This window comes from Pecten maximus, chromosome 17 (assembly GCF_902652985.1).
Source record: "Pecten maximus chromosome 17, xPecMax1.1, whole genome shotgun sequence".
In the NCBI taxonomy this organism is placed as follows: domain Eukaryota; kingdom Metazoa; phylum Mollusca; class Bivalvia; order Pectinida; family Pectinidae; genus Pecten; species Pecten maximus.
The window spans coordinates 13,507,160-13,756,714 of record NC_047031.1 but is presented as its reverse complement, the minus strand read 5'-3'; the positions used below and the strand labels follow the sequence as shown (position 1 = coordinate 13,756,714).

Sequence of the window (249,555 nt, the reverse complement as noted above, 5' to 3'; positions counted from 1 at the left end):
CTACACTGGGTATGTAGCATTTATTCACTCAATGAAATGTTGTTAAATGTTATTTGTGATAGAAAATTATAAACATTTCACATATATTTAATGCTTCTCTATTGATAATGTTGATAGCAACGTAGCGCGGGTGAGTTATATTGATAAGATATTGACCCGCTTACCAGGGAAAGTAAAAATATGTTATAGAAAGTAATAATGGTTAAGTTGATGATAGGGAACCACTCTGTCGTTTGTGAAAATTACGTACGTTTATTACCCTCGCCAATTGCAGGTTGATCCAAAATGAAAAGTGTTAAATACCTATGTACGTGTATATTCATGGGAGGTTCGACTCGTCACTTAAATTCTCTATCGGGGAGGTCAGATCAGCCTAAAATTTCACGAGGATATAAATATCGTACACGACGAAATTTCAGAGGACGCAGTAGTTCCCTATCTTTCATTCAAACCAGTATTACATTTTGTTATATCTTCCTATAAGACAAGACTAAAATATCTAATATCATTACTGAAAAATATCATTTTACAGAATGAATAATTTTCGATATTTTACTGGTGTAATAAAAAGGTTTATTTCATTAGGCAATAATGGCTTTGTATAACAGAATCAGACCGTAGTAGGAATGCATAAAAATACCTTTGATAGGCGGAGGCGTATATATATTATCAAAATGTATTCAATTAACATTAGAACCTTAGGCATCTGCTCTACATTTTTTGTAATTAAGATTTTCCAGTGAACTTTTTCACAAATAATTAATTTAATTTGCCCACGAACGCAGTCGTTTTCTACAGCTAAAATATCATAACAGAAATAATATTTGGATCGTACTAGGATGTTGGTTGGCATGCGTTATCCGTTCGGTATATTCTAAGATTTTATTAACTTATTTATTCGTATTTTTTTTTCTTTTAGAATTTAAAAGAATTGTAATTTTTTTTTTTTTGCATAATTTTTATTTACATTCTTATATAAGTTTTAGACGTGGCATTAAGCATCAGATAGAAGTATGTTAATAGTAGTAACAACATTTTTTTTTGCATGATTTTTTTTATATTGTTATATAAGTTTTAGACGTGACATTAAGAATTAGATGCAAGTATGTTAATATAAGTAACAACAGTTATGCTCTAACGTGCTAACGACATTAACGTACAAGAAAAATAAAGCGAAATAGTATTGTCCAAACTACACACAAGTGAATAGCGGCATCATGCTATATTATTATTAATAAACAACACAAATATTTAGTATAAAACTATCCCAGGACTTGTCAGCGGTGCCCAGTGTTATACATTGTGAATTCCAGAATTAGATAAATAAAAAAACACACACTAAGTTGTTTGCCATCCGAGATGAATCTCAAAATTCATTACTGCTTCAATTTTCATATTTTGAAGTATTTTCGGAAATACCGATATTTGGAAACGAAAAGAAAGTAGACATATGTATCATTGGGTTCAATTGTAGTTAACATCAAATTGGGTAGGAATCATTGGTTAGACATGTATCACCCACATATATATTTTACGAGATGAATATACTCACTTTTGTCAGGACTACGTACACTTGGGGAATTCCAGCGATAGGTTACAAACTATGTTATCTACCATTCAAAACGAAAGTAAAATTCCATTACTGCTCCAGTTTTCATGTTATCAACGTATACATGGGAAACCCGAAATTTGGAACTGAAAGAAATTACTGAAACGAAAGTTGGATATCGGTGTTATCCCCTGGTTCAAATACAGTTAATATCAGATTGGGTAGGAAAACACAACATAATATCCTATCAATGAAGATTGCTGTCATTTCAAACACTTAAAGTCTGCTATGTAAACAAAGGTTAATGAAAGAACCACTACTCTTTTGTAAACTTCTTCCTTCAATTCCATTTTTGAATAAATAGTTAGTATTCTAAGTACTACACAGGAAATCAGAATGACAAGCAATGTATTGTTTACACCTGGGAGATTGTGTAATGTAACATCGTTTTAAACAAAATGATATATTGGACAATATTTGAGCAAGATATTGTTTATCATCCTTCCGTTTTTAACTTTGGTCGAATGTGTTTTAAGGTCATCTGACAACATAATCTCAGGTGTATTATAAAAGACCAAACACATTTGAACTTCGTACTTTATTCCATTGTGTAACTCACAATTTAACTTATTTCATTGTCAAAATTCATTTTTGATACAAATTAGATAATAAATTCAAAAGAGTGATGCTCATCCTGTTTTACCATGCATTATTGTAACCCGTTTAATGATATCCATATTCTCTGCGCTGTACTATTTACGAGAAAAAACAATTGTCAAACTGTCAGGTGACCTATTCTATTCACCTTTTGTCCGTCGTCCTCGGCCTTTAGTAATCACTTTACATTTTTGACTGCTTCTCCAAAACTGCTGAACCGATTAGAATCGAAATTGACAGAAACCTTCCATAGCCTAAGATCAACAAACGGATGATTTGTATAGACCCATCCCCCCCAGTTGACTTCTCATAGATAGAAATGTACTAAGGTACATTACTAAAATTCTATGACCCTTTGGGTATCACGTTTCCGTCTGGGGAGGGTTTAGACAAACTATGAATTATCAGTGTTGGATGACAGCTGGAGTGTATATTGTATATACATATTAGCCCCGTTTGACTCTGGAAGGTAATCGGCGGGGCCGAAATAGGACAAATCGACTGATATATAGATCATACCTTAGGTACTTAACAGCCTTTTGTTTACTTTAGATTTCATAATCCGGTATGAGTTTATTTTTTATCTTTTCAGTCGGAGATCATAGTAAATCTTGATTTATTAAAGTTTTATATCCAATGCAAAAACGAAACTCATCTTTAAACTTAGTCGGTGTATTTTAAAAATGAAACTAAATACACTGGAATGAAATTAGGTCGACGTATTTCGGGCGTTTAAACAAGGAAGCAGTGGTATTGCTGTCCTGTCGCGAAGGAAAACATCATCTGTTTACACTATGTCGTAAGACTTGTAAATGCATACTTAACGCCCCATTTCAAGTGCTGTGCAGGTAAATGTACACGATTTTATAGTCAGTGTATTGTATCTTAACAAACCAAAACAGAAAACACATGATTGCATGATCAACAACCAAATCTTGCAGGGCGATTTTCTCATATATAGTATGTATCATTTACCAGAGAAGTCTATTATTTTTTTGTAATACTCTTCGAAAGTGGTAAGCACAATTCCTTGTTTCTATTATACCGGATAATTGACCTGCAATGCCCACAGTATTTTAACCACATTTACTAATTACGTTTTTTTTTGTGTAAAGTGTCATATGTCTATGAATGTTTCACATATATAGGTAATGTTTTGTGGCTGTGTTATTAAGTAGGTAATTATTAACTTGTTCAGCAGTGTCAATATCATAGGCCTGTATCATTATATGATTGAACAGGCATTTTTATACTATAATATTCTTCTTTATGTTGTTTTGGTGATTTGTTGAATTATAAACCGTAGTCTTCTTTCTTTATCATTAAATGATAAAACAACCAGTCAGATGCTCAGCGTGATTTTCAGATTTTTTGATGTATTTCTGTTTCTGATGGCCCTTAATGATTCTATATATCGAATGATATAAAACATCACAAAAAACAAAACAAAAAAAACACCATATAATGTATCCATACACACATTCAACATCATCTAAATATACCACATATACATCAGTATATTATGCGACTCGTTATATTTAGTATATACAAAGTGAAAGTAGGAAATACTATAACATTATCATCCACACTGAAAATACAACAAGGAAAGGTCACTACCTCAGCTTTAGATAATAGGTTCAAAGACGAGAAAATTCTGACGCGGCAAGTATTTTTGCCAATCTACTTGTGACATAATGATACAGGTATTCCTTTAATAACGTTTCAACCCTCGTTACGCTTGTTTGTGTAAGACGAATTGATTTCTTTTAGATGGTATGTAGATTAACAAGACGTGAACGATATAACTTAACACACACTTACAAAACAAATATATTATCAAATTGTCATGATATAAACATTATAATCAGACATTCAGGTTTTACTCATTATTTCAATAGATACTAGAAATAGCAGAGCAGGTTTGATTACCATACTCATTAATACATGAAAGGATATGGGTCAAATTTCCTGTGTAATAACATCGCACTTTTTAGGCCTTTTAGTTGGGCGTTCGCCCCTGAGATAGAGGCTTTGGGTTTTGCCCCTTAGCCAGAGACTATTAAACGGTAGTAACAATTCTTGAATAAAGCTGAACACATAGGACGACTGGTTCGCCGGTAGTCGGTAACATGTGACCGGGTGAAATGTCCTCCTGAACATTATGCTTTCAAGAGATAGCACTATTAAATCAGCATCAGCCCCGCGCTATCACAAATATCACAAATAGTTTAATATAAACATATCACCGTCTTCCTAAACACACTCATTCACAACAGGCATGCATCTCTCACATAGTGGAGATAGTGAAAATAACTATTGATAGGTCGTCGAACAATAAAACCAAACAAACAACCACTACCAGCAAAACCAACACCCCTAAATACAGGGACATATGTATCAGAATGGCTATTGTTTCAGTGAAGGTTTGACGCACAAATTGGTTACACTTCATAGTGTAAGTGGCCATATCCTTTCACCTCACACATTCAAAATTATATATATACATTAATATTCAAAATATAAGTAGGTTGCATTCATTTTCCTGAAACGTACCCGTACGTATGATTATACAAGAAACCGCGGTCCGCAAAAAGATAACAGACAATATATTTCCATAATCCCCAGAAAAATAAAACGTTTCCATCATTGATACTTGTTATAAGCAATTATTGACCTATTTTCACAATTGTTGATCAATTCTCGTATTTAGTTAAGAACGGGTCAATAACTGTTTTCTTACATGACGTTTTTGTTTTCGAAACTTACAAAAATCACAAGCTTTTATCTGGAAAAGTAATACAATATCAAAAATCAAAACGAACACGTAGAATTTCTCGCACCTAAAACCATATCATTACTTTTCAGGCCATGGCGGGCGCTGCACCCGGGTACACGGGCGATAGTTTGATAAACTATGCGCACGGCGGGGACGTGGACAAGTTTGACGCCGTAGTAAGAAGTGGCATTGATGTGTCATATAGGTCTAAGCGATGGGGAACGTCTGTGCTTCATGCTGCTGCAATTTCTGTTGATGAAAAAATGATGCTCCATCTTTTAGAAAAACATCGGCATTGTGTCAAAAGTGGAATGTTACCTGACAAACAAAAGGGATTTAACGCTCTCCATCATTGGTGCGCTAACCGTGGGGATAAGGTGGTATTTGACAAGTTAATAGCCGTAGGATTTGACCTGAAGGGAAAAACAGTTTCTGGTAAAACAGTACTGGAGCTAGCCAAGGAAACAAACAACAATGTTTTAGTGAAGCACATAGAATATTACTTGACAGGTAAGTGTAAGTCGTTTTGAATACAGAGTATCACACTAGACTTTATAATTAACTATTGACTTTACTTCTCAAAAGAGTACACGTATTAACTTTCCTGATGATATCCTTGGACACACTGTCGATATTATTTTTGATTCAGACTTAAATTATGGAACACTATAGCTGTCACATAATATTGCATGGAGAATGCTAAACTTTCTATACACAGGGGGTGTTTCAAAAGTCTATTTTTTTCAATTGGTTGGTTGTTCCTATACCATATGGATTTGTATGTTCAGTATATCAAGGAATTTCATTGTATGATTTGAACTCGCCATTAATTTGTGATGTCACTATAATATTATTTCAATGTGTCCTAATGTGATATGATGCCTACATTGCGTAATTTAGTTTTATAATTTATTACTTAAATTTATCGTCATATTATTTAGTTTAATTATATTATAAGCTTTGTTCATTATTTGATTTGAATTTATCATTATATTTTGTGATGTCATCAGTGTGTTTTTATTTGGGTTTATCAATAATTACTTTAATGTACCGTCATATTATTAAGTTATATCATATTATATGATTCGGTGAACTGGTTATATCAATCGACATTTTAATATATGCTATATAATTATACAACATTTTATATGATTGATATAGCTCCGACAAACTTTTTAGTGAACCAAGGTAAACGTGATATTTCATTTGGTTCAATTTTGCCTTGTCACTGACGAGAACTGGCACAACAGTACATGGAGTTGTGTTGCGAATAGTCCCTAACAGAAAAAAGTAACCCCCGTGAAAATGCCAGTTTAATAATGATTGTAGGAGACATTGTCAGATTCGCATTCAATATATATGACGAAATTATACAATAACATAAAGAGGTTGTACAACGACATTATGAAGTTGTGTGATCATATAATGATGTTGTTAATTGTATAATGACGGAATTGTGTAACAATTACAATTCGAACACCATCACCATTAATCATGAACAAAGCATATAAGATAATGCTAAAACTTCATAAAACGACAATAATAATCCAATACCAATACCACCATATACCATGGAAAACAAACTAGGTATTGATGACATGTAAGGAAATAATGGTGACAGTACATGATATAATTAAAAAATCATACCATGAAGTTTAATATCTTTATTGATGAAAACAAACAACAAATTGGTGAAATTGAGTAATGATTACAATATAATGTAATGAAAATATCAATAATTATAGTTATATATGCCCTATTTGACAGTACCTATTTTAATTTTCAATTCAATTTAAATGTATTTTGTTTTTACTTATTTGATACGATATGTTTTTACTTAGACTACATACTTACAACAGAATATATATATATATTATATACGAAATAATTAATGTACATTTAAAAAGATTTTTAAAACTAAAATGAAAACAAATGGCATATTCAAATTTAATCACTAGATCCTAAGACAAATATCAGTATAGAAAATGTAAATAATGTCACGTTCTCAAATCGAAAACAAGGGAAATGAAGAAGGATCTTATTGAACGTGTAGGAGGTGAATGACAATGATTGTTTCCAAAAACAAATCTAGAGATGATTTAACGTATCAAGGGAACATTTTCTGTTACAGGCCCACTTCCTGATACCTCTTTGCCGTTGACCTCTCTTCACAAATATATATTAAACGGGATCAAGGATCCAGTAACATTTTTAAGCATGATTGAAAACAACAATGGCGCAGATGTCATGAAACAGGCGAGTAATGGAAGCGCCGAAATACCTCCTGACATTCAAAAACGTTTGCCACAACTGTTTACATCAATGGAACTAGCGTTTTATCTTGACAATTATCAGGTTCTCCCTATGCTGGTTAAATACACAGACAATTATATTATTGATAAATGTCTTAAGAGTAGTTTAGGCAAGACTAATGAGGCTATAATTAGAGGCATTAGAGGGAAATTATCTCACGAGCACAAGCCCAAGCATGTCGCTTTCGGCAGATTACGAGACCCAAGTGAACACAACGCGAAAAATGTGTTTGTCGTTTTCAGCACAACCAAGACACACGGCGCGGAGACAAGTATAGCAGGTTACAGGGTTCTGTTTCGCGATCCAGAAATTTGTGAAAAAGATGGAATAGATGAAGGAAGGGTGGTATTGCATCATTGTCACGAGAATGACTATTTCTTATCGGAAGATGAAAAAGTGCTGATTGACAAAGCTATAAAACAAGATTGTGATAAATTGTGGAACAGGCATTCCAACATCAGGGGAATCATGTCTTCGCCGGTCAAATATAGTAAAGGGCAATTTCTGCGGCAACCGTGCGTCGTGATACTTTGTCTTTTTAAAACATTTATACCCGAAAACGAGCTTGATTTTCCGACTTCAATCCTAGTTGACGGACAATATGTCCCTGTTGATGTTCGAGAAGGTTACTTTCGGCTTGTAGGAGATGATAATCCTTTGGCCAAACATGTACCATTGAAAATGGGATGCACAATACGAACCAATGACGGAACAGCACGGTTTGGAACCTTAGGGCCATTTGTGGAATATGAAAACAGATTATGTGGCCTTGTAGCTGCACATGTGATGTTCTCGAAAGAAGAGTGTCAACAGAAGGCCAAAACCAACAGAAGTTCACAAGAACATGTACTCTCTGATACTAAATATGGAGGGACAAGAGTCGAGGAGGTATATGCTCGCGGTTGTAGTGAGCGCCTGATGCTACAGCCTGGAAATGGTCCAGGCGCTAACCAACAAGACGTGGATCTGGTGTGCGGACGAGTGATAAAATGGGACTACGCCATTGAAAGGGACACATCGATAGACATCGCCGTTGTGGAAATTACCAAAAAAGAGAGAAAACCTCAGCAGGGCCTATTTACTGCATATGAAAAACATCAGTTCAAAAAAATTGGTAAGTATTCTTTTTAGTCGTACCAATTTACCAGACATAAAATTATCACAAGGAGATAAAGACACATATACTGCAGCCTCCCGAAACATGTAACACTAACATACCACGCTCATGCATCGCGCATATAAGGAAGGCAATCATTGTAATCAGAAGTAGTAACCGTTCAATATCTGCATGAATTAATGTTGGGAAACATATGAACAATGAGGTGACAGCAATAAAAACAGATAATTGGGACAATGTTGAATTTCGAAAGCATTGTTTTAAAAACAATATAAATTTGCATTTTGTTAAACAAGTGTCACTTTTCGTAACCAAAATAGCAGAGAAAAATAATAACGTTATTTAAGTGTACCGATAGAGTAAGCGCCTTGGGCTTCAATGACGGCGCCCGCCATACAAATCTAGGTCACAACGACATCGGCCATACCGATCTAAGTCACGACGACTACTGTCATACAAATCTAGGTCCCGACGCCCGTTATACAAATCTAGGTCAAATACAGATTAAGCCTTATCAAGATGACCACTGGGTATAAAATCAAACAATTTACAAGTAACACGGAGAGTAATGGCAATATCCTTAATGTGTTGCAGGTTATCCCGACATGGAACCAACATTCGACACCGGAAAGAAAGGAAATCCGACATGTGACCCAGAGGCAGACAAACACCCAACATCTGTCTCGGAAGAAGCCGAACGCGAAAAGTCAGACAATGACAAACGCAAAGACCATACAGCTGGCAATAATACCATTATATTTGGAGGTGTCTCAGGTCCGACCATTGGTAAATATCGAAACAGTTCTAGCGTCCAATTCACAGACAAAGTATGTGGGCGGACAGAAGCAAATGAAAGATATCGGGGCATGCATTTTATAGACAACAGCCAATGTGGTGAACCGGATTGCAAACTTCCCCCTTTAGCTCAACGTGGCGATTCCGGTGGGGCAGTGTTCCAACGATTAGAGGACAAATCTTTGGTCTCAATCGGCGTACTAGTAGCAGTCGATAACACCGGGTCCGCACTAGTCACTCCAATTAATCCAGTTCTGGATTATTTTAATCTAAGGATGAAAAAGTTTCAATGATCTCAGCCACAGTAAATACCTTACAGAGAACATTGTACCGTGATTGTGTTAATTCCATAACAAAAACACACATACTGTCTCTCAAATTAACATTACAACACGAAGTGTATTAGACAGGGTTTAGGGGCCACGCTACCATTTCCAGATGTGGCATTTAAGTATGATGACGTTATCAAGTGGTCCGCGCCAATGACCCTATCATTTGTGGATTTCCTCCTGGAATAATCATTCTGTGATAATTAAAACTTACATTCCATTAACTTATATTATTTATCGTAAATACCAGTGTTATGTTTTATACTTTGTTGTACCGATATCCTTGTAATAACAAGGCATTACTTAAGAACCGTCCTCAAAAGACATTGTTGCATTGGTGGGACGTTAAACAAATCCTGTTTTTATCCAGTTAATGTAATGACTCTATGCTAAAAAGGTTCGTGACATCCTTTCTTAATGGACAGAATTTTATCGTGATAATGATTAATTAGCTCACCTGGTTCAACGGACCGGTGCGCTTATGTTGTGTCACGGTATCTGTCGTTAGTCCGTCTGTTAATATGTCTTTGAATTCGCTACTAGTCATCAACGAGAAAATAATTTTGACTCAATTCGCTCAAAATGCATTCATTAGAAAAGCGGGAAAATGGCATAAATGGTGACACTGGCCTGCCTGGGATAGGTGGGGCAAAATAGAGGAAATATTGGTGTCCTTTCAATCGCTACTAACGAGTAAAAGGATTTGAACCAAATTTGTTCAGATGCATCCTTTGGGGAAGGGGACAATTTTTCATGAATGGTAACTCTGGTCATGTAGTCCCGTAGGGGCGGGGGCAAGAAGTAGGAATAGGGCTAAGTCTTTTCAATCGCTACTAGTTATGAACGAATGAATTGATTTGGACCAAATTATGCATAAATTGTAACTGGTTCTCTACAGCAGGAGAGGCGGATCGGGGCGTGGCTCAATAGTTGAACCAAATTAATTAATTCGTTCACGACTATTAGCGATTTAAAAATGTTATATGTATCCACATATATTAACATAAAAAGTGGCGATTGAAAAATTACCATTTACGGAAATATAGTTAGTTGCGTAAATGGTAACTGACCCTTTGAAGCCGGAGGGTTGGGGCCCAATAGGGGAACTAAAAGTAAGTCTTTTAAATCGCTACTAGTCATGAACGAGTGAATGGATTTAGACCAAATTCTGCATAAATGGCTACTGGCGCCCCGGGGGCGAAGTGCCAATAGGGAAAACAGAAGTAAATCCTTCGTCATAATAGAGATAATTGATTTCATCCATGTTTGATCTAAAGCATCTTCGGTTGAAGTGGAACCAAGCGGCGTCCCAATAAGGGAAATTGTTTTGAAATCATTCTTCCTCTGTAGAAATGTGTTTTGCAAGAATTACTGCAATATCCATGCCAGCAATACATGCCCTCTGGGCGTCCTGTTATTTATAAGAATACGAATAAGAATATAGAAGGTGTACAAATAGGCTCTATTCACGCGAGACGACTTCCGGTTTTCAAAACGAGGTTCAGGGTGCTTCTTCCTCGGCAACAGTAGTTATGGACGCCACAGAGAAAAAGCTGAAGACGAACTTTCACTGCTGTGTGCCCAAGTGCAATGGGGACAGCAGACGACACGATGGCTTGTCATTCCATCGTCTTCCACAGGACAAGGAATTGAGGAAGCAATGGATCATAAAGATCAGACGTGATGAGGGCCTGAATTTTAAAGTAAGTAAAGTTGACCAAACACATAAAAACAAATCACAAAATTGGGTCATTAGACATTGGCAATAAGAACGATATATTTATTTCCGTCCGTATAGCTATATACAGTAAAACTCACTTGTGTCGAACACGGTTGAATCGAATACATTGGATAAGTCGAACGTTTCGTTCGGTCCCGATTTTCCCCCTTCTTTATCTTAGTAAATTAAGCACGGATGAATCGAACACTGTTGAATCGAATACTGCGGTTGTGTCGAATATATTTTGTGGTCCCTCCTTTCTAAACTATACCAAAATTTCCATTTTTGTGTCGAACATCGAGTCGTCATGCTGTCTCAGGTAAAATTTGCTGACCTCGCCTGATTGACCGAGTGTGACCGATCAACAGTAACGGTGTTACCAAAGCCTATTGTTAGTTCCCGGCTGTCGGTCGCACATCATCCCATTGTTTATACAGGTGCACGGGTGAAGTAAAAAGTTAAGGTATACATAACTAAGAAAAAAATGAGCACGTTTTAGTCTACAAACCAATATGTGTTCTGTTTACTTTTTTGATACCCATGGCCGCCGAAAAAAATAGGAAAAAGTAAACGATAAATTACATATCTTCCATCGAAAAATGCAGATAAAATACTTGCCTGTCATTGATTTATTTATATATGCCTAAATTCTGAATACGACGATGCAATAGTAAAATGATATGCGGGATGTTTTTACTCTGTTCAAAAGATCGTGGCAATGCATATCATGCAGCCGATAAACATTGACCGCGGCCTTCACCTTTGATACAAAATCAGCACGCGTACGGTCGATCAATTTTCCTGTTTAATATTGTTAAATTGTAGAACAATATGAACGGATTTCAAGATAATTAATAATGTTAGTACAATATATACATTTATATTCTTATAATGTATGTATCGTTTTCATAGAATATTATGATGTCATTGTACGACTCCCGTGTGTAAATCGCGTATCTATGTCAAAGAGAGGATTTTAGCCTACTCATGAACTGTTTTGATTTTAAACTTTGCACAATATTGTTTATTAGATAAAGGGATAATTCTTTCCATGTATAATTTATCAATTTCTTTGTTATTATTTATTGCTTATTTTCGACTATGTTATCAAACACTTGTTCTGCATACAACCCATGATAGTCGGATATTTTGTTTCCGTAAACACACGAACACGGATAAGTCGAACCATCGGATAAGTCGAATATTTTGCTTGGTCCCGTCGACTTCGACTTATCCGAGTTTTACTGTATATGCGGTTTATACCAAAATATATCGACCGTAAGCTTATAGTTAAGCATGTATGTATTCTCAACCGTTTTGTTCCCGTGTGATTGCCAGAGGATATAGAATATATTTACCCTGTCTTTAAATGTCCCCATGAAATATCGCCGGGGCGGGCGCTGTACAATACATGGTATATTATGACAGTACATGTAATAAGCTTGTATACAGTATTTGCACTGTTTCTCGGCCATGTCGTCGGAAGCTTCGCTTATTTGACTGTATCTACCGGGGATGTGACTATTTAAAGCAAGTGTATTGTATAATACTTAGTGTATTATTAATTATAATTTCTGTCCTTTGTAGGTGACAGATTCTACTGTTGTTTGCTCAAGACATTTCAATCAAGGAGATATTGTGAAAAGTTTGACAGGTAACTGTTAATCAGATATTTCTCTATCCTGCAGTTAATTTTTATTCACAAGCGCAGCCCAAGTACAAACATAAGGGCAAGACACATTATCATGAGCAGTAATGATAAAAAAATATCTCATGGAATGACCCCAGAGTCATTGTAATGTATCATGTCCCTGTGAGTACAACTTGAGATAGAAACTGTTAAAGCAGCAGATTTTAAAACTACTGTGCACATTTTTGTATGTCACTCATACACTGTACATGTCATAATATGAACACATCAATCACATTACCTTGGTGTATTTCTCATTATGCAAAGATTAATGCTAATTTTACTCCCCAATTAAGCTGTATGTTTATAATCAGCTGTACAATCAGGACCAAATATGCCCACTCTGTATAGTGGTATATGTGATGATTTTTTTCTAATTTCTGAATTCTGTGAAAGAATGATAATGTAACACAACTGAGGCTGAAATACATTCCATCATATTCCTACAAAAACCCTAGCCAGTGCAAAATGGAAGAAATATGTTTATAATTTTTCATAAAAAATCTGTTAATATACATGTATATATAAGTGTATGTATTCAAAAACTATGGCATAGTGAGGTAATGTTAATGTTACTACTACTGCATGCTTTATATTAGAGCTGGATGCAATTATAATAGTGTATGTATACTTTTTTGTATATCTGTATACATGTACAGTATGTATATGGTATTGCCTGTCATATATTTGAACTATGTAATATGTATGACAGTACAGAAATCTTGATTATTTAGTTTTCTCTGCATTTAATGTTTGAGTGGGACATATGTATGTGTGTATGTTGTGTGTGTGTGTGTGTATAAATGTGTGTATGTGATAAATGATTAATTACAGTAATTTTGAATATCTTTGATTTATACAAATTTAGTAAATTTAATTGATTGAGTGTATACAAGCCTTAGTATGTGTGTGTGTGGGTGTGTGAATGTGTGAATGTGTGTGTATGTGTGAGAAAGTTATGTATTGTACATTTTTTGATGAAAACACTGAATAAAAAGTAAATTATAAAAATATGTATGACCTCTTATCATACATTTTAAATGTGTCTGAGTGAATATAAAAAAAATCTTGGAAAATCTTGGTTTATTATTGCTATCACATTAATAGAATTTATTTGTTTTCAGGGTTGCGGAAATTAAAAAAAGGGACAATACCTTGTACATTTGATTGGTCACATGACACAGTGCCAAGAAAATCACCTCGAAAAAGACTAGCGCCTATCAACAGGTTTGAACTCTACTATTGCAATTCATGAATGTATACAGAAGTGATGAATAAGTCAAAAGTTGACATATGCATATTGACAAGTATTGTCCATGATATTTGTGCTACATCTATGTAATTTCAGCTGCAAATACTTCAAAACTAGTGTTTTGTTTCTGTTTCTTATCTATAATTACTCTAGTTTTCAATGTGGTTGAATTGAAAATTGTGTCAATCATATGGTAACTATATAGTCAAACTTAATTAGTTTGCAGGGATTTTCCTACAATAGAAACAGGGTCCGTTAAAAGGACTCATTCCCCTAAAAAAATCTTTTGAAAATTCAAAATTTGCCACTGACATTTTTTAATTCCCAATTTTGAACTTGAAGTCACTGTTGAATGATTAAGTATGTTTTATATACAAAAAACTATATTAAGGCAATTTTGAAAAACAAAAACCAGTAACATACACATTTATAAAAAAATTGAATTTAAAAAATAATATAAAGGCAATATTCATTAAAAAAACCCTGACATTTGTATGAATTTCACTACTGTTTGTATTTCCCAATGTCACATTTTGTCACATAGAAATTCCCAATTCAATGGACCCAGTTGGAAAATTGTAGGAATATCCCTGGTTTGAAGCTGGCGATGCTGTTGAAAAAATCAGAGTATTCAAGGTTAAATGAGCTAAAATGTCCGGTGTGAATTTGTGATAGAACTGACAAAATATATGTCTTCAATTTTAGGAAGTTAAAGATAATGAGGTTTAATTGTTTTTTATAAAAATACTAATAGTTGGCAAAATAGATGCCTTATATATATGCTGACTTATCTTTTGCTTTATTTGTTCAATTCAATTAGATTTGCATTTTCTTTGCATGTTTATAAAAATAAGATAGAATAAAAAAAACAACAACACAGCAGTTATATGTTTTCCTTTGTAGTGATGAAAATATGCCCAAGAGAATGATTACCACAATGACATCCACAGTAACAAATCCAGCACCTTATCTTGAGCATGACTACTGCACTGAAAAGCCATCCCCAGAAGAAGATATTGAGGTAAAATGATTTGTTACGGGTTTACAATATCAGGACACCAGATAAAACTTGATGTTTTTCACATTTACCTGATGTTAATTAACAATTACCTGATGATAAATTTCACATATAATACCTGATGGTAATTCACATTTACCTGTCAGATGGTAATTTATCAAAAATTGCTGTTATATAAACTTACTATGATACCAACAACTGATTTTTTCATTGATGCTTGTAATAAAAAAAAAGTAATTAAGGAACTGCTACTGATTTCTTGATTTTACATTATTTCAGGAAATGAAGAATCATATTGGTGCACTTCAAAAGAGGATTCTGGAGCTGGAGAGAAAGGTGGAAAAGTTTGGCGTAGAAAAGTTCTCTACAAATCCTGATCTAATTAATTTTTATACAGGCTTTCCTACATATGAAATCTTTTGTTCAATATATAAAGTGATTGAGCCAACAGCCTCCAACATGATCAGATGGACTCAAATTCAAAGGAATAGTAACATCAGTAGTAATCCATTTAGAATTGAATCTTTGTCATTTGTAGATCAATTTTTCATGTTTTTATGTCGAATTAGACAAGGCTTTTTTGAGGAAGATCTAGCACAACGTTTTTGTGTGTCTCAGAGCACTGTTAGTCGTATTATTATAACTTGGAGTAATTACTTGTATTGTATTTTAGGTTGTATACCTATCTGGCCGACAAGAGATATGGTTAGAAAAAATTTGCCAGACTGTTTTAAGAGTACTTTTCCTGATACAAAAGTAATTTTGGATTGTACAGAAATTCGTGTTCAAACTCCCAGTGCTAAAGTTTTAAATTCACAAACATATTCAAATTACAAGTCGCATACTACCTTCAAAGGACTTATTGGTATTACTCCAAATGGAGCTGTTTGTTTTGTTAGTAGATTATACACTGGCAACATATCTGATAAAGACATCACTCAACGTAGTGGAATTCTAGATTTGATAGAGGCAGGCGATGAAGTTATGGCAGACAAAGGTTTTTTAATACAGGATTTATTAGATCCAATTAGTGCAAAACTAGTTATCCCTCCATTTCTAGGAAGTAAAGGTAAATTTAGTAAAGAAGAAGTCAGTAAAACACAACAAATAGCAAGATTAAGAATACATGTTGAGAGAGCAATAAGAAGATGTAAAGAATACCATATTTTTGATCAAGTTGTACCTTTGTCCATTGCTGGCACTGTGAATCAGATTTGGACCATTTGTTGCTTACTTACAAATTTTCAAGGAAAGTTATTTTAGCTTTACAAAGTTGGAATATGTAACTATCATATATCTATACACACAAGTGTAATTAGTAGTTTGCAATATATTCTGCATAAAGTCAATAGCACTTTAGCTGAAAATAATTCAATTTTGTTTGAAACATGTTTTTTCATTGGTTTGTTAATTGAAGTCCATCAAGTTATAGACTGAAAAATAAAAGACATGTTTTGATGACTTCATAGTTCATACACAAAGTACTACTTTTAACATTAAAGATCATCTGCTAGGCTACAGTACCCCTAAGGCTATACTAGATATGTCGTTTGACAAAGGTGACCCGAAAGAAATTTTAAGTATCATGGATGTAGGCCTGCATCAGGTTACTGCTCAGAAAGAAGAACTAGACATATTACTTAAACTGTAGGTATTCTATACTAACATCTTTTTTTATAGAATTATTGTTATGATCAGTAGACTATCTCTTTATTCCATAATTACACAAGTTTGAATAGTTTTTCCAACTTGTTTGTCTGTAAATAAATGTAATGTAGAAGATTGTTCAAAGTTACACCCATTCAGTTACATGGTACCTTGTACTTGTTTTCCTGTAAACAATTTCTACAGTAGAATTGATATTCATACACCTTTTGGTTGTGCATGTATAAACCCATGTACTTTAGTAATATATATATACATGTAACCCTTTTCCTGATGACATTTTCAGTGTTTGACACACTTTGGCAAATAGTAGTTGAAATAGAACATGTCTAATGTCTGCTTCATTTCATGCCACTTTTCTGGATTGAAGTTAATCCTCTCTAAATGGTAGTCATTTCTACACATTATAAATAAATCACACCACTGCACACCTGTGAGGCCCATTTGGCCCATAATTTGATAAAAGTAGTCATGTGTGGTCTTCAGTTTGTATGTACCAGAATTGTCTACCAAACATAAGTACTTAAGATCTGTTATCGAATCTGCATTTGGGCATTTAATTTCTAAAAGTCCATGCATGGGTAACACAGATGGATCAATAACTTTCCTGTCTGGTGATGTGCCCAAATGCCAACAGGAAGGATTTATCAATAATCCAGCATGGTACACATTGTTTCCTGTAATTGTACCATAGAAATCAGCAGCTTCCTGCTCATGTTCAATGCCGAATTTCATAGCAGCTGTTTGCACTTTATTTCCTTTGATCAAGTTATCAGCAAGGGTGTTGTATTCTTTTTTTCTCGAGCAGACACGTTTAAAAACTGATGACGTTAATCGGTTTTTGCGCGCATTTTTCCAGGAAGGGTTTTTTGATTGTTCTAAAGTGTTTCTTTCTACATCAATACTCTCCGATAATGTTACTTTTAATCCATCGTAAACATTTTGCTCACCCATTTGTAAAACTACCTCAAAATTACTAGTATTATCTGGCATTTCATAGTCTGGATATGTTTGATAATCTGTATGATTTATGATACTTGTGCTGTCTTGAGATATTTTTTGTTGATATGACAGAATTGATCCTTTAGGTACAGCTCCAACCTTTGTGTCAACTGTTTCAATATCATCTGTAGTAACTGGTAATATAGTTTTCAGCTGAACATTGGTTGATTGAAGTTGTGTGTTAAGATTTGTTACAATGTTCTTGAATGGAAGTGGTTGTTGAACTGGACAATAAAATTTAGATTTGACACCATCTGTTCTTTTTCTTTTGAAATTTGAAATTTTTTGAACTCTTATGTCATCAACAGCCTGTGGCTTGACACCTTGCATCCGCTGGGGAATGTGCCATGTTTGAGGCATTGATGTTTTAGAAATAACACATGGTACAGTTTTCAAATCAAGTTTTTGATAATGATTTACAGTATATAGTAAACCAAGAATGTGACTACATTGGCCTGAACCTGCCTTGCATGTACAGTTACAATTTACAACAGATATATTTGACTTCAAGGACAGATGCAATACATGTGGGGGATCATTTTTCTTCATGGAAGGAAAACACTTTGCTTTGATGTCACACCCCAATCCTGTAGATAATGGTCTCACTGAAATGGCACAAAAAAAATCTTGTCTGATATGATTGATGATGATGATGATGATGGTGATGATGGTGATGATGATGATGATGATCCATATGATGATCCATTTGTTGATGATGAAAATGACCAAGGATGATCCATGATGATGGATGTCAGATGGTGATGATTGATGATTAAAAATGATAATAACGAATGGTAATTTCTCCATTTTATTTGGAAAAAAAATACAACAATTAAAATAATGATTATACTAATTTTGTCTAGCAAAAGGAAAAGAAAGGAGAAAAACATAAATGCAAGGAGAAATGGGATAAGTTACAGTCTAACAACATCAATATGACTATTGTCTACAGGATACATTACTCCAACAATGATAGAGGTTTTACACAGCGAGATACAATTTAATTTTGACAGGCCTCGTGTATCAGTCGGTAAAATCATATCCGATAGAAAAAGAGCTGATATGAGTCATAGTGGTACAAAAAAATAAATGAAGAAATGATGTTTGAAGTATTCATGATCTTTAAAATTAAATTTCCATTCATGAATATTTTTCAGTCCAAGATAATTTCAGAATACTGTATCGATAACTAACAGTTAAATTTCGCCAATATCATGCATTGATATTGTGAATTCGATAAATTAAACACACCTTCAATGTCATGGACGTATCCTTCAGCAAAATTGCTATATCCTCTCTTTTTCGATTTTGCCGGGACTTTCAGTTCTGAGGCCCATCCATCGATAACTGTCTCGGAAATCAGAGGCACGAAGGAAAGTGATTTCCACCAAGAAGGCAAATCGCACTTGGCGGCCATGTTCGATGTTGTCAGGGAAGCACCCTCAGCCTCGTTTCCGAATTTAATGGCGGAAGCGTGAATAGAGGCTATTGGTAACTATTTGTGTTATTTAAATCTGTATTTATACTAGGGGGTATTTTTATATCATTGTCTGAGTACGGTATCTACTCGAGGAGTTCATGCACTACGATTTACTGGAAAGGTATTTTATTTGGCGTAATCAAATGTTAGCGCATTTTAACAGATTAAAGAACAGACGAATTGGCGCACTAAAATAATTTCATATAGAAACAGTATACAGAAAGTGCAATAAACGCCATGTGAATTTAGCGTAACACTTCTAGCGCGAAACGTACTATAGGATTACCGCTAAAATATGACTTTTACAGTATGTATCCAATCACCTTTCCGCTGGAGGCAACACACAGTTCCCAGTACTGCAATGCATTACATAACTAAACTCCATCTATAGGCATTCAGGTCTCACACAACTAATTATTTGACTATATATTATTACCAATGACTTCATCCCCGCAATCGCTCATTTGAAGTTCAAATGTTGTTATATCAAATTATAGTTTGAAGATTCTCCTACCAGAAAAATGATGTTATTGGATATGTTTAATAGCATATAAGAGCAAACCTAGACTTGTAAGACGGCAACCCTGATATTTACAGTGGACAGGGGAACCCCCACCTGGAGATTTCCTGCCTTTTTACACCTGGAATCCTACATCTTTCTATTTATACCAGGAGTGTATATTTTAGATTTTTAATCTTAAGACCCTACTCTTTATTCCCGTATAAAGAAAGTACCCATTTCATGTGTTATTTACTCGGGAAATAGCTACAAACCCAGGAAACACATCTTATTCAGGGACTTGGTTCAGGTGAAACACCAGCTGATTGGCTGAATTAGTTTTGTGAGACCTAAAGTATACCGGAGTTACCTCCCTTCTGCTGGAGGTTTACTTCTACAAACATATATTTTTGATAACCAGCAATGTATGGGTAACACATAAACTTATACGTAGAAAAAAATGAAATCATTTATAATTGACATATCATGTCCAAAATATTTATTACTGTGATCGTACTGATATTTGCGTGCTGTGATTTATCACGCATTTCGAAATTATAACAGATACATGTAAGCATCATATTAAATTCCATTTATTCTATTATAAAAAAATATATAGAAAACGTAATTAAGGCAACCGAACCGATTCTCATTGATCGTTCAAACGTACTATTTGGATCAATATGGCGTTACTGTGATTCTTCGTCTGTCATGCATATGTACTTTTTTTGGAAAAAACAAGACCAGAACTCTCCATCTGAGATGAAATCTTAATTATATGTCAATGTTTGACGGAACTATTGCTAATTGTAAATCTATAAACGTTGTAAAAAGGAAAATACAATGTAATCGGTGTTTATTCTTGACACGATCGACGGCCGCCATCTTGGAAATTCCCTTGGGGTTCAATTGCCATGTGATACCGTACCCATTTGGTTCAAGTGGTACGAACCAGATAAAGGAACTAACGGTATACTTTTGTCGGACAGATGTCTGGTGTGAGGTAAGGGTGCACTACTAACTGATTCGTGGAGTTCTACAAGGCGATTAATTTGATCAGATGCTATTAGTTAATCCATTCGTTACTCCTAATCGTATTTTTAAAAATCTAGTTATCTCCTTTTCATAGCGGCTGTTTTCTTTTAGCAGAACATTTCGGTTTGCTTGTACGATCTGATCCCTTCGTCAGAAAACGAGTCCTAAACAAATGATTTTCCTTTGCATTTTCGTTTACCGAACGAAAGGTCATAGTTCAACTTCATGTCTGTCTCTATACATAGTATATATCCTGATGGATTGCATATCGGAAAACTCCTTTGCCTTTGTATTAATTTCGACTGCTGACGTCATCTTAAGGAGGTGGGTCTTGAGTTTATATATAAACTAAAATGCCCGGATGAAGGACGTGATGATAGAGGGCGCGACAGTCCTGTTCCAGTCGTAGGTCGTACTTTGTACGATTTAAGGTAATCTTTCTCTAGCAGCGGGAACTTTTTTGTCGTAAAATTTGTTGCTACTGGTGCCGTCGTGGGTCGCTGCTGATTTAAGCTGGCGAAAGGGTCATCGGGCACGCTCAGGGAAGTATCGTTAGAATGAACACTATTACCTTTACATTTCTTCATTACAATCAATTTGCAAATAGCAACAACGATAAGTCCAAAAGCAATGGTAGCTACCACTACTCCGATAATTATGTTTATGATCGACCCATTTTCCTCATCCACCTGCAAAATTAGAAAAAAAAATGATCATCATTATTTTCCCCCCACATTTTCCATCTTATTCGGTATTTCAGCATGTATGTTTACATTACAAAATTTGTCATTTAATGAATACCTTTACTGACTAAGCAAGTAGTATATCTTTGCTTCTGTGGTAATTTTATTGAACTACATACTTTTTTGTGATATCTTAATACTTTTTATGTATTATTTTATTGACCTTTTCTGTTATATCGTTTTGTTTAACGAACCAATTCTACTACCAGATGGCGCTGTATCAGCCTTGCTATATTGGTATAAATGAGGTATGAAAATTACTAACTACAGATGGGGTAACAACCAAAGCTGTCATGCAGTCATAATTATTTCGATTTAAATTACTTATTTTCCTTACAATAAATCAACAAAAACAATAGGAAATTATGTATTATTGATTGAAATATTTAAGGTGACTCTAATAGCGAACTTTCACCTGAAAAATTGCCTAAATCGACAATATTTTGCAAAGAATACTGGTAAATCAATTTCTGATTAATAATCAGATACTCAAATAAATTGTCAAGCAATAATCATTTTAGAAGATTTAAAAAAAAAGATCAAACCCCAAGCTTGTAAATGGGTAATGTATAAAACAGACGGACATTTTGAGAATTTTCATATTTCACTCTATACTTTGAAGCATCAACTTACTCAGAGAATGTGAATGCATTTTATATTCAAAGATATACTCATTGATATTTGTACTTACTGTCAGACCTGTCATTGTATTGTCATATGTAAGTTAAAGCTATACATTCCTTCAGATTAATTTATTGTTATATATAAGTTAGACTTGTATTTTCTTTCAGATTTAACAAAATAAATATTAAATGATCATATGTTGCATTAAATGAACATATTTCATTAATTTCATTATTAACATTGGTATCAGATCTACAAAATGATTCAGAATTGAAGCAGACTATAACAAAACCTTTAAAGGTTTTCCTATTCAAGTACATTTTCCTCAAGTTACCTTTGTTCGTTTTGGGAATGAGACATTTACATGTGTTTTGTCTTAATAGTGTTTTTTTTTTTTATAAAGGTCGCGTTTCCACCCCCACATTAATGTATTTACTTATAAATGTACACTTATAAAACATATATCTATATAAGTATAGGTGTATGAATCATCAAATTACCTTCTTGTCTTGTTGTAAACTTGAGGAAAGTCTAACCTGGCATCCATGTCCATCCTCCGCGTACCCTGACAGCGACATATTGAAATAACAGCAATCTCCGCTGTGGGTAAGGTTGGTAAAACAGACAAAGAAAAAAACATTAGTTTAATTTATTACAGAGGAAGACACCGCCTCTGACGTAGGCGAGGTCTGTAATATAGAGGGAGGTATAAAGTTATTACCGGGGAAAGACACCGCTTCTGACGTAGGCGAGGTCTGTAAAATAGAGGGAGGTATAAAGTTATTACCGGGGAAAGACACCGCTTCTGACGTAGGGGAGGTCTGTAAAACAGAGGGAGGTATAAAGTTATTACCGGGGAAAGACACCGCCTCTGACGTAGGGGAGGTCTGTAAAATAGAGGGAGGTATAAAGTTATAACAGGGGAAAGACACCGCCTCTGACGTAGGGGAGGTCTGTAAAACAGAGAGCGGAGAAGTATAAAGTTATAACAGGGGAAAGACACCGCCTCTGACGTACGAAGGTCTGTAAAATAGAGGGAGGTATAAAGTTATTACAGGGGAAAGACACCGCCTCTGACGTAGGGGAGGTCAGTTAAACAGGGGGAGGTATAAAGTTATTACAGAGGAAGACACCGCCTCCGAGGTGGGGCAGGTCTGAAAAACAGGGGGAGGAAAAGTTTAAAGTTATTACAGAGGAAGACACATCCTCCGACGTAAGGGAGGTCTGTAAAACAGAGGGAGAAGTACAAAGTTATTACCGGGGGAAGACACAGCCTCCGACGTTAGGGAGGTCTGTAAAACAGGGAGAAGTATAAAGTTATTACCGGGGGAAGACACAGCCTCCGACGTAAGGGAGGTCTGTAAAACAGAGGGAGGATACGTATAAAGTTATTACCGGGGGAAGACACAGCCTCCGACGTTAGGGAGGTCTGTAAAACAGGGAGAAGTATAAAGTTATTACCGGGGGAAGACACAGCCTCCGACGTAAGGGAGGTCTGTAAAACAGAGGGAGGATACGTATAAAGTTATTACCGGGGGAAGACACAGCCTCCGACGTTAGGGAGGTCTGTAAAACAGAGCTACGTTATCATAGAGAAAGACACAGTGTTTAAAGAAGGGAAGGTTTGTAGAACAAAGATATGGAACACTTTTTTTACTATTATTTGTTGGTATTTTAGTTGTTCTAATTTGGTTAGAATAAGCATTTTTGGAAGGTAGTTTGATGGTATGTTGGTCCGACTGACCCCCATGTGCTGATAGGTTGGGTCACAAAGGGTCAAATTGACAGAAATATTTTAAAATTCAGGTGACGGTTAAGACCCATGGGCCTCTTGTTTCTTTAGTGTTTTTATCCACTTGCAAACATTTAAACACTACACATGTCGGAATATCTCGTGGACTATAATTGTTGATTTAGTTTTCAGTCTTTGTAATATACATATTTGTAAAAAGTAATAAAAAAAGGACACTGTTTGATACTGACATTTTCTCGACTAATTTCGAATTTTTTAAACACCTTTCGTGATCAACACAATTTGGACATGTAACATCAGCTGTATGTTGCAGTTTAAGTTATTTTTGACTCTAATTTTACATTTGCTTAAACAGTTTGTTTGTACAATCTTTGAGTCGTGCACTTTCCAGGCCAAGAACACTTCATCTTTTTGTTTTCACGTGATTCGTTACCAAAAGTGCATTTAGAATTATACAACGCTTATTCTTACCTTGAGAACATTGCTTAATATGTTAAGTGTTCAATTAGAAAGTAGTATATGATTTCAGGAAAATATAGTAGTTAATGATCTTTCCTTAAAGGAAAAATTATTAAATCGATTGAAAAACAGAATAGAATACTGTGTATTGTCATACACATCCATCAATTTTAGGCTATAACCGCCCTGTAAAGGTTTGAACTTCTGTTTTATCTTTTAAAAAGCATCTGCATAAATAATCAATTACATATAAAAAAAATATATTGCACTTCCTCCATATTGGGTTTAATAGTTTTAGGACGCCGTTATTTGTCTCCTTTGTTGACGTAGATAACGTATATTATATACTGTGGGGTCATTATATACACTTACTTGATAAACAGACGTTTGTTGTCTGTGATGTCATCAGTTATATGTTGCATTAAATGACAATATTTTATTAATTGTATTATTAACTTTGGTATCAGATCTACAAAATGATTCATAATTGAAGCAGACTATAATTAAACCTTCAAAGGTTTTCCTATTTAGGTTTCCTCAAGTTACCTGAGTTGGTGTTCGTTTTGGGAATAAGTTTTGTCTTAATAGAATTTGTTCTTAAAAAGGTCGCGTTTCCACCCCCACATTAATGTATTTACTTATAAATGTACACTTATAAAACATATATCTATATAAGTATAGGTGTATGAATCATCAAATTACCTTCTTGTCTTGTTGTAAACTTGAGGAAAGTCTAACCTGGCATCCATGTCCATCCTCCGCGTACCCTGACAGCGACATATTGAAATAACAGCAATCTCCGCTGTGGGTAAGGTTGGTAAAACAGACAAAGAAAAAAACATTAGTTTAATTTATTACAGAGGAAGCCACCGCCTCTGACGTAGGCGAGGTCTGTAATATAGAGGGAGGTATAAAGTTATTACCGGGGAAAGACACCGCTTCTGACGTAGGCGAGGTCTGTAAAATAGAGGGAGGTATAAAGTTATCACAGAGGAAGACACCGCTTCTGACGTAGGCGAGGTCTGTAATATAGAGGGAGGTATAAAGTTATCACAGAGGAAGACACCGCTTCTGACGTAGGGGAGGTCTGTAAAACAGAGGGAGGTATAAAGTTATTACCGGGGAAAGACACCGCCTCTGACGTAGGGGAGGTCTGTAAAATAGAGGGAGGTATAAAGTTATAACAGGGGAAAGACACCGCCTCTGACGTAGGGGAGGTCTGTAAAATAGAGGGAGGTATAAAGTTATAACAGGGGAAAGACACCGCCTCTGACGTAGGGGAGGTCTGTAAAACAGAGAGCGGAGAAGTATAAAGTTATAACAGGGGAAAGACACCGCCTCTGACGTAGGGAAGGTCTGTAAAATAGAGGGAGGTATACAGTTATTACCGGGGAAAGACACCGCCTCTGACGTAGGGGAGGTCTGTAAAACAGAGGGAGGTATAAAGTTATTACCGGGGAAAGACACCGCCTCTGACGTAGGGGAGGTCTGTAAAACAGAGAGCGGAGAAGTATAAAGTTATTACAGGGGGAGAACACCGCTTCTGACGTAGGGGAGGTCTGTAAAACAGAGAGCGGAGAAGTATAAAGTTATTACAGGGGGAGAACACCGCTTCTGACGTAGGGGAGGTCTGTAAAACAGAGAGCGGAGAAGTATAAAGTTATTACAGGGGGAGAACACCGCCTCTGACGTAGGGGAGGTCTGTAATATAGAGGCAGGTATAAAGTTATTACCGGGGAAAGACACCGCTTCTGACGTAGGGGAGGTCTGTAAAATAGAGGGAGGTATAAAGTTATTACAGGGGAAAGACACCGCTTCTGACGTAGGGGAGGTCTGTAATATAGAGGGAGGTATAAAGTTATAACAGGGGAAAGACACCGCTTCTGACGTAGGGGAGGTCTGTAATATAGAGGGAGGTATAAAGTTATAACAGGGGAAAGACACCGCCTCTGACGTAGGGGAGGTCTGTAAAACAGATGGAGGTATAAAGTTATTACCGGTAAAGACACAGCCTCTGACGTAGGGGAGGTCTGTAAAATAGAGAGCGGAGAAGTATAAAGTTATAATAGGGGAAAGACACCGCCTCTGAAGTAGGGGAGGTCTGTAAAATGGAGGGAGGTATAAAGTTATTACCGGGGAAAGACACCGCCTCTGACGTAGGGGAGGTCTGTAAAACAGAGAGCGGAGAAGTATAAAGTTATAATAGGGGAAAGACACCGCCTCTGAAGTAGGGGAGGTCTGTAAAATGGAGGGAGGTATAAAGTTATTACAGGGGAAAGACACCGCCTCTGACGTAGGGGAGGTCAGTTAAACAGGGGGAGGTATAAAGTTATTACAGAGGAAGACACAGCCTCCGAGGTGGGGGAGGTCTGAAAAACAGGGGGAGAAGTATAAAGTTATTACCGGGGGATGACACAGCCTCCGACGTAAGGGAGGTCTGTAAAACAGAGGGAGAAATACAAAGTTATTACCGGGGGAAGACACAGCCTCCGACGTTAGGGAGGTCTGTAAAACAGAGCTACGTTATCATAGAGAAAGACACAGTGTTTAAAGAGGGGAAGGTTTGTAGAACAAAGATATGGAACACTTTTTTGACTATTATTTGTTGGTATTTTATTTGTTCTAATTTGGTTAGAATAAGCATTTTTGGAAGGTAGTTTGATGGTATGTTGGTCCGACTGACCCCCATGTGCTGATAGGTTGGGTCACAAAGGGTCAAATTGACAGAAATTTTTTAAATTCTTGTGACGGTTAAGAACCATGGGCCTCTTGTTTCTTTAGTGTTTTTATACACTTGCAAACATTTAAACACTACACATGTCGGAATATCTCGTGGACTATAATTGTTGATTTAGTTTTCAGTCTTTGTAATATACATATTTGTAAAAAGTAAAAAAAAGGACACTGTTTGATACTGACATTTTCTCGACTAATTTCGATTTTTAAAACACCTTTCGTGATCAACACAATTTGGACATGTAACATCAGCTGTATGTTGCAGTTTAAGTTATTTTTGACTCTAATTTTACATTTGCTTAAACAGTTTGTTTGTACAATCTTTGAGTCGTGCACTTTCCAGGCCAAGAACACTTCATCTTTTTGTTTTCACGTGATTCGTTACCAAAAGTGCATTTAGAATTATACAACGCTTATTCTTACCTTGAGAACATTGCTTAATATGTTAAGTGTTCAATTAGAAAGTAGTATATGATTTCAGGAAAATATAGTAGTTAATGATCTTTCCTTAAAGGAAAAATTATTAAATCGATTGAAAAACAGAATAGAATACTGTGTATTGTCATACACATCCATCAATTTTAGGCTATAACCGCCCTGTAAAGGTTTGAACTTCTGTTTTATCTTTTAAAAAGCATCTGCATAAATAATCAATTACATATAAAAAAAATATATTGCACTTCCTCCATATTGGGTTTAATAGTTTTAGGACGCCGTTATTTGTCTCCTTTGTTGACGTAGATAACGTATATTATATACTGTGGGGTCATTATATACACTTACTTGATAAACAGACGTTTGTATAGTCTGTGATGTCATCAGTTATGGACACACCCGTGGTCACTACGAAGACGGACACCTCAAAGTTGAACACAGCTGTGGCTGACCATTGATAGGCCGAACACGAGGAATTAGCATTGTCACATTCGTTTGTAGTCATGGATACTGTACAAAGAGAACTGGCTAACTGAAAAAATACAGAAAAGTCCAGATACTTGGATTCTACATGGCTTGTTATTTTAAACTGTAAAACAGTTCTGAGGAACTCTACAGCAGTGATTTAACTGGATTTGTTTTTCTATTTTTTTTTAGTAAACAATTATTGAATATCAACTAGTTATAAAAATCTCCTTTTTACAAATAAAATTAACAATATCACAATATAAATGTCCATACTATAGATAAATATGATATCAGGTATATATTACACTTGGACTCTTCATCTTCAGTTTAGAAATAACAAATTACACCTCAGCGTCAACGAAAGAGGTCAATGTATGTATACATATATATATATATATACAAGTAATTCGTATCCTCCATACATTTATGTGAGGATCCAGTGTTATCTGGATTATACTGTTCATATTACTTCTTTGACCCTTATATTTTGGCGGCCATCTTGGAAAAAATAGCTTGGCCCCATATCTGAATTTATTCAAGTCATGATGCCCTACCTATATGCAAAGTTTCATGTTTTTACTACAAAACCCACAATTCTACTGATATATGCACCATTCTGCCGGACTAATATATATATGTATAGGCAACTGTGCTAAACTTATTTGTAATGACATTTATATCACTATAAATCACTATTGGTGTTGGCTCTACCTGTAATGTATACGAGGATGACTGTAGTGATGTAGGTGCCCCAGGTTCGCTGAGAGTCACAGAGTAGGATCTATCGGAAACATGAATAATTTCATATATGCATCATTACACTTTAATACCATATAACTTATTTTCCTGGTCATTTTTATTATTCCTCTTCATGAAATATTTAAAAAAAAAACAGCAGGAAACATTATCTTGATTTAGCATACAACATATGTTTAATCATTAGTATATGTCTTTGTACTATTAATGATCTAGCCACGTGCAACACTAGAAATTGAATTGGGGACACCAACTAAAAAGTATAATTATTCTCTTCATTTCCTCAAAATAACGAAGGTCTCATCAACAAAATATCTAAGTACAAACAACATGTAGACGCGGATCACATTAATAATAATGAATTTACGAAGAACGTGTGAGATAGTCGAATGAATCATTAATGAATCAATAATAAGAATATATGGGATAAAATCACAAACCTAAAAGTCTTTGACCTATGAAACAACTTTTCCTTAATTCATACATAACTGTATTTGAAATATAACGCATCCACTGATTCAAAAACGTAAAGTTAATAAATATATAGGAGTTGCTGTATACGTACAATGATTCAATGTTTGATGATGTAGTGATTTCAAATGTATCTTCGAGTGTGTCAGCCATCAACATGATGTGACTCCTTGTAATGGATGACGTCACTGTACTTGACATGGTGACGTCATAAGTGTTTGTTTCAGATGCATGATTGGTTAACTTGTATGTGATGTCATCAGTTGACCCAATCTGACCTGTAATAATCGTTTTCAAATGGTATGTACCAAAGTAATTGCTATGTGTACCGTCCTATATTTAAGACATTAATATTTTCTTTCAAATATACAGATTTAAATAGAAACAGCTTTACTCTCTAGTTTAAAAACATAAATAAAATTTATATTTCGTGATAAAAGTAATCTCGTGAAAAACCATTAAAGCTTGATAACTTTATATAAAATATATTTCTTTATCAAAATGTGACGTGATTACATTATATATTCAAGGGCTTCTATTTGATGCTATATACTAGGATGACAGTGCCGTTATAAAGTTAAGTTGTTTAATCGTTACAAAATTCACGTCATAATTTCATACAAATAACCAGGCATAGGACGTCACGACGCGGGTTTAAACATAATTGATCGTTTCTTTTATTTCAAGTTCCATACCAATAATAGGATAAACGATGAGATCCGCACTGACCGGGGTCACCAGTCTCCATGACGACCGAATGAACGGTGACCCACCAGGAACCTTCCCTGACAGTTGTATGTAGAAATTCTGAAATAAAATTTCAGTGTTACCGTAAAAAAATATTCTTACATGATGTTATTAAAGACTTACAATACATAGCTTTATCAATACAACTTGACACTATGGTAACTTAGAGCCCAAATTACATAAAATCGCGACATATTACTATTTCTAGGATGCGACCTGATTAGATTGTCGAAATCTAGACAACGAATAGTTTGCAATTTTTAGCTTCAAAAGAATGTCATTACTATTCAAATGAATTAAGGTGTGATTTAAAAGTCAACGCAATCATGTTTTTTCTTTTAACTTGAAAACTGAGAGAAAAGAAACAAAAATAACTGAATACATTAATCGAACCGATCGCGCAACACATAGACCGGGCTTTCTTTGGAATTTGTCGAAATATCTGCAGGAAAGATACAAAATGTATATTTCTTGATATACCACTGTACCACAGTAAAATTGCCGTCTCGATCGGTTAAGAAATAGAATCTATTGTTATTGGGTGTTAACAACCACCGGATATACGTGTATTTCTTAGCTCCCTGGGGAGCATACTGTAGCAGCTGCCATTTCGGCGTAAATAGCTTAGGCATGATACGTCCTGATCCGCCATACCATTCACTCATTCACAACAGGGTTTACTTGAGCACAACGGAGTAAAGTATCTTTTTCAAGGATAAAAAAACAACGCCCGTGTCAGGACTTGATCAAATGACCCTTAGGTCAAGTAGCCGTGTCCTTCCAGTACGACATCATACCTCTTATACCAATTGAACCTTTAAAAAACTTAACCCACTTACTGTATACCGGGAAGGTTCATACATACCGATGTCGGCATGGTAACTTCAGTATGGCCAGTGCTCCTTGTCGGTGTATATGACGTGGTTAGAGTGGAAGTGGTCAATGTTTCGCCTTCCTCGTCTTGTAGAACTAAAGACAATGGCTCGAACGCTGCGTTGATATTTGAAGCCATGACCGCAAATGTGTAGATGTGCCCTATATAATTATAATGTATATGTGTAGATCTGCCCTATATAATTATAATGTATATGTGTAGATCTACCCTATATAATTATCATGTATGTGTGTAGATCTACCCTATATAATTATAATGTATATGTGTAGATCTGCCCTATATAAATATAATGTATATGTGTAGATCTGCCCTATATAATTATAATGTATATGTGTAGATCTACCCTATATAATTATCATGTATGTGTGTAGATCTACCCTATATAATTATAATGTATATGTGTAGATATGTCCTATATAATGTATATGTGTAGATCTGCCCTCTATAATTATAATGTATATGTGTAGATCTACCCTATATAATTATAATGTATATGTGTAGATATGTCCTATATAATTATAATGTATGTGTGTAGATCTACCCTATATAATTATAATGTATATGTGTAGGTCTACCCTATATAATTATAATGTATATGTGTAGATATGTCCTATATAATTATAATGTATGTGTGTAGATCTACCCTATATAATTATAATGTATGTGTGTAGATCTACCCTATATAATTATAATGTATGTGTGTAGATATGTACTATATAAATATCATTATATGTGTAGATATGTCCTATATAAATATAATGTATATGTGTAGATATGTCCTATATAAATATGATGTATATGTGTAGATCTACCCTCTATAATTATAATGTATATGTGTAGATCTGCCCTCTATAATTATAATGTATATGTGTAGATCTACCCTATATAATTATAATGTATATGTGTAGATATGTCCTATATAATTATAATGTATGTGTGTAGATCTACCCTATATAATTATAATGTATATGTGTAGATCTGCCCTATATAATTATAATGTATATGTGTAGATCTGCCCTCTATAATTATAATGTATATGTGTAGATCTGCCCTATATAATTATAATGTAAATGTGTAGATCTGCCCTATATAATTATAATGTATATGTGTAGATCTGCCCTATATAATTATAATGTATATGTGTAGATCTACCCTATATAATTATAATGTATATGTGTAGATATGTCCTATATAATTATAATGTATATGTGTAGATCTGCCCTATATAATTATAATGTATATGTGTAGATCTACCCTGTATAAATATAATGTATATGTGTAGATCTGTCCTATATAATTATAATGTATATGTGTAGATCTACCGTATATAAATATAATGTATATGTGTAGATCTGTCCTATATAATTATAATGTATATGTGTAGATCTGCCCTATATAATTATAATGTATATGTGTAGATCTACCCTATATAATTATAATGTATATGTGTAGATCTACCCTATATAATATAATGTATATGTGTAGATATGTCCTATATAATTATAATGTATATGTGTAGATCTACCCTATATAATGTATATGTGTAGATCTGTCCTATATAAATATAATGTATATGTGTAGATCTGCCCTATATAATATAATGTATATGTGTAGATCTGCCCTATATAATTATAATGTATATGTGTAGATCTGTCCTATATAATATAATGTATATGTGTAGATCTGCCCTATATAATTATAATGTATGTGTGTAGATCTACACTATATAATTATAATGTATATGTGTAGATCTGCCCTATATAATTATAATGTATGTGTGTAGATATGTTCTATATAATGTATATGTGTAGGTCCGCCCTATATAATTATAATGTATATGTGTAGATATGTCCTATATAAATATAATATATATGTGTAGATCTGCCCTATATAATTATAATGTATGTGTGTAGATCTGTCCTATATAATTATAATGTATATGTGTAGATATGTCCTATATAAATATAATGTATGTGTGTAGATCTACCCTATATAATTATAATGTATATGTGTAGATATGTCCTATATAATGCATATGTGTAGATATGTCCTTTATAAATATAATGTATATGTGTAGATCTGCCCTATATAATTATAATGTATGTATGTAGATCTACACTATATAAATATCATTATATGTGTAGATCTGCCCTATATAAATATAATGTATATGTGTAGATCTGCCCTATATAAATATAATGTATATGTGTTGATATGTCCTATATAATGTATATGTGTAGATCTACCCTATAGTATATAATGTATGTGTGTAGATCTACCCTATATAATTATAATGTATATGTGTAGATCTACCCTATAGTATATAATGTATGTGTGTAGATCTACCCTATATAATTATAATGTATATGTGTAGATCTACCGTATATAAATATAATGCATATGTGTAGATCTGCCCTATATAAATATAATGTATGTGTGTAGATCTACCCTATATAATTATAATGTATATGTGTAGATCTGCCCTATATAATTATCATGTATGTGTGTAGATCTACCCTATATAATTATAATGTATATGTGTAGATATGTCCTATATAAATATCATTATATGTGTAGATATGTTCTATATAAATATCATTATATGTGTAGATATGTTCTATATAAATATAATGTGTATGTGTAGATCTACCCTATATAAATATAATGTATGTGTGTAGATCTGTCCTATATAATTATAATTATATGTGTAGATCTGCCCTATATAAATATAATGTGTATGTGTAGATCTACCCTATATAAATGTAATGTGTGTAGATATGTCCTATATAAATATAATGTATATGTGTAGGTCCGCCCTATATCATTATAATTATATGTGTAGATATGTCCTATATAATTATAATGTATGTGTGTAGATCTACCGTATATAATTATAATGTATATGTGTAGATCTGCCCTATATAAATATAATCTATATGTGTAGATCTGCCCTATATAAATATCATTATATGAGTAGATCTACCGTATATGATTATAATGTATATGTGTTGATATGTCCTATATAATTATAATGTATATGTGTAGATATGTCCTATATAATGTATATGTGTAGATATGTCCTATATAATGTATATGTGTAGATCTGCCCTATAGTATATAATGTATGTGTGTAGATCTGCCCTTTATAGTATGATTATACAATTTCATTCATTGTACGAATAAAATAGTTAAACTATAAAAATACATACGGATTATCTTAAAGGATTAATACCAATGGATTTAACACCAATTTCATTACTATAAGCTACATCAATAACACACATATATATTCGGTGTTCCTTTGTGTTGTCTCAATACCAAACTATAGCCTTCAAATATCCGTTGAGGTGTGTGGAACTATCTTAATAATATCACGGAGAAACGTTAATTAAAACATCCAATTACAACAATAAAAGGTTGATATATGTCGATGCCAGCTTCCGTTACAATTATAAGCTTTGTATAGATTGATTGTTTGAAATCCGTCGCTGGATTAACCTCTTGAATATTGAATGTGTACGATATACATGTGTTCACTGATTGAAATAATAAGACTTAAATTACATAAACGGGACACATTTTATTGTCGAAAAAGTAGGTACGTAAATATATATTTGTTTAGTCGGATAACACAATAACATAAAGGTATGGCATTGATCAACCTGTCTGATCACTTGGCAAATGTTTCCTTCTCAGATTCTCTCATATATTGACCTCCTATCAGAGTCACCAAGAATGTTAAATACAAGTGACCAAAGTATGGCAGTTAAATGATTTTCTTTCTAAAATATCGTTTTAAGAAAAAAAGTGAATCTAAGCGGGGAAAAATAAAAACTCTTCAACAACTGGTAAATTAAAGAACTTAAAGTTGCTGTTATGACATTACCAGTGATGGGGTTACGGTCAAAGATTGTCTTGAAGCCGGAACCGTCAGTCTGTATCAACCGGAAGTCAATATGAATACCGGAAGTGGCTGTAATGTTAACGTCCCACACTTTACTGGTGTCAATCCGTGTTAGAGTCCATGTCCCTATAGCCGGGTTCTGGATTAATGGAGTATGATCAGTGTATTATATTTCAATTTTAATTATTGCATTTTAGTATCAAACATAAAACCGGATAATGTTACAGCATCACAATGAATGACCTTTTCTTCAACATGTGTTTTTTTAATTTTTTTTTAAAAAGGTTTTGTAGTACGTTCTTTTGCATGTATTCAAACAACAATCTGAGTACCATCAACGCTTTCTATTACACTTGTGCCTGTTGAATTGTTACACTAGAGGAAATGAACATCATGTGATAATCACGTGATCATTAATGGTGTATAGCATACAGTCATGACAGTTTAAGGGATTAAACGGTGGTTAAATTAAGAAATAATTAACGATGATTCGTGTATTATTGCAGGATATACAACGAGGACGAGGATATTTTGCAGTTAAATTAATAACGAAGGCCGCAGGCCTGAGTTATTAATTAAAATTGCAAAATATCCGAGTCCGAGTTGTATATCCTGCAACAATACACGAGTCAAAGTTGATTATTTCTATTCTACCATGTACCGTTTAGTTCTGAGATCGACCTCATTCTAATAGAAAAACAGCAACGAAACCCTGGGAAAACCCTGTAATTTATTTCTTGAGTATTGCATTATTTGTTGATGAAATATACAGGCAATACAGTACTACGATCAAGAGCATCTATCATATGGCATTGATTTTGAAAATAAAAAAAAGGATAAAAAAAAAAAAAAAAAAAAGTGGGGGCCTCCGTAGGATTCTAACTCGCGTCGTGATAAAAATATATTGAAAGACTAATCCATTAGCCCACTCGGCTAAAGTAACCTTTTATGAAACGGGTGAATATTAGATATTTAAAATTGTAACAGCCGTGACTCACGAGCGTGTATTATTGGCACGAGCGTGGGTTATTGGAAAATAATACATGATTTTTAACCAATCAAAACTGGCGTTACATAGCAAACATGGTAGAATTGCATTTAATGTGGTAAGAACGCAATGAGATAGACACATGCTATACTGCACTATATTTTGAACGGCAATACTTGGCTTGTAGTAAGCTGAAGAAGAGAGATATTTAAATATGTTTAATATTATATTTTATGTTGATGTCGCCTTCTTTCGAAACTGAGAACTTATATAGTTTCGGTATCTATCTAGCTGCAAAATATCACAACTAAGACGGTAAACAATACGAAAATACAATAATGGATTCGTGGTTCATTTACCTGGAGAGCCATGAACACAGTATTATTTTCCAGCCATCGTGATGATGTTCCACCCATAAATGTGTCCACAACACCTGAAATGTAAATCAAATGATAAAATCGGGACTTATCTGTTAAATGGCAAAATCATGATTCTATTATCATTTATCATTTAATGTAATTTCAGGATATCAAACTTGTCGAATGTTTATAGTTATAAAGCTTCCAAAGTTTGAATGGAATCAGTCTTCAATTACCCAAGCTACATTGCGGTCAGTGATCAGTCGAATGTACAAAGGACAATTAATACCACAAATGAGTGTTTAACTTCTTAGCTTGTTTTACAACAAAAATACGTACCACCTGGATCCGTTAGGGTGGCGTCTGTGACATCGGTAGGACCAGATATACTTATGTTGAGTGACGTCATATCCGCATCAACAGGAATGTCCATGGTGTTATCAGCTGCCGTTGTTTGTGTAAACTGACGTATGATGGACTCGGATGACATACCGATCTGTTATAATATGTATTTATATTTATTATTGTTTATTATTTTCTATTGTTTCGTCATATACCAATAAGAGCGAAGCATCGAAATGTATAGGTCAAAAGTACCAAAGTCCTAAGGTGTAAATATGACTAGGACATATTTTACAGGGGATACCGTCATTGGCCGTAAAGCTGTTGATAGAAATATGTAAGTTATCAGCACAAAATCAAAACTCTTGGGCGAGTCAAGACACGAGGTCAATGAATTATTTACCTTGTTATGGCTATTGAACAATACCAAACCAAAACATGGGATTCCGTGCTGCATGAAGGTCGTAAGAATCGTACCTGTTGTCAAGCGTCTGTCAGTAGTCCCGTCATATTTGGTCTCCGTCTTTGAACGGTCATGTTATTTTAAGAAGACGAACAACAACACAACTTTCTTAGCAGGCAGTCGTGTATCACAAAAAGGTATTCATAAATGTTGACAGTCAAATTTCATTATAATTAACTCTTAACTCGAGGCGATGCTCAAATGGAAGTAAAAAGTCACTTCAAGCAGTAAAGTTCGATATGAATTACATTCAGTTATCTCTAGTATTCGTGAAATATCGAAGTTTTTTCATGACTCACCTATTTCGAGATAACGATTTTCGACTGAATGTTAACTGCATGATAAAAGCGTGGTTCTTTGTTTTCAATGATTAAGAAATTCAGATAGGAATGACCCTGTAACACAATCATAAAACTTATGGTTTATATAATACACGACAGTAATATGTACCAAACTGATTTCCTCCATCACAACAGATACGTCAGTAGACCCTCTCCGGTACACTGTCCAGCCCGTATCATCAGCTATCGATTGAAATCTCGTTAAATCACGTTTGACACGGGAATGGATATCTACAAAATACATGTTTCCGGGTTATATAAAAAACACATTTTTCATCATTTAATTAAAATAACACATTATGAACTAGAACATATGTAAATTCAATATTTATTACAATGTTTAATCTTCACAATATACTAATATTTCATTTCAGTTATATTATTTATCTTAAGTCAATAAGTATTAAAAACTACTATGTAAAGTACCTTGTTTGAGAAGCCCTGTTGGTATATACTTTTCCTCAAATGGAGTGATGTCTGGTGATCCCTGTGGTGGCAGTAAAACATTGATGTTTTCGGAGAGTCCATGGGCATCAGTTGTTGGAGTATATTCCTCTATATTAGCTGTATATGATACTCGTCCAGTTGAGAAAAATATCAAACATTGTAATGTTATCCATGCGACTTTAAACATGGCTTATTAAGGTTCATGCAGTCCTCATCCTTCATTTCCAATGTTTGTCATCACTCACAAAGCTACGAAGTGATATATATATCTCACATATAACTTTGTTGTGATTTCAAGTTCGACGTCCATAACACAGATTCCATAGCGTTGTTTATACAAACGTATCAATGTTGATATCGGCGAAAAATCCAAACAGATACTTTAACTTAAAAAAACACTTGCCTAACACATTATACGAAGGTATATTTGCCGATCATAAAATAAAAAAAGTTGTATGGTTAATACATTATAAGTGAATCTGTTGTCAGTAAGTTATAATGAGGTTCCACACATTACAGTCTAGGTTAAATTAAAGCTTGTATCGCATGCCTGTTAATATGTGAATCGTATCAACTATTATGTTACACATCTTAAATATCTCCTCAGCAAATCAAATGGTTTGTGTGAGGTGTCTTCAAGCTTTATTACATCAAAAGAGCATGGTAATAATACAAATACATACTTCCACGTCAGATATGTTAATCTGTTGGTTTTTAATATTTTATAGAAAACATGGATATCATGAATAAATATCATATTTTTTATTTTGTTATTGTAGAATACTATCTTATGTATATTATCACTAGACCTGTGAACACTAATCTAACTATACTTTTCGATTTGCACACCGAATCTTTAACGCTGACCTGTAATTCGATACTAACCCTTTGTTAGACTACCGGTAACATTTAGCCTTACCACTAGATACTTTGTGCTAAACAAGTAGAATTGTACGGTTATCTGATCAACGGTCGTTATGAGATCATTGTCAGAGCAGGCAGAGAGCATAGATAGGTATTGGTGAGTTGTATCAAATTTGATGTTAATCTTTAATTATGTTAAAATGCTATCACGGTATGTATTTTTTCTATGTGGTCTAGATAGTCGGAACTTGTTCGACGTGTGTAGCGATCACATGTTTCAGGCCTGGGAAAACACCTACTAAGAATAATAGTAAAACTATACACCTATCCAGGGAGATAAATCCAAATTACAAAGGTAACATAACAATCATACCTTTAAGGTAAGGAAAAAATACACGAATAAATAAAAATAAATAAAAAAACCCCAATAAAAACAGAGGGAGAAAGAAATGTTAAAAAACACGAAACGCACACAGTATTGTTCCCGTTGTGATCATTTAAGACATTGTTGGTGTAAATATGTTCGAGCCGTGAAAAAAACCCCACATATTTCATTGAATCATCATAATTTTGTTGTTGTTGGATAAAATACTTCGTTAAACACTTCATTTAGGAGTCAAAATAAAACCATTAGATACAATTTGTTGCAGTAAACCCTCGAAGAATTGTTATGTTAAGTATAATTGATTAATATCAGAAAGAACAAAACCTGCCTACCAGGAAATACTAAATCGTGTACTCAATAACTTTCTGATAATAAAGCGATTACTTTTGTGCAACCTCTTTTTACCCGACAAGATTAACCATACCTTAATGTTCAGTACAGGCGCCACTTTTAATCAAATTAAACAACCTAAACGGTTTTGACATAGAGTCAAAGAATGCTAGTTCGATCGGTTAAATTGTTGTGTAGTGTTATTTTCACCTGCCAAAGCTTCGGGTTCCTTTGAATTTCACTTTTAATGTCAAGACTACTAAAACGCGTTAACTGAGAATAAATATCATCATTTAGTTTTGAAGGTGACTCGTTTTAATGATACATTATTATAGATACGTTAAATATTCGTATAACAGTAAACTTTTGTTGTGATTTGTCCAAAGTTGTTACTCTCTAACCCATGCAGGTTTGTTGACTACCGGAAGTACTATTATATATTCAACACTCCTTGATCTTTGGTACTACACAAGGCCGTGCCGCATGGAAAAGCAGAGAGATATATCAAATAAAACAATGATTTTGACAGAACTGTTTGCAAGATAATGTAATTGTGGAAAGCTTAATTTTCTGTTTAAATCTTGCGATAAAATTTAAAAAGAGGACATGCATGTTTACGTTAAAATAATTACCAAAACCGGAAAACGTCTGTATAGCCTGTTTCATTATATTTAACGGCAAACCGGCCGAATATTTATCTTAAACAAGAAAGATAACTCTGTGTTTCATATAAGCAAAGCAAATTAGTGACCACTAGAATGATTACTAGTGAATGTTTTGAAAACCTACCGACGTACATGAATCATTCATTGTGTTAGTCAGAATGTTATCAAATGTTTTAAAAAATATATAAATACAATTACACATACTATTCAAATTCTGTTTTTGTTTTAAGCACTATGATACTCCGAAAAAAATAAACCATTCAGTGAAACCAAAGTAAACGAGCAGAAAAGAAAAGCGAACAAATCACTAAACTACACATCAAACCGGAAAAGATCCTTAAGGACTGAGTTTTGTGATGTCACTGCTAAAATACACACAGTTGCCATCATTTTGAGCTCAAATATTGCTTGACGTTTGCTGCTCAGCACATATATACTCTATGCAAGACTACACACTTGTGTTTTGCTAACGAATCAGAGAGCATGAGTTTATTGTGCGGCCGAATATATTCACGAGTGCGCGTATGTGTGGTCTTGCTTTTATCACATACCTTTAGTATTTTGTAGAGCTCAAACTTTAAAATTTATTAACACTTATGGTTTTCAGTTCGCCTCGTCTTTCAGAAACCGGTTTGAACTTGTTTTAGCAACACCCGTCACCGGTACTGCACCCGCAAGTCATGAAGAGAAAGAAAAACAGAGCAGATTTTGTCATATACTTTCTCTGTGATATTTAACTGTTAAAACAAATAATCCACAAGATACACACACATTTCTAATACATTTTGTGGTAACAATTACTATTTTAAACGATTGGCAACAATAAATGGTTAAATAAGAAACGTTCACAAAAAGTATAAGTAAATTCTCCCAACTCGCGATATCGCTGCATTTCGTCACTGACACACAAAAACTCAAAATTTCCCATGTGTAACTTCAGTCATCAGAATCGGAGTCGAGCAGCTGTGCTATGTGTGTTTACTTACGGGGAGGTGATATGCTGTATAGATGTGGTATTTTTTGACTGGGATGATATTTGAAAGGAGATATTGAAAGTTCCTCCACGGATATTTGCACCAGAAAACATTCCTGTCGGAAGATTTTGCACCTCTTTCTTACGGGGACAAGTTGTGACGGCTGGTAGTTTTGACCGTGTGATGTTTCCGCCATTGGCCTACGTGATACTGTGGATGTTACACTGGAAGATATAGCAGACTTCTTCACGTTTTAAAGAGTTTCGCACATTTTACGTTGTTGGTTAAAGGAAGCTACGGCATAGTTATTTACACTATTTACGTTTTTGTGACCAGATAATTGCATAATAGTCGTAGGAACAACGCCGGAATGGAGGAGTTTTGTACACAGTTTTTTGGACATCGCCACTTAATTTCAGGATTTTGAAACTGTTTCGGACTAAATGATCTTACGTGAGTACTGTTTCCACCTCTTGTTTTTGTTGTTCTTTCACTAAATTCTAGGTATTCTGACCCATTTTCATCTCTTTTTAATTCTATGGCTCCCGATTTCAATTGTCTGTTCTCATCACATCCCCTGAACCCCAAAAGGTTAGTGTTATTGAACCATACTGTGTTCAGCAAAGCGTGTGGGTTGTCGTGACCAAGCTGACCGCATTCCCACAACATTTCCTCCTCGTTTTCACTGACAGGTTGCGCTTTATTGGGTCGGTTCCCAAGCACTTTCTGTTTTAACTCTTTCCGTCGAGATTGAAGTACCTGTCGACTTGTGCTGAATAAATCTGAGGTTAGAATGCTGACAAGATAACCATTTTCCCTCAGATAGCGGTCGATGTCCCTGTGAAAGCTGGTTAGGGTATCAGGTTCATAATTAGAACCATCATTCTTCTGAAGAGAAAGCAAAAAACCACCAATGTATGTATCTAGTTCAAATGGCAGAATCTGAAGTACGTCCCTGCTGTAATACCTAGGACGAGACTGAATCCACTCTTGAAATATTTTAATACATCCCTCAGTTTTCTTAACGGTATTTTCATTTCTTTTACTCATTATATGGAGGGGGAGCGCACGGTTCGATGGTTAATGAATGTGAATTGGGCCCCATTCCATTCCCGGATATTGCCACTTCATTACACATACCTCCAGCTTCATGAATACTGGATTCATCACTTATGTCTGAATCCATCAGCCGATCATGCAAGATGTCAAAATTGCCAGCAACTGTCATTGTAAACAAACCCTCTCAGGCTTCCGTAGCAGACGACAACTTTCTATATTTACTGCCAACTTTATTTCTCTTTCTCAAATGTTTATTTAGAAAGCCTAAGTAACGTACATAACTCCGGAATTTTAATTAAAAAATATTTTTATGCTTCACATTTTTTTTAAAATCTCAAACTTAAAAAACTATCCAAAAATATTCACCAATGCAATACCCGGATATGTTACGTGTCCAATGACAAGGGGATTTCCATAAAAAAAATAGTTCCGGCTAGAAGGTTAATACACCTTCCGTATTTTACATGTTCAATACAGACCGTTGTATTTCATGGTCTGGAAATTGCTTGTATTACTATAATAAGATAAAACAGGTATGTGATCAATAAGTTGTTTGACGTTTGCTGCTCAGCACATATATATGTTGTTCGACGTTTGCTGCTCAGCACATATATATGTTGTTTGACGTTTGCTGCTCAGTCCATATATATGTTGTTCGACGTTTGCTGCTCAGTCCATATATAAGTTGTTTGACGTTTGCTGCTCAGTCCATATATATGTTGTTCGACGTTTGCTGCTCAGTCCATATATAAGTTGTTTGACGTTTGCTGCTCAGCATATATATAAGTTGTTTGACGTTTGCTGCTCAGCACATATATAAGTTGTTTGACGTTTGCTGCTCAGCACATATATAAGTTGATTGACGTTTGCTGCTCAGCACATATATATGTTGTTTGACGTTTGCTGCTCAGTCCATATATAAGTTGTTTGACGTTTGCTGCTCAGTCCATATATAAGTTGTTTGACGTTTGCTGCTCAGCACATAGATAAGTTGTTTGACGTTTGCTACTCAGCATATAGATAAGTTGTTTGACGTTTGCTGCTCAGTCCATATATAAGTTGTTTGACGTTTGCTGCTCAGCACATATATAAGCTGTTTGACGTTTGCTGGTCAGCACATAGATAAGTTGTTTGACGTTTGCTGCTCAGCACATATATAAGTTGTTTGACGTTTGCTGCTCAGCACATAGAGAAGTTGTTTGACGTTTGCTGCTCAGCACATATATATGTTGTTGGACGTTTGCTGCTCAGTCCATATATATGCTGTTTGACGTTTGCTGCTCAGCACATATATATGCTGTTTGACGTTTGCTGCTCAGCACATATATATGTTGTTTGACGTTTGCTGCTCAGCACATATATATGTTGTTTGACGTTTGCTGCTCAGCACATATATCTGTTGTTTGACGTTTGCTGCTCAGCACATATATCTGTTGTTTGACGTTTGCTGCTCAGCACATATAAATGTTGTTTGACGTTTGCTGCTCAGTCCATACATCAATCGTATGACGATATAAATGATTGTCTGAAAACTCTAACATGATATGTTAATGTTACTGCCATCAATTTAATTGAGTTATCAAAACATATTTCAAAGTTATTTTATATCAATTAGATTAATGGATTGATTTGAAGATATTTAATGTTATTTCCATCAGTTGTATTGAGTTATGTGCAGGTGTTTTATTTCCCCATATTCTGAACATACCCTGTTTTCCTGTTATATACATAAATGATAGAAAACAACAGAATAAGTCCCGTAATATTCTCAAACACTTTACTTCAAAGTCAGTTTTATATATTGGCGTTGAGTGATTAGTCATTGTGCTCTATACATTAGTCAGTCTACCTACTGTTGTATCTGTTAACGCCACGTTTCACGGCTTATCAATAAGTCATTCATGGTCAATCAACTTCATATTAAAAGGCCTTTGACGGAAAGGGTTTCAAGTATGGCATTGCTTACTATAAATCGGCAAAAGTTCCGGCCTATCACAAGAAGACTTAACACGAACATACCGCAGCCTCCCTAAACACACACGCACTCACCACACACATGCATATCGCACGCACGGGAGGCTGTCCCTTAAATGACCTTAGCTGTTAATAGGACGTTAAACAAAATAAACCAAACCATCCTATCAAGTACATTGAGGAAGATTAAAACAAGATTGTATCACATAGAATGGTATTATTACGGAATAACATATGTGTGGACGATACTCAATTTTAACATATGTATTGGTTCTTTATTTCATGCATGTACTATTCAACACATGGTGATGTCGATATAGACAAATCCAACTTTACGATTAACATTAGATGTATATGCCTTAAAAAATCAAGATCAAGAAGACTGTTAACATGATATAGACAAACATGTAGAAAGAAAACAAACAAACATTAGTATATATAGCATGCCTTAATTTAAGAATTGTGTTACTTCTTAGAGTAACCTATAGAAGTATTGAATATATTTAAAGTATTATTGGTTACCGTATGAGTAATCCACAACCAAATATCACCGCTCTCTTTATTTTGATTTTGTGTATCTTTCCTTCCCCTCCTGGATGTAGCGTTAAAAGTATCGCTTAACAAGCATACGAACATGAAACAGCTGTACGACACATCTTACAGTGCGCCAATGAATAAGTGATGTGTCACAACGGAATCCAGGAAGTATAGAAGTGAAGATAAGACGTTCTACGAATAATAGTTAGCTCATTGCACAGTAAGAATGCCATGTATATGGACGAGAATGGAGTTCATTTAATCATTTAAGGATTATTGATACTGCTCGATTCAAAGAATATTAACAGTATCTTATAAGGAAGATTAAACATACAATTTCGTTAATCCACAAAAGCAAGGAGCTCGAAAACTATTGCGTTGCTATGAAATATAATTATTGAACCATTTAAAATGTATATGTTTTGTGTGGCTGTCGTGACAATGTCTGCTTTGACAGACGCGTTTAACCCAAATGCTGGATTTAACGATGACAGAGATATGTATACCCACGAACGAATTACTTTGGAAGCGTTAGACAGGGTTGCTGCACTTCTTCTCTTGTCCAGTGGTCACGTGACGACGTCGAGGACAACCGAGTACGATTTCGTCATCAAAGAATATTTTGGGACAGGTAAGCTGTCTTGATATTTAAATCAGCAATGATTAATACAATTAAATATTCATATAAATATGAATTAAGGAAATATAAGCTAATGGTTCTATCTTCATAAAGGCTACATATCTATCCCGGGACTACACAATAATAAAAAGTGAATTTTTGAGGAAAAATATGTTTTTTTTTTATTTGGAGTTTCATGTCAAATATAATTTTAAAGGTTTGGTTCAGGTTTTGATAGATATCAGTTAACCCTCTGAACTAAGGTATTGCTATTTGGTTTGAAAGCTTCTGTGGTAATCAATTGTCATTCCAAGCTGTCATAGTGATTTATTGGATAAACACTTTATAAATATAGTTTAAATACAAAAAGTGAAGAAAATATTTTATGATAATAACAAAACCAATATTTAAATCAATGCAAAACTTTTAATAAACTATCTATATTTATTGGGAATTTTCCGGGAAAAAAATCCTAGATTATCTCATTTATATGCAATGTTCAGCTGTATATGCCAATTGTAAGAATAATGTGACCGGGTTGGATGAACTGATTCACACAGGCAAATATGTTCTTGTCCTGTAGGGATTTCTAATAAACTATACTTCAACATACAATCAATGAACAGTCATCGGATGGTTTGTAATAGGAAAATTAATTTAAAATCCAATATATCCAATAGACTTTTAAGACGTTTAATGACCAATGAGGCGTAAGATTTGTGCGAGTTCATTAACATCAGAATGGGATAAAGTTTGAATAATAACACTAATAAGTAGAAGAGGGTGGCAATAATGGCAGCATGAACAACACAAAATTACAATAACATGACAATTGAATCTGTTTTGTTTAAAGTTCTACTGTTCTTAACATTAAGGTTTTTTTTCTAGTATATTAATTCTAAATCCTGAAACGTGTTGACCAGTCAAAGGGTATCGCATGTAATAAACCATTTACAATTAAACACATTTTGATCGTTGCACTGATTTCCAACCAATAAAAAGCTTTATCAACATCTGTTAACATATGCATAATTTTTGAACTTTTTGTAAAAACTGTCAGTCTGTACCATGAGATACGAGAAGCTATATTACTTTTTCGTTTAAAACTGTATACGTGAATGTACCAATTTCTATATGCATGTTTTATGCCATTTCATTTTATGTCAATTTATACACACCACTTTTGGCCCTAATAACCCAATAAGTGTTGATTTGTCGTAAAGAATGCTAATTAACTGTTTGAACATTTAGACATCAACAGTTATAAAAACTACAAAATGAAGGCCCGACAGTTTGCCGACGCTGTATCCAGTGTTTACCAGTCCTATCACATGGACCCTGATTATACTGTCAACTCTGAACGAATCAAGGAAGGTTGGTGATTAAAATGTATTCGTAAAAATCGAACCGCGCTATCCCAAGGTCATTGGATGTATAAAAAGACAAGATGAAGTAGTAGTTCATGTATGCATTAGATTTCTATCCCCCCCCCCCCCCCCCTACCCCTTCAACGGGCTGTATGCGTGTGTTTGGGGGAGTTGGATGGATATCAACGAAATTCCCAACATATGTAAAAAAATAATCTGGCGTCTACATAAATTCCCGTATTTTTAATCGAAATTATGCTCCTTTGTGCCACTTAATGAAACATGTCTTGTTCTGACTACTCCGAAAAAATAATTAACAAAAACAAAAATATAAAGGAAAGTTCAGTTATACATTAAGATGAGCATGACGGGTTTTTTTTTCTCGGGCATTTTGGTCATCATGGCAACTAGGTCATCATACACAAGTTTTTGTGTGACGACCAATGACTCATCAGTCCTTACCTCAATTTCACTAAATCTCGGCAAAGTCTTTTAACTTATTAAAGACATACTGTTCTTCCAGAACCGTAATTGTGGAAACTAAATGGAGGCTTCTGATTGACCAAAATTTAAATATTGTTCGATGAAGCTGGGATAGGGTTGAGGGTCTTCAATCAACGATTGTTTACAGTTCTTAGCACTATTTTCGATTGTGACAACAAAGTCTGACTTAAGGCAATTTAAAATTGATAACTATATAAACAAGAGATCCCAGAGGGATCTTGGCGCCCACCATTGAATGATCTTCATACGTTCTATGTCAGATTGATCTTCACCCTACTTTCCCCTTCATTTGACTAATCTGTGCAAATTGAGAAACACCCCTCCAGTACTTTTCAAACAAAGGAATCCTAGCTATATAAGAAATTTGAGATTTAGCGATAATGGCTGTTTATTTGCCAGATTGTTTTCAGGACAGACTGGTCCCAAAATGCAATCGGGGGACCAAGGAGAACATACATATGAAATTTGAGAAAGATTCCTTCAGTACTTTATGAGAAAAAGCGGTAACAAACTTCAATTGTCAAAATCCAAGATGGCTACCTGTCGGCCATGTTGTTTTCTGATCAGTCCCAAAATGCAATATGCATAACGAGACACAAAGGGGAACCTACATATGAAATTTGAGACAGATTCCTTCAGTACTTTCTCAGAAATAGCGGTTACAAGGATTGCTAACGGACGGACGGAAGGAAGAACGGACAGACGACGGACCACGGACGAAAGGCGATTTGAATTAATTTGGTTTGGTTTATTTTGTTTAACGTCCTATTAAATGTTTGCACCATAATGATATATTATAATTTGTTTCATTAAGTACAAACATTTCGTCATTTAATCCTCTGGAATTGACGAATGTAGCACATGATTAGTTAAGAAAGTTCAGCTGATATGCTGATAATTAAACATACATTAAAATGTTGCCATACGATAACAAATACAAAGTGAAATGATATCAATACAACATTTTAATATTTTCCCCGTTTTGTAAGCACACATCCTAGTCAAGGACACGCGGATGGAAATAGCGTCGCTCCTGTTAACAGGAACGTTGAGCGATACCGTCGTCGAGCTGCTGATAAAGAAAGTGGGCAAATGTCTGATGATCATCCAATCGTTCTACAGCAATACGAACTGGGTCGAGATGAACGGTGGAGCACCTTATCAAGATTTTGGTAAGTTTTCAGTGAAATGATGGCTGTGATACAAAAATATGTAAAAAAAATTTTGTATTGATCAATCAGTTTTATTGTTAAATATATTTTGCCAAATACACTAATGAATGTCAGGAATAATTATCTATCAGTTGCAATAAATAGTGAATGCAATTTATCACGAATTAGGATCAATGACGTCACCAAGTGGTCAAATGAACAAAATGTGTTGGTGTCAAAGATAAGGAAATGCGAAAACAAGGCGTTGAAATGATCCATGTCAGAATAGGTTTTTACGACTGATTTTATGTGACAATTCATCATTTTCGTCAAGGTTCACTGGCGATAAAGCAGTTGATGCAGATAGCCTCGACGGATGAAGCAACTTGTAATTCTTGTAACGACAGCAGTTTCGCGTAAGTTTTGAAAATGTAATTGGCATTTAGTAGATAATCCAAACATAGATTTACAAAATAGTATGCTCCATGTTTTCACTCTAATGATATTCAGGTTGCATACTATTTGAATATGTTTAAGCTATTTCACTCGTGTATGCTGTATCCTACTGTTGGGACGGACATGTATTCTCCAAAGACTGAGCTTTATTTATGCTGTTCTATTTATTTCAGATTAAGATTAGGTTCCTGTGATTCCAACTTGTTGGTCACTGATCGTCTCACCAGTGGATATTGGTATGGTCAGAATCACTCTCCAAAACCGTCAGGTGTGTATCACTTCCTATTCGACACACCTCTTCACGGTGATAACGTATTTATATTCAAAACTGTTTATAGGTCTATTTAGTGGGATTCGTTTTATTCTCTTCGCGGTGTGAAAATCGCAGCGAAAAAAACATCAGTTCATGACATGATTGAAATGTCGAGCTGTGTTATTGATAAGTAACAGCACAAACCGCCTTATTTTCAACAAAATATTATCTCCCGACTAAAAATAAATACACAAATTTAAGCTGTAGTCAGTATTTTGTACTAACGGGTCGATTGTTGATGCACCCTATTAAAACCTAATACTATATATAGACAGTAAAACACTGCTGTTGTCTGACTTGCTAGCACACAAAACAAATTGATTTGGTTTGGTCTGGTTTTATTTGTTTAACGTCCTATCAACAGCTAAGGTCCTTTAAGGACAGCCTCCCGTGCGTGCGATATGCATGCGTGTGGTGAGGGCGTATGTGCTTTGGAGGCTGCGGTTTGTACGTGTTAAGTCTCCTTGTGATAGGCCGAAACTTTTGCCGATTTATAATGCTACCTTGAAGCATACTGCCGAAGACATCCAGCAGGACACTCCACTCGGTCACATTATACTGATACCACGGTAACATATAACTTATTTCAGAGTGTTCATACAAAAAAATGTATGTTCATATCCGATATATACAAAACTTACGTATGATTTCAATCTGTCATAGCTGACCCAGCCAGCGTCAAAGGAAAGTGTAGCCATGGTGGCCTGAGGGATTCTGGGAAGGATACTCCGGCGACAGGGGGTATCAATAAGGAGACTACTGACAGGAATCTTTCGCCACATTCTCATCTTCATCCCCAAGCTTCTGAGGCTGCCATCAAAGCTACAGTAGAGTTCTTCATTCATTTCAGTAAGCAGATCACAATAAACATATAAACAATTATTTTTTCCTCTCCAGTTTTTAATCTAAAAGTCGATATTAAAAGGTAGCACAGGTATTGAATTGGTTTTATTGAAGAACCAAGGAGTGATAACGTGTCTATAATTAAATCTAAAATTATAATTTCTTTGTTTATCATACAGTTTATAAGAAAATGACAAAATTCTGACCAAATCTGTTTTATTTCCAATTACAACTGCGGAACATTCACAAAACACGTCTTCGCTATGGATATCCAAAACCGATAAAAGATGTTCACAACAGACTGGCTGGTATACTCGGGTGTCGTAATCTCTTCGTCAGCACGAAGATAATTTGTAGTTCTTTTGAAATCCTTTCCCTAAAATACTTAAATCTAAAATTTAATAAAAACATATTAGATAAATATCCTGGGATATTTTAACATAATACCAAAATATATCGGTAATCTTCTAATGTAATTTAAAAGCTGATCTAGGTCATTTGTGCAGATAAAATGCTGATTACCACTTTATTAAAATTCCAAAGTATGATAGGTTTATTCATTTATATAAATGTCGGGCTCAGTATCAGATATATGCGTTTCCTGATAATTGAGAAGTAGTTTAAAGATTATCCGATATGACCTCTGTGACCTTCAATGTAGGTCTAGGTAATTCATTCTAATGAAATTGTTGGCATTTTACTCCAGCATGTTACCGACCCAATATTATGTCTAAGGGCCTTTGTTTATTTAGATGAGGTCGTTTAAGAAGTTGATCTTAGATACAGGTCGAAGTCAACGCGATCTACTACTGTATAGTCATAATGAGAAGCTATAGAATTAGAAGGCGCTGCAGATAATCGTGATAGGGAAAAAAAGTTTAATATCAAAACCATTTCAATTACCCGGTTATTCACAGCAAATGGAATACTCACAGACATTGATGAAGATAAAATTCTAAACCTTTTTGGATTGCAAATGAAATCGAGAACATCTCTTGGATTTGCTATCGACGTCAGCGGGTCCATGGGCAATGATATAGCACATGTGAAGTCGACGTTAAGTAAAAGAGTCAACCAAGAAAGAGAGGGTACTTTCGCACCAAGCAAATATGTGTTGGCTACATTCAATGACCCCGGTATGTATAACGTATGATAGTTAAAAAGTGTTAATTGCAAATGAATTGATAACATGTAAGTTACAATGCTGTTTTTGTCATTCCTAAATTCACATTTAAATATGGTATTCATACTATCGGGTGGTGAACACTTCTGGTAGATTTCCAGCCCCGAAGTTTGCCATTACCCTGGACACCATTGTTAAATCATTGATAACGGAGGCAACTGCGCGAAATAAGCAATAAAAAATATTGTTCAGGTAACATAATTAATCAACCAAAAATATATGTGATTCTATGGTTCGGATCTGTATAACGTACCGTCCCATCAACAGCTATGGTCATATCATTGAAGGACGACCCCCTCTGCGTGATGAGTATTGTGGGTGTTTTTCCCCCTAATGGTCCCTTAACAATTCGTCACTTTTGACCTGTTCGGCCCTGTTAAGATGACTTTTGTTCCTTGGCTGAGACACAGCAGGGTCTCTAAAATGGTAGTTGCTTCTTCTCTGGTTCGCTCGTTGACAGTATAATTTGACTGGGTAAGCTAATCTGCTTGGGTCGTCGGCAGTGTATTTCACTAAGGTAGCTCTATAAAATTGACATCCAGTTCGCCCTATCACATGAAGACAAAGACGAAAGACCACAGCCACTCAAAAACACAAATGCATCTTGCACACATATCTGCAAATCTTAAATGACCATAGCTGATGATACGACGACACAGACACGTGCCATCCGTCCAAGACATTTTTTTCTGTGATTTTATGCCATTCACAAAAACAGCAAAAACTCTTGGAAATAACATATTTTTCAGTGTGCATCATGTCTCCTATCCGTCTAGGAAGAACGTATAATAAATTATTTTGATTTTTTTTTCAGTCCTTGAATAATCTACGTTGATGTTGAATAGTCTGATCATCATTTTGATACGTTTCTATATAATTATATTTACAGAAAGTTTGACTACAGTTGCCAGTACTGTTGATGGTGATGAAATGATTCGATGGCTTGATGCACTTTCTGCCAATGGAGGGGATGATTGTCCAGAATATGCAATATCTGGATTGATGGCTGGTTTGTACTTAATTGTTCAATTTTAGTAAATTTCGGTTATCTAAACAACTCTAAATTATCATTCATTACAAACACTCACATACATCTCTAGTATGTGTTTTGAAGTTTTGGAAACATTCAATCCGTAAGTTATTTTTTTGTATTAAATGATCCTTAAATGGTCACAGTTGTATTTATATTCTATCTGGTATGCTAGCCTTAGTTTAGTGAAAACCTATTTTATCAGGTTTTGGACATTTCGTTTTTCCTATTTCGACGAACACTTTAGGTCCTTCGTATCATGGACTAGTTGAGGAAGGATGAAACAGCAGTATGGTACCATTATTTTGTTTTGGTCTACTGTATCGTACTCTCTATGGCTCTCTTTTAAATGTTCTGATGTTCCGATAAAGAATTGTACTAAGCACACTATACATCAGAACATTTAAAGAAAAGACCAAGATACATTAATCCTCAGGAACAGATATAGCATTTGATATAAGTAACGTTTTGAGACCACTTCGCATTTTTGTTTCATTTTTATCACGCATATTCATTGGATATTTTTTAATGACTAATTATTGTCTAGTGGTTTACAAGCGCTCCTCATCACCTGGTTTTGTCTCTGAGCACGTCTGTCGTTTGATGAATATACATATTTATCTTTTGTTGCAGCTATAGAACTCTCGGAATTAAATTCTGTAATCATTGTTGCCACTGACGCGGACGCTAAAGATACTGATAATGCTGCCACTGCTGTGGGTGCTGCAAATGCAAAAGGGATAAAAATTGAATTTCTACTTACCGGATCATGTTCTCGACGACGCAGATGTATGTCATTCTCTCTCTATCTCTGTCTGTCTGTCTGTCTGTCTGTCTGTCTCTCTCTCTCCATATGTTCTGTTCATATAACTTAGCTGAGTACTTCAAGCACCTAAGATATTGCAATAATATCATATTGACGTTCATGGTAAATACTAAATAATCTGAATATATGGATTATACAAATGACTTAATTCAATTTCATATCAAATTTACTCTGCCCTGTTTACAGATGTTCCATTAAGACAGAAAAGAGATTTGGCAACGTTCCAAAGTATTGCTGGTGGTACCGGAGGAACTGTGTATCGAATTTTTAGTAGGGAACTCCCCACAGTTCTGGATAAGTTGCTCGAGGTAAGATGTCACGTGTTTACATTTAAATGTCGATGACATTGGTGATACAATTAACAAATAATAACAAATAATGAAAAGATAATTAGAATTATCAAATTAGAAATCTTGCTGTATTTAAGAAGCATTTGTCTGAAAAAGGGTATGAAAGAACTTTTTTATCTCGGTGTAGCTGAACCCGAGGCTGTTATTTTAGATTTCTTCTTCTTGTAATTTCTAGGAAAGCTTTGCATCCTCTACATCGGTAATGGAATATTTTGTCCAGACAACATCAGAAGGCCCCTCTATGAATGTATATGTAGACAGTGAAATAGACAGCCTTGTAATCACAATCTCGGGTCCGCAGAGTCTAATTGAAGCGTCCATAGCAGACCCAACAGGTAAGTGTGTCGTCGAGTTAGGATGATGTGATACAATGTGCTGTTTAGTTTGGTTTTATTTGTTTAACGTCCTATCAATAGCTAAGGTCATTTAAGGACGGCCTCCCGTACGTGTGATATGCATGAGTGGTCAGTAGGTACGTGTGTTTTGGGAGGCTGCGATATGTTCGTGTTAAGTCTCCTTGTGATAGTCAAGATATGTTGCCAATTTATAATGCTACCTCACTGAAGCATACTGTCGAAGACACCAGCAGTACACCCCACCTGGTCACATTATACCGACAACGGGCAAACCTGTCGCCACACTCCCTAAAACTCTCACTTCTAAGCGAGAGTAGTGATTCTACTTTTCAGGACTCTGGTATGTTTTGGCCTGGGAACAGAACCCACGCCTTCCTCACAGTGGCGACGCGCAACAAAAAGCAATAAGTGAGGTGTTGTCAATGGAAACATTAGGAAGACGAAAATTGTTTATAAAGGAGAAAAAAGATAAGAGCCCGACTTTAGTCGCCTCTTACAAACCATTTGTGTTTTGATGGCGTAGAATATTACGTGCCTGTGCTTTGATGGTGTGGTATAGAATGTTAGTGAATGGTGAACATCTTGGTTAACTTAAAGAATATATATAGTTAGCGATGATTATATCGTCATGTGTTGACGTTGTTTGATAGTATGTCTTTTTCTGTTCCGACACCATAGAACAAGTATATTGTGTCCTCCTGTGCTTGTGGTATTTTGCGAAGCGAGACTAATGGTTTTTTTTATGGCAGCTGAAGTAGATCTATATTTGTGTCAATAGTTTCTTTATTGTTATTTTTATTTACATTTTGTATCTGAATTTCAGGAACAGTGGATATTTTTTCTACAGAAAATGCTACTCGGTCATATTCCAGTAACAGCATCACTATGACGATACAGGTAAGGCGGGACCATAAACAAGCGTTGATTATTTGGCATTTAAATGTCGCACATTTTAGAATTGCACATATTTGATCAAAATCAAAACATTTGCTTTTCAGTAGATGAACAAACAATACAGAATGTTAAAAATGCCCTATAACACTAACATAATTGTCACCGTTGTGCTTTGTAGAATCCGACGCCCGGTACCTGGGTACTGACGCGCTCTGCAATTAGACAGTGGGAAGTCAACATTAATGTGTACAGCGATTTAGATATAGACTTTCAGCTTATAGAGACTGACGACTCGGGGATATACTACGTATCCAACAGGAACCCAATATCAGGTATAGTATGGCGTCACATAGAGCAGAAAACCAAATAATACGTAACGCGTGGCCTCATCTATAATGAGTACCAAATAATAGATAAAAAATCCAGATGATAGGTATCGTCCGACGCTATCTATAACAGGAAGCCATATGGGTGACATCATATATTATCCAATATCCTAAACTCATGATTTAAAATAACTAAATAAACAATAGACGTTTCTGCTTTTTCCCTTTCATGGCTTTTTTTGGCAGATTTGAACACATTTGTGTCTTTTTATTTTCCCAAACTTCCTTTATAGAATTCCTCTCTTGTGATTCCTAGCACCACTAACGTGTCCAAGCAGATGCAGCTGTATCGATTTATTATCGTAATTTCAAATTGAATTGAAAGTTGCTATCCGCCTGTGTCTTTCAGGCGAAACCTACACACTGACCGTGGAAGTCTACAATCTGAACTCCGCCGCGTCATCATTTGCTATGAACATTCTTGACGAGGACGGAACTGTAACTGTCACCGCCCCGATTAACATCACGTTTTTACCGTCTATAACCACTGGCTATACTTCAATCGAGATCCCTTCTACAGTGAGTACCAACATCTCTCATCTGTTGCCATTAACTATTAATCTTACCTCGTTTGGATACCTCGGGCAGATTCTATTCGACCAATAGGTAGGCAGTGTTCACGGGCAATCTGATAATGTGTATCTTAAACAAGTTGTTTGCCCACATAACCTCTATGTATTTTCTTCATTTCATCAAGTAGGATATAAACAGATACAACATGCACAGTTGTAATAATACATGTATTTACGTAAGATAAGAATGCATTGCTGTTCATCTTATATATTTACTTAGCTAACGATTGGACGTTAAACCAACAATACTATAGTTCAACCAAAAATTCATTATTTCTTATATTTTGTGTCTTTAGAACAATCCTTCTCTGACGAACTGTATACATTCTTGATGGTAAAACTGTAGAACAGAATTATATTGATTGCGGTACTTTTAAGTGTTAATATCTCTTGACGTTAAGTGTGAAATTGCTTTTACATAAAATAATGGCGCGTCCAAATAAAGCATATTCTGTAAGTATGGTCACAGCTAAGCTAGGTACAGTTCCGAGGGTAGTTGGTACGTTTATCCTTAAAGATTATGTATTCCATTTTATATATTGGGTAATCTGCAATGGGTATTTTCAATTTTGATCTCGCCCATTACAGTTTATTTTACTGTCTTTTCGTCTTTCCTCAATGTATATTTCTTTAGTTAAAGAGTTTAGCTGAAAAGTTATCTTCAACACTTTGAATATGATTGAATTGTGACATACTTTTCGCTTCAACAAAATGTGAAGGCAAATATGTTGCAAGTCAAAAAGATAATATCACAGACCAAGCCGTTGTATTCTAAAAAAATTACACTGTGTAATTTACAGCAATAAACTTTAAAAATAAAACATAAAATACAACAGTAAAGGGAAAATAACTCATTCGCAAATCTCAAACGTCCGACACAAAAAGTACAAATACAGCTATTATTTAATTATTATTGAACATAATTATATAAATTACACTCCACTCAGTTATTGACAGAAATTGACCAAAAGTCCATGTGCATATACGAGAGCTGTCAAACCTATCTTAAATTTAACTGAAAACATAACAAGTTTAAGTGCTACGGAAGACACTTGATACATTGTACAAACTTCAAGAATAACAGAATGTATTTCTTTTTTCCGTTACACCGTATGAATAAAGAAAATAAGGAAATTGTGCAATATTTGAGGTAGATAACGACTCTCCGGACGTTCTTCCTCAGGAATGACTCAAAACTTAAGACAGTTCTCCGAATATATTGCTCCATTTCGCCTAATCTACTCTGGAGATCAGGCATTTGTTTTTTGAACGTCAGTAATACCAAACTTGAATGAGCGTGTCCTTGATAATGTCATAACTGAAAAGTTGAAAAAACAACTGCACTAATGGAATCAGGGTCGGTGATTTTATTTATATATTAGTGTTAATACTCTCCTTGATAGCTAAATCCATGAAGGACTACCTGTTGAATAAAGCCATGAATCTGATTTACATGTATGTAGTACATGATGTAGAATGATACGATAGTAAAATGTATCCATAAGTTTATGTTAGCGAAACATGGCGACTCAAATGGTGGCCACTGGTCGCGTATAAAGTACGAATATGTGTATGTTGAGCTTACCTGGCGTAAGTAGAGTATTTCGGAAACCAGAAATCTCGACGTGTTATGATATATTCTTCATTCTGTGAAAATTGACGTTTCAGAACTTTTATGTCCAATTGAGTGGGATTGATCAGAATGGCTTCCAGTTCAAAAGAATGGCGGGGACATTAGTCAAACCTGTCGCTGTAGATTTATTCGTACAGCCAATTTTTGGTGAGTCAAATCTAAGTTAAACGATGGAATGAAGCATATTCCGCTTCTTTATTAACTATAATCGTCTAGACATGTTTCACTAACAAGGGTTATTTTGTGTTCAGTAATTTTTTTTATCTTATTATCTAGAACAGCGAAAGTACAATAACATTAGAATAACATTAAACATTAATTAATGATGTAGTTCATTTTACTTTTTACTTCAACTTCCGAAGCTTTTAAAATATTACAAACCGGCATTTCAGTTCTGCAAGACATTACATTTTTTCTAATCTCTCTAAGCACACACTTGTATGCTTCTTAGCGATGTCTGTGTATACTTCGAATAAAACATGATGCAGGGAACCTTGTCATCGGAACTCCTCGGGACGTTACCTATACACTGCGTAACCTGGGTGACACTACAGAAACCTACACCGTTATTATCGTCGATGATAAGGGTCGAGTCCTCTCTCCATCGTCAAGACATCACAGTGTCAACGCAGGGAAGAACATAACTGGCACATTTCAGTTATCCAGCATCGTCGAACTGGAATACATGTATGTAATGAGTAGTTTGTATAATAGATACCAGACTGTCAGTGAATCTATTCTTACATGATTTTCAGTATTTCAATAGCAAACGCTGAAAAATCGGCGATAATCTAACAAAAAACTTTATATAATGATGAAATAGCGAGGTAAATATCAGGAGAATAAAAACATGCAAATGTGACCTTGATTCTTGATTATATAAAGGGGATGGATATGAATGTTAAATATATATGTATATGAGGACCCTTACACATTAAAAGGAGAATAAAATCACAGGTGTCCCTCAATGACAAGTTTCATCGGATTAATTTTCTAAAACAGTTGGAAATCTATGTTAAATACAGATATTACCACATTTTCAAGAGAAGCAGCAAAATGATTTTTAATCTTTGACACTCCTGGCTTTAATATAAGCCTGGGAACCAATAGGCAATTCTAATAATTATTAAAAAATGTTTATCGTAATGGTGAAAAGAAAACGAGGTTGTCAATAAGTTACTGCAAATTAATAAATATTTATATTGCAGAACCTATACAGTCAGTGTCAACGTTCATGGATCATCCATTGTTCTACAGTCAACGACAAACACAGCCATGGTATAAAAACATTACATATCTGTAGTTGTTACAGCTGTAGAATGTAGTTAATATTTCTAAATTCATTTTAGCATCGATGTCAATTATTTTTTAGTTTCAAAGGGGTATGAAAAAAGTTGTTTGCAAACTGTATGAATCAAACAATCAACACTTATAATTAATTTTTGAAACTTTAAACATTAAAACATTTGTTTGTACAATTAAACTGATCTTATAAAGGATTCTTTTTACACAAATCAATACGCAATGCCAATGGCCGTATTGTTTTACGTCAATTATTTCGCGCCATTTTGGGATTTTTTTCATAGAGGTATAGCGCTCAGCATATTTGGAGTGGGACGACTGGTTGGCCCGTTGTCAGTATAATGTGACCGGGTTGGGTGTGCTGCTGGATGTCTGCGGCAGTATGCTTCAGTGAGATAGCACTTTAAATCGGCAAAAGTTCTGGCCTATCACAAGGAGACTTTACACGAACATACCGCAGCCTCCCAAAACACACATACGCACTCACCACACGCATACATGTCGCACGCACGGGAGGCCGTCCTTAAATGACCATAGCTGTTAATAGGACGTTAAACAAAATAAACCAAACCAAAAAAATGAAAAAAATTCTCAACCAATCATGAAGCCCCATTCTGTATAGAAACAATAGACAATTCATTATATTTGAATGACATGCACCCATGTATTATCTTTCCTCGGAAAACAGTGAAATTTCGTAATCTGGAACTCTGATAACTCAAAGTTCCTACAGCAACAATTATCTACATAAAATATACTCGGTTACCTCAAACACTGCCCTTCAAGGAGGGCTAGGCATTGTACCTACTTTCTGAATTGCACAATGTGGTATCTTGATCTTTCCCTCTTTTTCTTCTTAATGTCTCCCATTACAATGCCGTACTACTGGACTTCAGTTGAGCGTTCGCACATGTGATGGAGGCTTTAGGTTTTTTCCTCTGTCCAAAACATACTAGAATCTATAACATAGTAGTAACTGCTCCTGTTTAACGTTCAGCAGTTTGAAACTAGTCGTCCGATGTTAGTATGATGTGACCGGGCGGGGTGTCCTGTTGGATGTCTTAGGTAGTATGATGTGACCGGATGGGGTGTCCTGCTGGATGTCTTTGGCAGTATGTTTCAGTAAGGTGGCACTATCAAGTCGACATCAGTTTCGTGCTTTTAAAGGGAAGCATCCTCCCAAAAGACAAAAATACTCACCACCCACATGTTTCTCTCACAAAGGGAAGTCCTTCCTTAAAAGACCACGATTGTTGATAGGACGTTAAACAAAGCAAAACATCACCTAATGTACCTCGATTCCTAGAATATAACAATATTTTGATGACCTCGCTTCTACTGTTGATACAGGAAAGTTTGATACATTTAGAATTGCAACAATAGTAGAAAAATGCATGATTATTATATTGCTTTACATGGTTATTCTTTTTCCGAAAAGAATCTCATTAGTCAAAGTAATCAATGTCTGATACTGATTCCTTATGCAGGTCACTGGGCCGTTCTGTTCGTCAGTGATGACGTCACCTAAATGCAACCAGGTCATTGCCGAGAGTAGCTATTGTTCGTCGTTTACGTGGTCTGCTACTGCTGTGTTTTCGTTTGACGTATGGAAATTCCAAGTCGCCGATGACGTCACAGTAACAATTGACGGTGACAACAGCACACGTCTCCATATCAAGTGAGTAATGAATACTACTGATTACTTCGATATAAACTGTCATCTACTGTATATTTGGAAATATTTGTGTGGATTTTATTTCCGAATGCCATTAAATACATCGCGAAAATAAATACTCAGTGCATATTTTGTATAGACACAAATAAGGAAGTATTTACCGACACAGTAAGTCCGTCTGGGACTGCAAAATATTAGCTCTGTATACTATACACAGTAACTAGCGTTGTCATAATTGTGATTTTCTGATTGTTGTGTGTTACTGAAATGCTAGTATGCTGTTAATCTAGAATGTTGGATTGATGAATGATAATCAATATGGTCCGAAATATTTTGTTTTTAAATGTAATACAGAAATGAACTTATTGTTTATGAGAGTAACTGATGTTCGAAATATTGTAATAGAACCATACATTTTTAGTCAAGAAATCTCGTCATATATTCAATATGTAAATGCGTTGAAATTGAAATAGATGTATGAATACAAAAAAAAGTTTCTTTTAGATATGAAAAAAAATAAATTCAAAAGTCAGCAAAGTGGTCACCTGTCTTACCGCGTGGGCTTTCCCAGGGTACTCCAATTTCCTTCCACATTATGACCTGTCTGGTGCAGTTTCATCTTGGCAAACAAGACTGGTTCTAATGAGTGGATAACATGTAAAATGAATAACGTTAAATTTTTAAGTTTTTGGCGTAACACGGAAAATCTAATCCGAGTTGTCTGCACTGATAATAGTTTACATATAATTAAACGTTCTGCTTTGTTTCAGTGGAAATTGCTGTGTTAGAAATTTTACAGTAGATGCGTCCCCATCAACCGGACGTGGTTGCCAGGTGTCACAGTTGGTAACTGCATCAACGTCGTATCAATTGGTGGTTAATGACGACAGCAAGGTATATTTTTGGTTGTAATACACAGGACGGGACTAAAAGTTAAGCCCTGTAGAATTATTTTTTTCTTTCGTGTCTTTAATAGATATTGAAGAGTCCAAAATAATGGTAGTTGCTACTTCTGCTTTCCGCTCACAATATTAGGACTGAGACGTCTGGTTAGCCCGTTGTCAGTATAATGTGACCGGGTGGGGTGTGCTGCTGGGTGTCTTCGGCAGTATGCTTCAGTGAGATAGCACTATGAATCGGCAAAAGTTCGGGCCTATCACAAGGAGACATAACACAAACACACCGCGGCCTTCCAAAACACACATACCCACTCACTACACGCATGCATATCGCACGCACGGGAGGCCGTCATTAAATGACCTAAGGTGTTGATAAGACGTTAAACAAAACAAACCAACATAGATCTGCTGTGAGACTTTGTAGTTTTACCTTATTTGTTGTGTGTGTGTATTTTCCTATCTTTCATGTCTTATGTTTCTTTATCATCTATTCAAACTCACGTAGACTCCCATCTCTCATGCCACTGGCTGTTGATATTCCCCTTGATACCTTCCCAACTCTATATCTATTGCCAACTCCAAATATCACCTTCATGAAGACAAGAATGTCAACGTGACCGTTCTATTCAATGGATTACATTAGAATAAGCCTAAAACGGCAACATGTTTCGCTTCGACTTTTGATACAGGACAGTTTGATACATTTAGAATTGCAACATAGTAAAAAATGCATGATCATTATATTGCTTTACATGGTTATTCTTTTTCCGAAAAGAATCTAATTAGACAAAGAAATCAATGTCTAATTCCGATTCCTTATGCAGGTCACTGGGCCGTTCTGCTCGTCAGTGATGACGTCACCTAAATGCAACCTGGTCATTGCCGAGAGCAGCAATTGTTCGTCGTTTACGTGGTCTGCTACTGCTGTGTTTTCGTTTGACTTATGGGTATTCCAAGTCGCCGATGACGTCACAGTTACAATTGACGGTGACAACAGCACACGTCTCCATATCAAGTGAGTAATGAATATTACTGATCACTTCGATATAAACTGTCATCTACTGTATATTTGGAAATATTTGTGTGGATTTAATTTCCAAATGTCATTAAATACATCGCGAAAATAAATAATCAGCGAATATTTTGTATAGACAAAAATAAGGAAGCATTTACCGACAAAGTAGGTTCGTCTGGGACCGCAAAATATTAGCCCTGTGAAATATAACAAATACACAGTAATTAGCGTTGTCATAATTGTGATTTTGTTATTGTTGTGTGTTACTGATATGCTAGTATGCTGTTAATCTAGAATGATAGATTGATGAATGATAATCAATATGGTCCGAAATATTTTGTTTTCAAATGTAATACAGATATGAACGCATTGTTTATGATAGTAACTGATGTTCGAAATATTGTAATAGAACCATACATTTTTAGTCAAGAAATCTCGTTATATATGCAGTATGTAAATGCGTTGAAATTGAAACAGATTTATGAATACAAAAAAAGTTTCCTTTAGATATAAAACAAATAAATTCAAAAGTCAGTAAAGTGATCACCTGTCTTACCGCGTGGGCTTCCCCTAGGTACTCCAATTTCCTTCCACATTATGACCTGTCTGGTGCAGTTTCATCTGGGCAAACAAGACTGGTTCTAATGAGTGGATAACATGTAAAATGAATAACGTTGAATTTTTAAAAGGTTTTGGCGTAACAGAAAATCTAATCCGATTTGTCTGTACTGATAAAATTTTAAATAAAATGAAAAACAATGTACTTTGTTTCAGTGGAAGTTGCTGTGTTAGAAATTTTACAGTAGATGCGTCCCCATCAACCGGAAGTGGTTGCCAGGTGTCACAGTTGGTAACCACAACAACGTCGTATCAATTGGTGGTTAATGCCGACAGCAAGGTACATTTTTGGTTGTAATACACAGGACGGGACTAAAAGTTAAGCCCTGTAGAATTATTTGTTCTTCGTATCTTTAATGGATATTGAAGAGTCCAAAATAATGGTAGTTTCTACTTCTGCTTTCCGCTCACAATATAAGGACTGAGACGTCTGGTTCGCCCGTTGTCAGTATAATGTTACCGGGTGGAGTGTCCTGGGTGTCTTCGGCAGTATGCTTCAGTGAGATAGCACTATAAATCGGCAAAAGTTGCGGCCTATCACAAGGAGACTTTACACGAACATACCGCAGCCTCCCAAAACACACATACGCACTCACCACACGCATACATGTCGCACGCACGAGAGGCTGTCCTTAAATGACCATAGCTGTTAATAGGACGTTAAACAAAATAAACCAACCCCCCCCCCCCCCCCAAAAAAAATGAAAAAAATTCTCAACCAATCATAAAGCCCCATTCTGTGTAGAGACAATAGACAATTCATTATATTTGAATGACATGCACCCATGTATCATCTTTCCTCGGAAAACAGTGAAATTTCGTAGTCTGGAACTCTGATAACTCAAAGTTCCTACAGCAACAATTATCTACATAAAATACACTCGGTTACCTCAAACACTGCCCTTCAAGGAGGGCTAGGCATTGTACCTACTTTCTGAATTGCACAATGTGGTATCTTGATCTTTCCCTCTTTTTCTTCTTAATGTCTCCCATTACAATGCCGTACTGCTGGACTTCAGTTGAGCGTTCGCACATGTGATGGAAGGCTTTAGGTTATTTCCTCAGTCCAAAACATACTAGAATCTATAACATAGTAATAACTGCTCCTGTTTAACGCTCAGCAGTTTGAAACTAGTCGTCCGATGTTAGTACGATGTGACCGGGCGGGGTGTCCTGCTGTATGTCTTAGGTAGTATGATGTGACCGGGTGGGGTGTCCTGCTGGATGTCTTTGGCAGTATGTTTCAGTTAGGTGGCACTATAAAGTCGACATCAGTTTCGTGCTTTTAAAGGGAAGCATCCTCCCAAAAGACAAAAATACTCACCACCCACATGTTTCTCTCACAAAGGGAAGTCCTTCCTTAAAAGACCATGATTGTTGATAGGACGTTAAACAAAGCAAAACAACACCTAATGTACCTCGATTCCTAGAATATAACAATATTTTGATGACCTCGCTTCTACTCTTGATACAGGACAGTTTGATACATTTAGAATTGCAACAATAGTAGAAAAATGCATGATTATTATATTGCTTTACATGGTTATTCTTTTTCCGAAAAGAATCTCGTTAGTCATAGTAATCAATGTCTGATACTGATTCCTTATGCAGGTCACTGGGCCGTTCTGTTCGTCAGTGATGACGTCACCTAAATGCAACCAGGTCATTGCCGAGAGTAGCTATTGTTCGTCGTTTACGTGGTCTGCTACTGCTGTGTTTTCGTTTGACGTATGGAAATTCCAAGTCACCGATGACGTCACAGTAACAATTGACGGTGACAACAGCACACGTCTCCATATCAAGTGAGTAATGAATACTACTGATTACTTCGATATAAACTGTCATCTACTGTATGTTTGGAAATATTTGTGTGGATTTAATTTCCAAATGCCATTAAATACATCGCAAAAATACATACTCAGCGAATATTTTGTATAGCCAAAAATAAGGAAGCATTTACCGACAAAGTAAGTCCGTCTGGGACTGCAAGATATTAGCTCTGTATACCGTACACAGTAACTAGCGTTGTCATAATTGTGATTTTGTTATTGTTGTGTGTTGCTGATATGCTAGTATGATGTTAATCTAGAATGTTGGATTGATGAATGATAATCAATATGGGCCGAAATATTTTGTTTTCAAATGTATTACAGGAATGAACGCATTGTTTATGAAAGTAACTGCTGTTTGAAATATTGTATTAGAACCATAAATTTTTAGTCAAGAAATCTCGTCATATATGCAGTATGTAAATGCGTTGAAATTGAAATAGATGTATGAATACCAAAAAGTTTCCTTAAGATATAAAACAAATAAATTCACAAAGTCAGTAAAGTGGTCACCTGTCTTACCGCGTGGGCTTCCCCTGGGTACTCCAATTTCCTTCCACATTATGACCTGTCTGGTGCAGTTTCATCTGGGCAAACAAGACTGGTTCTAATGAGTGGATAACATGTAAAATGAATAACGTTGAATTTTTAAAAGTTTTTGGCGTAACACGGAAAATCTAATCCGAGTTGTCTGCACTGATAAAATTTTACATAAAATTGAACGTTTTGCTTTGTTTCAGTGGAAGTTGCTGTGTTAGAAATTTTACAGTAGATGCGTCCCCATCAACCGGACGTGGTTGCCAGGTGTCACAGTTGGTAACTGCATCAAAGTCGTATCAATTGGTGGTTAATGCCGACAGCAAGGTATATTTTTGGTTGTAATACACAGGACGGGACTAAAAGTTAAGCCCTGTAGAATTATTTATTCTTCGTATCTTTAATGGATATTGGAGAGTCCAAAATAATGGTAGTTGCTACTTCTGCTTTCCGCTAACCAAATTATGAGTGGGACGTCTGGTTAGCCCGTTGTCAGTCAGTATAATGTAATCGGGTGGGGTGTCCTCCTGGATGTATTCGGCAGTATGCTTCAGTAAGATCGCACTATAAATCGGCAAAAGTTCCGGCCTATCACAAGGAGACATAACACAAACAAACCGCAGTATCCCAAAACACACATACCCACTCACTACACGCATGCATGTCGCACGCATGGGAGGCCGTCATTAAATGACCTAAGGTGTTGATAAGACGTTAAACAAAACAAACCAACATAGATCTGCTGGGAGACTTTGTAGTTTTACCTTATTTGTTGTGTGTTTGTATTTTCCTATCTTTCCTGTCTTCGGTTTCTTTATCATCTATTCAAACTCACGAAGATAGAGGTTACACAACGAGTGGTTGTTGGATATGGAATTGATTTCACATGAGTAAGTTATTTTTTAAAAGTTACAAAAGACACGAGCTTTAGCGAGTGTTTTTTCCAACTTTTAAAAAATAACTTACGAGTGTGAAATAAATTCCATATCCAACAATTTCGAGTAGTGTGACCTGTTTCTACCAAAACAATATCGGCAGTAGCAAAGGGAAACGTGGCCAAGTACAATTTCGCGTATGCAAATAAAGTGTACCGGTGACGGCTGGGACCCGGTGATGTGACGTCATTAGATTATTGATGACGTCAATAACAACTGCAGCTTGGGTCAAAGTTCACCGTGTTAGCCAATCAAAATGCGTACAGAGTTTATACCACGTGTGGTATAAACAGATTGTTAATCAACAGCTGTAATGATTAACTGGTGGTCTGAGAGTTAAATAACACAGGGTATTGCGGTAGAAACTCCCATCTCTCATGCCACTGGCTGTTGATATTTCCCTTGATACCTTCCAAACACTATATTTATTGCTAACTCGAAATAAAACCTTTATGAAGACAAGAACGTCAACGTGACCGTTCTATTCAATATATTACATTAGAATAAGCCTAAAACGGCAATATGTTTCGCTCCGACTGTTGATACAAGACAGTTTGATACATTTAGAATTGCAACATAGTAAAAAATGCAAAATTATTATATTGCTATACATGGTTATTCTTTTTCCGAAAATAATCTAATTAGTCAAAGAAATCAATGTCTAATTTCGATTCCTTATGCAGGTCACTGGGCCGTTCTGCTCGTCAGTGATGACGTCACCTAAATGCAACCTGGTCATTGCCGAGAGCAGCAATTGTTCGTCGTTTACGTGGTCTGCTACTGCTGTGTTTTCGTTTGACTTATGGGTATTCCAAGTCGCCGATGACGTCACAGTAACAATTGACGGTGACAACAGCACACGTCTCCATATCAAGTGAGTAATGAATACTACTGATTACTTCGATATAAACTGTCATCTACTGTATATTTGGAAATATTTGTGTGGATTTTATTTCCAAATGTCATTAAATACATCGCGAAAATACATACTCAGCGAATATTTTGTATAGACAAAAATAAGGAAGCATTTACCGACAAAGTAAGTCCGTCTGGGACTGCAAGATATTAGCTCTGTATACCGTACACAGTAACTAGCGTTGTCATAATTGTGATTTTGTTATTGTTGTGTGTTGCTGATATGCTAGTATGCTGTTAATCTAGAATGATAGATTGATGAATGATAATCAATATGTTCCGAAATATTTTGTTTTCAAATGTAATACAGAAATGAACGCATTGTTTATGAGAGAAACTGATGTTCGAAATATTGTAATAGAACCATACATTTTTAGTCAAGAAATCTCGTCATATATTCAATATGTAAATGCGTTGAAATTGAAATAGATGTATGAATACAAAAAAAGTTTCTTTTAGATATGAAAAAAAAATAAATTCAAAAGTCAGCAAAGTGGTCACCTGTCTTACCGCGTGGGCTTTCCCAGGGTACTCCAGTTTCCTTCCACATTATGACCTGTCTAGTGCAGTTTCATCTGGGCAAACAAGACTGGTTCTAATGAGTGGATAACATGTAAAATGAATAACGTTGAATTTTCAAGTTTTTGGCGTAACACGGAAAATCTAATCCGAGTTGTCTGCACTGATAATAGTTTACATATAATTAAACGTTCTGCTTTGTTTCAGTGGAAGTTGCTGTGTTAGAAATTTTACAGTAGATGCGTCCCCATCAACCGGACGTGGTTGCCAGGTGTCACAGTTGGTAACTGCATCAAAGTCGTATCAATTGGTGGTTAATGCCGACAGCAAGGTATATTTTTGGTTGTAATACACAGGACGGGACTAAAAGTTAAGCCCTGTAGAATTCTTTTTTTCTTTCGTGTCTTTAATGGATATTGGAGAGTCCAAAATAATGGTAGTTGCTACTTCTGCTTTCCGCTCACCAAATTATGAGTGGGACGTCTGGTTAACCCGTTGTCAATCAGTATAATGTAATCGGTTGGGGTGTCCTCCTGGATGTATTCGGCAGTATGCTTCAGTAAGATCCCACTATAAATCGGCAAAATTCCGGCCTATCACAAGGAGACATAACACAAACACACCGCAGTCTCCCAAAACACACATACCCACTCACTACACGCATGCATGTCGCACGCATGGGAGGCCGTCATTAAATGACCCAAGGTGTTGATAAGACGTTAAACAAAACAAACCAACATATATCCGCTGGGAGACTTTGTAGTTTTACCTTATTTGTTGTGTGTGTGTATTTTCCTATCTTTCCTGTCTTTCTTTATCCTTTATTCAAACTCACGTTGACTCCCATCTCTCATGCCACTGGCTGTTGACATTCCCCTTGATACCTTCCCAACTCTATATCTATTGCTTACTCTAAATAGGCAAAAGTCCCGGCCTATCACAAGGAGACTTAACACAAACATACCACAGCCTCCCAAAACACACATACGCACTCATCACACGCATACATTTCGCATGAACGGGAGGCCGTCCTTAAATGACGTTGTATGTTAATAGGACGTTAAACCAAACCAACCTTACTCCAAATATGACCTTTATGAAGACAAGAGCGTCAACGTTACCGTTCTATTCACTTGATTGCATTTTAGTTTATAGATAGTTCTTTTGTTTTTGCTTAGAATTTAATTAGAATTAACCTAAAACAGCAACATGTTAAGGAATGAAACTATAAGCTATTGCCTGACCTTCTAAGATATGCAAAGTAGTTGGATACCGCCTGCACATTAAGGCCTGTATCAATTACTACTGTAAATAAAATTACAATTCATTTCACTGCTGCTAGTGATTAAATTAGTACGTGGATGTGGTTGGACCATAGATACCACTGCTGCTGCTGATTGGTGGTAATAATTAATTGATATGTGAATATAAAATGTATCTTTGAAAAATAAAAACAAAATAACAAACAAACAAAACATTCTACAGGATGACGATGAGGCCAGATCTGAGGACACGGGTACTAATATCGGGCTGATCGTCGGGGTACTACTTGGAGTAGGCATCCTCGTACTGGCTGTAACAGGCTTATTGATGTACGTCTCACGGAAAACGGATGCTGTGAAAGATGATGGCGTGATAGAATTTCAAGACAAAACGCATGCCGACACTTCACAGGGAACGCGATTCGATCCAAAGTTACTTGATCCCAAATCACTGCAGTACCATGTAAGTATAATATTTCAACTTATTTGAATGCTATGCACGGAGTTTTAAGTAATTATTAGTTATTTAATGCGTTATGGTAAAGTTAACGCTATTTAGAAATGACGTAATACTGGATTTAAAACAATGGACTTATCATGATCAATATTATGAAAGGAATAGTGTTGTCGATGTTGATCAGTTGATAGTATACTTAGACAGCATTGACATGTTAGACCGGTGAAAATTTACAACTATACATTATGTTCATGAAGTAAGGAAAACATATTTTTGTATATTTTAGCAGGATGATGTTAACGTCATTTCCGCCTGAGGCTACAAGGCTGAGTTGGAGTACCACTAACCTTGGCGAAGGACATGGACAATCTCGAATGCAGTTGTGTGATAAATACTGTAGCTAGATTACAGTAGGACGACATCGAATCGTTTTGATGACATACTTTTGGGACAAACAATCGTGTACCAACTTACCAAAGGGATTTTTTTTTATATAAATCAATTTCATTTGTCTGTTTTCTGTCCTGCGTTTTCCTCGATCCGTAATCCATCCGTAACAATTGTTATATATTTGACTTCCTCTTGATCAATTGACCTTTACACTGAATGTTGTATATGTCTTTTAGGTCATCTGACCAAAGGGTCAGGATGACCTTTTGCCATCGTGTTCCGTCGTCCGCCGTGCGTAAGACTTTTTCTTTCAAAATGCTACTCCTTCTTAACCCTTTGGTGGATTACTTCCAAATTCGGTGTGAAATATTATTGGGAAGGGGAATCATATCTTATATAAATGAGGCTGGTATGAGCCCTGGGGCCCCTAGGGGCGTGGCCCCAAAAAGGGAACTTTGCTGAAATCCTACTCCTCCCTAACCGTTTTGTGGATTTCATCCAAATTTGATGTGAAATATCATTGGGGGAATGCGGTCATATTTTATTTAAATGAGGCTGGTGTGAGCCCTTGAGCCAGAGGGGCGGGGCCCCAAAAAGAGAACTTCGGTAAAGTATAACTTTAAAACCTAACTCTTCTTTAACCCTTTGTTGGATTACATCCAAATTTGGTGTGAAACACCTTTGGGGGAGGGTAATCACTATTTTATAAATGATGCTTGTGGGGCCCCAGGGGACAGAAGAGTGAGGCTACAAAATGAGAACTTACCAAGCATTTTGCTTTAAAATCGTACTCCTTCTTAATGCCTTTATTGAGTATAACCAAATTTAGTTTGAAACATTTTAAGGGAACAGCAATCATAATGTATATAAATTAAACCGGTCTGAACCCCGGGGAAAGAAGGATCGGCACCCAAAAGGAGCACTTAGGTAAAATATTGTTTTAAAATACTACTCCTCATTATTGCCTTAATTGATCACAACAATATTTAGTATGAAACTTCATTGCGGAAGGGAAATTCCTAATTGATATCAATGAGGCTTGTCCGACCTATTGGGACACCGGGACATGTCCTAAAAATGGAAAATTTTGCTTTAAGATGCTGCTCCTCCTTTAAGCCAAAAATGATAAAAATCAGATTTGATCTGAAACATAACTGTCTGTGTATAAATAATGTATAGTAATGATGCTGGAATGAGGGGTGTATTTCATGCTGTAAGTGTTTGCCAGATAACCGTCAAGGCCCATGGCCCTTTTGTTTCTAATTAGTCATTCAACATTTCTCGGTTACTGATTTGATAACATAGATTATTTAGACACAAATAATATAATGACGTCATACACATACTTTACAATGTCACTATCAGTTTTCAACGAGAAATATTAGTTTACTAGTTTGGGAAACATACGCCTTTCTGTTATATTTATATTTACAATATCTTCATATCTTTAGCTGAAGAGTGGTGTGTAACATTCGATAATGGTCTTCATAGAATGATTATGTGAATTTAGCTATAATCGTTTGTTTTTACTGTCTTCAGCTCGCTCTGTTACCAATACAGTTTGAGTCCCGATTTCTCTTCCAGTGCTTACGCAATATTAGGTCAATTTAGGGGATAGTACGTTGTTTTGAGTGGCTATACTGACGATTAGAACATGAAATTTGGTTTGAACTCGAGACCGATAGGTCGAGAGTTTAAACCAAATTTCATGTTCTAATCGCCAGTATAGCCACGAAAAACAACGTACTATCCCCATTCTAACACGTTTACTATCGCATATATTTAGAAACATTGTTTTACAGTGCTACAAGTACGCTGTTAAGTACTCTGTGACCTCCGTTAGTGACGTGCCATACTGTGGCGGATTGACCAATCAGAGAGAAGCTATCAAAGTCGGTCAATTGGCCACGCCCATACTGGCGAGAGCTTGGTCTGCATGTTAACGAAGCGGGGTATTTGGATTGTTGTGAAAGTCCTGTTTCCGAAGATTTAAAGGCATATTTGGATTTACTCAGTATGCTTAACGACATGTGCATTTTAACAAAGTTAGTGTTGATGTGTTTCTACATGCTTAACCGTTATATGAAGTTGTGTGCACTTGTTCAATTTCATTTCGGATTTTACTTGACCTTAGATGCTTACACACGGACGAAATGTTTACGATTTTTGTTAAATTTATTTAGTTAATTCATTCTATTCGTTTTCTTCACTTTCGATTCCAATATCACGGGTCATCAATCATAAATGGTGCAGAGTGTTGAATTTCACTACGAGTCGAACTTGACGCCATATTGTTTTGATTAATACGATATGACATGGTTCTATCGCAGATTAGAAGTCGGTCCGCAACCAATCAAAACACGCGTTGCAAACGAATCGTGTTAGAATGCTATATATTCCTTTTCATTTTTTTTAATTTCATTAATAATAAACTTCGGAAAAGACTGGAGTTCATGGCTTGTTTATTATAATGTAATTATTTATATGGCTGTTGGATACAGCCTCTAAATATTTTAAATTCATGTGGATGACTGGGCTTTTTTGTTATTATTTAATGACCACGTGACAAGTACTTGATTTTATATCACAGAAACATTAAACGAGTGATGGTGTTGACGTACATGTTCTCTGTATTATAAGATAAATATATGTACGCACTATATATGATTAACCATATAGCAATTATCCACACTCAAAACACTTGTCAAAAAAGCGTCCTGGTTTGCTGTAAGATATTTTCATGTAATTGTTATTTGTTTTACTACACTGTCAATTCCAGTCCATCACTTATCTTGATAGAAAATCTTTACGTTTCATTTTATTTCTAATAATAATTCACATAGTGCACATGCAGATTACATAAAAAATCATTTATTGAGAACTGTCGTCAGAAAAAAGGTAGAAAAAAATTCACAAGAGTCCACTAAGGAAACCAGAACACGAAACGTCCTTGTTTGTAAGCTATTTTAAGGCTATTAGGCGACAAGCCTTTATGTTGTAATGTCAAAGTAGATTTTTAATTCACCATAATCAGACGGTTTACTGTTGAAATCGCATTTTTCTATAGTCTGTCGGAAAATAATCTTTATCCGTGGTACTGTTTTAGACCTTTACATGAAACGGGAAGATTCTCTCAAATATCATAAGAAAGTTCCAAAGTTCACCAGATGTGCATGTTTAGATAAGTTAAAGTAAATAGCCGATAGTCGGCCATTTCTTATTTTGACTGTTTATTTTTTTCTCAGCAGGTACTGCATAATTTAAAAACAAACTAAAGCAGAGGAGCATTTAACAACGATCGATTGGTTTACTATCGTCATTTGCGAACATTGAAAGCTGTCATTTCTCAGAAAAAACTTTCTTAAACTTCCTACGAGGATTGATTGATAAATTGTGAGCCTAGAATTGAAGGATTTGAATTTTGTCGGACATGTATTTTTGTAACATAATCCCCTTCAGTATATATACAATTTTGCGAGCGGTGTTTAAGGGTCCATGTGCCACTTTTACTCCTTTTACTTTGCTCTCCAGCAAGTCAACCATTGCATGTTAAGTTTTGGGTCAAGGTGTCTGCAATAGCTGTTTTCAGTTTTGGCAATATATGATACCTGTCGTTGGGTACACAGCCCTATACTAGTCAGAGAATAGCAGGACTTAAAAGGACATCCTTGAGTAAGTCCTTCAATATGAGATCACAACTTATCACTGTGCTGTCGTATGTATGTTTGCATTGTCCCAAGAAGTAAAATACGCATTTAAACATGGGTTAAGTAAAAAATCCAGCATTTGCAGAATATAACCTGTAGCTAGGATGGAATAATTATATCTCAACTGTAGAGATGACTGAAGGGATCTTAAAATGTCTCTTTTTTTCTATCATCTATCTTCTCCCGGCTGCCTCTCCTGACAATGGCCAATGCTCCAATTTATGTCCTGGCCGAGACATATTTTTAGTAGTTACTGCCCCTGATTAACGCGCAGCATTTTAGGAGTAGGACGACTCGTTGAGGGGACATTAAACAAAGAAAATGAGATCGGAAAAGTTGTTTTGTTTTTCTATAACGCGTCAGTGAAGCTTTTGTGGAACTCAAAATGGAAGTTCCGGGGAAACAAAGAGCCTAAAGAGATACTAATATATATATATATATATATATATATACAAGAGGAGGCGTGTACATTATCAAAATTTATCAATTAAAACAATTATAATCCATTTCGTATTTTTATATATTGTACAATTAATTCACTTTAATTTGTAATCACTCTTATTGAAAGAAGACGACCGGGCAAACGTGATCTTATCTGACCTCTTGACGTTCCTTGACCAAATCCTGTCTAAGCGGTCGGGTTAACTGTCTGAGCGGTCGGATTAACTGTCTGAGCGGTCGGACAAACTGACCTTGTTACACGGATACAAATACATGTAAACATTAAGATGGTTATTACCATAGATTGGGGATAAGTATGTCACGACCATAAAGAACCCCCACCGTGTTGTAACTTATAGTGGCCATACATTAATTAAGGGGCAATTAACACCTCCTTGATCCCGTGGACCATAAACCAAACTGGTGTAGTAGCCACAGATCAAGATCATTAGTACATGATTAAATCGGGCACCTTATCTATTTACTAATTATCAACATATGGATGAACTACTAAAAATATAATGATAACTGTAATATTTATAACGTGATACATGTGCAACAAAACCTTGAAATACACTTCACCTACATAGGAAAAACAGTACAATAATATAATAGAAATTAATTTTCTAATTATGCACACTATAGCCAGATAATAAAGACACATAACGCTACATACTTATGAGTGATCAAACATTTTTTTTTTAGATTTAAACTCCATGAATTGATTACAAATAAGATGGTCATAATGTAACCGGACGGGATTGCTCACTTCCCTAATACATAAGGTCAAATACTGAGATATAATATATACAATTTATATACAATTTATTTACAACAATAATAACACAATAAATTGTTACTCTCACATTCGACTGGTTCTCTCTCCCTCTCTCTATAGATCAATTACCTATGAAGTATTATGAATAATTTATACAAATGCTTATTTACAGTTTTCGAAATAAATAGTAAATACAGCCTTTCCAACGGGCCTGTATCCAATATTTCCTCCTCTGACGACATCCAATACATGGGTCAATACATATGTATATGTAGTTCAAACAGACCAGTCACAATCAGTAACATGTAGGTCACACAGATCAGCAGGTAGCATGTATGATGTAAGTCACACAGACTAGCAACAGCAGGTAGCATGTAGGACACACAGACCCAGCAGGTAGCATGTAGGACACAGACCCAGCAAGTAGCATGTAGGTCACACAGACCATCAACAGCAGGTAGCATGTAGGTCACACGGACCCGGCAGGTAGCATGTCGGACACACAGACCCGGCAGGTAGCATGTAGGTCACACAGACCCGGCAGGTAGCATGTAGGTCACACAGATTCGGCAAGTAGCATGTAGGTCACGCAGACCCGGCAGGTAGCATGTAGGACACACAGACCCGGCAGGTAGCATGTACGACACACAGACCCGGCAGGTAGCATGTAGGTCACACAGACCTGGCAGGTAGCATGTAGGACACACAGACCCGGCAGGTAGCATGTAGGACACACAGACCCGGCAGGTAGCATGTAGGTCACACAGACCCGGCAGGTAGCATGTAGGTCACACAGACCCGGCAGGTAGCATGTAGGACACACAGACCATCAACAGCAGGTAGCATGTAGGTCACACAGACCCGGCAGGTAGCATGTAGGTCACACAGACCATCAACAGCAGGTAGCATGTAGGTCACACAGACCCAGCAGGTAGCAGGTAGGTCACACAGACCATCAACAGCAGGTAACATGTAGGTCACACAGACCCGGCAGGTAGCATGTAGGACACACAGACCCAGTAGGTAGCATGTAGGACACACAGACCCGGCAGGTAGCATGTAGGACACACAGACCCGGCAGGTAGCATGTAGGACACACAGACCCAGTAGGTAGCATGTAGGACACACAGACCCGGCAGGTAGCATGTAGGACACACAGACCCGGCAGGTAGCATGTAGGTCACAGACCATCAACAGCAGGTAGCATGTAGGTCACAGACCATCAACAGCAGGTAGCATGTAGGTCACACAGACCCAGCAGGTAGCAGGTAGGTCACACAGACCATCAACAGCAGGTAGCATGTAGGTCACACAGACCCAACAGGTAGCATGTAGGTCACACAGACCATACATAATGTACGTAACCAGGTTTGGGTCACACAGACCAGTCATGTCCTGTAACATACTGGTTCATATCAAAAGGATAATGACGAAACGTTGTACTCCCTGGGACCATCTGAATTTGGTCTCCTGTCAATACGACGCTTGCCCATTGTTGGAAAGCTACAATATACGGATTCTGTAATTAGGCTACAATAATTATCTCTGTATCTAACAATAACATACACCTATATGTAAGTATGTATGGTAGGTTAATATATGGTATGAATTACATTTCATGTACATATAAGTATATACTTTGTATAACAAATATGATATTGACAAATAATGCCATCAATGCTAAACGTCTACTAAATCATACAATAAACCTTACTATGTTGTACACAAAACCTGGCCCCATATACACGAATATATAGACACAGTCCAAACACGCAGAGTACCGAGTACGCATACATACACACCGGTTGAAATACACCTAAATACTGCATTGAGATAATAAAAATTGTCATACCAAATATACACGTTAATATAACTTCATAGGTGTAGTTATAATGGATAGTTTAACTTAACACAAGCTTTAGTTTGCGCTTTGAACATATATATATCGCTCACGCTCCAATGTAAATTGTGTTTGTCATTTACCTACGTGTCCCCTGTTCCCACCTGCTCACGCATGCATAACTTTCCTTTGTACTCACGAATTAAGGAAAGAGCCCGTAATTCAAAACACACAAGTAACTATATATAAATACAGACAATGGCATGTGACACCTAAATTCGGCTTTAGAATCAGTCGGGTGACTGGTACCGGCTGAAATGATAAAATACAATGGATCAGGCCAGGACAATACAATTCAATAAAAATAGTTTAATGATAGTAGGTGACAGAAACATCCTGGTTGGTTACTATTGACAATACCACAAATTCATCCATAATCTTCTGTTGTGTCTGGTATCAGTAATTTGTTGAAAAGCGTAAATTGTGATTACAATTTACTTTAAGTTTGTCGAATTGGAGTTAAATGGTCATGGAGGGTTTACGGTAAATACAGTTAACATAAATAGTCGTTTATTTACGACAGGAAAACAAACATATTAATCTTCAAATTAAAAAAAAAAGAATAAAACTTCCTCGATGATTATGATAGGATGAAAGTTCTGCTGGGTTCAAGCATCAATGTTGAATATCGGATATCTATACTCTAATTACGAATGAAACAAGACTATGTACATTCCCGGTTCAATTTTAGATACAGAAAGAAACTTCCTGGTTGGTTCCTCAGACGATATCACACATTCAACCAGGATGGACGTCCGTCTGTCATGCCGTCCGGCGTCAACGTTTTCATTTAAACAACTTCTATATAACCAAGAGGCCAATGGACTTGACATGGGCCTGTAGGATGCTGGGATCAAGGGCGACCAAGTCTGTTCAAATAAATCACCTTGGCCTTCATTCAATGTCACATGGGTCAAATAGGCTAAAATCTGCAAACGACTTCTCAATAAATAAGAGGCACAGGGACTTGATATTGGCCTGTGGCATGCTGGGGTTAAAGGCTACCAAATTTGGTCAATAATTGATATTGACCTTCATTCAAGGTCACATGGGTCAATTGGCCAAAATCTTCAAACGAATTCTTCTCAATAACCCATAGGCCCAGGGACTTGATATTAGGCGTGTAGCATTCTGGGGTTAAGCGCTACCAAGTTTGTTCTTATAAATGACCTTGACCATCATTCAATGTCAAATAGGCTATAATCTTCAAACGACTACTTCTCATTAACCAAAGGCCCAGAAACTTAATATTTGGCCTGTAGCATGCTGGGCTGAAGAGCTACCAAGTTTGTTCAATAAATGACCTTGACCTTCATTCAAGGTCAAATAGGCTATAATCTTCAAACGAATTCTTCTCAATAACCAAGAGGCCCAGGGACTTGATATTGAGCCTGTAGCATTCTGGGGTGAAGGGCTACCAAATTTGTTCTAATGAATGACCTAGATCTTCATTCAAGGTCACAAGGCGTCGAAATAGTCTAAAATCTTTCAACGATTTCTCCTCAATAACCAAGAGGCCCAAGGACTTGATATTTGGCCTTAAACATGCTAGGGTGAAGGGCTAACAAGTTTATTCTAATGAATGACCTTGACCTACTCTCAAGTTCAAAGGGGTCAAATTTGCTAAAACTTGAAATGACTTATTCCCAATAGCCAAGAGACCCAGGGACATTATATTTGTCACGAAGAATGCTTGGATAAAGATTTAAAAAGTTTGCTTTAATAAATGACCTTGACCTACATTCAAGGTTACAAAAGACATTTCCGTCATAAGTTTGTCAAAGGTGTTAAAAGCCCGTCACATTGTTAGCCAACAATTTCTAGTTCTTTGATTTTTTTGAATTTCATCAATAATAAACTTTGTAAAAGACTTGAGTTCATGACTTGTTCATTATAATATAATTATTTACAGACATTTGTTTGGCTGTTGGAAATATCCTCTAAACATTTTAAATTCATGTTGATGACTGGGCTTTTTTGTTATTATTAAATGACCACGTGACCAGTACTTGGTTTTATATCATAGAACACATTTAACAAGTGATGGTACTGACATATCATTTTCATTGTATTATAAGATACATATATGTACACAATATATACGATCAACAAGAGATCAATTTATTGATAACAGCTGAAGGAGAAATATCCACACTCAAAACACTAGTCGAAAAAAGCGTCCTGGTTTGCTGTAATATGTTTTCAAGCAATTTATGAGTGTTTAAACAGTTTTGTTCCACATCAATGATGCGTTATTTGTTTTCCTGCACTGTCAATATATATTAATAGATAAGATCGACAATTCAAGCCGATCATTTATCTTGATTGGAAATCTTTACATTACATTTTATGTTTAATCTTAATTCACATAGTGCAAATGCAGATTACATAAAAAATCATTTATTCAGAACTGACCTCAGAAAAAAAAGTACAAAAAGTTTAAGTCCACAGGGGAAACCAGAACACGAAACTTCCTTGTTTGTAAGCTATGTTAAGCCTATCAGGCGACAGACCCTTATGATGTAATGTCAAAGTGGATTTTTAATTTACAATAATCAAATGGTTTACTGTTGAAATCGCCTTTGCCCATAGTGTGTCGGAAAATAATTGTTATCCTTGGTAATGTTTTACTCCTTTAGATGTAATGGGAGGGCTCTCTCAAATATCATAAGAAAGTTCCGGAGTTCACTAGATGTGCATGTTTAGATTAGTGAAAGTAAATAACCGATAGTCGGCCATTTTTTATTTTGACTGTTTATATTTTCTCAGCAAGTACTGCATAATTTAAAAACAAACTAAAGTAGATGAGCATTCAACAATGATCGATGGATTAACTATCGTCATTTGCGAACATTGAAAGTTGTCATTTCTCAGAAAAACTTCAGGATTTCTTCTTAAACTTCCTACGAGGATTGATTGATAAATGGTGAGCCTAGAATTGAAGGATTTGAATTTTGCCCGACATGTATTTTTGTAAAATAATCCCCTTCAGAATCTATATACTTTTGCGAGCGGTGTTTAAGGGTCAATGTGACTTTTTTATAGAACTCCTTTTACTTTGCTGTTCAGCAAGTCATCCACTGCATTTTTCAGGTCTCGGGTAAGTATGCCTGCAATATCTGTTTTCAGTTTTTGCAATGGGTAAAAGTCTGATTGAGCGAGATCAGGTTAAGCTTTTGTGGATTCAAAATGGAAGTTCCGGGAGAAACAAAGAGCCTAAGGAGATGTTAATATATATATATAGGGGTGTACATCATCATAATCTATAAATTAAAACAATTATAAACCATTTTGTAATTTTTATATATGATACAATTAACACATTTTAATTTCTTATCCCTCGCATTTAAAAAAGTCGACCAGGCAAACGCGATCTTATCGAAAATCTTGACGTAGCTTGACTAAATCCTGTAGGAGCGTTAGGGCAAACTGTCTGAACAACCGGGAAATTAATTGACCTTATTTCACGGATACAAATACATGTACACATTTAGATGGTAATTACCTTATACTGGGGATAAGTATGTCACGGCCATAATGAACCCCCAGCGTGGTATAACTTATAGTGGCCGTACATTAATTAAAGGGCAATTAACACCTCCTTAATTCCGTGGACCATAACCAAAACGGTGTGACAAAGACAAACAGTAGCCAGAGAGCAAGAAAAATAGTCCATGATTAAATCGAGCACCTTATCTATTTACTAATCATCAACATATGGATGAAGTACTAAAACTATAATGCAGCTAATGCCAGCTCAAATATTTATAACGTGATAATGTGCAACACAATCTTGAAATACACTTCAGTCACAATCAGTAGCATGTAGGTCACACAGACCAGTCACAATCAGTAACATGTAGGTCACACAGACCAGTCACAATCAGTAACGTGTAGGTCACGCAGACCAGTCACAATCAGTAACATGTAGGTCACACAGACCAGTCACAATCAGTAACACATAGGTCACACAGACCAGTCACAATCAGTAACATGTAGGTCACACAGACCAGCAAGTAGGATGTATGATGTCAGTCAGACAGAACATCAGCAACGAGTAGCGTAATTGTAGGTCACAAAGACCAGCAACAGCAGGTAGCATGTAGGTCACACAGAACATCAACAGCAGGTAGAATGTAGGTCACACAGACCAGCAACAGCAGGTAGCATGTAGGTCACACAGACCAGCAACAGCAGGTAGCATGTAGGTCACACAGACCAGCAACAGCAGGTAGCATGTAGGTCACACAGACCAGCAACAGCAGGTAGCATGTAGGTCACACAGACCAGCAACAGCAGGTAGAATGTAGGTCACACAGACCAGCAACAGCAGGTAGCATGTAGGTCACACAGACCAGCAACAGCAGGTAGCATGTAGGTCACACAGAACATCAACAGCAGGTAGCATGTAGGTCACACAGACCAGCAACAGCAGGTAGAATGTAGGTCACACAGAACATCAACAGCAGTTAGCATGTAGGTCACACAGACCATCAACAGCAGGTAGCATGTAGGTCACATAGACCAGCAACAGCAGGTAGCATGTAGGTCACACAGAACATCAACAGCAGGTAGCATGTAGGTCACACAGACCCAGCAGGTAGCATGTAGGTCACAAAGACCAGACATAAGGTACGTAACCAGGTTTAGGTCACACAGACTAGTCACTTCCTATAACATACTGGTTCATATCAAAAGGATAATGACGAAACGTTGTACTCCCTGGGACCATCTGAATTTGGTCTCCTGTCAATACGACGCTTGCCCATTGTTGGAAAGCTACAATAAACGGATTCTATAATTAGGCTACAATAATTATCTCTGTAAACGCCTATATGCAAGTATATATGGTAGGTTTATATATGGTAAGAATTACATTTCATGGATATATGTGTATATACTTTATAAAACATATGTATCATATTGACAAATTATTGCACTAATGCTAAACGCCTACGTCTACTAAATCATACAATAAATCTAACTATGTTGTTCACAAAACCCGGCCCCATCTACACGAATATATACACAGTCCGGGCACGCACAGTACCGAGTATGCATACATTTACACCGGGTGAAATACACCTATATACTGCATTTAAACAGTGAAAATTGTCTAACTAAATATACACGTTTATCATAACCTCATATTATAGTTATAATGGATAGATTAATTTACCGCAAGCTGTAGTGTGCGCTTTCAACAGATATTTATCCCACACGCTCCAATGTAAGGTGTGTTCGCCATTTACCTGCGGTCCTCTGTTCTCACCTGCTCACGCATGCGTAACTTACCTTTGTACTCTCGAATTAAGAAAAGAGCGCGTAATTCAAAACACATACGTAACTATATACAAGTATAGACAATGACATTTGACACAAGCTTTAAAATCAGTCGGGTGACTGGTACCGTTGAAATGATAATATACAATCGATCAGGCCAGCACAATACAATTCAATAAAAATAGTTTAATGATAGCAGGTGACAGAAACATATGTGTTTTCATGACTTCAAGACCTGAATTAACTTTCCGGTTCAGTTTAAGATTGTTGCCATAGCATGATACCAGTTACAACATTCAGAAACTTTCTGGTTGGTTACTATTGAAAATACTAAAATTCAACCATAATCTTCTGTTGTGTCTGGTATCAGTTGTTGAAAAGCGTCAATTGTGATTACAATTTGATTTAAGTTTGTCAAAATGGAGTTACATAGTCATGAGGGTTTATGGTAAATATACTGGACACAAGTAGTCGTTTATTTATGACAGAAAAACAAACATCTTAATCTTCAACATAAGAAAAACAAAACTTCCTCGATGATTTTGATAGGACAGTTCTGCTGGTGTCAAGCATCAATGCTGAATATCTATACTCTAATTACGAATGAAACAAGACTATGTAACTTCCCGGTTCATTTTTAGATACAGAAAGAAACTTCCTTGTTGGTTACTACTGACGATACCACAGATTCGACATGGATGTTCTGTCTGTTGTGTCTGGTATCCCTTATTTGTTGAAAAACGTAAATTGTGATTACCACTTACATTAAGAGTATTTGTCCTTGGAGACCATCCGTACCAAGCAAACGTTTTTGTTTATAAACGGGTGTTAGAATATTACCTGTGATATTTTGCGTCTATCAAATAATTTAAAGTCTTTGCTAAGTATTGTCTGTTCTTATTCAAAATTGAATAAATAGCTTTTGAATATACAATGGACATGTATACCGTTACATTTCTTCTAGCTTTTAGATTAAAACATGACAAATGTTTTTTTTAGCTCACATGCCCGAATAGTTTATGCCGTGGTGCGGCCTCCGTCGTCCGGCTGTCCGCCGTCAACTTTTTTATGTAGACAACGTCTTCTCAATAACCGAGAGGCCCAGGGACTTCATATTGGGCCTGAAGCATGCTGGGATGAAGGGCTACCGAGTTTGTTCAAATGAATGACCTTGAACTTCATTAAAGGTCACATTGGTCAAATAGTTTATAATCTTCAAACAACTTCTTCTCAATAACCAAGAGGCCCAGGGACTTGATATTGGGCCTGTAGCATGCTTGGGCGAGGAGATACCAAATTTGTTCAAATATGCTGGGATGAAGGGCTACCGAGTTTGTTCAAATGAATGACCTTGACCTTCATTCATGGTCAAATAGGCTATAATCTTCAAACGAATTCTTCTCAAAAACCAAGAGGCCCAGGGACTTGATATTGAGCCTGTAGCATTCTGGGGTGAAGGGCTACCAAATTTGTTCTAATGAATGACCTAGATCTTCATTCAAGGTCACAAGGCGTCGAAATAGTCTAAAATCTTTGAACGATTTCTCCTCAATAACCAAGAGGCCCAGGGACTTGATATTTGGCCTTAAACATGCTAGGGTGAAGGGCTAACAAGTTTATTCTAATGAATGACCTTGACCTACTCTTACACTGTCAATATATATTAATAGATAAGATCGACAATTCAAGCCGATCACTTATCTTGATTGGAAATCTTTACATTACATTTTATGTTTAATCTTAATTCACATAGTGCAAATGCAGATTACATAAAAAATCATTTATTCAGAACTTACCTCAGAAAAAAAGTACAAAAAGTTTAAGTCGACAAGGGAAACCAGAACACGAAACGTCCTTGTTTGTAAGCTATGTTAAGCCTATCAGGCGACAGACCCTTATGATGTAATGTCAAAGTGGATTTTTAATTTACAATAATCAAATGGTTTACTGTTGAAATCGCCTTTGCCCATAGTGTGTCGGAAAATAATTGTTATCCTTGGTAATGTTTTACTCCTTTAGATGTAATGGGCGGGCTCTCTCAAATATCATAAGAAAGATCCGATGTTCACTAGATGTGCATGTTTAGATTAGTGAAAGTAAATAACCGATAGTCGGCCATTTTTTATTTTGACTGTTTATTTTTTCTCAGCAAGTACTGCATAATTTAAAAACAAACTAAAGTAGATGAGCATTCAACAATGATCGATGGATTAACTATCGTCATTTGCGAACATTGAAAGTTGTCATTTCTCAGAAAAACTTCAGGATTTCTTCTTAAACTTCCTACGAGGATTGATTGATAAATGGTGAGCCTAGAATTGAAGGATTTGAATTTTGCCCGACATGTATTTTTGTAAAATAATCCCCTTCAGAATCTATATACTTTTGCGAGCGGTGTTTAAGGGTCAATGTGTCCTTTTTTTATAGAACTCCTTTTACTTTGCCGTTCAGCAAGTCATCCACTGCATTTTAGGTCTCGGGTAAGTATGCCTGCAATATCTGTTTTCAGTTTTTGCAATGGGTAAAAGTCTGATTGAGCGAGATCAGGTTAAGCTTTTGTGGATTCAAAATGGAAGTTCCGGGAGAAACAAAGAGCCTAAGGAGATGTTAATATATATATGTAGGGGTGTACATCATCATAATCTATCAATTAAAACAATTATAAACCATTTTGTAATTTTTATATATGATACAATTAACACATTTTAATTTCTTATCCCTCGCATTTAAAAAAGTCGACCAGGCAAACGCGATCTTATCGAAAATCTTGACGTAACTTGACTAAATCCTGTAGGAGCGTTAGGGCAAACTGTCTGAACAACCGGGAAATTAATTGACCTTATTTCACGGATACAAATACATATACACATTTAGATGGTAATTACCTTAGACTGGGGATAAGTATGTCACGGCCATAATGAACCCCCACGCATGTGGGTTAATGTTGCGTCCCGTTTTGTTGCTCATTAGTGTATTCATGTAAAATATACATTGTTGTACATTGTTGCAACTTGTACATTCCAATGACGTCACATTGTTTACAGATCCCGCGTTGTGTCTGCACTGCCTGACACGAAGGCTTCATTCTGTGTTTTTTAATGTTTTTGTTAGTTTTCTGATAATTCAATTGATCAGGTATGATTAAACAACCCCAATCAATATGAGGTGTGATTGTAATTTTAAGTTTAAACCGCATGTTGCGAAAAATACTTCAACTTTCACTTTGTCAGTGCATTCGTGATCGCAGCTTCGATAGGCTGTCATGGCAACGACGAGGACGGTGGTTTCATCACAGTGACGAATTTACAAACTTGCATGTGTACAGCCGAAAACTTCTAACTATACCTTATGTCTTTGGAAATCATCTGTAAATAATTAATTGAATTAATTACGATCCATTGCATTCGTTTATTAACGTTTGTTCGTTTCTATATGCCGATTTCGATACTTAAAACACTGAAGAGTTCCAATATTGGAGAATGAACATTAACACTTGCTCTATAAATCGTCCTAGAGCACCCGACTACCCTAAATCAATACTTATGAAACAGGTACGAGCGTGAAGGTAATTGTATGAGAGCAACGAAAAGTGCTGTACATTCTTACGAAAATGACAAACATCGTCAAAATTACTTAAAAAGTAGTCAATTAATCGGCATTTCTTCAATTAACACCAGTTTATAACGCCGTTATGTAACCATACTTGAATAAATAGAAGAATGTACAGCACTTTTTCTCGGTTTCTTAACACGATGAATAAGTGTATCATATTTGTTTGTACGACAAAATACGTTGGTCGGGTGCTCTGGCCATATCTACCGACCAAGTGTTAATGTAGTCCTTCGTGCCGGTCACGTGACCACGCGAGAACACGAGGAACGACGAAAACATCCCGATAAAGACGTTGGACACCTAACATTAAAATCCGATCAAAAAAACAAACAGAACTAACCGAGAAATCATTAAATATTGAATTTATATTAAAACATGATGTTTTTTGTTCTTTTTAATTATAAATGCAACATTAACCCACATGCGCAGCGTGGTATAACTTATAGTGGCCGTACATTAATTAAAGGGCAATTAACACCTCCTTAATTCCGTGGACCATAACCAAAACGGTGTGACAAAGACAAACAGTAGCCAGAGAGCAAGAAAAATAGTCCATGATTAAATCGAGCACCTTATCTATTTACTAATCATCAACATATGGATGAAGTACTCAAACTATAATGCAGCTAATGCCAGCTCAAATATTTATAACGTGATGATGTGCAACACAATCTTGAAATGCACTTCAGTCACAATCAGTAGCATGTAGGTCACACAGACCAGTCACAATCAGTAACATGTAGGTCACACAGACCAGTCACAATCAGTAACGTGTAGGTCACGCAGACCAGTCACAATCAGTAACATGTAGGTCACACAGACCAGTCACAATCAGTAACATATAGGTCACACAGACCAGTCACAATCAGTAACATGTAGGTCACACAGACCAGCAAGTAGGATGTATGATGTCAGTCAGACAGAACATCAGCAACGAGTAGCGTAATTGTAGGTCACAAAGACCAGCAACAGCAGGTAGCATGTAGGTCACACAGAACATCAACAGCAGGTAGAATGTAGGTCACACAGACCAGCAACAGCAGGTAGCATGTAGGTAGCACAGACCAGCAACAGCAGGTAGCATGTAGGTCACACAGACCAGCAACAGCAGGTAGCATGTAGGTCACACAGACCAGCAACAGCAGGTAGCATGTAGGTCACACAGACCAGCAACAGCAGGTAGCATGTAGGTCACACAGACCAGCAACAGCAGGTAGCATGTAGGTCACACAGAACATCAACAGCAGGTAGCATGTAGGTCACACAGACCAGCAACAGCAGGTAGAATGTAGGTCACACAGAAAATCAACAGCAGTTAGCATGTAGGTCACACAGACCATCAACAGCAGGTAGCATGTAGGTCACATAGACCAGCAATAGCAGGTAGCATGTAGGTCACACAGAACATCAACAGCAGGTAGCATGTAGGTCACACAGACCCAGCAGGTAGCATGTAGGTCACAAAGACCAGACATAAGGTACGTAACCAGGTTTAGGTCACACAGACTAGTCACTTCCTATAACATACTGGTTCATATCAAAAGGATAATGACGAAACGTTGTACTCCCTGGGACCATCTGAATTTGGTCTCCTGTCAATACGACGCTTGCCCATTGTTGGAAAGCTACAATAAACGGATTCTATAATTAGGCTACAATAATTATCTCTGTATACGCCTATATGCAAGTATATATGGTAGGTTTATATATGGTAAGAATTACATTTCATGGATATATGTGTATATACTTTATAAAACATATATATGATATTGACAAATTATTGCACTAATGCTAAACGCCTACGTCTACTAAATCATACAATAAATCTAACTATGTTGTTCACAAAACCCGGCCCCATCTACACGAATATATACACAGTCCGTGCACGCACAGTACCGAGTATGCATACATTTACACCGGGTGAAATACACCTATATACTGCATTTAAACAGTGAAAATTGTCTAACTAAATATACACGTTTATCATAACCTCATATTATAGTTATAATGGATAGATTAATTTACCGCAAGCTGTAGTGTGCGCTTTCAACAGATATTTATCCCACACGCTCCAATGTAAGGTGTGTTCGCCATTTACCTGCGGTCCTCTGTTCTCACCTGCTCACGCATGCGTAACTTACCTTTGTACTCACGAATTAAGAAAAGAGCGCGTAATTCAAAACACATACGTAACTATATACAAGTATAGACAATGACATTTGACACAAGCTTTAAAATCAGTCGGGTGACTGGTACCGTTGAAATGATAATATACAATCGATCAGGCCAGCACAATACAATTCAATAAAATAGTTTAATGATAGCAGGTGACAGAAACATATGTGTTTTCATGACTTCAAGACCTGAATTTAACTTTCCGGTTCAGTTTAAGATTGTTGCCATAGCATGATACCAGTTACAACATTCAGAATCTTTCTGGTTGGTTACTATTGAAAATACTAAAATTCAACCATAATCTTCTGTTGTGTCTGGTATCAGTCGTTGAAAAGCGTCAATTGTGATTACAATTTGATTTAAGTTTGTCAAAATGGAGTTACATAGTCATGAGGGTTTATGGTAAATATACTGGACACAAGTAGTCGTTTATTTATGACAGAAAAACAAACATCTTAATCTTCAACATAAGGAAAAAAACAAAAACTTCCTCGATGATTTTGATAGGACAGTTCTGCTGGTGTCAAGCATCAATGCTGAATATCTATACTCTAATTACGAATGAAACAAGACTATGTAACTTCCCGGTTCATTTTTAGATACAGAAAGAAACTTCCTTGTTGGTTACTACTGACGATACCACAGATTCGACATGGATGTTCTGTCTGTTGTGTCTGGTATCCCTTATTTGTTGAAAAACGTAAATTGTGATTACCACTTACATTAAGAGTATTTGTCCTTGGAGACCATCCGTACCAAGCAAACGTTTTTGTTTATAAACGGGTGTTAGAATATTACCTGTGATATTTTGCGTCTATCAAATAATTTAAAGTCTTTAAAACTTTGCTAAGTATTGTCTGTTCTTATTCAAAATTGAATAAATAGCTTTTGAATATACAATGGACATGTATACCGTTACATTTCTTCTAGCTTTTAGATTAAAACATGACAAATGTTTTTTTTAGCTCACATACCCGAATAGTTTATACCGTGGTGCGGCCTCCGTCGTCCGGCCGTCCGCCGTCAACTTTTTTATGTAGACAACTTCTTCTCAATAACCGAGAGGCCCCGGGACTTCATATTGGGCCTGAAGTAGCTGGGATGAAGGGCTACCGAGTTTGTTCAAATGAATGACCTTGAACTTCATTTAAGGTCACATTGGTCAAATAGTTTGAAATCTTCAAACAACTTCTTCTCAATAACCGAGAGGCCCCGGGACTTCATATTGGGCCTGAAGTAGCTGGGATGAAGGGCTACCGAGTTTGTTCAAATGAATGACCTTGAACTTCATTTAAGGTCACATTGGTCAAATAGTTTATAATCTTCAAACAACTTCTTCTCAATAACCAAGAGGCCCAGGGACTTCATATTGGGCCTGTAGCATGCTTGGGCGAGGAGATACCAAATTTGTTCAAATAAATGACCTTGACCTTCATTCATGGTCACAGGGGTCAACAGACTATAATCTTCAAACATCTCAATAACCAAGAGGCCTATGGACTTGTTATTGGGCCTGCAGCATATTGGGGTGAAGGGCTACCAAGTTTGTTCAATAAATGACGTTGACCTTCATCCAAGGTCACATAGGTCAAATAGGCTATAATCCTCAAACGATTTAACAATCTCCAAGTGGCACAGGGACTTGATATTGGGCCTGTAGCATGCTGGGGTGAAGGGCTACCATGTTTGTTCAAATAATTGACCTTGACCTTCATTCAGTGTCACATAGGTCAAATAGGCTTAAATCTTTAAACGACTTCCTCTCAAACACCAAGAGGCTCAGGCACTTCAGATTCGGCCTGTCTGTAGCATGCTTGTGTGTAGGGCTACCAAGTTTGTTCAAATGAATTACATTGACCTGCATTCAAGATCACAGGGGTGAAATATTTTTATATCTTGCGATAGCGAAGAGTCACCAAGACCCAATATTAGGCCAATTATATGCTGAAATGAAGGACGAGAACCATTTTTACATGAATAAACCTAGCTTACTCTGATATTTGAATAAATTGGTTATCAGCATAGTATGTGTAGAAATCTCAAACCTCAATCAACTGCGAAGTTGCTGGAAAGCAAGGTAAGCGATACATGCCCATTGGGCCTATTGTATATCATTGTCTTTTATATCTATGCATGTAGTAGGTGTTCAAAACTCAGCAAATGTACCACATGGCGTATTACTCATTGGGCAGGAATCATCTGACAGTTTAACTTAAGTACCGCCCCAAACTCCCATAATTCATTGCACAGCATATATAAGGTCAGATGCCCAGAACATGAATCCAATTGTTTCTGAATATGAAATGAAAGTCAACAATTATTTAGACATGGTTATTTCATTTTTCTAAATTGTAGACATGGATGGCATCGTGGCCCTGAAATACCGGCCTTTCAGTGCCGATAAGGAGTTTACAAACTTACAGAGACAAGGCTCTGACGTTTTTGAGGTCGTCGTTAAGCCGGTGTCCTCTCCGAATCGTCTGAAGATTTATGTCATTGTTGGAACTGTTGTCGTAATCATAGGTATTATTGCAGCAGTAGTGGTCGCCACAACGCTGAGCGCAACGAATGCGGCTGCAGTAAACAAACAGAATCCACAACTACAAGGCACAGGTATGTTCCATTGCCTGTACAACTTCTTCGAGTTGCATTTGATGTTTTTTTTCATTGTAATGTTTCATCTTGTTTCGTCTTTCATATACTGGTATAGTATATTTCATATCTAAAAGTAACATATATATGACGAATGTTTTTGTAGGGTAGAAAGTGTTTTTTGTACCTTAATACATAGTCATTATTGTGTACTAACAAACGGACGGCGTAAAATAAAATCACTATATTGTTATTTTCTTTGTTCTAGCTTGTTCTAGCCTGTTCTAGCTTGGAATGCATTTTTCTTTTAACCCCTTAACTGCCAGGATTTTAATGGAACTGAAAAACACGCGATATATTGGTTATTCATCATTTTTCATCATTTTGTGGCAACATTTTTGGTAAACAACCCATATATATTTAGAAACTTAAGAACATAACCTTCTCAACCGGACTACCAAAATTGGTGTTTTTGCATTATTGACGTTACCATGGTAACGAAAATTCATGAGTTTATGAAAAAAGTTATTTATTTCATATTATTATACATTTTAAGCCGATGAGAGTGCATTAAGTGCAAAGATATAAAATTAGTGATATATCAGATCCTTGAGGAAGGAGGTTAAACACAAATAAAAGTCGTATTTTCTATTTATTTGCTGTTGATGTCATGGTTACTGACTTGAAAGCAGTGATTTTTTGTTAAAGTTTGTATTTCCGTTTTATCTGCCTAACCCTAATTGCAAGAAATGTGGCTTTGTATTACAGGTATAATAGTTTGGTCAGCAGTATACACATATATTGAATCTTGTAAATAGGACGTATCCAGATTTTTGGCACAACCTTTTACTTTTTTTTTATATTTAAAACTTTACAAAGGCAACCAGAAATGAAAATATGTAAAAATGTGATTTTCTACTTACATGCGCATGTGCTCCCATCTGAATAAAAATGCAAAATTGATTACAGCTTATACTGCTGTATTAAGATTATAAATGTTAATCATAAATCATATTTTATAACTAGGTTGTTGTTTTCATGGTTTTATCATTAGTAATGAATCTTTTTCCTTACCTATTTCATGGTTTTAGTGAACAGCTTACACGTGTCTTCAAATCATGATATTGAAGCTGATTTTATTAATGTGTAATTTCTCTTTTTAGCTGTATGTACATTCTGTATCCATGTTTAGTTGACATGGTTACCAATTTAGCAGGTGACCATTTTGATGATGTTTCTTATCTACTAAACTTATTGTATTTGTTCTTGTTTCTAAATACCTATCATACTTATACACGTGTTCACAGAGATAGGATGATTAACAAAAAGGTCATAATAACTAGCATCTAGTATTACTAGTATACTAAAACAGATTATACTGGTAAAAATTCTAAATATTTAAGGTATGCAAATCAAATGGTTATAACCATCTTTGCTCATGACATCATTCTGTGTACGTCTTCCTGGTAGAGAAGTCTTAAAATTAATTCACAGACAATAGACATGTAGAAATATATAGAAAAGAGAAAAAAGTCCAAGTTCTCCGAAGGAATATATGTTATTGATGAAAATTTCAGTTTGACTAATCCAGTTTAGCAGGCAAACAAGTTGATTGATATAAACATTTGAACTTGGTTAGTTACATGTTTGTTATGGATTATAATGAATTCTAAACTATATTTAGTTTGATTGGCCAGGCAAGCCATATTTGGTATAAATGATATAAATAATGTACCATGTTTTTTAAAATGATAATATACTTAAGATCGAAATTGAATGATTCAGCATGGTAGCTGTTAAAAAACAACACCAACACAAATATTAAGTTATGTAATTTTAATCAATGACATAGAATACTGGAAAAGGGTAGCTAAAGGGAAAAGATGCCTTAATCTGCTGTCTCTTGTGGCAGCGAATGGCATTTATCTTCTAGTATTTGTCACACCACAATAAATAAAAAAAGGCCTAAAGCTGATGTACCTGAAGTTTAAAATGGCAGAAAATCAATATCATAGACATCCAGATATATACACTAATAAGATATTTTATTTGCAAGGCATTACATATTTATTCTAAGGAACTAAGTGATATATAATGATCTCTTCAAAATTTCAAATGAAACTGAAACGGTCAATAATGAAGTTCTTTGAAGTTTAGTTATAGTCTGTTTCAATATGGTAAACCAACTCAGGTAAAAAATAAGGTCAACTCAAGTATATGAATATTTGATCAATTAATAAATATAGAATAAATAAGAAATCAATTACTTTAAAGCACTTTGTCTAACGTTATAATCTAATATTAATAATGACAATATCAGATTAGAATAAATAAAAAATAAGTCAATAGAATTAGAAATTGTTTTTCAAAATTCAAAGCACAAATTAAAGATGTTACTATTGGTAATGACAATATATTTTGATGAAATACTGTGCATTTGTCATTATCATAAACAAAAATACTTCTACTAACTAAACTTGAAACAGATACACACAGGAATTTTGTTCTACAAAAACTTATCTATAATGTAAATCTATGAAAATATAAGCAAATCTGGAAAAAGCAAAATATGTATAGCAAATTATGATTAATTGAAACAAAACAAAAAATCCCCAGAAGCTATAAGATATTGAATATTTCAATTGTAGCAAATTTATACTTAAGATAAATATATTAGCTTACCTTTGATGTCATATATTAGGCAGAATCACCCATGGCCAATGCTTTCGTTAAATTTTGTAAGCCTGACTCGCCAGTAACATTGAAAGAGCTCCAGATCTTAAAAGTAAGGGGAATACCTGAAATACAGAATAAACTATATTCAAATGTCGTTCATTGCTTGTTTCACATCAAAATCATATTCCCCATTGTCCTGTTTAAAAAATACAAGAAAAAAATAACGTCAGAGATTATTAGTGTGGAATATTTCAAAAAGCCTTAAATGAACTTTACGAAAGTTAAACAAACGCGCACATCCCCCCCCCCCCAACCAAGTCTGAATTTCAAATACTTATAACATTGTTTTGAAAATCCAAATAAGCACACCGATGAGTTTCTTTTTGTCTTATTGCCAGACATAACACATTTTGATGGTAAGATCATCATTACATGTTTCAAAAAGGACACCTCTCTATGAAAGTGTTTTATGTTTGGTGTTGAGGTCAGAGGAAACCCTGCTTCATTGCCCCCTTCTCACTATAAATAACTTCGAAAACTTGTAATAACTTATAGTTTTTTTGTGTTTTGTTTGCATCCTTAGAGGATTAATCATAATGAGGCATAAACTGATTAACTAACCAGCATTATATCTGACAACACAAGTATCTGTCTATCTTTGATTTATTCAACAATGTTCTTAGCCTTTACTGCCATAGAATACTTACTGGAACATGTACATCTTCACATATCTCTAAAACTGTATAAATGTATGCATGTATCACAGTCTATTTCACATAACAAATGTCTGACACAACATGTAATGCTTGAATTTGGACAAAAGCTGTGGTATGTCACGTGATGATCCTCATCCATTTATTGTAAGCACATTAACACTATACAACCTTTATATATATCGGGGTGGTAATATGTGCCCTAACATGATTACATTTGTATGAATCCAACCTATGCTAGCACACCATGATCCAAACATTGTAGAATTCACAACCAGCTAAACTCAAGAACAGCTACAGAAGTAAAGTACAGTTTCGTTCGTTTTTGGGTGTTATCAGGGCAAAGATGATATATTCAATACATTTTTTGAGACAGCATAAGACATTTCATGCATTTCTGAAGTATTTTTTTAATCTTTAGAAGCAGACAAGTTCGTCCGGTGACATCTTGATTTTGACTTCTGCTTCCGTTTTAAAACTCGGCAAGGCGCTGAAAAAAGTCGCTTTTCAGCATTTGGGAAACGGCAATAATGGTCGTTGGTCGCGTCTGACAGGTAGTCGCTTAACTCAGGTCCCTAGTATAGTAAATAACGTTGGGAGGAAAAAATACTGTCGCATATGAATGGAAGTCGTTTAATTCAGGTGATCGCTAATGCAGGTTTGACTGTATTTGGTATTTTCAACCATACCATGTGACATTTTTTCTTAATAATATATACTACAGTTGCAAAGCTGAAATTCTATGAAAAGGTCTCACTTTTTCATCTCCAATTCTTTTTCATTATGTAAAATGCATAAAAAACATAGTTATTCAATTTTAGTTGATACATGATATTGATAATTCTGATACAAAATACAGTAATGTGGAAAATTTAATGTAAGAGAGAAGAGAGAGAGAGAGAGAGAGAGAGAGAGAGAGAGAGAGAGAGAGAGGAGGGAGGGAGGGAGAGAGAGAGAGAGAGAGAGAGAGAGAGAGAGAGAAAGAGAGAATTATTCATTTGATTAAGCGTTATGTACTTACGGTTGTGTTATTTAATGCTGCTGAGGATCATTTCCGACACCGAGGGCAGGTCACTATTCAGAGCTCACATCTAAGAGGTTCTATACTTGACTTCAGCTAATAATACAACACTGACACAGTAGAGGAAGTAGAAATTTGAAAGCGGATATTGTTTAGCTCACTTGTAACTACATGTAACGTTAGTTTTATAGCAAGGATATAGCGAGTCACAACGGAGATGGCATTACGTGTACCACTGGGGCTCGGTTTCGGGTTTTTGAGTAACATATGACATAAGTAAACAACCTCAACACTATACATTAAGTATTCACATACATTCTAAAACCTTATAAAATAATAAGGGTTATCGATGTATAAAAAAGAGTTTATATATCGTTAACCCCGATCTATAGTGTTTTGGTTGTTTACTGATGTCATATGTTACTCCAAATTCCGAAACCTAGCCCCTGTGCTACGTAGCTGGGACAACAATTTATTATGTTTGTTTGTTTCCAAGATTTTTCAAGATTTTGTTCGCAACAAGAGGTCATACGTTTACAATAATTATGATACTATGTAGTTTACACCACCACTTTCTAAATGATTTTAGACAATGTCATAGTCATTCAGTTATATGTACACAGGAATAGTAAGACATGCTTATCATCATAATACCGTATTACAATAATAAGTACATGTATGTGTAATAATCCCTATATAAGGCAAAATATCTATACATCGCGTATATATCTATTAATACAATGAGCACATCAGTTTATAATTCATTACAGGTCTACACGTTATGTAGATCGATATACAGATATAGCTAGACGCTGTTTTCCTTTTTTGTACCTTAGCAATATTACATATCATAAAATCAAACAAACTTTAAGCATGGCACAAAACCATGATAACAATAGCAATGTATACTAGTGTTAGTACTGTATGTCTAAGGTAATTCTTTGTTCTAATGTTGTTTTAGTAATATTTACATTTACACTGCAGACCCCCTATATAACTTTACCAAGCTCACTTGGCAGTTATGAGTCCATAACTTCCAAATCTTTGTTATGACATTATTAGAGTAAAATTCCTGAATATAGTCTTTCAACTTCGTTGTCAAATGTAAATATAAGCATTGAACTGCTTTCATTTGGAAGTTATGGTCTGATGAATGCCAATTGGACAAAGGCAAATTTAACATGAAGCGCTAGCGCGCTTCATTAAATTTGCCTTTGTCCAGTTGGCATTCATCAGCCCATAACTTCCAAATGAAAGCAGTTCAATGCTTAAATGTCTGTATTCAAAAAAAAAAAAAATGCTCACATTTGACAAAACTTTAACATTTTATAAGGTGCAAAGGCCTTACATTTTGTTGTTGTTATGATTAGTAATGTAATGTCATAATTAGGATTAATTTTTACTTTGAATCATATTGAGTAAATCGGTTATGATGTCACTCAGGCATTTTTAATCCAAGTATTTTTTTTTATCTCAACAATTTTATCTTAATACTAAATATTTTATATCAAATATGCATTTAATGTTGAAAATATCTTTCAAATACGATAAAAAAATGGTATTATTTTTAGAAATATAACAAAATATGAATATGATACATCTTGGTGATTCGAACTCCGAACCTTCGGGTTGCTAAGCAATGGTTCTACCATATGAGCTATGCGAACTTACGACAATGTGACGTTTATGTTATCAATAATAGTCTGTCTAGTCAATGCTAAATTTAAAATATTTTATGAACTACATTTTTTTTCAATTTTTCGATACCAGTGCATCGGAGGACCACTTTTTAAGAATAGGATTTTAGTTGTCTTTTGGTACATAGAATAAAATAAGACATTGTAAAAGTTGATCTTTCGATGCGCTCTATGTCAAAAAATGATACGAATGCGGGAAACCCCCCTCGAAAGTTGCAAATAGTCCGATGATGCAACTTTACGGCCGTTTGATAAAATATCCATTGCAATGGAAAAACATTTTTTTTCACAAATTATAATTTATATATGTTTTATAGATTTAAAGTTTATATTCAAAAACTGAGTTTTTAACATTTATTTTTTTGGATTTTGAAAACGGTCACTGTTAGGTCAAAATAAGCCAATATGCGTCATACCTCTTTGGTTAAGTAGGTTTGTAATGTTACCGTGTCATTCATATGCTTATAAAGATCGCATTTACTAGAAATATGTATTGAATTAAACAAAGTTTGATTAGCCTGATCACTGATTCTCTAGCCAATTTTGTTTTTGGCAATCTTTCTCTGTTTCGTTGTACAGGGAATTATATGCCTCATTTAAAATACCCAGTCGTACCGCCAGAAATTACAAGTAAGAATTATTTGATAAGTAGAACAAAAGACTTTTAATAATAAAAAAATTCTCTTTTGCTCGCAGTGCTCGCAGTCTAAAACAAAATTTCGAATTATTTCATCTACTATCCGGTATCCACTATATTTTACGAGAACCAAGTTACAAACCTGACATCAGGTCACTGTGCCACTTTGTTATTGAAAAGTCGTTTGGAGATCTTAACATATGAGATTCCTGTGACCTTGAGTGAAGGTCAATGACATTCATTTGAACATATCACTGTTCCAATATTATAAAAAAAATCCATCTCAAGACATGTAACAGGTACGAAATTATACTTTTCCATGGACAACCATATGACATTAACAAAGGTACTCCTATGCTTTAATTCTAAAAATACGTTTCAGATTTCAACATTCAGTTTTGCAAACTCACCTACCCTTGTAACAACAGACCACTTCAGAGGGGTAGATACATGTGTCAATTATTTTTTGGTATTTATAATCAGTACTCAGGTAAAATATTGATAGCAGTACCTTTCAGACAAATGGATAAACAACTTGTTTTATTTTTGTAATGATGCTAGTTGCAGAAAGGGGTCTGGATTTTTTTGAAAGGAAATAGTTTTTACTATTGGATTTGCTAATATTTGACAATGTATAGGTGAAATACACAGATAGTATGTCCTTGGATTGTAAAAGTGCAAGGTAACCTGGGGTCCACTGCGTGTACAGTATACATTTTCAATGGAATACTTACATAACAACGTGTTTCAGTTTCGTTAAATACCCAAATGCAGTACCTCACCAGCAAAACCTGTTTGGAAGCCAGTAAGGTGTCTGCGGTCAAGCATGACGGTGTTACAATAGGATTCACTGAGATTGTTGTCTCAATAGCCCTGGGCATAGACGACCAGGTGTGATTACCGTAGTCGCTTCGTAAGAAGCCCTGGGTTTACAGGTAAAATAAACCTGAACGGAGATTTTATGTCAGAAGTATGGACATGTACCTTAATAGGGCCGTAAGTCTTTCTTCGTGTTAGTACATTTCAATTTCTTTATTGAATGTAGGCCATACGGCCCATAAGTACATATTAAAAACAAAACAATACAAATACAAAGTGGAGTATGGATTAAAGATATAAAGAACGGATTTTGTTTGCTTCAAATATAAATTTGCCTAATTAAGCGACTTAGTTCTTTGATATTTTGTACACTTAATAACTGTATTAATTTAAACATTGGAGGCTTTTGTCAATACTATTTCTTAATGAGGCGTCTTCTTAAATTTGTATACTTATTACATATTAATACAAAATGGTATTCATCTTCTATCTCAGTCGTTGATTGCTAATTGCTAATTGCTAAGGAATGCGCAGACATGCGTAGTTTTGATAATCATATTCTGAATTTCATAGCTTTATACTTAGTTAAATAAACACTGAATAGAAAAATTATCCATAATATGTTTATATAAAACACATTTCGTGGACTTTTCTAATGCATCTCTCAAATACTGTTGGGCTTGGTCAAAACTTCTTTGTCGTATACAAGGAAAAATAGTTTCAGAGTTATTTGGTGATTGACAGAACCATATTTCACCGAAACCTAAAGAGCATAATAACTCCTTTACACCGTGTACCTAATTAAAACATAAACCAGTGTTTTTACTTATTAAAAAATCATATGCAGTATTCAAAATACAGCTTTTTGTGTGGAGTAGTTTGAACCAATATTTAATAATTCTATATCTGCGTGTATATTCTAAGGGAAAACGACCAAGTTCCCAGTAGACTGTTACATCATTTGTTGATTTTTTAACCTTAAGTAATTTCGTACAAAAAGAACATGCACATTTTCACTATTCGCAGTTAATTTCCATTGTGAGCAATAATCGTCAAGGTTATCTAGTAGGTTCTGTAGACCTTCGACAGATTCCGAAAACAGACTAAATCATCAGCATATAACATAAGAATTAACTTAACTCTTCAAAATCATATTTGCCGTTGCATTTAGAGATGAAAAAAACTCGAAATGATTAACGTACATAGAGAAAAGTATTGGAGACAAAATTTCGTCTTGTAATAAACCGATATTGTTTACAAAAAATTCAGAAAAGTATCCTTTGAATTTTACACAGGATTTAGCATTACTATAAATTGATTTAATAACATATAGAAGTTTGCCTCTGACTCCTAATGTTGACAGTTTATACCACAGGTTTATTCTGTCTACACTATCAAACGCTTTACGAAAATCAACAAAACAACAATACAAGCGTTAATTGAATGTAGAGCAAAAATCGCATCTACCGTACTGAGACCACTGCGAAATCCAAACTGAGCATCCGTGATAACATCATATGATTCAGACCACTTAAGAAGTCTCGTATTTAAAACAGACGTGAACAATTTACCAAGACAATTCAACAGGCCAATGCCTCTAAAATTAGTAGGGTTTGTCTTTACACCTTTTTTATAAACCGGAGTTATAATAGCGACAGACCAGTCAGTGGGGAAACATCCGGAGTCCACAATTGTATTAAATAATGTACATACGGCAGGCAGTAATAATTTTTTACCAACTAAAAAACATTCATTCAAAATTCCATCAATTCCATGTGATTTTCCCCTAATCAAATTACGAATAGCTTTGTCAATTTCATCAATAGTAATAGGGCAGTCTAATTCTTCAAACAATGGCACAGAGCTTTCATTTGGATCGTTTAGAAAAATATTCGAAGAAAAATTTTCATCTCTTGCCACAGCAACCAGATCATTAAAATGATTATACAAAACACTCACACTCATTTCGGGACCGGATGCTTAAGAAGTTGAAAATTTCTTGAAGAACTGTTTCGGACTAAATTTCCTCATGTATTCCAACATTTCGCCTTCAAATCTAATATAGTTTTTCTTTTTAATGAATTCTGTCGATTTATACAACCTTTTTTTATCAATAAGATTTTTGTGATTTTCTGTAGATTTATATTTGTAAAATATATGCAAAGCGTTTTTGTAACTATAAAATAAACGTTTTAAATCAGGGTCAAACCAAGGTTTGTCCTCGTTGATGTGTGCGCCTCTAGACACATTTGTCTTGTCACGCCTCATTGCACCCTCGGTATTTCGATTCGAATTAACACGGGCGACAAAAGGATTCATAGCACAGTTTAACTCCTTAGTAAAGCGGTCAGCATATGTATCGATATATTGCTGTGTTACCTCACCGGTCAGTGTAACGGACGCGTTAATGTTTTCGATATTATTTGCTAAAGTATTCAAAAAGAGTTCGCTATGATCGTCATTCCAGTTAAAAGTTGTCATCTCGGTACTCACGTGCGCGACCGCGTGCGAAGTGCGGTGCTCATCCAATGAGAATCGAGTAAACATTTGCAAATACAAGGGGGCGTGGTCAGACAACACATTGAAATTACACACTATAAAGTGTTTAATAACATTAAAAAGAATCGGTTTTAATAACAAATAGTCAATTACGCTCCAACCTTTATAACCACAATATGTAAATCATTAGATATGCGTATACCTGTTGTTTTGCAAAAATCGATTAATCGATTCCCAAAATGGTTGACAGTGATGTCAAGATTAACTCGGATACCATATTCATCGTCAGGGATGTAGTCAAAAACATTTGAGAGTCTCCTCTCTAAACTTATATGAATCTTATCGTGTTGGACAAAGTCATGCTTAGTCCCAGTACGACAATTAAAGTCACCAATCAACCCATTTTCACCTTTATTTGTGTATCGGTTCACACTATCTTCAAGTTCACGGAACAGATCACAGTTATATTTGTTATAATAAACAGAATTTTGAGGCGGTGTATAAACACCGGTTAAGAAAACGTCTCTATTTTCAACTAACATACTCTTATCTATCTTTAACCAGACAACAGAGTCATGTATGATTTCACAGATAGAAACAAATTGTTTTAAATTAGATTTTATCCAAATGACTATGCCGCCACCCTGGGTAGCAGTAGTAAGCTTTCTAGGTATTATATATGTATCAAATCCGTCAATATCAACATGGTATTCATTAGGGATCCAACACTCTGTTAGAATAATTATATTATAAGTTTTAATGAAATCAGTTAGACTAGAGATCTCAGTTTTCTATCGAAGCCGCCATTAATATTCCAATATAGCAGGCTTATACATTCAGACCCTGGGTCGATAAAAGACCCGTGCTCAACGTTTACCTATTGGTGACGTTTGCGTGTGTGTGCACCTTTAGGGGCACCCCTAGGTATGCCAGGTGCCTGGACATTTGCGGACGGAACGGACGGGTCCGGACACTTGTACAAAACACCGTCAATATAAAGTTTGTCTTTAACAAATACTGCCCTCTTTTTGTCGTCACGGGCCTTCTTCCATATCGGCCATAGCTCCCTCCTCACCTCCTGTACTTCCCTTGGGTATTGGTCAGAGATATAAATATTGGAACCTTTCAGTTTATTGGATTTTTTTTCAATCGTTCCTTTTGCTGAAATTAATTAAATTCTGCGACGATGGGTCTCACCTCACTGTTGTTTTTGGACATATCCTATGGGCCCTGTCGATAAGCAGGTTCTCCGTAGATATGTAGATAGCTTTATTTAAGCTTTGTAATCAACGGATTAGTATATATAGTATGCTAGGCCTAGATAATGAATTCAGATGTGAATAATTACCTCCGATTCTGCACTGCACCAAAGCATTATTTTCATTTAGACCCGAAACGAAAGAAGATGACGTCATCAGAAGTTGTGTAGCTGAAGTGACGGGCTCGACGAGGTGACGGAGATTTAGCCTCTCCCGAATTAGGAGATAAAATTCTCTTTCACGGGCCAGTTCTGAAACATGCTCCATACGATCGGTTGGTACTACCGACAGTGGAGGCTTCGAACGACACGTGCTTTTATGATAGTTGTAGTGATCGGTGATCTGTGTGTGTATACATGTGTGGGTGGTGTGCGAGCTTGACTGTGTGGAGAGAAGCGTCTGAACTGCATGCGTAGGAGACATTTGGGTCACAGACCTACAGACAGCTAACACGGACAAGAGATCCTACCACACATTCAAGTATTCAGGTTACCCGTACAGCAGTTACAAGCATTATTCAACTAGAACTGTAAGCCACGGGCTATCTTAATTATACCCCCTGCTCATACATAAAAGCCCATATGTACCAATTTCCAGCTAAGTCGCACAATATGGATTTCACATGCAATATCCAAAAAAGGATGATTTCATGAGGGATTTCACATGAAATAGCTAAAATATGATTATTTCATAGGAGATTTCACATGTAATAGCCAAAATTGGTTGATTTCATGTGTGATTTCAATTAAAATAGCTAATTTAGGATGATTTCATGGATATTTCATATATGACAGCTAAAATATAATCTTTTCATGTGTGATTTCATATGTAAAAAACCAAAATAGGATGATTTCATAAGGGATTTCAAATGTAATGTCTATAATAGGATGATTTCATCGGAGATTTCATTTGTGATATAAAAATAAGATGATTTTATTGGGAGATTATACATGTTATAATCAAAATAGTTCACCAATTTGTTGCTTAAACTCACCAATTTGTTGCTTACTTAAACAGTAATTATATCAGGAAACATTGGAAATCAAGTGCCCCTACAGTGAGCCAATTTAAAACATGTGCCTATTAGGACTAATATGGTGATCTCTGGTTGTAACAAAAAGTCATTAATTCCAAATAAAGCTCCTTTCAAAAAACCATTAATAGCAATTGCACCTGAGGGTCCATCCCAGTTTGTGACAGATAATCTTTTCCTGAAGTCAACATTTGACCTGGTATCTAATATCCAGATATAAAACAACTTAAAATGAATGCTAATTGACTTTTGACACCAGATCCGCCATAGCTTGCACAGATAGCCTGAGCACCTGGAAACTATCCCTCTGCAGAAAATATCAAACTAATCAACATTAACTTCACTTGAAACACAGGGTATCATATTTGCTCTTATAATGTAGCTATCACTGTGTGAAAGCCGAGGACTGTGGTAAAGACTAGACTAGTCTTCCCAACATGGAGGGTGGCTCGGTGTTTGGGAAATTTTAATCGATTATCAGATAAACCTAAATTAATAATGATCGATGAAGTAATCACTTTGTCAATGTTTCGTATTAAAATTGTCCTTGTAATCATTCATTGAGATGTGTTCGGTCTAGAATGTGGTATATGACATTCAGCAGACCTTGCATGGCATTGATATTATTTTAAAGGTTATGCCATTTTAATATATTTTTTTATTGTTTGGAAATACATTTGTTGAAGACTTAGACTTTTTCGTATAATGCTATTATTAGTCAAACCATAATCGATCATAACGAACAAGATCGATCAGTCGATTTTCAGATACAAACGACTAGACGCCAACTAAATTGATTAATCGGAACAACACTACAATTCACAATAATCGATTATGGATTATCACAATCGATTCAGTAATTACTTGTCATCAATCGATAGATTATCGTCCGCTAATCACTACGGATGACAGCCGCAGTTAGATTGGTAATACCGGGCACAAAGTGCAGTGTAATTATTTGGCCATTTCTGGACCCCCATGGTAGAACAATGACAAGAAATTGTCCACAGACGGACGGACTGGGCATTGCATTTGCCATGTATACCACAATATGACCCGTCAAAGACGGGCGTATAAAAAAGGGATATATTTTCCTATTTCAAAAATTTCAAAAATTTAAAAATCCCAACTTTTAAATAAATATTTATTATTTATATAATAAATTGGAATTTGAAAGATTGGGAATCACATTATAATACAAAAAGAAACAATGAATGCAGTTTACACTTGTAAACTTGTAATTCACAATAATCGATTGATTATGGATTTTCATTTCACAATTGATTCATTAATTACTTGCTATCAATCGATAGATTATAACACAGATGACAGTGGCGGTTAGATTGGCAATGTCCAGGGCAATCATTTAGACATTTTTGGAACCCCCATTAGACATTAGCCCATTTTGGCAAACAATCACAATTATTAATATATATTTATGTAATAAACTGATAAATTGGAACTTGATGATTGGGAATCAACATAGTTATATATATATATATATATATATATATATATATGTCAATGCATGCAGTAATACAAACAAAAATAAATAAATTTGGAATGCCTTAATTAATAGGTATAATAGAATAAACCTACAAATCAGAATGGTATAGGCTCAATTAACTGACTAATGCTTAATCTGAGAAACTTTCCGAAACTTGCCACAACAGTCCGGATTTTATAGCTGGCTGTCCGTAATGACCCCCATAACCGGTCGAAGAGACCAGGTATGAACATTCGTACTAAGCTGGAATATGTGTACAGGTATATGCAACGTGAGAAACCGGTGACTTGAAACAATATTAAATGACAAATTTATATAGCATATGCTACCACGCACTTATCAGCGTATACGAATTCTCTGCATCTTCGCCAGCCAACGCATCAATCTACCTGACTAAATGTGTCTTTCCTGGTTATGAGTATAGCTTGTACAACACATGCAATCAAATACAATGATATATAGTTACAAACACATTACTATTTTACACACAATAATGAATATACAGTAAAATTACTTGTAAGCTAATTAACTCACCTGTGCACGCTTCGTTGTTTCAGCGTCTGTGACAATCCCAGGCGGGGTTTCCCCTAAAGTAGATATCACTCCGGGTTTGCACGCGATAAACCGAGTCATTCAATTTATTATGTATACTGGATTTAATAATGAGTTCACAAACGTCAAAACGTTATTGAAAATGTAGGCTCATCCTTTGTTGTGATTTTCCTTGCACATAAAATGAGAAAATGTGTTCAGTACTGCGGACTATTTTCATGGCGGACAAGGGAGTGAACAGTGTAGTCGGGAGGATCGAGAGGTCTACGATACCAAAGGGTGGCTACGTAGTATCCACCAAAAATGATAAGAAAGCGGGAAACCCCCCTCGAAAGTTGCAAATAGTCCGATGATGCAACTTTACGGCCGTTTGATAAAATATCCATTGCAATGGAAAAACATTTTTTTTCACAAATTATAATTTATATATGTTTTATAGATCTAAAGTTTATATTCAAAAACTGAGTTTTTAACATTTATTTTTTGGATTTTGAAAACGGTCACTGTTAGGTCAAAATAAGCCAATATGCGTCATACCTCTTTGGTTAAGTAGGTTTGTAATGTTACCGTGTCATTCATATGCTTATAAAGATCGCATTTACTAGAAATATGTATTGAATTAAACAAAGTTTGATTAGCCTGATCACTGATTCTCTCTTTGATTGAAGATAAAATATTAACATCAAGAGGCGACTGGCGTAACCAGACATATCCAAAACCAAGTTCAAATAATTTGTACTTAAGATAAACTAGCCAATTTTGTTTTGGGCGATCTTTCTCTGTTTCGTTGTACAGGGAATTATATGCCTCATTTAAAATACCCAGTCGTACCGCCAGAAATTACAAGTAAGACATATTTGATAAGTAGAACAAAAGACTTTTAATAATAAAAAAATTCTCTTTTGCTCGCAGTGCTCGCAGTCTAAAACAAAATTTCGAATTATTTCATCTACTATCCGGTATCCACTATATTTAACGAGAGCTATGTTACAAGCTATGTTACAAACCTGACATCAGGTCACTGTGCCACTTTGTTATTGAAAAGTCGTTTGGAGATCTTAACATATGAGATTCCTGTGACCTTGAGTGAAGGTCAATGACATTCATTTGAACATATCACTGTTCCAATATTATAAAAAAAATCCATCTCAAGACATGTAACAGGTACGAAATTATACTTTCCCATGGACAACCATATGACATTAACAAAGGTACTCCTATGCTTGAATTCTAAAAATACGTTTTAGATTTCAACATTCAGTTTTGCAAACCCACCTACCCTTGTAACAACAGACCACTTCAGAGGGGTAGATACATGTGTCAATGATTATTTTGGTATTTATAATCAGTATTCAGGTAAAATATTGATAGCAGTACCTTTCAGACAAATGGATAAACAACTTGTTTTATTTTTGTAATGATGCTAGTTGCAGAAAGGGGTCTGGATTTTTTTGAAAGGAAATAGTTTTTACTATTGCATTTGCTAATATTTGACAATGTATAGGTGAAATACACAGATAGTATGTCCTTGGATTGTAAAAGTGCAAGGTAACCTAGGGTCCACTGCGTGTACAGTGTACATTTTCAATGGAATACTTACATAACAACGTGTTTCAGTTTCGTTAAATACCCAAATGCAGTACCTTCACCAGCAAAACCTGTTTGGAAGCCAGTAAGGTGTCTGCGGTCAAGCATGACGGTGTTACAATAGGATTCACTGAGAGTGTTGTCTCAAATAGTCCTGGGCATATACGACCAGGTGTGATTACCGTAGTCGCTTCGTAAGAAGCCCTGGGTTTACAGGTAAAATAAACCTGAACGGAGATTTCATGTCAGAAGTATGGACATGTACCTTAATAGGGCCGTATTTGATTATAAGTCTTTCTTCGTGTTATTACATTTCAATTTCTTTATTGAATGTAGGCCATACGGCCCATAAGTACATATTAAAAACAAAACAATACAAATACAAAGTGGAGTATGGATTAAAGATATAAAGAACGGATTTTGTTTGCTTCAAATATAAATTTGCCTAATTAAGCGACTTAGTTCTTTGATATTTTGTACACTTAATAACTGTATTAATTTAAACATTGGAGGCTTTTGTCAATAGTATTTCTTAATGAGGCGTCTTCTTAAATTTGTATACTTATTACATATTAATACAAAATGGTATTCATCTTCTATCTCAGTCGTTGATTGCTAATTGCTAATTGCTAAGGAATGCGCAGACATGCGTAGTTTTGATAATCATATTCTGAATTTCATAGGTTTATACTTAGTTAAATAAAAACTGAATAGAAAAATTATCCATAATATGTTTATATAAAACACATTTCGAGGACTTTTCTAATGCATCTCTCAAATACTGTTGGGCTTGGTCAAAACTTCTTTGTCGTATACAAGGAAAAATAGTTTCAGAGTTATTTGGTGATTGACAGAACCATATTTCACCGAAACCTAAAGAGCATAATAACTCCTTTACACCGTGTACCTAATTAAAACATAAACCAGTGTTTTTACTTATTAAAAAATCATATGCAGTATTCAAAATACAGTTTTTTGTGTGGAGTAGTTTGAACCAATATTTAATTATTCTATATCTGCGTGTATATTCTAAGGGAAAACGACCAAGTTCCCAGTAGACTGTTACATCATTTGTTGATTTTTTAACCTTAAGTAATTTCGTACAAAAAGAACATGCACATTTTCACTATTCACAGTTAATTTCCATTGTGAGCAATAATCGTCAAGGTTATCTAGTAGGTTCTGTAGACCTTCGACAGATTCCGAAAACAGACTAAATCATCAGCATATAACATAAGAATTAACGTAACTCATCAAAATCATATTTGCCGTTGCATTTAGAGATGAAAAAAACTGATTAAAAATGATTAACGTACATAGAGAAAAGTATTGGAGACAAAATTTCGTCTTGTAATAAACCGATATTGTTTACAAAAAAATCAGAAAAGTATCCTTTGAATTTTACACAGGATTTAGCATTACTATAAATTGATTTAATAACATATAGAAGTTTGCCTCTGACTCCTAATTTTGACAGTTTATACCACAGGCTTATTCTGTCTACACTATCAAACGCTTTACGAAAATCAACAAAACAACAATACAAGCGTTAATTGAATGTAGAGCAAAAATCGCATCTACCGTACTGAGACCACTGCGAAATCCAAACTGAGCATCCGTGATAACATCATATGATTCAGACCACTTAAGAAGTCTCGTATTTAAAACAGACGTGAACAATTTACCAAGACAATTCAACAGGCCAATTCCTCTAAAATTAGTAGGGTTTGTCTTTACACCTTTTTTTATAAACCGGAGTTATAATAGCGACAGACCAGTCAGTGGGGAAGCATCCGGAGTCCACAATTGTATTAAATAATGTACATACGGCAGGCAGTAATACATTTTTACCAACTAAAAAACATTCATTCAAAATTCCATCAATTCCATGTGATTTTCCCCTAATCAAATTACGAATAGCTTTATCAATTTCATCAATAATAATAGGGCAGTCTAATTCTTCAAACAATGGCACAGAGCTTTCATTTGGATCGTTTAGAAAAATATTCGAAGAAAAATTTTCATCTCTTGCCACAGCAACCAGATCATTAAAATGATTATACAAAACACTCACACTCATTTCGGGACCGGATGCTTAAGAAGTTGAAAATTTCTTGAAGAACTGTTTCGGATTAAATTTCCTCATGTATTCCAACATGTCGCCTTCAAATCTAATATAGCTTTTCTTTTTAATGAATTCTGTCGATTTATACAACCTTTTTTTATCAATAAGATTTTTGTGATTTTCTGTAGATTTATATTTGTAAAATATATTCAAAGCGTTTTTGTAACTATAAAATAAACGTTTTAAATCAGGGTCAAACCAAGGTTTGTCCTCGTTGATGTGTGCGCCTCTAGACACATTTGTCTTGTCACGCCTCATTGCACCCTCGGTATTTCGATTCGAATTAACACGGGCGACAAAAAGATTCATAGCACAGTTTAACTCCTTAGTAAAGCGGTCAGCATATGTATCGATATATTGCTGTGTTACATCACCGGTCAGTGTAACGGACGCGTTAATGTTTTCGATATTATTTGCTAAAGTATTCAAAAAGAGTTCGCTATGATCGTCATTCCAGTTAAAAGTTGTCATCTCGGTACTCACGTGCGCGACCGCGTGCGGAGTACGGTGCTCATCCAATGAGAATCGAGTAAACATTTGCAAATACAAGGGGGCGTGGTCAGACAACACATTGAAATTACACACTATAAAGTGTTTAATAACATAAAAAAGAATCGGTTTTAATAACAAATAGTCAATTACGCTCCAACCTTTATAACCACAATATGTAAATCATTAGATATGCGTATACCTGTTGTTTTGCAAAAATCGATTAATCGATTCCAAAATGGTTGACAGTGATGTCAAGATTAACTCGGATACCATATTCATCGTCAGGGATGTAGTCAAAAACATTTGAGAGTCTCCTCTCTAAACTTATATGAATCTTATCGTGTTGGACAAAGTCATGCTTAGTCCCAGTACGACTATTAAAGTCACCAATCAACCCAATTTCACCTTTATTTGTGTATCGGTTCACACTATCTTCAAGTTCACGGAACAGATCACAGTTATATTTGTTATAAGTAAACAGAATTTTGAGGCGGTGTATAAACACCGGTTAAGAAAACGTATCTATTTTCAACTAACATACTCTTATCTATCTTTAACCAGACAACAGAGTCATGTATGATTTCACAGATAGAAACAAATTGTTTTAAATTAGATTTTATTAAAATTACTATGCCGCCACCCTGGGTAGCAGTAGTAAGCTTTCTAGGTATTATATATGTATCAAATCCGTCAATATCAACATGGTATTCATTAGGGATCCAACACTCTGTTAGGATAATTATATTATAAGTTTTAATGAAATTAGTTAGACTAGAGATTTCAGTTTTCTATCGAAGCCGCCATTAATATTCCAATATAGCAGGCTTATACATTCAGACCCTGGGTCGATAAAAGACACGTGCTCAACGTTTACCTATTGGTGACGTTTGCGTGTGTGTGCACCTTTAGGGGCACCCCTAGGTATGCCAGGTGCCTGGACATTTGCGGACGGAACGGACGGGTCCGGACACTTGTACAAAACACCGTCAATATAAAGTTTGTCTTTAACAAATACTGCCCTCTTTTTGTCGTCACGGGCCTTCTTCCATATCGGCCATAGCTCCCTCCTCACCTCCTGTACTTCCCTTGGGTATTGGTCAGAGATATAAATATTGGAACCTTTCAGTTTATTGGATTTTTTTTCAATCGTTCCTTTTGCTGGAATTAATTAGATTCTGCGACGATGGGTCTCACCTCACTGTTGTTTTTGGACATATACTATTGGCCCTGTCGATAAGCAGGTTCTCTGTAGATATGTAGATAGCTTTATTTAAGCTTTGTTATCAACGGATTAGTATATATAGTATGCTAGGCCTAGATAATGCATTCAGGTGTGAATAATTACCTCCGATTCTGCACTGCACCAAAGCATTATTTTCATTTAGACCCGAAACGAAAGTAGATGACGTCATCAGAAGTTGTGTAGCTGAAGTGACGGGCGCGACGAGGTGACGGAGATTTAGCCTCTCCCCGAATTAGGAGATAAAATTCTCTTTCACGGGCCAGTTCTGAAACATGCTCCATACGATCGGTTGGTACTACCGACAGTGGAGGCTTCGAACGACACGTGCTTTTATGATAGTTGTAGTGATCGGTGACCTGTGTGTGTATACATGTGTGGGTGGTGTGCGAGCTTGACTGTGTGGAGAGAAGCGTCTGAACGACACCGCGCATGCGTAGGAGACATTTGGGTCACAGACCTACAGACAGCTAACACGGACAAGAGATCATACCACACGTTCAAGTACTATGTAAGTGCTTCAATGGTGTATGAAGTGCTTGAAGCGCCAGGACGAGTAATATTGAATTTTTAATTCATATTTCTCACTTTACAAAAATCAGAATTGTATCACTGTTTTTGCACGATTTTTCATGTATACATTCTGATAAACGGCGGGAAAGACAAAACTTTCTAAGTTTTACGTCCGCGAGAGTACTGAATACAATTTAAATTGATTTTTGATTGATTTATATTGATTTTCATGCAGATTTACTTCCTTGTTAAATGTTTTTTGTAATAAAACAACTTCAGCGAACTTTGTTATTTACGGTCCAGTGTTGAACACATTGACACTTCGTAGGAAATAAGCTATATTTTTACAATGGCGTTTAAAATAAAGTACGCTACGGAGGAGGAAATGATACAATGCCTGCCAAGGATTGGAGTCAAAAGGGCGAGAAGGTTTATGTACTTGAGTGAAACAGAGGGGGCAATAACCTCTGATACTTTAAGTAGAGTTCTGAAGGCAGATCCCAGTCAGGACCTTTTAAATCTTATTTATTTTGAGGTAAGGCCCAGCTACATTACAGGTCCCCGACGCGGGATTGATAGATATGACGGGGATGCATCACTGGAACCCCTCGGGGCCCTACACCTGTCCCTATGTTACCACCACATATGGGAACAGAAAGCTTAACTCCGGAAACAATTAACCAGAACATAATGAGGCCAGACAGCAGGATGTTCTCGGATTAAGTTAAAGGTGCGAGGCAGGGAGTGGAAGCAGGGTTACCGGGTGCAATATGTAAACCCATGAGAATAAAGGACGGCATGGACGTTTTATTCAAAACTACGGCCTTCTCACACAGAGCCCCAAAAAACAACAATACTTTTTAACAAGGAATGTCCACTTAAGGATTCCTCGCTTTGATCGGGAGAGAGCAATGTTGCAGATTTGGAGAGGGGACTATCCAATCTGCGTATGTCAAATGACAACAATTTGATTTTTAATCAAACCAAGGCGCAGCCTCCATCCAAGTCTGACAGGAGCCTCAAACAGGAGCCATGATCAGCGTCTGTTCTCAAGTCTGCCGAGGAAATAAAAAGGCAACTAATTGAGCAGCATGTACAGCAATTAAAATTAATTTCACGTTTGGAACATGGAACATCTGGATCCCTGTCCGGGAAAACAACGCGGTCTTGTAGATCAATTAAGCAAGAGGATGTCAACAAAGAAAAAGGACAGACCGATTTATCTGCTAGGCTTTCTAGGTCTATTAACAGGGAAAGTCTAATGTAAAACCTCGCTGTCCAGTTCTAGGATGTCCATGGAATCAAGTTTGCAGGATGCGACAGATCGGTGTTCTACATCGGCATCTGTCGACACAAGGTCCCTGTCTCACACAAGGTCATTGGAGGGTCATACAGGTGACCGGTACTCTAGACTACAACCTCGCATGGTAAGACTGAAGTCCAGGATTCGCGTGCGCGTAAAAGTTCCATAGACTCAAGGTCGTCTCGATCAGAGTTCAAGGTCACGCGCGCGAAAGGGTCAAGGTCGGACAAACACTAAAGGTCGCGATCGTGGTCATCAAGCTTGTCCTCACCAGAGTGGAGTTATCTATCTGGCAAAGGTCAGCATAAGAAACACAAATCCTCTAAATCACGATATCACAAAAGTAAATGATAGGGAAAAAAGTCAATCTGTACTTTAGTTCTTCAAATGATTCCTCCAACAGCAGTTCTGAGGAAGGAAGTCCGGAGCAGTTTTCTAAATCGCGAAGGGGTAACCCAACAAAGTTACCAAAAAACTTGAAGAATGACAGGGAAAACAAACTGGCTGTCCTTCAAACAGAAGTTTGAGAGCTTAAGGTCTGTTCTACGGTGGTCAGATATGAAAAGCAGGGATTACCTTAACTGGAGCCTCGACGGTAAAGCCTTTGACTTCATAACCACCAGTATGTGTACTGCCGGCTCATATAATGAAGAGGCTAGAAGGACGATCTGGTGCCGAGGAGCTGAAGGAATCCTCTAAAGCTACGTTTCATCAAGCCCAACAGAAGCAAGATAAATCACTGGAAGACTGGGCTGATAGAGTGATGACCTTGGCTACACCAGCATTTAGAGATTTGCCAGACAAGTATGCTCATCGGGAGGCAATCTCAAAATTTTGTCATGGTTGTGTGGACAAAGAGGCAGGGAAGCACGCTTGTTTTGCCAACCCTGGAACCATGGATGCTGCCTTGGACAAGGTAAAACAGCATCAGTACATTTGTCAGGTTGCGGACGGCAAGTGTAAATAGAAGGTAAAGCATGGAATTACCATCAATGCTGTGGAGTCCCTGTCGCAGGCCAAGGTCGTAACAATGATAGAGAAGGCTTTAAGTTGTTTTACCGACAAGTTCACCAAGGCCAAGGAGGACAGAAAGGAGAAGACACCAAAATCTTCAAACAGCCCTTGTTTCTTCTGTAAGAAAACTGGTCATTTCAAGAAAGATTGCGACAAGTGTAAGAAATGGTAACAAAGAAAAAAAAGATGGGGATACCTCCACACCAGATTTAAACACCAAAGGTTCAGGTGTGTAGGTCAAACCCTTGATCCAGGACAGGATGGCCGTCCAAAAGGAACAGAGTCTTCTAGACTCTTTCAGCCAGAAAAAATATCCCGTCCAACTAAGGATTATGGAACAACCCGTCCCACTAAGGACAATTGGATTTTTAGTCCAAATTCAAGGACTGGGACACCCCTTCCCAATAAAGAAACTGGGACACCCCGTCCCAATAAGGACACTGGGACACCCCGTCCCAATGAAGAAGCTTGGACACCCCGTCCCAATAAGGACACTGGGACACCCCGTCCCAATAAAGACACTGGGACACCCCGTCCTAATAAAGACATTGGGCCACCCCGTCCCAATAAAGACACTGGGACACCCCGTCCCAATAAAGACATTATGACACCCCGTCCCAATAAAGACACTGGGACACCCCGTCCAAATAAAGACATTGGGACACCCCGTCCCAATAAGGACACTGACACTTATTTGTAGTAAGGACATTAGGTCTAACGGATCAAGCAAGGACCATGGCACTTCTAGTATCAAACAGGATACAGTTTCAGATGTGGAGGTAGTACAGGTACTTAGGGTACGCCCCGGATCATCATCCATGCCGATAATCATCGGGGATGTCCCAATCACAGCAAGGATGAACTCTGGAGCAGAGATAACTATTCTGTCAACAGCGATATATGATAGCCTAGGTAAAAAAAAAACACCCAAGGTGAAGGATGCTATCATGAATGTGGCAGACCAGGATTCGGCTATGAAGGGCTTCATTATCAAACCTATCAGTATGAGACTAGGGAATCACTCATTCCAACACAGAGTTTATGTAGCACCAATAAAATGTTATTGGTTAATGATCTCCTTCACCACTGGGGAGCAATTCATGACATGCAGACAGAAACACTCATTCTAGAGGATGAAATGTGTGCAATCTCTACAAAATTTAGGGATGATAAGCCTGTAGTCGCCAGAGTCACAACTTTCAGACGAATTGTTGTACCTCTTAACTATGTAGTAAGAATGTCAGGGAAAATGGATTGTTCGTTGAATGACTACGTTATTGAATTTTTCAACGATCTTGGTTTATTCGTCCCCCGCACGGTGCGAAATTCCAATACAGCTCCTGTGGTATGTTTAGTCAACCCAAGCAACAACTTTAAAACAGTTAAGCAGGGACAAATAATTGCTAATGCATATGAAGTAGACACGAACCCCAACCAGTGAGTATCCATAGGAGAAAGGCTGATCCAGAGGCAACTAATGTGGACAGGAGGTTCAGCAAAGAGGCAGCTAAAGTGGACCCAACACTTGTCAAGGGGATTTCTAATCCCAAAGTCAATGAGGTATTACTACCGGACACGGTGATACAGGAGTTACCGTCTCATTCGAGGACTCCACCAAGCATCTTACAGTAGATCAAACGACAAAACTTAAGTGCCTACTGGGCAACTACATCGATGTGTTTGCGGAAACTGATTTTGATTTGGGAAGTTTTTACGGAAATCGAACATCAGATTGACACAGGGGATGCTAAACCGATTAGACAGCGAATGCGGCGTACTCCAGCCTGTTTTGTAGGGGAAGAGGAGGCACATCTTAAGAAGATTGTGGACGCCGGTGTAATACAGGAATCTGTGTCGGAAAGGGCATCAGCACCCATTTTGATAAGAAAATGGGATGGGTCATTTCGTTGGTGTATAGATCATCGGCATTAAATGATGTTACCGTTAATGTCAAATTTCCTTTACCCCTCGTGGAGGATTATTTAGACACCCTGCCAGGTAGTGTCTGGTTTTCTAAACTAGACGCCAATTCTGCCTACTGGCAGGTAAAGATCAGCGAACCAGACCGTAAGAAAACAGCATTTTTGACGAAGTATGGGCTGTTTGAACACGTTAGGATGGGATTTTGATTAACAGCAACATTCTTTCGTGTCGTAAATCTTATACTTAGGGGACGAGCTTGAAAAACCGTGTTTGCCTTTTTGAACGACATTTTGGTTTTAGGTAGTAGCTTTTAGGATCATCTGAGGAATCTCTCGCAGGCATTAGAACGTGTCATGACCTATGATATGAAACTTAAGCCAAGGAAATGTCTATTCTATCAAACGGAAGTAGAATTCTTAGGAAGGATTATCAGTTCAAATCGAATTGCAGTAGCTGACCAGGACACAAGTGCTGTAAGGAACCGGCCAACTCCAACTTGCAGTTAGGATGTTGAAATGAAATGTTTCTTGGGTTTGTAAGCTACCATAGAACGTTCATAAGGTAAGCAGCGGAAATTGCACGCCCTCTCTATGGATTAAGAGGAAAGAATAAAATCATGTGGGTGATAAGTCATCAGGAGGCTTTCGAGAGACTAAATGAAATTCTCACGCCACCACCAGTATTGGCTCTACACAATAATACGGATCATTTTATCCTTGACACTGATGCTTCAGACGTCGCTATTGGGGGAGTTCTAAGTCAAATACAAGGAAATGAGGAGAAACTTTTTGCTTTTACCAGTTTTTTCTCTAAAAGCAGAGCAGAAAAATTACTGCATCACAAGTGAGGAATTGTTGAGCATCGTCAGATTCACTCGACAGTTTAAACACTACCTATTAGGTAAACAGTTTAACGTCCGGACAGATCATTCAAATCTTACAGGGATCTTAGGGTTTAAGGAACCAGAGAGACAACTGGCACGATGGATGAAGGAGCTTGCATAGTATCACATGATCGTCAAGCATAGGTCAGGAGTTAGGCACGGAAATGCGGATGCACTCTCACGAGTTCCGGACAGTCTTACTCCGTGTCCATCATATGTGGCAGGCATAAAGCCTGAGATGTTACCATGTCGAGGATGCCGTTACTGCAGAAGAGCTGACCGGCAATGGGGAGAATTTACCCAGGAAGTGGACGAAGCAATTGGTCTGTCCATGCAGTCGCAGACGGGAAGGTCCGTGCTTTATCCGGAGGGTGCGACATTATCTCTCATCAGGATACACGTGGCAAACCGGTTATGGATAAAGTGGCTACCGTGCGTAGATATAAACGAGTGGATCTTCTGGATGTTTCAACCAGGCCATTGGGTGTGTTTGATTTGTTTTTGTTTAACGTCCTAATAACAGTCAGGGTCATTTAAGGACGTTCCAGGTTTTGGAGGTGGTGGAAAGCCGCAGTACTCGGAGAAAAACCACCAGCCTACGATCAATACCTGGCAACTTCCCAACGTCGGTTTCGAATTCGCAACCCAGTGGTGGAGGGCTAGTGGAGGCAACAGCAGATGAGCCATTTTGCTGGGGTTTCACATTTCGTGAACTTTAAATGGAGCGGGAAAAGGATCAGGACTTGAAGTTCATCAGGGAATATCTGAAGGATGGAACAAAACCCGGAGAGGGTAGATTCTTTTCATCATCTCCCGATGAAAAGTACTACTGGATAAACAAGGAAGTTTTCAAGCTAAAAGGATGAGGTTTGGTAAAGGAAAAAGCTAGACACTCAGGATTTGGAACTTGTAGTTCCTACGTCATTACAGGAAAGGGTAATACAGTGGCACCACGACATTCCGTCATCGGAACATCAGGGGTAGCCTGGACAAGGGCAAAAACTGAAGAAAAATTCTTCTCGGTACACCTTGCACCGGATTTGGAGTCTTATGTGTTGTCATGCGACACCTGTAACCGTAATAAAAAGAACAAATGTTACGAGAAGGTCCCACTTACAGAATACCAGGCAGATGGAACGGGTGCATATAGATTTCTTGGGTCCTCTATCCAAGACCTCCAACGGAAATCAACACTGTTTAATGACGGCTCATAAGTTACAAAGTGGGTGGAATGTGTTCCATCACTACCTCGAACGGCTGAGGTTACTGCCTAAGCCGCAATCGACGAGTTCTTCTCACGGTTTGGTTATCCATTTAAGTTGTGTTCAGACCAGGGGCGCAGATTTTGAGAAAAAATTGTTTGAAGCTCTCTGTAAAGCCTTGCAGATCCATACGGCTAGGACAACACCGTGCAGACCCTCGTCAAACGGACAAGTAGAGCGGTAAAATCGTACCTTGATGGACGCCGTACGTTGCTTTTAAAACCAATATAAGAACCGATTGGATGAACATTTACAACAGATTGTGGAAGCGTGCAGTCATCTGTAAACCGTAGTACAGTAGTACATGTTAATGTTGGGAAGGGAGGTAAATATTCCAGCACATCTTACGTTTCCCAATACATTGGTTAAGGCGGAGGACACAGATGAATATGTTTCTGGAAAGGACAAGGAACATTAAGCAAGCTCACCGGGTAGCTAGATAAAAACCTCAGGGCGTCGCTTAAACGAATGAGGCGAAAATACGATTTGAGAGTTTAACTGAGGCCATTCGATTTGCAGCACTGGTTCACTGGAAGGCCTTGTGGTTAATAGCAGCATGGACACAGAGGAGAGGGAATACGGGAGGGAAATGTTTCCAGCACCACCATGAATGCTGCCCTAGAGACAGAGGCCTCAGGCGTTCGATGCGCACTTTCACCTTGACAGGCACTGTACTCCATTATTTTACCTCCACAGGCCTGTCTCCGTGCCATATTTATGGCACGGAAGTGGAAGAAGATGAAGAGGTAGGCGTGGTCGGACCTGCGCATCGTTCTGCGATCCAGACCTGCCTATGAGTATGATTGTCGCTATGGGACTCCATCCGAAGACAAAGTTCCAGAGCTCCCTAGAGGTCGACGACTGTTTCGTCACTTGCGGAAACTAGTCAAGCAGGAGCGGGTTACCGCAGTTGGAGTAATTGGACTGGATCACAGTGTGCCCATGGGGGACTGCACAACCAAATGGTAAATTTGCAGAGGATCCTGCACTTAGTAACGACCCAGCATGTGCTCTTGCTTCACTGCCGTGGTATGAGCCATGACAACGAGACTGATGTCTACTTGCTGCTATTAAGTCTCGTGAGGCAGGGAGTGCCGCAGGACCAGAGGCTACATCTTCATTGGTTCAAAGGAGATAGGTATGTCCTAGACCAATGGACTACGGCATTCCTAAACCTCTACTTGGGATTCACCAGAGGCACAAAGGAAGATGGAAGAGGGACGGATTTTGCGGGGGACCACCGCCCAGTACTTTTTAGTTAGGGGGAAACCATAGTCAGCACGAAATCAGCTATACTTCGTAGCAGAATCCGTGGCAGCTGTACTCCATATGACCCCAGAGCGACTCTTAGAGATCACCACAGCCAACGCCAGGAGACTAGTAGGTGAGCAGTTAGTTCACTAGGATCACAGCAGTACTAGGGTTTTTTCATCAGGATGTCTAATCTTGTCTTGGAGTTCCAGCTAGGAGATTCTAACTCCTTCCAGTCCAGTGGTTCCATTTGGGGTTTCTAACTCCATCCAGCTAATCTGATAAGGTTGGGGGGGGGGGGGGGGGGGGGGGGGGGGGGGGGGGGGGAGTGTAGTGATCAGTGATCTGCATGTGTATACATGTGTGGGTGGTGTGCGAGCTTGAATGTGTGGAAGGAAGCGTCTGGGCGACTCCACGCATGCTAAGGAGACATTCGGGTGACAGACCTACAGACAGGAGACAGCTAACACGGACAAGATATCTTAAAACAAGTTAATCAACTCCACCGCCTGTTTAAACCACACGTTAAAGTAATATGTAAGTTCTTCATAGTCTTGGCTCGTGCGTGTCACTTTTTGACCTGTACAGGGTTTTGAGAGTGTCGCATGACCGTAAACAAGACGTGCTTGTAGCCGTAGGGGTCTTGGCTGGTTTAAACCAGCGTATACAGGACGCTCTACAACACATGGTAATAATTTAACGCGTTATGCTTTACTTTCTTGTCAAAGTCGTTTTAAATCTATATTATACACATTATAGAATGACAAACTTATTTTCAATATATCCAGACGGGACATTGAATTGTATAACCACATTATATTGGATACGTATGCATTGCTTTATCAAAGTAACAGAGAATTGTATATAGATATGGAAAATAGATAACGAAACAATGCCTTGCCGTATGGAATGAAGCTCGGGTTGTCTAATAATTACGCTATGCCACTAAAATATCACTCACTTTAAAGTCACCTCCTGTACATGTAACTGTTCCTTTTTATTGTTGTTTATATAACTTTCTCCAGTGTTAAAATCATGCGTGATTTCAAGGATTTTCCTATCGTTATATTAGCATACAATTTTATCACTGTTTACATTAATACGTATTGGCAGGTAATGATCTTCCCAGCTCTACCACTACAAACGATGGTCGAGTGGAAACTACAGCTGACCCTACGGCAACATCACAGACAAGTAGACAAACAAGTGGTAAGAAAAACACATTTCTGTTGAATTCGATTCGTGGATGTGTCGCTTAACAAGTTGATTCAAGTCTCAAATGTCTACCTATATTATTGTCTGAAGACTTTCTCCAGAATACATAGTTGTCGCCGGAAATACTGATATGTTGACAGATCCGCTGTAGTTCGAACATTTAAACTGGAATAATCAAACATACTTTGTAATGTATCACTGTCTGTGTTGACGCTTTGTATTTTCTCCTCTTTAGTAGAACCAACAGGTGACGTCACGTCCAGATTGGTGACAACTACACAAACTACAAGATGTAAATACAAAACCTGCGAGTTGTTGTTTGATGTAACTCTTGTTAACTCTGGACTTTCCTCTATGTATTCACATTGTTCATTTTACATGCTGTTATTACAATAAATATAACCGGAATGAGTATTCATCATCTTTCTTTAGCATTATGACTGGTATAAGTATTTAACATCTTTCATCGTTATCGACAAATCTGTCTTCCAACTTAACAGCTATCGCTAATTTAGACATCCTACTTTCTAACTGTTGCTAATTCGGATATGTTACTTTCTAGTTATCGCTTATGATTATGGCATTTAAATGATGGATAAAAAAGCCGTATAAGAAAACATCACCAACGAAAATATCTAAAAGACAGATTTAACTACATTAAAATAGATAACCATCGTTTTATTTGCAGTGTACGGAGTATGGGCAACATGGGCGGGTTGGACAGCTTGTGATGTCACGTGTGGCGGTGGTACTCGATCAAGGACAAGAGTTTGTCAAAATGCATCATCTTCAGATCTTGATTGTATAGGAAGCTCGTCAGAGTCTCAGACTTGTAACACATGGAGTTGCCCAGGTACGTGTTTTATATGGTTAGATGATTTAATACGAAATGTTTAAAACAAGTTAATTTAAGGATGGAGTCCAGAAATAACAGGGCTACTGATGAATTTCTTTTTAGTTAAACCATACTAAAATATCGCCTTTTATTAAATAGAAACTTACGAATAATTAAATATACATCGATGTAGTTAGGAAAAACATGTTATGGCAAGTATGTATAATGGAAGTGTTAAAATATGAATGATTATTATGATAAACAGAAGACCTTCGGTCATATATTAATTTGATGGTACGATCATTATATGTATCAAAAAGGACACCTCTCTATCAAATTTCTTATGTTTGGTGTTGAGGTCAGAAGAAACTCGGGTTACTCTCTACCAGGAAGATACACGTTATAACCCTGCTTCAGTGCCCCATCCTTACTAATAATAACTTCGAAAACTTGTAATAACTTATTGTTTGGGTCTTGCTTGCATCCTTAGAGTATTAATCATAATGAGGCATAAAATGATAATTATTAACTAACCAGTATTATATCTGCCAACACAAGTGTCTGTCTATCGTTGATTTATTCAACAATGTTCTAAGTCTTTACTGCCTTAAAAAACTTACTGGAACATGTACATCTACACATATCTCTAAAACTGTATAAATGTATACATGTATCACAGTCTATTTCACATAAAAATGTTTGACACAACATGTAATGCTTGAATTCGGACAAAAGCTGTGGTGTGTCACGTGTTGATCCTCATCCATTTATTGTAAGCACATTGACACTATACAAGCTTTATAGATATGGGGGTGGGAATATGTGTCCTAACATGATTAAATATGTATGAATCCAACGTATGCTAGCACACCACGATCCAAACATTGTAGAATTCACAACCAGCTAAACTGAAGAGCGGCTATTTTCTATTTTCAGTAATCCTCTATCACCTCTATTATCAACCATATCATGTGACATTTTTTCTTAATTATATATACTACTGTTGCAAAGCTGAAATTGAATGAATATGTCTCACTTTTTCATCTCCAATTATTATTCTTTATGTAAAATGCTTAAGAAACATAGTTATCCAATTTTAGTTGATACATATTATTGATAATTCTGATACAAAATACAGTAATGATGAAATTAAATGTACATGTTATATCCCCCTCCCAACGCAAAAAAAACAACAAAAAAACAAACAAAAACAAAACAAAAACAAAAACAAAAAAACAAGTAATAGATATACAATTGCAGCATGCAGAGTTTCGTACCTCTAGGTTTCCTGATATTATGAGCCACTGCGTGGAAATCCAAAGAAGAAGTTAACAACAATTTACATAATATATAGTTAGAAAAGTTCTATGATATTATTGAACAAATGTACTTTTTCAGATTACATAAAAATATGCAGTATATTTAACGTCCCATCATCACAGAAAAAAGGACATTATGGCAATTAAATGATGGATAAAAAAGCCGTAAAAGAAAACATCACCAACGAAAATATCTAAAAGACAGATTTAACTACTTTAAAATAGATCACCATCGTTTTATTTGCAGTGTACGGAGTATGGACAACATGGGCGGGTTGGACAGCTTGTGATGTCACGTGTGGCGGTGGTACTCGATCAAGGACAAGAGTTTGTCAAAAGGCATCATCTTCAGATCTTGATTGTATAGGAAGCTCGTCAGAGTCTCAGACTTGTAGCACATGGCGTTGCCCAGGTACGTGTTTTATATGGTTAGATGATTTAATACGAAATGTTAAAACAAGTTAATGTAAGGATGGAGTGCAGAAATAACAGGGCTACTGATGAATTTCTTTATAGTTAAACCATACTAAAATATCGCGTTTTATTAAATAGAAACTTACGAATAATTAAATATACATCGATGTAGTTAGGAAAAACATGTTATGGCAAGTATGTATAATGGAGAAGGGGTCACGTGGTCACGAGGATCTGTCCAGGTGTGTTTTTTCTCCTCCGACAATTTGCTGTAATTAATGCATTATATGACTTTATACATCGCCAGTTTTCGCAGAAAGTAGACACATAGTGACAATCTTCCGATTGTGAAAGTGATATTTCATAAAATTATCTACTTTGTGAGATTTTGGATATGTAAACTTCCCAACAGAATGGACTAACCACGTAGTGACCATTGTTCACCTCACACATACCTTATACAGTGTACCTGGACAATACCTGGATATATATAGACATATATAGTGCGAATACCGTACGCGTGTGCTATGGATCGTTAACGTGAACGGTCAACCAGATCTTCTGTGTCTACGTCTGGGTCAGCTCAGAAGGGAAAGAAAGGCAAAACTAGTGACATTGGTACTAAGACAGATAGTAAGACTATGGAAGAGAGACTAGACGAAATATCCTCTCTACTTTCGTCTATTGTTACCATGGAATCGATCTGGAATCCGAAAACGACAGATTACGCCAAACTGTACATAATCTGGAACAACAGGTAGACGACCAAAATGAAATCCAGAGAGAAACACAGACCAAATTCAACGACCTTGAACAACACGGCAGAAATAACTCTGTTAGAATTGTTGGTCTTGAGGATTCATCTGAGAAAGAGTCATCTCGAGAGTGTATAGAGAAAGTGGTGAAATTTGTCAACGATAAATTGAGAGTTCCTTTGTCGGTGGACGATATAGACATCGCACATAGACTTGGCAGATTTAGTCGGGGAAAAGCTAGGAACACCATTGTGAAGTTTGTTCGTCAGCAAAAGAAACATGAAGTTATCAAGGAAAGAAGGACGCTGAAGAATACTAAGTATACCATATTCGAGGATTTGACAAGAATTAACCAGAAGAAGCTGAAGGACGCGTACGCTTTAGACTGTGTTAAAAGTGGTTATAGTTTTGATGGGAAATTAGTTGCTGTCCTACAAAACGACAAGAGACGCAGAATAACGCTGGACACACCCCTTACGGTCAGTTTCCTACAGAATGACGCGAACTTTGGTCCCAAGAGTGAATGAACAGATACAAACCGGTAGTGGACATTTAGGCAGTTCCGTCTGCCGTTAAATCCGGTTGAACTTATATTTACTCGCTTTACAGAATTGCGTAATTTTTTGTTGTGTGTCGATTTTGTGTGTGATTTTGGGATGTTTATTATTCTGTTGAAAAGGTAAGAATTTAGTATTTTCTTTCTGTTGAATTCAACATTTATTGAATCAATCAATTAATTAAGTAAAAAAAAACTGACTGATATATTTACCACCTGTTAATCCAAATTTAATACATTATTTGGATTTAGTTTATTATTTTCTTGAATCCTTCGCTTGACCGCTACATGCTTACTTACTTTACTTAATGCATATATAAATCCACATATGCATGTATAATGTGTACGCATATAAATTGTATATATATATACAGGTATACGAGTACTTTATGTCTGTCAAAGCTTTTATTTGATTATTTCGGTTAGGTTTTTCTTTACCCTCTCTCTCATTTTGAAAAAATAAATAGACCAAAACATACCCAGGTATGTACTTTATTTGATTTTCTTAGTATTGCAGTGTTTGTATTTTAATAATATCTTTGCAATGTACTGATGTTTTTCCGGAATTATCTATCCGTATATAGTTCTTTCGGTATAATTAGAATACTACTTCCGGTTTCCAGTTTCCTGTGAATGGCATGTTCGTACTTTTAGACAAAATCTTTGATCTTTTAGTGGTATGTATGTAGGTGAACAATGGTCTTTAATAATTAATGGCCACTCAAGGTTTAATTTTAAATACTTTGTTCTCCTTTTTGTTCGTTATGTTCCCGTTTTTTTTCTTTTTGTGCCGAGAAACTTCAACTACATCATGTGAACGGTGTCATGAAAAAAAATATGAAGGTTTTATTATAATTTACCATGTATATACATGGAAGGAGTCAAGATTTTAACTGTTAATTGTCAAGGATTGGGTGATAAGAATAAACGTAAGGACGTATTCGCTTATTTTAGATCCATGAATTATAACATTTATTGTATACAGGATACACACTTTACTGCTGATAACGAAAACAACATTAGATCAGAATGGGGGTACAGCTGTTATTTTAGCTCATTTAACTCTAACTCAAGAGGAGTAGCTATTTTATTAAATAATAATTTTGAAGTGAAAGTTTTAAAAGAGAAGAAAAGTGTAGATGGGAATTTGCTGGTATTAGATATTGTTTTAGGCGAAAAGAAACTCACTCTGGTTACTATATATGGACCTAAGTCTGACACACCCAGTTTTTATGATAGAGTTATTGATACTATCTCTGATTTGAATAATGAATCGTTTATTATATGTGGTGATTTTAATTTAGTTTGAACCCTGATTTAGATTGCAAAAACTATAAACAAGTCAATAATCCCAAGGCAAGACAAAGAGTTATTGAAATAATAGAAGAATTTGGCCTTATTGATGTCTTTTGGGAACAGCACCCAATCAGTAGAAGATATACATGGAGGAGAAAAAATCCTTTAAAACAGGCTAGGATAGATTATATTTTAGTTTCTGAGAATCTTTTATCTTGTATACATAATTCCAACATTGATCCTGGCTATCGATCTGACCACTCCATTCCAAATATGTTTATTAAATTTTGTGAATTCAAAAAAGGAAAAGGACCTTGGAAGTTTAATAACTCTTTACTCCATGACCTAGATTATCTTGAGTCGATAAATAAAACATACAAGATGTCAAAATCCAGTATGCTATACCTGTGTATAACCTGAACAATTTAGATAATATCCCCAATGAAGAAGTTCAATTTACAATTAACGACCAACTTTTTTTTAGAAACTCTTTTATTTGAAATTGGGGGAAGACCATTTCATATGCTTCATATAAGAAGAAACAAAAAAATAGTCAAGAACAGGAATTACAGGGAAAGATTAAGAAATTAGAGGAGAATGAAGACATTAATTTAGAAGAATTAGAACTATTGCGTAAAGATTTAGAAACACTGAGAAAACAGAAGCTGAAAGGGTGTATTTTGAGATCTAAAGTTAAATGGATTGATGAAGGGGAGAAAGCATCAAAATATTTTTTTAATCTTGAAAATTGGAATTTTATCTCAAAAATCATACCAGTCATAGAAAAAGAAGATGGGGAAATAATTAGGAATCAGGGGGATATTTTAAAGGAAGTAAAGCAATTTCATGAGAACTTGTATACAGAAGATGATAATATACAAACTATTAATTTAAATGAGTATCTTGATGATGAAAGTATACCAAAATTGAATGCTAGAGAATCCAACTTTTTGGAAGGCAATATTACCTATAATGAAGCTTCTGTCACTCTAAAGAATATGAAAAATGATGAAAGTCCAGGATCAGATGGGTTTACAGTGGAATTTTAAAAATGTTTTTGGAAACAATTAGGTCATTTTGTTGTAAGATCAATTCAGTATGGAATTACTCATCAAAATTTATCAGTAACACAAAAGCAAGGAATTATAACATGTTTACCAAAGGGGGATAAGCCAAGACAGTATTTGAGAAATTGGAGACCAATCTCACTTCTGAATACAATCTATAAAATTGCTTCAGGCGCTATTGCTAATAGAATAAAAGCTGTTTTAGGTAAACTTATTAGTTCTGAACAGACTGGTTTTATCTCGGGTAGGTACATAGGGGAAAATACTAGGATTATATACGACATTATGCAATACGCAGAAGAAAATGATATTCCGGGTATGCTACTCACTGTTGATTTTGAAAAAGCTTTTGATACTGTTAGTTGGAATTTTATTGAGAGAGTTCTTAAATTTTTCAATTTTGAAAATGACATCAGAAAATGGATACATATTTTTCATGTAGATTAACACAGAGTTGTTAAAATGAATTTTGACAAAAAGTTAGTGAAACTGAAAGTAAATAGACAAGAGGTATTTTACAGGAACTGGTACAGTAAAGGCGCAATTTTAATTAACGACCTGATTAGATTTCCAGTTCCCCTTACTTTTTATACATTTCAAGAATTTAAAGAAAAATATGACATCAATACCAACTTTCTTATATTCCATGGTATAATAAATTCTGTAAAAAATCTTATCCGATAATACCAACTAACATTGAAATTTTCTATAAGAGTACTAAAGGCTCAAAAGATTTCTATAATATACTTTCTTTAAATAACTGTGTTCCGACTGGGAAAAGAAAATGGAATGACATATTTCAACTTGATGAGCAAACTTGGAAAATTATTTATCTGACTCCTTTTATTGTCACTAAAAGTTCAAAATTACACTGGCTTCAATATAGAATAAACCAGCATATATTAACTACTAATTCAAATTTATTCAAAATTGGATTATCTGAACATCCACAATATTTCTTTTGCAAAACAGAACCAGAAACAATAGTACATTTATTATGGGAGTGTAAGGAAGTACAGATTTTTTTTTGAGGAGTTTGAGTTTTTGTTAGATTCTTTATTTATACCATTTACTTTCAATAAAGAAACTTTCATTTTTGGTGTGAGAAACAACAAAAATGTATATTATAAAACTGATAATTTTATTTTACTTCTGATGAAACAGTATATTTACTCAGCAAGATGTTTACAACAAGCACTATCAGTACCTGTTCTAAAATCTATAATCAAAGACAACTACAGACTTCAGAAATATGCATGCACAAGTAAAGGAAATGAAAACCTAGTACAATTTAATGACAACTGGAAAAAATGGAATAAACTATTAGATATTACACCCAATCCTTGACAATGCTATAGAAACATTTATGTTATCATATTTGTTTGCTAATTCCAATATTATTCTCCTTCTTAAGTCAATTAATCTTCATGACACTGAATAACTCCATATATTTCCTGTGTTTTTATTATTGTATACAAAAGTTAAAATGGCACAACTCTCTCCCCTTTGTGTGTGTGTGTTTTGTGTGTGTAAGTGCGTGTGTGTGAGGGTGTGTTTGTGTGAGGCTGTCATCTACATAAACATGGTATACCCTCCTGTGTAGATATATAAATGATGATGATGATGATGATGATTGTGACTATGTTAATGATGATGATGATTGTGATATTGATGATGATGTTGATTGTGATGATGATGATGATGATGATTGTGATGATGAGGATGATTGTGATGATGATGATGATTGTGATGATGAGGATGAGAATTATTTTGATGATGATCATGATTATTTTGAGGATGGCGATAAGTGTTGATGATTTGAATTTGTTTGAAGGCATGTTGAAACAAGGTGATAGATATGAATGAATGAGTGTGTATGAAGAATGAAAGCTATGTTTAGTGTTGTGTATATTACATATCTATGACAATTGGGAAAATAAAACAATTACAAAAAAAGTATGTATAATGGAACTGTTAAAATATGAATGATTATTATGATAAACAGGAGACCTTCGGTCATATATTAATTTGATGGTAAGATGATTATATGTATCAAAAAGGACACCTTTCTATCAAAGTGTCTTATGTTTGGTGTTGAGGTCAGAAGAAACTCGGGTTACTCTCTACCAGGAAAATACACGTTATAATCCTGCTTCAGTGCCCCCTCCTTACTAATAATAACTTCGAAAACTTGTAATAACTTATTTTTTGTGTCTTGTTTGCATCCTTAGAGTATTAATCATAATGAGGCATAAAATGATAATTATTAACTAACCAGTATTATATCTGCCAACACTGTCTGTCTATCTTTGATTTATTCAACAATGTTCTCAGTCTTTACTGCCTTAAAAAAAATTACTGGAACATGTACATCTACACATATCTCCAAAACTGTATAAATGTATGCATGCAACACAGTCTATTTCACATAAAAATGTTTGACACAACATGTAATGCTTGAATTCGGACAAAAGCTGTGGTGTGTCACGTGTTGATCCTCATCCATTTATTGTAAGCACATTAACACTATACAAACTTTATAGATATGGGGTTGGGAATATGTGTCCTAACAAGATTACATATGTATGAATCCAACGTTTGTTAGCACATCATGATCCAAACATTGTAGAATTCACAACAAGCTAAACTCAAGAACAGCTATTTTCTATTTTCAGTAATCCTCTATCACCTCTATTATCAACCAGATCATGTGACATTTTTTCTTAATTATATATACTACTGTTGCAAAGCTGAAATTGAATGAATATGTCTCACTTTTTCATCTCCAATTGTCTTTCTTTATGTAAAATGCATAAAAAACAAAGTTATCCAATTTTAGTTGATACATATTATTGATAATTCTGATACAAAATACGGTAATGATGAAATTTAATATACATGTTATATCCCCCTCCCAACTCCAAAAATGAAACAACAAAAAAACAAAAACAAAAACAAAACAAAAACAAAAACAAACAAACAAAGTTATAGATATACAATTGCAGCATGCAGAGTTTCGTACCTCTAGGTTTCCTGATATTATGAGCCACTGCGTGGAAATCCAAAGAAGAAGTTAACAACAGTTTACATAATATATAGTTAGAAAAGTTCTATGATATTATTGAACAAATGTACTTTTTCAGATAACATAAAAATATGCAGTATATTTAACGTCCCATCATCACAGAAAAAAGACCTTATGGCAATTAAATGATGGATAAAAAAGCCGTAAAAGAAAACATCACCAACGAAAAGATCTAAAAGACAGATTTAACTACTTTAAAATAGATCACCATCGTTTTATTTGCAGTGTACGGAGTATGGACAACATGGGCGGGTTGGACAGCTTGTGATGTCACGTGTGGCGGTGGTACTCGATCAAGGACAAGAGTTTGTCAAAAGGCATCATCTTCAGATCTTGATTGTATAGGAAGCTCGTCAGAGTCTCAGACTTGTAACACACGGAGTTGCCCAGGTACGTGTTTTATATGGTTAGATGATTTAATACGAAATGTTAAAACAAGTTAATGTAAGGATGGAGTGCAGAAATAGCAGGGCTACTGATGAATTTCTTTTTAGTTAAACCATAATAAAATATCGCCTTTTATTAAATAGAAACTTACGAATAATTATATATACATCGATGTAGTTAGGAAAAACATGTTTGGTGTTGAGGTAAGAAGAAACTTGGGTTACTCTCTACCAGGAAAATACACGTTATAACCCTGCTTCAGTGCCCCCTCCTTACTAATAAAAACTTCGAAAACTTGTAATAACTTATTTTTTGTGTCTTGTTTGCATCCTTAGAGTATTAATCATTATGAGGCATAAAATGATAATTATTAACTAACCAGCATTAAATCTGCCAACACAAGTATCGATCTATCTTTGATTAATTCAACAATGTTCTAAGTCTTTATTGCCTTAAAAAACTTACTGGAACATGTACATCTACACATATCTCTAAAACTGTATAAATGTATACATGTATCACAGTCTATTTCACATAAAAATGTTTGACACAACATGTAATGCTTGAATTCGGACAAAAGCTGTGGTGTGTCACGTGTTGATCCTCATCCATTTATTGTAAGCACATTGACACTATACAAGCTTTATAGATATGGGGGTGGGAATATGTGTCCTAACATGATTAAATATGTATGAATCCAACGTATGCTAGCACACCACGATCCAAACATTGTAGAATTCACAACCAGCTAAACTGAAGAGCGGCTATTTTCTATTTTCAGTAATCCTCTATCACCTCTATTATCAACCATATCATGTGACATTTTTTCTTAATTATATATACTACTGTTGCAAAGCTGAAATTGAATGAATATGTCTCACTTTTTCATCTCCAATTGTCTTTCTTTATGTAAAATGCATAAAAAAACATAGTTATCCAATTTTAGTTGATACATAATATTGATAATTCTGATACAAAATGCAGTAATGATGAAATTTAATGTACATTGTATATCCCCCTCCCATCTGCAAAAAAAAAAACAAAAAAAACAACAAAAAAACAACAACAAGGTAATAGATATACAACTGCAGAATGCAGAGTTTCGTACCTATATGTTTCCTGATATTATGAGCGACTGCGTGGAAATCCAAAGCAGAAGTTAACAACAGTTTACATAATATATAGTTAGAAAAGTTCTTCTATGATATTATTGAACAAATGTACTTTTTCAGATTACATAAAAATATGCAGTATATTGAACGTCCCATCATCACAGAAAAAAGGACATTATGGCAATTAAATGATGGATAAAAAAGCCGTAAAAGAAAACATCACCAACGAAAATATCTAAAAGACAGATTTAACTACTTCAAAATAGATCACCATCGTTTTATTTGCAGTGTACGGAGTATGGACAACATGGGCGGGTTGGACAGCTTGTGATGTCACGTGTGGCGGTGGTACTCGATCAAGGACAAGAGTTTGTCAAAAGGCATCATCATCAGATCTTGATTGTATAGGAAGCTCGTCAGAGTCTCAGACTTGTAACACACGGAGTTGCCCAGGTACGTGTTTTATATGGTTAGATGATTTAATACGAAATGTTAAAACAAGTTAATGTAAGGATGGAGTGCAGAAATAGCAGGGCTACTGATGAATTTCTTTTTAGTTAAACCATAATGAAATATCGCCTTTTATTAAATAGAAACTTACGAATAATTAAATATACATCGATGTAGTTAGGAAAAACATGTTATGGCAAGTATGTATAATGGAGAAGGGGTCACGTGGTCACGTGGATCTGTCCAGGTGTGTTTTTTCTGCTCCGACAATTTGCTGTAATTAATGCCTTATATGACTTTATACATCTCCAGTTTTCGCAGGATGTAGACACATAGTAACCATCTTCCGATTGTGAAAGTGATATTTCATAAAATTATCTACTTTGTGAGATTTTGGATATGTAAACTTCCCAACAGAATGGACTAACCACGTAGTGACCATTGTTCACCTCACACATACCTTATACAGTGTACCTGGACAATACCTGGATATATATAGACATATATAGTGTGAATACCGTACGCGTGTGCTATGGATCGTTAACGTGAACGGTCAACCAGATCTTCTGTGTCTACGTCTGGGTCAGCTCAGAAGGGAAAGAAAGGCAAAATTAGTGACATTGGTACTAAGACAGATAGTAAGACTATGGAAGAGAGACTAGACGAAATATCCTCTCTACTTTCGTCTATTGTTACCATGGAAAACATGGAGAGATACATGGATAGGAAGATGGCAAGCCTGAAAGGAACCATCAGACATGAGAATCAAGACCTGGTGGATAGACTTGAAGGAAGGATATTCGATCTGGAATCCGAAAACGACAGATTACGCCAAACTGTACATAATCTGGAACAACAGGTAGACGACCAAAATGAAATCCAGAGAGAAACACAGACCAAATTCAACGACCTTGAACAACACGGCAGAAAGAACTCTGTTAGAATTGTTGGTCTTGAGGATTCATCTGAGAAAGAGTCATCTCGAGAGTGTATAGAGAAAGTGGTGAAATTTGTCAACGATAAATTGAGAGTTCCTTTGTCGGTGGACGATATAGACATCGCACATAGACTTGGCAGATTTAGTCGGGGAAAAGCTAGGAACACCATTGTGAAGTTTGTTCGTCGGCAAAAGAAACATGAAGTTATCAAGGAAAGAAGGACGCTGAAGAACACTAAGTATACCATATTCGAGGATTTGACAAGAATTAACCAGAAGAAGCTGAAGGACGCGTACGCTTTAGACTGTGTTAAAAGTGGTTATAGTTTTGATGGGAAATTAGTTGCTGTCCTACAGAACGACAAGAGACGCAGAATAACGCTGGACACACCCCTTACGGTCAGTTTCCTACAGAATGACGCGAACTTTGGTCCCAAGAGTGAATGAACAGATACAAACCGGTAGTGGACATTTAGGCAGTTCCGTCTGCCGTTAAATCCGGTTGAACTTATATTTACTCGCTTTACAGAATTGCGTAATTTTTTGTTGTGTGTCGATTTTGTGTGTGATTTTGGGATGTTTATTATTCTGTTGAAAAGGTAAGAATTTAGTATTTTCTTTCTGTTGAATTCAACATTTATTGAATCAATCAATTAATTAAGTAAAAAAAACTGACTGATATATTTACCACCTGTTAATCCAAATTTAATACATTATTTGGATTTAGTTTATTATTTTCTTGAATCCTTCGCTTGACCGCTACATGCTTACTTACTTTACTTAATGCATATATAAATCCACATATGCATGTATAATGTGTACGCATATAAATTGTATATATATATACAGGTATACGAGTACTTTATGTCTGTCAAAGCTTTTATTTGATTATTTCGGTTAGGTTTTTCTTTACCCTCTCTCTCATTTTGAAAAAATAAATAGACAAAAACATACCCAGGTATGTACTTTATTTGATTTTCTTAGTATTGCAGTGTTTGTATTTTAATAATATCTTTGCAATGTACTGATGTTTTTCCGGAATTATCTATCCGTATATAGTTCTTTCGGTATAATTAGAATACTACTTCCGGTTTCCAGTTTCCTGTGAATGGCATGTTCGTACTTTTAGACAAAATCTTTGATCTTTTAGTGGTATGTATGTAGGTGAACAATGGTCTTTAATAATTAATGGCCACTCAAGGTTTATTTTTAAATACTTTGTTCTCCTTTTTGTTCGTTATGTTCCCGTTTTTTTTCTTTTTGTGCCGAGAAACTTCAACTACATCATGTGAACGGTGTCATGAAAAAAAATATGAAGGTTTTATTATAATTTACCATGTATATACATGGAAGGAGTCAAGATTTTAACTGTTAATTGTCAAGGATTGGGTGATAAGAATAAACGTAAGGACGTATTCGCTTATTTTAGATCCATGAATTATAACATTTATTGTATACAGGATACACACTTTACTGCTGATATCGAAAACAACATTAGATCAGAATGGGGGTACAGCTGTTATTTTAGCTCATTTAACTCTAACTCAAGAGGAGTAGCTATTTTATTAAATAATAATTTTGAAGTGAAAGTTTTAAAAGAGAAGAAAAGTGTAGATGGGAATTTGCTGGTATTAGATATTGTTTTAGGCGAAAAGAAACTCACTCTGGTTACTATATATGGACCTAAGTCTGACACACCCAGTTTTTATGATAGAGTTATTGATACTATCTCTGATTTGAATAATGAATCGTTTATTATATGTGGTGATTTTAATTTAGTTTGAACCCTGATTTAGATTGCAAAAACTATAAACAAGTCAATAATCCCAAGGCAAGACAAAGAGTTATTGAAATAATAGAAGAATTTGGCCTTATTGATGTCTTTCGGGAACAGCACCCAATCAGTAGAAGATATACATGGAGGAGAACAAATCCTTTAAAACAGGCTAGGATAGATTATATTTTAGTTTCTGAGAATCTTTTATCTTGTATACATAATTCCAACATTGATCCTGGCTATCGATCTGACCACTCCATTCCAAATATGTTTATTAAATTTTGTGAATTCAAAAAAGGAAAAGGACTATGGAAGTTTAATAACTCTTTACTCCATGACCTAGATTATCTTGAGTCGATAAATAAACATATACAAGATGTCAAAATCCAGTATGCTATACCTGTGTATAACCTGTACAGTTTAGATAATATCCCCAATGAAGAAGTTCAATTTACAATTAACGACCAACTTTTTTTAGAAACTCTTTTATTTGAAATTAGGGGGAAGACCATTTCATATGCTTCATATAAGAAGAAACAAAAAAATAGTCAAGAACAGGAATTACAGGGAAAGATTAAGAAATTAGAGGAGAATGAAGACATTAATTTAGAAGAATTAGAACCATTGCGTGAAGATTTAGAAACACTGAGAAAACAGAAGCTGAAAGGGGTGTATTTTGAGATCTAAAGTTAAATGGATTGAAGAAGGGGAGAAAGCATCAAAATATGTTTTTAATCTTGAAAATAGGAATTTTATCTCAAAAATCATACCAGTCATAGAAAAAGAAGATGGGGAAATAATTAGGAATCAGGGGGATATCTTAAAGGAAGTAAAGCAATAAAGAGAACTTGTATACAGAAGATGATAATATACAAACTATTAATTTAAATGAGTATCTTGATGATGAAAGTATACCAAAATTGAATGCTAGAGAATCCAACTTTTTGGAAGGCAATATTACCTATAATGAAGCTTCTGTCACTCTAAAGAATATGAAAAATGATACGTCCAGGATTTTTTGATATTAATCGTGGATGTCGACAAGGGGACCCAATGTCCCCATACCTGTTTATCTTGTGTGCCGAAATACTTGCCATTAGAATCAGGAATAATGAAAATATCAAAGGAATTAATATAGATGACACTCCAATATTATTGTCCCAATACGCAGACGACACTTCAGTAATACTTGATGGATCTAGAGACTCTTTGAGAGACGCTTAATGAGTTAAAAAAATATGCTAATATTTCAGGATTGAAAATAAATAAAAGTAAGACTGATGTAATTTGGATCGGTGATATAAATATAGTGATGAGGAATTTTGTCCTGAATGGAATTTACATTGGGGGAGGAGACAGTTTACAATATTAGGTATTGATTTTCATGTAGATTTACACAGAGTTGTTAAAATGAATTTTGACATAAAGTTAGTGAAACGGAAAGTAAATAGACAAAAGGTATTTTACAGGAACTGGTACAGTAAAGGCGCAATTTTAATTAACGACCTGATTAAATGTCCAGTTCCCCTTACTTTTTATACATTTCAAGAATTTAAAGAAAAATATGACATCAATACCAACTTTCTTATATTCCATGGTATAATAAATTCTGTGAAAAATCTTATCCGATAATACCAACTAACCTTGAAATTTTCTATAAAAATACGAAAGGCTCAAAAGATTTGTATAATATACTTTCTTTAAATAACTGTGTTCCGACTGGGAAAAGAAAATGGTATGACATATTTCAACTTGATGAGCAAACTTGGAAAATTATTTATCTGACTCCTTTTATTGTCACTAAAAGTTCAAAATTACACTGGCTTCAATATAGAATAAACCAGCATATATTAACTACTAATTCAAATTTATTCAAAATTGGATTATCTGAACATCCACAATGTTTCTTTTGCAAAACAGAACCAGAAACAATAGTACATTTATTATGGGAGTGTAAGGAAGTACAGATTTTTTTTGAGGAGTTTGATTTTTTGTTAGATTCTTTATTTATACCATTTACTTTCAATAAAGAAACTTTCATTTTTGGTATGAGAAACAACAAAAATGTATATTATAAAACTGATAATTTTATTTTACTTCTGATGAAACAGTATATTTACTCAGCAAGATGTTTACAACAAGCACTATCAGTACCTGTTCTAAAATCTATAATCAAAGACAACTACAGAATTCAGAAATATGCATGCACAAGTAAAGGAAATGAAAACCTAGTACAATTTAATGACAACTGGAAAAAATGGAATAAACTATTAGATATTACACCCAATCCTTGACAATGTTATAGAAACATTTATGTTATCATATTTATTTGCTAATTCCAATATTATTCTCCTTCTTAAGTCAATTAATCTTCATGACACTGAATAACTCCATATATTTCCTGTGTGTTTTTATTATTGTATAAAAAAGTTAAAATGGCACAACTCTCTCCCCTTTGTGTGTGTGTGTTTTGTGTGTGTAAGTGCGTGTGTGTGAGGGTGTGTTTGTGTGAGGCTGTCATCTACATAAACATGTATACCCTCCTGTGTAGATATATAAATGATGATGATGATGATGATGATGATGATGATTGTGACTATGTTAATGATGATGATGATTGTGATGTTGATGATGATGTTGATTGTGATGATGATGATGATGATGATGATTGTGATGATGAGGATGATTGTGATGATGAGGATGACGATGATGATGATGAGAATTATTTTGATGATGATCATGATTATTTGAGGATGGCGATAAGTGTTGATGATTTGAATTTGTTTGAAGGCATGTTGAAACAAGGTGATAGATATGAATGAATGAGTGTGTATGAAGAATGAAAGCTATGTTTAGTGCTGTCTATGTTTTGTGTATATTACATATCTATGAAAATTGGGAAAATAAAACAATTACAAAAAAAAAGTATGTATAATGGAACTGTTAAAATATGAATGATTATTATGATAAACAGGAGACCTTCGGTCATATATTAATTTGATGGTAAGATGATTATATGTATCAAAAAGGACACCTTTCTATCAAAGTGTCTTATGTTTGGTGTTGAGGTCAGAAGAAACTCGGGTTACTCTCTACCAGGAAAATACACGTTATAACCCTGCTTCAGTGCCCCCTCCTTACTAATAATAACTTCGAAAACTTGTAATAACTTATTTTTTGTGTCTTGTTTGCATCCTTAGAGTATTAATCATAATGAGGCATAAAATGATAATTATTAACTAACCAACATTATATCTGCCAACACAAGTGTCTGTCTATCTTTGATTTATTCAACAATGTTCTCAGTCTTTACTGCCTTAAAAAACTTACTGGAACATGTACATCTACACATATCTCTAAAACTGTATAAATGTATACATGTATCACAGTCTATTTCACATAAAAATGTTTGACACAACATGTAATGCTTGAATTCGGACAAAAGCTGTGGTGTGTCACGTGTTGATCCTCATCCATTTATTGTAAGCACATTGACACTATACAAACTTTATAGATATGGGGGTGGGAATATGTGTCCTAACATGATTACATATGTATGAATCCAACGTATGTTAGCACATCATGATCCAAACATTGTAGAATTCACAACCAGCTAAACTCAAGAACAGCTATTTTCTATTTTCAGTAATCCTCTATCACCTCTATTATCAACCATATCATGTGACATTTTTTCTTAATTATATATACTACTGTTGCAAAGCTGAAATTGAATGAATATGTCTCACTTTTTCATCTCCAATTGTCTTTCTTTATGTAAAATGCATAAAAAACATAGTTATCCAATTTTAGTTGATACATATTATTGATAATTCTGATACAAAATACGGTAATGATGAAATTTAATGTACATGTTATATCCCCCTCCCAACTCCAAAAATGAAACAACAAAAAAACCAAAAAAAACAAAACAAAAACAAAAACAAACAAACAAAGTTATAGATATACAATTGCAGCATGCAGAGTTTCGTACCTCTAGGTTTCCTGATATTATGAGCCACTGCGTGGAAATCCAAAGAAGAAGTTAACAACAGTTTACATAATATATAGTTAGAAAAGTTCTATGATATTATTGAACAAATGTACTTTTTCAGATAACATAAAAATATGCAGTATATTTAACGTCCCATCATCACAGAAAAAAAGACCTTATGGCAATTAAATGATGGATAAAAAAGCCGTAAAAGAAAACATCACCAACGAAAAGATCTAAAAGACAGATTTAACTACTTCAAAATAGATCACCATCGTTTTATTTGCAGTGTACGGAGTATGGACAACATGGGCGGGTTGGAGAGCTTGTGATGTCACGTGTGGCGGTGGTACTCGATCAAGGACAAGAGTTTGTCAAAAGGCATCATCTTCAGATCTTGATTGTATAGGAAGCTCGTCAGAGTCTCAGACTTGTAACACACGGAGTTGCCCAGGTACGTGTTTTATATGGTTAGATGATTTAATACGAAATGTTAAAACAAGTTAATGTAAGGATGGAGTGCAGAAATAGCAGGGCTACTGATGAATTTCTTTTTAGTTAAACCATAATAAAATATCGCCTTTTATTAAATAGAAACTTACGAATAATTATATATACATCGATGTAGTTAGGAAAAACATGTTTGGTGTTGAGGTCAGAAGAAACTCGGGTTACTCTGTACCAGGAAAATACACGTTATAACCCTGCTTCAGTGCCCTCTCCTTACTAATAATAACTTCGAAAACTTGTAATAACTTATTTTTTGTGTCTTGTTTGCATCCTTAGAGTATTAATCATTATGTGGCATAAAATGATAATTATTAACTAACCAGTATTATATCTGCCAACACAAGTGTCTGTCTATCTTTGATTTATTCAACAATGTTCTAAGTCTTTACTGCCTTAAAAAACTTACTGGAACATGTACATCTACACATATCTCTAAAACTGTATAAATGTATACATGTATCACAGTCTATTTCACATAAAAATGTTTGACACAACATGTAATGCTTGAATTCGGACAAAAGCTGTGGTGTGTCACGTGTTGATCCTCATCCATTTATTGTAAGCACATTGACACTATACAAACTTTATAGATATGGGGGTGGGAGTATGTGTCCTAACATGATTACATATGTATGAATCCAACGTATTCTAGCACACCATGATCCAAACATAGTAGAATTCACAACCAGCTAAACTCAAGAACAGCTATTTTCTATTTTCAGTAATCCTCTATCACCTCTATTATCAACCATACCATGTAAAATTTTTTCTTAATTATATATACTACTGTTGCAAAGCTGAAATTGAATGAATATGTCTCACTTTTTCATCTCCAATTGTTTTTCTTTATGTAAAATGCATAAAAAACATAGTTATCCAATTTTAGTTGATACATAATATTGATAATTCTGATACAAAATACAGTTATGATAAAATTTAATGTACAAGTTATATCCTCCTCCCATCTCAAAAAAAAATAAAAAAAAAAAACCTTAAAAAAACCAAGGTTATAGATATACAATTGCAGAATGCAGAGTTTCGTACCTCTAGGTTTCCTGATATTATGAGCCACTGCGTGAAAATCCAAAGCAGAAGTTAACAACAGTTTACATAATATACAGTTAGAAAAGTTCTTATATGTTATTATTGAACAAATGTACTTTTTCAGATTGCATAAAAATATGCAGTATATTGAAAAAAAAGCCGTAAAAGAAAACATCACCAACGAAAATATCTAAAAGATTTAACTACTTTAAAATAGATCACCATCGTTTTATTTGCAGTGTACGGAGTATGGACAACATGGGCGGGTTGGACAGCTTGTGATGTCACGTGTGGCGGTGGTACTCGATCAAGAACAAGAGTTTGTCAACAGGCATCATCTTCAGATCTTGATTGTATAGGAAGCTCGTCAGAGTCTCAGACTTGTAGCACATGGAGTTGCCCAGGTACGTGTTTTATATGGTTAGATAATTTATTACGAAATGTTAAAACAAGTTAATGTAAGGATGGAGTGCAGAAATAACAGGGCTACTAATGAATTTCTTTTTAGTTAAACCATAATAAAATATCGCCTTTTATCAAATAGAAACTTACGAATAATTATATATACATCGATGTAGTTAGGGAAAACATGTTATGGCAAGTATGTATAATGGAAGTGTTAAAATATGAATGATTATTATGATAAACAGGAGACCTTCGGGAAAACGCAATGTGGACATTGCTTCTTTTGTTATATCAATTGGGTATTATTTCATCATGTAAGATATTTACATAACCTGCAGTTAAGGCTTAAGAATCGCTGTCCCCATTACAAAAGGCAACTCTTTGTGATATTAAATGTTCTCTTTTTTTCTAGCAGTTTAATTCAGCCAAAGCTTGTCTTGACACTCTCTCACATATTGCCTCTATTTGAGCGTTGACCCCTGTGTTGAAGGCTTTGTGTTAAAGTCTCCTCCTGTACATGAAACTTTTTTATTTTTGCTTAGATGACTTTCTCTAGTGTTGTCAACATGAGTGATTTCAAGGATTTTCCTATCGTTATATTAGCATACAATTTTATCACGGTATACATTAATACGTATTGGCAGGCGATGATCTTACCAGTTTTCCGACTACAAACGATGGTCGAGTAGAAACTACAGCTGACCCTACGGCAAGATCACAGACAAGTAGACAAACAAGTGGTAAGAAAAACACATTTCTGTTGAATTCGATTCGGGAATGTATCGCTAAACAAGTTGATTCAAGTCTCAGAATGTCTACCTATATTATTGTCTGAAGACTTTCTCCAGAATATATAATTGTCTCCGGAAAAAAACTGATATGTTGACAGATCCGCTGCAGTTCGAACATTTAAACCGGAATAATCAAACGTACTTTGTAATTTATCACTGTCTGTGTTGACGTGTTGTATTTTTTCCTGTTTAGTAGAACCAACAGCTGACGTCACGTCCAGATTGGTGACAACTACACAAACTACAAAATGTAAGTACAAAACTTACGAGTTGGTGTTTGATGTGACTCTTGTTTACTCTTAACTGACATCTATGTTTTAACATTTCACATTTTCCTTGCTGTTATTATAGCAAATATAACCGGAATGAGTATTCATCATCTTTCTTTAGCATTATAACTGGTATAAGTATTTAACATCTTTCATCGTTATCGACAAATCTGTGATCCCACTTCCCAGCTATCGCTAATTCAGACATCCTACTTTCTAGTTATCGTGAATTAAAATTCAACTTTCTAACTGTTGCTAATTCAAACATCACACTTTCTTGTAATCGTGAATTCGGACATATATCTTTCTAGTTATCTTAATTCAGACACCTTACTTTCTAGTTATCGCTAATTCAGACACCTCACCTTCTAACTGTTGCTAATTCAGACACCCCACCTTCTAGCTATCGCTAATTCAGACACACACCCCACTTTCTAGCTATCGCTAAATCAGACACCCCACTTTCTAGTTATCGCTAATTCAGACACCCCACTTTCTAGCTATCGCTAAATCAGACACCCCACCTTCTAACTGTCGCTAAATCAGACACCCTACTTTCTAACTGTTGCTAATTCAGACTCCCCACTTTATAGCTATCGCTATTTCAGACATCCTACTTTCTAGCTATCGCTAATTTAGACACACCACTTTCTAGTTATCGCTAATTTAGACACCCAACTTTCTAGCTATCGCTAACTCAGACACCCTACTTTCTAGCTATCGCTAATTCAGACACCCCTCTTTCTAGCTATCGCTAATTCAGACACCCCTCTTTCTAGCTATCGCTAATTCAGACACCCCTCTTTCTATCTATCGCTAACTCTGACATCCTACTGTCTAGCTATTGCTTATTCAGACAACTCACTTTCTAGCCCCTTGCTTTGGAATATTTTACATTATATAGAACATTTTCATTCATCAATATAGCTAATTGGATCTGGAATAACTGGGGAGCCTGGACCTCCTGTGGAGCCACTTGTGGAACCGGATACCACACCAGATATAGGACATGTCTTCGAGCAACAAATAGTGATCCAATCTGTCAGGGCGAATATGTGCAGACAACAACGTGTTCCTTGCCAACTTGTCCAGGTACTGTGTAACGATATATGTCCATACAATTTTTTTGGACTAACTGCAGAAAATTCATGTGAATAGCATATCCAAGAAAAAAAACATGTAATAGATATACAATTGCAGCATGCAGAGATTCGTTCCTCTATGTTTTTTTTGCAGTGTACGGAGTATGGACCACATGGGCTGGTTGGAAAGCATGTGATGTCACGTGTGGCGGTGGTACTCGATCGAGGACAAGAGTTTGTCAAAAGACATCATCTTCAGATCTTGATTGTGTAGGAAGCTCGTCACACTCTGAGACTTGTAACACGTGGATTTGCCCAGGTACGTGTTTATATGGTTAGATGATTTGATACGAAATGTTAAAACAAGTTAATGCAAGGTTTTCTTTTGTTTTTGTTTAACGTGACAAAGCCGAGGTACACCAGAGTCTATAAAAATAACAGTTGTTACCCCTACTTAACACTCAGAATATTTGGGGAATGGGTGACTAGTTCATTTGCTGTCAGGGTATTGTGACTGGGTGGCTGGTTGTTATTGCCTGCTGGATGTCTTCGGCGATATGCTTCAGAGAGGCAGCACTATAAAATCGGCGGCAGTTAGGCGGTATCACACAGAGACAAACACGACCATAGCACAGACTCCTAAAACACGCAATTTCACCACACGGGGGGAGGGGGGCGAGCGGTCCTTAAATGACCTTAGCTGTTGATAGGACGTTAAACAATACAAACCAAGTAATTTCTTACACACGTAAAGTCGTTTGTGCAGTTAAGCGATCATCAAATCTGATAATGGCGTTTGCATTAGTTTATGAATTCGTTTCTTCAGTATATTTTCCAAAAACCAGCGTTTTGTTCATAAACATTCCGTTTTACTTTCATTTTAGATTGTTCCCAGACCTGTACAACTGGTTCCCTAAACGCCGACTGTACGGCTTGTGAGTGTACATCAAACACTGTACAAGGCCTTGTGCGTAACCATGCTAACGTCCCTTTAAAAGAGGCTTCAATCGCACATGCGAGTGTTCCATACAAGAGGTTAGCGACAACCAATGAAACTGGTGGGTTTATATTGGAAACAACATGTGACGCTGTAGAAATCGTCATTACCAGGAGTGGATACGCTGACGTCACTGTTACAGTTACAGGAAACACTGTCAAGGTCCAGATGTCACTCATAGGTAAATATCTTTGAGACGGCTATCATGTATCGGTAATCGTTGTTTGGTTTGTAGTTAGATGACCGTTAGGACAGTGGACCGTTCGTTTGACTGTACGATTTTATACGTCGGTGGTATTTTACTGCCAATCAGAGTATAAAATAGTGTACCATGTAATCGTTTTAAATTTATTTTGCAGTGTATCCAGCCATCAGTATGGATCCAAGGTCACGTGTCCGTGTCCAGGGAGAAAATGTCACGTTCTGCTGTGAAGCTTACGGAAATCCTGCCATCTCCAGTTACGAGTGGTATGCTGTCAGATCATTAAAAATGATTAATAAAATAGCATCTAAAAGGGAAATCATGAAATCAAAAAATAAGAGGTCACTGATTACGTAGGAGTACATGATATTTCACGAACCCCTTGGAAGATATAGTTTACATTCACCCCCAATTTATCAAACTATCGCTTTGCACCATAGTAAAGTTTTGGTGGTCATCGGTTGAGCGAAAAGGGCCGTCGCTTTACAGAGGAAAATATGCACTTTCATTTTAAATGCTTTTTGAGCAGGTACAACATTAAAACAGGGAAATATAGACAAAGAAAAATAAGTGTCGTGTTTTAGGTGCTTATATAATGTAGGACAACATTAACAGAAATGCGTTCTCAGGTCCAGCTTGTTTTCAAATGATCAAGAAAGGAAGAGAAAAATAGAGGAAAGATCAGTGATACGGATTAAATAAAATTCATTCAAATAGCGGGCGACAAATATCACTCTGGAATCTCTTGTCACTTTAAATGGTGTTTTAGTTCATCTGTCCGGAAGGGCTGAGGAGCGTATGTGATGGTGCGGCGTCCGTCGTTTGTCAAAACGTTCCAAAGGGACTTGAACTAAATTTCATCAGAAAAGTCCTTATGGAGGGGGGAACAGAATTTGAATAAATGATGACTAACCTCCTTTGGGCCTGAGTGGCGGGGCCTTACAGCTAGTCAAAATATCCCGAATGCATTTGAACCAAATTTGGTCAGAAACATCCTTGGTGGAAGGGGAAAAAATTTCTCATCAAAGGTGCCTCTGGCACCCCTTGGGCCACAGATGCTGGGACCGACCAATAGCGGAAAAAGAGGTTAGTCCTTTAAATCGCTTCAAGTAAAAACCTATTGGGACCTGAGATGTGGTGAATCATTTAAACCCCTACTCGTCCTGAATGACTGCATGGATTTGGATGAAAATTAGTCTAAAGCAGTATTGGGCAGAGGGCATGGGTCCCTTGGCGCTAGAGAAAGGGGGCATTGTAGACAATTTTTTTGGGAAAAACTATATTCCTTCTTGAAGGAGACTTGACTCAAACATACCGCAGCCTCACGATACACATTTACCCATTCGCCACACACGCATACATATCGCACGCACGGGAGGCCGTGATTGAATGAACTTAGCTGTTCATAGGACGTTGAACGAACCAAAACAGATGTGCAGCAAAACAGGGGAAAATATTGTAATATAACTTAAAATATTTTACCATGCTTGCTTAAATATCCAGGTGAGGAATGCATGCTCTCTCGGCCTCCTGTTCATGAAAAATACCACTGTTAGATATATTTGCTGTTTTCATACACTCGCATGAGTGCACTAATCCAAAATGTTCACACCATAACGTCACGATATGATATTCTATACCTTATGGTAGATTTTGTTGGTCATTGAAGTTGGAAGTCGAACGCAGCATTTTGTAACAATGGAATAAGTGGACAGGTTCAGTTTATCAGTTTATTATGGGGGTTACAATTTATGTGAGCCTCCACTTGTATCTGTCTTCTATGATAAGGCGGAATTCTTCTACCATAAAACATGTAAAATCACTGATGATGTAACCAGAGACAGTCATTCGTCATTTGATTAAACTGTTTACGTTTTTACTACTAAGGATGAAGGATGGTGTTTTAATAGACGATTCAAAGTACCCAGATGGCTTTAACCTGACACTAAATGATGTTACTACAAGCGACAGTGGCGAGTACAAATGTCGAGCTAACAGTCCAGTGGGGGCGGTGTACTCTTCACCTGCTCTACTGTCAGTAAAAGGTAGGTAACAGTCCAGTGGGGGACCAATGCTAAGAAATAATCCTGTATGGACATTTTAAGTAGTATTTAGAATACAAACATATTCAAGTACTGATAAGTTAACTAGTTTTTTTTAAAAGTGTTACTATACAGCCTTACACCTCATCCCCAATAATAATACATAATCCCTGTCGTTCAATTGACCAATCAGTAGTGTCAATGAATGTTCATTGATCATATCAGTATTATTACTTGTCACTTTAAGGATTGTGGATAAATGTGATGTTTTGAAGAATTTACGGGTAATAAAAATAGATAATCAGAATATTAATGAATGATTAATGATATGCTTCAATATATTTCATTTAAGTAGAAAATATTTAAATGGTTATCACAGATATCACAATCAACAGTGATACCAACTTTAAGCTATTCCGTGAAATAAGTTTGCTATGAATTAAAAGTGCCCTTCTCTTACAGCAATACAATCGGAGTTTTGCGAGGACGCGTACGAGGAAAGGAAGATAAGTCTGCCATCTGACTGTGTGCAGGCTGACAGCACAACTCTGTATGAAGTTGGAGGATGCGCCAAAAAGACATGTCGGGGTGACTCTAATGAAGACGGCTTATGTGGTCCTAGTAAAAAGTTCTGCTGCTTACCTTCGTCCGAGGAAGAACGGACCGTCCAGTGCAGTGGCTATACCCTGAAAGTACTCATTATAACGGGATGTTCCTGTGGCCAATGTTCATCTGGTGACATCACGATACAAGGACAAGCCAACGGCCTCAACAGTGGTATCGCGTTGCGTCTTGGTACAGTCTACGTCAATGGCTCGTCTGTTGCCAGGACAACATTTTCCGGTTTGTTTTCGTTCACTGTACCCGCTGGCACTTTACACGTTGCGATAACTCTTGAAGACACTTTACTTCAACACTCTACTGACAACTACAAAACTGATAACATTAGGCGAGTCTATGGAAGGTATTGTGTACCAGAAAATAACGTTACTGGAAGCTGCAACTCCAGTAAGTATTTCTTCTAATGTCGAAAATACAATTTCGATGGGAAACAATAGCGGTATGCCGGCTGTAGCAGAGGTCATTATACCACCAAACTCATTCGTGGACGCGTATGGTAACCCGTACAATGGTGTAGTGAAGGCAAGTGTCAACATGTTTGATCCTAGAAACTTGAGCAGTATTTCAGTCGCGCCTGGATCATTTGAGTTTACTGATGCGGAAGGTGAAACACAAAACCTCCAAACCTTTGGGGTTATCGTAATGGAATTCAACGATGAATCAGGAAACAAGCTGAACGGTGCTGGAAATGTGACTGTAAATCTAGATTCTACACTTGTTGAAAGCACGTATTCGGGAAATGTTATAGATGTGAAGCTATGGGGTTTAAGCGAGGTGACTGGTCGATGGGAAGAAGTGGGATCTATGGCCGTGGATACATCAAAACGGCGGAGGAGGCAAACTGCAGCGAACTACATTGTAGGAACTCTCCCTATCAGCGCATACAGGGCTATCAACTTAGACTGTTATGCCGGGTTTCGGAGATGTTATTACAACATGGTAGTCACAGATACAAATAATAACCCAGTGAACGGTTACACTGTGCGAATCATACATATGACGTATCCGGGGGAACGGTATTCAGGCAGCACGTCCAAGTACGTCACAGCGGTCAAAGAAATCGCGAGCAGCAGCAGATACGCCCACCATACATTTTGCCGAAAGGACTCTTGGGGTTATATACAAGCTTATAAAGGGGATATCAAATATAGCCCTGGCAATTCCAGTTCAAGTGGGTTATCATCGTCCGCTATTTCTCGCTTGGATTATCAGACAACTGCAGACCCGATCAGCATCAAATCGAAGTTCTTGTTATCATCTGACGGCCCGTTTTATTACTCGAGTAATTCCCTGTCCTCACCGGCGACACAAAACCACTTTCGCTTCTATGAACGTCATACTTCGTTTTCAGAATTTACACTTTTTGATGAGGCCCCTCTTGATGCACATTCGATGTCTTTGTCTGGCAAAGATCACGGGCCAATGTTATGGTATCCATACAAATTTGCCGAGCGAATGGAAGACTTCAAAATCTGCATGATAAAAATTCTTGCAATTGGACAAACATCAGGACTTTCTTTTTCAGTTAAAAGTAAGGCTGGCATGAATAGCGGAATAAAGGATACAATCCTCGGAGTTCGTCAGGTCGCCGTGGAGAACGGGGGAGCTTGCGTCGAATACAAATGTAGCGGTGTATATCCTTTATTCAAAAGTATGACGACTAATGGACCTCGTATGCAGAATGATAAAACAAAGATCACGATAACTCCACTAGGTAGATTGTGCACGGTGTCATGGGAGGGTGACATCAAACATTTAAATGAAAATTCAGGATCAAGTAACGTAGGAAGTGTATCCCATGAATGGGTTATACCTGAAACTGAAGAGCATGGTATCTATATATATGAACAAAGTGGAAAATATCAAGATTTCATGGGGGGTAAGGCAAGGTCTATTGTCCTTGACATGTGTAAAGCAGGAAAAAATGATCCACCAAATACATTGAATCCGCCCCTGAATTCAGATGGCCCTGCGCTCAGGTACACGTGTATATAAGCTGAACGGACTACGGTTTAACATCTCTTAAGACAGATATCTAAATATTAATGCAAGAATATACTTCAGAACTTAAGATAAGTTTCCCCAATAAAGGATGCACACCTCTGGGGTGTCAACAATGACTGTATTAAACCTTTTTCTCATATATATATTTTGGAAACGAAAGTTGATGGCTTGGCAGAAAATTTAAGAAGAATTACATTTCCGTTATTTTTTCCTATGATTAGTCACAGATAGCAATTTGACATAATATGTTATTTTAAGTGAAAATGCTGTTTTGACGTTTTACTGGACAAAACCGTACAATATCTTCCGTAGTGTTTTCAGATATGTATGTATGTATGCTTGTAGAACTGACATGGTGAACATATCTTTAAATATTGTAGTCCGCTAGTTTCAGTTTTAAATTCAACCTATTGTCATTCACCCTTACACTGCTGTAAACATTTGAATTTACAACCAATGTTAATGAGAAAGGAAAGTTTTAATGGGTATTCTTTGACCGTAAGGTATAAAATAAAATACATTTAAGAAAAAACATTTTCTTGCGTATAGTATCGCCTTTTAAATTAAATGCAGATGCAACCACATGTTTTTCAGATAACACATACTCTTCATGTAGCTTTTTCTCCCATAATACAGATAGCTTTTAAGATAATGATTCGTTAGTTCATTATTATTTCGGCACTGAAGGTCTATAGAGTAATGTAGTAGTCTATTTGTTATCAATCTATTCACTTCACTGGTTTGCTGTATTACGAGAGGGTAGGAGACAAATCAATTGGTTATAATTCTATTACATGTTCAGTTTCAATCCAACTGTTTAAAACATTGTGCATTTGCTGAAGTCATGCCGAGTATTCAAATGTTAATTTCCCTTTTTTATTTGTTGTCCTTTGTTTGTTTGTTTTTATTAGTCCCCTGCCGTTTGAAAAACGGGGGGACTATAGGTTTACCCTCCGTCCGTCTGTCCGTCTGTCTGTCTGTCACGCAATAGTTGTCCGGACAACTCCTTCTAAAGTACTACTCCGATTATTATGAAACTTGGTATACATGATCAGTATAACATGTAGTTGTGCATCCAACATTTTTTTTCAAAATTGCATTTTTCAAAATGGCTGCCGGCTTCTCATTGGTCGAGGCTTGTCCGGACAACTCCTCCTAAAGTACTACTCCGATTTTAACGAAACTTGGTATTTATGATAAGTATAACATGTAGTTGTGCATCCTACATTTGTTTTTCGAAAAACCAATTTTCAAAATGGCTACCGACTTCTTATTGGTTGAGGCGTGTCCGGACAATCCTAAAGTACTACTCCGATTTTAACGAAACTTGGTATACGTGATCAGTATAACACGTAATTTAAAAAATGGGAAATAAATAGTTGCACTCCTGGTTCAGGCAGGGGACTTTGTATTGCTGTTGCAATACTATCCATCCTTGTTTTCTTTGCTTTTTTAGCGTCCGGCGTCTGTCATGTGGTGTGCGTCGTCCGTTAACTTTCTTAAGGTCACCTGAAACAAAGTCTCATATCATATCGCCTTTTGTCGTCGTCGTCCGTCTTCCGTCCGTAAACAATTTACATTTTCAACTTCTTCTCTAAAACCACTGGACCGAATTCAATGAAATGTGTCAGGGAGCTTCTATGGCTAAAGGTCAACTAAAATTGTCAATTATAGTGTCCTCATCCCCTAGGGGCCTGAGGGGCGGGGCCAAAAAGAGTCAAATTGATTAAAACTTCAAAAATCTTCTTCTCCTCTTTCAGATATGGTAGAATCAAATACTCTTCTTAGATTGATTAAGGTGCTTTACCAAAATTGTGAATTTCATGACCCTGGGGTCTCACGTTTGCCCCTGGGGAGAGGATAAACTTTATTATACTTTATATAGGGAAATCACATTTTCGACTAGTATTTGTTGGATTTGTATTGGAATTAATTATAACTTGGTTTAAATTATCAGCATAGGTTTACAGTTTGATGTAATGTACATTTTGGCCCTGGTTGACCCCAGGGGCTTATGGACGAGACTATAAAGGGTCAAATTGACTGAACATTCAATTTTTTTTTTTTCTACTCAGATATGGTAGAATTAAATACTTTTCATAGTTGGATTAAGGTGCTTTACAACAATAGTGAGTTTCATGATCCTGGTGGCTCACGTTTGCCCCGTGATCAAACTAACTGAAATTTAAAACATCTTCTTTTAAAACCCAAATAAGGTAAAACTAAATACTCTTCTTAAGGTTCCTTACCCCAATTGTGAATTTCCTAGCCCTGGCGTCTCACGTTTGCCCCTGGGGAGGGGGTAAACTTTACTATAGTTATAGGGAAATCAAATTTTTGAATATCATTTGTTTGATTTGTTTTGAAATTTATTCTAAATTCGTTTAATTATCAACATGGGATGACTGCTTAATGGCATGCACATGTTGGCCCTGACTGATCCCTTAGACTGATGGGTCAGGCCAAAAAGTGTCAATCACATTAACTGAAACATTTCAAAATCAGGTGACCGTTTAGACCTAAGGGCCTCTTGTTTGTTTTTGCACTGTTGTACATGGTGCGGCATCCGTCGTCCTTCTCAATAACTCAATTGATATTGGGCCTGTAGTATGCTTGAAGGGCTACCAATTTTGTTCAAATAAATGACTTGACCTTCATTCAAGATCACATGGGTCAAATAGGCTATAATCTTCAAACAACTGCTTCTCAATAACCAAGATGCCCAGGGACTTGATATTGGGCCTATAGTATGCTGGGTGAAGGGCTTCCAATTTTGTTCAAATAAATGACCTTGACCTTCATTCAAGGCCACATGGGTCAAATAGGCTATAACCTTAAAACGACTTCTAAATAACTAAGAGGCCCAGGGAGTTGATATTTGGTCTGTAGCATGCTGGGGTAAAGGGCTACCTCGTTTGTTCAAATGAATGACCTAGACCTTCATTTAAGTTCACAGTAGTCAAAAAGGCTAAAATCTTTAAATGACTTCCTCTCAATAACCAAGCATCCCAGGGAGTTGGTATTAGGTCTGTAGCATGCTGGGGTGAAGTGCTACAAACTTTGTGCAAATGAATGACCTTGACCTTTATTCAAGGTTAAAGGAGTCAAAAAGGTTGAAATATCTAAATGACTTCCTCTCAATAACCAAGCATCCCAGGGAGTTGGTATTAGGTCTGTAGCATGCTGGAATAAAGGGCTACCAAGTTTGTTCAAATGAATACCCCTGACTCACGTTCAAGGTGACGTTGGTCAATTATGCTTAAATCTTTAAATGACTGTTGAATAGCCAAAGTGCCGGGATACATCATATTGACCGTGTAGCATGCTTTCAAATTACTGCAGGATCTATATATGAATAAATCACTACATTGCAGTGAGCAATTCGGGCCCATTAGGTTAAGTTGACAAAGATTTTTTTAGGTCAGCTGTAATCTAAAACATTTTGGATAAAGAATGATTGAAACTAGTTCTCATAGACAAATTTATCCATACTCTTTTTCAGCCAACCATCAAGTCAGTATTCACCCATATTCTATCTACAAACAATTATTATTTCATGTATTGTCCTAGAAAGATCTTTCTTCAAATGCAGGTTTTTAACTTTTTAGCTCACTTAGTCCAAAGAAACGCTGAGCTTACCAATTATGCCATGGCGAAGCATCTGTTGTCCGTCAACTGTATACACTACTTGTCATGACCTACTGATTTTAACCAGATGTGGTGTGGAGCTTCTTTGGTTGAAGAGGAACCAGATTGGTATAAATTGTGGGCTCGGTATCCAACTGCAGAAATCTGCACTTAGTTCATTAGAACTTTCTCGGAAATGAAGGATTTGGTTTGAAGTATCCGTTGTTGAAGGGAAACCAATTTTATATAAACGGCTGGTTTGGCTTCCAACACCATTATGTATTCTGTACATCACACGGGAAAAACATTACCGACAACACCCCTTCAATATGTTCTGTACACCAAACAGCGAACACATTACCGACAATACAACCGTTATATGTTTTGTACATCACACGGCGTACACATTACCGACAACACACGATAATATACCAGTAACATTCAGTATGCGATCATTCTGTTTTCTACGGCAGCGTATTAGGGCCAAAATAAAAAAAAAATCGTACGTACGATTTACTAATTCGTACGTACGACTTACTAATTCGTACGTACGGATTAGCAGAGACATATATAGAGAGATTGGCTGCTCTCTATGTGCCCTTATGTCTACGTGGTGGCCACTGACCTTCCCACAATCCTTTGCGGTCGCTCTGTTCTGTCTTCTCCTGGTACCATAATGGAGAAAACTTGAAAACCAGACACATAGTCATCGATAATTTATATTTGAAATCATCACCAAGATCCAATGATGTGCTTTAATATCATTAATAGCAAGGTACAGAAGTGTCATCAATATGAAATATATCACATTTGCTGTCAAAGTGTTCGTATTTTGAGTATGAAAGTCAAGCACATCACAAAGGAGATCGGCGGGAATCTCAAGTTTACCAATGGGGTTTTCGAAAATACGGATAAATGACAACAATGTGCATAATAAACAAGACCATATCCCATAAGTATTACAGTTTTTGGATAATGTAGTAACTTTTGTAGTGGCCTAAATAAAACGATGTGCTTTTTGTGTGTATTGAAAATTGACGACGTTTTGGTCTGACGTAATGGTGGATTAACCAGAACATGTCGAATAAGTTCCAGTGCATCGATACACACATGCGCAAAGCCCGATTTACCTACCCCCCCCCTTTGTTTGATAGGGGACAAGACGCTCTCGATAAGGGATATGCTTGAGTGTTCACGAATAATTAGCGATCTGATTTATCTCTCTATATATGTCTCTGGAATTCGCAAATCGTACGTACGGATTAGTAAATCGTACGTAAGAATTAGTAAATCGTACGTACGGATTAGTAAATCGTACGTAAGAATTAGTAAATCGTACGTACGAATTAGTAATCCGTACGTACGGATTAGTAAATCGTACGTACGAATTAGTAATCCGTACGTACAAATAAGTAAATCGTACGTACGGATTAGTAAATAGTACGTACGAATTAGTAATCCGTACGTACAAATAAGTAATCCGTACGTACGAATTAGTAAATCGTACGTACGAATTAGTAATCAGTACGTACAAATTAGTAAATCGTATGTACGATTTAATTTTTTTTTATAGTGGCCCTAATACTCTTCCGTAGTTTTCCAATCCCACTCTGATATAGTTGGTTAATTGTGATCAACGACCCGTCGACAATTTGGCCTAAGGGAGTCACTCCTGAATTGATGCTCCAAAATATTTGCTCTGCTGTTGAAAACAATATTCAATTCTTAATAAGCGTAACTATAATTTGACGTCATTGTTCGCTTAGGTACATTTGTTGCTAACATGTACGTTTACGTGTAATGTAATGACATTGTTCGCTTAGCTGAATTTATTGCTGAAATGTACGTTTACGTGTTATGTAATGGCGTCTGTGACATTGGTATGACCAGATATACTTATGTTGAGTGACGTCATATCCGCATCAACAGGAATGTCCATGGTGTTATCAGCTGCCGTTGTTTGTGTAAACTGACGCATGATGGACTCGGGTGACGTACCGATCTGTTATAGTATGTATATATATATATGTATTATTGTTTATTGTTTTCTATTATTTCGTCATATTCCAATAAGAGCGAAGAATCGAAATGTATAGGTCAAAAGTACCAAAGTCATATATAAAGATATAAGTTATCAGCACAAAATCAAAAGTCTTGGCCGAGTCAAGACATAATGTCAATAAATGCTTTACCTTGTTATGGCTATTGATCAATGCCAAACAAAAACGTAAGTCGTAGGAATCGTGGAACCGAATAGGAAAACAGAGACTGATAATTTTTCAAATCTCGATAAAAACGGTCTGCCAGATATTGTAATTGTGTAACGCTTTTTTGTTGAATCCTGCAATAAGGATAAAAAGAGGACATACAATACATAAAAATAATTATCAAAACCAAAGAACAATAAAAATATATATATATATGAAAAAACCTGGAAAGCATGTACATGTGACAAGAAAATATATCTAAGTACTTTCAGTAGAGATTAAATCCATCTGCATAACCTCTTCCATTATGCTTATACATATATAAACAAGAAGGACAACTCTGTGGTTCATATATGCAACATGTATAAATGCTCGCTAAAATGAAACTGGAGTACGTTTTAAAAACCTACCGACTGACACGAGTTACTCATTGTATTAGCCAGTAATCACAGGACATTAACAATTATTTAAAGATATAAAAACAATAGTACATTCACACTATTCAGGAGCAAAATATCCCAAACATTATCATACGACGATTAAATTATCATACAGTGAAACAATAGTAAATGAGAGGACAGAGGTTACGAAGAAGCCACTAAACCACCTATCAAACAGAAACGGTTCTCGAGGACTATATTATGTGATTTTACTGTTAAATTGTACACATGTGCCATCATTTTGAGCCCATCGCAACAATGTCGCTTGATGTTCAACAAATAGATAAATTGTTTGACGCTTGATTTCAGAAAAAATGATACAATGGCCCAGAGATAAATAATTTGAGCTTTGTTGTTTTGCCCATAGATAAATTGTTTGACGTTGGTCAAAACTAAAGATTTTCTAAGAATAGGCTAACTTTGACCCATAGCAAGCTTTTTAATAGGTCATATTTTGTGTAAACATTGCGTAGGAAAGAGTTAGCCCTAAATATATTCTACAAATGATGTAATTACATGAACACTGTCAATTCAACGGTTTTCGAGATATGGCCATTTAAAACGTTTTAGGTATTACGCCTTGGCGGCCATGTTGGATTCTTGACTTACTTCTTGATATATGACGTCACTGCTTTGACATATAAATACAATGGGAGAAAGATATCATTGACATACTACCATTTCAGTGGGAGCAGTAAAAACAAAAGGTCTTTTCACCGGTTGATGAAAAGCTCTAATTATGCAGAGTAGTTACTTAACTTCAAGATACACCTAGCCAATGAACGAGGTAAAACTGGCCACAACCGATGTTTATGTCAATCAAGGTCGGGAAATTTTATCGTGATAATTTTAGACGTACGTTTTTCAGTCCATTTTCATATAAATGTTTAACCTCGAAAACAAGTCTCATTTCTATACACACACTGCCTCTTTCTTTCATATAAATCAATAATCCATCATAGCACTCTAATATGAGGTTTAATACGATTTTTCAATAACCTTTCATTAGATTTTATTGAAGTCTACTACGATATTTGAATGTTACTTTATCAGTTTTATTGAATTATAATAAGCTATTTGAATTTCATTTCCATTAATTGTATTGAGTTCTTCTTTGATATGACCTTAGCTGCTAATAAGACGTTAAACAAAAATAAACCAAACAAAATCTTTGATATGATAATAATACTTCGATCAACGTTCTAATCAGATATATTTATGTTACTTCCATAAGTGCAAACTGAGGCATAATAAGATATCTCTATGTTACTTTAATCAGTTTAATTGACTTATTATGTCACTTAATACTGTGTAATTGAGTTTTGGCCAGTTGTTGTATAGGTATCTTCCTCATTTCTAAACATACTGACTGATCCTGTGATATACATAAATGATCTACATTAGAAACAAATCCCACGATATCTCCAAAACCTAATTTTAAACTAATATTTATATTTTGGCGCTGCATGATTTGATTACAGGCCAATGTGTTATATCAAAGCATTTTATTTCTCTGAATATATACTGTGTCTATTTACATACAAATGTATATTCATTAACAGGATTATATTGAAGATTCAAAAGGGTAATCGAGATTGTATCTCATCTCGTTGAAATGCAAATATTATTACCAAATACAAAACCACTTATTTGTGGACTGCTGCCTTCCAATTAAAGTTAACTTTTTTTTGGTTCGTTATCAAGTTGCACAAAATACTAAACACTCCGTAGGGTCGATATATGTAAATGTAGCTGTTAAACCTTTCTTTAGTTGTCTACATAATTAGAGAAATATATGTCTTGAAGACATTTAACAGCAAAACATTGCATACTAAATATCCAATGAATACAACATTTACAAAACGAGTAAATTATTTCAAAATGTTATTATACATTGCATAACATAATGTTTAACTCCTTCATAAAATTATTGACTATGATGGGTATTATTGGTCAAGTGACCATTTCGCAATTACCGCCGTCCTCCGCCGTCCGTTCGACGTCTTAACAATAGCCATGATACCTAGAGAACTTATATAATTTGGTCAGAAGCATGCTTGCATGAAAACTTATCATTGTTTTCAAGGTCACAGGGATCCAATGTGTTAAAATAATGTGACTTGATGGCGTGTCATGCTTGTTGTCTTCGGTAGTATGTTTCAGTGAGGTATCACTACAAAGCAGTCATTAGTTCTGCGCTTTTACAAGTACAAAAGTACATAAACACGACCAATGCTGCGGCATCCTAAAACACGTGCATGTATCTCGCACACGACAGAGGCCATTCTTAAATGACTTTACCTTTTGACTGGACGTTAAACAATGCAAAACACAAACCTTGTTCATATGCCTCCGATAATTAGTTTTGTCATAAAAAGATGTAAATAGCTGTGCCCCCTCACTTTTTTAAATTTCAACTTCATTTTTATGTGATTGTGAAGAGAAAATCAACACCAAACATGCACATGTCAATATTTCGATGATAGATATCAAATGTCAAGAAGAAGAACAATCAATAATTTGATTAAGACAATGTGACAACAATTTATTGTTCTTCCGATTGATATTTGTATCGTTATATTTGACAGCAATACTTTCGATCAGTCACAAATACACGTTTACTGCTTCCCGGATTCTGTCTAATTTATCATTACGACAGATAACATTTAACAAATTTAACTGATCATTAAAGTTAATTTTATGCAACATTTTGACAAAATAAATGGATATAGATATTGATGTGTATACTAGCGGAAAAGAAACGCAGGTTCGGTTTATGTGATATATCTTTTAGACATGTATTCTGAATTCATTTATATTTCACACTGAACTAACTCCGTGGACTGTGAAAATGTTCTTCAGTTAAAATCCAGTGACCTAGCTAGACGCTGATGCTTTTACGCCCTGCGTCCGTTGTCCGTCGTCCGTCCGTCCGTCCCTCCGTCCATCCGTCCGTCCGTCCCTCCGTCCGTAAACAATTCTTGTTATCGCTAATCCTCAGAAAGTACTGAAGGGATCTTTCTCAAATTTTATGTGTAGGTTCCCCTTGGTCCCTGGTGTTGCATTTTGGGACTAATCCGAAAACAACAGACAGCCATTATCGCTAAATCTTAAATTTTATATATAGGTTCCCCTTGTTTGAAAAGTACTAGAGGGCTGTTTCTGAATTTACACAGATTAGTAAGACTTAGAGGAAGAGAAAAGTAGAGAAAAGATCAATCTGACATGGAACCTATAAAGATCATTCAATGGTGGGCGCCAAGATCCCTCTGGGATCTCTTGTTCAAGTAAGCGTGCATCCCGGATACTCTTACACCATATGGTAAATTACGAATCGAACAATGGGAAAGTACAGATCAGTTACACAACATTTCTTTTCGAAGCGGGTGCACAGCGAAATGCGGTATCTTGAGATCAAATGTTCTTCCTCTTATCTATCAACGTAACGTTACGTTGCAGCAGGACAACGCGAGTACTGGGGGTTTTCATTTCTCTCTGGCTCAAAAAATTTTCCCGTTCTTGATTGGCCACCATGCAGTCCAGATATGTCCCCAATCGAGTATTTGTGGACAAGCTAGGCAGGAGGGTTAGGAGGCCCGTCAACGTCCTATATTACGTCGCTCAACTCACGCAGACCCTTATTAAGGAGTGGAATGATATCTCTCAAAGGGCAGTTAACATATGGATGGGGTCAATGTTTAGGAGAGTAAGAGCAGCGACCGATACCAGGGGTGGGCACACACGCTACTGATTTTGATCAGGAAATGGCATAGGGTACAGTTGTTTTAACAGTATTCACGCAAACACTGCCTGTGTTAGGACAACAAAAATCATCAAATTGTATGAAGTAATACTGAAATAATTAAGAAATACACACCATTAACACATCATCAAAAAGTCTTGTAAAAGGATAACTTTTAAAGATAAACTTGGGTTTTGTTCCCGCTAGTGTACATCTCATGTGAATGGCATGCCGTACAAAAAACGTAAATACGATGAGACCTAATTTGAAATATTAAGTTATTTTATCAATGCAAATTTTCAGAATAGAACTAAAGACAAATCAGACTCATGCCACGTAATACTGGTATTACGCAACAGATCAACAACTTAAACACTACGAAATTAACAAGGAAGTAGAAACCACATTGGCAACGAGACTGGTAATTTGAATGGTTACATACACCTTGTTTTTGGACACAATCAATATATCACGTCACTAACTAACACTGAATATCTTAATGTAAATGTAAACTTTACAACTATTGCGAAACAATATATCAACTTATAGTAATCTCCATTGTTGGCTCAGATTGAAGCGCAACTCAATTTACTGTCGGAGGAAACCGGAGAACCCCGAGGAAGACCCCACTTCGTCTGAATATCTCCCTAATGTATAATCTTAAGATCTAGATGTGTGATATGGACACTTCATACCGCGGTCTGTTCGTCATTGCTTGGATAACATAAGTCATTTATTAGGAAGCCACAGAAGTCATTTACACCGAAGAGACTCTTATGATGGTCTTATCAATATTTTTTATGGCATTAGTTTGACTAAAATTTAACTAGCATGATAACCTCTTTAAGGTTATCATATACCTTTAAATGTCCAATATATATATATAACATAATCCTGTTTTCAAAGCAATGCCAAGACTAGCCATTCGTATTGTATGATCCCATACAAAGATTATGTCTAAATATATACCGAACAAGGAAGGGAAATATACGATTTGCATAACAATGACCTACTACAACCTTAATTAAATGAATGTTTTTATTTGGCAACATTGCATCTATTATGTATTTAGTTACCCCAATGAAGAAACATTTCAATTGAACTTAAGAAATTATTTCTTTTGCCAACCACGGAATTCCATAAAACTTTGAAACATGGATTACCTTATACACATCGTTTGATCAGCGGTGAGGGTATTAGAACAAAAACGTTTTACTAACGTAATTTTTTTACTTGCATTGAAAAAGAAAATATTTATATTTTTTATTATAGTTTTAAATGATGTTTAAATGATGTTTCGTGGTATGTCATTTTTCAATCGCTGGTGATATTTAGACAAGAAGTTATATTATTTAAAGTTTGTCTCACATATTCTTGCGCAAGCCTAATCAGTACGCGTAGGCATCAAAAATTACATTGAATTTGGTTAGCTTCATCTACAGGCAATGAAATAAAGCTAACTGAGCAAGGAAACACCAGGTTTAGATAAACCCCAAGCCTAGCGAAAGTGGTCCAGTGGTAACTTAAACATTCAACCTTGACCAATAACCTGATGTCTTGATTTTATGTTAACCTGTCAGCGGTTCATGAGACGTCTTTTACACAAGCTATGTTTTTGGAAAAGTTCTGCAGTGCGACCGTTGGCCAATAGTCTTGATCATCAAAAGTAAGGTTGTAAACTGCACCTGTTCATGTTTATGAGATAAACAAGTTTCGTTAGAATTACCACTATGGGATGACAGATTGATGGTATGCAGGTTAACTCTGACCGATCAACAGGGGATGATGGGCATAGCCAGAAAGTGTCACAATGACTGAAATATTAAAGAACTCCTGTGTTGACCATTAAGACCCACATTAATTAACCTTACGGCTATTCGATACAATTTCTCAATCGATTGCGTTTAAATTTATAGTCATATGTAATATACATGTATATTAATAGAAAAACCTGTTCATGAGATATCCGTGAATATTTAGAGTTTTATCTTTCAACATTTTACATAGGATTTGATGTTTTTTCCTGCCGATATACTTTTTATTTAAATCTTTCTGAACGACCTGTATAATCCGACATCTAGCTGATGACATTGCTGCTACTGTATGTGTTTTAGTCCCCTCCAGGATTCCGACCAATACACTCTTATGATAAATTGATATAAGGTTTGATTAAAAGTATTTTCATTATCTTTAATCAATGCAATTATAAAGCATTATTTTTACTTTAATAAGAAAAATAAATATAAATCGTAACCTAATATGATAGCACGGCTATATTTCAGTATAACACTGTGCAAAACGTCTATACGATAATGCCAGGTATGTCTAATTTATTTACACAACAAAGTGTTGAGAATAAAATTTGCAAGACTAAAGTAGTATCTATATACAGCACCTGTCATATTCACATAAGTAAATGTAGAGTCCCTAACAAGGACGTCAGAAACTCCTTCTATTGGACACCGATCGTCCAATACCACGATAAACATGTAACACGGTAGTTGATATTGTATATACTAAATATACAAATATAGATAAGTCAAGTGTATACTTCATACAGCGGTATGCTCGTCATCTAGTGCATTTTTGACGGAGTCACGCATCAGGAATTTAAGACCAAACATCGATCGACAAATGTATACAAAGATCATACAACATAACAAAAACCTTTTATAAATTTGATATTATACACTGTAATCTCGAATATATATCTGTGTCGTATTCATCAACGATCAGTCCATGCTTTGTTTCATATACTGAACGGATAAAGAAACAATATTTTTTTTTGTATCTTTAGCAATATCCTGAAATATAAGCGACGAAATGTGGGCTCAGATAGATCAAAACCTCTTAAAGTGGTCAAGTACATATACAAACTTTACTCTTGACCGATGACCATCACAGCCCAAGCATGTGTAGTATTTGGTGTGGTGCGATGATGTGAACATCAGCCATATCTATCCAGGGGCTTATGAGATTTCTTGTCGACACTGTGTTAAAGAGATTCAAGCAAGACGGTTGATCACAAAATTCTAGTCTTCTCAAATAAATAACTTGATGTAATATAAAGATATGAATATCAATTATTTTGTGTTATGAGATGTCATACATTTTTTTTATTAAAGGAAGGTTATATTTCATAGCTCTCGATCTCAAGAGAATGTTTATGCTCTCGAAACGTAAGTTTCGTCTCTGACTAAACACTACGGTTATCATTTTGAAATGAACAATAACAATCTGTACATCAGATTACTGAAGGAAACTTCAACATAATAAGTTTCCTTGCTGATGAGCAATTTCTACTATAAAAGTGGGCCGTGCTCTAGAAATATTATGGAATATTCAGTAACCTCTAGCTTTCGACACCACAGAACCAATCAAAACTCTTCATCTTCATGCTTGTTAATTAAAAGTCGACATTTACCAAGTAATGATTCTTTTGCAAATGCTATCTACACTTTGCGATTAAAACTTAACCATCAATTGCAATGCACAAACAACAAATCAAGGTCGTTGCTGGAATGAAACTGTCAATCTTTGATCAACTCATTCGTGGTAAAAGCATTGATATATTTAAAAAAAAAATATGTTGAATGGAGTTGTACAGCTTTCTTTTCATTGTGCCTGGACTATAAATATTGTCGGGCATCTGTTACAAATAAATTGATATGTTATACGGATCAGGTATACATACATTTAAGTTGTAATACAAAATAATATGTCAACATCATCACACACTAGATATTTTCTAAAATTGTTTAGATAGTAAAACCAAGTACTGGTCACCTGACCAGTAAAAAAGGCCCAGTCCTTAACAAGAATTTAAAATACTTCAAGGTTATACCTGACAGTCATACAAACGTCATTTAAATGATTAACAAGCAGTAAACACAAATATTTTACGAACTTTATTATACATTGATGAAATTAAAAAAGTGTAAAGAGATAAAAAGCAAAAAGCGAGCCTCACCGCTAGCATCTGAAGAGAAATCGAAGCTCAAACTTTATTGATAAATATCTGAATTTCTACTCAAATTGGACTCAATGAAACTACCAAACTTAATCTGTTTGATTTGCTCATGAATTTGACCAGATTAACATTGAACATACGTATAAACACATGGTTAAAATCCTTCCGCGGAACTATTTCACTTTTTCTACATTATTGTTATAAACATAGAACAATTATTAATATTATCAAATTTATAATGTATTCTAGTGTTTTATGAATGACCAGATATGCTAGATACTTCTATTTTGACAAAATAATGCTGTTTTTAATCCTAAATTTGCGGATTATTTTACTCGACCGATTAGACATGCACAATCCTGAACTCCTCGGGCTTTTCCGCATTTTGACTTGCACAAGCTTCGAGACATTAATATCTAGGCTGGCTTTTTTGTTAAAAAAAAAATAGAAATTGAAATATAAGGATTGACTCTTGATTTGGTCGAAGCAGTTCATGTTGAATTTGTCTCAAGAGCAACTCAATTCATGACCTCATGAAATCGACCAAATCAAGATTCAATCCTTAACACAACGAGATGAAGACAGTAAAAAGCACAAGGTAATGGCCTAATAAACATAATCATTTTATAAAGATTATTGCCGGGTGCTATATAATATTCCCCTTTTTTGAATATATGAAGATATGGCACGGTATATCTTATCTTGTTATTCAATCCAAGACTCGCCAACGGAAAGGAATATGTTTCCGGATCTGTTCCCTCTATTTGAAAGACAATTGTGACGCTATATAGATTATGCCAATGACGTCAACATAGTATTTGTTTCTACATATTCCACGTGTTCAAGTCAGTAACTGAGATATGTTGAATATATGATAGAAGAAAAAAACATACAAAATTCAAAGATAATTGATCACAAGCAAGTTAAATATAAATCTATGCGACGAATGGATTGCGGAATGAAGAATGCGGATGACGGAATACTGATCGATAAATACGGATCGAGGAACACAAAAGACGGAAAACCGAGAAATCAAATTAATTAGCCATAGCTCCTTGTGGTAGGCTGGTATATGACTGCTTGTTCTACTGCATTCGAGATTGTCCACGTCCTTCGCCAAGATTAGTGGTGCTCTAACTCAGCCTTGTATCCTCCGGCGGAAACGATGTAAACATCATGCTGTTCAAACAAACAAAATCTTCATGAAATACTGTATAGTTATTATATTTCACTGGGCTGATATTTCCTGCGGCTGTCCTATACCATTAATTTATAGATATATGCAACATTATTCTTACTCTTTTGATAATATTGGACATGTAACGTCCGGTTTTGAATTTTGATCTGTGAAGATTGCAACAACGCATTTAATAACTAACCTTTACATACAGCTTGATGCAAAACAATAACATCATTTGAAATATCATACTTACTCCAGTGACTTGGAGTCAAGTAACTTTGGATCGAATCGCATGCTCTGTGAAGTGTCGGCATGCGTTTCGTCTTGAATTTCTATCACGCCATCATCTTTCAAAGCATTCTTTTTCCGTAAGACGTACTTCAATAAGCCTGTTACAGCCAGTACGAGGACGCCTACTCCAAGTAGCACCCCAACGATCAGCCCGATATTAGTACCTGTGTCATCAGTTAAATATCTGTCCTCATCTTCATCCTGTAAAGAGGATGAGTGTTAAGGTGAACAATGATAGAGGAAAACGAAACACAAAAAACACACAAATCGTGACGCAAAATATCAGGTAAAAATACCAAGCGTTACTATCCCGTAAGCATCCACAAAGAAAATAGATCCTGTAGATCCACTCCTGAAATTTCTCTACGTATCATTTGTAATACAACCAAAACGTACCTTGCTGGAAGAGTCGTCATTAACCAACAATTGAGACGACGTCGTCGTTGTTGTTACCAACTGTAACACCTGGCAACCACTTCCGGTTGATGGGACGCATTAACTGTAAAATTTCGTACACAGCAATTGCCACTGAAACAAAGCAAACATCTAGGTTTTTTTTAAAAATAATTGTATCAATGATTTACTTTCTGCCGACAACTAATATTAATTTTGTTCTGCTGTTACGACCAGAATATCATAATTACACTTCAATCGTGTTACAGCTATGCCTAGGCACGTTATACACCCATGAAAATGTGTGCCCGAAAATAAAACCGCATCAGAGGTCATCGTGTGGGAGGAAAATGGAAAAACCAGGGGAAACAGCAAAGCTAGACCAGTGACAACATTGCTGAACTATGGTGTCTGTCTTTGTGGATTTTAATTGATTTTCATGTCTTAAAGAAAGGTTTTGGTATTCATACATCTACTAAGTATTGCCATTTAAACGTATCTTAATATTAAACTTATGTCTATGTTAGAACTTTAATATTTAAAACGACAGTTATTGTAATAAACAATGCGTTCATTACTCTTTTGTCTCTTAAAAAAATATTTCGGAAAATATTTTACAAGCATTATTTACTGTACATTTCACGGGGCTAATATATCGCGGTTGCCAGGTTCGAGCCTTGCTTACTGACTGTTGAAAATTAACACCCCTATTTTTTTCAATTATATAGTGTAGATGACAGTTTTTATGGAAGTGATGAATACTATTCGTTACTCACGTGATATGAAGACGTGTCCTGTCGACACCGTCAATGGTTATTGTGACGTCATCGGCGACATGGAATATCCATACGTCAAACGAAAACACAGCAGTAGCAGACCACGTAAACGACGAACAATTGCTACTCTCGGCATTGACCTGACTGCATTTAGGTGACGTCATCAGTGACGAACAGAACGGCCCGGTAAACTGTGCATAAGCAGTCGGAGATAGATATTAGTAATATTTTGACACGTGAAATTCTTTTAGGAAATAGAATAACTACGTGAAGGCCATAAAATAATCATGTACTTCTTTAAACCGTTTTTTTTTCTAAATTCATGATTTTCACATACTGTCAGTGAGGCTGCGAAAATAATTCGAGATATCCTGAGTATACTGAATGTAGAATTTTTACCGTCGTGATTTTTACATAGAGTTTAGCAGGCTCTTCGAAATATCGAAGCTCCCGTCACAAAACTGAAATAAACGTGTTTTATACCATGGCTGTGTATGTCGTTGACTGTAGAACAATGGATGATCCATAAACGTTAGCGCTGACTGTATAGGTGCTGCAATATAAATATTGATTGATTTACAACAGCTTATTGACAATCTTGTTCTCTACTGACTATCTATCTACTACAAATTAGATAAATATATGCTGTTTCATTAAGGTTATATTATTGTTTTCAGAGGTTTAACGTCCTCGCAAAAGACAAGGTTATGTGATGACGGTGGTGGTGGTGGTGGCGGTGATAATTTGTCGCCACTTACGACCTGAAATCCCAAAAAATATAATATCAATCCAATATGCTACATCGCCGACAGCTTATACTCTGTTCCTTACATTGGTAGAATACTAACCACAGTATAACGAAATGTCTATTTAACACCAGCAAATGAAAAAGTATAACAGCTCTAAATAATGATCGCTTATTAGACCAAATGAAGCGGAGCATGATATAATTCTTCGGGTTGCGATTCATTTTGAATCTGAAAGAACCTCTAACTGAGGGTTGTGATAAGTATATAGCTTTTGGTATTGTAAGTTACAACCAGCTTGTACTTGTTTGCCCTTTATCATCAATTCTCTTCATTGTAGATGTATTATTTTTACATACACTGTGTGTCATATCGTCACCCGACATATCGACGTTTACATTTGATATCAAACAAGAAGTAATTGCTAAGTAACTGTGGTGGGCATTTGCAATTAATTGCCGAGATATGAAACTAATACACTTTCGTTAGACTACGATATGTTTTCCAAGCCTCGAATCTTATAAACGGCTTATATTGTTGTTTCACATTCTGATATTAATGTCATCAGTGTGAAACAATCAAATTAATTCAGGTTGTTATGTTTTCACTTAATGGGATTGAACTTTGAAAGCATGACAAACTGGTTTTAACGTAGATTTTTCACATCGGTTGTGGCCGATGAAATGATCGTATTTTCCTTATACATTCTCCATAAATATAATATAAATGCTATTCCTATTGACCTTGGTTTGTTCTTATTCTCGTTATACTTCACCCATATAAATATAAATAATGCAAATGTTTAGTAAAACGTGAATAACAGGAACTTCAATCCCGTATCCACGTATTTTCCTGGTATCAACGACTTTATTTATTTGATACCATGATTTTTTAACTGCCACCTATCGCTTAGCGTTTGTTATTATAATACTGAAAATCATATAGGAATGAATATACTAACAGCCTCGTATATTTAATACACAATACTAACTACTCATTACATACATGTACTCCAGTTCGACGATGCTAGATAACTGAAAGGTGCCAGTTATGTTATTCCCTGCGTTGACACTGTGATGTCTTGACGATGGAGACAAGACGCGTCCCTTATCATCGACGATAGTAACGGTGTATGTTTCTGTAGTGTCACCCAGGTTACGTATTGTATAGGTAACGTCCTGAGGTGTCCCTATAGCAAGGTTTCCTGATAAAATATTACAGACGTTTAGCTTGTTTCGTAAACATGATGGTTTGAAGCTTACAAAACAGACGCAACGCAAAGCATCGCTTAGCAGCAGAAAAGTGGGTAATAGGAGCAGAAAAAATATTGCCTTATGATAAACAGAGATGAAATATCGGTTTTAAAATATTCCGAGTTTGGAGTTGAAAGTCACAACTGATATCGTAAATGTTATTTTTATGTTATGAAATTTTATCTTGTTTCAGCATAATATTTATGGAAAACATTCAAAAATTGACAATAACAACCTCTACAGTAATTTGAGATACAGTATGTGATTTATTCCATTGTTGTTAAAAGTTACTTGACTTAACTCACCAAAAATTGGCTGTACGAACAAATCCACAGCGACCGGAGTGACTAATGTCCCTACCATTCTTTTGAACTGGTAGCCATTCTGGTCAATCCCACTTAACTGGACGTAAAAAGTCTGAAACACAATTTATTTATTTTGAAGATTACTTTCAACTCTGCAACTGTCAGAATAAACGCATGATTAGGACAGAAAACAAACTGCCAGGAACGAAAAAGTACCCTCAGTAGAGGGACAATATACACCATGGGATTACACTCTATGAATAATTCCGGCTGCATACCTTGGACAATCTTTATACCATAAAAGCTCGTTTGAATGGTGCGCAATTTACATAGGTGTATCCAAATGTCTTTTGGTAAAAAGTCGACCATGTGGCATTGGTTTTCGATGCGCCACTATTTTCTGAAAAACTCATCCCAATGTACTTTACACTAGAGTACATCAAAACTTTAAATAACGAAACCAAAATTTAATATTCTGATATTCTTCGTTCGACATAACCTCATAAGCCAAAATCTATACATCAACATTCATCAGACTAGGATTGTAAAAAAGAGACACAGAATATCAACATGCAGATCTCGAATAAAAATCAGAGAGTCAGTGAAACTAATACAACATTGCATGGGATATTTGTGTTTTCATCCTTGTATAAGAATACGATAAATACATCAAACAGAATAAAAAGCGAGGCTGAGATTGTCGCTACTTGCCGTAGAAGGGATCGCAAATGACAAATAGCCAGTTATTTTAGCCAGTCCAAACGTGATATTTAATGGGGCAGTGAATGTGACCGTCCCGTCCTCATCCAGAATGTTCACAGCAAAGGATGTCGAGGAAGAGTTCAGATTGTAGACGACAATGGCCAGTGTGTATGTCTCACCTGTAAAGATTTTATTAAAAAATAAAAAATAAATAAAAGGATTAATCTAAAAATATAGTGATATATACAAGAAATGTCAAATTAGGGACATAAAATTGCACGGTATCAGTTATACCTAACTAATATTGGGTACATGTTAAAGATGAATACACGCGTTACATATTATTTGGTTTCTGCTATGTGTGACGTCATACTTTACCTATTATTGGGTTTCTGTTGGATACGTAGTATATCCCAGAGTCGTCCGTCTCTATAAGCTGAAAGTCTATATCTAAATCGCTGTACACAGTCACGTTGACCTCCCACTGTCTAGTTGCAGAGCGCGTCAGTACCCAGGTACCGGGCGACGGATTCTACAGGACAGAACATCGACAATCATCTTAATGGCAGATTGACAACAATCGTCTTTAAAATTATCTACTGTATAACATTGCCGTTTGTCTAATTACATGGAAAATATAGTTCTGGATTTCATTACATATTTGCGATTCTAAAAGGCGCTACTTTTAATGCAACATCATTTAATCTATCAATGAGACCATCTTACCAGAATCGTCATGGTGATCCTATTACTGGAAATAGACTGAACAGCATTTCCTGATGAAAACAATTCTACTGTTCCTGAAATGGAGATACATAATGTAAATAAAACAATCAATAGCACCCACATTATAAAGAAACAGCGATTCAACCGACAAGATAATGAAACCATGATTCAAACTCAAAAACTGTTAAAAGAGAGCAACATGTAAACAAAGATACAGAAAAATCATATCAATGAGACCGAATGTTCTAGAAGAGTAAATGTCTTCTATTCCATCGACGGCACGCACAATACAAATCTAGGTCAAATCCAGGTTAATATATACGTATCTTTTAAATATATACATATATATAATTGGATACTGAAGCTTTAGTCTTATCGTAAACACACCTGGTATAGAAACAAGATAATGCCGTAAACGGTGGCATGTAGAAATTCGTATTTTCGTCTCCAATTTCAGCACTTGCTTGACAACATATTATACCACACCATCAAAACACGAGGATACAATATACCACAGCATTGAAACTCGAAACTCGATAGCACAATATAGCACAGCATCAAACCTCGACAAAACAATAAACCACAGCATCAAAACTCGAAACTCGATAGCACAATATAGCACAGCATCAAACCTCGACAAAACAATAAACCACAGCATCAAAACTCGACAGAACAATAAACCACAGCATCAAAACTCGACAGAACAATAAACCACAGCATCAAAACACAAGGCCACAACATACCACAAAATCAAAATAAAGGGATACAATATAACACGCCCATTACCTGTTGGGTCTGCTAAGGACGCCTCCGTTTCACTATATGGACCCGATATAGTGATTATAAGACTGTCTGTTACACTGTCTACATTGATATCCATGTAGTGGCCATCTGATGTTGTTTGGACAAAATAGTCCATCACCGCTGTCGAGGACGTAAAGCTTTCCTGAATATAAATCATCTTCGAAATAACACATCCAAACCTATCACTGATTTGATATATTCTTTATAGAAAATGAAAACAAATCAAAAATACATATCTGCCATAAATGTAATGGGGACAGTCATTTTTTTTGCGATATTTTCATTTCATGACGAAACGTCATTGGCCATATGATGACGTCACAATCGATTTCTGATCGTTGCAACAAATGAAATACGCTTCATTGCACTGGTGAAAAATTGAGAAATATTGCACGGGCGAATACAGCGGATAACAGATCGATTATTTGACAAACTTATTACATGATATTTAACATGCTGATACATGTACGAACCAAAATTAGAAAAAAAAAGAAAAAACCACGAAAAAAATCAAGATGATCTGGTATTTTTTATTTCCGTATTTTGATATTGTGGTATAATGTGCATTTGATGAAGATAAATGACATTGTGTCAGGAACATTCCATGGGGAGATATGATATTTCCAAGGGCGAAATCGTTTTTTTTTATTGCTTTCATATTCCTTTTGAATTGACCTGAGTGTGCTGGCTGTTCTAAATTCGACAAAATATGTAGGTCTGGTTAACATATAACTTTTTTCTCCTTCAAGAATATCTGATCTTGCTCTATTTTTTTATATTTTGACTTGGCTTTAATGATATTATTTATGGTTGTCTCTCAAAATGTACTTGTTTCAATGTAACATCAAACAGCTTTACCGAAATGTTCGGACGTGAGTATTTGAAATCACCCTGTTCATTTTGATTTTTGTCTTTTATCTGTGCATATAAGGAGTGGGACGACTGGTTCGCCCGTTGTCAGTATAATGTGACCGGGTGGGGTGTCCTGCTGGGTGTCTTCGGCAGTATTCCTCAGTGAGGTAGCACTATAAATCGGCAAAAGTTCCGGCCTATCACAAGGAGACTTAACACGAACATACCGCAGCCTCCCAAAACACATACGCACTCACTACACACATGCATGTCGCACGCACTGGAGGCCGTCCTTAAATGACCTTAGATGTTAATAGGACGTTAAACAAAATAAACCAAACCAAACCAAATTATCATGTTCTGACATGGACTTGTACGGTTGTGAATGAAAGAGTTCCGAACATGTGAAGTCTGCCTAAAGATACATTTGCCAATGACCTTCAATTAAGATACGGTGAAAACCTTGTAGACCACGGTTAAATTTTGAATACTATTTTTTATCATTTGTGCCACGAATGGTATCAAATGGATGTCTGTGTGTAAACAGCGGATGTCTTACCTCAAGTAATTGATCAAGGACAGTGGAGAGCTCGTTACTTCCGATTTGATACACAGTTCCTCCTGTACTTTTTGCGATAGTTTGAAACGTTGCCAGATCTCGCCTTTGTCTTAATAAAGTATCTGCAAGCAGGCAAAATTAATTTAAAAACTATAATGTCGAAGTGGCTTGTATTGCTGATAAATAAGTATGGATTAACTCAGGGTTTAGCTATGTTTTGATTGTCTGTTTGGTTAAACATATGACAAATACTATGGTAACGACATCGTTATTCTTATGGAAATGTTAATGTAAATATTGTATATTTATACGAGAGAGAGAGAGAGAGAGAGAGAGAGAGAGAGAGAGAGAGAGAGAGAGAGAGAGAGAGAGAGAGATGTATACCTCTGCGTCTCCGATAATAACACCTTCCGGTCAGTAGATATTCCACAGTTATCCCTTTCGCATTTCCTTCACGTATGGCAATGTTAGCATTAATGGCATCTTTAGCGTCCGCGTCAGTAAAAACATACACTTTCGAATTTATTTCAGATAGTCCTATAGCTGTTGTAAAAAATAGATATATTCATTAAGACAACGGTATCCTGAGAGACAATGCGGTGTGACAACGAACACTATCATGCAGTTAATATCAAAGAAAATAGTTTATAGAAACTATGTTTTATTGATTAAAAAAGGAACAATATGAAGTGGTATTATATGAACAAATATCCAGTTCTCATCGTCAGAAAGATTGAAGGGAATTATAAACAAATCCAAACGGCATTAAACAATCGGGTTGAAATAAAAGTGGGCGTAAACCCCATACGTCATACACACGGGATGTCGTACTTTCGTTATAAAGTTGTTGACTTTTTATATATCAAAACAAGTTTGAGTTGAGTGACCATAACATCAAAACACTAAATTTGTGTATACATGTGTGTAGTGAAACGTACAATTTTACATTTGTTATATATGACAGATATAAACAAGAATGCAACACTATAATACCCACCTGCCCGTATTCCAGATATTGTATATTCGGGACAATCACCGCCACCAGAGACAGACAGCGCGTCTATCCATTGAATCATTTCATCGCCATCAGTTGTACTGTTAACGGTAGTTAGACTTTCTGTAAAGTATGATAGAGATAGCTAGGTAGCAGGTGTTGGGTTAGACTGTCCAACGTCAATACAGATGATTAAGAGACTGCAGAAGTCAATATTCCTATCATATCTTCAAAGATGGATATATTACTTAATGCATACTATAAATCCTGCTATATCAAAGTGTTAAATGTATTTCAAGTATAGAATTAAACATCGTGGAGTGTACAAAATACAAGTAAAATGGGAATAATTGATAAAAACTACATAATTTATCTAAAGATGTGTTTAACCACATGTATCACATACTGGGGTCGTTGAATGTAGCCAACACATATTTGTCTGGTCCGTGAGCGTCGTTTATTACTTGGATGACTCTTCTTTTTAATGTTGTCTTCACTTCCGCTATATCATTACTCATAGAGCCACTGACGTCGACAACAAATCCAAGAGAAGTTGTCGATTTCAGTTGCAATCCAATAATCTTAGAAATTATATCCTGAGCAACGTCTATGAATATTCCACTGGCTGTAAATAATAAGGTTATTGTAAATAGTTTATAGTGGATAAGAAAATAACTGTTCATTGGTTATAAAGTACAATATTTACATTCTGTGTGACAGTCTCCCATTACTCCTGTGTTAAAATGCAGCCAAGATCACATGACGTTACTTCCATCAGCGTCAAAAAAAATGTTTGGCAATGCCCCAATACGTTGCGGGTGAATAAAACCTAGCAATGATTTCGACTTAGAACAATCGCGTAAATATGACGTCATTTTGGTGCTTTGCTGATCATAGTCACGCCGAGACTTTGTATTACACATAAATTTGAATGCAAACCAAGCACTACAGTGAAATCGATTTTACATGTGCCGTTCTTTCAATTGAACAAACAGGGGAAAAGCTGAACTTAAACCCCAGATTTAGCAAAAAGAAAGTGGAGTTTACCGAATCTTAATGTAAATAACGGGCGTCATTCTATTTATCTGTCACCCAGATTGCATTGATATATTGACAATAAGTACAATCTAATAAGCGTTTAATTGTTATATTTACATTAAGATACGTTAAACTTCATGCGAGACATGCTCGATTAAATCCTAGAAATACAACTGAGTATATGTGTCTGTACACTACTTACTTGGATGTATTAAGAACTCTACTGTAGCTCGGATCGCAGCCTCAGAAGCGTGAAGATGGAGATGAGAATGTGGCGAAAGATTCCTGTCAGTAGTCTCCTTATTGATACCCCCTGTCGCCGGAGTATTCTTCCCAGAATCCCTCAGGCCACCATGGCTACACTTCCCCGTGACGTAAGCTGGGTCAGCTTTGACAGATACGATTAACTACAGTCTTAATCATGCATTAAACGGATGAGATATGATCACTGAAATAAATTATAAGTTATCACGACCGATATCGGCTAAAGACAGAAAAACTAACAACACAAGGTTTCGAGAGATTATACCATGGAACAGTTTTATATTCGACATCATGACGTCATGTGCAAATTAATTTATTATGTCAATATTTATTTGTTTATGTATTGATATTTATTTATTTATTATATGTTATCTCACCGTCTGTCTGCCTGTCTTTCAGTGTCTGTTTACTCAGTTTTCGATCTTTACTATGAAGGTATGTATGTTAGTTAGCATGCAACATTAGTATGATTTGCTGCAGACCAAGTTTGATTTTCAGTCTTTTTTTGGTCAAGGTTAAGGTCACTGTTACTATTTTTAACGGAGGTCGGTAGGGGACATGGTACTCTCAGAATACATATCATCTAATTTTTATATAGCTTGTTTTAATGATTGGAAATTACTGAAAGGTCTATTAAGACGTTTAGTTAAAACGCAAAACTTTAGTTTTGCTTTGATGTCTTAGCTCAATATTTTAGTTTAACTAATTTGGTACATGTATTTACGTTTTAGCCTCTATTGAAGTGTTAAGTTGATACGAAATGGTTGTTACCTGATGGTTTTGGAGAGTGATTCTGTCCAAACAAATAACCACTTGTGAGACGGTCAGTGACTAGCAGATTGTCGTCGCAGGAACCCAATTTAAGTCTGAAATATTTCACACAACAGTTATAAAATTCAGTGATAGCAATACTGTAAACGTGGAAATTTACGCGAGGGGAAACCAACGCTAATTACGCGAATTCCAATTGATCGCTAAAATTACCCCCACGCGTATAGTTTACATATTAAAACCGCAAAATTAGCCCCCGCGAAAATTACCACGTTTACAGTAGTTAAGTACCTAAAGCATCAGATCAAACTTCCGGCAGAGACTCGAGGTGCGTTTAACAGCCTCCAAATCATACTGACAGTTGTTTGATTTACATTCAGTCCTTACTAACTGGGGAGCAGGTCCACTAGATTTATCAACAGCCGTATTTATCACGCTGATACAATGTCGTAACTGAAATGTGGTAGCATTACATCTATCGGCTTTCAGCTGCATATATCACGCGTCATTTTACAGTACAAAAACTGTAACGATTCTGTCATATTTATCAGAAAATGTGAGGATCCCTCTCTAGGATATTAGAATCATAAATAAAAGTGAGTTCTATTTTAGCTCTACTAGATGTCATTGGTACTAAATTTAAAACTAGGGGGATCTAATCTATTATTAACCTAAGGATTTGTGGCCAGTCTTTAATTCATGTTTGAAACTCACGCTGAACTGCTGTCATCACAAGACGTACAGGTTGCTTCGCCCGGCGAGGCTATCTGCATTAAGTGCTGGATCGCCAATGACCCTGAATGAGATTAATATACTGTTGTTACACGAAATCTCACATTCTGTCACAACATAAGTTTTAAAATTAGAAGGAAAATTTATTATTATTTTATATTTTATGTATTATTATTATTTCCGAACAGCTGGGTTAATAACACAACTGTTCTCATATAAGATATTATATTACAGCATTTTAAAGCAACATGTTTTTACATTTTATCTCATCTTAAAGACTACAACAACGTTTCGTCATGTGGCCACTAAGTGGCGCCATCGATCTGAATTCGTGATTACATTGAATTCGCTATTGTAACAAAAAGAGTATATTATATCGTGTAATTCTGCACAATATATTAAATTTCAAAATTAACAGGTACATAAAAAGTATGCATACTTCAGCGTCACAGCCATCATTTCACAGAAGACTTACCAAAATCTGAATATGGTACTAAACCGTTCATCTCGACCCAGTTCGTATTGCTGTAGAACGATTGGATGATCATCAGACATTTGCCCACTTTCTTTCTCAAGAGCTCGACGATGGTATCGCTAAACATTCCAGTTAACAGGAGCGACGTTATTTCCATCCGCGTGTCCTTGACTAAGATGTGTGCTTACAAAACGGGAAAAAGTATATTGAATGTGTTATCGCATGCCAATGTATAAGTTTATGTTTGTTTTTAGACGATGTCATGATATTTTATGACGTCATTATATGTATGACGTCATTATAGTGCATGCTATCATATAAACTGAGTAATCTAGTGTAATAATTCCCGGCTTTTGTTAATCTTTATAATTAAAGAGAAAAGATAAAATTATGTTGAAAGCTTTGCTTTGATAATAAATCCAATAAAATATTCAATATAGGCACAACTGTTTAAAGCTTGATATATCATACTCATGGTCAAACTGCGTTATCTCGAACTATGATAATTTGAAAGCCCCGAACGAAACATCTAGTTCCAAGGATAAATAAAATCGGTTACTGCGACTACTTCGGGCATTCTGAATCCTTTTAAACCACAATTACTTTGAGATAACGGGATTCGACTACTATGAATACATATTAGTCACCAACCTTCTTCGATTCGTTCGGAGTTGACAGTATAATCCGGATCCAGGCGATAAGTCTGGTAAACACTGGATACAGCGTCGGCAAACTGTCGGGCCTTCATTTTGTAGTTTTCGTAACTGTTGGTGTCTAGATATGTAAATTTGAAATGGCAAAAGTAAAATGTCTACACCAGAAAATAATATTAAAAAGACATATACTCAGAGACCAGGTGTTCCGGTTAGAAGGCGTAGATGATAAAATAGTCAAAGTACGCTGACATGTGTTTTAACAGCAGTTATTGCCACCTGTTTTTTTTTTTTTTTTTTTTATTATTTATCATTTAAAAAAAATATCACTGTTATGTCATTGCACTCAAACAAATTATACGAATTACAGCATGATGTTATACCTCAAAAACAATCGGAAGTTTCGGTGAATGTTTTTCTTGAGATATTCATCATGCTTGTAAAATATGCCTAGCTAATTACTGACGTTACACCAGTGAAACTTCCGACAGAACACGAATGCTAAACGACTTACATGTAGACATGTTTTAAGCATAAAACACCTTAACAATTATATCGTGATTGTTTTGCGTTATGCTATCATTTATTTGAACTGTGGTTGTGTATTTAGTCCAACATTATAAGTCAGCAATATAGCTGTCTATATAAAATTATAAATCAAACATGCTGAAATATAGTTTATGATTCATTTTGTTTCTCCCTTGTTTTTACTCTGGAGCTGAAATTTGCTAAACACAGAGGATTTGTTTGAAGTAATTGAAAATCATTTATACATTATTAACAGTCCAAAAACACATAACTTGTAATTAGGGCCAACAGAGAAAAAGAAAGACATCAAACGAAACAACATTGGACAAACTAAATAGGTAATACTAGATGTAGGTACACACGTTTATATTTCAAAACCATCACTTCAGTTATGGTTAAGACAAATGTGGTTATGGTTAAGAGAAATGTGGCTATAGTTAAGATAAATGTGGCTGTGGTTAGAAGAAATGTGGCTATGGTAAAGATACATGTGGCTATGGTTGAGATAATTGTGACTATGGTAAAGTTAAATGTAACTATTGTTAAGATAAATGTGGTTATAGTTAAGATAAATGTGGCTATGTTTAGACAAATGTGGCTATGGTTAATATAAATACGGTTATGATTTAGATAAATGTGGCAATGGTTTAGATAAACGTGGTTAAGATAAATATGGTTATGGTTTAGATAAATGTGGCTATGGTTAAGATAATTGTGGTTAAGATATACATGGTTATAGTAAAGATAAATATGGCTATGGTTTAGATAAAAGTGGCTATGATTAAGATAAATATGGTTAAGATAAATATGGTTAAGATAAATATGTCTAAGATAAATATGGTTAAGATAAATATGGTTAAGATAAATATGGTTATGGTTAATATAAATGTGTCTATGGTTAAGATAAATGTGTCTATGGTTAAGATAAATGTGTCTATGGTAAAAATAAATATTGTTATATTTTGTCATCGTGCGGTATAGATCAAGGGCTTCCAGATATTTTATAGTTTTGTAAATGTTAATAGTTTCGAATAGATTTAATGTTATTGTGTTAAAGAAGTATATTGTATGTTGTAGATTAATACAGTGCTATAAGATGTGCTTAATAGTTTGGGCTGGATACTTACATTCTTTGTTATAGTTTACAATATTTATTTTTAATTATGTTATTTGTTTACTTGTTAGTTTGTTGCTGATTTAGGTTTTTTCTTATTGCTATAACTATATGCTCATTCCAAATCATTTATCTGCCTAATAAATAATTATTTTGTGTTCTTATTGGACGCCAACAGGTCGACGACTTCACCATGATGCCTAAACGATATGCTGGATACATTGACAAAATGACATTTGTCAGCAGATGATAAATCTATGTTTTAATGAATGTCTCGATACAATTGTATTAGCGTTATAAGCTCTGCCTTCTTTAAGCGACATGTGCCAAATGAAACAATGCGTACTAGTATACCTGTCAGGACGTTAAACAATATAACCCCGGTCAACCTGTAATTACTTCATAATACAATGACTTTAATATGGTGTATTGAGATAACGTTACATATTATGCCACAATCAAGTATCCATTCGTTCGATAAAAACCGTATGATTCGATCGGTGAAAAACCATTATAGGCATGGCCAATACCCAAAACTTGAAGTAAAGACTTTCTTGAATTCGTTTGGTTTGTTGCACTTATTCTCGTCATATATACAATGTGTAAATGTCATGTTAGTAGTCAATTCGAACACACAATGAAAAAGTAGCATTTGTGGTATGATATAGCTTGCCATCATACTGTCTGCTTGTGTTCTTGGGAAAGACACTTTAATTCAAGATGTCACTGGCCTCTCACGGGGCGACAAAACAAACTAATAAACAAAAGCTTTTTACTGAAATGTTATATCGTAGTCACTTCCACACGACATCTTTCCCGGAAATATACTTATTACAGAATGCGTCAGTTGTCTGCTGTTAATGCTGAGCTTCATTCTTGGTGCATGAATTAGAGGCCAAAAATGAGGCGGTTTCAAAGGCGACGCAATGAATAAAAACTCCCTTGGAAGAGGAGATTACAAAGCTTAAGCGCCTCTTGTCAATCCAGCATTGGGGAAAGCTTGCGTAATTCTAAATCCATATTTGTATGGACACGCAATGATGGACAACACAAAGTGAAACTTCATTTTACTTCAAAACTTTTTGCGTCGAGATCGACTAAAGTGGCATAAAACTTATAGTTTATATATTGACTCCAAAGGTAAGTTATTGTAGGTTATTACTTTGAATGAGATTAGATAAATGCTTTAAAAAACCCAGAGTGAACCGTAAAGATAGCATGGATCAAACGCCGGATTCTCAATCCATGTATTGGAAAAGCAACATATTGACCACTCGGCTACTGTCACACATTCATATATACAAAATGACTACAGAGATATCTACGGAGATCTATAAGCCCGGGATAAAAAAACAGATTAAAACTTATAAGATAGAAATTCGGGAAAACTTTTGGACATACCCAACTTTAATAGCATTTTCTAGTGCTTAAAATACAAAATGGGTTTATTACAAAACCATATTTTCATAATTTCAGAATTGAGAATTTCACATGACCGGCTCTACCGCTCAAAGCAGGAGGCTAGACTGACACATCAATCCCTTGCATTGAAAGCACGCGCTATTCACACTACCTGTAAAGTGACCTCTATTCGAATCCATATTCATTATCTTATAAAGTACCGGAAAAGTACAGACAATATTTTTTCTGCAATTTGTTGAACCGCAGTAAAAAATATGATTGCTTTTCAGTGGAGTGTGCAAGCGAGAAAATACATTGGTAGAAATTATTTAGGCGGGGCTTAGGCTACAACTAGACGGAAGACGATTGTGGGAAAACGACCATATTTTGATATGTTACATTCATCTTGTCATGGATTGTGCAAAGGTTAAATGGAGGTGAAAGATTGATACTCATATTTATGTGTCGCTAATTTTATTATGTATAGAGGATATTGAATGGTGTCCCGTTTAATATAACATATATTTCACGAGTATGACAGAATATGGATATTTTCACGAGTGCGAAGCATGAGTGAAAAATATCGAAATATTCTGTCATACGAGTGAAATATGTTATATTTAACTGGAAACCATTCAATTTTCTTTTTATTGCATTTCACAAACTTAAAAACAAAATTAAAGACATCGAAAAATCAATAGTATCAAAAAGTGCGGTAATCGGTTATGACGTCATCTCTTTGTGACGTTACTCCATGTCAACTTGACGGCGCCATTTTGAAAGGACTGATCAACGCAATTTAAGCGTTTTCTGCTGTTTCTGCAGAATCTGTGCATGAATAGCTAACGTCAAGTGAGTATTTTGCATTTTAGAAATACAGCAAAATAACCAATTTATCTATGTCCGCTTCGCTTGGAAAAATCGTCAAGTTTCAACGAGGTGAATACAAAGGTCCGCTCTGATTGGTCAAAAACGGAAAACATATATTTTCACTGCAAAATCTTATATTTTCACTGCTCATCGCTGCAGTGAAAATATTAGTTTTATTAGTTTGATAAATTTCTATATTTCATTGGCAAAAATGCAATAAAAACGTTACGTCCCTGCTTTCTGGACTTTCAACCTCTCGGAGGATTTGTTGTTTAAGATTGTGTTGCTACAGACATATGGGACAAGTGATCTAACGGAACTAGTACTTGAACAGTTGATTTTCATTCCACAAATCGACCTATTCATCCGTCCATGTTATAATGATGGGAGATAGAGCTACTGCCAGATACTATCCGACCAGGGTGGTGCCTATCAAAATCTAGTTACATGGACAGACGATTCGGAACAGCAGATCATGATACAAACAACCGTCAAATCTAACATTTTTGCCTAAAAGGTAAGTAGCTTTCGTTTTATTGATATTTTGTATTATTTAGTGATTTACAAAAAAGTGTTCGTATACCGTGCTTACAGTAACGCTGATGTTCGAGATAAGCCCGTTCTGCTGTCAACAATATCGATATAGAAAATGAAGTATTGAAATCATCAACATCCCTCATATAGCAATATTAGATACTCATTTGGATGTTCAATCATTGTTAATTTAGTCCGTGTCACAACCTGCTGCGAAAACATACAAACAATAGGCACGAGATCGGTACAAAGATGATTTACGGTTAGTTTCACGCATCTTGTTTGAAGTATCGTAGTCTGTATCGGCCATGTATGTATACGTCTCGATCTGTAACTCCGCCCCCTTTTGCTTGGCGGCGCGAGATGAAACACCACATATCCGACTAACAAACGAATACACTTAATAGAATGACAACCTGACTACCTATTAGGCTGTCGACAATGTCAACGATTTAATGTCTACCGCTGTAAAGTTAAAGTACCGAAAAAAGACGTGAACACGTGAGCTACAAAGCAGTAGCAAGCTCGCCTCACATTTTCATTGATGTACAACACAGAAGCGTATGAGGGTAGGTTTGCCAACTCAAATATATACTGAAATATACTGATATCCTAACAGATAAACACTGCAGTGCGAGTCATAATACATAAATTAGTCACATGTACATGTATAACCAGACTTGAATGCTAAAATAACAAACAATTTAGATATATTGATATTTAATTGTCACAAATATTTTATTATCTAGGAATTATTTAATGCAATAAATGTTCAATTTATACTCCAGAGATTATGCAGAGCAGTTTTATTATTCAAATATGTAAAAATATATAGTTTTACATTTAAGTAAGCATTCTTATTATCATTTCAACATTTTCTTCGGGTTGGTAAGTATGTTAGTGATTAGACTTTCCATTATCGCAACATTTAACATTATATTTAGTATAAAAAAACAGAAAGTCAAAATATTTAAAGACACAGTTGCTTATTTTCCGACTTCTGGAAACCAAAACATAAGTACCCTTCTACAATTATAACTTGGGTTAGTGATGTCTTTCGACACCAGCACTTTAATACTTACAAATCAACCCTGACGCCGACACCAGGAAAATAGCAGGATACAATATGACATATGTCATAGAGTTTAGATAATGTGGCACCAGTAAAAACATACGAATGATTGGATATTCGAATGAAGGGGTCGCCCATTGTCAGTATAATGTGACCGGGTGGGGTGTCCTGCTGGGTGTCTTCGGCAGTATGCTTCAGTGAGGTAGCACTATAAATCGGCAAAAGTTCCGGCCTATCACAAGGTGACTTAACACGAACATACCGCAGCCTCCCAAAACACACATACGCACTTACCACACGCATGCATGTCGCACGCACGGGAGGCCGTCCTTAAATGATCTTAGCTGTTAATAAGACGTTAAACAAAAATAAACCAAACCAAACCAAACGGTCCAACCATTTACCACAAATATATCAGCAGTTGTTAAGATATTGTTTTTAATATATTTTTTTCGTTTCCACGTTTTTGGATCTTTTTCCCACTGTCGAATCTTAGAATAACGAACACCTGTGATAGTTTTCGTCATTATTTGAGACCCTGTTGTTGATTTACCTTCACCAGACCTTAGCTGTAACGGGGATATTAAATTCACAAACAATTGATAGCTAAATTAATATTGAAATTAAGTATTCATATGTGAGTGTTTAACATGTATTGAAGAAGCTAAAAATAACTATAGCTTACCTGCTCCGAAATGTTCTTTGATGACGAAATCGTACTCGGTTATCCTGGACGTCGACACGAGACCACTGGACGAGAGAAAGTGAGCAGCAACTCTGTCTAACGCTTCCAAAGTAATTCGTTGGTGGGTATACATATTTCTATCATCGCTTAGTCCGGCGTTTGGGTTAAACGCGTCTGTCAAAGCAGACATTGTCACGACAGCCAGACACAAAATATACATTTTCAACAATGTTTACGTTCTATAGCAGAGCATTACTCTAAGAACTGATCTTACGTTTTATCTTCCTTATGAATATATCAATCGAGATGATTCAATGATGTTCTATTAAAATTCATTCCCGTCCTTATACACACGACTCCTACTTCACAATGAACTTATACTCGTCGAACAGGTTTACTTCCTGGAGTCCGTGATGCCATATCAAATATTTCAATTGTTCACTGCCAACGGACATATACATATATTAAAACGGTATACAGATAATTTAAATGACTACATATAAAAGAGGCACATTTGCCTTGGCGGTAACATGAGTTCTAATATGTTTTGCTCTTAAACATTTCACGCCATCTCACAGTATTTCAAAGGTTTATTCATTCGAACAAGAAGACAGCAAAGGCCAGGAACAGTCCTTTGGTGTCGTTATGTATTCCGAAAGCCATCAATGTACCAAATACACATTCTCAAACGCACGCACGCACGCACGCACGCACGCACGCACGCACGCACGCACGCACGCACGCACGCACGCACGACCTGAGAATGAATTATTAGATGAAATTATTCATAAATTCTTTGAAATTAATTATGGAGCTGATGCACCCCAACTCACTGGATTTTAGCATTTCGGTTGACTATAATCGTAAATTTCTCTTCAGAATAATGTATTAATGATTATTATTGTTTTCTAATAATTGTGTTTTAACTAGTATTTTCTATTTAGGATGTGCCTTGGAAATTTTACCTAACGTATTACCTTTTGTATCTACATTGTATTTACTCTCATTGTTATCGATGATTTTCAATTGATTTGTATTTGTTTCATTATGACAGAAACAGGAAATATTGACACTACGTTCCAAATGATAAACAGTTTGTCAATTAACGAATTAAATTTATATTCCTAAACTAGATATTTGTCATTAAACTTAATCTAAACATTTTGCTTGCCGATTAAATGCATGTTTTAGAATTAACCATTGTTAAAGTGAGTTGACAAATGCAAGACAAATGTGATGTTTTGACAGGTTTTCTCAGCAGCAATTAAGCACATTTTAAACAATTTTTGAACATGTCTTGGAACATCAACTTGACAAAATTCAGAGTAGTTAATCGGAAAAAAGCTCAATCATAATCTGCATTGAGGGAGGTGATTAGATTAATAACAGAAATAATCTTATTGTTATTGGACAGTAATATATAAGTGATGAAGACCTGTGGGCTATTCAGTAAATCACTATACATTGACGACAAAATCCATAGAGCAATATCAGCTATGAAGTTAAGTAAAGCTAACATTTATTTCTATTGGTATAACATTTTAATGGTAGATACAAACATTAAAATGTTATACCAATAGCAATGACATTTTCAAATCTTCGAAGACGTTAATAGAAAATTTTACCAGGAATTTTATTTATAAAACATTTAAATTAAATTATTTTAATTTCTAATCATGTGATTCAATATAATAGAAGTTAACAATTTTATTAACGATGAGACGAATTATGTTGTTCGTTGCTAGAAGAATAGAATCATATAAAAATGTCACAGGTGTCTTTTAATATCGACTTTATTTTACTACAGGACTACAGCATTTAAATACAAAAACTGGTCCAAAGGTTCATGACATATTACATATTTCTATTTTTATGGTGGTAAAGTACGACCTTTGACCTTTTATATTGACCAATGAAATCCAAAATAGAATGGAGTATTAGATTTGTGTTGTAATGGTATACATAGTTAAGAAATATGTCCCGATGTCCATGGTTCAGGTGAAACACCAGTTGTTTGGCTGATTTAGTTGCTGATATCCTGTTTATCTGTGTGTGTTTCGTTTGAGTGGGTCAGACTTCACTCGATGTTGATATGATTATCACAGAATTCGCAGAACTGTAATGCCAAACGGCAATCTTAAACTGTATCAGAAATATATATAACCACTTAATACTTAATCCCTTAGTAATGATATAAAACCGGGTGGCGTCTGAAAATAACTTTAATTTCTATGTTTCATTTGTACAAGGTATAACATGAATGCTGAATAAGATGAGCCGTATTTCTCTGCGGTTTTACATTTTGAAAGTTGAATCGCATTACATGAATGAATTTAAAATGAATCATTGCATACTACAGTGTTTAGGCGCTGAAATATTTGGAAAAACCGAGAATTTTTTTTTTTTATTTTTTTCTTTATCATGGCGCGCAAATATTAATGTAACATGATAAATTATGATGAAAACAAAAATGTAGAATTGTGGACAAAAATCCACTACCACGGGACACGTGAACGTTATCATTTTCCATCTTAACGCAATAAGGTTTTAACATACCATCATCGTCCTTAATTGTGACAGTCGTTACCCTCCGGGCACCAAGTTCTCCTCCAGAACTTGCTGATGTCAGTGTAACCCTAAAGTTCTCAAGTCTTTCAAATATCTGTATAAAGGTAACACATCTGTTATATTCATCAGTTCTCGGTATGTAATGCAAATAATAGCTGCATCATGATAATCATAAATCAATACTTTAGTATGTTATGATACTTTAAACTTTTTTTTCACCTTGGAAGGAATTACATATCTAATTAATTCAAAACAGTTCTGACGACAGGATAAGGAATTTGTAAGTGAAACCAGTGTCCTTTATAACTTATGACATAAAATGTATTAGTGCGTCTACGTTAAGGCAAAGCATATAAAACATACCTTGTCGTCAACGATTGGAATGATGATGGACTTTCAGGTTACACCTTTTCCGAATATTACAGATCCAGATGCTCCCTTGAAGTCGTCATTAAGTTTATCTGTTAGTTCAGTGGATCTCCCGTGCAGAGTGACACCTCCTGCACTTCCAGATATCCTGTCTATTTGGAGATTCACAACTCCGACGTTTTCATTGACCAAATAGCTTGATCAAGCAAATTGGAATCTCGCTTTTGCTGAAAGGAACAAAATCAAATTTGATACACGAACTAGCGATAATGAAATGTAAAGACTTGGTTATTCGTTTACATAGGTTAATGTTTAACTTGGAAGCCTGGTATTCTAGTTAATCATTGAACGGCTTTTGTAAGGTATTTATGATTAAATTGATTGTAATTTAAAATAACATTTTTTGAACATAGCGTCCTCCACGAAACACGACGATACACTGTGTGCGGTTTATAGATTCATGAGACACAAGATACGGCCCATGTGACCTCGGTGTTCACATGTAAATGTTATACTCTACACGACAGGTAACTCTGGATGGTTTATAACGTCAGCTCTCAGATATCATTAGTGAAACACTTGTTAGTTTGCTGTTAAATCTTTTTGTGCCGAGGGCCGTGGGTGCAATTTTTTGCATTTTCTTTTGCCTGTAGTGTGAGGTCATCGGATGGTAAATGTTGAAACATGTTCAACAAGGTATTACTTGTATCGATACGCTAATCGGCAAAATAGTTGATGGAAAAATATGTGTTCATAATTTTTTAAATCATATCTAAAAATTACATCTGAATAACTTGTATACTTACGATCGTCATCTTTAATAATAACATATGATTCCTTTCGGGTACCGACCGCTCCTCCAAAAGTTGCTGCCGTATATGTCACTTTAAACTTTTCATCATTTCCATTAAGCTGTATGAAAATTAAACATTCGTTTCATCTTTAAAGAAGTATTATATCAGGCGTTTTCATTGGGCAAAGTTTTTTGTTGTTGTTTTCTTCACACATATCACTGTTTACCTATGTTCATCATATCTTGTACATGCATAAACAAAAATCTACCACCGATTCTAAAAAAAGATGTTTTCATCATTCATTTGCAGGGTTCAGATAGAGTGGTATGAAGATGAAACATCCGTTTTATCATGTCAGCCTTTTTCATTGGGTTATTTTTATTTTATTCTTTAAACATATATCATTCATTTTTACGTATCAACACTTATCTATCTGTAGTTTTACTGTTTCAACGTTTTCGTTGACCACGTAACTTGATCGAGCAAAATGGAATTTGGCTACTGCTTGAGATAAATGATATCGATTCCGAAATCAAAATTGTAATGAAAAATAAATTGACAATAAAAAAAATGTATGAAAGATACATATGATATTGTACAAATCACAAAATCAAGGTTATGATTTGAGTATTTTCAAACGGACAATAAACATTTTCTCTGTCATCAAAGATCGACAGAATCATTAATTAAATTACCTATGAACGTCACATATTGAGTTTTATATTATTATATGTCATGCTAATATTCTTACGATCATTATCCTTAACAGTTACAACTGTTTCCCTCCGATGTCCGATCGCTCCTCCAGAACCTGCTCATGTTAATGTCACCTTAAACTTTTCATCTCTTTCAGTGGACTGCACGAAGATAAAAAAAAATGTTTATTTTATAAGCTCATACTTCAGTCTCATGATCAATACGTTATCGTTCGTTCTGTTAAATGTTGATTTGATCACAATTACATATCTCCGTTTTCTATTATTACGTGCAATAAATCCGTATATAAGTTATAATGTGTTTTGCATCTTTTTTCATTACCGTAGTTTTTTTTCTAAATTCCCCCCTATCAAATATAGATTAGCCGTGAAGCAAAAACATCAATCGTGGTTTTTTTTATCTGAAAAACATAAATGAACACGGTGATTTGAAAGGGGCAAGCTTTTTACATAATTAAACCACTTGATTAATTGAACTGCTTAGGAGATATGCTCCAAAACGGAGGACGAACGGAATCAGTTTGTATATCCAACATCAACCGTTGCTGGGCGGAGGATAATAAAGAAAAAAAACTCACCTGGTCATTAACGATTGGGATCATGATGGATTTCCATTTTACACCATTTTCGAAGTTTATAGATCTGGAAGCGCCCTTGTAGTCGCTGATGAGTTTAGCAGATATACTTGTGGATTTCCAGTACAAAGTGACTTTTCCAAGCTGTCCGGGAATCCGACGTTCTCTCTCACTTACAACGTAACTTGATCGAGCAAATTGAAATTTTGCTGGTTCTAGAATTGAAGAATATATCTGAATTACAGATTAAGCGATTATGTAGCACTTGATGAAATATGTATGTTATTGTACACATTTCACATTGAACGATTATTTTCTTTTGAAACCACCAAAAAAGTGTTCACTATTTCCATTTATACAATAGTTGATATAGAAGTATGTATGAAAGTTACCTGTTTGAACAAACTTGAATTCACTCACAGGGGTCTTTAAAACATGTAATGAAATAATAATATAAAAAAACTAATTGAACTGTTAATCGTGTAATACGTTTCGAAAAAACATTAACTAATGCAAAAATATATTTACACCCACAGATATACGTAAGGAATAAAGATATTCTTACTTTCAAAATGTATTTCTGCAAGAATATAACCTGATGTACGTCTGGAAACTTACGTGTGCAGCCTACATATGGATTACCAACAAGTCAACTCTTACAGGAACATTTGAATGTATATTTGTTACAGAGTGTATTTGCTTTACACTTGTTCCAACATGGCTCTGAAATAATCGAGGATGTTGAATAATGTACTTTTTATAATATGTGTTATATACCGAGGATGTTGATTAATGTACTATATATAATATGTGTTATATATTGAGGAGGTTGATTAATGTACTTTTTATAATATGTGTTATATACCGAGGATGTTGATTAATGTTCTATTTATAATATGTGTTATATAGCGAGGATGTTGATTAATGTACTATATATAATATGTTCTATATATCGAGGAGGTTGATTAATGTACTATATATAATATGTGTTATATATCGAGGATGTTGAATAATGTACTTTTTATAATATGTGTTATATACCGAGGATGTTGATTAATGTACTATATATAATATGTTCTATATACCGAGGAGGTTGATTAATGTACTATTTATAATATGTGTTATTATATATCGAGGAGGTTGATTAATGTACTTTTTATAATATGTGTTATATACCGAGGATGTTGATTAATGTACTATTTATAATATGTGTTATATAGCGAGGATGTTGATTAATGTACTATATATAATATGTTCTATATATCGAGGAGGTTGATTAATGTACTATATATAATATGTGTTATATATCGAGGATGTTGAATAATGTACTTTTTATAATATGTGTTATATACCGAGGATGTTGATTAATGTACTATATATAATATGTTCTATATATCGAGGAGGTTGATTAATGTACTATATATAATATGTGTTATATATTGAGGAGGTTGATTAATGTACTATTTATAATATGTGCTATATATCGAGGAGGTTGATTAATGTACTATTTATAATATGTGTTATTATATATCGAGGAGGTTGATTAATGTATCGTTTATAATATGTGTTATATATCGAGGAGGTTGATTAATGTTCTATTTATAATATGTGTTATAGTATATAGAGAGAACATCTCTCTTTTAAAATGGATCTTTTATTTTTGCTAGAAAAAAAAGCGAAACAACAATTTGATGACATGAAAGATGATTGAAGTGTAACCTTTAACACCAATTCTAGCTTACCGACATCGGTGAGTTCCATCACCATAGTGATTTGGGTTCAATCACATCTTCCGTGGATTAATGTTGATGTTGAACAGCAATGAATTGGATGGGTTCCCCTTGTAACATGATTACAAATACATCATGCCGACGATGTAATAATAAATCAATTACAAAATGCAAACAAGGTAACAATTTATATCAGAAAAAGGACATAATCTGCTCTGCAGCTCGTTCAAGTTGATAGGTGCTCGGTATAGTTAACATACTACATATAACCATTCACCGTTTAACGCCGGTTAACCATTTAGCATCTCGCCATGATTTGATAAAATATAATTATATTAAAGTATGTTTGATATCAAAATATCGAACACTATTACAAGAAATTTGATCTGGTTACTTACAACGTGCTACGACAAACCGGAAGTAAATATTGAGTATTGTATAAAGGCCAAAATAGTCGAATACCAAAATTTGGGCTAACCACTGGATAGTTTTTTTTATAATATACCGATTATAGTAGACCAAAGTAGTAGAAGAAAACATGTGTGTTAGTATAGATTTTAAGTGATATTGTGTGTATATAATTTAGATTGAACGAAAATGTTCAGAGTGTACAGTACATGTATGTAAAATATGAAAAGAATGTGTCAGGATAGGATCTCTGATGAGTGAGAGATAGGATGTCTGATGAGTGAAAGCCCTCCTGCGTGAGGACATTTGTTTATATATATATACATGCTTGTTAATAAAATTGATTTTGACAAAAAAAAAAAAAAAGTATGTGTACATGTACCAGTCTAACAGTTACGCTTTACTATTAACGTTGGTGATAAAGATGTGTCGTTTAATTAATTGGGTGTACTTACGTGCTGTTCCAATCAAAGAGCGTGAAGCAGAAACCTATAACCGGCATGTGGCGAGACATCTTGTGTAATGCTTACAATTGCTTGGTTGTCCTCAGAATTCCGCTCTATTTATACCGAAGGTGATCACCTGACCTTACTAAACCAAAATTACATAAAGACGTAAGATTGACACATGTAATAAGATTATCCATTTTATTGTCCTTACGTCCGTTTGAAGTTAATTGAAAGGGCTCAAATATTGTAAGTGACAGTTAATGTTACATGTATTAAGGTACATCATTTCGACACCTACATATTACAAATTATTATTCCTTTTACACATGCTACATGACTTTGTGGTTGTGTATGGGTCTTAGCCTACTGACCATTCCGATTTGTGTGTGTCTTTTGACAATAATAAATATATTGGATCGACTTATTTAGGCATTTATAAGGCTTCACCTATTTTATTTCCCTGAAGGACATAATTCGTTACTGAGATGAACATTGAACCACAATACAACAAAAATAAAATATGAAAAAGATGTTGCGCCTTTTATCCCTAGAAAAGGGCATCAAGATATAAATGTGAGGTCGCGTTTTACGTTGTGAAGTAACATAACATCGATAGAAAAGGGATCGTTCAACAACGTCGACATTGATCCTTAACATTTTTGTTGATTTTAGGTAGAGTCGAACTTCGTCATCTAGAACTCGAAGACTCAGTTACCTCGACATAATATTCACATTCGATATATTTGTTTTCTTTATAAAAGTACTATAGGTTACCTTAAATAATCAAAATACTTCTTCCTCTATATATTTCTCAATAACTACCGTAAGGTCCCAAATGGATATGGTTTATGTTTTAAGACATCTCTTTATATAAACATGAAGTATACCGACATCTCTACGAGTAACGTAAACCTTATACAGGGAAAGCTCAGGTGAAAATGTTAAATATGCTGGACGTGTTTTGTACCAAGTCACTTTTTTTTTATTTGTACTGTGCAACGTTTTATCAATATCTATGTTGCATATGCAATCTAAAGACGGCTTCCATGATATGAGAGATGCATGCTTGGGGTGAGCGAATGAAACCAAGTAGGACTCCCCATCCGCTAACATTATATTGACAACAGGCGAACCAGTCCTCCCACTGCCATGATGCCGAGAGAGTGTAATTACTGATCAATCTGGAATGTCTTGGTCAGGGAACCGAACCAAAAGCCTCAGGCCTTCCTCACGGGGCTAACACTAAACGTTAAGCCAAAACTGAGACAGTGTCAACTGAAACATTTAAGCGACGGACGTTGAATTGACAGAAAAGATATAATGATATCTAGAAATATTTGCCTCTTACGAATTATTCAGTCCTTTCTGCAAGGCAGCAATGTTAATTGATGAAATACCAAAATCATATTTACATGGACAACTTGTTTCTGAAGTGCAATCACGTCATCTGAAAAGGGGGTAATGTTGGCAAGCGTTTTATTAGTTTCATTAATAATGCAATCCAGTAACAAGGAAAAACGGCCGTCAAGATTTTATTACCATGTGATTGTTGAGGAAAGTGATCAGCTTGTTAAGAATATTTTCCAAACCAATAACTAAACATATGATGCTTCAAACCAAATCCTTTCATTCCTAGAGATTTTTAATGAACTTAGTGCAGATTTCTGCCGTTGGATATCATCCCTCGGGCCCCTTGGGGGGCGCCAGGCCCACCATTTATACAGATATGGTTCCTCTTCAACCAAAAATGCTCCACACAACATCTGATTAAAATCAATAGGTCATGACAAGTAGTGTATAAAGTTGACGGACAACAGATGCTTCGCCATGACATAATTGATAAGCTCACCGTTTCTTGGACTAGGTGAGCTAAAAAGTAAAAAACCTACATTTGAAGAAAGATCTTTCTAGGACAATACATGAAATAATGATAACGAGGATTGCTTGTAGATAGAATATGAGTGAATAGTGACTTGATGGTTGGCTGAAAAAGATTATGGATAAATTTGTCTATGAGAACTACTTTCAATCATTCTTTATCCAAAATATTTTAGATTACAGCTGATCTAAAAAAACTCTTTGTCAACTTAACTATATTTTTATGTGATTTTTCAATACATGTATATCTAAAACAAGGACCCGATGGGCCCGAATCGCTCACCTGCAATGCAGTGATCTATTCATACATGTATACGGATCCTGCAGTAATTTGAAAGCATGCTACACGGTCAATATAATGTCTCTCGGCACTTTGGCTATTCAGAAGTCATTTAAAGATTTAAGCATACTTGACCAACTTGACCTTGAATGTGAGTCAGTGTCATTCATTTGAACAAACTCGGTAGCCCTTCACTCCAGCATGCTACAGACCCAATATCAACTCCCTGGGTCTCTTGGTTATTGAAAATTTGTTTAAAGATTTTAGCCTTTTTCACTCCTTTGACCTTGAATGAAAGTCAAGGTCATTGATTTGAACAAACTTGGTAGCCCTTCACCCAGCATACTACAGTACCAATAATGAGTCCATTGGCCCCTTCGTTATTGAGAAGAAGGACGACAGGCGCCGCACCATGTACAACAGTGCAAAAGCAAACAAGAGGCCCATTGGTCTAAACGGTCACCTGATTTTTGAAATATTTCAGTTAATTTGATTGACACTTTTTGGCCTGACCAATCAGTCTAAGGGATCAGTCAGAGCCGACATGTGCATAGCATTAAGCAGTGATCCCATGCTGATAATGTAAACCAAATTTAGAATGAATTTCAAAACAAATCAAACAAAATGATAGTCAAAAATGTGATTTTCCTATAACTATAGTAAAGTTTATCCCCTTCCCAGGGGCAAACGTGGGACTCCAGGGCAAGGAAATTCACAATTAAGGTAAAATTCACTTAAGACCCTTCAATCTGTGAAGAGTATTTAATTCTACCTTATTTGGGTTGTAAGAAGAAGACTTTAAAATTTTCAGTTAATTTGACCGTTTCTGGTCCCGCCCATCAGTCCCTGGGGGTCAGTCAGGACCAACATGTACATATCATCAAACTATCATCCCAAGCTGATAATGTTAATCAAGTTAGAATGAATTCCATTAATAAAATTCCAATTGAACAAATAATAGTCAAAAATGTGATTTCCCTATATAAACTATAGTAAAGTTTACCCCCTCCCCAGGGGCAAACGTGAGACCCCAGGGTCATGAAATTCACAATTTTGATAAATAACCTTAATACATCTATGAAGAGTATTTGATTCTACCATATATGAGAGTAGAAAAGAAGGTTTTTGAAATTTAAGCCAATTTAACCTTTTTGGTCCCGCCCAAGAGCCCCTGGGGGTCAACCAGGGCCAAAATGTACATTCCATCACACTGTCATCCCATGCTGATAATTTGAACTAAGCTAGAATGCATTCCAATACAAATCCAACAAATAATAGTCAAAATGTGATTTCCCTATATAAAATATACATAGTAAAGTTTACCCACTCTATAATTGACTATTTTAGTTGACCTTTAGCCATAGAAGCTCCCTTACAAATTTCATTGAATTTGGCTCAGTGGTTTTGGAAAGGAAGTTGAAAATGTAAATTGTTTACGGACGGACGACGCACGACGACGAACAAAAGGCGATATGGATAGGTCACTTGAGACTTTGTCTCAGGTGACCTAAAAAGCAAAGAAAATAAAAACAAACAAACAAAGGACAACAAATAAAAAAGGGAAATTAATTTTAATACTCGGCATGTCTTCAGCAAATGAACAATGTTTTAAACAGTTGCATTGGAAATGAACAGATAATAGATAACCAATTAATTTGTCCCCTACCCTCTCGTAAAACAGCGAACCAGTGAAGTGAATAGATTGATAACAAATAGACTACTGCATTACGCTATAGACCCTCAGTGCCGAAATAGTAATAAATTAACGCATCATTATCTGAAAAAGCTATATGTGTTATGGGAGAAAAAGCTACATGAAGAGTATGTGTAATCTGTAAACTTGTGATTGCATTAAATATTTAGATATCTGTCTTAAGAGACGTTAAACCGTAGTCAGTTCAGCTTATATACACGTGTACCTGAGCGCAGGGCCATCTGAATTCAGGTGCGGATTCACTGTATTTGGTGGATCTGTTTTGCCTGCTTTACACATGTCAAGGACAATAGACTTTGCATCAACCCCGATGAAATCTTTATATTGTCCACTTTGTTCATATATATATATACCATGCTCTTCTGTTTCGGGTATAACCCATTCATGGGATACACTTCCAACGTTACTTGATCCTGAATTTTCATTTAAAAGTTTGATGTCACCCTCCCACGACACCGTGCACAATCTACCTACTGGAGTTATCGTGATCTTTGTTTTATCATTCTGCATACGAGGTATACCATTCGTCATATTTTTGAATAAAGGATATACACCGCTACATTTGTATTCGACGCAAGCTCCCCCGTTCTCCACGGCGACCTGACGAACTCCGAGGATTGTATCCTTTATTCCGCTATTCATTCCAGCCTTACTTTTAACTGAAAAAGAAAGTCCTGATGTTTGTCCAATTGCAAGAATTTTTATCATACAGATTTTGAAGTCTTCCATTCGCTCGGCAAATTTGTATGGATACCATAACATTGGCCCGTGATCTTTGCCAGAAGACATCGAAAGTACTTCATAAGGGTCCTCATCAAAAAGTGTAAATTCTGAAAACGAATCCGAAGTAGTAGGTTCATAGAAGCGAAAGTGGTTTTGTGCCCCCGATGTGGTCAATAAGTCATAAAAGTAATAAAACGGGCCGTCAGAAGATAACAGGAACTTCAATTTGATGCTGATCTGGTCTGCAGTTGTCTGATAATCCAAGCGAGAAATAGCGGACGACGATAACCCACTTGAACTGGAATTGCCAGGGCTATATTTGATATCCCCTTTATAAGCTTGTATATAACCCCAAGAGTCATTTCGGCAAAATGTAAAGTGGTCTCTGCTGCTGCTGCTGCTCGTGATTTCTTTGACCGCTGTGACGTACTCGGACGTGCTGCCTGAATACCGTTCCCCCGGATACGTCATATGTATGATTCGCACAGTGTAACCGTTCACTGGGTTATTATTTGTATCTGTGACTACCATGTTGTAATAACATCTCTGAAACCCGGCATAACAGTCTAAGTTGATAGCCTTGTATGTGCTGATAGGGAGAGTTCCTACAATGTAGTTCGCTGCAGTTTGCCTCCTCCGCCGTTTTGATGTCTCCATGGCCATAGATCCCACTTCTTCCCATCGACCAGTCACCTCGCTTAAACCCCATAGCTTCACATCTATAACATTTCCCGAATACGTGCTTTCAACAAGTGAAGAATCTAGATTTACAGTCATATTTCCAGCACCGTTCAGCTTGTTTCCTGATTCATCCTTGAATTCCATTACGATAACCCCAAAGGTTTGGAGGTTTTGTGTTTCACCTTCCGCATCAGTAAACTCAAATGATCCAGGCGCGACTGAAATACTGCTCAAGTTTCTAGGATCAAACATGTTGACACTTGCCTTTACTACACCATTGTACGGGTTACCATACGCGTCCACGAATGAGTTTGGTGGTATTATGGCCTCTGCTACAGCCGGCATACCGCTATTGTTTCCCATCGAAATTGTATTTTCGACATCAGAAGAAATACTTACTGGAGTTGCAGCTTCCAATAACGTTATTTTCTGGTACACAGTACCTTCCATAGACTCGCCTAATGTTATCAGTTTTGTAGTTGTCAGTAAAATGTTGGAGAAAGTGTCTTCAAGAGTTATCGCAACGTTTAATGTGCCAGCGGGTACAGTGAACGAAAACAAACCGGCAAATGTTGTCCTGGCAACAGACGACCCGTTGACATAGACTGTACCAAGACGCAACGCGATACCACTGTTGAGACCGTTGGCTTGTCCTTGTATCGTGATGTCACTAGATGAACATTGGCCACATGAACATCCCGTTATAATGAGTACTTTCAGGGTATATCCACTGCACTGAACGGTCCGTTCTTCCTCGGACGAAGGTAAGCAGCAGAACTTTTTACTAGGACCACATAAGCCGTCTTCGCTAGAGTCACCCCGACATGTCTTTTTGGCGCATCCTCCGATTTCATACAGAGTTGTGCTGTCAGCCTGCACACAGTCAGATGGCAGACTTATCTTCCTTTCCTCGTACGCGTCCTCGCAAAACTCCGATTGCATTGCTGTAAGAGAAGGGCACTTTTAATTCATAGCAAACTTAATTCACGGAATATCTAAAAGTTGGTATCACTGTTGATTGTGATATCTGTGATAACCATTTAAATATTTTCTACATAAATGAAATATATTGAAGCATATCATTAATCATTCATTAATATTCTGATTATCTATTTTTATTACCCGTAAATTCTTCAAAACATCACATTTATCCACAACCTTAAAGTGACAAGTAATAATACTGATATGATCAGTGAACATTCATTGACACTACTGATTGGTCAATTGAACGACAGGGATTATGTATTATTATTGGGGATGAGGTGTAAGGCTTTATAGTAACACTTTTAAAACAAACTAGTTAACTTATCAGTACTTGAATATGTTTGTATTCTAAATACTACTTAAAATGTCCATACATGATTATTTCTTATCATTGGTCCCCCACTGGACTGTTACCTACCTTTTACTGACAGTAGAGCATGTGAAGAGTACACCGCCCCCACTGGACTGTTAGCTCGACATTTATACTCGCCACTGTCGCTTGTAGTAACATCATTTATTGTCAGGTTAAAGCCATCTGGGTACTTTGAATCGTCTATTAAAACACCATCCTTCATCCTAAGTAGTAAAAACGTAAAGAATAAAATCAAAAGACGAATGACTGTCTCTGGTTACATCATCAGTGATTTTACATGTTTTATGCAACTATGATGGAAGAATTCCGCCTTATCATATAAGACAGATACAAGGCAAGTGGAGGCCAACATAAATTGTAACCCCCACAATAAACTGATAAACTGAACCTGTCCACTTATTCCATTGTTACATAATGCTGTGTTCGACTTCCAACGTCAATGACCAACAAAATCTACCATAAGGTATAGAATATCATATCGTGACGTTATGGCGTGAACATTTTAGATTAGTGCACTCATGCGAGTGCATGAAAACAGCAAATATATCTAACAGTGGTATCTTTCATGAACAGGAGGCCGAAAGGGCATGCATCCCTCACCTGGATATTTAAGTAATCATGGTAACATATTTTAAGTTATATTACAATATTTTCCCCTGTTTTGCTGCACTTCTGTTTTGGTTCGTTCAACGTCTTATGAACAGCTAAGTTCATTCAATCACGGCCCTGCCCTGCAGGTAGGACGTAAGAATTGTACCTGCTGCCCCAATTGCATGATCGTAAGAGGCGACTAAACTTGGGATCTTATCTTTTCTCTTCTTTCTGAACAACTTTCCTCTTCCTAATGTCTCCCTTGATAATGCCTCACTTTTGGCCTTTGGTTGAGCGTTCGCCCCTGTGAGGAAGGCTCTGGGTTTTGTCCCCTGGCCGAGACATACCAGAGTCTTTAAAAATGGTAGTTGCTGCTCCTGCTTAGCGCTCAGCAAATAAGGAGTGGGACGACTGGTTCGCCCGTTGTCAGTATAATGTGACCGGGTGGGGTGTGCTGCTGGGTGTCTTCGGCAGTATGCTTCAGTGAGGTAGCACTCTAAATCGGCAAAAGATCCGGCCTATCACAAGGAGACTTAACACGAACATACCACAGCCTCCCAAAACACACATACGCACTCATCACACGCATACATGTCGCACGCACGGGAGGCCGTCCTTGAATGACCTTAGCTGTTAATAGGACGTTAAACAAAATAAACCAAACCAATCAATCACGGCCTCTCGTGCGTGCGATATGTATGCGTGTGTGGCGAATGGGTAAATGTGTATCGGGAGGCTGCGGTATGTTTGAGTCAAGTCTCCTTCAAGAAGAAATACAGTTTTTCCCCAAAAAAAATGTCTACAATGCCCCCTTTCTCTAGCCCCAAGGGACCCATGCCCTCTGCCCAATATTGCTTTAGACTAAATTTCATCCAAATCCATGTAGTCATTCAGGACGAGTAGGGGTTGAAATGATTCACCACATCTCAGGTCCCAACAGGTCAGTTACCATTTATGCAAAATCTATACCTCTGCCAAAAGGAAATTTCTGACCAGATTTGGTTAAAATATATAAAGCAGTTTTTTTACTTGAAGCGACTTAAAGGACTAACCTCTATTTCCGCTATTGGTCGGTCCCAGCATCTGTGGCCCAAGGGGTGCCAGAGGCACATTTGATGAGAAATCTGTTCCCCTTCCACCAAGGATATTTCTGACCAAATTTGGTTCAAATGCATTCGGGATATTTTGACTAGCTGTAAGGCCCCGCCGCTCAGGCCCAAAGGAGGTTAGTCATGATCATCATTTATCCAAATTCTGTTCCCCCCTCGATAAGGACTTTTCTGATGAAATTTGGTTCAAATCCCTTTGGAACGTTTTGACCAACGACGGACGCCGCACCATCACATACGCTCCTTAGCCCTTCCGGACAGATGAACTAAAACACCATTTAAAGTGACAAGAGATTCTAGAGTGATATTTGTCGCCCGCTATTTGAATGAATTTTATTTAATCCGTAACACTGATCTTTCCTCTATTTTTCTCTTCCTTTCTTGGTCACTTGAAAACAAGTTGGACCTGAGAACGCATCACTGTTAATGCTGTCCTACATGTTTTTCTTTGTCTATATTTACCTGTTTGCAATGTTTTACCTGCTCAAAAAGCATTTAAAATGAAAATGCATATTTTCCTCTGTAAAGCGACGGCCCTTTTCGCTCAACCGATGACCACCAAAACTTTACTATGGTGCAAAACGATAGTTTGATAAATTGGAGTGAATGTAAACTAAATCTTCCGAGGGGTTCGTGAAATATCATGTACTCCTACGTAATCAGTGCCCTCTTATCTTTTGATTTCATGATTTCCCTTTTAGATGCTATTTTATTAATCATTTTTAATGATCTGACAGCATACCATTCGTAACTGGAGATGGCAGGAATTCCATAAGCTTCACAGCAGAACGTGACATTTTCTCCCTGGACACGGACACGTGACCTTGGATCCATACTGATGGCTGGGTACACTGCAAAATAAATTTAAAACGATTACATGGTACACTATTTCTTACGCTGATTGGCAGTAAAATGCCACTGACGTATAAAATCAATCGTACAGTGAAACGAACGGTCCACTGTCCTAACGGCCATCGAACTACAAACCAAACAACGATTACCGATACATGATAGCCGTCTCAAAGATATTTACCTATGAGTGACATCTGGACCGTGACAGTGTTTCCTGTAACTGTAACAGTGACGTCAGCGTATCCACTCCTGGTAATGACGATTTCTACAGCGTCACATGCTGTTTCCAATATGAACCCACCAGTTTCATTGGTTGTCGCCAACCTCTTGTATGGAACACTCGCATGTGCGATCGAAGCCCCTTTTAAAGGGACGTTAACATGGTTACGCACTTGGCCTTGTACAGTGTTTGATGTACACTCACAAGCCGTACAGTCGGCGCTTAGGGAACCAGTTGTACAGGTCTGTGAACAGTCTGAAATGAAAGTTAAACACAAACTGATTTTTTATGAACAAAACGCTGGTTTTTTTTTTGAAAATATACTGAAGAAACGAATTCATAAACTTATGCAAATGCCATTGTCATATTGGATGATCGCTTCATTGCACAAACCACTATGCGTGGGTAAGACATTATTTGGTTTGTATTGTTTAACGTCCTATCAACAGCTAATGTCATTTAAGGACCGCTCGCCCCCCTCCCCCCGTGTGGTGTGGTGAAAGTGTGTGTTTAAGGAGTCTGTGCCATGGTTGGTTTCTTCTCAGTGTGAAACCGCCTAACTGCTCCCGATTTTATAGTGCTGCCTCTCTGAAGCATATCGCCGAAGACATCCAGCAGGGCATCCAAACCGGTCACATAACCCAGACAGCAAATGAACTAGTAACCCATTCCCAAAAAAGTTTGAGTGTTAAGTAGGGGTGGCAACTGTTATTTGTATAGACTCTGGTGTACGTCGGCCTTGTCACATAACACAAAGCCTCCCACACAGGGGCGAACGCTCAAATAGAGGCAAAATGTGGGACAGTGTCAAGACAAAATTTGGCTGAATTAAACTGCTAGAAAAAAAGAGAACATTTAATATCCTCTTAACTGCAGGTTATGTAAATATCCCATAACATGAAATAATACCTAATTAATATAACAAAAGAAGCAATATCCACGTGGCGTTTTCCCGAGGGTCTCATGTTTATCATAATAATCATTCATATTTTAACACTTCGATTATACATACTTGCCATAACATGTTTTTCCTAATAACATCGATGCCTATATAATTATTCCTTGGTTTCTATTTAATAAAAGACGATATTTCAGTATGTATTTCAGTATAAAGAAACCCACCAAAACTCCTGTCATTTGTGGACTCCATCCTTAAAATCACTTCTTTTAACATTTCGTATCAAATCATCTAACCATATAAACACGTACCTGGGCAAATCCATGTGTTACAAGTCTGAGACTGTGACGAGCTTCCTACACAATCAAGATCTGAAAATGATGCCTTTTGACAAACTCTTGTCCTTGATCGAGTACCACCGCCACACGTGACATCACATGCTGTCCAACCCGCCCATGTGGTCCATACTCCGTACACTGCAAAAAAACACGATAGTGATCTATCTTAAAGTAGTTTAATCTGTCTTTTATATATTTTCGTTGGTGATGTTATCTTTTACGGCCTTTTTATCCATTATTTAATTGCCATAATGTCCTTTGTTCTATGATGATGGGACGTTCAATATACTGTATATTTTAATGTAATCTAAAAAAGTACGTTTGTTCATTAATATCATAGAATTTTTCAAATTATATATTATATAAACTGTTGCTTACTCCTGCCTTGAATTTCCACGCAGAGGCTCATTATATCAGGAAACATAGAGGAACGAATCTCTGCATGCTACTATTGTATATCTATTACTTGTTTTTTTCTTGGATATGCTATTCACATACATTTTCTACAGTCCGTCCGAAAAAATTGTATGGACATATATCGTTACACAGTACCTGGACAAGTTGGCAAGGAACACGTTGTTGTCTGCACATATTCGCCCTGACAGATTGGATCACTAGGTGTTGCTCGAAGACATGTCCTATATCTGGTGTGGTATCCGGTTCCACAAGTGGCTCCACAGGAGGTCCAGGCTCCCCAGTTATTCCAGGTCCCATTAGCTATATTGATCATGAATGAAAATGTTCTATATAATGTAAAATATTCCAAAGCAATGGGCTAGAAAGTGAGTTGTCTGAATAAGCAATAGCTAGAGAGTAGGTTTGGTTTGGTTTATTTTGTTTAACGTCCTATTAACAGCTAAGGTCATTTAAGGACGGCCTCCCGTGCGTGCGACATGCATGCGTGTGATGAGTGCGTATGTGTGTTTTGGGAGGCTGCGGTATGTTTGTGTAAAGTCTCCTTGTAATAGGCCGGATCTTTTGCCGATTTAGAGTGCTACCTCACTGAAGCATACTGCCGAAGACACCCAGCAGCACACCCCACCCGGTCACATTATACTGACAACGGGCGAACCAGTCGTCCCACTCCTTATTTGCTGAGCGCTAAGCAGGAGCAGCAACTACCATTTTTAAAGACTCTGGTATGTCTCGGCCAGGGGACAGAACCCAGAGCCTTCCTCACAGGGGCGAACGCTCAACTAAAGACCAAAAGTGAGGCATTGTCAAGGGAGACATTAGGAAGAAGAAAGTTGTTAAGAGAGAAAAGAAAAGATAAGATCCCAAGTTAAGTCGCCTCTTACGATCATGCAATGGGGGCAGCAGGTACAATTCTTACGCCCTACCTGCAGGGCAGCTAGAGAGTAGGATGTCAGAGTTAGCGATGGCTAGAAAGTGGGCCGTCTGAATAAGCGATAGCTAGAAAGTAGTCCGTCTGAATAAGCGATAGCTAGAAAGTGGGTTGTCTGAATTAGCGATAGCTAGAAAGTGGGGAGTCTTAATTAGCGATAGCTAGAAAGTGGGGTGTCTGAATTAGCGATAACTAGAAAGTAGGGTGTCTGAATTAGTGATAACTAGAAAGTATGATGTTTGAGTTAGCAACAGTTAGAAAGTTGGATGTCTTAATTAGCGATAGCTGGAAAGTTGGATGACAGATTTGTCGATAACGCTGAAAGATATTAAATACTTATACCAGTTATAATGCTAAAGAAAGATGATGAATACTCATTCCGGTTATATTTGCTATAATAACAGCAAGGAAAAAGTGAAATGTTAAAACATAGATGTCAGTTAAGAGTAAACAAGAGTCACATCAAACACCAACTCGTAAGTTTTGTACTTACATTTTGTAGTTTGTGTAGTTGTCACCAATCTGGACGTGACGTCAGCTGTTGGTTCTACTAAACAGGAAAAAATACAACACGTCAACACAGACAGTGATAAATTACAAAGTACGTTTGATTATTCCGGTTTAAATGTTCGAACTGCAGCGGATCTGTCAACATATCAGTTTTTTTCCGGAGACAATTATATATTCTGGAGAAAGTCTTCAGACAATAATATAGGTAGACATTCTGAGACTTGAATCAACTTGTTTAGCGATACATTCCCGAATCGAATTCAACAGAAATGTGTTTTTCTTACCACTTGTTTGTCTACTTGTCTGTGATCTTGCCGTAGGGTCAGCTGTAGTTTCTACTCGACCATCGTTTGTAGTCGGAGAACTGGTAAGATCATCACCTGCCAATACGTATTAATGTATACCGTGATAAAATTGTATGCTAATATAACGATAGGAAAATCCTTGAAATCACTCATGTTGACAACACTAGAGAAAGTTATCTAAGCAAAAATAAAAAAGTTTCATGTACAGGAGGAGACTTTAACACAAAGCCTTCAACACAGGGGTCAACGCTCAAATAGAGGCTATATGTGAGAGAGTGTCAAGACAAACTTTGGCTGAATTAAACTGCTAGAAAAAAAAGAGAACATTTAATATCACAAATAGAGTTGCCTTTTGTAATGGGGACAGCGATTCTTAAGCCTTAACTGCAGGTTATGTAAATATCTTACATGATGAAATAATACCCAATTGATATAACAAAAGAAGCAATGTCCACATTGCGTTTTCCCGAAGGTCTCCTGTTTATCATAATAATCATTCATATTTTAACACTTCCATTATACATACTTGTCATAACATGTTTTCCCTAACTACATCGATGTATATATAATTATTCGTAAGTTTCTATTTAATAAAAGGCGATATTTTATTATGGTTTAACTAAAAAGAAATTCATTAGTAGCCCTGTTATTTCTGCACTCCATCCTTACATTAACTTGTTTTAACATTTCGTATTAAATCATCTAACCATATAAAACACGTACCTGGGCAACTCCATGTGCTACAAGTCTGAGACTCTGACGAGCTTCCTACACAATAAAGATCTGAAGATGATGCCTTTTGACAAATTCTTGTCCTTGATCGAGTACCACCTCCACACGTGACATCACATGCTGTCCAACCCGCCCATGTTGTCCATATTCCGTACACTGCAAATAAAACGATGGTGATCTATTTTAAAGTAGTTAAATCTTTTAGATATTTTCGTTGGTGATGTTTTCTTTTATGGCTTTTTTTCAATATACTGCATATTTTTATGTAATCTGAAAAAGTACATTTGTTCAATAATAACATATAAGAACTTTTCTAACTGTATATTATGTAAACTGTTGTTAACTTCTGCTTTGGATTTCCACGCAGTGGCTCATCATATCAGGAAACCTAGAGGTACGAAACTCTGCATGCTGCAATTGTATATCTATAAACTAAAATTGGATAACTATGTTTTGTATGCATTTTACATAAAGAAAAACAATTGGAGATGAAAAAGTGAGACATATTCATTCAATTTCAGCTTTGCAACAGTAGTATATATAATTAAGAAAAAATGTTGCATGGTATGGTTGATAATAGAGGTGATAGAGGATTACTGAAAATAGAAAATAGCTGTTCTTGAGTTTAGCTGGTTGTGAATTCTACTATGTTTGGATCATGGTGTGCTAGCATAGGTTGGATTCATACATATGTAATCATGTTAGGGCACATATTCCCACCCCCATATCTATAAAGTTTGTATAGTGTCAATGTGCTTACAATAAATGGATGAGGATCAACACGTGACACACCACAGCTTTTGTCCGAATTCAAGCATTACATGTTGTGTCAAACATTTTTATGTGAAATAGACTGTGATACATGTATAAATTTATACAGTTTTAGAGATATGTGTAGACGTACATGTTCCAGTAAGTTTTTTAAGGCAGTAAAGAACATTGTTGAATAAATCAAAGATAGACAGACACTTGTGTTGGCAGTTATAATACTGGTTACTAGGAAAAATACAACACGTCAACACAGACAGTGATAAATTACAAAGTACGTTTGATTATTCCGGTTTAAATGTTCGAACTGGGGCGGATCTCAGTCAACATATCAGTATTTCCGTAGACAGTAAATTTTCTGGAGAAAGTCTTCAGATATAAATAAAGGTACCATTGTTTAATTTCTTATGGAATGGTAAAGCTGATAAGGTGAAGAGAAAAGTAATAACTAAGGAGTATTCAGAGGGTGGGTTAAAAATGATAAATATCTATGCCTTTGTTGATTCCCTTAAAGTAGGATGGTTAAAAAGATTACTCCATAATACATGTATACGAAATTGACAGGTTTTATTCAACAAACTGTTTAACTGGAACTATTGCATAAATTTTGGGATTGATTATATACGGTTTTGTCAAAAACAATGAAAAAATGAAATCTGGGCCGATGTTTTCAAGGCTTGGGAAAGATTATTAACATCAGAAACTAATACGAAACATCAATAACTCTCTTTTCTAAAACGTCCACTATGGCATAATCCACATATTAGTATTGGTGGACACTCTGTTTTCTATAAAGACTGGTTTAGGAAGGGTGTTCTAGTTAATGATGTGTTAAAAGATTCGAATACTCTTTCTTTTCATACATTCAACGAATTTACTGAGAAATACAATATACAAACAAACTTTCTTAAATATCAGGATGTTATTAATTCTATCCGTAAAAACTTCCATTTACAGGAGATCATAGATAAAGACCTGATATTACCATATATTCCACATAATATATATTTATTTCTTAAATCACAAGAGGACAATAAAATTATATATAAAAGTCTTTAAAAAAATACAGAAATTGCTACAGGAAAAAAAAGTGGAATGAAGTTTTGATTTTACAGATTCAACATGGGCAAATATCTTCACCATACCTTTTAAAGTAACAAATAACTCAAAACTTCAGTGGTTTCGATTTAGAATCTTGCACAATATTTTAACTCTAAATTCAGTTCTTTTTAAAGCAAACATTGTTACAAGTCCGTTGTGTACTGTTGTAAATTGCACCCTGAAACAATAATTCATATTCTTTGGGAATGTGAAAAAGTTCAGTTCTTTTTGCAAAGTTTTGAATCACTTCTCGATGCACTAGTTATCCCGTTCACTTACAATAAAGAATCATTTATTTTTGGATTTTTGCCACTTGGAAAGTATAACAGTATTGATAATGAGATTACCATGGTTATTAAGCATTACATATATAAAACCAGATGTTCAAGTAGCTCTATAAATGTACAAGCATTAGTAAATGTAATTAAGGACCACCACAATCTTAAAAAGTATATAGCAACATCAAAGGGGGTTTGTTTTCTTGAAAAGTTTAATCTGGATTGGAATAAATGGAAAAACATATTATCTATTTAAGACCTCTAAAAGCTTAAAAAGTGTTTATTTTCTGTTTTATCAATATGTATGTTTAGTTCTATTGATTTATGTGGGTTTTTTGTGTGTTCCCCCCCCCCCCCCCCCCCCCCTCCATTTTGACCCTGACAGTCTGTCCAAGGACTCTCCATTTTTAAAATAAGTATTATGAAATGTCAAATTATAGTATTTTTAATACTCTGTCATTTGTTGTTAGGAGGCCATAGTCTTATTTAGTATATCTTATATCCAGCTTTTACACTCAATTCAATTCTCTCTCTCTCTCTCTCTCTCTCTCTCTCTCTCTCTCTCATAATAAAGCAACATATGAATGGGATTTAAGATCGATGTATTTGGATGATGATGATGATGATGATGATCATGCATGTGTTTGGATGATGATGATAATGTTTGTATTTGGATGAAATACGATGATGATGTGTTTGGACAATGATGATGATTATGATGACGTGTTTGGATAATGATGATGATAATGATGATGATGTGTTTTTTGGATGATGATGTGTCCGGATGAAAGATGATGATGATGATGATGCATGTGTTTGGATGATGATGATGATGATAATGTTTGTTTTTGGATGAAACACGATGATGATGTGCTTGGACAATGATGATGATAATGATGATGATGTGTTTTTTGGATGATGATGTGTCCGGATGAAAGATGATGATGATGATGATGATGATGTGTTTGGATGATGATGATGATGATGATGATGATGATGATGATGATGAACGGAAGGGAATTTGAATGAATTATTTTATTATGTACATCATATGTTGTTGATGAAAATGCTTTAAAAATAAAAAATTACAAAAAAAAAATAAAAAATAATAATAATAAAGGTAGACATTCTGAGACTTCAATCAACTTGTTTAGCAATACATTCACGAATCGAATTAAAAAAAATGTGTTTTTCTTACCACTTGTTTGTCTAGTTGCCTGTGATCTTGCCGTAGGGTCAGCTGTAGTTTCTACTCGACCATCGTTTGTAGTCGGAGAACTGGGAAGATCATCACCTGCTAATACGTATTAATGTAAACAGTGATAAAATTGTATGCTAATATAACGATAGGAAAATCCTTGAAATCACACATGTTGACAACACTAGAGAAATAGAGGTTCCCCAACGAGTGGAGATTGTTTATCATTTTTATCCAACTCGAGTTAGTTAATTTTCTAATTTTGAAAAGACACGAGCTTTAGCGAGAGTTGGATAAAAATGCTAAACAATCATCACGAGTAGGGGAACTTGTTTATCTCATAATTTCTTTACTTACAAATGTAAGTCTGTCAAGTTCAAATTCCCCAACATAGCAACTAAATTCCGTGAACCAAATCATACCACGACAAAATATAGGTCGTTATGAACGAAAGCTTATCATCTATTTTAGATGCACGACTCATATCCTATGTACTTTATTTGTAAATGATATTATTTTACAAAACGAAATATTAGTTTGAAAGTCATTGCGTCGGTGTAATTTATTAATAGTTAACTTGTTTGAATAACTCCGCTCAAAATATTCGAAGACGACACCGTCATCGCGAAGTCGAACGTCACCGCTGAATATTGGACTAATCATTGTCAGACTCAATTATCGGTCCTTTCCTGGATTTCGTAGGTACGCTATTACTGGTTATTATGATGTAAAATGTTCATTCTGAGATTTATTCATTCAAAACATCGTGCATTTCAACAAATATTTCGGAAACCGAGCTGGAGTGTGGAGCAGTTTACGTTTGTCCATGTGTTTACACGAAATCTCATCAGTTTCAGAGACACAGAGTATAGAGTTTACTGACACGAGACAAATGTTCCAAGATGATTTTTTCTTTTTTTTGTGTTTGGGATAAATATATTCGTAATAAAGGTAAGTGAAATGATAAGAAAGTGTTTATTCGTTGATTTCGTTCTTTTGGTACAATATCCGTACCAAATGATATCGAACTAGAAAAAGGGAAGCTGCCTAACAGTAACAGTTACGTTAGATGCTGCGACCGTTTCATTCAAATGACTACGATAAGAGACAGCGATTAAACTATTTTGTATTACATTGTTCATTGTTTTGATAATTCATTCACGGCTATCGGGGTCTACTGCATATCTAGAATCAGGGTGTGTGTGTTCGGTTTTGGTTCGCTAGGCCCATTGATGCAATATCTCGCTTCCGTGCGTCGTCTTTTTTACCATCATCAAATTATATTTCGTACGACGCAAACCCCAGATTAATCGACATTTCCATGAGGATACCCGGTGACCCCTCTCATCCAATTATGTTAATGTTGAGCACCGACAACTCCACAAAATATGTGCATGCTGATCTTTTGAAGACAGACGAGAAACAAGAGATCCCAGAGGGATCTTGGCGCCCACCATTGAATGATCTTTATAGGTTCCATGTCAGATTGATCTTTTCTCTACTTTTCCCTTCCTCTAAGTCTTACTAATCTGTGTAAATTCAGAAACAGCCCTCTAGTACTTTTCAAACAAGGGGAACCTATATATAAAATTTAAGATTTAGCGATAATGGCTGTCTGTCGGCCATGTTGTTTTCCGTTTGGTCTCAAAATGCAATATGCATAACTAGGCACCAAGGGGAACCTACATATGAAATTTGAGAAAGATCTCTTCAGTACATTCTGCGAAATAGCGATAACAAACTTCAATTGTCAAAATCCAAGATGGCTGCCTGTCGGCCATGTTGTTTTCCAATAGGTCTCAAAATGCTTTATGCATAACTAGGCACTAAGGGAAACATACATATGAAATTTGAGAAAGATCTCTTCAGTACATTCTGAGAAATAGCGATAACAAACTTCAATTGTCAAAATCCAAGATGGCTGCCTGTCGGCCATGTTGTTTTCTGATTGGTCTCAAAATGCAATATGCATAACTTGGTACCAAGGGAAACCTACATATGAAATTTGAGAAAGATCCCTTCAGTACATTCTGAGAAATAGCGATAACAAACTTCAATTGTCAAAATCCAAGATGGCTGCCTGTCGGCCACGTTGTTTTCCGATTGGTCCCAAAATGCAATATGCATAATTAGGCACCAAGGGGAACCTACATATAAAATGTGAGAAAGATCTCGTCAGTGCATTCTGAGAAATAGCGATAACAAACTTCAATTGTCAAAATCCAAGATGGCTGCCTGTCGGCCATTTTGTGTTGCGATTGGTTTCAAAATGCGATATGCATAACTAGGCACCAAGGGAAACCTACATATGAAATTTGAGAAAGATCCCTTCAGTACATTCTGAGAAATAGCGATAACAAACTTCAATTGTCAAAATCCAAGTTGGCTGCCTGTCGGCCACGTTGTTTTTCGATTGGTCCCAAAATGCAATATGCATAACTAGGCACCAAGGGGAACCTACATATGAAATGTGAGAAAGATCTCGTCAGTGCATTCTGAGAAATAGCGATAACAAACTTCAATTGTCAAAATCCAAGATGGCTGCCTGTCGGCCATTTTTTTTTTTTGATTGGTCTCAAAATGCAATATGCATAACTTGGTACCAAGGGAAACCTACATATGAAATTTGAGAAAGATCCCTTCAGTACTTTCTGAGAAATAGCAATAACAAACTTCAATTGTCAAAATCCAAGATGGCTGCCTGTCGGCCATGTTGTTTTCCGATTGGTCTCAAAATGCAATATGCATAACTAGGCACCAAGGGGAACCTACATATGAAATTTGAGAAAGATCCCTTCAGTACTTTCTGAGAAATAGCGATAACAAACTTCAATTGTCAAAATCCAAGATGGCTGCCTGTCGGCCATGTTGTTTTCCGATAGGTCTCAAAATGCGATATGCATAACTAAGCACCAAGGGGAACCTACAGAAAGATCCCTTCAGCGCTTTCTTAGAAATAGCGATAACAAGAATTGTTTACGGACGGACGGACGGAGGGACGGACGGACGGACGGACGACGGACCATGGACGCAGGGCGATTTGAATAGCCCACCATCTGATGATGGTGGGCTAAAAAGAAAAGTGAGAGTAGTAAAAATAGTCCGTGGTCAAAGGCCAGAGGTTTACCAATCAGATTTGTTGGAGGTCACAAATGACCAATCTGATGCTTAGAAAGTGGTTACACACTGCGGTGTGTAAACAAAAACAATAACACACTGCTACGAATTTTATCACGTGGAATATCAGTTGTGAAACAAGCGTAGTTATGGGATAAAATTATTTAAACAACAATCAAAATGAACAGTTACCTGTACAGGAGGAAACTTTAAAGTGAGTGATGTTTTAGTGTCATTGCGTAATTATTATACAACTCGAGTTTCATTCCATACGGCAAGGCATTGTTTCGTTATCTATTTTCCATATCTTCATACAATTTTCTGTTACTTTGATGTAGCAGTGCATAAATATCCAATAGAATGTGGTTATACAATTCAATATCCCGTCTGGAGTTCGTACGGAATATAAGTTTAATAATTCCATTATGTGTATAATGTCACATCAATAACGTTTTATATAGATTTGAAACGACTTTTACAAGAAAGTAAAGAATTACGCGTTAAAATATTACCATGTGTTGAAGAACGTTTTGGCCTGATGGTGGTTGAAGTTGTTTTATCTGCAAAAATAAGTTAACGTTAGTTAATGTCTGACAAATAGCGATAGAAATTGATCAGCCCCTCATTCTCAGTCATAAAAACTCACATGATTGGTACAGTGCAATGTGCGGTTATTGATTGTAGCTTGATATGTAATCTTTAAGAATCTGGTATGTATGTAACGTTTACAGGGTGTCGTACCCGGTTGATTAAGGCATGGTAACAGATAACCAAGTAAACACGAGCTGCTTTCATAGCAGCAGACAACACTACCTCAATTTAAAATACTTAATTAGTAATATATACAATGATTATATCATTTGTTTATATACAAGGCATGCGTCTAGTCCGACGCATGAGCCCTAACAACATCTATAGAGAGTAAAATGTATTGCTTGTACGTTATTTTCCGCACGGTAGTGTGTACCCTAACAGTAAGTACAGTTCTACGCACGAGCAGGTCGTATAATTGCCCGAAAACCACTGCATACTGCGCACCGCGTCCTGTATACGCTGGTGTAAACCAGCCAAGACCCCAACGGCTACTGCGCAATATATACACAGGTGTATAGCCTAATACACCTACGTCTTGTGTACGCTCATGCGCCACTCGCCAAACCCTGCACAGGTCGAAAAGAGCGACGCACAAGACAAGACTATCATACGAGCACGTATCGTTCGAAGCCTCCGCTGTTAGTAATACCAACCGCATCTTCATATCTGGCCCCTGAAAGAGTATGTTATACCCTTTCAGAACAGGACATTGACAAACACGGAAATATTTACAGTTAAAACAATAAAGGTAAGGCTATCTGAGCCTTCTAATTTGTATAGCTTTGATTCGCTACATTTATACCAGGTATATCTTCATTCCCTCCAAACTTGAATGACTATTTGCTTCTTTTCCGACAGGATTTATTCGTAATGATTTGACTATGCTGAGAATCATGATTCGTTCTATAAATATGTTTTACCACATTTTGTGGATTGTCCGTCCCTATTCAAAATGTTTCGACACTGAATAAAAAGATATAACACTATTTAAAGATTTAACTCATATTAGTCTTTAAATTACCTTTGCATTTGACAGCTTCTGGCGGTTGTTTTCTATGAATACTGATATCAACTAAATAAAACAACGATTTTTTATGTATACCTATGTATGGTCTTTTCAACTTTAATTTGTGGTTTTAGTGTCTGAAGGTTTAAATAAGCACTTTTAAATATTAATGAAGAAAATGGTAATTTTGGTCCTGACAATATATTCTATCAATGCAACCATTTATCGTAGTTAAAACATCAACGTTAAAATAGAAGTATGATATTATTGGTTTACCCCCTAAACTCCCAACAACGCCAAACTACACCAATAGCACGTTAGTGTTCAGGAAATGATCGTATCTCCCTTATTTGTGTAGCTATTGAGATATACAATAACACAGGAGAACATATCCTATATTTGTTTGTAAAATTTCATTTGACAAACTTTTCTGATGCATTTTATGAGTTGAAGAAACTCAATTTTATTCATATTCCACTATTTTACTGGAATCATCAATAATGTTATTTTATTTGTCAATAAAGTACATGTGATGCATGGTTCTATACCGTACGCAGCACAAATCGACAAATTTTAATGATTTTTGCAGAAAAAAGTAATACATTTTTTCCACATCGAAGCCAAGAAAAAACTTATCAAAATACCCAATTCTATCATTCATAATGTACCAAATAAATGATACAAAGGTTCCACAAATTCGCATTATTTGAACAAAACACCGCAGTAACTTGACGTCGTGCAACAAGCACCTGCACGAATACGATCGACAACTTTTCAGACGTTTTGATAACGCAATAAATGGTCTTGGATTCATCAGATGATCACTTTTGGTTTCTAAACTGTGGATTTCGGGTACGACCTCGCATATTCATTAAGCCCAAGTTTCCTTTGGCCCTGACTTACACCAAACGTGGTGTAAGGGCCAGATGAAACTTAGCTAATATTACCGATACAAGTCGCCACCAAACCAATATGCAGTGACCACTGTCAACGCAAGTAACACACTGTGAAGTGACACTGGGCATTATGAAGAGAATTGTGTTCAGATAGGCCTTCATACATGTGTTTAGGTAAGTACATAAAGTGCAGTTCTATGAACACGAGCATACACAATGTACCAGCAAAAACGTATGTGTAATTTTTACAAATATGTATGTATACATGACTATCTACATGTAATGTTGCTTTAATTTCATTCATTGTGTTACAAGATAGGCCTACATTTGTATATTTGGTCCAAATGAAATGACCAGTTAAAATCTGTTTTTGGGTGGGAGGGGGATATTACATATACATTAAATTTCACCATTACTGTATTTTGTATCAGAATTATCAAAAATATGTATCAACTAAAATTGGATAACTTTGTTTTTTATGCATTTTACATAATGAAAAACAATTGGAGATGAAAAAGTGAGACATATTCATATAATTTCAGCTTTGCAACTGTAGTATATATAATTAAGAAAAAATGTCACATGATATGGTTGATAATAGAGGTGATAGAGGATTACTGAAAATAGCAAATAGCTGTTCTTGAGTTTAGCTGTTTGTGAATTCTACAATGTTTGGATCATGGTGTGCTAGCATAGGTTGGATTCATACATATTTAATCATGTTACGGCACATATTCCCACCCCCATATCTATAAAGTTTGTATAGTGTTAATGCGGTTACAATTAATGGGTGAGGATCAACACGTGACAAACCACAGCTTTTGTCCGAATTCAAGCATTACATGTTGTGTCAAACATTTGTGATGTGAAATAGACTGTGATACGTGCATACATTTATACAGTTTTAGAGATATGTGAAGATGTACATGTTCCAGTAAGTATTCTATGGCAGTAAAGGCTGAGAACATTCTTGAATAAATCAAAGATAGACAGATACCTGTGTTCGCAGATATAATGCTAGTTAGTTAATAATTATCATGTTATGCCTCATTATGATTATTCCTCATACACAAGACACAAAAAATATGTTATTATAAGTTTTCGAAGTTATTATTAGTGAGGAGGGGGCACTGAAGCAGGGTTATAACGTGTATTTCCCTGGTGGAGAGTAACCCGAGTTTCCTCTGACATCAACACCAATATAAGACACTTTGATAGAGAGGTGTCCTTTTTGATACATATAATGATCTTACCATCTAATTGTCTAATAGGCAATAGGGCAAAAAAACAACCTCATCGGTGTGCCTATTTGGATTTTCATAACATTGTTATGAGTATTTGAAATTAAGACTTGGTGGGGGATGTACGTCTTTGTTTAACTTTTTTAAAGTTCATTTCAAGGCTTTTTGAAATATTCCTCATTAATAATCTCTGAAGTTATTTCTTTTTTAAACAGGACAATGGGACCCAGGATTTTGATGTGAAACAAGCAATCAACGGCAATTGAATATATGGTAGTTTATTTTGTATTTCAGGTATTCCCCTTACTCTCTCAATGTTACTGGCGAGCCTGGCTTACAAAATTTTCTGCCATTTCAAACTTCAGGTACATCAACTTTAGGACTTTATTTATACGGATATTTGTGGTGTGACCAATACTAGAAGATAAATGCCATCCCCTGCCACTAGAAACAGCAGGTTAAGGCATCTTTTTCCTATTGCTACCCTTTCCCATTATTCTATGTCATTGATTAAAATTACCTAACTTAATATTGATGCTGGTGTTGTTTTTCAACAGCTACCATGCTGAATCATTAATTTGATCTTAAGTAAATTATCATTTTCAAAAAACATGGTACATTATTTATATCATTCATATCAAATATATATTTCTACATGTCTATTGTCTGTGAATTAAGTCTAGGACTTCTCTACCAGGAAGACATACACAGAATGCTGTCATGAGCAATGATGGTTATAATCATTTGATTTGCATGCCTTAAATAATTTCAATTTTTACCAGTATAATCTGTTTGAGTATACTAGTAATACCAGATGCTAGTTGTTATGACCTTTTTGTTAATCATCCTATCTCTGTGAACAAGTTTATAAGTATGAAAGGTATTGAGAAACTAGAACAAATAGAACAAGTCAAGTAGATATGAAACATCAAAAAGGTCACCTGCTGAATTGGTAACCATGGCAACTAGATATGGATATAGAATGTACATACAGTACCAATACAGAAAGAGAAAAATTACACATTGATAAAATCAGCTTCAATATCATTTGAAGACACCTGTAAGCTGTTCACTAAAACCATAAAATAGGAAAAGAATAAATATAACTAAATATAACTTTTGAAAGATTAATTATTAATGTTAAGAACATGAAAACAACAACCTAGTAATAAGATATGATTTATGATTAGAATTTATAATCCTAATACAGCAGTCTAAGCTGCAAACAATTTTACATTTTTATTCAGATGGGAGCACATGCGCATGTAAGTAAAATATCACATTTTTACGAATTGTCATTTCTGGTTGCCATTGTAACGTTTTAAATCCAAAAAGTAAAAGGTTGTGTCATAAAATCTGAATATGTCCTATTTACAAGATTCAATATATGTGTAGACTGCTGACTAAACTATTATACCTGCAATACAAAGCCAAATTTCTTACGATTAAGGTTAGGCAGATAAAACGAAAAAAAAACTTTAACAAAAATCACTGCTTTTAATTTGAGTCAGTAACCATGACAACAACTGCAAATAAATAGAAAATTCGACTTTTATTTGTGTTTATCCACCTTCTTCAAGAGTAGGACATATCATTAATTTTATATATTAGCCCTTAATTCACTCTCATCGGCTTAAAATGTATAAAAAATATGAAATGAATAACTTTTTTCGTAAAATCATAAATTTTTTGTTAACATGGTAGCGTCAATAATGCAAAAAATTCCAATTTTGGTACTTAAGTTGAGAAGATTATATTCTAAAATTTCTAAATATATTTTGGTTGTTTACCAAAGATGTTGACACAAAATGATGAAAAATGATGAATAATGTTTTTCAGTTCCATTAAAAAACGCTGGGAGTTAAGGGGTTGAAAGAAAAATGCATTCCAAGCAAGTAAAACGAAAATTAACACTATAGTGGTTTATTTTACGCTTGTTAGTACAAAATAATGTCTATGCATTAAGTTACAAAAACCACTTTCTACTCTACAAAAGCATTCGTCAAATATATGCTACTTTTAGATATGAAGTATATATATGAAAGACGAAACAAGAAAAAAAAATGACAATGAAAAAAAAATGCAACTCGAAGAAGCTGTACATGCAATGTAACATACCTGTGTCCTGTAGTGGTGGATTCTGTTTGTTTACTGCAGCCGTATCCTTTGCGCTCAGCGTTGTTGCGACCACTACTGCTACAATAATACCTATGATTACGACAACAGTTCCAACAATGACATACATCTTCAGACGATTCGGAGAGGACACCGGCTTAAAGCCGACCACTAAAACGTCAGTGTCTTGTCTCTGTAGGTTTATAAACTCCTTATCCGTACTGAAAGACCGGTATTTCAGGGCCACGATGTCATCCATGTCTACAATTTAGAAAAAATAATATCCTTATTTTGGTGAATAATCGTTGACTAACATTACACATACAGAAACAATTTGATATCATGTTATGGGCATCTGACCTTATATATGCTGCGCAGTGAATTATGGGAGCTTGGGGCGGTGCTTTAGTGTTAAACAGTCAGACGAGTCCTGGCTATTGCGTAATACGCCATGTGGTACATTTAAGTTTTGAATACGTAATACATGCATAGATATAAAAGACGAGGATATAAAACCATTTCTCATGTTTAAATCTAATAGCTGGAAGAAATGTAACAGTATACATGTATATTCACAAGGTATTTATTCAATTTTACATAAGAACAGTCAATACATAACTTTTAAAGACTTTAAAATATTTTACAGACGCAAAATATGACAGGTGCTCTCCTAACACCCGTCTATAAACAAAAACGTTTGCTTGGTACAGGTGTTCTCCGAGGACAAATACTATTATACACAAATGAGATCATCTTTACAGAACTATCGACAGACTATTGACCTACCTTACAATTTCCTAATAGTGTAAAAATTAACGCAACACATTAACTAAGTAAACTTTACTCACAGCTTAATGCATCACACTAAAACAAGTTGAAATATCAGACTTACTGAACTGACTTTGGTAATTTGGTTGGGATCGAGTCATATGCTCTGGGAAGTGTCGGCATGAGTATCATCTCTTCATATTCTATTTTGCCATCATCTTACACAGCATATTTTCTCTGTGAGGAGTACTTTGGGAAGATTCTTTCAAAGTGGCCAACGTTTCCTGGCCTCTAATTGGTTGAAATTTCATTGTTCGATTTTGATAAAATCATGTGTTGGTCGCGACCTCACTCTCACATTTTAAAAAATGGCCGCCATTCTCCAGTCTCTGATTGGTCGAAATTTAGATATTGTCCCAAAATAAGATTAAATGGCATGCAATTGAAATGAACACCGACGTTCAACCGAAATTAATTTAGAACTCTATATCGACAGAATTAAACTAAATTGTAATCAAAATTTACGCTTTTCAACAAATTAGGGATACCACACACAACAGACAGAACATCCTAGTTAGATTTGTGGTATCGTCAGTAGTAACCAACAAGGAAGTTTCTTTCTGTATCTAAAAATGAACCGGTTTTGTTTTGTTTTGTTTATTTTGTTTAACGTCCTATTAACAGCTAAGGTCAAAATGAACCGGGAAGTTACATAGTCTTGTTTCATTCGTACTTAGAGTGCAGAGATGTTTCTGTCACCTGCTTTCATTAAAGCATTTTTGATCGAATTGTATTGTCCTGAACCGATCGTTTTTATATTACCACTACAGTCATCCTACTGATTCCAAAGCCGAGATTAGGCCCATTTTATTTGAAATCAAAGAGGTTTCATTACTGAGTAATGTAATTGCTTGATAACACATAAAAGAATTTTCATCTATATAAGGTGCTCTATTTGCTCGACGTAGTAATTACCTTTAACTGTGGCTACTGTTTGTCTGTACATTTATGAATGCATGGATATAAAAGACGAGGGAATACAACCATATGTCATGTTTTACTTTAATAGCTAGAAACTATAAAACATTGCTATATCAGATATTATTCAACTTAAATAAAACAGACAAAATTATTTAATAGACGCAAAAGATAACAGCTGATCTTCTAACACCCGTTTTTAAACAAAAACGCTTGCTTGGTACGGATGTTCTCCAAGAAAAAAAAATACTTTGATACACAAGTGATCCACAGTATCATTGTAGAGTTAAGTGACAGAACTACCAACACACTATTGGCATAAAACTGTTTTGGCTGACTTGTTTTAGTTTACGAAGATTTTATTGAAGAGCTTATTATAACATGTACCGAAGACCTTAAATTTCACCTATAAGTATATTTACTACGTGTTATCTGTATTGACCATGTCGAACGGATATACCCTGATCTTCAAATACAGCATAACCAACATGACAGCTTATAACTAAGTTTTATGGTAATCATGGTCAACTTTCAATTTCTTGATGTCAATATTACGGCATCTCCTATTCACGATGCTTGCATGTCCTAGTTGATGTGCAAGGGCTGTTAGTATAATCACGACTGTCGTTACCGATTTCGACTACAGACGGGCACATTAATAACACAAGGCTTCGAGGGATGCAGCTATCTAACACTCAACCACTAACCACATGTATGCATTTCGCACTCAGATGAGACCGTCCTTAAATGACCATAGGTAAAGAAAAGGAGGTACAGAATCAAAATTCATTAAGAGATATCTAAACAGCCAATCCATTCTAAACAGTGATATTAAAAAGCTATGGAGCAATTTAACAGAAGTATCTTGATAAACTTTTAGTATACATCTATGTAAACCGTGGGACATGCTGTTGGCAAGTACTTAGCTCATTTGTATCACATATCTCACAAAATAGTCATGTCATTTTGTTCACAAGTGTCTAAAGCACAAAATGGAGCAGATTTGACTTGATAATATGTACTAACACTTTTTATTTAGGGACATATAGGGAGGTATATGAAACATCAAAAATGCTCTTATTAGACAATATAAAGAACTCTAGACAGAACAAGAAAACCAAATGCTCAACCGTTGAGTTTGGGGAAAACAATGCATATTTCTGAAGAAGGCACCAAACTCACAGTTTAACCATTTGTCGCCAAAGGGTCTTTTTACTAGATCAGATGTGTGAAAGGTATGCTATAGGGGCATTGTCATTGATTGATGTGTCTCCCATTATGCCATATTTGTTTATTACTCACAGTCGCCATTTGCATTTCTAAGTTGGTGTTTACACGTTTATCCTATGATATAGATACTTGTGAGCATGACATCTTGGCTATTTTTCATGTTGGTTATCGGTGTGACTTAGAATTAGTCCATGCTACATCTTACCACAACGTAACTCTATAGAAAACACGTTTGGCTTTCAGCAAATTATTGGTAGATTTAAGAAATTACATGGTGAAACCAACATTTTGGTATATTACCTGACTATTTTGTGCGAATTTTAAATACATATTCGTGGTTGAAATTCAACAGTATTCTGCTATATAGATTATCCTTTTACGATCAAATTATATAGAAGTTATCCGACATTCAGCATTGATGTTTGACCCCAGCAGACCTGAACTTCAATCATAACCATCGAGGATTTTTTTTTTTAATTTTACCTTGATGATTAAGATGTTCGTTTTTCTGTCGTCAATAAACGACTACTTGTGTTAACTATATTTACCATAAACCCTCATGACTATGTAACTCCATCTCGACAAACAAAGTAAATTGTAATCACAATGTACGCTTTTCAACAAATGAATGATACCAGACAGAACAGAAAATCATTGTTGAATTTGTGGTATTGTCAATAGTAACCAACCAGGAAGCTTCTATTTGTGGTAGCTTGTATCATGATATCGTAAAAAACCATCTTAAACTGAACCGGGAAGTTAAGATCTGGTCTTGAAGTCATAGAGTACAGATATGTACTCTATATATCCAATGGGGGTTCCCTATGGTCGTTATATATTCATCTCCAATCCAAGGGTAATCACCATCTAAATGTGTACATGTATTTGTATCCATGTAATAAGGTCAGTTTATCCGACGACTCCTACAGTTTGACCGACCGCTCCTACAGTATTTGGTCAAGTAACGTCAAGAGGTCAGATGAGATCACGTTTGCCCGGTCGACATTTTTCAATACGAGTGATAACAAATTAAAATAAATAATTGTATGATATATGAAAATACAAAATGGATTAAAATTGTTTTAATTGATAGATTATGATGACGTACACCCCTACACACATATATATATATATATATTAGCATCTCCTTAGGCTCTTTGTTTTCCCCGGAACTTCCATTTTGAGTTCCACAAAAGCTTCACTGACGCGTTATAGAAGAACAAAATAGCTGTTCTGTCCTCATTTACTTTGTTTAATGTCCCATCAACAGTTATACGCCCTCCTCTGTGTATGAGCTGCATTTGAGTGGTATGCTCGAATAAGCCCCCCTCCCCCCTCTGCAAAAGACAGGTACTTGTTTATAGAGCTACCTCGCCAAGTATACTACCGAAGGCTTGCAGCATCAAACCACCACACGGGCGAATGGGTCGTCCTACTTCCAAAATGCTGCGCGTTAATCAGGGGCAATAACTACTAAAAATATGTCTCGGCCAGGACATAAATTGGAGCATTGGCCATTGTCAGGAGAGGCAGCCGGGAGAAGATAGATGGTAGAAAGAAGAGACATTTTAAGATCCCTTCAGTCATCTCTACAACTGGGATATAATTATTCCATCCTAGCTACAGGTTATATTCTGCAAATGCTGGATTTATTACTTAACTCATGTTTAAATGCGTATTTTACTTCTTGGGACAAATGCAAACATACATTCGACAGCTTATTGATAAGTTGTGATCCTCATATTGAAAGTACTCAAGGATGTCCAATTCTCTGACTAGTATAGGGCTGTGTACCCAACGACAGGTATCATTTGGTTAGTTTATATCTGTACTGTAATATGCTCAGTAGCAGTTTATATGATTATACATAGAACCTGTAAATAATCGTAGATAATCATATCTACATGTACACATATTAGCTAATATGCCAGTAATTAGATCTACCCTCGGTTCTCTAAACAACTTGGATGTTATCTATACCATGTTCATGTAATACTGGTTGTATCCAATTATCTTCGTGTAGTTCTAATTAATGTGGTGGTTACATGTAGACTTCAGGTAACGAACCCCATAACCATATTAAGTTAGGGGAAACCTTTCTGTTCGGCCGATGCACATCATGATTATTATAAAAGAGTAGCCTTCCAGGCCATACTAAGGTCATTCCTTCCCGTGCTTTACACGGACACGTCGCTCCTACCCGTCTGCGAATGGCCACAATCTATACCTACCTGCATCAATAAACAGAGGAACCACCAATCTACGACTTCGTCATTATTCTTCAAATACACATCTTCACAACAACAAAATATTTAGAAGGATTATTATATTTCATATCGACGAGGCAGCACTCTAAAGTAAAGACAGGCGGCTTTTGAAAACAGGACAAAATCTTTTTTGGTTAGGGTAAGGCCATGGCCTGCCATTCACGGTTGTGGCCTTAAATTGATTGAGCATCCGCCGTATTCACCTGATCTCACTCCATCAGACTTCCATCTATCGCCAAAACTGAAAACAGCTATTTCAGACACCCTAAATCAAAATTTAACATGCAATGGTTGTCTTGCTTGACAGCAAATTAAAAGGAGTTCCATAAAAGTGACATAGGGACCTTTAAACACCGCTGACAAAAGTGTATAGATACTGATAGGGATTATGTTACCAAATTACATGTCCGGCAAAATTCAAATCCTTCAATCATTATAGGAAGTTTGAGAAGGATTTCTGAAGTTTTTCTGAGAAATGGCAACTTTCAATGATCGCAAATGACGATAGGAAACCCATCGATTATTGTTAAATGCTCATCTGCTTAAGCTTGTTTTTAAATTGTGCAGTACTTGCTGAGAAAATATAAACAGTCAAAATAAGAGACGGCCAACTATCGGCTATTTACTTTCACTAATCTAAACATGCACATCTAGTGAACTCCGGAACCTTCTTATGATATTTGAGAGAGCCCTCCCATTACATCTAAAGGGCTAAAACATTACTGATTTAAAAAATCATTTTCCGACAGACTATGGGCAAAGGCGATTTCAACAGTAAACCGTCTAATTATGGTAAATAAAAAATCTACTTTGACATTACATTATAAAAGGCTTGTCGCCTAATAGTCTTAAGATAGCTTACAAACAAGGAAGTTTCGTGTTCTGGTTTCCCTTTTGTACTTTTTACTGACGTCAGTTCTCAATAAATGTTTTTTTATGTAATCTGCATTTGCCATATGCGAATTAAGATTAAAAATAAAATGTAATGTAAAGATTTCCAATCAAGATAAGTGATGGGCTTGAATTGTCGATCTTCGAATATTGACAGTGTAGTAAAACAAATAACGCATCATTTAAGCTTATGTCGTGGTGCGGCGTCCGTCGTCCGTCCGTCTGTCTGGCCGTCTAGCGTCAACTTTTTAATTTAAACAACAAAAATCAAGAGCCCCAGGGACTTCATATTGGGCCTGTAGCATGCTGGGATGAATTGCTACCAAGTTTGTGCAAATAAATGACCTTGACATTCATTCAAGGTCACATGGGTCAAATAGGCTATAATCTTCAAACGACTTTTTCTCAATAACCAAGAGGCCCAGGGACTTGATATTGGGCCTGTAGCATGTGGGGTTGAAGGGCTACCAAGTTTGTTCAAATAAATGACCTTGACATTCCTGTAAGGTCACATGGGCCAAATAGGCTATAATCTTCAAACGACTTCATCTCAATAACCAAGAGGCCCAGGGACTTGATATTTCGCCTGTACGTGCTGGGGTGAAGGGCTGCCAAGTTTCTTCAAGTAAATGACCTTGACCTTCATTCAAGGTAACATGGGTCAAATAGGGTAAAATCTTAAAACAATTTCTTCTCAATAACCGAGAGGCCCAGGGACTTAATATTGGGCCTGCAGTATACTGGGGTGACGCGCTACCAAGTTTGCTCAAATAAATGACCTTGGATTTCATTCAAGGTCACATGGGTCAAATAGGCTATCATCTTCAAACGACTTCTTCTCAATAACCAAGAGGCCCAAGGACTTGATATTGGGCCTGTATCATACTGGGGTGAAGGGCTACCAAGTTTGTTCAAATAAATGACCTTGACATTCCTGTAAGGTCACATGGGCCAAATAGGCTATAATCTTCAAACGACTTCATCTCAATAACCAAGAGGCCCAGGGACTTGATATTTCGCCTGTACGTGCTGGGGTGAAGGGCTGCCAAGTTTGTTCAAGTAAATGACCTTGACCTTCATTCAAGGTAACATGGGTCAAATAGGGTATAATCTTCAAACAATTTCTTCTCAATAACCGAGAGGCTGCTCAGGGACTTAATATTGGACCTGTAGCATGCTTGGGTGAATGGCTACCAAATTTGTTCAAAAAAATGACCTTGACTTTTATTCAAGGTCACATGGGTTAAATAGGCTATAATTTTCAAACAATTTCTTCTCAATAACCAAGAGGCCCAGGGACTTGCTATTGAGCCTGAAGCATGTTGGGGTGAAGGGCTACCAACGTTGTTCAAATAAATGACCTTGACCTTCATTCAAGTTCACATGGGTCAAATAGGCTATAATCTTCAAACAATTTCTTCTCAATAACCGAGAGGCCCAGGGACTTAATATTGGGCCTTTATCATACTGGGGTGACGCGCTACCAAGTTTGCTCAAATAAATGACCTTGGCCTTCATTCAAGGTCACATGGGTTAAATAGGCTATCATCTTCAAACGACTTCTCAATACCCAAGAGGCCCAGGGACTTGATATTGGGCCTGTATCATACTGGGATGAAGGGCTACCAAGTTTGTTCAAATAAATGACCTTGACCTTCATTCAAGGTCATATGAATCAAATAGGCTATAATCTTCAAACGACTTCTCAATAACCAAGAGGCCAAGGGACTTGATATTGGGCCTGTAGGATGCTGGGGTTAAAGTTTGTTCAAATATATGACCTTGACCCTCATTGAATGTCACATGGGTAAACTAGGCTATAATCTTCAAATGACTTCTACTCCATAACCAAGAGGCTCAGGGACTTGATATTGGGTCTGTAGCATGCTTGGGTGAGGGCCTACAATGTTGTTCAAATAAATGACCTTGACCCTCATTCAAGGTCAAATAGGCTACAATTTTCAAACAGCTTCTCAATAACCCAGAGGCCCAGGGATTTGATATTTGGGCTGCAGCATGCTGGTGTAAAGGGCTAACAATTTTGTTCAAATGAATGACATTGACCTACATTCAAGGTCACAGGGTATGAAATATTTTAAATGTTGAGATAGCCAAGAGTCACCAAGACCCAATATTAGGCCAATAGCATGCTGGAATGAAGGACTAGAAAATTTATTGACATGAATAAACCTAGCTTACTCTGATATTTGAATAAATTTGTTATCAGCATAGTATCTCTTGAAATTTGCTCAATCAACTGCAAATTTACTGTAGAACCAGGTGAGCGATACAGGCCGATTGGGCCTCTTGTTTTAATAGTGTTTTGAGTGTGGATATTTCTCCTTCAACTGTTATCAATAAATTGATCTATTGTTTATCATATATATTATGTACGTATATTTATCTTATAATACAATGGAAATGTACGTCAGAACCATCACTCGTTAAATGTTTTCTATGATATTAAACCAACAACCGGTCACGTGGTCGTTAAATAATAACAAAAAAGCCCAGTCATCAACATGAATTTAAAATATTAATAGGCTTTATCCAACAGCCATACAAAAGCCATGTAAATAATTATATTATAATGAACAAGCCATGAAGTCAAGTCTTTTACGAAGTTTATTATTGATGAAATTCAAAACAATGAAGAAAAAATATATATAGTAATAGGCCTAACATAGCGTTAACACTGGATGAGAAATCAGAACTCACACTTTATTGTTAACATAGCGAGCTGAAGACAGTAAAAACAAACGATTATAGCTAAATTCATATAATCATTGTATGAAAATCATTGTCGAATGTTACACAACACTCTTCAGCTAATGATATGAAAATATTGTAAATATAAATCAATAATACTTATCATTAAACCCGGGTCTCTCCGACAGATAGGCGTATGTTTCCCAAACTAATAAACTAATATTTCTCGTTGAAAACTGATCGTGACGTTATAAAGTATGTGTATGACGTCATTATATTATTTGTGTCTACATAATTTATGTTATCAAATCAGTAACCGAGAAATGTTGAATGACTAATTAGAAACAAGAGGCCCATGGGCCTTAACGGTCATCTGGCAACCACTTAAAGCATGGAACACACCACTCAATCCAGCATCATTATCATAACTTATTTACACGCAGACAGTTATGTTTCAGATCAAATCTGGTTTGTATCCTTTTTGGCTTAAGGAGGAGCAGCATCTTACAGCAGAATTTCAGCCAAGTTCCCATTTGGGGGGCATGTCCCTGTGTCCTAATGGGTCGAACAAGCCTCCTTTATATCAATTAGGGATTTCACTTCCCCAATGATGTTTCATACTAAATATTATTTTAATCAATTAAGGCATTAATGAGGAGTAGCATTTTAAAGCGATATTTTACCTAAGTGTTCCTTTTGGTTGCCCCATCATTCTTTCCCAAGGGCTCAGACCTATCTCATTTATATAAATTATGATTGCTGTTCCCTTAAAATGTTTCAAACCAAATTCGGTTGTAATCAATAAAGGCATTAAGAAGTACGATTTTAAAGCAAAATTTGTGTTAAGTTCTCCTTTTGGGGCATCACTCTTCTGTCCCCACGGGCACCACAAGCATCATTTATAAAAACTGTGATAGCCCTTCCCCAATAATATTCCACACCTAATTTGGAAGTAATCCACCCAAGGGTTAAGGAGGAGTAGCATTTTGAAAGAAAAAGTCTTACGCAAGGCGGACGACGACGGACGGAACACGATGGCAATAGGTCATCCTCACCTTTTGGTTAGATGACCTAAAAGGCATATACAACATTCAGTGTAAAGGTCAATTGATCAAGAGGAAGTCAAATATATAACAATTGTTACGGATGGATTACGGACTCGAGGAAAACACAGGACAGAAAACATACACATGAAATTGTTTTAGATAAAAACATCCCTTTGGTAAGTTGGTACACGATTGTTTGTCCCAAAAGTATGTCATCAAAAAGATTCCATGTCGTCGTACTGTAATCTAGCTACAGTACTTATCACACATCTACATTCGAGATTGTCCACGTCCTTCGCCAAGGTTAGTGGTACTCCAACTCAGCCTTGTAGCCTCAGGCGGAAATGACGTTAACATCATTCTGTTCAAATATACAACAAAAATGTTTTCCTTACTTCATGAACATAATGTATATGTAATATTTCAATGTTGTCTAAGTATACTATCAACTGATAAACATAGACAACACTATTCCTTTCATAATATTGGTCATGAGACGTCCATTGTTTTAAATCCAGTATTACGTCATTTCGAAATAGCGTTAACATTACCATAACGCATTAAATAACTAATATTTACTTACAACTCCGTGCATAACATTCAAATAAGTTAAAATATTGGACTTACATGATACTGTAGTGATTTGGGATCAAGTAACTTTGGATCGAATCGCGTTCTCTGTGAAGTGTCGGCATGCGTTTCGTCTTTAAATTCTATCACGCCATCCTCTTTCACAGCATCCGTTTTCCGTGAGACGTACTTCAATAAGCCTGTTACAGCCAGTACGAGGACGCCTACTCCAAGTAGTACCCCAACGATCAGCCCGATATTAGTACCTGTGTCCTCAGTTAAGTATATGTCCTCATCGTCATCCTGTAGAAATGTTTTCTTTGTTTGTTATTTTGTTTTTATTTTTCAAGGATACTTTCTTATATTCACATGTAAATTAATAATTGCAAAATGTATGCATCCCTATATATTTAGGCACAAATTATTACCACCAGTCAGCAGCAGCAGTGGTATCTATGGTCAAACCACATCCACGTACTCATGTAATCACAAATACTAGCAGCAGTGAAATGATTTGTAATTTTATTTACAGTAGTAATTAATGTAGGCTTATGTGCACGCGATATCCAACTACTTTTCATATCTTAGAAGGTCATTCAATGGCGTATAGTTACATTCCTCAACATTGCTGTTTTAGGCTAATTCTAATTAAATTCTAAAAACAAACACAAAATAACTATTTATTACCTGCAATGTAAGCCATTGAATAGAACGGTCACGTTGACGTTCTTGTCTTCATAAAGATTATCTAATTAGCAATAAATGAAGAGTTGGACGGGTATCAAGGGAATATCAACAGCCAGTGACGTGAGAGGATGGGTTTCTACGTGAGTTTCAATAGAAGCAAAACAAAGGAAAGATAGGAAAAATACACATCACAACAGATAAGGTAAAAATACCAAGCGTTACAGCAGATCTATGTTGGTTTGGTTTTATTTGTTTAACGTCCTATCAACACCTAGGGTCACTGAATGACGGCCTACCGTGCGTGCGATATGCATGCCTGTGGTGAGTGTGTATGTGTGTTTTGGAAGGCTGCATTGTGTTGTGTTAAGTCTCCTTGTCATAGGCCAGAACATATGGCGATTTATAGTGCTATCTCACTGAGGCATACTGCCGAAGACACCCAGGAGGACACCCCACCCATTTACATTATACTGACAACGGGCGAACCAGACGTCCCACTCCTAATATGGTGAGCCGAAAGCAGAAGTAGCAACTACCATTATTTTGGACTCTTCAATATCCATTAAAAACGAAAATATAATTCTACATGCCTTAAATTTTAGTACCGTCCTGTGTATTACAACCAAACATGTACCTTGCTGTTGTCATTAACCACCAATTCATACGACGTTGATGTGGTTACCAACTGTGACACCTGGCAACCACTTCCGGTTGATGGGGACGCATTTACTGTAAAATTTCTAACACAGCAATTTCCACTGAAACAAAGCAAAACGTTTAATTTTATGTATAACTTTATCAGTACAGACAACTCGGATTAGATTTTCTGTGTTACGCTAAACACTTTTAAATATTCAACGTTATTCGTTTTACATGTTATCCACTCATTAGTACCAGTCTTGTTTGCCCAGATGAAACTGCACCAGACAGGTCATAATGTGGAAGGAAATTGGAGTTCCCGGGGGAAGCCCACGCGGTAAGACAGGTGACCACTTTACTGACTTTGTGAATTCATTAGTTTTATATCTAACGGAAACGTTTTTGTATTCATACAACTATTTCAATTTCAACGCATGTACATATTGAATATATAACTAGATGACTTGACTAAAAATTTATGGTTCTATTACAATATTTCAAACAGCTGTTACTCTCATAAACAATGCGTTCATTTCTGGAATACATTTGAAAACAAAATATTTCAGACCATATTGATTATCATTCATCAATCTATCATTCTAGATTAACAGCATACTAGCATATCAGCAACACACAAAAATAACAAAATCACAATTATGACAACGCTAATTACATTGTAGTTGTTATATTTCACAGGGCTAATATTTTGCAGTCCCACACGGACCTACTTTGTCGGTAAATGCTTCCTTATATTTGTATTTAATGACATTTGGAAATAAAATCCACACAAATATTTCCAAATATACAGTAGATGACAGTTTATATCGAAGTGATCAGAATTATTCATTACTCACTTGATATGAAGACGTGTGCTGTCGACACCGTCAATTGTTACTGTGACGTCATCGGCGACTTGGAATATCCATACGTCAAACGAAAACACAGCAGTGGCAGACCACGTAAACGTCGAACAATTGCTACTCTCGGCAATGGCCTGGTTGCATTTAGGTGACGCCATCACTGATGAACAGAACGGCCCAGTGAACTGCATAAGGAATCGGAATAAGACATTGATTTGACTAATGAAATTCTCTTCGGAAACATAATAACCATGTAAAGCGATAACATAAGCATGCATTTTTTACTATTGTTTTAATTCTAAATTTATCAAACTGCTCTGTAATAACAGTCGATGCGAGGTCATCAGAATAAAGGGAAAAGATCAAGATTCCACATTGTGCAATTCGAGTTATCAGAGTTCCAGATTCCGAAGTTAGACTGCTTTACGAGGAAAGATAGTACGTAGGTACGAACCATTCCAATATGAATTTAGTAATATAATAACTACATTCTACAGCTGTAACGAACACGTATATGTTATGTTTTTATACCATGGCTGTGTATGTCGTTGACTGGAGAACAATGGATGATCCATGAACGTTGACACTGACTGTATAGGTGCTGCAATATAAATATTGATTAATTTGCAGCAACCTATTGACAACCTCGTTTTCTTTTGACCATTTAGATAACAATTTTGAATAATTATTGAAATTGCTTATTGATTCACAATTTGATATTTATGCCAGGGGTGTCAAAGATTAAAAATCATTTTGCTGCTTCTGTTTAAAATATGGTAATATCTATATTTAACATAGATTTTCACTTGTTTTAGGCAGACGTGAATCCGGAGAAACCTTTCCTTCAAGAACACCTGTGATTTTATTTTCCTTTTCCATTTTACGGGTCTCCATATACAAACATTTTGAACATTCATATTCACCCCTTCGTTAATAGAATTAAGGTCACATTTGCATGTTTTTATTCTGATATTCATCTCGTTTTTTTCATGATGATATAAAGAATTAGTATCGCCGAATTTTCAGCGTTTGTTCATGAAGTACTGAAAATCATATAAGCATAAATTCACTGACAGTCTTGTATCTGTTATACAAACTATACATTACATACATGTATTCCAATTCGACGATGCTGGATAACTGAAAGGTCCCAGTTATGTTCTTCCCTGCGTTGACACTGTGAAGTCTTGACGATGGAGACAAGACGCGTCCCTTATCATCGACGATAGTAACGGTGTATGTTTCTGTAGTGTCACCCAGGTTACGCAGTGTATAGGTAACGTCCTGAGGTGTTCCGATGGCAAGGTTTCCTGTATCATATTGTATTCGAAGTATACACAGACATCGGTTAAAAGCATACAAGTTTGTGCTTGGAGAAATCAGAAAAAAAATAATGTCTTGCATAAATGAAATGCCGGTTTGTATCATTTTAAAAGCTTCGGAAGTTCAAGTAAAAAGTAAAATGAACTTCAGCATTAATTAATTTTTAAGGTTATTCTAAAGTTATTTTACTTTCGTTGTTCTAGATTATAAGATCAAAAATACACTGAACACAAAATAACCCTTGTTAGTGAAACATGTCTAGACGATAATAGTTAATGAAGATGCAGAATATGATTGATTCCATTGTTTAACTTAGATTTGACTCACCATAAATTGGTTGTACGAACAAATCCACAGCGACCGGAGTGACTAATGTCCCTACCATTCTTTTGAACTGGTAGCCATTCTGATCAATCCCACTCAATTGGACATAAAAGTTCTGAAACGCCAATTATTGCAGAATGAAACTTCGAGATTTCTGGTTTCCGGACTACTACATGTATACTTACGCCAGGTTAGCTCAACATACACATATTCGTACATTTATACGCGACCAGTGGTCATCATTTGAGTCGCCATGTTTCGCTAACATAAACTGTATGGATACATTTTACTATCATATCATTCTACATCATTTACTATATCAGATTCGTGGCTTTATTCAACAGCTAGTCCTTATGAATTTAGTTATAAAGAAGAGTATTAACACTAATATATAAATACAATCACCGACCCCGATTCTATAAGTGCAGTTTTTTTCAATTTTTCAGATATGACCTTATCAAGGACACGCTTATTTCAGGTTTGGTATTACTGATATTCAAAAACAAATGACTGATCTCCAGAACAGACCGGAACAATATTTTCGGAGAAACTGTTTCCATGCATTCCTCAGGAAGAACGTCCGGAGAGTCATTATCTACCTCAAATATTGCACAATTTCCTTATTTTCTTTATTCATATGGTGTAACGAAAAAAGGAAATACATTCATAGCGGTATTTCTTTGAATTTAAGATGATGTTCGGTTTTACTTTCTATATAGACACAAGTGTACCAACTCCATTACTTCTCATATACAACCCTGTCGAACATATGCGAGTCACATGTAATGCATTAACTAAGCTTGGCCTTGTAAAGGATTTTGTTCATACAATTTATATATACAGTGTATATATATCAAAGGTACACTGCTTTTACAATGAAACTGAAACTTACCGTTCAAACGATATTAAAATCCTGTCACCGCTATACAATGACAATGAATATACCTAATCCTGCCAAATAAACTTACTCTTTCCCTATATTCTCTTCCCAATGACAAGTATACGTACATGCTCACGAACGATCGCCTTTTGCTTCCGAACACAAAAGTACCATATACATATTTTATTACGCTTTTGTTGCCTGGCTAAATTTATTGAAGATAATTTGTCACTCTTGTACTCCAGTAACAAACTGACGAGCCGACACTTCTACCTCAGCAAAATAACAGTATCACACGCTACATTTAACTTCATGTCTCGTATATGATACCTAAATGCAAGAATAGATCAGAGGTGCCTGTGAAGTTCGTGACGTCATAGTCATGTATATATAATATTTTCTCTCATATTTTCACTGCGTGTGTCAATTCGTATAAAGCGTTCTTTTTAAAACGTCAACAAGGTTCTTTTATGGCTTCATTACATACTAGTATACTATTGTATGACGCATTATCGCGGATCTTCGCTTTTAAGCGTGGCAATTACATTGATGAGCCGTATCCGTTTCCCCTTATTAGCATCATGTGCTAATAGTGTGTGTGTGACCAAGGACTTTATTTTAAGGATGATGCAACTTTGTTATATCAGAAATGAAGTTAGTCGAAAGTCATCAATTAAAATTTACACAGAATGTATAAGACCAATTATAAAATTGATAACATAAATACATAAGATGGGATGGGATAATTGTACTCTACAGCTCAAAGAACTTAAAGAATTTATCCAGTTGGAGACAGCTAGAATTATAACGGGACTTCGATCCGGAACATCACACAATATATTAATTATATTTAGAACTTGGTTGGAAAACATTGCCGGCAAAAGGGAACAAACGCAAACAAATGATGACATATATATCTTGAAAAAAACATTTTTTGCTCTGATAACTTTTCTATTATTCTTTAAGGTTGTACAATATATTAAGTGTCTTCGTAGTACATAAACTAGGTATGTTTTCAGTTAAATTTTAGATAGTTTTGACAGCTCTGGTAAGTACACGTATATGCACATGGACTTTTGGTCTATGTCTGTCAATAACTGAGTGGAGTGTAATTTATATATGTTCAATAATAATTGAATAATAGCTGTATTTGTACTTTTTGTGTGTGACGTGTGAGATTTGCGAATGAGCTATCTTCATTTTAGTGTTGTATTTTATATTTTATTTTAAAAGTTTATTACTGTAAATTACAAAATGTCAATTTATTAGAATATAACGGCTTGGCCTGTAATTATATTCCTTTGACTTACAACATCTTTGTCTACACATTTTGTTGAAACAACAAAAGTATATCACAATTCAATTATATTCAAAGTTTTGAGGATAACTTTCAGCTCAACTCTATAATTGAAGAAACATATATTGAGGAAAGTCGAAAAGGCAGTAAAAAAAACTGTAATGGACGAGATCAATATTGAAAATACCCATTGTAGATGACCAATATATGAATTGGAATTAATCTTTATGGATAAACCTACCAACTACCCTTGGAACTGTACCCAGCATACATGTATTTGCAGAATGTGCTTTATTTGGATGCGTCATTATTTTCTGTAGAAGCCATTGGGAAAACACTTGACGTCCAGAGATATTAACACTTAAAAGTACCGAAATAAAAAAAATATCTGAATACTTCAGTTTTACCATCAATAATGTATACAGTTCGTCAAAGAAGGATTGTACAAAAAAAATCAATTAGCAATAGTATTATTGGTTGAACTTCCTATCATCAGCTAAGTGGATCTGTAAAAGGAACAGCAATTCATTCTTATCTTACGTGAATACATGTATTCATACAACTATGCATGTTGTATCTGTGTTTCTATCCGAGTTGATTAAGAATGAAATGAAGAAAATAAGTAGAGGATATGTGCGCAAACTGCTTGTTTAAGATACACATGATCAGAATGTTTATTGCCCGTGAACACTGCCTACTATTGGTTGAACAGAATCTGGCCGTGGTATCTAAACGAGGTAAGATTAATAGTTAATGGCAACAGATGAGAGATATTGGTACTCACTGTAGAAGGGATCTCGATTGAAGTATAGCCAGTGGTTATAGACGGTAAAAACGTGATGTTAATCGGGGCGGTGACAGTTACAGTTCCGTCCTCGTCAAGAATGTTCATAGCAAATGATGACGCGGCGGAGTTCAGATTGTAGACTTCCACGGCCAGTGTGTAGTTTTCGCCTCAAAGGATTTGCATAAGTTACAGGCGATAGCACCTTTTAATTTAAATGTCAATGCAAAATTACGATAATAAATCGATACAGTTGCATCTTCTTGGACACGTTAGTGGTGCTAGGAATCACAAGAGAGGAATTCTAAAAAGGAAGTTGGGGAAAATAAAAAGTAAGACACAAATATGTTCAAATCTGGAAAAGGCCTTCGAAGAGGAAAAGCAGAAACGTCTATTGTTTATCAAGTTTTTTTCAAATCCTGGGTTTAGGATATTGGATAATATGTGATGTCATCCATATGGCTTCCTGTTATAGATAGCGTCGTACCATACCTATCATCTGGATTTTCATATCTATGACGTGATACTGTAACTATGATTTGGTTTCGGCTACATGTGACGTTATACAATATCTATTATGGGGTACTCATTATAGATGAGGCCACGCATTACATAATATTTGGTTTCTGCTACATGTGACGTCATACTATACCTATTATTGGGTTTCTGTTGGATACGTAGTATATCCCCGAGTCGTCCGTCTCTATAAGCTGGAAGTCTATATCTAAATCGCTGTACACATTAATGTTGACTTCCCACTGTCTAATTGCAGAGCGAGTCAGTACCCAGGTACCGGGCGTCGGATTCTACAAAGCACAACGGTGACAATTATGTTAGTGTTATAGTGCATTGTTAACATTCTGTATTGTTTGTTCATCTACTGAAAAGCAAATGTTTGGATTTTGATAAAATATGTGCAATTCTAAAAAGCGCGACATTTTAATGCCAAATAATTAACATTTGTTTATGAACCCGCAATACCTGTATCGTCATAGTGATGCTGGAACTGGAATATGACCGAGTGGCGTTTCCTGTAGAAAAAATATCCACGGTTCCTGAAATCCAGATACATAATGTAAATAAAAAAAAACGGTTAAGAAATTATCGACACACATATAGATGTACTTCAGTTGCCATCGAAAAAACATTAGTCTCGGCTGTTTCGCAAAATACCACAAGCACACGAGGACAAAATATACTTGTTCTATGGTGTCGGAACAGAAAAGGACATACTATCAAACAACGTCAACACATGACGACATAATCATCGCTCGTGTCTACTAATGAATCTTTCGTTAGACTGTACATATTCTAACCGATGGTTTGTGTAACTATATATATTCTTCAAGTCAACAAACATTTACACAATTCACTAACATTCTATACAACACCATGAAAACACAAGGACAAAATATTTCACGCCATCAAAGCACAGGCACATAATTCCATGCCATCAAAACACAATAACACAAATGTTTGTAAGAGGCGACTAAAGTTGGGATCTTATCTTTTCTTTCGTCTTCCTAATGTCTCCCTTGACAATGCCTCACTTATTGCTTTTCGTTGCGTGTTCGCCCCTGTGAGAAGGGCTTTGGGTTTTGTCCCCTGGCCGAGACATACGAAAATCCTGAAATATGGAATCACTACTCTTGCTAAGCGGTAAGAATTTTAGGGAGTGTGGCGACAGGTTTGCCCGTTGTCAGTATATTGTTACCGGATGATGTGTCCTGCTGGGTGTCTTCGACAGTATATTTCAGTGAGGTATCACTATAAATAGGCCAAATATCTCGACTATCACAAGGAGACTTAACACGAACATATCGCAGCCTCCCAAAACACACTTACCCACTCACTACACATGCATATCACACGTACGGGAGACCGTCCTTAAATGACTAGCTATTGATAGGACGATAAAAAACAATCAACCAAGCCAAACAGCATATTATATCACACCATCCGACGACACACTTACCTGTTGGGTCTGCTAAGGACGCTTCCGTTAGACTGTAGGGACCCGAGATTGTGATTACAAGGCTGTCTATTTCACTGTCTACATATACATCCATCGAGTGGCCTTCTGATGTTGTCTGGACAAAATAGTCCATTACCGATGTAGAGGGCGTAAAGCTTTCCTAGAAATTACAAGACGAAGAAATCTAAGATAACGAATTCTTTCATACACTTTTCAGACAAATGCTACTAGAATACAGCAAGGTTTCCATAGTTTGATTATACTAATCATCGTTTCATTATTCGTTAATTATATCACCAATGTTTGGTTTGGTTTGGTTTATTTTGTTTAACGGCCTATTAACAGCTAAGGTCATTTAAGGACGGCCTCCCGTGCGTGCGACATTCCTGCCTGCGGCGAATGCGAATGTATGTTTTGGGAGGCTGCGGTATGTTCGTGTTAAGCCTCCTTGTGATAGACCGGAAATTTTGCCGATTTATAGTGTTGCCTCACTGAAGCATACTGCCGAAGACACCCAGCAGCACACTCCACTCGGTCACATTATACTGACAACGGGCGAACCAGTCGTCCCACTCCAAATATGCTGAGCGCTAAGCAGGAGTAGCAACTAACATTTTTAAAGACTCCGGTATGTCTCGGCTATGGGGACAGAACCCAAAGCCTTCCTCACAGCGGCGAACGCTCAAATAAAGACAAAAAGTGAGGCATTGTCAAGGGAGACATAAGGAAGAAGAAAGTCGATCAGAAAGAAGAGAAAAAGGTAAGATCCCAAATTTAGGACGCATGTCGCAGGCACGGGAGGCCGTCCTTAAATGACCTTAGCTATTAATAGGACGTTAAACAAAATAAACCAAACCAAATCCTACGATCATGCAATTGGGGCAGCAGGTACAATTCTTACGTCCTACCTGCAGGGCAGTATCACCAATGTTATCAATGTCATCAACATTTATATGTAAACACGTGACATCTTACCTCGAGCAACTTATCAAGAATTGTGGGGAGTTCACTACTACCAATTCGATACACAGTTCCTCCGGTACCACCAGCAATACTTTGGAACGTCGCCAGATCTCTTTTGTGTCTTAATGGAACATCTGTTAATAGGGCAAAGTGAATTCGATATCTATAGAATTAAAGTCATTTGTATAGTCCATATATTCAGATTATTTAGTATTTACCGTGTTTATGGCGTTTCAATTTTACCATAAACGTCAATATGGATATTTTCAGGGGTAATATTATTTCAATGTCTTCCATCCTGAAAGTACTCAGCTTAAATAATTATTTTTAAGTTTACGAGGACATCAGTTGCGTGATATGTACAAAACATACGAAGAGAGAGAGAGAGAGAGAGAGAGAGAGAGAGAGAGAGAGAGAGAGAGAGAGAGAATGACATACATCTGCGTCGTCGAGAACATGATCCGGTAAGTAGAAATTCAACTTTTATCCCTTTTGCATTTGCAGCACCCACAGCAGTGGCAGCATTATATGTATCTTTAGCGTCGGCGTCAGTGGCAACAATGATTACAGAATTTAATTCCGAGAGTTCTATAGCTGCAACAAAAGATAAATATGTATATTCATCAAACGACAGACGTGCTCAGAGACAAAACCAGGTGATGAGGAGCGCCTGTAAACCACTCGACGATAATTAGTCATTCAAATAATATCCCATGAATGTGCGTGATAAAAATTAAACACAAAATGCGAAGTGGTCTCAAAACGTTACTTATATCAAATGCTATATCTGTTCCTGAGGATGAATGTATCTTACTCTTTTCGTTAAATGTACTGATGTATAGTGTGCTTTGTACAATTCTTTAAAACAGATTCTATCATTTCGAATTGATAACCTACATTCAATTCACCTTGATATGACGAAATTATAAACAAAGTAAATCATACGGTTTTGCTTTGTTGTAATATTGTTTAAGGGCCCACAAACAGTTGGACACCGTTTTGTCAGAAAAAAACAGTACAAAATACTTCCACAAAATAGGATGTTTAACAAAAATTATCAGTACATCGAATTTGCACCAATTACATTGAAATTTTGTATGATGAAATGGTTGTGAACGAATTTGTTGTCATATCAAGATCAATCGAACAATTGTACAAAGCACACTATACATCAGCACATTTAAGAGAGAGAGAGAGTACGATACAGTAGATCAAAAATAATACCATACTGCTGTTTCATCCTTCCTCAACTAGTCCGTGATACGAAGGGCCTAAAGTGATCGTCAAAATAGGAAAACAGAAATGTCCAAAACCTTATCAAAATAGGTTTTCACAAAACTAAGGCTAGTATACCAGATCGAATATAAATACAACTGTGACAGGATCATTTAATACAAAAAAATAACTTACGGATTGAATGTTTCCAAAACATCAAAACACATACTATAGATGCATGTGAGTGTTTGTAACGAATCATAATTCAGAGTTGTTTAGATAACAGAAATTTACTAGAATTGAACAATTAAGTACAAACCAGCCAGCAATCCAGATATTGCATATTCTGGACAATCACCCCCTCCACTGACAGAAAGTGCATCAAGCCATCGAATCATTTCATCACCATCAACTGTACTGGCAACTGTAGTCAAACTTTCTGCAAGTATAATTATATAGAAACGTATCAAAATGAGTTTTTGCTGTTTTTGTGAATGGCATAAAATCACAGAAAAAATGTCTTGGACGGATGGCACGTGTTTGTGTCGTCGTATCAATAGTTATGGTCATTTAAGATTTGCCGGTATGTGTGCAAGATGCATTTGTGTTTTTGAGCGGCTGTGGTCTTTCGTCTTTGTCTCCATGTGATAGCGCGAACCGGATGTCAACAAACGCCCACCATACTCATCATGCAGAGGGGGTCGTCCTTCAATGATACGACCATAGCTGTTGATGGGACGGTAAGTTATACAGATCCAAACCATAGAATCACATATATTTTTGGTTGATTAATTATGTTACCTGAACAATATTTGTATTGCTTATTTCGCACAGTTGCCTCCGTTATCAATGATTTAACAATGGTGTCAAGTGTAATGGCAAACTTCGGGGCTGGAAGTCTACCAGAAGTGTTCACCACCCGATAGTATGAATACCATATTTAAATATGAAATTAGGAATGACAAAAACAGCATTGTAACTTACATTTTATCAATTCATTTGCAATTAACACGTTTTAACTATCATACGTTATACATACCGGGGTCATTGAATGTAGCTAACACATATTTGCTTGGTTCGATAGTACCCACTCTTTCTTCGTTGACTCTTTTACTTAACACCGCCTTCACATGTGCTATATCATTGCTCATGGACCCACTGACGTCGATAGCAAATCCAAGAGATGTTCTCGATTTCCTTTGCAATCCAAAAAGGTTTAGAATTTTATCTTGATCGATGTCTGTGAGTATTCCACTTGCTGTAAATAATCAGGTAATTGAAATGATTTTAGGTGAGGATATTAAAAATATGTTTTATTTTGTTTTACAATCAAAATTATCTGCAGCGTCTTCTAATGCTATAGCTTCTCATTACGACTATACAGTAGTAGATCGCGTTGACTTCGACCAGTATCTAAGTTCAACTTCTTAAACGACCTCTTCTAAATAAACAAAGACCTAGATACCTGATATTGGGTCGGTAACATGCTGGAGTAAAATGATAAGTTCATTAGAATGAATTACCTAGACCTACATTGAATGTCACAGAGGTCATATAAAACCTTAAGGGAACAACCAACCAATTGAAAAAAATATTTTTGAAACAGCCCCTGTGTATAGAAAGTTGAATCAAGGATAAAATGTCTGGCAGCCACTGATTGGCCAGTATGTTATGAAGCGAGAAAATAGATATGTAGCCTGATAGGTTACTATCAAGAAGAAATGTTGATATAAATTTCGTAAGTCCGATTGGTTTTTTTCCCAAAAGTTCACGTAATAATAGTAAACAGGTAAACATTTAAGATTTTTGAGAATTTTTACTGCGAAATTCACCTATTTTCAAAATGGCTACCCTGGAGAAAATTTGAGCTGAAGGACCCAACTTTTTTTTTTTATTAGGTGTTATATCAGACCCTAAACTTTTGTTATAAACCATAATCGTCATATTCAATTCAAGAATTTGAATGAAATAATCCAAAACGTTAACACTAAAGTCTATGGGGAAACAATTGGTTGGTTGCTCTCTATAACGACTTTCCAATACCAAAGAGGCCTTGCAATGACATTAACAATGATCCCGGTGAGCTTGACCTACATATGTCATTGTAGTCAAACAAGTTAAAATCTTAAAACTACTTATCGATAATCAGGAAACACATATATCTGATACTTAACCCGAAATTTATATAAATTAATAAATCTATCATACTTTGGAATTTTAATAAAGTGGTAATCAGCTTTTAATCTGCACAAATGACTTAGATCAGCTTTAAAATTGCATTAGAAGATTAGCGATATATTTTGGTATCTTGTTAATATATCCCAGGATATTTTTTAGATTTAAGTATTTTAGGGAAAAGATTTCCAAAGAACTACAGATTAACTTCGTGCTGACGAAGAGATTACGACACCCGATTATACCAGTCAATCTGTTGTGAACATCTTTTATCGGTTTTGGATATCCATAGCGAAGACGTGTTTTGTGATTGTTCCGCAGTTGTAATTGGAAATAAAACAGCTTGTCATTTTCTTATAAACTGTATGATAAACAAAGAAATTATAATGTTAGATATAATTATAGACACACTTTCACTCCTTGGTTCTTCAATAAAACCAATTCAATACCTGTGCTACTTTCTATTATTATTTTAGTTAGTTTTTGCGCCAATATCATTGGACGTTGAGACCCCACGTGACCATCCTTAAAACAGTGATCGACCGATAAAAGTTGATTGAAAAAGTTGATTGACCGATCCATCTATAAATAGATCGGGAAAAAACCGCGGCAGAGCATCAGAGCATGTTAGTCATTTGAGCGTTTGATTCAGAAGGGCACTGAAATAAACAGTCAAGCGTCTAGCGTGATCTTGATTGTAAACAATCGCAGACGAGACGAGTCGAAATGGCTGACAGGTTTGCTTCTCTGTCAGTGGATGAAAAAGACAGAATCTTTAACAATGCAGATGCGGCAAACACGAAAAGAGTTACCACGACGGCAGTGCGAGTATTTAGAGAATACCTTACAAGTAAAAGTCTTTCTGCGGAGTTTGAAACGTATGAAATCTCCGAGCTAGATGAGGCCCTGGCTAACTTTTATCTTGAAATGAGGAACAAAAACGGAGAACTGTACAAAAAATCTACTCTCTTATCATACAGACACGAAAAATAATAAAACAGTTATAGCCTTTAGATTTCGGTCGATGCATGGTTTTATTGACCGAAGAAAAATTATCAACCTCGGACTTCGTCCTCGGTCGATAATTTTTCTTCGGTCAATAAAACCATGCATCGACCTCATCAAAAGGCTATAATTGTATAATATCGACTTTTAAATGTCGTGATTTTATCCAGAAAACCACATTTAGATATGATTCCCTATAGGGTCTGTAAGTCTCGTCTTGAGTGACGCTTATTTCCGGGTACCAAACACAGCTTATGTAAGTAGTCTCACAGAAGAAAAAAATGTCGTTAACATATAAAAGTCAACGAAATACACATTTTCAAAATAAGTCTTGAATACTTTATCAACTGGCAATTTTGTGTTTTTGATACAGTTGCTATTTTTCAAATTATTGCGATTTTAAGTTTTCCCTATGTTAACGTTATGGCAAAGTACCCGGAAGTAGTATTATCTCGTGAAATCTCGGGACTTAAATGGAGAGACTTACAGACCCTATTGGTATAAGCTCGATTAAAAACTGGAGAGGAAAAATAATTGTTTATATTTTTATTGTGATCTGCTTACTTGAATGTATGAAGAACTCTACTGTAGCTTGGATTGCAGCCTCAGAAGCTTGGGGATGGAGATGAGAATGTGGCGAAAGATTCCTGTCAGTAGTCTCCTTATTGATACCCCCTGTCGCCGGAGTATCCTTCCCAGAATCCCTCAGGCCACCATGGCTACACTTTCCTTTGACGCTGGCTGGGTCAGCTATGACAGATTGAAATCATACTTAAGTTTTGTATATATCAGATATGAACATACATTTGTTTTGTATGAACACTCTGAAATAAGTTATATGTTACCGTGTTTTCAGTATAATGTGACCGAGTGGAGTGTCCTGCTGGGTGTCTTCGGCAGTATGATTCGATGAGGTAGCATTATAAATCGGCAAAAGTTCCGGCCTATCACAAGGAGACTTAACACGTACATACCGCAGCCTCCGAAACACACATACGCACTCACCACACGCATGCATATTGCACGCACGGGAGGCCGTCCTTAAATGACCTTAAATGTTAATAGGGCGTTAAACAAATAAAACCAGACCAAACCAAATCAATTTGTTTTGTGTGCTATCAAGTCAGACAACAGCAGTGTTTAACTGTCTATATATAGTATTTAGTTTTAATAGAGTGCATCAACAATCGACCCGTTAGTACAAAATACTGACTACAGCTTAAATTTGTGTATTTATATTTAATTGAGATATGACACTTTGTTGAAAATGAGGCGGTTTGTGCTGTTACTTCCCAATAATACAGCTCGACATTTCAATCATGTCATGAACTGGAGTTTTTCTGCTGTGTTTTTGGTAGTCAAATCGCGAAGAGAATAAAAATGCCACTAAATAGACCTATATACATTTTGGATGCTAAATATAAATGCGTTATCACCGTGAAGAGGTGTGTCGATATGAACTGATACACACCTGACGGTTTTGGAGAGTGATTCTGACCATACCAATATCCACTGGTGAGACGATCAGTGACCAACAAGTTGGAATCACAGGAACCTAATCTTAATCTGAAATAAATAGAACAGCATAAATAAAGCTCAGTCTTTGGAGAATACATCTCCTTCCCACCAGTAGGATACAGCATACACGAGTGAAATAGCTTAAACATATTTAAATAGTATGCAACCTGAATCTCATAAGAATGTAAACATGGAGCAAACTATTTTGTAAATCTACGTAAGGATTATTTCCTAAATCGCAATTACATTTTTAAAACTTACGCGGAACTTCTGTCGTCACAAGAATTACAAGTTGCTTCATCCGTCGAGGCTATCTGCATCAACTGCAGTGTCGCCAGTGAACCTTGTCGAAAATGATGAATTGTCACATAAAATCAGTTGTAAAAACCTATTCTGACATGGATCATTTCAACGCCTTGTTTTCGCATTTGCTTATCTTTGACACCAACACATTTTGTTCATGTTAATTCGTTATAAAATTGCATTCTCTATTTATTGCAACTGATAAATAATTAGTCCAGATATCTATTAGTGTATTTTTGCAAAAGATATTAAACACTAAATCTGATTGATAAATAAAAATAATTAAAAAGTATACATATTTTTGTATCACAGCCATCATTTCACTGAAAACATACCAAAATCTAAATAAGGTGTTCCACCGTTCATCTCGACCCAGTTTGTATTGCTGTAGAACGATTGGATGATCATCAGACATTTGCCAACTTTCTTTATCAGCAGCTCGACTTTGGCATCAGTCAGCGTTCCAGCTGACAGAAGCGACATTATCTCCATCCGCGTGTCTTGGACTATGATATGTGCTTACAAAAGGGGGGAAGTATATATTAAAATGTTGTATTAATATTATTTCACTTTGTATGTGTTATCGAATAGCAATATTTTAATGTATGTTTAATTATTTGATGACGTCATTGTATTTCATGACATCGTGTTGTTGCTTGTCAGCATATCAGATAAACATTCTTAACTAATCATTTTGCGACATTCGTCAATTCCTGAGGATTAAATGAAGAATTTGTTGTACTTAAAAAAAAAAATTAAAAGCAGTCGTTGATGACCCCAACCCTATCCCAGCTTCATCGAACAATATTTAAATTTTGGCCAATCAGAAGCCTCCATTTAGTTTCCACAGTAACGGTTCTTGGAGAACAGTTTGTCTTTAATAAGTTAAATGGCTTTCCGAGTTTAGTGAAATTGAGGTGAGGACTGATGAGTTTTTGGTCGTCACACAAAAACTTGTGTATGATGACCGAGTTGCTATGACAACCAAAATATCCGAGAAATCCGCGAACAAGACATGTCTCATTAAGTTCCACAAAGGAGCATAATTTCGATAAAAAATTACGGGACTTTTAGACGCCATTAGATTATTGATTAACATGTGTGGGAAGTTTCGTTGATATCCATACAACTCCCCCAACACATGCATACAGTCCGTTGAAGGTGGGGGGATAGTAATCGAATCCATCTATGAACTACTACTTTATCTTGTCTTTTTATACCCCCGCAACGAAGTTAGGGGGGGGAGGGGGGGTATACTGGAATCAGGTTGTCTGTCCGTCCGTCCGTCCGTCTGTCTGTAGACGCATTTTGTCCGGACAACTCCTCCTAAACCGATGGGCCAATTTCAATGAAACTTCACACAAATATAGGGGACCATGTGTAGATGTGCATGCCACTTTATTTTTCACAAATTATGGTTGCTATGGCAACTGGTCACTATAAACAGGTTTTCTAATAAGAACCATAACTTTAAGTTTGTCCGGACAAATCCTCCTAAACCAAAGGGCCAATTTCATATACCTTGGGATAGCGCGGTTCGACTTTTACGAATACATTTTAATCACCAACCTTCCTTGATTCGTTCAGAGTTGACAGTATAATCAGGGTCCATGTGATAGGACTGGTAAACACTGGATACAGCGTCGGCAAACTGTCGGGCCTTCATTTTGTAGTTTTTATAACTGTTGATGTCTATAATGTTCAAACAGTTAATTAGCATTCTTTACGACAAATCAACACTTATTGGGTTATTAGGGCCAAAAGTAGTGTGTATAAATTGACATGAAATAAAACGGCATAAAACATGCATACACAAATTGGTACGTTCACGTATATAGTTTAAAACGAAAAAAAAAACATTAATAATTTCTTTTATCTCGTGGTACAGACTGACAGTTTTAAATGAGTTCAAAATTATGCATAAGTTAACAGATGTTGATAAAGCTTTTTATTGGTTGGAAATCAGTGCAACGATCAAAATGTGTTTAATTGTAAATGGTTCATTACATGCGATACCCTTTGACTGGTCAACACGTTTCAGGATTAAGAATTAATATACTAGAAAAAAACCCCTTAATGTTAAGAACAGTAGAACTTTAAACAAAACAGATTCAATTGTCATGTTATTGTAATTTTGTGTTGTTCATGCTGCCATTATTGCCACCCTCTTCTACTTATTATTGTTATTATTCAAACTTTATCCCATTCTGATGTTAATGAACTCGCACAAATCTTACGCCTCATTGGTCATTAAACGGCTTTAAAGTATATTTGATATCTTAGATTTTAAATTTATTTTCATATCATAAACCATCTGATGACTGTTCATTGATTGTATGTTAAACTATCGTTCATTAGAAATCCTTACAGTCAGGAATATATTTGCCTGTGTGAAACCAATCAGTTCAGCCAACCCGGTCACATTATACTTACAATTGGCATATACTGCTGAACATTGCCCTGAAACACACCCTCAAGCCAAATATCGGTGCCCTAGTACAGTTGTGAAATTGTTTACCAATGGCTTTCAACACCAAACACTTAACATCTTGAAACTGATGCTGCATCGACGTCGTGGTGGTTACAATTGATTCTTTATTTAATTTTCCTTTTATAACCTTTGCTCCAATCAAAGCTGATGAAATCAAAAGGGACGAACAACTGCTTAATGAATGCCTTTTTATTAGTGTGTAGCCCCGAGATTCATATGTAGCCTTAATGACGGTAGAACCATAAGCTTATAATAACTTAATTCATATTTAAATGAATATTTAATTCTACTATTCATTGGTGATTTAAATTTCAATACAGCTTACCTGTCCCGAAATGTTCTTTGATGACGAAATCGTACTCGGTTGTCGTGGACGTCGTCACGTGACCACTGGACAAGAGAAAGTGAGCAGCAACCCTGTCTAATGCTTCCAAAGTAATTCGTTGGTGGGTATACATATCTCTATCATCGCTTAGTCCGGCGATTGGGTTAAACGCGTCTGTCAAAGCAGACATTGTCACGACAGCCACACAAAAAATATACATTTTAAACGGTTCAGTAATTACAATTCATAGCAACGCAATAGTTTTCGAACTCCTTGCTTTTGTGGTTAAACGAAATTGTACGTTTAATCTTCCTTATAAGATTCTGTTAATATTCTTTGAATCGAGCCGAACCAATACTCCTTAAAATAACTCCATTCTCGTCCTTATTCATGGCATTACTACCGTGCAATGAGCTAACTGTTATTTGTAGAACGTCTTATCTTCACTTCTATACTTCCTGGATTCCGTTGTGACACATCACTAATTCATTGGCGCACTGTCAAAGAATTGTGCAATACACTAGCACAAATAACACCTTTACATACTACTGATTAATAAATACAATATATGACGAACATTATATATAGGACAGCTGTTTCAGGGACCAACCAACCACTTGTTTTTCCATAGACTTTAGTGTTAACGTTTTGGAGTATTTCATTCGAGTTATTGAATTCAATATGACAATTATGGTTTAAAACAAAAGTTAAGGGTCTGATATAACACCTAATCAAAAAAAGTTGGGTCCTTCAGCTCAAATTTTCTCCAGTGTAGCCATTTTGAAAATGGGTGAATATCGCAGTAAAAATTCTCAAAAGTCTTAAATGTTTACCTGTTAATTATTATTACCTGAATTTTTGGGAAAAAATCAATCAGACTTACGAAATTTATATCAACATTTCTTATGGATAGTTACCTATCAGGCTACATACTAGTATCTATTTTCTCGCTTCATAACATACTGGCCAATCAGTGGCTGCCAGACTGTTTCGAATATATGTTTTTTCAATTGGTTGGTTGTTCCCTATATTCATGTTCGTATGCTTGTTAAGTGATGCCTTTAACGCTACATCCAGGAGGTGAAGGAAAGATAAACAAAATCAAAATAAAGAAAGCGGTGATATTTGGTTGTGGATTACTCATACGGTAAACAATAATACTTTAAATATATTCAATACTTCTATAGGTTACTCTAAGAAGTAACACAATTCTTAAATTAAGGCATGCTATATATAATAAAGTTTGTTTGTTTTTTTAATCTTTTTTCTACCTGTTTAATGTTAACAGTCTTCTTGATCTTGATTTTTAAGGCATATACATCTAATGTAAATCGTAAAGTTGGATTTGTGTTTATCGACCTCGCCATGTGTTGAATAGTACATGCATGAAATAAAGAACAAATACATATGTTAAAATTGATTATTGTCCACACATATGTTATTCCGTAATAATACCATTCTATGTGATACAATCTTGTTTTAATCTTCCTCAATGTACTTGATAGTATGGTAAGCAATGTCATACTTCAAACCCTCTTCGTCAATCTGATGTTGGATGACCCTGAATGATTCAAATTATTGATAGGCCGTGAACCAATACCACACTATACCATTCGTTAAGGAGGCGTTAACAGATACAACAGTAGGTAGACTGACTAATGTATAGAGCACAATGACTAATCACTCAACGTCAATACATAAAACTGATTTTGAAGTTAAGTGTTTGAGAATAGTATGGGAGCTGTTCTGTTGGGGTGTTTTATCATTAATGTATATCACAGAAAAAAAAAGGTATGTTAAGGGTATGGGGAAATACAACACCTGCACAAAACTCAATTAAATTGATGGAAATAACATTAAATATCTTCTAATAAAACCACTAGTCTAATGAAAGTAAAAATGAAATATATCATTATGATTCAATTAAACTGATGAAAGTAACATTTAAATAACTCATTATGATTTAAGTAAACTTATAGCAGTAACATTGACATATGTTATGTTAACTCCATTAGATTTAAGGAAGAAACATTAAAATATCGTATACTGACCAGCAAACGTCAAACAACATATAAACATATTGTATGTGCAGACCAGCAAACATCAAACAACTTATATATGTGCTGACCAGCAAACATCAAACAACTATATATATACTGACCAGCAAACATCAAACAACTTATATATGTGCTAACCAGCAAACGTCAAACAACTTATATATGTGCTGACCAGCAAACATCAAACAACTTATATATATACTGACCAGCAAACATCAAACAACTTATATATGTGCTGACCAGCAAACATCAAACAACTTATTTATATACTGACCAGCAAACATCAAACAACTTATATATATATATACTGACCAGGAAAATCAAAACTTATATATGTGCTGACCAGCAAACGTCAAACAACTTATATATATACTGACCAGCAAACATCAAACAACTTATATATGTGCTGACCAGCAAACGTCAAATAACTTATATATATACTGACCAGCAAACATCAAACAACTTATATATGTGCTGACCAGCAAACGTCAAACAACTTATATATATTTACTGACCAGCAAACATCAAACAACTTATACATGTGCTGACCAGCAAACATCAAACAACTTATATATATACTGACAAGCAAACCTCCAACAACTTATATATATACTGACCAGCAAACCTCCAACAACTTATATATGTGCTGACCAGCAAACATCAAACAACTTATATATGTGCTGACCAGCAAACCTCAAACAACTTATATATATACTGACCAGCAAACCTCAAACAACTTATATATGTGTTCAAACGTCAAACAATCTATGAGCTCCAAATGATGGCAACTGTGCGTATTTTAGCAGTGATGTCACAAAACTCAGTCCTTGAGGATCTTTTCCGGTTTGATGTGTAGTTTAGTGATTTGTTCGCTTTTCTTTTCTGCTCGTTTACTTTGGTTTCACTGTATGGTTTATTTTTTCGGAGTATCGTAGTGCTTAAATTTAAAAAAAAAAATGAATACTATGTGTAGTTGTATTTATATATTTTTTAAAACTTTGATAACATTCTGACTAACACACTTAATGATTCATGTACGTCGGTAGGTTTTCAAAACATTCACTAGTTATCATTCTACTGGTCATTAAGTTGCTTTGCTTATATGAAACACAGAGTTATCCTTCTTGTTTAATATATATTCGGCCGGTTTGCCGTTAAATATAATGAAACAGGCTATACAGACGTTTTTCCGGTTTCGGTAATTATTTTAACGTAAACATGCATGTCCTCTTTTTAAATTTTAACGCAAGATTTAAACAGAAAATTAAGCTTTGCACAATTACATTATCTTGCAAACAGTTCTGTCAAAATCATTGTTTTATTTGATATATCTCTCTGCTTCCTCATGCACCACGGCCTTGTGTAGTACCAAAGATCAAGGAGCGTTGAATGAATAAAAATTGTAGGATTTTCTCATTTTTACAAATATACAATAGTACTTCCGGTAGTCAACAAACCCGCATGGGTTAGAGAGTAACAACTTTGGAAAAATCACGACAAAAGTTTACCGTTATACGTAACGTTTACGTATCTATAATAATGTATCATTAAAACGAGTAATCTTAAAAACTAAATGATGAAAGAGGTATGGGAGTTTTCCGCTTATCCTGACCTAGGCCAAGGACAGCGATAGTCTGGGATAAAAATACAGGTAAAATATAATGTGACAACGGTGATTCCCACAGTATCAAAATAGATCGTCATGGTCCATTGGCACGCTGTGTGTTGTGAACGGATTACACGTTTATATTCAATCAATACCATAGGAAATCAAGTTAAATTGACATGTTAAATAGGAATTTTACACTACTCATCCATGTATGCCTGTGGTCGACACTGCAGTTCATTTACATTTTACTTTGAATAGTATGGAGTAAATCGGTTATAATTTCACTCGTTTTTTTATCCAAGTGAAAATTAACTAACTTAAAACTATATATCTAATATTAAATATGCATTTAATGTTTAAAAATATCTTTCAAATATGACCAAGAAAGATTAAATGGTATCATTCTTAAACATAACAAAATATGAATAAGATACGTACATCTTGGTGATTCGAACTCAGAACCTTCGGGTTGCTAAGCGATCAAATTTGATACAACTCACCAATACCTATCTATGCTCTGTTCTGACAATGATCTCATAACGACCGTTGATCAGATAACCGTACAATTCTACTTGTTTAGCACAAAGTATCTAGTGGTAAGGCTAAACGTTACCGGTAGTCTAACAAAGGGTTAATATCGAATTACAGGTAAGCGTTAAAATATTCGGTGTTCAAATCGAAAAGTATAGTTAGATTAGTGTTCACAGGTCTAGTGATAATATACATAAGATTTGTATTCTACAATAACAAAATAAAAAATCTGATATTTATTCTTAATATGCATGTTTTCTATAAAGTATTTTAAACTGACAGATAAATATCTGACTTGGAAACACACATTCTTATTATTACGATGCCCTTTTGATGTAATAAAGCTTGAAGACACCTCACACAAACCATGTGATTTGCTGAGGAGATATTTAAGATGTGTAACATAATAGTTGATACGATTCACATATTAACAGGCATGCGATACAAGCTTTGATTTAACCTAGACTGTAATCTGTGGAACCTCATTATAACTTACTGACAACAGATTCACTAATAATGTATTAACCATACAGCTTTTTTATTGTTGTTTATTTTATGATTAGAAAATATACCTTCGTATAATGTGATGGACAAGTGTCTTTTTAGTTGAAATATTTGTTTGGATTTTTCGCCGAGATCAACATTGATACGTTTATAATTTAATTTTTGCTTGTAGCAAGCATTTTCATTGGCTCAAAAAGTTATGTTATCATCTCATAACATAAAAAAAACGGTGGAGTAATCGTTGTTCACGGGATTTTGTATTTATCGATGTGTTTTTAAATATCTGGAGCAAAGCAAACATGTTAAATTTAATGAAAAATGATTCTTATCGTTGTTAATTAAATTATAAGGGTTAACTGTAATATGTTTTTACATTATTGAGCAATAACACAAAAAACTGGGGTGTACTCTTTTCATAAACCGCTTCGGGTACACCCCAGTTTTTTGTGTTATTGCTCAATAACCCTTAAATATAATAAACGCTATGGCATCTGTGTTATGGACGTCGAACTTGAAATCACAACAAAGTTATATGTGAGATATTTATATCAATTCGTAGCTTTGTGAGTGATGACAAACATTGGAAATGAAGGATGAGGACTGCATGAACCTCATTTATACCAATCTGGTTCCTCTTCACCCAAAGATGCTCCACATGTGGTTAAAATCAGTAGGTCACGAAAAGTAGAGACAACAGATGCTTCCCAATGGCATAATTGACAAGCTCAGCGTTTCATTGGATAAGATGAATTCGTGTTAACGAAGTTCCACTGTAATTATTCAGGGTATTCGGGTTTTCCGAGTTTGAGTTACAAAGTTCCACTGTAATTATTCAGGGTATTCATGTTTTCCGAGGTTGAGTTACAAAGTTCCACTGTAGTTATTCAGGGTATTCAAGTTTTCAAAGTTCGAGTTACAAAGTTCCACTGTAGTGATTCAGGGTATTCAAGTTTTCAAAGTTCTAGTTTTAAAGTTCCACTGTAGTTATTCAGGGTATTCAAGTTTTCCGAGTTTGAGTAACAAAGTTCCACTGTAGTTATACAGGGTATTCAGGTTTTGAAAGTTCGAGTTACAAAGTTCCACTGTAATTATTCAGGGTATTCAAGTTTTCAAACTTCGAGTTACAAATTTCCACTGTAGTTATTCAGGGTATTCAAGTTTTCAAAGTTCGAGTTACAAAGTTCCACTGTAATTATTCAGGGTATTCAAGTTTTCAAAGTTCGAGTTACAAAGTTCCACTGTAGTTATTCAGGGTATTCAAGTTTTCAAAGTTCGAGTTACAAAGTTCCACTGTAATTATTCAGGGTATTCAGGTTTTCCGAGTTTGAGTTACAAAGTTCCACTGTAATTATTCAGGGTATT

General features: G+C 35.8%; 11 protein-coding genes across 14 annotated transcripts; 5 read left to right on the top strand and 6 right to left on the bottom strand.

Moving 5' to 3' along the window:
* The first annotated feature begins 7,120 nt into the window (after window positions 1-7,120).
* Window positions 7,121-18,131, top strand: LOC117315654. 2 transcript variants are annotated; one of them, XM_033869949.1, is made up of 6 exons: window positions 7,121-8,409; window positions 9,007-11,239; window positions 12,844-12,910; window positions 14,071-14,173; window positions 15,149-15,219; window positions 15,496-18,131. In XM_033869949.1, exons 1-2 carry the CDS (start codon window positions 7,200-7,202, stop codon window positions 9,498-9,500), a joined length of 1,704 nt encoding a protein of 567 aa, XP_033725840.1. In that variant the 5' UTR covers window positions 7,121-7,199; the 3' UTR covers window positions 9,501-11,239; window positions 12,844-12,910; window positions 14,071-14,173; window positions 15,149-15,219; window positions 15,496-18,131. The 2 variants fall into 2 exon arrangements, with proteins under 2 accessions (XP_033725840.1, XP_033725839.1); XM_033869948.1 differs by having other exon boundaries at window positions 15,102-15,219.
* LOC117315124 (THAP domain-containing protein 2-like) lies at window positions 11,069-15,811 on the top strand. Its single transcript, XM_033869267.1, has 6 exons — window positions 11,069-11,239; window positions 12,844-12,910; window positions 14,071-14,173; window positions 15,102-15,219; window positions 15,496-15,567; window positions 15,755-15,811. The coding sequence occupies exons 1-6, from the start codon at window positions 11,069-11,071 to the stop codon at window positions 15,809-15,811; spliced, it is 588 nt and encodes a 195-aa protein (XP_033725158.1).
* A 1,995-nt stretch (window positions 18,132-20,126) lies between the features above and the next one.
* LOC117315914 lies at window positions 20,127-24,881 on the bottom strand. Its single transcript, XM_033870336.1, has 3 exons — window positions 24,849-24,881; window positions 22,765-22,864; window positions 20,127-21,586 (listed from the first exon to the last, which is right to left on the bottom strand). Exons 2-3 carry the CDS (start codon window positions 22,840-22,842, stop codon window positions 21,209-21,211), a joined length of 456 nt encoding a protein of 151 aa, XP_033726227.1. The 5' UTR covers window positions 22,843-22,864; window positions 24,849-24,881; the 3' UTR covers window positions 20,127-21,208.
* Window positions 24,882-26,875: 1,994 nt separating this feature from the next.
* LOC117315122 lies at window positions 26,876-42,213 on the bottom strand. Its single transcript, XM_033869266.1, has 11 exons — window positions 42,187-42,213; window positions 41,500-41,934; window positions 36,575-36,731; window positions 36,236-36,309; window positions 34,871-35,027; window positions 30,955-31,124; window positions 30,038-30,149; window positions 29,437-29,620; window positions 28,827-28,896; window positions 27,996-28,179; window positions 26,876-26,913 (listed from the first exon to the last, which is right to left on the bottom strand). The coding sequence occupies exons 1-11, from the start codon at window positions 42,211-42,213 to the stop codon at window positions 26,876-26,878; spliced, it is 1,608 nt and encodes a 535-aa protein (XP_033725157.1).
* Window positions 42,214-44,684: 2,471 nt separating this feature from the next.
* On the top strand, window positions 44,685-48,298 carry LOC117315121. The gene is made up of 3 exons (XM_033869265.1): window positions 44,685-45,247; window positions 46,487-46,609; window positions 48,096-48,298. Exons 1-3 carry the CDS (start codon window positions 45,028-45,030, stop codon window positions 48,296-48,298), a joined length of 546 nt encoding a protein of 181 aa, XP_033725156.1. The 5' UTR covers window positions 44,685-45,027.
* A 305-nt stretch (window positions 48,299-48,603) lies between these two features.
* On the top strand, window positions 48,604-69,575 carry LOC117315688. Of its 3 annotated transcripts, none has more exons than XM_033870001.1 (24): window positions 48,604-48,673; window positions 48,887-48,981; window positions 49,690-49,875; window positions 50,787-51,005; window positions 51,942-52,061; window positions 52,716-52,871; window positions 53,095-53,216; window positions 53,434-53,593; window positions 54,438-54,511; window positions 54,687-54,840; window positions 55,244-55,413; window positions 57,135-57,246; window positions 57,588-57,786; window positions 58,308-58,377; window positions 59,889-60,079; window positions 60,847-60,970; window positions 61,800-61,990; window positions 62,765-62,888; window positions 64,220-64,410; window positions 65,178-65,301; window positions 66,593-66,783; window positions 67,551-67,674; window positions 68,829-69,068; window positions 69,352-69,575. In XM_033870001.1, exons 1-24 carry the CDS (start codon window positions 48,615-48,617, stop codon window positions 69,376-69,378), a joined length of 3,423 nt encoding a protein of 1,140 aa, XP_033725892.1. In that variant the 5' UTR covers window positions 48,604-48,614; the 3' UTR covers window positions 69,379-69,575. The 3 variants fall into 3 exon arrangements, with proteins under 3 accessions (XP_033725892.1, XP_033725891.1, XP_033725893.1); XM_033870000.1 differs by having other exon boundaries at window positions 69,349-69,575; XM_033870002.1 differs by lacking the exons at window positions 60,847-60,970; window positions 61,800-61,990 and having other exon boundaries at window positions 69,349-69,575.
* A 20,087-nt stretch (window positions 69,576-89,662) lies between these two features.
* On the top strand, window positions 89,663-147,988 carry LOC117315494 (cartilage intermediate layer protein 2-like). The gene is given in 16 exon segments (XM_033869705.1): window positions 89,663-89,961; window positions 119,060-119,155; window positions 121,563-121,727; window positions 128,714-128,878; window positions 130,276-130,440; window positions 137,432-137,596; window positions 138,936-139,100; window positions 139,746-139,841; window positions 140,086-140,142; window positions 141,089-141,253; window positions 141,398-141,562; window positions 142,128-142,421; window positions 142,600-142,708; window positions 144,330-144,487; window positions 144,947-145,503; window positions 145,505-147,988. Coding segments are annotated over 16 exon segments (4,374 nt in total). The 5' UTR covers window positions 89,663-89,705; the 3' UTR covers window positions 147,101-147,988.
* Window positions 147,989-161,571: 13,583 nt separating this feature from the next.
* On the bottom strand, window positions 161,572-170,773 carry LOC117315120 (hemicentin-2-like). The gene is made up of 14 exons (XM_033869264.1): window positions 170,680-170,773; window positions 170,067-170,225; window positions 169,683-169,804; window positions 168,254-168,413; window positions 167,468-167,541; window positions 167,120-167,273; window positions 166,751-166,920; window positions 166,040-166,151; window positions 165,487-165,685; window positions 164,219-164,288; window positions 163,736-163,926; window positions 162,963-163,094; window positions 162,529-162,767; window positions 161,572-162,274 (listed from the first exon to the last, which is right to left on the bottom strand). Exons 1-12 carry the CDS (start codon window positions 170,756-170,758, stop codon window positions 163,016-163,018), a joined length of 1,569 nt encoding a protein of 522 aa, XP_033725155.1. The 5' UTR covers window positions 170,759-170,773; the 3' UTR covers window positions 161,572-162,274; window positions 162,529-162,767; window positions 162,963-163,015.
* A 283-nt stretch (window positions 170,774-171,056) lies between these two features.
* On the bottom strand, window positions 171,057-181,132 carry LOC117315763 (von Willebrand factor A domain-containing protein 7-like). Its single transcript, XM_033870119.1, has 7 exons — window positions 180,814-181,132; window positions 174,608-174,730; window positions 173,957-174,139; window positions 173,464-173,545; window positions 172,750-172,844; window positions 171,917-172,102; window positions 171,057-171,301 (listed from the first exon to the last, which is right to left on the bottom strand). The coding sequence occupies exons 1-7, from the start codon at window positions 181,031-181,033 to the stop codon at window positions 171,075-171,077; spliced, it is 1,116 nt and encodes a 371-aa protein (XP_033726010.1). The 5' UTR covers window positions 181,034-181,132; the 3' UTR covers window positions 171,057-171,074.
* An 11,000-nt stretch (window positions 181,133-192,132) lies between these two features.
* On the bottom strand, window positions 192,133-214,528 carry LOC117315119 (cartilage intermediate layer protein 1-like). Its single transcript, XM_033869263.1, has 12 exons — window positions 214,273-214,528; window positions 208,930-208,977; window positions 205,301-205,396; window positions 201,947-202,111; window positions 201,203-201,298; window positions 200,902-200,958; window positions 199,616-199,780; window positions 199,037-199,201; window positions 197,789-198,082; window positions 197,498-197,606; window positions 195,101-195,258; window positions 192,133-194,642 (listed from the first exon to the last, which is right to left on the bottom strand). The coding sequence occupies exons 1-12, from the start codon at window positions 214,526-214,528 to the stop codon at window positions 192,484-192,486; spliced, it is 3,768 nt and encodes a 1,255-aa protein (XP_033725154.1). The 3' UTR covers window positions 192,133-192,483.
* An 8,482-nt stretch (window positions 214,529-223,010) lies between these two features.
* On the bottom strand, window positions 223,011-242,363 carry LOC117315698 (von Willebrand factor A domain-containing protein 7-like). Its single transcript, XM_033870021.1, has 20 exons — window positions 242,246-242,363; window positions 241,012-241,194; window positions 240,635-240,716; window positions 240,327-240,421; window positions 239,420-239,605; window positions 236,715-236,933; window positions 235,995-236,114; window positions 234,899-235,054; window positions 234,473-234,594; window positions 233,498-233,657; window positions 232,504-232,577; window positions 232,175-232,328; window positions 231,523-231,692; window positions 228,565-228,676; window positions 228,026-228,224; window positions 227,446-227,515; window positions 226,909-227,099; window positions 226,050-226,173; window positions 224,786-225,031; window positions 223,011-224,519 (listed from the first exon to the last, which is right to left on the bottom strand). The coding sequence occupies exons 1-20, from the start codon at window positions 242,340-242,342 to the stop codon at window positions 224,493-224,495; spliced, it is 2,787 nt and encodes a 928-aa protein (XP_033725912.1). The 5' UTR covers window positions 242,343-242,363; the 3' UTR covers window positions 223,011-224,492.
* Between the last annotated feature and the right edge of the window lie 7,192 nt (window positions 242,364-249,555).

Bases quoted from the DNA above. Each gene is read 5' to 3' on its own strand.
- LOC117315654 (XM_033869949.1), top strand. From the start codon at position 7,200: ATGATTGAAAACAACAATGGCGCAGATGTCATGAAACAGGCGAGTAAT. The intron at 8,410-9,006 runs GTAAGTATTCTT...AATGTGTTGCAG, and splicing joins ACATCAGTTCAAAAAAATTG to GTTATCCCGACATGGAACCA.
- LOC117315124 (XM_033869267.1), top strand. From the start codon at position 11,069: ATGGACGCCACAGAGAAAAAGCTGAAGACGAACTTTCACTGCTGTGTG. The intron at 12,911-14,070 runs GTAACTGTTAAT...ATTTGTTTTCAG, and splicing joins TATTGTGAAAAGTTTGACAG to GGTTGCGGAAATTAAAAAAA. The intron at 14,174-15,101 runs GTTTGAACTCTA...TTTCCTTTGTAG, and splicing joins AGACTAGCGCCTATCAACAG to TGATGAAAATATGCCCAAGA.
- LOC117315914 (XM_033870336.1), bottom strand. From the start codon at position 22,842: ATGTCGCTGTCAGGGTACGCGGAGGATGGACATGGATGCCAGGTTAGA. The intron at 21,587-22,764 runs GTAATTTGATGA...CTAATTTTGCAG, and splicing joins GTTTACAACAAGACAAGAAG to GTGGATGAGGAAAATGGGTC.
- LOC117315122 (XM_033869266.1), bottom strand. From the start codon at position 42,213: ATGAATCCAGTATTCATGAAGCTGGAG. The intron at 36,732-41,499 runs GTAAGATCATTT...ATATTATAACAG, and splicing joins GAGGTGGAAACAGTACTCAC to ATCGGTATGTCATCCGAGTC. The intron at 31,125-34,870 runs GTAATGTCATAA...ATAATTATATAG, and splicing joins TGACCGTAACCCCATCACTG to GGCACATCTACACATTTGCG.
- LOC117315121 (XM_033869265.1), top strand. From the start codon at position 45,028: ATGTATATGTTTTGTGTGGCTGTCGTGACAATGTCTGCTTTGACAGAC. The intron at 45,248-46,486 runs GTAAGCTGTCTT...TTGAACATTTAG, and splicing joins CAAAGAATATTTTGGGACAG to ACATCAACAGTTATAAAAAC. The intron at 46,610-48,095 runs GTTGGTGATTAA...CCGTTTTGTAAG, and splicing joins CTCTGAACGAATCAAGGAAG to CACACATCCTAGTCAAGGAC.
- LOC117315688 (XM_033870000.1), top strand. From the start codon at position 48,615: ATGCAGATAGCCTCGACGGATGAAGCAACTTGTAATTCTTGTAACGAC. The intron at 58,378-59,888 runs GTATAAAAACAT...TTCCTTATGCAG, and splicing joins CAACGACAAACACAGCCATG to GTCACTGGGCCGTTCTGTTC. The intron at 67,675-68,828 runs GTATATTTTTGG...AACATTCTACAG, and splicing joins TGGTTAATGCCGACAGCAAG to GATGACGATGAGGCCAGATC.
- LOC117315120 (XM_033869264.1), bottom strand. From the start codon at position 170,758: ATGATTCAATGGATAGACGCGCTGTCTGTCTCTGGTGGCGGTGATTGT. The intron at 167,542-168,253 runs GTAATGGGCGTG...TCTCCATTTCAG, and splicing joins GTCCTTAGCAGACCCAACAG to GAACAGTAGAATTGTTTTCA. The intron at 163,927-164,218 runs GTATAAAACACG...GCTTATGCACAG, and splicing joins CAACGACATACACAGCCATG to TTTACCGGGCCGTTCTGTTC.
- LOC117315763 (XM_033870119.1), bottom strand. From the start codon at position 181,033: ATGTATATTTTGTGTCTGGCTGTCGTGACAATGTCTGCTTTGACAGAC. The intron at 174,731-180,813 runs GTAAGCTATAGT...TTACATATCTAG, and splicing joins CAAAGAACATTTCGGAGCAG to ACACCAACAGTTACGAAAAC. The intron at 172,845-173,463 runs GTGAGTTTCAAA...GAAATATTTCAG, and splicing joins TGTGATGACAGCAGTTCAGC to ACTTAAATTGGGTTCCTGCG.
- LOC117315119 (XM_033869263.1), bottom strand. From the start codon at position 214,528: ATGGATGACATCGTGGCCCTGAAATACCGGTCTTTCAGTACGGATAAG. The intron at 205,397-208,929 runs GTAATATTTTAA...ACGTATTAGCAG, and splicing joins AAAACGTTCTTCAACACATG to GTGATGATCTTCCCAGTTCT. The intron at 199,781-200,901 runs GTAAGTACAAAA...TGATCAATATAG, and splicing joins AACTACACAAACTACAAAAT to CTAATGGGACCTGGAATAAC.
- LOC117315698 (XM_033870021.1), bottom strand. From the start codon at position 242,342: ATGAAGGCCCGACAGTTTGCCGACGCTGTATCCAGTGTTTACCAGTCC. The intron at 236,115-236,714 runs GTATGTATAACG...TTATACTTGCAG, and splicing joins AGCTACATTCAATGACCCCG to AAAGTTTGACTACAGTTGCC. The intron at 233,658-234,472 runs GTAAGATGTCAC...TGTAATTTCTAG, and splicing joins TTCTTGATAAGTTGCTCGAG to GAAAGCTTTACGCCCTCTAC.